Below are 288,358 nucleotides of genomic sequence, written 5' to 3'. Positions count from 1 at the left end.
GAGTGTGTGGTTTTTAGCTTTTATACCAGATTAGCCTTGATCTTAACAAAAATAAAAATACAAAATGGCAGTAGAATGTCCCAGTTCATTTGGATGTTTTGTGGTACTTTACTTTCATGATTTCAGTATAGACCTGTTTGATGAGAATTTGTTCAGTTCATTTTCCTTTTTCAGCATGAGTCAGTGTTAATTTTACACACACAGACACCCTATTGTTCTAGAAAAAAAAATTACGAGAATAATTACCTTGCCCTGTTGACAAGTTGTTTAGCCTAAATAACCATGCCATCTGCTGAAAAGGACTAGTGAGTCACAGAAAAGTTTCAGAGGGCTCATTTTGGTTGGATACACAAAGTCTGAAGATTTAAAATTAAAAAAAAAAAAAAAAAAGCTAAACCTAGAGGAAGGCAAAACTTAAATAGCACAGGAGAATCAGAACATTGATCAGGAACTTTACGAGACAAAAAGCTTTAATATGATGTAAATTAAAACAAAGCATTTCAGGCATGTAGAAAATTTGAGGGTACTATGAAATAATTATAATGCAAGTGAAACTTTCTGGTTAATACAAGGAAATTTGAAGAAATGGTATGATTTAATTAAAAATAGGTTGTTGAGAATAGGTTCTTAGTCCTAAACATTCTCAAAGTATTCTGATGGAAGTTTGGGGGTAGATGGCATTGATAAAACATCAAAATTAAGAAACATTAATTACTATTTCTCAACAATACTTGAATTTTACTGATGTGTTTGCAGTTTGTAAAGCCAAATCAGACAGGCAAATTTATTTTCAAAGGATGTCTTTAACATAAATTTCATAAATATTGTGTTACTTCCACCCATAATATTCCTAATTTCTAGACATCTCTTTTCTTAACCTTATCCCAGTGACAATTTGGCAGTTACTAACTACTCTTCTGAGTGTGAATGGATGTGGTGATGATAATGAAAGGTTTGCCATAGAATGCTTTTGAATAAAAATAAATAGTACGTAGCCCCCTTTATTGCCATTAAAAAGACAGAAATCTAGAATACACTAATGATAGTACTGCATTTGAAGAATTCTATATGTCCATGCTAGAAGTAATGTAATCCTGAAAATTTAATATGTGGCCTGCTTTCTTAAGGCTATTGAAAATATTCCAACAATGGATCATTGCCATTTTTCATTGTCTTAATGTATTTTTTGACTGAAAATTTTAGATTTTCTTACACCATGTTATGGATTGCCTAATTTCTAAAGAGAAAGTGAAAGCAAGGAGATAATCTCCTCGCTTTTCAAGTTTTTCTGAAAGTATTTATCTCTTGTATTAAGCATATTATTGCATTTAGCACTGTTAACACAAAAAGATTTTTTAAAAGGTGCACTCAACTTATTAACACTTGCCCGTGTGTGTGTTTGTGTGTCTATCTTTGTCTCTTGGCCAGATCTTTTGGAATTTAGGAAAGCTTCAGATCTTTTATTAAGGATTACCTTCATAAATGTAGTCTCTTTTGCCCTTTCTTTATTTGGCTATAATTTCCTGGTTCCCAGGTATGAGATTAATTTCACCTAACATCTCTCCTTATCTCCTCCCTTTCTCTTAGCATCACATTTAAAATAGTCCTATTTCTTTTATTTAATACTTACAAGGCAATCTGCAAGTTTATTTTCCTCTTCACGTACTCTCCCCATTCTCCCTCCATTTTTCTTACTTGAGACTATCTGTATTTTCAGAACACACAGCCGTTATATATTACATTGTCACCCTTATAACTCACCTATGGTGTTTAGTAGAGATAATGTTTAATTCTCATTACCACTGTCGAAGTTGCTATCTCCAGTCATTGCAGATATCTAAAGTTGATTTCCTGGAATGTTACTAGGGCTAAAGTCTTATGGTAAAATACTTGTTGAGGTCTTGCATGCGCAAAAGATTGTCTCTGGCCTTAGCACTTGAATATTTATTGGCTGGATAAAAAATTCTTCACTAAGATTTTCTTTACCAACATATAATGACTAGACGTTTCCATTGCCTTCTGGCATGAAGTATTACTGTTGTCAATTCTGATTAACAAGTTGATTATTTTTCCCTTATGCGATTTTGCTTTTTTTTATTTTAAAGATTTTATTTATTTATTTGACAGAGATCACAAGTAGGAAGAGAGGCAGGCAGAGAGAGAAAGGGGGAAGCAGGCTCCCCGCTGAGCAGAGAGCCCAATGTGGGGCTCGATCCCAGGACCCTAAAATCATGACTTGAGCTGAAGGCAGAGGCCTTTATAACCTATGGAGCCACTCAGGCACCCGCAATTTTGCATTTTTGCCGGAATATTCTATTTTTTCCATTTTCTTACAGTCCTACTGAAGTTGTACTAAAATGTATGTGACTGTTGATAGCTTTGGTGATGTTTTTTTCCCCATATATGTATTGTATAACTTTTTCCCATGTCTTTGGGAATATATGTAGAGAGTTTTTGTTTACATTTGAGGAAAATATTCTTTCATAATGCTTTTAAAAATGTATTCTGTTTGATTGCTTTACTTGGGGGAAGGGAATGTTATACGTGTGTTGATTCTTTATCACATTTTGTCCATCACTATAACTTTTTTCCTGTATTTTTATCCGTTATTTAATTCCTTGCGATTAAAAAAATTCATTTTCCTCAACCCCTTTCCATAACACAGTATTCCTTATTTTTATTTGTTTTTCCTTTTAGTTTCTGTATCTGAAATAGTTTTATTCTAGTAATAATTAGTCTTGCTGGTACTTTTGTCAAATCTTCCTTTTCCCCAAATTTCCTCATTACCAAGTTCTTCAGCTTATACTTCCTGTTCTTTCATAGCTCTGACATTATGTTATATAACTTCAAGTGGTGACAAAATGGCAAAATAGGAATTTTCTATTGTCTTCACCCCTATCCTTCAATAACATCAATTCTTACAATCCTTCATGGATGGGACGGAGTCCAGCACAAAAGTTCCAACACACCACTGGAAAAAAAAAAAAAAGAAAAATTAGGTATTTTGAAAAGGATAAGATGCACTGTTTCACTTGACCTACATGACCTCTACCCCAAGGCTCCACAGGTCAATGGCAAGAGTCTAGTCTCAGCCAGTGATTTCTCCCGTAGAGGAAGGTGAGGGCAAGTGAACAAGTATGTCTGCCAAAGAGGCTCACTTGTTTATTGAGTACCCCCTCCACCTAAGAATATTGAGGAGAGGTACATTTCCAAGGCACAGGAACCAGCTGCGAGAGCAGCAGCCAGGGTGATGAGGGACTCTATCGAGGAGATGGTCCTGCAAGCCACTTGGAATGTGCCTCATCACCACATACACTTGCTTCATAGCCAGCTCCCTGTATAGGTCTACAAGGATGTTAATGAGATTTTGCAGATGGCTAGTGAACACCTAGGCTCATACATACACAGACCTGATCTGTGGGGTCTGGAGAAAGCACATAAACTTGGACATTCAGCCCTGCCTAAGGAAAAGCCTATGAGTGTGCATTTTATCTTTGCAACATTGAGCAAAGGCCTACAATCTAAAGAAACCCCCATTCTTTTTTCTTTTTTTTTTTTTTTTTGAGGAGAGGAGTTGTGGGTGGGAGATGCAGTAAGTGGGTGATGGACATTATTTTTTTTTTTAATTTAAGTGTTTTTTTTTTCTTTTTTTGTTTTTTGTTTTTATTTTTTACTTATTTGAGAGGGAGAATAAGCAAGAGAGAGCATGAGCTAGGAGAAGAGCAGAGGGAGAGGGAGAAGCAGACTCCCCCTGAGCAGGGAGCCTGGTGCGGGGTTCAGTCACAGGACTCTGGGAGCAGACTCTTAACCAGCTGATCAACCCAGGTGTCCCTGAAAACTCCTGCTTCTGAGAAGAGGAAGCAAGAGTTGTAGAGTAGGCAGATCCAAAGATGTGAAAGCATAAAACTACTAGAGAAAAATGCAAGTTAGAAGAATATGTAGGGAAAAGATTTCCTTGATGTTGGCTTTGGCAGCAACATTTTGGATATGATACCCAAGGCCTAAGAAACAGAAGCAAAAAACCCAAATGGGACTACATCAAACTTAAAAGCTGCAAAAGAAACATTCAACAAAATAAACAGATAACCTATGGCATAGAAGAAAATACTTGTAAACTATCTGATAAGGGGTTAATCTTCAAAATAAACAGAGAAATCCCATAAATCAAGAAAAATAAAAACATACCTAACTGAAATATGGGCAGAGGACCTAAATAGTCCTTTCTCCAAAGAAGACCTACAAAGTAAAGGGCCAACAGATACATGAAAATGTACTAAATAAAGATCAGTATCATCAGGGAATTGTCCACAAAATCACAATGAGATGCAGCCTCAAGCCTGTTAGAATGGACTTTATCAAAAGAATGAGATCGTGATTTATTTGTTCCATTTTTGTGAAAAACATTGATGCTATTTTGATAGGAATTGCATTAAATGTGTAGATTGTTCTAGGTAGCATAGACATTTTCACAATATTTGTTCTTGTAGTCCATGAGCATGAAATGTTTTTCCATTTCTTTGTGTCTTCCTGAATTTCTTTCACGAGTATTCTATAGTTTTCTGAGTACAGATTCTTTGCCTCTTTGGTTAGATTTATTCCTAAATAAAATGTATACGGAACCAGAAAAGACCCCAAATAGCCAGAGGAATGTTGAAAAAGAAAACAGAAGCTGACAGCATCACAATTTCAGACTTCAAACTCTATTACAAATCTGTAGTCATCAAAACAGTGTGGTACTGGCACAAAAACAGACACAAAGATCAATGGAACAGAATAGAGAGCCCAGAAATGGACCCTCAACTCTATGGTCAACTCATCTTCGACAAAGCAGGAAAGAATGTCCAAAGGAAAAAAGACAGTCTCCTCAACAAATGGTGCTAGGAACATTGGACAGCCACATGCAGAGGAATGAAACTGGACCATTTCCTTACACCACATACAAAAATAGACTCAAAATGGGTTACAGACCTCAATGCGAGATAGGAATCCATCAAAAATTCTTGAGAACATAGGCAGCAACTTCCTCCTAGAAACACCTCCAAAAGCAAGGGAAGCAAGGGCAAAAATGAACTATTGGGACTTCATCAAGTTCAAAAGCTCTTGCCCAGGAAAGGAAACAGTCAACAAAACCAAAAGACAGCCAACAGCATGGGAGAAGATATTTGCAAGTGACATATCAGATAAAGGGCTAGTATCCAGAATCTATAAAGAACTTATCAAACTCAACACCCAAAGAACAAATAATCCAATCAAGAAAGGAGCAGAGGACATGAACAGACATTTCTGCAAAGAAGACATCCAGATGGCCAACAGACGCAGGAAAACGTGCTCCCCATCACTCAGGATCAAGGAAATAGAAATCAAAACCACAATGAGATTCCACTTCGCACCAGTCAGAATGGCTAAAATTAACAAGTCAGGAAATAATAGATGCTGGCAGGGATGCAGAGAAAGGAGAACCCTCTGACACTGTTGGTGGGAATGCAAGCTGGTGCAGCCACTCTGGAAGAGAGAATGGAGATTTCTCAAAAAGTTGAAAATAGAGCTACCTTATGACCCAGCAATTGCACTACTGGGTATTTACCCTAAAGATACAGATGTAGTGATCAGAAGGGCACGTGCACCTGAATGTTTATAGCAGCAATGTCCACAGTAGCCAAACTATGGAAAGAACCTAGATGTCCATTAGCAGATGACTGGATAATGAAGAAGTGGTATATATGTATGCATGTACACACACACACACACACACACACACACACACAATGGAATACTATGCAGCTGTCAAAAACCCCATGAAATCTTGCCATTTGTGATGATGTGGATGGAACTAGAGGGTATTATGCTAATCAAAATAAGTCAATCAGAGAAAGACAATTATCATATGATCTCACTGATAAGAGGAATTTGAGAAGCAAGAAAGAGAATCATAGGGGAAGGGAGGGAAAAATGAAACCAGATGAAACCAGAGAGGGAGACAAACTGTAAAAGATTTCTTAATCTCAGGAAGTAAACTGAGGGTTGCTGGAGGGGAAAGGGTGGGAGGGATTGCGTTACTGGGTGATGGACATTGGGGAGGATATATGCACTATGGTGAGTGCTGTGAATTGTGTAAGACTGATTAATCACAGACCTGTACCCCTGCAACAAATAATAAATTATATGTTAATAAAAAAGAGATAATGAGTGTTGGCTTGCATCTGGAGAAAAGGGAACCCTTGTGCACTGTTGGTACGAATGTAAATTGGTGCTTCTACTATGGGAAACAGTAGGGAGGTCGCTCAAAAAATTAAAAATAGAACTACCATAAAACCCAGCAAACACCCTTCTGGGATATATATACCCTAAGAAAATAAAATCATTATTTGGAAAAGATAATCTGCTCCTGCATGTTTATTGTAGTATTATTCATAATAGCCAAGGATACAAAAGCAGCCTATACCCAAGTATCCATTGACACATGAAAGGTTAAAGAAAATATTATGTATATGTACAATGAGATATTATTCAGCCATATAACACACCATCCTGTTATTTGTAACAAAAAGATTATAACTAGAAAGGCATTATGTTAAGTGAAATAAGAGGAAGGCAAATTTCTTATCTCATTTACATGTAGAATCTAATAAAAGCTGAACCCAGAGAAATAATATAGAATGGTAGATGCTAGGGTCCAGGGAGCTTGTGGGAAATGAGATGTTAGTCAAATGGTACCAATTTCCTTTGACAAGATGAATAATAATGGGGTACATCATGTACTAGACTGTTAAGAGAATAAATATTAAGTGTTCTCATTATATACAAAAGAAAAATAATCATATATGGTGATGGATTTGTTAACTTTATTACAATATCCATTTTGCAGTGTTTACATGTATTATATCCCATGGTATACCTTAAATGTACATAAGATTATACGTTAATTATATTTCAGCACAGCTGAAAAAATAGTTTTAGGTTGAAATATTGCTTTTTAAAAATCTAGTTTGTGGACATATATTCCTTTTCATTGTTTATGCATTATTTTGGCACTTACATTTTTTTTCATGTGATAATTTTGCATTGAGTTTTGACCAGAATCTATTTGTTGGTTTGACATTTTGAAATCAAGTTTGTTTTCCTGTACTTTTATGAGAGCAAACTGGCCAGGATAGTTTTTCTAAGTTCATGATTCTAGACTTTGCTCTCTGTTGTTTTCATGAATTAACAATGAATCCTGCTTTATGTATTCTGAGCTCTGCTTTTTCTGTGTTCCATTCTTCAGATTTTATTTGAAACTTAGTTTTTCTTTGCCCCTATTGTTCCTGTCTTCTTGAATTTGGATTATACTATCAGCGATTTCTCCTCCGTGATGAGCTTTGTTCTGGAACAAAGTTTATTTAAGCAGTTAATAGTCCCTACAACACTGTAACATCTTTATTACTTATTTCAATCCTTTTACACTAGTTGTGAATTTACAGCCGTGGAAATAAGCATAAATGCATAACATGTAATCTTGTTCCCTTTAATTATATGCAATCTTTTATTTTATCAATGTGAAGATGTTCTAAATACCATCTTCATAATGGATTTAAGACTTTGCATATTGAATATAGACATCCAAATTTTTTTAAATAGACATCCAAATATTAATCATTGAAATTTGTAATTTTTTTAAGTTTATTTTTTATTTATTTTCAACATAACAGTATTCATTATTTTTGCACCACACCCAGTGCTCCATGCAATCCGTGCCCTCTATAATACCCACCACCTGGTACCCCAACCTCCCACCCCCCGCCACTTCAAACCCCTCAGATTGTTTTTCGGAGTCCATAGTCTCTCATGGTTCACCTCCCCTTCCAATTTCCCTCAACTCCCTTCTCCTCTCCACCTCCCCTTGTCCTCCATGTTATTTGTTATGCTCCACAAATAAGTGAAACCATATGATAATTGACTCTCTCTGCTTGACTTATTTCACTCAGCATAATCTCTTCCAGTCCCGTCCATGTTGCTACAAAAGTTGGGTATTCATCCTTTCTGATGGAGGCATAATACTCCATAGTGTATATGGACCACATCTTCCTTATCCATTCGTCTGTTGAAGGGCATCTTGGTTCTTTCCATAGTTTGGCGACCGTGGCCATTGCTGCTATAAACATTGGGGTACAGATGGCCCTTCTTTTCACTACATCTGTATCTTTGGGGTAAATACCCAGGAGTGCAATGGCAGGGTCATAGGGAAGTTCTATTTTTAATTTTTGAACAGGTCTTAGAACTATTGTCATTAAGTGGAGGAAACTTGTTCTAATCATAGGTACTAAGAATTTCAAATTTTAATGAAATTTCAATATTCTGTATTTGAGAGTCATTATCAAGTGTGATGAAGTTAGGGAAAATTATCTTACACACATTTTGATACTATCGTCTAAGGAATTCTTCCCCAGAACTGCCAACCTAAAGTGTCAAGTCTGAAAATTGATGTTTCAAGGTAAAAGTAAATAGATCATTTTTGGTGTTGAGAATTAGTAAACCAAGTGTAGAGAAACCAGAGGAAGGGAGAATAACTAGAGAAAAGTTCTTTATGACTTTATATTTGAACTAAGACTTCCTCTGTCCCAAACCTTCTTTAGAAGGAAATGAGAAGAATGTGTTAGTAGACCATAAAAAATATTTATTGATAAAATAATGCTTTTTTAGTCAAAGAACTGGTGTTTTCATTGATTTATTCTTATCTTTGTTTTTTGGTTTTGATTTTTTTTTAAACTGTGTTTTATTTTTACGTATTCTTAGGTACATCTGAAAGGATTTAGGCGATATTTCCAGAATATTTCCAGAGTATTTCTGTAATGATTCAGGTAAGGAAATTGCTGTATTACTTAAATATATTTATCAGAAAGTTAGTTCAGTTTTGTTTTTTTTTTTAATTTGAAAAGGTGTGTTCATGAAACAGACTTCTGAAATGTAAGATTTCTTAACATATTCTGGATACAAAGTCTTCATGACCTATCCACTGCAGGTATTTTGTTCTGATTTGAGTCTTGACTTTATTTTCCTCATGGTCTTTGGATAAGCAGATTTTACTTATGACAAAGTCCAATTTCCAAGTGTGTAAGTTTAGTGCATTTATTGTCTGTCTATACCTGCCTTTGTCAGGATTGCAGAGATTTTCACTGTTGTATTTTACAAATTTTATTCAGCTTTCACCTGTATGTCTATGATTCATTTTGAATTTGTGTGTGTGAGTAGAGATTGGGGCTTATGTTTTTCCTGGTGACTATTTAGTTGTTGCATCACCATTTGTTGAAGTTTTTTGTTCCCTACTGAGTTGGTCCAACACTTCTGTGAAAATTAATTCATTATAAATGTGTGGGTCTATTTCTGGACTTGATTTGTTCCCTTGGTCTAATTGTGTAACCTCCTATAAAAACTGCACTACCTTGACTACGGAAGCTTAAAGGTAAGTCCTGAAATCATGTGATATTAAGTTCCGCGGTTTTGCCCTTTTTTTTTCTCCACATTGTTCTGGTGGCAATGATAGATCTTTTGCATTTACATGTTTGTTTGTTTTGTTTTGTTTTGATTTGTTTTTTTAAAATTAAGCTCCATGCCCAACATGGGCTTCCAACTCAAAACTCTGAGGTTGAGAGTTGCACATTCTGCTGACTGAGCCAGCCTCGTGTCCCTGCATTTACATGTTTCAATAAAGACCACGAGATACTGATTGGGATTGTGGGGTATCTATAGATCAGTTTAGAAAGAACATCTTAGCAATATTATGTGCTCAAACATATGAAATTGGGGATAGCACTCTATTTAGGTTTTCTTTTATTTAGAAGTGTAGAAGAGTGCTGTATCTTTTGTAAAATTCTCTATTTAAATTTTTATGCCATTTCAAATGGAACAGTTTTTCTTTATTTTCCAAGTTTTTCCTTTCATGAATAAATACAGTTGATGTTTGCATATACATTTTACTTATTAATTCTAACAGGATTTTTAAGATTCATTCAGGAAAAAAACAAAGTTTCCTTAGGCTGTTATATATAGACAATTATGCTGTTTGTCCATAAAGATAGTTTTGCTTGTTGTGTGACAAACCTTATAGCTTTTGTTTAATTATCTTGCTTAGGTAATTAGTTGTACTTGATAAGATCTAAAATATAGTAATCCCTCTTTATTATTGGGGAATACATACCAAGCTCCCCTGTGGATGCCTGAAACCATGGATAGTGCCTAAACATATGCAGTGTTTTTTCCTATGTGTACATGCCAAGATAACTGTACAAATAAGGCATAGTAAGAGATTAATAATTCTAAGGAAATAGAACAATTAAAACTATATACTGTAGTAAAAGTTCTTTGAATGTGGTCTTTCTCTCTTCAAATAGTTATTGATCCATACTCTACACTCTTCTTGTGATGGTGTGAGATAATAAAACGCCCACATGATGAGATTTAGTGAGGTGAATGACATAAGAATGGTGACATACGATTAGGCTCCTACTGACCTGATGGTATGTCCAAAGGATGATTATCTGCTTCCAGACCTGTTGACTATGGACAACTTGACCATAGAAAGCAAAGCCATGGATTGGAGAGGCAGTGGGGGGACTACCAAATAGTGTTAACTCAAAGTGCTAAGAACAGACACTGTCATTTTCCCAAGTTTAGTAAAAAAGTGTTCAATATAGCATGATTAAGTGTGATGTTACCTGTAAACTCTTCAAATATGCCTCTTAGTAGACTGAGTTACTTTTTAAAATATTTGAAGACTTGAACTGTCCCTATTCTCTTTGATTAAAAATGAAGGTATCCCTGAAGGGGGCAAAGGGGACTTAGATACTTTAGAGAATCTACCAGGTGAAACACCTAAGCTGTACTGCCATCAATTGACAAATCTAAAATCAGTATTTCTCAGTCTATTGCTTTAATAAAAAAAATACCAAAAAGAAATTCTGTTATTCACAGTGTGCATTCTATAAGCATATTCACAGTGTAGCCACATTTAGATACAGGCAAATAATACACATTTGTTTTACTGAATGTGATATTTAAAAAAAAATAGTTACATATATTCTGGACTTAAAATAATGATACATCCTTACAAAGGATAAATTAAATAAATACTTAAATAAAAATGTTTCTCTATGGAAATAATGTGCAGATTATATAAATGTTTTTAAAATTAATTACACAAATTATAACTATCTTAGTTAATGAATATTATACATTTGTGTTCTTCATACCTAGACCTATTAAGATCTGTGTGATAATAGGAATATTTAATATGTACTATGATTTAACTAATATTTATCATGTGAATATATAATATCAAAGTAGATAAATTAATATTTGAAATTTAAAACCTATCTTAAGCACATTTTCATACATTAATAAAAAAGAATTATAGATAATTTATTATCAAAAACACATTCATCAACATGATTTCTTATGTTCCACCTAGAAAAGACTCTCCTGAAAGGGTAAATAGTGATTAAATTCTCCATTTACCTACATAGATCCCTAAATAACAAGTTTGGAAAGTCAAATAAACAGGGAACAGGCAAATGTGACTTCCTGGGGAAAAGAGAAATTAAATTCAATGTATCAAGAAAATCACAGTGCAGTCCTATATTCAAGCCTTTTCCAGAGCTACTGGTACAACTAGACAACTAATAGCCAAGAATTTAAGCTGGGATGAATAAAGAAACCATAATGAGAAAAAAAAATTACTCCTTTGATCTTAAAGAGAGATGTTTAGTTCAAGTTAGAACAAAATAACAAAACATATAACTTAAAACCAAAATCAAGTCCTCTTATTCTTATAAAAACAGTATTAAATCAGAGGTTAGCTAAGTAGTTCTAGAAGATGAAATAACCAAAGAGCAAATTTTAAAATAATTTAGAAGTTGATGGCAAGCTGAGTGAAATAGATAACAATTATTAGTAGAAATTTACTTTAAACATGCTCAGACGTGTATTTGGCCTTATTCCAACTTGGACCATCCATATACCTCAGCTCTTCTATAATTAGAATGGAAAAATCTGTATTATCTGCCTTTGTTTATGATGTTTATTGAATTAATCTCTTTATTCAGCTAATATCAATTGAGTGCCTACCGCATTCCTGGCACTTTGTATAGAGCCATTGACGTCATCAAAGAAACAGTATGGCTTAGCTATGAATATCACACCAGTTATCCTAATATTGAGGCCTAATTGTTGGCATCAGGGCAGCTTATAGTAGCATTGTGGCTTGATGGTGTCAACCCAGTGTCTCTATGTCAGGGGCTGAATTTTTTTTTTTCTTTTTCCTTTTTTTGCAGTTGGCAAGAAGGCCAGTTAGCTGGAGTAGACTCAGTGAAGGTAGAGTAGTAGAATATAATGTCAAGGGAGTCTCAGGGGTCCATCCCATGTAGAACATTGTAGTTCATAGTAAGGGTTTTGTTTCTAATCTGAGATAAATGACAAGACTATGGAAAGAACAGGTTTGCCAAGTAAGGGGAGATTGGTAATTCAGTTTTTAACCTGTTAAGTTTGAAATGTCTATTAGACGTTCAAATTCACATGTCGGATAGGCAGTTCAATCAATGAGTCTGACATTCATGGGCTGCATGAATTTCAAAGTTACTGGCCTGAATCTATTTGAGATTACCTGGCACAGAGAATGAGCTACAATCAAAAGGCTAAGTACAAAGACACTCCATCAATCATCAACCAGAGGAAGGGAAAATAAGAACTGATAAAGACAAATAAATGTAGGAAGGAGGTAGAAGGAGAGTCCAGAGTGAGAGGTGTACTTGAAGAAAGTGAAGAAAGTGTTTGAGAAAGAAGGGTATCAAATATGATGTGAAAATCTGCTAATAAGTCGAGTAATTTAAGAACTGAGAATTGGCCAATAAATGTGCTGGGGTTATATGTGAACTTGTCAGAATCAGGTTTTTGTTAAAGAAACCAAAATCCTGTTTGACACTAAACTAAGAAAGAGTTGAGGGAAAGCGTAAGTAGCGAGTATAGATGATTTTGGGGGGAGATATATATATATATATATATATATACACACACACACACACACACACACACACACACACACACACATCTCAAAAGAAGAAAACTTAAGGCACTAGGTGATTCCACTGTGACTGAAGTGATTTTACCATGAGAGAAAGGAATAATAGGGAGTTGAGAAGTGCAGAAAGAGTGACCCTAAGTAAACAAGAGATGATTTAAGGGAAGTGTTAGCCTTAAACAGGAATACAGCCAACTGATCCATACTAACATAAAAGAAGGCCACGTACATGGGCAATTACTTGGAAACAGAGATGACCAGGAATTAGGAAAGGAGTAGTTTTGGAGAGAATGTGCGGGAGCCAGCAGCTAAATGTGTTCAGTAATGAGGAGGGTTAAGACTGGAGGTGTATGGATGTCTGCATGGAAGAGAAATAGCAGGTGATAGGTCAAGGTCAAGCTGACCTTTCCACAGATAAAGAGTAACCATGCAATTACCTGGGAGTGGTGATGAGAAGCAAGTAAAGCAATGATGCTTGTTCTAGCCGCAGTGGCAAGAGAGCAAGTATTTGAGAAGATTACGTGGAGAGCATTGTCCTCCGTGTGATGTGTGCTTTCTGTTAGAGCAAAAATAATCACAAAAGATGAGGTTTTTCTGGGGGAACAGAATGAGAGGGTTAAAAGTTGGAGAGGGCTCATAAATTTGTATCATATGAGAAGATGCCCAGAATATCGGATGGATTCCTGGTGATGATGAATAAATTAGAGGTCCTGGGATTCTTTTCGTTACTGTCCCACAGAAGGATTTTGAGCATTCCTAGTTTAGTTTTGATGGTCTTCCTAGTAATTTTGGTAGTGCAGTGTCATTTACAGGAAGATGGTAGATTGCCACACCCTCTTCTTTCCTGAGAAGGGCCGGGTCAGAATAATGTTGCTGAATGGTGTTAGGGGGAGCATGTGTTTACTTTCAGCTGTGCATATCTGTAGTCATCTGAAATGTAAGTTTCAGTTTTCTGTTTTGGTGGGAAAAATAATGTAGGATTGTTATTATAATTAAGTAACATTTGGTTTTGCTTGTTTTTTTGTTTGTTTGTTTTTCTCAGATAAAGTGTTTAACATTGTCTCACACGTAGAATATAGTCATTAACTTTCAGGTAATATTACAGGTGATGAAAATGATTTTAGTAATTAGATTTCAGAGAGCATTTTCAATTATTAAAATGTACAGAAATGCCTAAGATAAGATGTTAGAAAAGCAAGTGGATAGAGTTTCTGATGATGTATGTGGCATTAAAAATACTTACAAATTTATTGACTCTCTGCTTGTCAGGGTGCTTTTTTAAAAGCTGTTTACAAAGCATGTCTTTGATGTAACTGTAATGGGGCTTGTAACTTTAATTATAATTCTGGATACCTTGTATCAACAAGATGAACATAAGTTAGCCCTATGATGTCTAGAAGTCATTTCTGGCAGTAGTTCAAATGTTAAGCCCCAGTATTTGATTATTCAATTTACATCTTCTTCATGTTTGATTATATGGACTCAATAGTTAAATTTTGACCTAAGGGGAATTAAAGATAAGAAATTTTGTATTTTACTAATTCGAGCATAAGAAATGAACCTTCTCAAAGGTGGGGAAACATAATACAGTCTATTTCACAAACCTCTTGAAGTATGCAGTGATATGCTCTAGGTAACATGTACTTCAGAAATCTCTCTTTCTGTGTCTCTCTTTGTCTCAGTTTTCTGAGCTGCCCACTCATTTGGTGCTAAGCATTTAGGCCATGACAAATAGTTACCTAAACTGAGTATGAATGGAAACAATGGGATTACCCTGCTTTCTTGAAATAATAATCTTCATAAATGCATGACAAACTGCAAATCTTATTGTTTTTCTTTCCAGAACAATTTATCATGTGTCCTATTTCTAGCCATGGTTGCCTAGTTTGGGAATCCTTAGGAATTATGGGCTTAGACTCTAAAAAGATTTAACTTTTATTTTTAATAAAATCATTAAGTGGATGATTTTTTATCAATATTAAAACCTTAACATAAGATGAATATATAATGGTTAATAATTCCCATTATTAGTACAAAAACTATTTATCATTATACTTTGCATAGCACATAGAATTATACTAAGCACTTCCACCCATGCTATCTTTTGATTCTCAAAGTCAAAGTATATGTGATTGTTCTCATATTACAGATGACAAAACGAATGCTTGAAGAATTCAAATGATAATGCTTAGTTTCCCAGAGCTATATAATGTGAAACTAGGACTTTATTCAAGGACTTTCGTGGCATTTGCTATGCCTTTACCACAAAGTGATGATTTGAAAAATTCCAGTTCTTTTCTTTTTAAACCATTCTCTTCAGTACTGTTTGTTGAGTTCCATAATGTATTTTTGCTTTTAAGATTTTATCTATTTTAGCATGTATGCAAATGAGAGGGGCAGAGGGAGAAGGAGAGAGAATCTCAAGCAGATCCCCCACTGAGTGTGGTGCTTTATGCAGGGCTCTATCCCATGACCCTGAGATCATGACCTGAGCTGAAAGCAGGAATTGAGGTTTAATTGACTGAGCCACCCAGGCCCCTCTTCATAATATTTTTTTTTTTGTTTTTGTTTTTTAAAGACTTTATTTACTTATTTGACAGACAGAGATCACAAGTAGGCAGAGAGGCAGGCGGCGGGGGGGGGGGGGGCAGGGCGGGAAGCAGGCTCCCTGCCAAGCAAAGAGCCCCATGCAGGGCTCGATCCCAGGACCCTGGGATCATGACCCGAGCCGAAGGCAGAGGCTTTAACCCACCGAGCCACCCAGGTGTCCCCATACTGTATTTTTTAAGGGACAATATGTAAAATCTTACTTTGATATATTTTATTTTTGTATTCACATTTACGTTGTCACTATTTAGAGCCTTTTGCATTTCTCACATAGAGCCTTGCCTCTACTCCTTCTCTAGTCCTAACCTCATCAGATCTTTCCTTCATGTTCTATACCAGATGATGCTTTATAAAACATAGTATCCTATAGCTCTAATTTTAAAAATCACATTATTCTTAAAATACTACCCAAGCCTATAATGGCCTAGAATTGTATTCATCTATCTGGTTAATGCCTTCAATTTTATCCTCTATAACCTCTTTTTTTTTTTTTTGAGATTTTATTTATTTGAGGGAGAAAGAGAGAGAACATGAGCAAGGAGAGGGACAGAGGGAGAGAGAGAAGCAGACTCCCTTCTGAGCAGGGAGCCTGATGCAGAGCTCAGTCCCAGGATTCTGGGATCATGACCGGAGCCAAATGTAGAGGCTTAACTGACTGAGCCACTCAGGCATCCCTCCTCTATAACCTCTTGTTTGAGGAAGAGGCAGAAGAGAAAAAGGAAGACCACATGCCATGTTTCCAAGTATTTAAATGATGTAAATTAAGCCATATAATAAATATACTTTATTTCTACTTTGATATGGTTTCAAATCAGTGAAATTGAAAAATGAGTACAAAGCTATGTTTTTTATAAAACTTAGAATGGGACAAATATTAAGGTTGACTAAGTATTATTTTATATATTTCTAGGTGTACTGATGATGGGGTACGGAGTTCTGGAGTTACAATTATTACATAATTATTTTTATAAAGTTTACTGTGCTTAGGGTGCCTCAGTGGCTCAGTTGGGTGCATGTCTGTCTTCGGCTCAGGTCATGATCCTGTGGTGGTGGGACTGAGCCCTGATTCAGGATCTCTGCTCATTTGGGAGTCTCCTTCTCCTTCTGCCCGTCCCCCTGTGCTAGTGCTCCCTTGTTCTCTTATTCTCTCTCAAATAAACAAATAGGTAAATAAATAAAATCCTAAAAATGTTTACTGTGTTTATTTCAGCAGATTACTAATTTAATTACCATAAAATATTTTCATAATTTGTGTGAGTAGAAAGTAATACTCTAAAGTTGTGCTGTTTGATTCCATAGCCACCAATCACACATGATTATTCAAGTTAAAATTAATTAAAACTGAAGTGTAGTTATATATACACTTTAGTCATATGAACGGCTTAATAGCCACATGTCCCTGGTAGGTAATGTATTGGATGAGGCGGGTAGAAAATATTTCCATCATGATAGAACATTTTAATGAAGAGCATTGATCTAAAAGATTAAGAAATTAAACATTTTATGGAGAGTTCACATAATGTGAACATAGAGTAAGTTGGGGGAAATTAGAGGGGAGACAAACCATAAGAGACTGGACTATGAGAAACAAACTGAGGGTTTTGGAGGGGAGGGGGGTGGGAGGTTGGGTGAGCCTGGTGGTGGGTATTAAGGAGGGCATGGACTGCATAAAGCCCTGGGTGTGGTGCATAAACAATGAATTCTGGAACACTGAAAAGACATAAAATAACATGGGAAAAAATTAGAATTAAATAGAAAAACTTAACAAAAATTACTTTTTATATGCATTTTTATAAAAGGTTGTCTTTATTTCAAAAAGTAATCATACTCGTTAAAAATCAGAAGACACAATGATTTGAGGGGGAGCACAAGATCATGAAGTCACCTGCTCTCATGAACACACCAGACTTAGAGCTACATATGGATCATTTGAGAACTAGATAACTATATTCCACAACGAAAGATAAAAGGGTTACATTGACACAGGTAGGTAAGGTAGAGACATAGTCTCTCCAAAACCCCACCCCTGGCCCAGGGGCTCACAGTAGGGAGAATCTCAATAGTCTTCTTATTTCTCAGGAGCTAGGACTTGGTGTCCTGTACCAGGCACCCCAACCCTTGGGTCTGGCTTAGAAAACTAACCAGGCTAATGTCCAAGGGACCCAAAGTGCTCTAGGAAACTGAAAATTTCCTTTTAAAGAGCTCATGTGCTGTCTCTTTCACCTGGGGACTCAGTGCAAAAAGCACAAGTTGCAAAATGCCTCGATTGCATTCAGGTGAGATTCTTTTGCTGGTTCAAGGCATCAGCTAGTGTGCAGGGGACAGAGGGGGCATTCTCTACATTGGTAGAGGTCATTTGTGTGCTTTCCACCTTACCTGGTAAGGCAAGCAGAAAGGCTTGGGTGTGTGGCACCTTCCTACTGCATTGCTGAGGCTTCAGAGAGCACGGCAGTTGCAAAGATTCCACGCTCCCTGGATGAGGCTGGCAAATGTGAGTGGTCGCAGCATTCTTCTGTACTCATCCTGAGCTTGCGTGCACAGGCAGAGAGGGCACACTCCTGCAGCATTGCTGCGGAAGTCCATGGGCTTCTGCCCTCCCCTTCCCGCCTTGTGGAGCTACTGACTGTGCTCTGTCCCCTATACTTTACAACTACCCTGCTAAAGCCCCTGGGTGCAGGCAGACCACATAAGGAAAACACTTTGTTTGCCTGTGCCTGGTGGTCCTTAGCTCCAAGGGACTATAACAATCAAAAAGACCACTTTTGGAAGATCACAACCCCCAGGATACTGCATAGATACAGAATGGAAGCAGAGAAGTGTCTTCGTGCACCTCACTGGCCATGCTACAGCTTAACACCTTTCAGAAATGACCTTATACACTTGTCTAGAGTCCAAATTCTCACACCTATCTCCCCGGGACTACCTCTATATCTCCCAGTTGGGAGGCTACTACTGTTCATGATTGTGATCTTAAAGTTAAGACAGTTTATATTTGCTTTCTTTAAAAGCTGCAGCCTCAGGGCCCGACTGCCACCAGCCTGAAAGTAGGCACTAAATGAGATGCTTCCTATTAGATCACTGATAGGTCTTGGCACACCTTCAATGGCTCCTTACTGAGAATAAATTAGGTGGTTTAGATGTTCACAAATGTTCAAGAAATAACCAAGAGCCTAGGGCAAGGGTGTAGGAGAAGGATCCACGGCCACAACCTGAAGATTGGGAAAGGAAGCAGTTTCGCTTGAGATCTAGAGAAATAAAGTGAAGTAAAATGAGAAACCAGAGAAGTATGTTTTTAACAAAAGAGGAAGACAGAACCTCAGAAAAAGAGCTTAATTTGAAAGATGAGCAATCTCTTGATCAAGAGTTCAAAGTAATGGTCACAAAGATGCTTACCAAGCTCCTGCAAACTGGATCAACTCAATGAGAACTTCAACAAAGCCTTAGAATATACAGGTAAGTACCAAACAGCAGTGACAGAACAGAATAATATAACTACAGAATACACCAGAAGGGTTCAACAGCGGACTATATGAAACAGATCAGTGAACTGATAGACAAAGCAATAGAACCTCTGCAGACCCAGAAGCAAAAAGAAACAAGAAATAAAAAGAAAGATAATTTAAGGGACCTGTGTGACAACATCAAGCAAAATAATACTCACATTGTAGGGGTCCCAGAAGGAGAAGAGCCAGATAATGGCTGATAAAGGCAATAAAACAAGTAGTTCTGGAAGCTTGAGTTCCAAAAGAGAGTTCCAAAAACGATGAACCCAACGAGCTCCTCACCAAGAAATGTAATTAAAATGTCAACATTCACAGATAAAAGAGGTCTTAAAAGCAAGAGGAAGCCAAATTGTTAAGTATAAAGGAAGCCACATAAGAGTATCAGTGGAATTATCAGCAGAAACTTTGCAGGCCAGAAGGGAGTGACATGACCTGTCGCGAGTGCTGAAAGGAAAAAAACTTTAAACCAGGAGGACTCTACTTGGCAAGGTTATCATTCAGAATGGAAGGAGAGAGAGAATTTTTTAAACAGGCAAAAGCTAATGAGGTTCATCACCACTAACCAGCCTTATAAAGAACATTACAGGGACTTCTTTGAGTTGTAAAGAAAGGGTACTAATAACAACAACAACAACAACAAAAAAAAAAAAACAGAAAAAAGCAACAATCTGACTGGAAGAACTAAAATAAAGGTATTACTGGATTAATGGATTAATTTATAAAGGTATGAATTTTAAAAGACAAAAGTTGTAAAATTAACTGCAGCTATAATCTGATCAGTGAAGTTCTACATAAAATGAAAAGATATAAAACAAAATGTAGGGTGCCTGGGTGATTCAGTTGACTGAGCATCTGACTCTGTTTTGGCTTCGATCATACCTCAGGGTCATGAGATCAAGATGCAAGTTGGCTTTATGCTCAGCCTGGAGTCTGCTTGAAATTTTTCCTCTCTCTCAGCCCCTCCCTCCCCTTGTGTGCTCTCTATTTCTCTCAAAATACATAAAATCTTTAAAAAAAAAAAACCTTTAAACTGTAGAGGTGTTATTAAAATGTAGAATTTTGGAATGTGTTTACAGTTAAAATCAATTTAAAATAGACTTATATACATAGGATGATATGTGATCCTCACAATAACCCCAAGGTAAAAGCTTATAGTAAATACCCAAAAGAAATTGAGAAAAGAATCAAAACATTACACTAAACAAAGCCCCCATACACAAAGGAAGGTTGAGAAGAAGAGTGGGTAGGATCTGCAAAAACAGACTGTACAACCATCAACAGAATGGTAAAGAGATAACTATAAATAGTTATTTTATTTTAAATGTAAATGGACTGTATTCTTCAAAGAACCAGTGACTGAACAGTTAGAGAAAAACAAAATCAGTAGACACGTTGCTATAATGCCTACAAGAGAAGGATTTAGAAATAATGACACACAGACTATAGATGGAATAAGGGATTCTTTGCAGATAGAAATGAAAAGGCTGGTGTGGTTTTACTCATATCAGATGAAATAGACTTTAAAGACTAATAAAGACAAGGGGGTACTTCATAATAAAGGGGTCAGTCTCAAGAAGATGGAATGTTTGTACAGTCATGCAATAGAGGAGGATCTAAATACATAAACATGAACAGACCTGAAGGGAGAAGTGCATGTAATAGTGGGACATTTTTACTATTCCATTTTTCAAATTAATTTATTTTTTAAAATGATTTTGTGTATTTCAGAGAGAGTGAGAGAGAGCAGAAAGGGCAGAGGGTCAGAGGGAGAAACAGACTCCCCTCTGAGCAGGGAGCCTGGTGTGGGACTTGATCCCAGAACTCCGGGATCGTGACCCAAGCTGAAGGCAGTCGCCCAACCAACTGAGCACCCAGGCTCCATCCCACTACCCCATTCTCATCAAAGTGCTGATGAGATAGAAAATCAGTAATGAAACTACAGATTTGAACAACGCTAAAGCAAATGGGCCTAACAAAAACAGAATGTTCTGTCCAACTGCAGGGCACATGAACCACAATGACATAACACCTCACAACTATTTGAATGGCTATTAAAAAGATGAGAAATAAGAAGTGTTGAGGAGGATGTAGAAAAAAGCCATCCATCGCTCACCCTGTCAGCGGGATTGTAAATCGGTGTAGGCACTGTGGAAAACAGTATGGAGGTTTCTCAAAAAAAAAAAAAAAAAACTAGAGAACTGCCCTATGATCGAGGAATCCCACTCCTGGGTGTCTAGCTGAAGAAGACAAAAGTACTAATCTGAAGATACATGTGTCTCTATGTTCATGCAGCATTATTTACAATATCTAAGATAGGATACAACTTAAGTGTCCATGAGTAGATGAATGGATAAAGATGTGTATATGCACCTACACTACAATGGGATACTCCTCAGCTATAAAACCATGAAATCTGGCCTTCAATGATAGCTTGAATGACCTTTGAGGGTTTTATATGCTAAGTGAAGTAAGTCAGAGAGACAAGTACTATATGATTTCACTTATATGTGGAGTCAAAAATAAATAAATAAATAAACCACACAAAATAAAATACAACCTAGACTCATAGGTACAGATAATAGGTTGGTGGTTGCCAGGGGGTAGCGAGGTTAGGGGGGCAAAATGGAGGTAGAAACTCCAGTTTTAAAATAAGACATGGGAGATGTAATATACAGTGTGGAGAATATGGTCAATCCTGAATTTTGCATAGTGACAGATGGTAAATAGTCTTACTAGGGTGATCATTTTGTAGCACATACAAAGGTCAAAAAAAAGGTCACTGTTCTGTACAACTGAAAATGATACTGTATGTCAATTATACATATCGGTATGGTAAAATATCAAGACAATACAATTTGCAAGTATTGGAAGTAATTTTAAATTTATTTAAAGTTCAGTTTTTAACTTGATTTTTAAGATTGTGATTAACGAATACACAAAATAAGCCTTTTGAAATTCTAGTGTTTAGTGTCTACTTGCCAATGTAAATCATGTTGGGTCTTAGACCACATATGTACAAATTTAAAAGTAACAGGCTTTGTAATACGGTAAAATACTCCTTAGCTGCCATTTGCGACTATGGAAAATCCTATTGTAATTCATAGGTACCTCCCAACCCTTAAGTTGAAACATTAAAGGAAGCAAAAAATGGATACTTGGAACTAGTACTAGGAGGTTGTATTTCAATAGGCATAACATGCTTGGTTTTGTGCTGATGGACATAATTTAAGATGTAAATTAATCTCTTTAATGTTTCTGCCCTTCAAATCCTCCCAAACTCTAAAGCAATATTTATCTTTCACCCTGGCAGTGACCCAAATTTTAAACCTTTATGGCACTGGGATGTAGTAAACTTGTAATTTTTTTTTTTATTGTGAACAAGATCTGGGGAAGGGTTTCCCTGTTTGATGGAAGGGAACAGATGTTTGGGGTGTGTAAGTTTTTCTGTTAGTACAGAGCATTAAACCCAGAGGAAACACAGCCTCCCAGGTGTGATATAACAACTTTATTATATGTCTTGTGGGGTCTTCTATTTTTTTTTTTTAAAGAGTTTACTCATCTATTTGACAGACAGAGATCACAAGTAGGCAGAGACACAGGCAGAGAGAAGGAAGCAGGTCCCCTGCCGAGCAGAGAGCCCGATGCAGGGCTCGATGCGGGGCTCGATCCCAGGACCCTGAGACCATGACCTGAGCCGAAGGCAGAGGATCAACCCACTGAGCCACACAAGTGCCCCTTGTGGGGTCTTCTAAAGCGCCAGGGTAGCTAGTGTTTTCTCTCCCTTAGATCGAAGGGTGCTAACTTCACTACAAACCTCTCAATAGAAGCATACTGTGATCTTTGCACTTAATTTTTTTTTGAATTTTAAGCTTCTCTGCTTAGGAAATTATAGTTTTAATCTAAACTTCAAAATATTGTTTTTTTTTAATTTTTTATTTTTTATAAACATATATTTTTATCCCCAGGGGTACAGGTCTGTGAATCTCCAGGTTTACACACTTCACAGCACTCACCAAAGCACATACCCTCCCCAATGTCCATAATCCCACCCCCTTCTCCCAACCCCCTCCCCCCAGCAACCCTCAGTTTGTTTTGTGAAATCTTGCCATTTGCGACAACATGGATGGAACTAGAGCGTATCATGCTTAGCGAAATAAGTCAAGTGGAGAAAGACACCTATCATATGATCTCCCTGATATGAGGAAGTGGTGATGCAACATGGGGGCTTAAGTGAGTAGGAGAAGAATAAATGAAACAAGATGGGATTGGAAGGGAGACAAACCATAAGTGACTCTTAATCTCACAAAATATTGTTTTTCAGGGTCCAATAAAAACAACAACGTTGGTAAAAAAAACCTTCCTAGGTTAATCCTTACCAGAAGTAATCAATCCTTCTGAATTCATGGGCCATTTTTTCCTCTGCCTTAACTGAAGTTTCCCAGGACTTCTCTTCGGCCAGGAGCAGTCTAAAGTAGCAGGATTTTCAGAACTTGCCTAACTGCCTTCAATAGGGGACTTGTGCTTTTTTTTTTCTTTTATTTTGGTTTTTATATATTTCCTGTAATTAAAGCATCAATGCAAGAGGTTTTTTTTTTTTTTTTTTTTTTTTTTTAAAGATTTTTATTTATTTGACAGGCAGAGATCACAAGAAAGCAGAGAGGCAGGCAGAGAGAGAGAGAGAGGGAAGCAGGCTCCCTGCTGAGCAGAGAACCCGATGTGGGACTTGATCCCAGGACCCTGAGCCGAAGGCAGCGGCTTAACCCACTGAGCCACCCAGGCGCCCTGGAGGTTTAAGGAAAAGAAAAAAATCTTAAATCCCTGGGAGTTATACCTTTTATTATAGTAATTGATGTATGCATATGTATACATTCCATCATGTACTAGATTGCTACACTCATTCGGGAGAGAACAATGATGTAGCATCATTTCTTTGCTTAAATAGATATATATTCTTTATGGAATAATAACTTTCTCTTTCCAGCAGTCATGGTCTCACCCATATTCACAATCAAACAATTTCTATTAGGTCTGTATGACCTGCTAAAGATAGTAATAAAGTGGATGAGAATAGAATCATGCGTTCTGAGTCACAAAGTCATCCAAATCACATTGTGGGCTTTGATGTCTCTTCAAAGGGAGTCTTGGAGCCCAAAGAGAATGATTGGGAGGGGCGTTAGTGAGAAGTCTGGGAGAACATTTTACAAATACATGTTCTGACAAGGTAGATTCAGACTATGTTAAAAGGTCATAGCAGGGTTCCAGCATTACCTTGGTATCTGGCCAGCAGCCCATGCTGAGACTCCTCTCAACTTCACACTGATGTAACTATTGTATCAGGGAGAATAAAACCACACACACACACACACATACACACACACACACACACAAAGGGAAAATAAGAAAACTCAGCACTAGTACCAACAGTCAAGTTATTGCCACAACCCTAGCTTTAACAAAATCAATCCTTTTCTTTTAATCCCTCTGAGTGCATTGGTTTTAAGTTTCAGTGTAATCAATTATCTTTTTAATAGTCTGTAATTATGTATACCTTGTTCTTAAATATTTCTTAGCCTCGTTCTCTTCCCAAGCAAGGTGAAATACCCCTTGTGAGGAGGCTTGCCAAGTGAATACCACAGACCCAGTTAAATTTAAATCTGAGATAACCAATGGATATATTTGTACTATTAGTAAGTGTCCAATATTTCATGGGTCTAAAAACTGCATTGTTCATCTGAAATTAAAATTTGGCTGAGTATCTTGTATTTTAACTTATTATATTGGGCAATCCCAAGTGTGAATTTAGATGGTGTTTTTTCCTTTCTTTCACTTCATACCTCTGTCAGCCTGGTTAATTAATTTATATATATATATATATATATATATATATATGTAAAAGATATATTATATATTTTATATGATGTATAATATATATATTTAGACATACGTGCATATATATTTGTGTATTTTTTAAGTATTTGTTTTTAGAGAAAGACAGATTGGGTGTTCAGGTGGGGTGAGGAGCAGAGGCAAAGGGAAAAGGAGAGAGAATCTCAAGCATATACCCCACAATTACGGAGTCCTAGATGGTGCTGGATTCCTCGACCCACAAGATCATGCCTGAGCAAAAACCAAGAGTTGGCTGCCTAACACACTGAGCCCCCCAGGTGCCCCAGATTAGTACATATTTTCAAGTTTGAGAGCTAAAGTAGGTTTTTAAATTTTTTTTCCTTCTAACACAGAGACCTAAAAACCTGGCTTTGTATTTGAACCTCAAGAAAAGCTTCAAAATAATGTTCATGCCCAGGAAATGCCTTGGTCTGGAATGAGGTCCAGGTATCCCCCCAAGGGGGAGGGATGACAAAGGTTTATAATCTCTATATACTCCATAGTTGAGGTGAGCTGACAATAGAAAACCATTGATGAAGGCACCTTCTCAGAATACAGATTATTCCTTTTTAGGATGGCTAAAGAGAGCAAACACTCTTTTCATGTATCTAAACAGATGTAATAACCTCAACACAGGCCCTTAGCTAGTTTGCACTGACCTCTTTATAAGGTGAATTGTGTGGAGGCAGTGAAAGCTGGACACAGGCATCATAGTCACCAGGAAGCTGGCCGGTATGTACCTGATGGATTGCTCCAGCTCACAAAGGATGGCACAATATTTAGTCCACAGGAAAAAAATAATTTACTAATCCTTTCAAAAGTACAACTAAAAGTGCTCTTTGACTTCAAACACAATACGGATGTCAAAATTTAAAAGCTCCATTATCATTGAATTGCGTCAGTCCATTTATTATATGTACAGACTTTTGTTTCATTACTAAACGTTCTTGTGATTCCAAAAGTAAAGTATTTTTTCTGAAGTTGTATTGGTTCTAGGTGTCCTTGAACTTTGTCACTCAAACTACTCAACAACTAACCGCCCACCTCACCCCACTGTTAGACAAGCAGAATCTCAGGTCCTACAGCAGACCTGGGAATCCAAATCATTTTACCAAGATCACCAGGTGATTTGTGTATGAATTAAAGTCTGAGAATCATTGATCTCAACCCTGGGGAAAGAGATTTAACTGATAATTCAAAAAGAATTGAAGCATATGAAAAATATTAGTGATCAGATACCAATTAATGGAAGAGTAGCAAATTACTTTGTCCAGTCTTTGTTACATTAATAAGTTAATTCACTGGGCGCCTGGGTGGCTCAGTAGGTGAAAAGGTGAGAAGTCTGGGAGAACATTTTACATTTTACATTTTACAAATACATGTTCTGACAAGGTAGATTCAGACTATGTTAAAAGGTCATAGCAGGGTTCCAGCATTACCTTGGTATCTGGCCAGCAGCCCATGCTGAGACTCCTCTCAACTTCACACTGATCCCCTTGGGGGGATACCTGGACCTCATTCCAGACCAAGGCATTTCCTGGGCATGAACATTATTTTGAAGCCTCTGCCTTCAGCTCAGGTCATGATCCCAGGGTCCTGGGATTGGGCCCCACATTGGGCTCTCTGCTCAGCGGGGAGCCTGCTTCCTCCTCTCTCTCTGCCTGCCTCTCTGCCTACTTGTGATCTCTGTTTGTCAAATAAATAAATAAAATCTTAAAAAAAAATAAGTTAATTCATTAACTAGTTTCATACTGGTCTGCTGAAGGTGCTGTGTAACAGACCATGCTCTGCATTTCTGAAACAACTAATTCTTTTTTTAAAAAATTTAATTAAAAAAAAATTTTTCCCAGTGTTCCAAGATTCATTGTTTATGTACCACACCCAGTGCTCCATGCAATATTTGCCCTTCTTAATACCCCCCACCAGGCTCACCGAAACCCCACTCCCCTCCCCTCCAAAACCCTCAGTTTCTTCCTCAGAGTCCACAGTCTCTCATGGTTTGTCTCCCACTCTGATTTCCACCAACTCATTTCTCTCCCATCTACTAATGTCCTCTGTGTTATTCCTTATGCTCCACAAGTAAGTGAGAGGATTTGATAACTGACTATCTCTGCTTGACTAATTTCACTTGGCATAATCTTTTCCAGTCCCATCCATGTTGATACAAAAGTTGGGTATTCATCCTTTCTGATGGACGCATAATATTCCATTGTATATATGGACCATATCTTCTTTATCCATTTGTCTGTTGGAGGGCATCTTGGTTGTTTCCACAGTTTGGCAACTGTGGCCATTGCTGCTCTGAACATTGGGGTACAGATGGCCCTTCTTTTCACTATATCTGTATGATTAGGGTAAATACCCAGTAGTACAATTGCAGTGTTATAAGGTAGCTCTATTTTTAATTTCTTAAGGAATCTCCACACTGTTTTCTAAAGTGCCTTCACCAACTTGCATTCCCACCAACAGTGTAAGAGGGTTTCCCTTTCTCCACATCCTCTCCAACACATGTTGTTTACTCTCTTGTTAATTTTGGCCATTCTAACTGGTATAAGGTGGTATCTCAAGGTGATTTTAATATGAATCTCCCTGATGGCTAATGATGATGCACATTTTTTCATGTCTGATAGCCATTTGTATGTCTTCTTGGAGAAATATCTGTTCATGTGTTCTGCCCATTTTTTGACATGATTATCTGTTTTGTCGGTGTTGAGTTTGAGGAGTTCTTTATAGATCTTAGATATCACCCCTTTGTAGTGTCATTTGCGAATATCTTTTCCCATTCCGTGGGTTGCCTCTTTGTTGTATTGACTGTTTCCTTTGCTGTGCAGAAGCTTTTGATCTTGATGAAGTCCCAAAAGTTCATTTTCGCTCTTGTTTCCTTTGGCTTTGGAGATATGTCTTGAAAGAAGTTGCTGTGGCCGATGTCAAAGAGGTTACTGCCTATGTTCTCCTCTAGGATTTTGATAGATTCCTGCCTCACATTGAGGTCTTTTATCCATTTCGAGTTTACCTTTGTGTATGGTGTAAGAAAATGGTCGAGTTTCATTCTTCTATACATAGCTGTCCAATTTTTCCAGCACCATTTATTGAAGAGACTGTCTTTTTTCCACTGGATATTTTTTCCTCCTTTGTTGAAGATTATTTGACCATAGAGTTTCAGGTCCATATCTGGGCTTTCTACTCTGTTACACTGGCCTATGTGTCTGTTTATGGGGCAACACCATGCTGTCTTGGTGATCACAGCATTGGAGTAAAGCTCGAAATCAGGCAAAGTGATGCCCCCAGTTTTGTTTTCCTTTTTTCAACATTTCCTTAACAATTCAGGGTCTCTTCTGGTGGAACAACTAATTCTTAAAAATTTCTGGGTGTTTGATTTTTTTTTTTCATCAAGCATTGAAATCCTTAAGAAGCAGTGTGTCTGTTGTTTGCCAAAAATCAAGTTGATTTATAGAAATTTATACTAAATAAATGTATACAAAATAAATAACCATGGTTGATTACTGGGAGATGGCATTCAAGGTAATTAGCAAAAGTCAATCCTTAACAATCAAGTTTAATAACAAAAATATGGACATTCTTCAAAAAAAATTATAATCTCTCTTTGTGGCCAGAACTTAATGGAACCATTGTCCTGACTTATCAAAGTAATGTGAAGTTATATTTGCATTATACTGTAAATATTTTTATTGAAATTCACAAAGGGACAAAATTTGGAACAAATTAAATGTTTCAGACTTAGATACTTAGAGTAAATACCAGAATATACATTCTGGGAGTTTATGGATTTTTATTTCTTCTTTAGACATCTTGAGATTATTTTGATTTTTAGTAATCAAAAGTAATAAACCATTACCTTTCTATGTATCTAATTTTATCTATATAATTAACTTTTTATATATATTAAATGCTTGATAAGATAAATGTTAATATACTACATATTTTCAAACTACAATAGTAAGAGAGATCCACAAATAGGTTTAAAAGCTTATATGTTTGTATATGAAAAAGTCAGTAAAGAGAGAAGTAGTTTGGAGGTAAGGAAAGAATACCAGCTTTTTTGGTCATAGGAACAAGCCCTAATAGTTGAGATCTGCTATTTCCTCCAAGTCTAAACATCTTTAAGTTTTCTAGTTCTTCTCTCCCCCATTTTTTTTTATATAAAAGACTTTACATGCTTTTCAAAGCATATAATATGAGTAGCTTCATATTCATGAAATAAAGTGAAAGATATATTTACCCATGTTGTAAAAAGTGAATGGAAAAAAAAAAAGAAACCAAGCCATTTGAAAGAAAACTTTAACTGCATTTAGTTTAGTAGAAAAAAGTGTATGTTGCTTAGTATCAAAAATAATGCTTCCCTTAATGTTCTGTGTTAGTTCTATGTTCTCCTATTCGGCCTATAAAATTCTCTATCCAATGATTATAGCAGCAATGTCCACAATAGCCAAACTATGGAAAGAGCCTAGATGTCCATCAACAGATGAATGGATAAAGAAGATGTGGTATATATATGTACAATGGAATATTATGCAGCCATCAAAATGAAACAACATGGATGGAACTAAAGGGTATTATGCTAAATGAAATAAGTCAATTAGAGAAAGAAAATTAGCATATGATCTTGCTGATATGTGGAATTTGAGAAAGAAGGCAGAAGATCATGGGGGAACAGGAAAAAAATGAAGTAAGACGAAACCAGAGAGGGAGAGAAATCATAAGAAACTCTTAATCTCAGGAAATAAACTGTGGGTTGCTGGAGGCAAGGTGAGTGGAAGGGATGGGATGGTTGGATGATAGACATTGGGGAAGGTATATGCTATGGTGAGCGCTGTGTATTGTGTTAAGACTGATGAATCACAGACCTGTACCCCGAAACAAATAATACATTATATGTTAATTAAAAAAATAAATAAAAATGGGGAAAAATTATCCAACCACGTTAATACTGCCTTGGTCTCAAAAAGAGATGTAAGAGTAATTCTCTAAAAGTCTGTAGCTAGGGGTGCCTGAGTGGCTCAGTCAGTCACGTGTATGCCTTCTGCTTAAGTCATGATTCTGGGGTCCTGGGATCGAGCCCCACATTAAGCCCCACATCAGGCTCCCTGCTCAGCAGAGAGTCTGCTTCTCCTTCCCCCTCTGTCTGCTGCTCCCCCTGCTTGTACTCTCTCTCTGTCGAATAAATAAACAAAATCTTGAAAAAAAAAAAAAAAGTTTGTGGCTGTATGAAAGATTGCTATCTGCCCTTTATCTACAGTGGCAAAACTCTTGATTTCTATCTGGGTATACAGTGAACCAATTATATTTTGCCCCTTCTATTACAGTTAAGTGTGGCCATGTGACCAAGAGCTGAACAGTGCAATGTATTCTAGAGTTGTATGAAAAAAATTCTATGAGGTTTCTTAGAACGTGCTTCTTCAAAGGAGGAATCCTCCTTTTTCTTCTTCTGTTTAGCTGGAAGGGAGGTACAATGTTGGTGTTCAAGTGGCCGTGTGACCACAGTGAGGAAGTGACACATAAGAATGGTATAACAACAAAGTCATCTTCTGCAACTGCTATGAATCTTTGGAATAACTAGTCTAGGCTACTATTTAATAAAGTTAAAAATAAACTTCTGTCTGGTTTAACCCACTTCTAGTTTGGATTCTTCATCCAGCCTAACTTGGCCTGATAGAGTGACCTTTCCGATTACCAGCCCCTGCTGAAAGGACATAGAAAGCAGCATTGACTACTCTCTAGAAACTTTTTTTAGTCTTGGGAAGCTTATTTGTCCCATTCCAATGGTCCTTCGATTAGTATTCACTACTAGTATTTTTACCTCTTCATAACTCAACTGTAGCTCCTCTGGAAACAGGATTAGACAGATTGTCTGAACAGAGTAACAGAGCAAAAAGCATTTTGCAATTTGCTGATACGGCTTTCCTTCTAGTTTAAAAGGAAGTCTCTATTAGAGGGTGAAAACAGCTATGGTTCAAGACAATGCTTTTTACAAGACTTTATCCACATCCAGCGCTGTTCATTTATGCAGTACCTACCGTGATAATAAATGATATCAGTAAAACTAAAACAAGATAGTTAAAATTCCCGAGTAGGGAAAATAATAGTCACTTGAATTCTGCAACATATGATGTTCACTTAAATGATTTAACACTTCAGTGAATTACCTGCTTAGAAAATATACTTGAATCTATTAAATGCTGGTCTCTAAAACTGATTGAGGCTTTGGTTGTTAGGAAAATATGGAAGTATTGTGCCCTTTGAACCATTTATATTTAAGAATTCCTTAATTTTACTTCTATGATTTCCTTTATTAAATCAATTTTTAACTGATACTATTCTAGAAAAAGCTAGGTCAGTCTGGAAGAGAAATACCTAATCTTGCATCATGATAATGAAATAATGGAGGCAGGTGGGTTATATTAGTATTGTCGTCTGAAATACATATATTCACCTTAATGAGAAAACATTTACCAGATTATTCCTGATTCTTGGAAATGGAGAGTTGGTCTGTTTTTGTACTTATAAAAACCATCTACATCATTATTCTACCCTATAGTGCCTTAGAGTTTTAGATAAAAATAAGATGAGTGTTCAGTTATTTCAGTTATCTCTTTCTAAAATGAACTCAGTAAAGGGAAGAGAGAAAGACATTGAAATAATAAATCTTCATGGAAAGCATACAGTTTCGGCTTTGAGCACACTTGTAGGTGTAAAATGACACCTATTTCATTGCAACAATGTAAGAATGAGTAAATACTAATGTTATTGGCCATTGATTAGCAAACGTATTTAGTTGTTTAGCCACTAAAGAAGAAATCCATATTTGCTTTACTATACCCCTTACAACAAACACATACTAACGAGCAATTCATATCCTATATTCTTTAGTCCCCAAGGAGCCTTTTTGAATCTTGCTTTTAGATAACAGTCACAGAGACTCACAGCTGTTATGCAGCCTATGGGTCCCCAGGGACATATGTTTGTTGGCAGTGCTTGCTTTATATACGGTGGATAAAACGCTGTATTTTTCACCAGCTCTTCCTTTTGTGAAAAGGATCGGGAGAAGGTAAAAAGTACAAATGAACTATTTTTTTAAGCATGGTGAATTTTCATTTAATAATATAGCTCTTCTCCCAAAGATTTAAAAAGGAGCTATGAATGGCAGCCCTTCCCTATTTATTTAGCAGTAATCCTTCTGACAGACCCAGGGCTATCACACTGCATACTCCATCCCTATTGGCTGTACTAGTTACAGATGATTATTTAAATTGACATCCAACATACTCTAATAGAATTAAGTCTGATCAGTGCAGAGATTGTCTACAAAACTCACAACTTGATTCAGAGAACAAGATGTTCAGTTACAGGAGATGGAACATTCAGACTACTATGATATTCACTAATGCTCTGTTTAATGGAGAACTAATGATTTATAATGTTATTTTCAAATTTAAAAATATTTATTAGGGGGCTACTGGGTGGCTCAGTGGGTTAAAGCCCCTGCCTTCGGCTCAGGTCATGATCCCAGGGTCTTAGGATCGAGCCCCGCATCAGGCTCTCTGTTCAGCGGGGAGCCTGCTTCCCCCCCACCCCACCCTCTGCCTGCCTCTCTGCCTACTTGTGATCTCTGTCTGTCAAATAAATAAACAAACAAACAAATAAATAAATTTATTAGAGTACATCATGTTTCTTACATAAAAATCAGCCTGTGGCATGAGGAAAAAATTGAGGGAAAATTCATAGAAAATAAACCCTCCAAGATCATCACTGTAGTCAATGTGGGACAATTTTTTCCACACACGCACATATATAGTTCAATGATTATGGGATCTGATACTGTTTTGTCAGATACCATATATTATTTATATTACTAAATATTTATACAAAGTATAATTTAAATGACTACCAGTAATGATGCTGGCTGAGACCCTGTGGGCAAGAAAAAGTGTTCAAAACCCAGAATAGATGTTTATACCTGAATGAATATACCCCTGGTTCTTTCAGGAGTCTCTTTGAGGAATACTGTCATACCAGAGGCTCATTGTTTTTTTCTCTTGCTGGCATTCAAAGGCACAAACAGGTTAGCTTGAGTAAGTACAGGGCCTGTTTTTGAGCCCCACTACCCACCCCCCATCTCTGCTTGCCATGACCACTCCATTGGTGTACCTGTCCTGACAGTTCTGGGATGGCCAGTGTTGAAGGTTGGCTAATAGCAGCTGGCTAAATTATTTTGTCTATTTGATTATTTAGTGCCATATGAATGGAGGATGCTTTCTGTAGGGCAGTAACAAGTGATACAAAGATAGTCTCATTTAGTTCCCATTTTCCTCTCCATCCACATGCCATTATTCCAGACTTTCTTGTCTTTAGTCTATCAGTGTTTCTCCTTCTAGGACCTTGATCATCAGCTGGTGAGGCCATTTGCCACCAGCTGTGAATACATGTGGCCACTTCTTGCTTGACATAGTGAATGACTCTAAGTTCTACTCTTTGAGAAGATTTTTCATCTCCACTCTTACATTCCTGAGAGTTCCTTTAGTATAGTCATTCTCCCTTTCCAGATTTGCCCCGTATTCTTAGCTGACATCTATAGAATAAGCCCCGTTTTTTCTTATTTCAGGTCATTCGAGACCTCATATATAGAGATAGTTATGAACTCGGAAAAGAACAAGGTGGCAACAGTGGTGGGTGACATAGGAAATAGACCTACTTGATTAATTATTTTCTGGGGGTAGGATGAGAACAGTGTGAACTCAGCTCACAAGCCGTGGTGGAGCCCAGAAGAGCTTACAGTTGGAGACTGCTCACCACTGTCCCTGAGGCTGGCCAGATACTCTTTTCATAAATGTAGGCTAATGTCACTTTTATTCCTTCCAACTACTTAATCAGTTTTCCAAACTTTAAATACTAATGTAATTTAATCACAATTAGAAATTAGATTGTGATTAGAGATCTTTTTTTATTTATGACAATATGGAATTTTCCAAATCAAGATGATGATAAGTCTCCATTTTACCAAATCTTTTGTCTTTCATAGTTTAAAATTTTTGTTCATGTTGACTATATTTCTAATTTGGCTTATTCTGCTTACTGTTTCCATCCTCTTAAAGTATTTTTATTGGTTATTGATTTAAAGTAAGAAGTTACTTAATACTGGTTTACTCAAAGGGAAAGTTCATGAATTCTATTTATTTAACTTTTTGTTGTTTATCTTAGATTTTTCACATAATCAGATTTGTAAAGAAAGGCATATTCAAATAACATCTAATTGTTTAATGAATGCAATAAACCTGAACTGATCATAGTGGTTGTTTACATAAATAAAATTACATAGATATTTTTTCTCCTTTATAAAAGTACTAACCTCTCTGTCAATTTTATTGAACTGATCATAGTGGCTGTTTACATATATAAAATTACATAGATATTTTTTCTCCTTTTATAAAGTACTTACTTCTCTATCAATTTTATATACAAGTTGTTACATATATCTTCTAAAGCTGTATATCTTCATTTCTTCTTTTGGGAGTTTAGTTTTGCTAGAGACTGTCATCATTGGTTAAATTTTTCCAGTGCCTATTCCTAATAAATTCAGTATATTCAAGTTCCTAGGTTTCTGCAAGAAGCAAAAAGTTTTCATTAAACTTATGTGTTATCTACAAATCCACATAAATTTTATAAACTGTTCTATGATATATACCTCTTTTTAATACTAACATAATCGTATTTGTTTTTTTCTTTTAGTTTGTTTCCTCTGAATACTCATATTCCTTGATATGTTATGATATGATAAGATAGTTATTCATGTCCTGAAAGCTACTGTCCCTCTAGAAAACTAATAGTATCCTTGTTGAGAAAGCTTGGTTCAATTCAGAGATCAGGCAACTATGTTAGCCAAATGTTGTCTGCTGCTCATTTTTATATAATGTTTAATTGGAACATAGTCACACCATTCATTACTTATGTCTATTACTGATTTCATCCTACAGTGAAAGAGTTGAGTAGTTCCTACAGAGATTCATTGGCCTGCAAAGCTTAAAAAATATTTATTCCATGGGTATTCACAGAAAATGTTTGCCAATCATGAATATATTGATTTATTTAAAAAATTATTGAATTTTTAAAAAATATAGTGTTTCTGTTTTCTAATGAATTTATCTAATTATATCTTTATATTATCCCCCCTAATTTTCTTATTTTTATTGGAATATTGTTTTTCTAGCTTCTTGGAGTGAATTTATTTCACTTATTATGCTTTCTCAAGTCAACAAAATAAGATTCACGGTGCGTTTAATTTTTTCTTTTTTTTAATTATTTTTTATAAACATATATTTTTATCCCCAGGGGTACAGGTCTGTGAATCACCAGGTTTACACACTTCACAGCACTCACTAAAGCACATACCCTCCCCATTGTCCATAATCCCACCCCCTTCTCCCAAACCCCCTCCCCCCAGCAACCCTCAGTTTGTTTTGTGAGATTAAGAGTCACTTATGGTTTGTCTCCCTCCCAATCCCATATTGCGTTTAATTTTTTCTTGAGTACAGATTTAGCTCCAATAGATTTTTTTGTTGCAGGATATTTTCTCATTTTGATCTATACAAAACAGTCTAAAATTTCTATTTTAATGTCTCTTTTATTCCAAAATATTTTTGGAAATGTGTTCTCCCCAGAATACTTTTATTTATTTACTTATTTTTGTTTTTTATTTATTTTTAAAGATTTATTTATTTGTCAGAAAGAGCACAAGCAGGGGGAGTGGCAGGCAGAGGGAGAAGCAGACTCCCCATTGAGCAGGGAGCCCAATGTTGGACTTGATTCCAGGACCCTGGGATCATGACTTGAGCCGAAGTCAGATGCTTAACTGACTAAGCCACTCACGTGTCCTCAAATACTTTTTTTTAATTTAAAGTTTTGCTGCTAATTTCTAGTTTTATTGAACTATGTTCCAACAGTGATAACTGTACAAAATGTATATTTGGAAATGTATAAGGGTTTTCCTTATGGCCTATGATAGCATTTTAGGAATATTCTAAGACTATTTGGCAAAACTTTTTGAAGTCTCTGGAAGGGACAAATTTTTATGTAGACTTATTCAGTTACTCTATTTGACTACTTTTATGGTGAAAGCCAGACAGATTTATGTTAAACATTGCTCAAACTAAAACTTGGCCTTGTGAAATGGCCTAAAAGACTTGTCAGACTGAATAGGAAAACTTTATGGGATTAGGAGTGTGGAAAGAAAAGATAAAAATGAATTTCATAGATTTAACAGGACAAGTTCATATATTGCCAAATCCGTATTAAGACAAATAATGTCATGATGGCATGCTTATGGACACCTCCCTTTGTCTTCATAGAGTTTGAGGATCAAAACCTGCTGTTCGATTAGGGCACCAGTAGGTCAGGATAATCTAATTCGGATTACAGTATTCTTAGATTAATGGAAAACTTAGGTCCTAATAATAAACCTTGAACCTATCTTATAACCTTAAATACATTTGTACTGACCCTCTGATTCTTCCCTAATTGATTTAAATACAGGACAATGAGTTCAAAACCAGCAGTTAATTTAAATTTTTGACATAAATAAGGAATAGACCAGGGAACCAACTCTATCTTCCTTATTTTTTCTTTGTGCAAAATAAAAAGGCTGCTATTCTGCCTCCTGACCATAAATTGCTAATATTTATCGAGTCCAGATTTTGTAACGTAAAAGTCTTTTGAAAAATTGGATAATCAGCTAAGGATAATTAATTACTTTTTGTTAACAAAGGAAAACTAAGATTTCATTTAGGTACTCTGAAAAAATTTGTAACTTTTTGAAACAATAGTGTAGTTACACATTGGTAGTCATAGAATATGTATGCCATACCCAGGAATTACCTTGACAGGTCTGGCTTTTTTTTTTTTTTTATGAAATATAATCATTATCATATAGAATTTATGTCACAAAGGCAGACATTTATAAAAGTGAATCAAGAGATGTTTTTAGTTAAGGAAAAATGCAATCACAGATGCTGGAAATAAATTTTGTTCTTAAAATGCCTAATAGTAAGTTATTTTTTCCATATATTAACAGAGTTTGCAAGGATTGCTTCCATTTTAGAAAGGCTTTCAAATTCCCTTTCTTCAGGGTGTAAAGGGTTTAATCACCATTTACTTTTTTTTTTTTTTTTTTTTTTTTTTTTTTTTTTTTTATTTGAAATCAGTGCATAATCTGTAGAATACGGAAAGGCAATTAAGGGGGGAAATATGCCAGAAATCAGTACAAACTGGCAGTATTGCCAGTAGAAGACAGATGCAATGCAAAATATTTTTATTAAATTAAAAAAATGGAGAGTAGGATTTAAATTAAAAATCCATTAGGAAAACTGCCACAAGTCAACATTTGAAAAAAATAATTAGTTTTTAAGGGTGCCTAGCAGCATCTCAGCATTCTGCAGTAATGTATCTGTTTCTCCTAGAAAATACCAGCAGTAAGTCACAGGGCCTTTGAGTGTCTATTCTTTAAATATTTAAAAGTGCTTTTTAAAAAAGAAAAGCAACATGGCGTATTTCTCACACTTCATGTGTTACAATTTATCGTATTTCAGCACAACAGGCTTTTCAAGATAGGTTTTAACACTTGTTTTAATTTCAAAACATGACTGGCCAAAACGGTGGTCACTTTAATTTCTCTTTGTATACACGAGTATCTTCAACAGGTCCCAGAGTTTATTAATGTTCTGTGTTTTTCAATGTGCTTATTAGTTTTTTAAAGGAAAAAGAAAGACTAAACAGTTGTTTAAAACATCTATCGGATCTTGGGGCACCTGGGTGGCTGAGGTTTGTTAAGCATCAGACTCTTGGTTTCAGCTCAGGTCACAATCTTGGGGTTGTGGGATCAAGCCCTGTGTTGGGCTCTGTGCTCTGCAGAGTCTGCTTGGCATTCTCTCTTGACCCCCACCCTACCCCTCCCCTGCTTCTATGTGTGCTCTATCTCTCTATCAAATAAATAAATAAAACCTTTAAAAAATAGCTATCACATCTGGGTAAGTTAAGTGACAACAAATTCCTAAACATCTCAAATACCAGAAATAATTTTTGTTTTACTGGTTCCTTTACCTTTTATCCAGGCATTTGCAGTGTGGGCAAAATGAACTCTTAATTATCTCTATGATGCAAATTAATAGAAGGTTTCACCATAGGCGAGGAGCTAGGTTTGTATTTTGAAAACCGAACATGTTGCCTCAAACTTTAAGACTGATTTTTTGTCATGGTTGAGTAAATTTTTGTTCTGGTTTGCAGGGTGACTTGATAATGGGGCAACAATAAAAGGGCAAAGAGATGAAGAGGGGGAAAAAAAGACATTTATATTGTGAGGATTCACAGAGCCCTCAAAAGTATTTTTTTCTTAAATGGGAAAAGTTTTCTCTCTTACTTTCAAAGGATCATTGAAAATTTTATCATCTTACCAAATTGAAAGAAAAATATTACACAAGTCATATTGGTTCACTACCACTAAAAAGCAAAGAATCGTGTGCTCTTTTATTTCATTTGAGACAAATTCTTTTAAATCTATGTATAGGAAGGAAATTCTTTGGTTGGATGATGTACTTCAGAGTGATGTCTGTAAATTTCTCTAAGGCATCTGGGTTTCATACATAATACATTGTAAAGTTGCTCTTTTGGTGAAATGGTTCTTTCAACGTTCTGTTTCTCTAATACATGGACTTATCTGATAGTGTCACTAGTTTGTGTGTGTGAATTGGCCTCATTAGGTAGAATCATCTTTGAGATTTTCAGATTCAGATCCAGGAATATGTGTTTAAAACTTGTCAGATCAAGAGATTCCTCAGTACATGGAATATATATATATATATATATATATATATATATATATATATAGTCAAGGCAATTTGCCAAGGATTTCAATTTTGAAGTGTATTTAACACATAGTCCTTACAGAATATAATTTTTTTAAAGATTTTATTTATTTATCTGACACAGAGAGACAGATCACAAGTAGAGAACAGCAGGCAGAGACAGAGGAGAAGCAGGCTCCCTGCTGAGCAAAGAGCCCAACTCAGGGTTCGATCCCAGGACCCTGAGATCATGACCTGAGCCGAAGGCAGAGGTTTCAACCCACTGAGCCACCCAGGCGCCCCAACAGAATATAATTTTGAAAATACGTTGAGGACTTCCAGATACACAGTACTTAAGCATGACATACGACATTTCCATTTTTCTTGTTATGTTGTTGGATCTTACTCCACTTAACATTGTTGGCTTCACTCACTGAAAATCACTGAACATAGACAAAGGAGAAAAGAGAAAAAAAAATTTAAATTTCGGAAGAAAATGTAAGGCCTTACCAATGCAGTTGCTGGGGATTATCACTCTAAGTTTTCTGAATGTAAAAGCATTGTAGTATGTGTTTAGGATTATGTGTGTGTGCATGCGTATATATTTATAAAGGTGGGGGCAAGAAAGGGGTAAACGAACTGGGAATATTGAAAGTTATTCTGAATCTGATTAGAGATCAACAAGATCATATGTCATATGTGCTGGGTAATGGACATTGGGGAGGGCATGTGCTATGATGAGCACTGTGAATTATGTAAGTCTGACGATTCACCGACCTGTCCCCTGAAACAAGTAATACATTATACATTAATTTAAAAAAGGGGAGGGAGATGGTCATATGTGGAAATGAAGAGCCAAAGGATTATATCAAATTGAATCACTGAGAAGCATTTAGAATTCTTCATTGAATAATATCTAAGATCAGTTTTTACAGCAGGAAGAGCTTACCAGTGGTCATAGTTGCCCATTGCTACTCTCACAAATGACTACAAACTTAAGGGTTTAAAACAATACTTTTTTTTTTTTTCTTCCAGTTCTTTAGGTCAAGTCCAGCAGGGGTCTCACAGGGCTAAAATGAAGATGTCATCAGGTCCCTCCCTGTTCCTTCTAGAGGATCAAGTGGAGAATCTGTTTCCTTGCTTTTTCCAGTTCCAGAGGCCACGGAGATTCTTTGGTTCATGGCCTCTTCACTATCTTCAAAGCCATCTGTTCAGCATCTTTTCTACTCTCTGACCTTCTTCTGTCATTATACTTTTCCACGACTCTGTCCTTCCTTTGTGTTTGTTATAAGGACCCTTGCCATTACACTGGTCCCATTGAGGAAGTCCAGGATAACTCCCCTCATCCCAGAATCCTTACCTCAATTACATCTGCCAAATCTCTTTGGTGTGTAAGGTAATGTAGTCACAGAGTCAGTCAGATAGGATGTGGACATTTTTTGTGGGGGGACCTTATCCATACTACATATACCTCTGTGCCCCTTTTATTCTTTCATTGTATGCAAATATCATTCCTCACAATAGTCACTAGTCTTTATTTCTTACATTAGATTCCATGAGGACTAAGGATTTTGGGGTTTATTTTACCATTTATACCCCAGTATGTGGTGCTGGGTCCAGCATACAGCAAGTCGATATTTCTTTCTTTTTTTTTTTTTTAAGATTTTATTTATTTACTTGAGAGAGAGACAGTGAGAGAGAGCATGAACGAGGAGAAGGTCAGAGGGAGAAGCAGACTCCCCATGGAGCTGGGAGCCCGATGCGGGACTCGATCCCGGGACTCCAGGATCATGACCTGAGCCGAAGGCAGTCGTCCAACCAACTGAGCCACCCAGGCGTCCCGCAAGTCGATATTTCTTGAATGGATAACCAAAATATATCCAGATCCCAAATAGCCAAATTCCCAACCACAGGCTCGATCTATAACCTCATAATGCCATTTTTTCACCTAGTATTACCATTTTATTACAAATATTACTCAGAATATAGTTCCCATAGATTGGTTTTACACTTAAACTGAATAAAATGCCTTTTATGCTTTACCATAACTTAGAAGTTGCTGCACACTCATATGTAATCCACATAAACTATCTTCCAGCTTAGATGATAGTTAAACTGGATCATGACCCATGATAGAGAATTTAGTCACTTGATCCCATTTTTTTTTTAAAGATTTTATTTACTTATTTGACACACAGAGAGAGATTACAAGTAGGCAGAGAGGCAGGCAGAGAGGAAGGGAAGCAGGCTCCCTGCTGAGCAGAGAGCCTGATGCGGGGCTCGATTCTAGGACCCTGGGATCATGACCTGAGCCAAAGGCAGAGGCTTTAACCCATTGAGCCACCCAGGCGCCCCACTTGATTCCATTTTTATTTCTTGTAGCTTACTATGGAAGGAGATAATATGCCATGTTAGAAAAATTATGATTTTCTTTTGTAAAACATGTTGAAAACTCTTGAAAAAAATGAATTGAAAGAAATGACTTTGTTATATGTTTTTAACCACTTAAGATGTATTAAAGTAGGGAAAATAATGTATTTGGATCTATTTCAGGGTTTAGGGAAATGCACTCTTGTTAGATACCTGTAGCGAAGCAATTTTTATCTGAAAGAAGGTTAGTCCTGGAAGATTGAGATCCCTTTAACACAGAAAAAAATGAAAGCCTTCATCCACAGGTTGCCATGGTTTCAGTTGAGCAAAAAAATGAAATTGGAAGGTCACCAATAAGTTTTGAGCATATTATTTTTTTTTACAAAAAGAAATCCTATCAATGTGATGTAAAATCCTAACAAGATTTAGAACGATACAGGCAGTTTGAAAATTACAAAACCATTAGTCAATACCATATTAAGCTGATTTATTACCCTCTAGTGCCATAGCCTTTTAGCTGCTGATGGGGATTCAGTTAAGAAATAAGATTATGACTCCTTTCTTGTGGTTTTCACACTCTTTTCTCAGAAAAATAAAGTAAATTAGACAATAAATCATTGTTCATATCACTCTCCAGTAGTACCAATTTAAGAGGTGGATAGTCAGGTTGAAAAAAATCCCCCACCCTCCGGGTATCTGAATTGTGTCCAGTCACTTCCAGGTAAATGATACAGAAGGGTCTTATTATAAGGAAGGAAACCCAATTTGAACTAGATTAAAGAACGAAAGAGAGCTTATTAGAAGGACAACATCTCCTAGATTACATTCTTACAGGTTTGGGATGGGACACCAATATGAAAATCCCAAGGAAGTTTTTAGCTCCCCCTTTGTGAGTTCCTACTTAGGTCACAGACCTCCCAACCCTCTGAATGGTTTATTTGATAACCAAGTAAAGAAAATCTGATGACTGATTTAAATTCATTCAATTACCTTCTTGCTCACCTCTCTGATAGGGATCAGAATAGTATTTGTTGGCAAGAAAGGGTGTAGTTGGTAGACTAATGCCACCCCCCAAAAGGAGTTGAAGCCCTAATCCCCAAGACCTGTGAATATATTTGTTTACATGGCAAAGGGGCATTAAGCTGGCAGATGAAATTAATCTCATGACCTTAAAATTGGGCAATAATCCATGTGTGCCCAATGTAATTGCAAGGATCCTTGAAAGTGGAGAAGGGAGAAAGAAGAGAGACAGAAAGGAGGGCGATAGAAGGGCCAAAGAGGGGTTATGATCCTGGCTTTGCAGGTTAAGGAAAGGAACCATGAGCCAAGGATAAGGGCAGCCTCTGGAAGATGGAAATGACAAGGGAACGGATTCTTGCGTAGAGCCTCCAGAAGGAATGAAACCCCGCCAACACCCTGATTGTAGCCCAGTAAGACCTATGTTGACTTATTATGTGTGGAATATGGGACAATAAATTTGTGTTGTTATAAGCCATCCTGTGGTACTTTGTTACAGTAGCAATTGGGGACTAATATAAAGGGAAACATATGATCAAAGAGCACTTTCTTGAAGCAAAGCTGCAGCCTTGGTTTGCCAGCTGCTTCTTAACAAAATAATTACAATTTTTTTTTAGTTGTCATTTTCATGGGGTGACATTGGAAGAAACTATAGCTTAGTAGTGAGTACATTTCCTCTGATGATAACCATTATAATTTGCATGGCCAGTAGTCTTCTTTCACAGGAGAAATGACTCTGATGTTTTTTTTAAAAGAAAATGTTCATGTTATTTGAATCAATTGTTGTTCTTTATTCATTTTTTAAAGAACTTGGTATTTAGTTTATCACTTTTTATACTCTGAATGATAAAGATATTGTTTCTGTCAATATTGGGATTAATATTTTCCCAATTAATTGTTTTAATTAAAATATTCTAATCTCTTATGTTTTATAAACCTCTTGAAATTGTATATAGACCTGTTAATATAATTTAATCTTATAAAATCTTCATCATTCACTTCTTCCTTGTTTTAAAATTCTTAATACTAAAATAAATTATTATGTATCATTGACCAGCCTCTCCAGGATTGCTTAGATTTGATGTTTTTCTTGACACTTGACTTTTCAGGGATCTTAGGGAACAGAAGGTTATAAGCAAAAACGGCCTGCAAACCTAGAATGTAATTTGTATTAAGATACTATTTTCTTCTAAGCAGTTACAGTTTTACAGTGTATACCCAGATAGGGCACAGGAATATAGTTGGTTTCCTATTGAGAATTTGAGAAACAAAAATCAAAGGCAACTTTCTTCCTAGGACAAGACTTGTTTTCTGGCCATACTGACAACGGAGGACAAAAACCTGTATTAAACAAGTTTCAGTGCATCAGTGACCAGGAAATAGACTTTTGAGAACCAGCCAATCTGTAATAGCCTCACCTTTCCGAAAGGCTACTAATCAGCAACAGTCACACTCCAGTAATTATGCTCCCATGGCTAAAGATCCACCAGTGCCTAAATACACTGCTTCTGAGGTCTGCCAATCTCAGAAGTTCTCCTTAGCTGAACTATGTGAGGGATCAGCATTTCACTTTGTCCAGAAATGATTTGGTACTGACATAGGCCTGCCTTGCTTAACTGGCAATACATACAGCTTTTTTTTGTTTGTTTGTTTCAGATAGTGATTGGCGACCTCCTCCTTCGATACTGTTATGGTTACTGTCTCCCACAAGGCAGCTTCCTTTCATCCACGCAACCCTCTTACTCAGGAATGTACACACACACACACACACACACACACACACACACAAATGGGGTCAAGAACAAACTTAAAATTGGGAATGGAAGTTAAAACGTTAGTTTTTCAGTCTAAATTGTATCTTTGTAGCTTTGAGTAAAGCTTCTGTTTTCTAATTTCTCTTCCATTTCCCGATTCTCTGTAATAAGGAGCCTGAGGATTTAGTTAGGCTTAGCTTACTCTCATGGGATAAAAGGGTACCTTGTACTGACCTCGTGTATGAAAGTATGTATGACTGGTTCTCTTGGCAGCAGGGGAGAGGAGGAATTAGGTTTCATTTATTGTCCTGCAGATCCTCTCTGGTCTCAGATGCACAGGGGCTAGTCTATTGTAATTTTTGGCCTGGTGACCATGTTTAAGAAAGTGATTCTGGATCTGGTATGATGGGTCCATTATATCAGTCATTTGTTCTCTGCATTGCTCTTTTGTCTACCTTGGTGTCATCTGGCCTTCCTAGTCCTTCTGGGTCTTATGAGAGTACAAACATACCCACACAGTAGGAAACCAAAGTTGCCTAAGAGGTAAGTTGCTTCAGGCTCATTTGTCCAGTTCTCTCCCTTTATCACCCTTGTGCTGTCACTGTGAAGGTTTTTGAATGTGGTCTGGATAGAGGCTTATCAGATCCAAGGCTTTCAGATTCCTACAGGCTTTGTCAGAGAAGACTACCTCTGATTCCCCTGACATTCTCAAGATCTCCCATACTTATTTTGATGTTCCTAAGGTGCTCCCCTGGTTGGTTTCACCTTTCACCTGATTTCTGAGTAGGGTGAACACAGCTTTCCCACTACCTTTTTTTTCCATTTCTCACAAACCTCTGAGAAAGAAGGGAAGGTCAGACTTACCACTCCTTTATACCATGAATTTCCCTCAATCGGTGTCTTCCTTCTTGTCCAAAGCAACTAAAATCCATAGCTCAAGTGTAAAAGGGTTACCTTCTCAAAAATATGAGACTCATCTATGATGTAGTCTTCCAAACCCATTTTTAAATATAGTAATGGAACCCAAATGAATTTAGAAAGTCCTTTAGTCTCTTGATAAAATCTGGCTTATAAGGTTCTTATCATGCTTTTAACTCAAAGTTGGTTTTGAGTTCTAAAAGCTGACTACTGATCCTTTATTTCTCTTTGGATACCTGTTCCAACCATCCTAATATTTCACAAGTCTAATGAATGCCTCTGAATAGAAGTCATAAGTACAGTAGTATAACAGGTAGAAGAGAATATAGGTATTCTTGTGAAAACTTAATCTCCAGTACAGATTGCTACAAAACCTTTTGCTATAGTATTTTAAAGGTACTCAAAATATGTTCATATGTAATACTTGTGGTTTAAGGTAATCCAAAGCATTAAAGCCCTTAACAGTTTATGGACATGAAGATTGCTCATGATCCCAAAGATTTAGCAACACAGAGGTCACTTATTCACCTTCAAGTGCCATGAATCCCGAAAGTTTAATACCTAATTGGTCTGTTCTCTCCTATGAGACTGAAAACCAAGAGAACATTTAACCCAGATGCAATGTGGATATTTTTGTATAGTGTGTTCGTGGGGTTGAAGGAGACATTAACTCTAAGGTATAGTCACTCAACAACTAATAAAGAGAAACAGTGGAGAGAAAAGTGAAGGGGGTTCCAAGTGGCAAGTGTTTTCTGCTAAGCATTATTGAGGGAATATAAATAAAGCATAAAGTATTACACATTGCAAAGCACACCTAAAATAGTAGAAAGGCATAAACTAGTTTTGATCATATTATTAACCTTTAAATGTAGACATCCGTGAAAAGTGTTGACTTATCTGCCACCATCTTGGATTATTCAGTTAGCTGGAGGTACCAAGAGCAGTAGTCACAGACATTCATTGCATGCTTATCCTGGGCCTGGTGCTTTTTCAAGGGCTATATACGTATATTCATTTTTAATGCCCCAAAACTCTGCCAAACAGATATCTCAGTTTTATAGATTACAAAATTGAAACAGAAAATGGTTAAATAGCTTTTACAGGGACATATGGATAATTGGTGGTGAGGCTTGACTTCTGATTTATGCATTTGACTTCATGCTTTTGATATATAAGCTATAATATTTTTCCAAAGTTGCTAATCTGGTCAGTGGAGAGTTATGGACTTGAAAGTTAGCACAGCTGTGACCAGGTGGCTGTGCATGAAATGTGATGGTCATAGCTTTGGGTATGTTCCCTAGTTATCGGTATGCCATACAACCCTTCATTCTCCCTCATTTAAACAGAAAGAATCTGATATTACCAAAATTTTATCAATGATCATCACTTTGAGAGAATGACAGTTCTGTAAATGATGGTGTTGGATTTTAATGAATAGAGAAAGCCTTAAGGACTCAATCTAAAACTTAATAAACTATAACAAGATATAGGAAGAGACTTCTTTGGAGCCTTAGTCAGCTATGAGAACTGTTGTTTCCCATTTGGGAATACTAACTGGTAACTGACTCAGGATACCAGGCGTTGCACTGCTGTTTTGGAAAGATGCCAGGTTTTTTTGTGCCTGAAGCCAAGCTTATGTCTTCTGCCAGTCTCCCCGTTGCCCAAATAACTGTGGTTCTGTGAAAAGCAAGGCTCTGCCACTATTCAAAGTCCATCCTAGAATCTTAAGGGAGTGGGATGGGAGCAAAAGAGAGGCCATGTGCCCTGGTTAAGCAAAATTGGGTCCCAAGGTTCTTCAGAGTTTTGTGAATAAGCTTGTGCATAATTTTTCTAGAAATCTAAAGAAACAATAGAAATAAAATTACCCAAAAAAGCAAAAAGAAAAAAACAAAACCAAAACAAAACCAAAAAAACACACACAAAAAACAAAAAAACAAAACACCACACAGAAGCCCACTATGCATCACAGTCAGGTTGTAGATAGGATAGATCTACATGGGTACATAAGTGCTACAGGTTTCACTTGGGGCTTTATGACCCAGTAGCACTAGTGTCGATAAAATTATTTGTTTATTCATTTATAAAAAAGATTTTTATTTACTTATTTGTCAGAGAGGGAGAGAGAAAGAGAAGAAGCAGTGGGAGTGGCAGGGAGAGGGAGAAGCAGGCTCTTCATTGAGCAAGGAGCCCGATGTGGGATTGGATCCCTTGACCCTGCAATCATAACCTGAACTAAAGGGAGACGCTGAGCCACACAGGTGTCCCAAAAATGAACTTAATTTATATAATGAGGAAGAAGAATCATTGATTGGTGCTGAGAGAACAGAACGTTTTACTATAAGACAAGAGGACCAAAGGTGTATTTTATTCAGGTAAATTTCTGATGTAGCTTGTCTCACATGGTGTAGCCTGTGAGCGGAAGTCAAAGCAATAGCAAAACAAACAAAACAGAGATGAAGAGATGTAGGAGAAGTCCTGAGCTGGCCATTAAGTCATTGTTACATCATCCCCACTAGCAGTCACCCATTAGAGAAAGAATGTTAGGATGGCAGATTGTCCTTCCTTGGAACCTTGGGTTCCAACCTTGAGAAAACCCTCAAAATCTGTCGCTGTGTTGTTGTTGACATTGCTGTTGTTGATACTGTTTCCCCCCCACCCCCAGACATGATTGTCACAAGGGAATAAGAAAGAGGGGCAAATGTTCTCTGTTTTTGGTTCTTGTTTTGTCTGTATCCACCAAAAATTGAGTTGCAACAGTGCATTTTTTTAGAAGTGCCTTTTGAATATTTAATTTAATTTAGTCATAGGGTGAGGGCATATGAAAAATTTCAAAAAGAATTTTTGGTCAGTTAATATGTTCAAAAAATACTCAAGCACAGGGAGATCACGGGTGGAAAGAGTGGTACATCCCTAACTTAGAATACTGAAAGAGGACCTTATAAGGCTGGAACGCATACAATCCAGGTAATTGATGAATTGTGACCTCTGGCTCTTGTTTCACACAAAACCTTTTTATTGAGCAGGTAGACATACACATGGATTTTCTTATCTACTCTATTCAATATATAAAGAAAAAAATTCTGAAATCCTTTGGTATAGGTAGAAGCCCATGGTAACATGGTAGAGAGAAGTGAACCAGATGACCACATATGATGGAGCCAGATAACCTATATGTTTGAATGGAGTCTCTCCCACTTTATTGCTATATTACCAGCTTTATTACTGTAAGTGAATAGTTTCCTATATTATAAAAGAGTTACAGTACCTCCCTCATGTAGTTGTTTTGAGGACTAGGTATGATAACATGTATAAAATACTTAGCAAAATATCTGCAATCAGTTTAGCAACACATCGTATGTAATAGAACAGTGAGGTTATTTTTATTGTTGGCTTCTGAATGGAACTGTTACTTTTGCTAACCCTTCTTCTGTTTCTCCCTCCTGAAATGAGTCAGACTTACATTCAAATGGCTACATTTCTCAGAGAAAAGAATTGCTCCTATTTGTGAGCACAAGACTGTATTTTTCCAATCAGAGTTTTTAATTAGAGATGAAGATGACTGCACTAGTAGATAGGGTCTCTTTTCTCATCCTCCCTCCGATGTTGGAGGAGGAACAGTGTTGACATCTCAGATGTCAAGAGGTAAGGATATAACTTTGGCCCCTGGAAATATCTTCCTTCGAAATTTCTTCTGCCTATTTTCCCATTATTTCACTTTAGGGGGGCTTCTTTTCTGCTGCCTGCCTTTTAAAAATCCTCCTTTGTTGGCTTATCTATCCTCTGCCTGCCCTTGAACATACCATGCCCCCAAGTAGGTTTCTTAGAAAAGAAAAGGCTCTATGGTCAAATATATTTACATAAATATACTTCAGACAAACTTATATAAATGTTGTGTGCTTCAGCTTGGCTTTAGGTAGTTCTAAAAAATGGCGTGCATCTGAAGTTAATCACAGAGGAGCTCTGGGAGTCACTGGCGTGCAGACTCATGCCCTTTAAGAATCCGCATAGCTGAAGGTAGGCTTGCCATTCTCTTGTGAGAATTAAAGCACCAAACAAAAGCATGCCCCTAAATGGAAATTCCTGTCTGCTCTCAGAATTTAACCTACAGAGGATTTAGCCAGCAGAGAGGGACAGGATTTTTCTCCACAATGTCTATGGATCTAATCGTGTTAAGTAAATAATTGCTTCACAGTTTTTCAGCAGTTGCTTTTGTTTACTCAAGAGAAAAAAATTTAACCTGGAACCAAAAATCCAATTTCTAAAATTGGAAAGATAGCAAAGATCAAATTAAAAAGCAAAAATAAGACATATTTAGTTTGTAAAAAGTAACTTTCTTATGTAACATGGAGAATAATCTATTTCTGCAGATATGCTAACACTTTTTGCAGGAAGTCCTTATCAGTCATATCCTAATTTAGAGATGATGATATCAATAGCACTCTTTTCTATACCATTTCATACAGTTCTCAAATAATAGAACATCTTGGTTATGTACTACAGTGCTGAAATTTTAATTCAAAAAGCTCTCCATGTCTCCTGATATTTTATCTGCCTTTCTTCAGTTTCTTACACAATGGTTAAGATCCAAACTGAGTCACCATAATTTAAGACAATGTCAGAGTCTCTCCACTCTTTGCTCTGTCTGCTTAAGACCTAGCATCTAATAAGCTGTGGAAAATCGGCAGAGTTTAAGGTGAAATCTATAGATGTTGACAGGGATTAATCAATGTGGTCTCTAAGAAGTAGATGGCAGTCTTGCTCAGTCATTCTTTTTTTCTACTTCTGAAGTGTAAGATACTTGGATTTGCTGTTAAAATCAATAGTCTTTTTAAGTGATGCAGCCCTGGGCACTTGAGCAGGTACATGAGCCAATCCAGTTATATTATTTATTTGGAATATTATATGGCCATTTCCAAATGTCCTTGAATGCCACCATCATCACCACCAAAACCTAAAGGAAGGAAACATGAAAGAAACATTAGAAAATGCAAAGTTTGCAATTACCTTCTATTACTGCTAGTAGTATTATTATACTTGTACTCATTCTGTTTTAAGAGTGATCCTGTCCGATGAAGCCTTGTGCCTTAAAATAGATAGAGAAGTAGGAGAAAGTCCTTTTGGTTGAGATAGAGAAGTAGGAGAAAGTCCTTTTGGTTGAGAGGACCTGTTAGTTGAACTGGTAGGGAACAACACCTAGGGTCTTGATTTGGAAATTTAGGAATAGGTGCCCTGTTAATCTGATTTTTTTTTTCATTGCTACAAAACATTTTGCTCTCACTAATATTGTTCAGTAGATACTCTTTTTTTTTTTTTTTTTTTTTAATGCCCTGGTTTCTTAAAGTGCAGTGAAGTTGTTTTTGTCCTTCTAGTAACTTTTTGAATCTATTGTTTTTTCAATAAGGTATGTTTAAAAGAAACAAGATTAGAGGGTCTAGTTTATTAAAACTGTTCCCATGTTTTTATATTTTCCAAATAGGATACCCTTATGCAACACTTAAGGGATTTTCTACTTTTTTCTTAATTCAGTGATCTATGGAGGTGGGAGGCTGGTAGCTCTCCATATGGCTAACGCTTTCTATTCTTATGAGTTTGTATGTTCAGCCATTGATATATAATTCTGTATTATACCCCTGGGCTAATATATAGAGAGCTCATGGATATAATCTCTGTGGTAGGAAAAATCAATAAGCCAAACATACCCCTATGTGACAAGGAGAGGAGGAGTCACATAGGAGTAGGACCTAATTTTTGAGAGGAAGTAGAAAAGTTAGAGAATAAATCCTACATGAACTGACATATAGACCAAGGTCTGAAGAGCCAGAGGGAGTTAGAAAGAAGTAGGTTAGCATTTTAGAAGGAATAAAATTGAGTGTACAAAGGCATCTCTGATTGAAGTTCCTCCATTTCCATTTCTGATAGGACTAATACAATTATGACTTTACCTTTAATGTCAAACCCAATCCATTATTACAAAAGCTAATGGAATAATTTTTCAGAAATCAAATCTGATAATATCACTACCATGGTTACAAATTTTCAATAGCTCACAGTAGACAGGGGCAGAAAAGGCAGTCTTTATGAGTCCTGTTATGATTTTGACCAATATTCTATTAACCCCTTTTGAGAATGGTTTTTATGGACTTGAAAATCATTAAATGATATTAACTGACATTGATGGGCTAAAAGAAGTAGTTCTTTAAATCCATTAGCTTCATTTATTGTAGAAATGTTGAACCCAAATATCTTCATGAATTTAATAGCTGTATTAACTAGAGGAATGTTGACAATATTGTACATTACATTATTTGATATTCTTTCTATGGTGACTCCTCTTTTTTTCCCTCGATGAAGGCTTTTAAAAGAAATACCTCTCTGGTTTCAGAGTCAGAAAAACCTATTTCTTCAGAGGAACTTTTTGATTTCCTCTCCTTCTGTACCTTCTGAATCATGTAACTATTTAATCTCTTTGACTGGTCTGATTGAATGCTTGGAATCTGAAATATTTTATCTCCCATTAGGAGATATTTAGGATGTTAATGCTTTTTTTAAAAAACTGATAGTATTATTTGATTTTATCTTATTTCCCCATCATAATTTCTCTTGACCTCATTTTTTCTCATCAGTTTTATTTCATATAGGTAAAGCATAAGAGATTTTGAAATGGATGTGTTAAATATTCTCAAACAGCGTATTACTTGAGGAAGGTAGGGGATGGGAAGGGAAGGAAGGAGAAACCTACCCAGTTCTCCCAACTTTAAAACTTTCAAAGGATGAAAATAAAGGAGGAGCAGAAAAAAAGACAAAGAAAAACTACTGCTCTGCACTCGCATGATACATGTAATGTACTAGGCTTTACCCATTTCTGAGATAGATTTTTTTTTAAAGATTTTTATTTATTTGACAAAGAGTGACACAGAAAGAGAGGGAACACAATCAGAGGGAGTGGGAGAGGGAGAGGCAGGCTCCCTGCCAAGCAGAGAACCCCATGAGGGGCTTGATCCCAGGACTCTGGAACCACGACCAGAGCCTAAGGCAGGTGCTTAATGGCTGAGCCACCCAGGCTCTCCTAAAATAGATCTTTTATGAGACAACTTTTACAAAGCAAGGAGATACCCAGATTTAGCCGCTTAGCTGAAAGAGACCTTTGTTCAAAATTTCTTTTCTTTCTTTCTTTCTTTCTTTTTTTTTTTTTTTTTAAGATTTTATTTATTTATTTGACAGAGAGAGATGGCCAGAGAGGGAACACAAACAGGGGGAGTGGGAGAGGGAGAAGCAGACTTCCTGCTGAGCAGGGAGCTCAATGAGGGGCTTGAACCCAGGACCCTGGAATCATGACCTTTACCAAAGGTAGTTGCTTAACAACTGAGCTACCCAGACACCCCGTTCAGAATTTCTTGGTGAGAGACTGAATCCCATATTCTCAGTCCAGATGATTCCATAGTTGCTCACTGAACCCCTCAAGATACAGAGAAGGTCACATAGTCTGACCCTAGCTAATTAGAACATCTCAACCCACAAGCAACATTGATTTGGAAGTAAATTCAGGACTCAAGGCTAGCCAGTCAGAGCCCTCTGAGAGATTTCTCATGGGACTTCAGTTGCAAATGTGGGAAGCTTAGAGCAGCTGTTGGTTCATGGGTTTCCATCTACTGAAGCCTTAGAATTAGGCTACCACTATAGGATGGAGAGCTGAAAACTAATGGAAGGGAACTTAAACAAATGCAATTAGAGTTTCTAGTTACATAAGCCATTGGTTTTCTTTATTACTTAAAATAGTTTGAATTGGGTTTTGGTATTTGCGAAATTAAGTGTCACAACTAACAAAACTCATATATAGGTCATTGAATCAAACAGGAGAAAAGGGCCTTAGAACCAAATAATAATAATACCCAAGGATTAGAGGATGTTTCCTTCCCTCTGTGTTCGATGAACAAACTTTTATGTTCTTGATATTTAGATGTGCACATGATTTTTTCACTCATCTATAATCTAAGGACTTTTAATCAGTTTGCTTATAGTTCTGACCTTTTTGATCCATGTATCTAGGCTCTGAAAGGGGAAAAAAAGACCTGAACATTCCCTCATGGAAGATATTAAAGACATTCATTAAACTGGAACTTCAGCAGAACCTAAGGTAGCCAGTGTTCTGACAACCACAGCCCAGATGTGCTGATTTTACTTCATAAAATTTTGAGGTTTTGAACTATAAACAGGCCTATCTGATGACATTTCTCTTTGTATTTCTCTGATACCATTATCCAAATTTAAGATCTGACTCTACATGATAGTGGTCTTTGCATACTCATATAATCCATCTATTTATAATTTTACTTTTTAAAGGCCGTGGTTAGTGATGAAACCACCAAATTTCACAGTTCACTTTAGGAATCATTCTACCTCAGTTTTCTAGGTATGGTATACCAAATATAAATGAAATAAGTAGAAACTATGTATGCATTATAAGCACAGGTTTTCCTCATTGCCTGTATCTTTCTTTTTTTGAATTAAAAAATATAGAGGGGCTGTTCTTCTTTTATGTCCCTGCCTATTTTTCTGTCCCAAACCCACACATTCTATTAATCTGAATGTTCCTTTTTAATATCCCCATTGTATAGACCTAGGCTCTTCTCCTTTTAATGCACTATTATCTTGTATTTTTGCTGTCTGCCACTTATGTGTTCAGAAAGCCCTCCCATCTCACTCTGCATTTATCTTATTATAGAATTAAGCCCTTGAAGTACACAGTTTGTTTAATATGACATAGTAGTACTCCCATCAACAATTTCCTTTTCAGGTGTAGCATTATAATTACTGTGAAGGGTTTCATTATTAAATCAAGCTCACACTAGTAATAGATCTTACCTAGCATCAAACTATAGTAATGATTCAAATGCTATAGGTAAGCATAAAGAAGAGCTGCAGTATTTGTTTCTTGGAGGAGCTCAATGTTGTCAGGTATTCATTTTCTAGTAAATTGTGATAAAATTTTGCTTTTGGATTAATAGTAATTTTTGAGAGTTTAGGGACTCCCCCATTTTATACAGTGTTAATTGCACACATAGTAAAATGCTCACTTGACTACCACCTATTCTCCAGCCAACCATGCTTATTGTCTTTTTACAGTAAACAATATAGATTATAAGCATGTTTGTAAGATGAGCTCTTAGAGATCATTCATCACTCATCTCCTTTAGGTATGAAGGGAACAGATTGTGGGTCTGTGGTCAACTCTCCATGTCTAATCACCTAACGTAAAGCCTAGAATATATTTGGGGATTGGTAACAATATTCTATATGGAGAACCAACTCTTTAGTATGCATTGTGACATAAATAGAGGCTCACTGACAACTAAAGGAAGGCCCTTTATCTTTACAGAATTCATAGTGTAGTGGAAGCACCATATAAATAATACATATTTTTATGTGATAAATACATTTATAAATAATATGTTTATTATTACAATGTGCATTATGCCAAGTGCTAAAATTTATGCTAAGTTATTAAAACAACAAAGGTGAGGGATACCTAAATCAGATTGCAGAATTCGTAACACCGTCTTGAGGAAAGGGTATCTAAAACTGAGTCGTGAAGGAGTATAATGACTTGCCTAAGAAGAAAAAGATAGTCGTTCCAGACTCAGAAAACAGTGAGTGTAAAAGAAACAAGATGGGAATAAGCTGAGTGAATTATGGTGGGAATTGCTATGCTGAGGGCAGAAAGGGTTTGTGAGAGTTCAGAAGAAACCAAGGAATGAAGTAGGGTCTGAATCTAAAGTGTTTATTTTCATTTCGAAACTACGGGTAACCAATGAAAAAATTTAAGGTCATAAGGGACATACACCTAGATTTTCATTTATTCCTCCTGTATTTTCTATTTAACTATTAATTTATACATCCCACAAATACTTGCCGAGAGCCAATCGTTGGCATAGAGGTTAGGTTATTTTTACAAGTATGAGTAAATGGGACAAAATTCCTTCTCTTTTTGATATTATACATAAGTAAATAAGAGAAATAATTTAAAAGTAACACATATTCGTTATTATAAAATATGACGTTTGTGACAAGCACAGCTAAGCATCTCTGAGAAGAAATATACTAGGTGGGAACTATCTAGTACAGTTTGTCAGTGAAGGCTGTTTTGTGGAAGCTGCATCAAAATTGGTGAATGAAAGAAGAGGAAAAAGTCTTTGGTGATTCTGCATGACAGGTAGGGAGAACTTCATGAACTTCTAATGAAGGAAACAATTTGATATGTTTAGGAGCACATGGAGACAAGAAGAATTAGGAACAAGTCAGGAAGCTTTTATAGTAATTGAGGTGGGGAGAAAATAATGAGGATATCGATAATAAAAGCTAATATGTCTGAAGTGTCAAGTTTGAAACACATACAATTGCTAGTATGCAACTGTCTGACCTATCGAAATGGCATTGTTGCTTGGTTCAGCCTGTATTATTAGATACTATGCTAGGTACTTGAATACATAATCTCATTTAATATTCAGTAAGACCATATGAGGAGCTATTGCTCATATTGTTACAGTAAGAAAACTGAGGCTTATTGAAATGAAGTAGTTGGTGCAGGGACCCATGGCTAGTAAGAGGTTGAGTCAGTCAAGTCCCAGAAAGTTTCAGGAGGTATATCCCTACAGAATAATATGAGGAACTATTAATAAAAGGACTATTTGCAGAGGGATTTATATGGTTTCTGGAAACCAAAAGAGATAGTTTGGTAATCCAGGAAGAGCATGAGCCAGTGGTGACACACTGCAAGGCCTCAAGGGGCAAGCTGAGTGTTGACTCAGAAAAGTAACTGTATGTAAAAGATTGCCTGACAGAAGCCGTGGCCTTTGGTGCAGATACAAATCCAATCTATAGAGACTCACTAAGAGATAAATGAGCTAATAAGTACTCCAGAGTTGACTTTCAATGCAGTTCCATTCATTGGACTTCCAACCAGAAGTCAGAAGGCAGGGATGCCTATGGATACAGTCCATAAAGATCCACGTCACAGAGCAACGTAGAGGAGGTTTGGGTGGTCCTGCAAGGGACTGGGAGATAAGGGATACCCAGCATTGTGGTGCAGCCAGGTACCAAACTGAGCTCATGATAAAAAGCATGGTTTGATATATTGCTTGGTGGTCTGAAGTAAACAGTAGAAGTACAGATAGTGAGGATGAAGCAAATAGAAAAACAAATATGGGAGCACTCTGCAGAAACTTGCAGGGGGTAAGAAGAATCTAGCATGAGTCTAAAATCTTTGGCTTGAGTGACTGGGTACATAGTGACGATATTAAATAAAATAAGGACAAATGGAAGAGGCAGAAGTTGAATTTGGAGGGTGTTTAGTTGTAGTGTCTATGAATCATCCAGCCTAGTGGATAGATGGAGAGGGAAAGAGAGAGAGAACATTTCAGAGATAGTTTTGAATTAGAGATTAAGATTTATAAGTCATTAGAGTAGAATTTTGGTGGCTGAGATTTGGGATTAGATTGTAGGTACCCAGGATAAATATATAGAAAGAAATTTACAGAGAACCAAGATAGGAAAGCTAGGCTGCATTAAATCCTAGGAGGCAAATAAAGGAAGAGGATCCACTAAAAATCATTTTTCTACTGGATAGTTTTTTTTTAAGATTTTATTTATTTGTTTGACAGAGATCACAAGTAGGCAGAGAGGCAGGCAGAGAGAGAGAGGGAAGCAGGCTCCCTGCTGAGCAGAGAGCCTGATGTGGGTCTCGATCCCAGGACCCTGGGATCATGACCTGAGCCGAAGGCAGAGGCTTTCACCCACTGAGCCACCCAGGCTGGATGGCTTTAAACTACTGGATAGTTTTAAACTAAAAAACAAAATACAGGATAAAATGGTATTGCCAAAAAGAAGCAAGGAGAGAATTATTGAATGATGGTTCACTTCTAATTCTAAAAAAGTTAGAAATGTTAGTACTAAATATAATTGGTTAAAATAATGGACATACACTGACTACAAACATTTATTGGAATTTGCATGGTCTTTGATCCTTCTACCTAATGCAGAGGTGGAAAGTTTAGACCAGTCAAGAAGGTCAACATAGGGCCCAAGTATGGCAGACTGACAAAGGTAATTAGCATAATATAGATGAAACAAACGAAGGAAGGATACCAAAGCTAAAAGTCTAGGGATACACTGTGGTGAAGTTTTCCAAGAGAATGGTAGCCACATAAAAGTCAATGAATAAGAAAAGCTATATAACGTGAAGATAATTTGGTAAATGCCTTGAACACTTATAGGGGATATTATATCTTCTCTTGACCTAATTTTCCTTCTTTAAGAAGAAAGAGTAGAACAGGCTGATGAGCTAGATTTTCTTTTATTTTATATTTTTAAAGATTTATTTATTTGTTTGAGGGAGAGTGTGAGCAGGGGGTCAGGCAGAGGGAGAAGGACAGAGAATCTCCAGCAGAATCTGCACTGAGTGTGGAGCCTGAAATGGGACTCAGTCTCAGGAACCAGACATCATGACCAGAGCTGAAGTCAGGAATTGGAAGCTCAACTAGCTGAGCCACCCAGGTGACCCAGATGAGCTAGATTTTAAACTATAATTTCCCTGCTAACTTATAATAGTATATGTCTCATTACATCATATTTAATATTCTATTTATTAAAAGGAAGTAGCATGTTTTAACATATTATAGAAATGAACTTAAAATAGGTATACTTTTTAAGGAAATTAGCTATGAACTTAACTTGATGAAAGCCAATTAAATAACAAAATGCTATTGTTATGGTCTCTTTACCTAGGATATGATAAAAATTCAAACACACAAGTTTTATTGTATATTAAGAATGCTATTGGACTGGGTCCCAGAGAATGCTATTTAATGCTTATTATTACTGATGAGTAAAACTTATTTTTCCCAATTAGCTGGACAGCAATATGAAAAAGTTAACAGCACGGCTAATTACAGACTGGGAAGAACATTTCTGACCAATCTAACATATATTCAAAAGCACTAAATATAAATTCTCAAAATAAATTTGGTACCTATATAGGAAAGAAACTATTTGTTGCATTCTAACAGAACTCCCTACAGTTCCGAGATACAATTAAGACCTTCCTCTTCTACCGTAGAATTGGCCGTTATAGTAAATACTCAGGGCTTTGTTTTGAAAAGCATGTTCTTGAACAAATAGATTTCATCTCCAAGACTAATTTCTCATTTTCCTATTTCTAAATTCTTGTTCCTAAATTCATATTTTTTATTTTTATTTTGCCTTTAACAGACATAACTACCCTAAGGTGCAAATATAAATGACCATTTAAATTTGCACTTAACAATAGTTCTTCCCCAAGCTGATAAATTATACGGGATGATGATTTTTGAGGGTCTGAAGTATAATTTTGGATAAAATTTACAGGAAATAATTTTGCTTAATTCACTATAATGTTCAAACTCATTATGGTTGAATGGCCACTGGCCACCGAGTGATTAGTTGACTGGACAATGAATACCAATACTTGGAGAAGCATAAAAATTAACCTTTTAGCCAAGATTCTTTTTTATTGTTATTGGGTGCTGTACAGTGTATGACGGTTCAGCTAGTATTCCTCTCCTACCCTGTCCCTTCCTCCAAGGCATGAATATATTCTCTGCCCATTGATTTAGACCATAGGAAAAAGATTCACTTTACAAAGTAGGCAGAAGTAACAGTGTGTGAATTTTAAAATAAGAGCAAAAGAGACTTCACAAGCTGTTGCTTAACCATCTGGGAGCTTTTGTGAGTGCAAGTATGAGAAAAATACTCCACAGGTAGCCCCTGCCCCTCTTTTCTGGGCTCAGAATGAGACTCCTAGAGAAAACCTGAAATTTACTTAGACCTGGAGCAGACTCCTCCGGATGAACCACAGATCTACAGTTTGAAACAGAACTCCATGCCCCAACACCTAAGTATTGGAAAAAGGGAAATCAAGTGTTGTGATAAGCCACTGCATTGGGGAGTATTTTCTTATGGTACATTACAGAAATTTCTGGCTAAGATTGTGGGGAAAAGAAAACAACCAACTGTTCATTCAGAATGAATGTTCACTCATTCAGAATGATTTAATGAAATTCTATGGATTGAGTACAAAAAATATTTGTAACCTTTGATAAAGATTTTAAGAAATATATGTTACCTGATTTACATGAATAGTGTCATGTAATTGCTAAATGATAAGCAGAAAGCAGAACACCTGTTTGTATGTCTTATTTCTCAATTACAGCATTGGTGCAGTCTTTTAGATTCTCCTATATATGTGAGTATTGTGCCAACTCTAAAAAAACAAGACATATTTTTACTAGTATTAAGTGCCCTGCTTCAAAAGACATCACTGAAACTAAATTTGGAAGCTTTTCCTTGGTTACTTTTTGTAATCAAGGTATTCCTTTTTGAGATTGTGTATTAGATTATTACTGTGACTGTAACAAATTCCCACAAACTTACTAGCTTAAAGCAACACACATTTATTATCATTAGCTAGTTCAGGAATGTTATATCTGTCTTAACTGGCTAAAATCCAAGTGTCTGCAGGGCTGCATTCCTTTTTAGAGTTTCGAAGGAAAATCTGTTGCCTTGACCTTTTGAGTTTCTGGAGGTCACCCACATCCTTGGCTCATGACCCTTTTTTTCCACTTCTAAAACCAGAGATATTGGGCTAAGTCTGTTTCCCACTGTAATCTGTTTTTCCTAGTCTTCTTCCCTCTTCCAGTTACAAGGATCTGGGCTCACGAAAATAATCCAGGAAAACCTCCCATCTCAAGGTCCCCCAACAAGCAATCTTAATTCCATTTTATTTTTTTTCCTCAATTAGTTAACATACAGTGTAATATTAGTTTCAGGTGTACAATATAGTGATTCAACACTTACATGCAATACCCGATGCTCATGAAAGTGCCCTCCTTCGTCCCCCATTTAACACATCCGCGCTGCCCACCTCCCCTCCAGCAACCCTCAGTTTGTTCTCTATAGTTAAGATTAATTCCATTTTAAACTTAATTCCCCTTGATCACATAACCTAATATATTCTCAGGTTCTGGGGATTAGTGTGTAGATATCTAAGAAATTCTGCTTATAATAGATTATATCATTATAAGTAGATTGGGCTAATAGTGATATCAGAACAGAATACTGTTTTACACACACAGAGACACACACACAGTAGTATAGCACCTTGGTTTGCTTTATATAATCTATAGTGGACTTTCTAGTATTTCCTTATCTGTGTTTGTTTGTTTGTTTTAGTTTTTTCTTTCTTTCTTTTTTTTTTTTTTTAAGTACTCTCTACATCCAACATGGGGCTTGTGCTTACAACCCCAAGATCAAGACTCACATGCTCTCTGGACGGAGCCAGCCAGGCACCCCTGTCTTACCCGTTTTTAAGCTGCATGTATTTTGGGCAAGACATTGGAACTTACTAAACTTTTAATTTTATCATGTATCATTGGGGATAATGGTATAATGACATTATTATTTTGTTGTGAGAATTAAATGCAATAATATACACAAGGGTCTTTGTGACTGTCTGATATACATTGTTGCCTTGACCTTTTGAGTTTCTGGAGGTCAGAATAGAATAGAATCTGCTATACTAAACTATTTATATCTTTTGTTTAGCTGGAGATTAAGTATTATGTATATTTGTAATAATTGGGTTGTTCTTTGCTACTATACTGAATACTTCTTCTGGCAGGGGAATTTCAAATTATACATTTGGCTGTATATGAAGAGCATAGAAGCCAAAAAAATGAAGCTCATAATATTTACACTCTGAATCTGCATTAATCTGAATCATCATAGGATCAAATCAGAATGCATGCTCATTTAATACTACCAATATTATTTCCAATTACATTTGTCTCTGGCTAATCTCAAAATAGAAACCTAATATAAAAATGTTGATAAATGCATCACATTAAAAAAAAAAAAAAAAAAGCTTAAAAAAAATGTTGATAAGTGGAGACCACATTTTATTGATTTGAAAATAAATACAAATAAGATTTTTGAGGTTCTAATATTGCTTGATAGTAATGATTCATTCTTTACAGAAGAACTAACTGAAAATCAATTTCAAATTAAACTATAATTACATGTAGAGTGTTATTAAGGTATCAGTCTTGGTTAATGACAATTTCCTCAAGATAAAATCTGACCATTTATTTTCTTAACCTGCGTGATGCACAGAGATTCCTGTAGGACACACAGAAACTCTGGTAAAACTTAGCTCTACAGCCATATAGACTTAGAGAGTTAAGTGGCTCTAGAGAGTGTTATTCTTACTTCCTTTTAAGTCAAATTTTAGGGACTTCTGGGTGGCTCAGTTACTTGAACATCCAAATCTTAGTTTTATCTCAGGTCACCACCTCCGAGTTGTGAGATTGACCCCTGCATCTGCTTGGGATTCGCTCCCTTTCTCTCTCCCTCTGCCTGTGCTCTTCCCCCAGTCCATGCCCTTTCACTCACTCTCTCTCTAAATCAAAAAAATTTTAGGTAGAATAAATTGTACAGCACTACACATTCTAGGATTCCATGCTGAGTATTTTCCAAATTCTTATTCATAAGAAATAGCTATTTTGGAAACACAAGTTGGTGCTTTAAGTTGAAGAGAATTATGTGGGATTATACACTTTGTAATCCTAAAAGTTTACAAAATTAACTCTGCAGACATTTTTAAGAGCCACTGAGGAATGAAAGGTGCTGGAGAAAGATAGTAAGAAAACTCTCAGATTTCCATTAGCCTGAATTTTCTAGTCCCAGGTAATTAGTACTTCATTTAAGAATTATTTTTGTGTATATTGTTAATAATGACTCAAAAATAACAACACAACAGCTGTGTTAAAGTGGAGACTTATGGTTTAATAAAATTATTAAGACATTAGTGCAGTGGAGGTAGTTTTATGACATCTATACTCCTGGCAATAGACTGACTGAAAAGAGTGAACAACAGCAGCAGCAGCAGCAGCAAGAAAAAAACAAAAGAAAGTTCTATAAAGGAGGTGGTAGGTGGCTAGTAATTGGTTTATTGGAATACTTAGATCACAGAACTCTTTCCTTATTGGGCTCAAGAGCAGAGAGTTCTGTGCAGAGTCCATCAGCCCTAAAGGAAAGACCTAAAGGTACTGCCACCAGGATTTCCCCCAAGGAATCTTTATTTATATGGACCTAGGATAAAGCCTAAATTTGTTCAGCTCCTTCCACATATTCAAAGAGTTTTAGTTTGCCGGTTACAATTACAGGCCGGTGGCCGAGTGGTCCCACAAAGTTTCAGGCACAGAATATGATAACTGAAAAGGAAACAAGAAAGGAGGAGGAAGACAACAAATTAAAAGTACCAACAAAGGAAAAATTAAAAAAAAAATGTTTCTTGGAGGGATAGATACCACACAAAGAATAACATTTCAGGATCAACAGAGAAATAAGAGACGGTAACACATCCATGACATTAGATCAATGTTAGAAAAAAAGAAATCTTAGGAAAAAATAAATAGTTTGCAGGTTTCCCAACACAGGCAAAACTAGCCTCATCATGCCTCCACTCAGTAGAGAGAGATGAATGCTAAGTCTCCCCTGGAGCCCCTCTCCGAGGTCTAGGTCATAGGCCAAGAGGGCCCCTCTTCTGAACTCCAGAGACAGCAGCATCAATTTAGTAGTGTCTACCTCTCTGAGATGAGGGTATCCAGTATGTGAGACCCCTCCAGTCTATTTCTAATCTTTCATTATTCCAACCTCTTACCTTTGTTCCTTTAGCCCTACGGTGGTTGCCACTTCTGCACTCACAGACTTCGTGAGGTTTCTTCCCCCAACCTTTTCTGCTATCTAGTTAACAGACTTTGAGCTAATTTTCTGCTACATTGTAATCTATCCAAAAAAGAAAGTAATTTCTTTTTTCCTAAACAATTCTGCCTGACACTACCTGCCCATAGCCAGAAAAATGAAAATCTCAATGGATGAGTTGGAAGATAAAAGTATGCAAATCCCAAAGAGTAGAGCAAAAGACAAAGGAAATGAAAGTAGGAAACTGCTGGATTGTTCTGGGAAGCCTGATGGCTGAATAGTAATATTTTTAGAAAGAGAAAAGAGAAGCAATACATGAGAGGAAATAAAGCAAATATTTCAAGAAATTTTCCAGAACTCAAGTGTGTTAATTTCCAGACCAAAAGAATCCACTGAGTGCCCAGTACAATAGATGAACACAGTCCCCCTCTCCAAATAACATCATGAAATTTCAGAATACTGGAGACAAAAAGAAGTTCCCATAAGATTCCTAGGCGGAAAAATGGATGTCATACAAAGGATGTGTCATCAGACTGGCTTTGGACACCTCAACAGTGACACAAGGACAAAAAGAGGCATCAGAACAGTGCATCAAAAATGGAACCTAACGGGCACCTGGGTGGCTCAGTGGGTTAAGCCGCTGCCTTCGGCTCAGGTCATGATCTCAGGCTCCTGGGATCAAGTCCCGCATTGGACTCTCTGCTCAGCGGGGAGCCTGCTCCCTCCTCTCTCTGCCTGCCTCTCTGCCTACTTGTGATCTCTGTCTGTCAAATAAATAAAATCTTTAAAAAAAATAATAATAATTTGCCAAAGGATGCCCTCCAGCTACACAAGCCTGTGAGTGAGGAGGGTGGAGGAAATGGTGTTCAGAGAACTGGAGTCCTGACATGGGAAAGAGTCACAGGGAATTTCCCCATTGTCCATGAAGAATGTTAGAAGGTCATGTGTACAGTGCACGAAAAGAGCACCAGTCCTGATGAAAGCCTGATAATATTACTCTTAATTTTGTTAAATATGTGATTTAACAAAAATTTGTGCTGGGACAGTGACGGATGGTTGAAAGAACGGAAACAGGGATAACAGCGTGAACAGCTGATCTGTCACTTACCTAAAGAAGAAAACAATAAATGTAAGCATCCCTCCCGAGTTGGATGTGCATGTGCATCCACATGTGTGTGTTTTCTCCGAATTTATCAATATGTTTTAAAGGAGATACGGAAAGATTGAGATCTAAATGATGACTGCGTTTCTACTGAAACTTGAAGTTTGATTATATTGATTAATAAAGATGAACATACACATGTGTTACTGCAATATGGAGATATAAAAATGCCAGATAAAGTAGATGAAAAGACTCAAAGCTATTTACTTGCAGGACAGAGGAAATGGGATGTGGGTAAGGAGGCAGGACGTTGTCCTATTTTTATTTTAACCTTGGAAGTCACATTTAATTAGAAGTTATGTGTGTTACTTGATAAAAGTAGACAAGAATTAACAATACTAATCTTGGGGTGCTTGGCTGGTGCAGTCCGTTAAGCGTCTGACTCTTGCTTTCAAGCTGGGCCTTGATCTCAAGGTCAGGCTCTGTGCTCATTGGGCAGTCTGCTTGTTATTCTCTCTCTCTCTCTGCATCTCCTCATACTCTCTCTCTCTCTCTAAAATAAATGACTGAATCTTAAGAAAAATAATCTTATACAGCAAGTTGATTTATTTTGTTAATCTCTACTGTACTTACTTATTTATGGACAAAATTGTAGATTTAGCTATAGGTTTTTAAAACGTGCAATTAAAGGAAATAATTAACCACCCAAGATGCTCTATCTGCATGAAGATAAATGGATAGAAATTTCCAAATATCCAAACAAAACACTGGATCACTGACTAGCACTGTGTCTGATGCAAGGTATTCCTGTTGTTTTTTGTTTTTTGTTTTGATACAAGATATTCTTACAATAAATGTTCAAGTAAATAAACTAATAATGCCACTTCTTATTCACAGTCTTTGTTAGTACTCTAGTGTACTTATGGTTTGATCATTGCTTCTGATTCAGTTCTGTGTGCTATGAGAAGGTAGAAAAAATGCGTACCGAGGGCCCAGCTCCCAAACAGTTCTTCTCAGTATGGTAAGACTCATTGCATTTAAAAATGCACATTTATAAACACATGAAATAGACTCATTGAGATTCATTAATTTACTCATTTTTTCACAGAACATGGAATAAGTACCTTAGTAGACATTATTCTCAGATGAAAGGATGAAAAGTAGGTCACAGTTCCCGCCTTACAATGATCCATGGCATGTTAACTACAAACAACTACATGACATTCTCTTTCACTTTTAATACAAAACAATTCCATTATTCTCACTTCCAACGTGTCAGAATATTCAGAGATTTAATAATATGTCAAAAGTCCAGTATTTTTCAACTATCATCATTGGGATATGAACTTAAACTTGAAAGCAAGAGTTTTGCAACAGCAAATTATCTTTAATGTCCTCAGAAATAATCGTTTTAAACATTTATCAATTGTTAGCAGATGTTGTTCTTCTAAGATTAACTCTGTATGTGTTACCATTGAACATTTTTAACGAGGTTAATACAGTTAAATGCATAGATAGAAGTTTGATTATCCCTGAAATTCCAGAGGGTTATATTTAGCATATTTCTATGAAAAATGCCACTAATGTCAGCAGTTAGAGCACATTGCAACTCCTGTGCCCTTCATGTTTAAAATGCCATTAGACAAGTTTTCTATTTTTAAGTATTCTAAATGATTTAAAGTAGCTTCGAATTTAGAACCTAAAACTTTTTAATGCTATAGAGTCAAACTACATAATTTTTTTTAAAAGATTTTATTTATTTATTTGACAGAGAGAGATCACAAGTAGATGGAGAGGCAGGCAGAGAGAGAGAGAGAGAGAGAGAGAGAGAGGGAAGCAGGCTCCCTGCTGAGCAGAGAGCCCGATATGGGACTCGATCCCAGGACCCTGAGATCGTGACCTGAGCGGAAGGCAGCGGCTTAACCCACTGAGCCACCCAGGCGCCCATCAAACTACATATTTTATTAGTGAAAAGAAAGAAGTCAAGAGGAAGTAAAAGACTGATGAAAAGTCAGAGAGCAGGTGTTGTCATTTATGGGATCACATCCACACGTGTTAATACCCAGTCCTGTGTGACTTGGACCAGAGAGGATGAAAGGGAACATTAAAGAATCACTATCAAGACTCTATTTTCAATACAGTATGTTGCTAGATTTTGTTTCATAATAATTTTGTTATAAAGTCTTTGTAAAAATGGTGAAGGCCCCAACTACTTTTATTAGAAAATATTTATGCTACAATAATGAGAAAATAGGTATTTTAGAAAAGTTAGATGAGTCAAAGTGGGTTATTTTTAAAACTGATTAGCACTTGCAGCATTAAGGCTTAATTAGCTATACATAAAGCCCAAGAATAAATCATAAAATTGGGCTTATTAAAAACGTGAGATATATAGCATGTCATGTGTGATTATGAAAACACATAAATAATAATGCATTGTCAAGGTTACATGCATGTGTTATTATATAACATATTATAGTGAGTGCCCATGGTGGTGAGTGAGGTAGTGAGGAAATACACATGGTGGAGGGGAAGAAGAGAGAGTGAACATGAGGATAAATGGACAGACATCAAATAATATTTTAACAAGGATGGGGTCTTGCATAGCAGGCTAATCTGATAAAATATGGTTAACTGCATTCTTTGCACCTGAAGTCTAAAAACAAAATAAAATGCAAAAACTTCTTAATATATTCTTTAATATATTTATATCTGCATAATAAATAATTTATTTAGATTTTTTATGTTTATATATTTATATTAAATGTATATTTTTAAAATTAATATAAGTATTTAAATAAACACCACATTTATAAATATTTAATATATTTGCATTCTATCAAACTTCACTCTGTCTTAGAACTTAAGAATATTCATGAGAATGAAAGTAACATGGCTGATAAAAGAGGCTTTATATTGGAAAGCATACCAGTTTTTAAGGATGTATGTATGCCTCATATATTATTAGGTAAATAGAAAATTAATAATTTAATTATGATAGAACAGTTTTTGCATAAATATGTAAGATCCTGATGACAATAGAAACCAAAATGAAAAGTTTCTTTAATATATAGCTGTTTGATTGAGTATTGAGAGGTAGTTGACTTCATATTCAGTGTAACTGTGGCCAGCCCTATTTCCTGTACACTTGTATAGGCCTATTACAGTAGTGGCAGGACCAATTAGCATGCTTTTGGACATGTGTAACAGAATATCTAACAGTGACTATATTAATTAATAATATGGTGCAGTATGGTGATAGGTAATTGGATCCTTGGAATGAGCACTGGTCTGGCCAGTCAGTTCTACTCTCAGAGCCTCATTCTGTTTATGTGAAAAATAGTGATATTAGATTATACAAGCTCTTAGGTTCAAATTAAATTTCTGTAATTCAATTGCATTCTAATAGTATTGGCCATTTATCAGAATGTTTTAAGGTTGTATATCTGATTTCCTAACCTTGATTAAGGCAAGTTCAGGCAAAGTAGGAGATAGGCTTTATTTTGAAACTGACCTACAGAATATGGTTATTATTTATGTGGGAGGAGCAGGGAATTAACTAATGAGAGATGAGCAACCCCCTCTGATGTCAAACTAGGGAAGAAGGAACGACTTGATTCACAAGGCCATGGTGACTGAAGCATGAGAAGGTTGATTTTCCCTCATAGATTTTGAGAATTTTATCTGAGTATATCCTTATTTTTCGTAGGAATGATGACACTCTTCAGTACCTAATGACATTACTCGTAAGACTAGGATCATCAGTTAAAAATGGGGCCACAGCAGCAACCAATCTTTAGCCCCAAGGGGTCAGGATAACATAAAGTCTATCAACCCCAACGAATATTTAGATCTTAAATATCTTACAAATTTAGTTCAAGGAGAACAAAAATGTAGCTTCAATCTTTTGCTACTTTTTTCCTTTCATTTATGCTTATACCTACAAAATACTTATTTTTCTTTTTAGACAAATTGTTAAAACATGGCTAATTTCAATAATACAAGCAAAGGAGACCTGAAACCTACTCTGTCTTGGTAATTTAGGCCAAAACAGAAGTCATTCTGAAACTGACACACAGAAATACATTTGGAATATTTTCCATTTCAATGGAAAATTTAGTGGGAAGAGAAAATTTTGTGCTATATTTTCGGTTCTCTTATTTTGCAGTCACCTAAAGAACATAATAGGTTTGTTTCAACTAATAGTCTAACGTAGACAAATGTAAACACCAATTGATAAATAACATTATTTAAATCCTATTGTTTGAAATGTTACTTTAATAACATGTGGCAGTTTTCCAACTTATTTATTTATTTAAGGAGTTATTTATTAGACAGAGTGAATTAGCAAGACAGAGAGCACAAGCAGGGGGAGTGCCAGGCAGAAGTAGACTCCCCGCTGAGCAAGGAGCCAGATGTGGGATTCAATCCCAAGACCCCGAGATCATGACTTGGGCCAAAGGCAGACACTTAACCGACTGAGGCACCCAGGCACCCATATTTATTGATTTCATAATTAATCAATGAATCTGGAATTTATAAATAAATTTACATTTTCAAACGTGGAACCAAAACATACAAGAGTTTCATAGGTTATGAAGAGTGAAGATAAATTATAAACATTGCATAAAGTTTCTTATCGTCCTGCTAACGATGGATATTAATTTAATCTGGTCCTTCACTTGTGGTACCAAGAAACAAGATATTCTTATTTAAAAGACAAATAATTACAATTCATCTTAATCATTCTGTTTACAGGATGCCACTTAAAAGGTACTTAATAATTGCAGGTTTTAACAAATGAAATACACTTTAGATTCTGAGGGAGCACATATTTACACACCCATGTTATGTTACTTGGTAGATTAAACTGGTAGGTCCTGAACCACATGCTGTGATGATGGATTTAACACTTCATAATGAGCACTAAGTAATATTTACTTTGTATCCTCATTTGCATGAAGTTGCTTTATGTTAGAGAAATAAGAGCCTTATGTTGAGTTTATTAGAGCAGTATTAGGTTTAAGACCTCCAGACTTTTCCCCATCTGTTAACTGAAATAACTTTTACTTGTGGAAGGCAGACCAAAATAAATGTACTTCAATTAAGCTACTTGTTTTATAGCCACAGAATTGATTTTACATTCTACAGATTCTATCTCTGTGGGAGTTGGAGAGTACACAGAGGCAATGATGTCTTTATTAAAATTCTGGACTCCATTTGAGAAAATATAAATATATTTAATCAAAAGCATTTTGCAAATTAAAGACAAGACAGAAAAAATGGAAGAAATTATCCGAACATATAATTAATAAATTTATATTGCACCTGTTTTTTTGTTTGTTTTTTGTTTTTTGGTAACTATATCAACATTTTAAAAGAAAGTAATAGTCCAGGTCAGTATTTCTGCTCTAAAGTCATTTTAACTTTTTTTTTAACTAATTTAATTCAATTGTAGTTATGGGAAATTGCAGAGTCTACTTATTGATAGTGCTGACATGTGACTAAATTGAGAGTAACCTTCATTTTTAAAGACATGTATGTTTATTTTTTTAATTATTTTATTTTATTTTTTTAAATATTTTATTTATCAGAGAGAGAGGGGGAGAGAGCGAGCACAGGCAGACAGAATGGCAGGCAGAGGCAGAGGGAGAAGCAGGCTCCCTGCTGAGCAAGGAGCCAGATGTGGGACTCGATCCCAGGACGCCGGGATCATGACCTGAGCTGAAGGCAGCTGCTTAACCAACTGAGCCACCCAGGCGTCCCAAGACATGTATGTTTAATTAGCAAATTAACTGTATGCTATCACAATTTAATATATGTGAATCCTTGGCTACTTCAGTAAACTCAAGTATGGCCACATATGGTCCACCAAAAATACTGTTTCTCTATTGATACCATAATCTTTTCTCTTTATCATTTATATTTAATGAAAAATATCTTTATTTCAATATCTCAAAAAAACACCTGACCAGCCATTGTTTTTGTTGTTGTTTGACAAATGGTCTTCAAATTCTTAGTTTTATTCCCTTTAAGTTAGACTGTAGTCAAATAGTTTTTTAAAATAACAAAGCTAGTTGCTGGAAAGTATGTAAACCTGGTGAAGTCTTTTAGTGACTCATTTTTCCCTTTAGTACTTTTTGCTGAAGTTTATAATCTCTGCAGCCACAGTATTCTGTTTTACAAAATAACTGTGTACCAAATCATTCTATACACAAAGTTATAATGTTTGTGAATTAACTGTACCTTAAACAAGAAAAGTAATAGGGATACCTGGGTGGCTCATTCAGTTGGGTGGCCAACTCTTGATTTTGGCGCTGGTTATGATCTCAGAGTCATGGGATCTAGCCTTGTGTTGGGCAACACATTCAGCAGGCAGTCTGCTTGAGATTCTCTCTCTTCCTCTCCCTGCCCCTCCCCCCAATCTAAAAATAAAGTAAATCTTTAAAAAAAAAAAAAAAGAATCAGTGGCACATGATTCTAAAAATAGAATGTCACATTGGGAGGCTGGTAAATGAGATCTTCCTAGGAGTTAAAGAACTGAAAGGTTAACATGTGAGTGGTTAATTACTCTTTGCATGGAAGGTGTAAGATTTAAATGGGGAAAAAATACCATAGTTAAAAAGTATGAAGTCATTACGTTTATACCTTTGCATTGTTTGTAAACTATTTAAGAATTTTTTATTGTTATTCTTTTTTTTTAATTTAAATCTTAGTTAACATATAGTGTAGCATTGGTTTCCAGAGTAGAATTTAGTGGTTCATCACTTACATGTAACACCTGGTGCTCATCCCAGCCAGGCTACTCCTCAATGCCCATCACCCATTTACTGTACCCCCTCCCACTCACCAATCTCCCCTCCAGCAACCTTCAGTTCTCTATAGTTAAGAGTCTGTTATGGTTTCTCTCCCTCTCTATTTTTATCTTACTTCATTTTTCCTTCCTTTCCCCTGTGTTCATCTGTGTTGTTTCTTAAATTCCACATATGAGTGAAATCACATGATAGTTGTCTTTCCTTGACCTTCTTATTTCACTTAGCATAATCTACTCTAGTTCCATCCACATTGTTGCAAATGGCAAGACTTCATTCTTTTTGATGGCTGAGTAATATTCTATTGTGTACATATATACCACATCTTCTTTATCCATTCATCAGATGATGGATATTTGGTCTCTTTCCATAATTGAGCTATTGTTGATAGTGCTGCTATAAACATTGGGGTGCCTGTGCCCTTTCAAGTCAGCATTTTTGTATCCTTTGGATATATACTTAGTAGAGAAGTTGCAGTGAAGTTGCTGGGTCATAAGGCGGTTCTATTCTTTTTTTTTTTTTTTTTAAGATTTTATATATTTATTTGACAGAGAGAGATCACAAGTAGGCAGAGAGGCAGGCAGAGAGAGAGAAGGAAGCAGGCTCCCGCTGAGCAGAGAGCCCGATGTGGGAGTTGATCCCAGGACCCCGAGATCATGACCTGAGCCGAAGGCAGCAGCTTAACCCACGGAGCCACCCAGGTGTCCAAGGCGGTTCTATTTTTAACTTTTTGAGGAAACTCCGTACTTTTTCCTAGAGTGGCTATACCAACTATTTAAGAATTTTTATCTCATCTATAAATCCAAAGTTTGTAGAACCATCATAAAGGAGAATTACTGCTATTAGGCTACACGAAACAGCCAAGTCAAAAAATTTAGTCATTTTGTTCAAACTGCATGAAATTAGATCAATCAATTCTTTATTACATATGGCCTTTATATTTATAGATTATACTAATAATTGTGCTATTGTTAAATTCCTTAAGCAGCCTGGAAGCTAAGACAAAGTTACCCATTTTTAAGTGAAGGATACAGAAAAATTCAATCAGTTAAGGAAGATAGGATCTACAGAGAATAGATATGAAAATTTTAACTATGAGGAAATTGTGGGGAAATGATAATTAAATATGTTTATTTTAAGAAACAAAATTAGGGTAATTTACATCATAATAAGGCTTTTGTACACTTAACTCTGGGAAAGTGTTCCCTTATTAATACTTTTCATATTCAGGTCATATTCTTAAAAGAATTTTAAAATGACTTCAACTTTGACGTTGTATGAAATGCAATCTCCCCTAAATCTGCTTAGTACTCATTAAAATTGTTTAATATTTACTTCATATATGAACATAAGAGAACCTGTTTTCAGTCCTTGTAAGTACAACATCACAACTATGCATGAGCTTTATGCATTGGTGTGGGACTTCAACTAGCCCTGTTGGGATTGTGAACCATGCCTGCTGCTCCTATGCTATGTATTCTGAAAAATGCCCAAGTACCTTCAGAAGTGATTAGCAGTCACTAAAAACAGGAGTTTAAGAACAAGGCTAGGTAATTAGACAAAAACAAATTTCATTTCTCAATATGATACCTTTATGTTTGCTTTCTAAAGACCTTAGGAGGGAAGAACCAAATTACTTCTCCATGCATGAGACTCTATAAATACTTCCAAACTCTTTGCTTACAAAAGTATCTGGACTTCGCTTATGAGAATCCACATGGGGTCAGGAGGGGAAACAAGTGGTTTCAGTTAGTAATACTGTCTAAGAATTTACACGAGTATTTCAGTATCATAATCTAAATTATACTCTCCCAAGCCTCAGTAGCATCTATTAGAGTTATTTCAGATCTATTTCTTGGTAGCATAAACCTACCATCATGCCAAAATAATCAGACTGTATTAGTTAACAGTAGAATGTTGGTCACTTCAGTTGAGAAGTAAGAAAATAAAACTGAGCTTTCTGGTTTTTTCTAAAATATCTAAATCATTATTTATGATGTCAGAAATAATTTCTCTAATACATTCTTCTTCATATTTTGCTTTTTCATTCTAGGATTAAAAAAGAGAAAACAAGTCAGGGAAAAAATAAGTTTAACAGTGGTCAAAATCTTGACGTTTTAGAGAATTGAAAGCTTTGTGTATATATTTCTGTTGATCAATAGGAGCAATTTGCTACTCCTGATCAGAAGACCAAGTAATCTTAAAGAGACCATCATTATTAGAAATGTAAAACTTAAGCAGTGAATATTGATCATACAAAGATCTAAAAGAGATTGGATATATTTGATCGCACTGTTCTCCTTTTGAATGTTTTGCACCATGTATTTTCGATAGGGGTATGTGTATGTGTGTGTGTTTACTGTCTAAAGGGGAATCCTCTTGGGGTGTCTGGGTGGCTCAGTCATTTAAGCATCTGCCTTCTGGCTCAATTCATGATCCTTTGATCCTGGGATCAAGCCCTAAGTTGTCAGGCTCCCTGCTCAGTGGAGAGTCTTCTCTCTTTGCACCTTCCCCTGATTGTGTGCTCTCTCTCCCTCCTTCTCTCTCTCAAGTAAATAAATAAAATCTTTTAAAAAAGAGAATCTCCTTAGTTTTACTGATGCAAAACATAGATGAGCTGAGTATCATGAAGGTTATTTTACTGAAATTAATAATTTTGGGAGGCTCTGTTAACAAAAAAATATAACTAAGGAAAATATAGCTGAAATAGGAAATGTTGATTTTCATTATTGCTCTTTCTTATATGAGTTATTTAATCTGCTTTCTTTGTATTTTGAAAGTTTTCCCAATCACCTCTCAGTAGAAATTCAGATAAACCAAGGCAGTTGGATACTTCCAAATAAGAGTGATTAGAACCCCAAAACAAAACCTGTTAAAAAGCTACTGCAAATTTATGTCTCATATTATGTGTATCTCCTCTCTCTCTCGCTTCTAATGCTTAAAGGAGAGCTTTCACGTGGCACCTTTTTCTTGGAATAGTCTTTTACTCTCTAATTGTTGATTACACTGAAGTGGACTATATAATTATGACTTATCCAAAGGCTAAGTGATGTGAGGGAAACTGACAACTAGCAGTAGAATAACATGGTAAACACATCTGTCAAAAATACAATTTAAGATAATGGGAAAAGCATAAATATGCAACATTTATTTCATTTCCTTTAGATGGTATATAATACTGTGCATCTGTATAAAACAATACTATTTTAAATCTATATAGCATTTTAAAGAAAGGGTTCTAAATAAAGGTCCATGGACTGGTTCAAAGTTCGGGTTCCAGTGGACTGTGAACACAGTGTATTCTTGAGCAAAATTTCACATGTAAGATAAAGTATGTATTTTTCTAAGGAAAATACCCATAGCTTTCATCATATTCTTGAAAGGTTTTGTCACACTGCCCCTCGAAGTAATATCACCATTGCATTAGCATTCTCATGGCACCTTTACCCTGATTATTTCTTTTGATACTTAAAATAACACTGTGGAGAGAAATAAAAAAAAAATGATCATTCTCATTTACACATAAGAGAATAAGACTCATGAATGTTAAGTAACTGGCCCAATCACACAGGTAATAATTTTAGAAATCAAGCTGAGATCCCAGGAAATCTGACATCTAGTTCAATATCTTGCATATGAGATTCAGAATGATGTAGTTAGTTTTAAATAAACTGGATGTACTTTTTAAAAACACGTAAACATAGATTCAGTGATCCAATATCCCTGCAGTGTTACATTTTGGGTCCTGACAGGGGGTAACAATGCTCTATGTAGACTGTGACCCTTGAACGCTTTGGAGGGTTAGAGGTTGAGGGGAACTTACTTGCAAAGCAGAAGTCCTGAAAGAGCAATATTTCAGGGCTTTACTTTCATGTTAAAGGAAGGTTACTTGATAAGCAAAGACAAGGGGCAGTCTTTCTTTTCACATAAAAGGAAATAGAATACTGATTTTTCCAAACAAAGATTACAAAGTGAAAATGACTGTTTTTGTATTTCTCCCCCTTTGATTAAACTTGACTTCACTCCCTCCCTCCTCCCCAACTGAACATTCAGACATTACTAACAAATTAGGAAGTAACATTTGCTCCTGATAAAAAGTGGTACATCTTTTGGACATCACAGAATTGGGGGAAATAGACAGGATTTTAAGAAGTAAATTATTTTTCATTAATAATCTGTTAATGTTGACCATATTCAAATAAAAGAAATGAGAATTACATAATGGGTTGAAATAGGTGACCTAGTTAGGAAAAATCTTAATGTCTTTCTCATTCTCTCAGGTCAAGGCAGTATTATCATAATGCTGCTTCTCAAGCCTCCTATAAAAAAGATTAAACATGTTTTATTTTTTAATTTAAAAAGTGGTTTTTGTCTAATATGATGGTAAGCATTTTATTTTTAACTTAAATTTCATTTGTATTTATTATTTCTTAAAAATTTCATTTCCAATGTAGTTAATGTACAGTGTTACATTAGTTTCAGGTATACATTATAGTGATTCACTAATTCTATATGTTACTCAGTGCTCATCACCACAAGTGCCCTCCTTAATCTCCATCACCTATTTCACCCATCCTCCGCATACCTGCTTCCCCTCTGGTGATCATCTTATTGTTCTCTATAGTTAAGAGTCTGCTTTTTGGTTTGTCTTTTTTTTTTCCCTTGTTCCTTTGTTTTGTTTCTTAAATTCATAATTCCATAAAGCACAATGGCTTAGTCCACTTAGCATTAAACTCTGGCTCTATCTATGTTGTTGTAAACGGCAAGATTTCATCCTTCTTTTTGACTAACATTCTGTTTTTTATATATTCCACCTCTTCTTTATCCTTTTGATTATTTATGGACTCTTGGGTTGCTTCCATACTTTTGCTATTGTAAATAATGCTGCAATAAACATAGGGGTGCTCATATCTTCTTGAATTAATTTTTTTGCATTCTTTTTTTAAAATATTTTATTCATTTATTTGATAGAGATCACAAGCAGGCAGAGAGGCAGGCAGAGAGAGCAGGGGAAGCAGGCTCCCCACTGAGCAGAGAGCCTGATGCAGGGCTCGATCCCAGGACCGTGAGATCATGACCTGAGCTGAAGGCAGAGGCTTAACCCACTGAGCCACCCAGGTGCCCCAATTTTTTTCATATTCTTTGAGTAAACACCCAGTAGCATAATTATTGGGTCACAGGTTAGTTCTCTTTTTCATTTTTAGAGGAACCTCCGTACTCTCTTTCAGTAGCTGTACCAGTCTGCATTCCCACTGACAGTGCATGAGGGTTCTTTTTCTCCACATCCTCATCAACACTTGTTTACGTGTTTTGGGTTTTAGCCATCCTGACAGGTATGTGGTGGTATCTCGTTTTGGTTTTAATTTGCATTTTGCTGATAAGGGACATTGAGCACTTTTCCATGTGTCTGTCAGCCATCTTGATGTCTTTGGAGAAATGTCTGTTTGTGTCCTCCCATCTATTTTTAATTTGGATTATTTGTGTTTTTGATGTTGAGATGTATAAGTTCTTTATGTATTTTTGATACTATCACTTTTGGGGTGTGTCCTTTCCAAATACCTTCTCCTTTTTAGTAGAGTTTAGCTTCATTGACTATTGGCTTTGCTGTGCCGAAGATTTTTTATTTTTGCTTTGTTTCCCTTGCCTCAGGAGACTTATCTAGAAAAGTATCACTACAGGAGATGTCAGAGAGATCATCGCCTGTGTTCTCTTCTGGAATTTTTATGGTTTCAGGTCTCAGAGTTAGGTCATTAATCCATACTGAATTTATTTTCATGTGTGGTATAAGAAAGTGTTCCTCTTGCATTCGTTTTCATGTCTAGTTTTCCCAACACCATTTAATGGAGAGACTGTCTTTTCCCCATTGTATATTCTTGTCTCCTCTGTCAAAGATTAGTTGACTATATATAATCATGGGTCTATTTCTGGGCCCTCCATTCTATCCCATTGATTTACGTGTCTACTTTTATTCTAGTATGATACTCTTTTGATTACTACAGCTTTGTAGTATGTCTTGAAATCTGGAATTTTGATACCTCCAGTACTCTTCTCTTTCAAGATTGCTTTGGCTATTTGGGATATCGTGATTCTGTAGAAGTTTTAGGATTATTTGTTCCAGTGCTGTGAAAAATCTTGTTAGTATTTTGATAGGGATTGCATTAAATTTGTACTTGCTTTGGGTAGTATGGCTGTTCAAATAATATTAAGTCTTCCAATCTAGAAGCATGGAATATCTTTCCATTTGTTTCCGTTGTCTTCAATTTCCTTCATCAGTGTTTTGTAGTTTTCAGAGTACAGGTCTTTGACCTCAATGGTTAAGTTTATTCCTTGGTATTTTATTATTCTTGGTACAATTGTAAATAGTGTTTTGTTTATTTCTACTTCTGTTGCTTCATTATTAATGTTTAGAAACATAATGGATTTCCATTTATTTGGTTTTGTATCCACAACCTTACTGAATTCATTTATCAGTTGTAATCCATGCAGGGCTGTTTATTGTGCTATCTTTTTAGGGGTGAGGACTCACTTTCCACTTGCTCTTCTGGCTCTCCCTGAATTGAGTCAGCTGATTTTCTAAGAACTCATGAAATTGGGCCTCTTTTGTTTTCAAAACAAATGTTATGGGGATGAGTGTTCCCCCTGCTTGGGATCCTTGGTGTGAGGGTCTGTCTTTTTCTGCTCTCTGTGTCCACAATATCCCTCCTTCCTTTGGATAGTCCTGTGGGTCTGTTAGCTCCTGAATGAGTCTTCACCCTTCTTACCCTCTTTTGTGGCCTCTTTACATTTAGCTATGGAGAGTATGTTCTTCCTGTCTTTGGCCCATTTCTGGTTTATATGAACTGATATGGGTATTATCGAGTTGTAGCTATGGTTTGAGGTGAGCTTAGGGTGCTCCTTGTCTACCGTCTTTCCTGGAAGTCCTCAGGTTTTAAGTTGTTTTGTTTTGTTTTGTTTTGTGCCCAGCTTAAGACCCCAAGATCAAGAGTTGTGTGCTATGTTGACTGAGCCACCAGCCACCTCTAGATTTTAACATGTTTTAGTATATCTTTCCTATGATCAAAAATAAACTCCTTAATTGTAGTTGGGTAAACTTTTTCAGGTCACAAAGATATATGTATATGTCAGGATTCAATCAAAGAAACTTAACAATAGAAGATACATATTAAGGGATTTATTGTAAGCTCTTATGTAGTTGTGAAGGCTGGCTAATTAAACCTGAAATCTGTGGGATGGGTCACCAGGAAAAGAGAAACTGGTAATATTTTCTTTTTATAAAGCTTGATTTTTTCATAAGACCTTTCAGCAGTTTGCTTCAGGGACCATCTAGGTTATCTACATAATCTTTATTTATCAGTTGAGCAAGTACTTCACTGTTACAAAATGACATCACAGAAACACCTACATTAATGTTTGGCCTAATGAATGGGGACTATGTACTAGCCAAGCTGACACATAAAACTGGCTGGTATAATAAATTGCTTAGACATACTTGACACATTGTACCCCCATGTATATGTTTATTCTCATGGTTGTACTAATCTACATCACTCCAAACAAGGAGTTAGCAAAATTTCTCAGTAAAGGGCCAGACAATATATATTTTAGGCTTGCAGACCATATGGTTTCTTTTGCACCAGATGTACAGAAATGAATGGGTATGGCTGTGTCCCAATAAAACTTTATAGAAACAGGTGGTATGCCTTTGAGCCACAGTTTGCTGACCCCTTCTGTAAACTGGTATTTAAATTTCCAATATCATCATGGATTGTGGAATATTTTTCTGAGCACTTTTAAATAAAATGTTTATAAGACCTTGTGTTAGATTCTAGACAAGTTGGAGGAAACATAACTATCTTAACCCCTAGTAAGAAGAATGGACATGGAGATAATGGAATACAAATAGAAATTGAGGTGAAAATGTATACGGTCAAGTTTTATTCAATGTGCTTTGGGAAGACAGTTAAGGCTGTACATAAATATGCATATGGGGACCAGGTGAGGTTGCCCCCAAGTTGACTTCTGAGTTGATCCAGAAAGGAAATTTCAAAAGAGCTAAGAGGGGGTGGAGAGCAAAAGAGAGACAGAGTAGAAAAAAGGAAAGGTTCAAAGGAAAAGTTTTGGAGGTATAAAAATAAATAATATGCTTGATGCTCAGTGAATAATCCACTGTCACCACACAGTGTGTTGGAGAGGGTAAGGATGCATTTAAAAACGGAAGACAGTGCCATATTTTAAATGAAACCATTTAAAATATGCTAGGAAAGCTGGTGCACCCACTCTGGAAAACAGCATGGAGTTTCCTCAAAAAGTTGGAAATAGAGCTACCCTATGACCCAGCAATTGCCCTACTGGCTATTTACCCTAAAGATACAAACGTAGTGATCCGAAGAGGCACGTGCACCCGAATGTTTATAGAAACAATGTCCACAATAGCCAAACTATGGAAAGAACCTAGGTGTCCATCAACAGATGAATGGATAAAGAAGATGTGGTATATATACACAATGGAATACTATGCAGCCATCAAAAGAAATGAAATCTTGCCATTTGTGACAACGTGGATGGAACTAGAGGGTATTATGCTTAGTGAAATAAGTCAGTCGGAGAAAGACAACTATAATATGATCTCCCTGATATGAGAAAGTGGAGATGCAACGTGGGGGTTTGGGGGGTAGGAAGGAGGGAGACAATCCATGAGAGACTCATGGTTTATATTCATTATTAGATGAATAATCACATCTGACTTTAATTGGGGATAAAACTAGGAAAGACGCTTTATTCTGTGAGTCAGGAAAATAAAGATATATATTTAGTAGGTGAAGATTTCCATTTGTAGGTAGTTTGTATGATACCTAAAGAATAAGTTATTCAGTTTTTTTAAATTGGGGTATATTTGACATAACTTTTTTTGTCAGTGGAAGGACTATATGATTTTGCTTTATATAAAATAGGAAAGGGAGTTAAATCAGTTAAAATGTCTGTAGAAATTGAATAGCATAGTTAAACTAAGAGTTTAAGCATGAGTAAGAAAGAGAGGTTGTACTATGTACCTCTATTTTGTATTTTGATATTTCTCCTATAATCCTGAAAGGCAATTTGCATTTAAAAACTTAGTATCTCGGGGCGCCTGGGTGGCTCAGTGAGTTAAGTGGCTGCCTTCAGCTCAGGTCATGATCTTCGGGTCCTGGGATCGAGCCCCACATCAGGCTCTCTGCTCAGTGGGGAGCCTGCTTCCCTCTCTGTCTCTCTCTGCCTGCCTCTCAGCCTACTTGTGATCTCTACCTGTCAAATAAATAAATAAATAAAATCTTTAAAAAAAAAAAAACTTAGTATCTCATGTAAAGCTAATCCAGTAAGAACACATTTATAGAGAAAAGTTGTTTTCATTTTGTAGAAGTTCACCATGGTTCTTTTCTCGTTTTTTGACTACAGGGAGTGAGTGTTTACCCACGAAAAATAAATTATGCTGCTAGAAACTATATGTAACAAATCATTTGTTTAAGGTATACTTTGAAAAGTGTACATAAAATGGTAAGAAGATGAATAGCTTTAAGATAGGTTGGCCCCTTCTCATAGGAAATTATGTATCTTGTAATTTCAGTATACCTGCTGGTCTCTGTATGCAGTTTATATTTAGCTGTTCAAGAACCAAAAAAAGATGCTTTTGATCTCCTAACATTGGTAATTATCCCTAATTATAGGAAGAGTTCTCTATGTGTGTGTCAAACAGCCCACGATTTTTTTTTTAATTTCTGTTGGATGCATATTTTAACTTGTGTTTTACTTTCAAGCATCTGTTGTATTTAGATCGTTAGCATTTCCACCAATGTAGCAGTCAATGAGACCACAAGAGCGCCTGCTGATAACTATGAGGAAAGAAAAAAAACCCCACAAAGTCATTTGTTTTCCCATTTCTAGTTGGAATCCTATCAGTGAAAGTTAGCTCAGTGTTCAGTCACAGAATATACATTGTTACAAAGCATAATATGTAAATTCAAGTTCAGGGTGAATTCCTATAGTGTCTGGATGTCTTTTCTCCTGAAACGGTACTCTGAAAATTACAGAAACATTATTTGGATTACGTTTTTGTTGAGCAGATGCATAGTCCATTGACAAATCAAAATCCAGTAAATAGGAATGGGTCCTTGTCTCAAAAAATGGGTAGGGTTTTTTGGGAAGAGAGGGCAAGAGGGTGGGAAGGAGGGTAGGTAAGTAAGGAGGTAGGTTGATCTCAGAACTTACTAAAGTAGAGATGAGAAGCATAGGGCCTATACTTCTCATCGATTACAAAGTTTATAAGACCATTTCCTCTGATTGGGCATTACTGGTATAACTCAAAACACAGCTCTATCACCTCTAGAAGGAGTAACACTTTTGAGTTTAAATATTCAAAATATAATTACATATTCTATAAAACATAACTGAGCCATTAAAGTACTCTTTTGGTAACCTGTCTTCTAATCACCATGTTGACTTGGTTATATGTACTCTCCCATGTGTTGGAATCATTGTGTTAAAAGCTGCATTCATTCACTCCTCCTTATATCCATACTCAGTAGTGATCTCAAAATCTGGTACTGGGTTTGGTCACATGTTTTGCTTTGATAAAAAACATGTTTGCAAATATGATGCAAGAAGAATTTTGAAAGACATTTGTGTTTTTCTGCTTGCTGTTTTTGTCCCCTTTCATCGCCAAAGAAAGTCTTGTGTGGACTACCATGTTGTAGGATGAGACGTAGGGAGCAAAACTGTGCTGCCTTAGTCATTCCGACCAAGGCTATCTTCAGACCATCCAAGAGCTAGCCAACCTCCAGAAATACATATGACCCCAACAAAGATCAGCAGAGCCACCTAGCCAAATTGCAGATTACCATGAACAGATGGACAGTCAAGATAGGAGTCTAGTCTAGATCAGCTTATTCCTGCAGACTCATAAACTAAACTCATTTTTTTGGACACTGAAATATTATGGCTGATTATTATACAAAAGTATTGCATATTATGGATACACTTTGCTCAAAGACAATATGAATTATGCCCAGAAGTCTACTTGCATACTGAAATCTCCATCTGTAATCAAGTCAACAAGTCTTTATAGGGGGTTTTCATGAATTTTAAAAACATGTAGATGTTGCTGGATTAATATCCCACTGGGGCTTTTACTCTTGCCTGCTCACACAACCCTGGAGAGATGAGCGGTTTATACCACAAGCGACATTCATACTCTGCAAACACCCACATTGCTCTCTCCAACCATACTTCACATAACTGTGTTAGTTGAGACAGGTGGTGATAGTCTTATATTTTGAATAGCTGCTAGCTAACAAGAGAACGTTTAATGGGATTTTCGGAGCAGGGTGTGGATATGTTTCTAGCTGTACATGTGTCTGTGTTAGTAAGAATGTGTGTTTTCTGCAGTGTGTCTAGTGTCCTGTGCCAATGAGAATTTGTGTAGGAGTAGGCTTACTCTCCACTGCTGTAGAATTCTGGTGGGAGACCATGAATCTTCATGTCTTCATTCACTGTTAATTCAGAATGAGTCTGTGATATGAATTGTGCCCTACAAATATGGAAGCCCTATGCAATATATAAATTAAGATGCAGTTTATACAACAGGCTACTTTTATATCCTGCAATTTCATAATTAGTGAGGTATTCCTCAGTGGAAAATGTTTAGTTTTTCTTTATTCTGAACAGATTTGTTGATCATTTATTATGTACCCTTGGTGTAGAAAGATAAAGAGTTTCAAAGGCTAATCATGACAGAAATGCAAAAAATAGTTTTGTGTAGTATTGTAGTTGGTCTTTTTCAACAATGGTCAAGGTACTATGGAGAAAGAGTTAACAATAATTATGCCTGGCATAGGAGTACACGTAGAGTTTATGGAAGGCTTCACAGAGTATACATTTTTAAAATGATTAGGTTAAATATGAGCTCTTTGGGAAGACAAAAAGAGATAATAAAACTTTCTAGAATAAGAAAACAGCAATATTATTTGAAGTACTGCACAGAGACATGATATGACTGGTTGGAAGACCAGTAAATTCTATCGCAACAAGCATGAGTCAAGGCTAATAAATGGTGGCAAAGAAAGAATAGGAAGCTACAGGATCATAAAGGATTGGGGGAAACATGAAGAGGAGGTTTGACTTTATCCTGTACATCATGAATAAATACATGAAACAGAGAAGTATACGGATTAATTTTGCATGTTAGAATTGCCAGTCCAGTAGCAGTATTGTGCAACATGGGCCTGGAAGGGGAATTCTGGTTTCTAACTGGTAGATGTGATGAATAAATTACAAGCTACGTATTTTTGGTAAGACATGGCCTTTGGACTTGAAAATATGCACTCCGTTGCTGATCTTATTCTTGTTCTGCGGGTTACTGTTAGTATTCCAAACATTCTGTTAATTCAGCATTAGTAATAGCTTCAACCTTGTCAACTGCAGTCAATCTATCTTCCTCTCAATTGCTATAATTGTGGCTAGAATTTGAAGACAATTTCTGATAAAAATCTAGTTTAATTACTTGATTTGGGGTAGAGCATGGGGAAAAACAATGTTCTTTTATTCCTGTGACTCACCAAACAGTTTGGATATCTCTTTAATTTATATAAATACTGTATAATCTCTGATGTCCATTTATGTCCAAATTTGAGCTGTGGCTGGCTATCTATTTTCCCTCGCTATTCTCTCTAGGTAACCCACTAGTGTAAATTTTTTCTGGGCAGGTGTCTTAGATCAGTTTAACTCAAAAAACAGACTATGAGATAAGGATTTTTTTTGTTCAAATAATTTTTTAGGAAACATTACCCCACAGGGAAAAAAATAAGGGAAAGCAGAATTGGCAATAGGAAGCTGAACATGTACACAGTCTTGGGTAAGGTCCTTCAGAACCCTACAGAGGGCTCCTTTTATCTCTTCTCATGGTAGAACTCTGGCTGGTAGAAGTGACAGTACACAGAACAGGAAAGCACAAGAATGGACAAAGGGATGCAAGGGGTCAAGGTCAAGCACCTACACCACCGTTATATGAGGATCTCATATTTGTATCTATAGCATCCAATTCAGATCCCATCCTAAGGACCCTCAAGAGCACCAATATCCGTGCAGCTCCTGGTGGATGTCACCCAGCACCAACTCCTCTTCTATGACTTTGAATTCCAGAATGTCTTTCTTTTCTTCAACTTGAGCCTTTTTAGGTCATTTGCTGCTGCTAAGGCTCTGATTGTCTCTGGAAAATTAGCTGCTACCCTTCTGCCACCTCTCAAAGTATTCCTTGTGTTTGTTTAAGAATGTGAGTCTCGGGACGCCTGGGTGGCTCAGTTGGTTAAGCAGCTGCCTTTGGCTCAGGTCATGATCCCAGCGTCCTGGGATCGAGTCCCACATCGGGCTCCTTGCTCGGCGGGGAGCCTGCTTCTCCCTCTGCCTCTGCCTGCCATTCTGTCTGCCTGTGCTTGCGCTCTCCCCCCTCTCTCTCTCTGATAAATAAAATAAAATCTTTAAAAAAAAAAAAAAAAGAATGTGAGTCTCTATTGACCTGTGCTTACTGAATTCTATTATAGACCTAGAAGTTGTCTCTACCTTATCAAAACCACTGATATCAGTGTCTGTTTTACCACACAGTCTAATAATAGTCTTTTATTGGCCACGTGAAAAAAATGTTTACTCCAATTAAATTTATGGACTTTTGTCATTATTTTTGAGTACCTGTGTGCCTGCACTATTACTTCTTTATGAAGATGAATAAAATAGCCTATCTACAAGCTTACTGTTTGCTGTTCAGTTGATAAATATAATATTCAATTAAAGAATAATGTAGTAACTGCCCAAATATGTGTTGTATGTGTATTTGTACACAACACATATCTACAGTATGGCTTGAGAATGTGTAATAGTGAGAACTTAATTCTTCTTAATAAGTATGGAATTTTTTAGAAGAGATTAGTGATTTCACTAGGGCTTAAGGATGAGTGAGTTCAAAAAAACATTTTTCAGCAAATGAGGTAGTTTTCCCAAATGCATAAAGGCAAGAGAAAGAAGTGTTATAGAGGACCATAGACATTTTATGGTGGTAGAAGATTCTTTGGAAGTAATTGGGTCTCTTCCATGGCACTCTTTCTCTTAAAATTCTGAATTGTAGGTTGCTTATGGCTTTACAGTCTACATACTCTGTCTTTTCTATATCACTTACCCACTGTTATTATTCCATCTTCTTGAAACAACTCCTGGTCCTTGTTAACACCTACTAACCACCCCACCATTCCCACACATGAAGAGTTTGACCCTGGATCACAACCTCCCTCTCATCCCCAGGTCTGATTATTCTGGGACCATTGAAAGATGCTCACTGGTCCCTCACATACTGACTAATGTCAAGAGTCTTTGTCTATTATGAACCCTAGTATTAAAAGAGTTCTCATTTTTAATTTCAAGAATAATAGCTTTCTCAACTGCAGGAATCTTATTTGTCAGGCTGTAGTGGACATACCTGTCCATTGACCTCAGCTCCTACTTGAAAATTTACTTCAACATAGAATGGCTTTAATTTTGACATCCAGTCACATGGATCACATGGATCACTTCCTGAGTATCGCTATTTTGAATGAGAGAAACTAACTCAAAGCAAAGCAATTCATTGTCAGCCAGCAGGCAGTCAGAATCCTGATTAAGGGACAGTCATTTTAGCTATAAGACCCTGAATTCCAGGAGTGAAAGATCTGGTAAAGTAAGATCCAGAATCAGTATGAGGCTAGCTCTAAAACGTGTAGATGTCAAAATTGTGAATGAACAAACATTAAAGCTTTTCAGACATGAGTTGGTTTCAGAGAGAATGATGAAACAGACATAATGAAGAAGAATGTGTAGAAAACTCTGTGGTATGACAAAGGAGAAAAATGGAGAGACTGTGCCTTTGATGATTTTCTGTGCCCCAGGGGCTTAGTTATATTTTCTGCAAGTTTCTTCTCAGTGAGATTCTATTATATTCTTATATTAAATTCTTTGTTTACTCGAGCTTTCCCAATTACTGTATTTTCCTCAGAATGATCTCTAACAAACACAGGCTCTATTTCTTTCTACCAATGTGCCCAGGCTTGTGGAATACACATGTAAGTGGTCCAGAGTCCCTTTTATGCTATAGGGAAAAGCAATTAAAATCAGTCAAGGGATTTCAGCCTTAGAACTCTGGAACAAATTCATTTTTTTTCTTATTCACTCCTAAACCTAAGGAATGATGTTTATTATTTTGATCATTTAGAGTGTTAATTGCCATCTTGTAAAAGTTTAACTCTAAATAAATGTTAAGTAAAGTATTGACTTCATGTTTTGCAAGAGATCTGATTCATGAGAATGCTAAATTGTGGGTACCATTAATAAAATTTTTAGGTTTATAATATAAAAATGATTTAATGAGTAAACATTTTCTCTCTCTTTATTTTTGAAATGGGAAATAACATTTTAAAGAAAGTTTATCAAGTACTTGGTATTGTAGAACAGAGGTCAGCAAACTATGACCTCTGGACCAAATCCAACCTGCTGTAAATAGTTTTATTGGACCTACAGCCGCACCCATTCTTTTGTCTGTAGCTGCTTTCATGCTCCAGTGGCAAAGTTGAGTAATTATGGCCCACAAAGCCCCAAATACTTTCTATTTAGACCTTTCCAGAAAAAAATACCTTTTTTTTTTTTTTTTTTTTTTTTGCTTATCCTATTTGTAGAAATAGTGGATATTTTATTTATCAACTTAACAGCACCAGACCACATAGGAAACTTGGGCTGGCTTAAATTTCTGTTTTCTGGGTTAAGCATTCGTAAAATGCTTGACATTCTTTTAGGGAATAACTGGAATATTTCTCTTTTTGGGGGGGTTCTGAACAGAATCATAAACAGGGAAAGATTGAATGGTGATTCTAAATACAAAGCATTTTAAATAAAAGTAAAATAAAACAGATGGTATTTATTATCTAGGATGAATAAAGTTAACAAAACAAAGAAATTCCCTCAAAGAAATAGAATTCATTAGGGAAATTAAGAAGTAGGAAAAGTGGGATTGTATTTAAAAGTATAAGGTGGCTTCAAAGAAGTTAAGTAGGAATAATAATAAAATAACAACAATCTGAAATTCAAATAGAAAAATCAGTTGAATGAAAAGTAGGCTAAGGTATTATAAAGGAGAACAGAAATGCTTCACAATTAAAATTAAGGTCAGCTTAAAATTACAAAATTGTGAAACTGTAGAGACAAACCAAAATGTGAACTTTATTTCTCAAATCCCAAATAGCATCAAAACAGAAAATAGCCATAGAAGAAAATGGATATTAACAGGATCTTAACTAAGGCAGAGCATTATTATGTTTAATCCACTGAACACAACAGTTCCTCAAGCATGGTACATTACATTGTTCTGCTCATTGTTCTCTTGGCCTCCAGATGTGTATTCTCTAACATCCAGAGTAGATATTTGCCATTTCTTTTTCATCATTCTCCCAGTTAAACTTTCAATGATTTGGCGTTGAACCATGGTCTTTTAGAACTAAAAACATCAAGTGCCATTAAGTCCACTAGCCATGTGTTACACAAGGGCAATGAGAAACATAGGTGAAATAGTTTGCCTATGTGATATACCTGAACAATGATGTACAGATTGAACTCCATGCACCCAGACAACTAGATCAGTGTTTTTCTTGCACACTAAGCTTTTTGGAATACAGTTTTCTGTGATCCTTACATTCACCAAACTATCACTTGAAAACACTGCTCTAGATGGACTAGTTTTCTGGTTTGCTACTTAACATTTGGCTCTAAGAGTCATGTGTGATCCGCTTTTCTGCTCTCTATCTTTCTCTCAAAATACTAAGAACTGTTATAGATCACTGTACAATGCCTATTACATAGAAAGTACTGGTAAAGTTAGCTGTAATTAAAGTCAAAATATAAAGCTCTTTTCTTTCTCTGTGAAGCTCAGTTATCTCCTTAGTGTCTGAATTTCTTTAGGACATGTGGCCTGATGGACTCATATGGCTTTTTGGCTTCTGCTTTCTATGTTGTACTTGATTTTCTCTGTACTTATAAGTATGTTGTTACCCAAATATATTAGCCTTTTAAGGCAAAGACCTTTAGCACTTTGAACACAATAATTTCTCAATAAATGCTTATCAAACACAGTAAAGATTAAAAGTATAGTTTAAAACTCTGTAATTACTACCACACAGTCAGTTTTGATACCAAAAATTTAAATTTTAAGAAGTGTATCTAAGGTTAAATAAAACCATAGAAAGGTAATCTATTCATTGGATTAGAATACTATTTAATATATTTATGTTAGTACATTGGAGATCAGGCTCAAATTTTAGAATATAGTATAGGCTAATTTTAAGATTGACAGTTTTAAGTAGGATTGACTCATATTTTATGAAAAATGTAAAATTTACTGCAGAGTTAAATAAGGCCTCAGCATGAGAGCTGGAAGAATCATTATTTGATCATGATGCAATTATATCAAAGCCCCAACTTAAGAAACTGATTGCAGCAGAAGAAAGAGCAACGGGTTACAAAGCAGCATGGAATTAAAAGTATTCAGTTCAATCTAGTTATGTTCATACTTACAGGTCAAGATCATAATCTAGACCTTATGGTTAATATAGACACTTGTATGCAAACGACTGATAGACTCTTCGTATAAACACTAGCTTATTTTGTATGTATAATTTCAACTGAAAGAGAAAGCAACCGAAATTTCAGAGACGCAGAGAACATGCACTCCTAAAATTCCACTAATGCTAATTGATTTCTAATGATAAAGTATATATTAAATGTTTTTTACTTTCCTATTGGAAAAGATTTGAGATTATTCCAAATATTCCTCTCACTAATAGAAAAGGGTAAAGGTAACAGATAACTATTTCTGAAAAGAAACCATTGCTAAATTTACGTAAGACCTATGAAAAAAAGTTCTCGACTATATAGGTTGAGAGAGATGCAAGGAAGAAACCAGAATGTCTAAGATGTCTAAGATCTAGTGGAAATGTGCAGGATGGAGATGCCTGTTAGTTTCCAGAGGGTGGGGATGGAAAACACAATTGATTTCCTTTTCTTAAATTTAACCTATAATCTGGGCTGTGGCTTTGTTCTCTGGAATTGGGAGACTGTCAGAGATAATAGACAACATTGTAGTTATCACAAGGAGCTAAGCCGCTCTAATAAGCGCCATCTATGTCACATAATGAGATTACTTGATAATATTGGTTGTATGAAAAATGAATGTCAAGATAATTTTTTCCTCTTTAATTGCAGTCCAGCGAACTCAGATGCTTTCTAATTTACTTGCATAGCAGAGAATGGCTACTGAGTTTTTTAGGTAGAATAAAACTCATTTACAAATTTCTAAATATGTTACTTCAAACTATGTAAAGGATAACTATTTGTTATTAAAGTAGGAGAAGACTTTGAAAACTTAGGAATGCAGTACTGGTACTAGGCAGTGTGTTGACCCTGGATCAGTGACTCGACATCATCGGGAATGCTGTAGAAAAGAAAAAATTCTCTGGCTCTACTATATCAGAAATTCAAGGGTTGCATCCCAACAATTCATGTTTTAGTTGGCGTTGCAGATGATTCTGATGTACACTGAAGGTTCAGTAGTGTGACTTCAGTCCATTAGAGTCCAAATGATGGGCATAGGACAGGAAAAGGAACAAGTACAAGCATGGATCCAGCTTGTCTTTCTGAATTTTCTGAGGTTTCAGAATTCAGATATAGGTTTAACCTCCTTTATATTTTACTCATATCTGAAAAATAAAATTTTCATTTCTCCCCTGAGTGAACAGAGTGCTGATGGAGCTCATTCTGTGTGAAAAACACTGATACCTTCTGTTATGAAGACTGTAGTGCAGAATGAGGAGTTTCAGTTTCATGGCTCTTCATTAAAAGACTCCTCTTTGTACATTGTTTGTTAATTAACTGGAATTTAAATAAAAACTTAAAAATATAAATAATAAAACACACTGCTTCCATAGAAGCTGGCAAATAATGAGCACTAGACTCTAGAATTTTTTATGGTACTAATGCACAAAGCCATTTCACACCATCTGGCAGTAAGCCAAATTGCCTTGATATCAAAAGCTCATTCTTGAGTGGACACATTAAGATTGAGTGTGTTGGCACTGCTCTGTGATGAATGTCCCATGGGGAGAGCATGAAATAGACTTTATTCAACTCACTGTTATTAATGAATCCATTTCCACGATTGTGGTATCTACCTATGAATGTCAAACATCCAGAGCATTTTTTTTCTTTTTAATAAAATGTAATGTGGCTATGCCATTTTGGAAGGCATTTTGGGAATTTATTATAAAGCTAAGAGTAGTCTTACTGTCTGATCCAGCAATCAGGTTCCTAGGTATTTACCTAGCTGATTTGTAAACTTATGTCCAGGCAAATACCTACACATGAATGTGTGTAGCAGATGTATTCATAATCACAAAAACTTGAAGCCACCAAGATCTCCTTCAAAAAGCTAATAAATTAAGTGTGGTAGATCTATATAGTGAAATAACATTTAGTGATAAAAAGGCATGATGTAGCAATGCAAAGACATGAAGGAATCTTTAACAGGCTCTTACTAAGTAGGAAAAAAAATCAGTCAGAAAACTACATACTATATGACTCCAGTTATATTACATATGGAAAGGGCAAAGCTGTGGGGAAGACACACAGTATAGTACTTGCCACCAGGGTAATGGGAGGGGAACAGGGCTAAAGAGATGAAGTACAGCAGATGTTTTAGGATATTATATATGATGCTGTAGTGACAGAGATAGGAAAGTGCATTTGAGAAGTCCCATTGAATCTTATAGAGTGAAACTTCACATGTGGGAATTTAAAAAGACATTTAAGAGGTCATGGGAAACCAAGAAAAAAATGCCTACTGTCAGAAAAGAATCAGAATTACAAATATATGAGATTACATCATTGAAGAAGTAGGTGGGTAGAAGCTGCTTACTTAAGGAGCTTTGGAAATGAGAGGAGTCTATAAGACTAAAGGCAGAAGGAACTGCGCATAAACACTTCAGTTGATAAAGTTCTTTTCCCTGGGGTAAGAAGTAACATTCTTGACACTACTATACACGTACAGCAGAATTGAACAGTTAAGTAAATGGATGGTGGATGGGAGTACCCTGAATGTTTATTGTTGGAGAGAGAGATTACAGATACACTAAATGGAGAGGCTAGAATAATTCATTTCATCCTGGATTAGAGTTTAAAATGTTACTATGAACTCCTGTTCAATTTACTATATATACAATGAATCCATAAAGAGATAAGGGGTGTGTGTGTGTGTGTGTGTGTGTGTGTGTGTATACACACATACACATAAATACATATATATGTTTTAGAACCAATGTATGTTCTTGTTCTGTGAGCTGTCAGAACAATACACACACCTACATATATATATGTTTTAGAACCCATGTATGTTCTTGTTCTGTCAGCTGAGAGCGGCTAGATAATGACTACCCTGGAGAAAGAGTGTGCTTGATTTCTAATGTCATTCCCCAAGAAAAGGAACCATGAGTCCTGGGGAAATGGCTGATTCTATGAATAGGACAAGGGAAATAAAAGATGAACCTGGAACATCTCATAAGGCCATAAAATAAGGAAGTGCTAAAAAAAATTCACGGCAGTGATGTTATGTCAAACTGATACAGGAGCTAAGTGAAGGGGCTCCCAGTGGCCAAAGCACAAACAATTTGAACAAAATAAATAATGTAGTATTGGATTATAACTCAAAGTATAAAAAGTAACCCATGACACCATACTATGATACATGATTGAATGAATAAATTAATGGGAGAGAATGGGCGAATATCCTATGCATAAAAATTTCAAGTAAATTGTATAGATTTTTCCCTCTCAAGGAGGTAACACTTAACTTCCAAATTCCAACTCTTCAAGTATGGGTTGTACATAGTCGCTTCCTTCCAGGAGTCAATCCCATTTACAATTGCATCCAAAACCATAAGATACCTAGGAATAAACCTAACCAAAGAGACACAGAATCTATACTCAGAAAACTATAAAGTACTCATGAAAGAAATTGAGGAAGACACAAAGAAATGGAAAAATGTTCCATGCTCCTGGATTGGAAGAATAAATATTGTGAAAATGTCTATGCTACCTAAAGCAATCTACACATTTAATGCAATTCCTATCAAAGTACCATCCATCTTTTTCAAAGAAATGGAACAAATAATGCTAAAATTTATATGGAACCAGAAAAGACCTCGAATAGCCAAAGGGATATTGAAAAAGAAAGCCAACGTTGGTGGCATCACAATTCCGGACTTCAAGCTCTATTACAAAGCTGTCATCATCAAGACAGCATGGTACTGGCACAAAAACAGACACATAGATCAATGGAACAGAATAGAGAGCCCAGAAATAGACCCTCAAATCTATGGTCAACTAATCTTCGACAAAGCAGGAAAGAATGTCCAATGGAAAAAAGACAGCCTCTTCAATAAATGGTGCTGGGAAAATTGGACAGCCACATGCAGAAAAATGAAATTGGACCATTTCCTTACACCACACACAAAAATAGACTCCAAATGGATGAAGGACCTCAATGTACGAAAGGAATCCATCAAAAAATCCTTGAGGAGAACACGGGCAGCAAACCTCTTTCGACCTCTGCCGCAGCAACATCTTCCTAGGAACAACGCAAAAGGCAAGGGAAGCAAGGGAAAAATGAACTATTGGGATTTCATCAAGATCAAAAGCTTTTGCACAGCAAAGGAAACAGTTAACAAAATCAAAAGACAACTGACAGAATGGGAGAAGATATTTGCAAACGACATATCAGATAAAGGACTAGTGTCCAGAATCTATAAAGAACTTAGCAAAACTCAACACCCAAAGAACAAATAATCCAATCAAGAAATGGGCAGAGGACATGAACAGACATTTCTGCAAAGAAGACATCCAGATGGCCAACAGACACATGAAAAAGTGCTCCATATCACTCGGCATCAGGGAAATACAAATCAAAACCACAATGAGATATGACCTCACACCAGTCAGAATGGCTAAAATCAACAAGTCAGGAAATGACAGATGCTGGCGAGGATGCGGAGAAAGGGGAACCCTCCTACACTGTTGGTGGGAATGCAAGCTGGTGCAGCCACTCTGGAAAACAGCATGGAGGTTCCTCAAAATGTTGAAAATAGAACTGCCCTATGACCCAGCAATTGCACTATTGGGTATTTACCCTAAAGATACAAATGTAGTGATCCAAAGAGGCACATGCACCCGAATGTTTATAGCAGCAATGTCCACAATAGCCAAACTATGGAAAGAACCTAGATGTCCATCAACAGATGAATGGATCAAGAAGATGTGGTATATATACACAATGGAATACTATGCAGCCATCAAAAGAAATGAAATCTTGCCATTTGCAACAACATGGATGGAACTAGAGCGTATCATGCTTAGCGAAATAAGTCAAGCAGAGAAAGACAACTATCATATGATCTCCCTGATATGAGGAAGTGGTGATGCAACATGGGGGCTTAAGTGGGTAGGAGAAGAATCAATGAAACAAGATGGGATTGGGAGGGAGACAAACCATAAGTGACTCTTAATCTCACAAAACAAACTGAGGGCTGCTGGCGGGAGGGGGTTTGGGAGAAGGGGGTGGGATTATGGACATTGGGGAGGGTATGTGATTTGGTGAGTGCTGTGAAGTGTGTAAACCTGGTGATTCACAGACCTGTACCCCTGGGGATAAAAATATATGTTTATAAAAAATAAAAAATAAAAAAAAATGTTAAGTCATGTTGATAGCATGAATTTGTGATATGATATGATTAGAACAGTACTTTATCTTCAGAGTCTTTCTCCCAAAATCCATAATTCCACTCTAATCATGAGAAACACATCAGACAAGACCAAATTGAGGGACATTTTATAAACACCTGATCTCTGCTCCTGAAAATTGTCAGGATCAGCAAGAGGAGCTTGAGGAGACTTGATGATTAAATGTAACATGGTAACTTGAATGGGATCCTGCAATATAAAAAAGGACATTAGCTACAAACTAAGGAAATCTGAATAAAGTATGCAGTGTATCAGTAGTAATGGTTATAAATGTACCATACTGATGTGAGAAGTTGCTAATATGGGAAAGTAGGTGTGGAGTACATGAGAATAGTCTGTGATGTCCTTGCAACTCTTCTGTAAATGTAAAATTATTCTAATTAGAAGTATTATTAAAATACATAATGTGAAACTTTAATGTAGTTGAAATAGATGGAACATACTACAAATAGTGTGATCATTCTCTGAAGTGGGTTATAGTTGGGAAGTTTTGTAATATGTATCAGTGTGGTCATAGCTCAGTAGCATATTTTGCAACTATGACAGACATGGAATTATATTAACAGGTCTTTGGTTCAGATATAAATTTATGTAAAAAAAGATATAAATTTATACCACTCAGAGGCTGATGAGGAAGGTGAAAATCCTTTTTCCCCTTCCACCACTACAATCCCTCCCTCAACTCAGTCAGAGCTATGGACACTTTTTAGTTTTTTTGAAATATAAAAGTTTCTTTAATCAGTCTTTCTTTAACAATTGTGACTACTTTCTTCTTTCCCATAATTAAACGGGCTCCCTGTATAAGCCTCTTCAATATCTGTAAGTAATGAAGATCACACAGTTTATCTTCTCTGTTCACTCAGAAATTAATTCTATTTAGAGCCTTTTTAAAAATTTCATGGATGCTAGTAATCTTTCATTTCTACCTCAGCATCATTAGATTTACCTTCTTTATACTTTTTGGGTCACAAATTACTTCTAGTATTCACTTGGGATGGTTAGCAAAAATTTCTCCTAAGTTGTTAACTTGGCTGGTATTTATTTAGTACTTATTCTGTGCCAGATAGTGACTTTGGCTTTGGGGCACATAATGTACAAAAGAGATAAAGTCCCTTCTTTCACGGAGCTTGAATTCTTATGGGTATGAATGAGAAGGGAAAGTATATGGAAATTAAAATAGATGACATCTGATATGTTCTATGAAGAAAAACAAGTGGGGACAAGATGATAAAGTCTTTAAAATATAGGGTGTCAGAGAATCTCCCATAAGTGATTAGGGCATATACTTGATACCAAGAAAGCAGTGAGACATGTGGGTGTGTAGAGCCAAAGTTATCAAAATACCAGAACCAGTAACAAGTTGGTAGGAATGCTAATCATTGCATTCCACCCCAGACCTAATGAATCAGAAACTCAAGGAGTGGAGCCCAGCAATATGTATTTTAATAACCAAGCCATGTGTTTCTAATGCAACTAAAGTTTGAGAACAACTGGTATAGGGGAAGATCATTTCATGGGCAAATAATAGCAGATGCAAAGCCACCAAGAAAGGAGTGTGCTGATTTTATTTGAGCCACAGCAAGGAGACCAAAGGTAGCAGAAGCAGGGTGAGTGAGGGAGAGGAAGCAATACAAATGAGGAGGTAAAAGGAGAGGGTTGTGTAAGGATTAGAAAAGCAGACTGTGCGGTGACTTGTAGACCATGCCATGACCTTGTTTCTTTTTCTGAGCAGTCTGTGTAGTGTACTGAGCAGAAGAGTGACATGACTGCTCCAACAGTTTTAGAGGATCTCTCTCACTCTGCAGTGTGGATGGTAGACTGGAGGTGTGATGGAGTAGAAGCACATAGGAGCGAGAGTTACTGCATTAGTACTGCTCTTAAGACAAGCATACTGACTTTATAGGTTTGCTATGAGGATTGAAAGACTCATGACTGTCATACCATTTCTTGTCTCCTAAAATATCATCTATTTCAAAATCAAATCTCTTACTGTTGTATTAAGCCCCTTCGAGTAAAGGAATAACCAATGAATGCTTGTCTACTCTGATTCTTAAAAATATCTGAATAAAGGTACTTTATAATAATACTAAGTACAAAATATTCTTACTACAAAGTAATATTTCTCTGGATTTTTCATTTAAATCTTCAAATCCATATTAAATGACCCTTGTGTCACATATTGCAAATGATTGCTAGTATAGGTTTCCCTCATTTTTGAGACCCATGTGAAAATTGTCCTTCCCCATCTCTTTGAAGATTAGCAAGCATATAACTAGTTCCCTTGAGAGTGTGCCAAGGTGGTGTGTATCAGCGTGACACACCTCAGCTCCCCTCAGCCTCTGCTTTGGTAATCATGAAGACACTGCAGCAGGACCCTTCTTTAGCTTGGATCCTGAAGTAATAACATGAAATGTATGATTACTTAATACTTAAAACTATGTGGCAGTAGGAGCAGAATTAAGATTTGAGCCAGCAGCATCTAAATCTAAAGCCAGAGCAGTTCTCTATGATACTCATTGCCCTGACTACTAGCAAAGACTACTGGGAATGTATTTCCTGTTTAGACTAGGGTAAAGAATATAGGCATTGTCTTTGTTCTGCAGCTAATGACCTATCCTACCTTAATAAGGGCAGATTCCTACTTTTCTGCTTCCTTTCTTATAAACAGAAAGGAAAGGACTACATGATGTTCAGAGGGGTTGTACACCTGATATGTATGTGTGGGCTGTGCAGTTGAATAGAGCTCAACACATGCCATTGCTCCAGTATATCCCAGGAAGTAGTTGACTCTCCATTCCCTCCTATGCAAAATAGGGGATTTCCCACCCCTCAATTTGTTGTATAAATTCAAATGAAATAGTGTGTATGAAGGCAGTTAGTAAACATCATATTCTTTCAACTATCTATTATTTAACACCTAATTTGTGGCAGCGCTGGTCTAGACAATTGAATAAAGTAGTGTGTAAGACATACAAAAATCCCTGCCTTCATGGAGTGTTAAAAAATGAGGACAATCAGTGCAGATTTCTTTGCTTTTCTCCAAGTAGTCTTTTCTTTTGTGAAAATCTTGTAAATTATCTATCCTTTTCTTTCTCAAAATGCTAATTTTTATTAGTATGGAATGTTGTGCACAATTTTTTTCATTAACATTTAAATATAAAATGAAACTATATTTTTCCCACTTTATAATTTACTTATGGAATGGAAAATGGCTGATGTATTTTAGACTACACTTTTAACCACACAACCAAGAAAATCTGAGTCACAACATAATAAAATCTTTCATCAAAAGGTATCTGTTTAAAAACATTGCCTCATATTTAATGTAACTATATCTATGTCATCTAAACTAAACTATTTGAAATTGTAGATACAATAACATTACATTACAAATATGTTGTCCCTTATCTCCTAAGTATAAGGATATTTTCCTACATAACCCTCACTGCCCATGATTTGAGCAATGATAAAATAATTTTAGTCAGGGCACACCAGGGTGGATCAGTTGGTTAAATGTCTTCCTTTGGTCAGGTCATGATCTCAGAGTTCTGGGATGAGCCCCAGGTCAGGCTCCCTCCTAAGAAGCTTCTTCTTCTCCCTCTGGCCCCACTGCTCATCACCCCCCGCCCCATGCACATTCTCTCTCTCTCTTGCACACACACACTCTCTCTCTCAAATAAATAAATAAAATCTGAAAATTAATTTTAGTTAACACAGAGTTCATATTAAAATTTTCTAAAATTTCTTATCTATGTTTTTTATAGAATTTTGGTTTGGGTTCAGGATGCAATCTAGGTCCATTTGTTGAATTTAGTTGTCAATGTCTCTTGAAATTCTTTTAATCAGGAAATTCCCCACTACTCTTTTTGTCTTTCATTACTGTGATTTTTTAAGAGAACAGGCCAGTTGTCTTGTAGAATGACCCACATTATGATTCATCTAAATGTTTCCTCATTAATTCATGTTAAATATTGTTTTTAAAAGAATTCTAAGTGTAATCTTTACTTTTTATGATAGTGTATCAAGAAAACACATTATATCAGTTTGTCCTATTGTTGTTACATTAGTTTGAAGAGTGAACATTTCATTTAATGGTGCTACCATCTGTTCATGATTATTGCTTAAATCAATAATTGTATTAGCTGTTGCAAAGGTCATTGGTAGTTTTCTAATTGTATTGCATTGTTCATACAAATGTATTAGTTAGAGGTTTTCTGCAATGAAAATCTTTTCCTTCTCCCCTTTTTGTTTTTAAGTATTGCTATGGACTCTTTTTTTAAAATATTCATTATAATATAAGCCATTAACATTAGTATTCTTTTTGATGTTCAAATTGTCCCAATTTGACCAGTAGGAGCCCTGCTAACTCTTGTTCACTTTCTGTGTGACCTAATGGAGAATTTCAAATCTTAATGTTAAGAGCTTATTTTCTTTTCTTTTTTAAAGATCTATTTACTTATTTGTCAGAGGGAGAGAGAGAGAGCACAAGCAAGCAGAGTGGCGGGCAGAGGCAGAGAGAGAAGCAGGCTCCCCAGTGAGAAAGGACCCCGATGCAGGACTCGATCCCAGGACCCTGGGATCATGACCTGAGCCGAAGGCAGCAGCTTAACTGACTGAGCCACCCAGGAGTCCCAAGACCTTCATTTCTTAAAATGTTAAAACATATATTTTATTATCCCAGTGGCAAAAAAATGTCTGTTCCCCGGAATCCTTGATTTTCTTCTAACAACTTAGAAATTATTAATCCATAAGTGTAGTTCTCCATTTCATGTAACAGACTGAGTAAAAAAAAAAAAAAAAGGCATCACTTCATGAGTGATGAACTACTTTCAGCACACCAAACATAAAACACCTGTATCACAGCTGTTCTCTGCCACATTCTTGTCATTGCTGCTCATTCTGGTAGGAAAATAACCTGCAACCTTTTAATGAGGGTTAATTATTAAGGGAAATTTTCACTGAGCTCTGAGGAAGCTTACCAGTCTTCTTGAGCAGTATTGGGTGATGGGTAATAATGATTTATCACTCTACATAGTTGCTGATAAAGTATTCTCAGTAAAGTCTTGACAATTTTTTATCACTGATACAAAGTATATTATTTTTTAATTGGTCATATCATCTATAGCTCAGAAACAGGTCACACCATCTATCAGGTGGAAGCCTTGTTTTAAAATTGCTGCTGTATACTCGTAATACATAATCAGTCTTTGATTTTCTGTGGCTACTGGAGTTTGTTGTTTCACCATTTCTGTGTAGAGTAAATGCTTCTCATTCTGAGTATTTGTTTCCTGAGGTTTTATATGAATATTTACAATGAATGTTTACCCTGTGGGCTTAACTACATGAAATTATTTTGCAATCTGAGTATGACTTTCACAAGGCAATAAATGACCTTCATGGTTCTTATGCCATGTGTGGCACTCATAGATGTTCAATAAATATTTTTGTATGGAACTCGATAAAGAATTTAAGAAAGAGAGAAATGTACAACAGAATATGATGGCGTCTAATAAAGATGCACGTTATGCTCTTGGCCGACCTTCTTGTCCTGCAGCCAGGCCTCAGACTCTCATCCTTTCATTGCATAGCCTAAGCTTCGCTAAGCTTAGCTAAGCTAAAATGGGCCATCCAACACATGGCGGGTGGGAAATGTGGAAAAGTGATGTAAGAACCTCACCCAGGGCAAAAAGGAAAACGGTCAGGGACAGGTTAAGTGTGTAATAACTCACCATTGAGAGCTCCTAACTAAGAGTATCATACTCAAATAGATTAATTATATCAATCCAGAGTTGGAGTGTGGAGGGTTGACTATATGCAAAAAGCCTTTACTGAATTTTAAAGCTTTAATGCCAAAGATATTTTTCAAGAACATTTTGACACTGATTCAGTTTTCTCCCCTTTGCTGCCAGTTGCATCTCAGCTGAGTCTGAGTCTGGTCTAGGAATCCAGAAATCCTAAAATTTATAATCATTCTTCTCAATAGAAATACTTGGATTATTAATGAGCTCTTCCCAAATAATGAGTATATTTCATATAAAACAAAAACACTTTTAGAGAGTGCTTTAGAGTGTTAGGTTCCTTTCCAACTCTAGTAAGAGCCTACTTGTCCAGAAAGTGTTCCAGATGCCACTGTAGTGTTGGTGAGGAGAAAGTATGCTACACAGAAGTATTTGCTGTTCTTCATCTAAGCAGCTGCATTGTGTCTGATGTAGAAATTGGCAGCTCACATCAAGTTTTGTTTCTTCCTGACCTAAATCCTGCAAGTGGTTTCCTGAATAAGGGTTCACTTTAATTTAGGAACAGTATCTATGGCTACTGCATCTTCCTGAAATTACTTCCAAGTACTGGTCACTATAGGACATGATGAATTATATTAAATATAGTATATTCATCTTTTAAATATTGGACTCCTCTTCCTTTAGAATGTAAGTTCCAAGAGTGCAAGAACTTTCTCACCATTGCCAGAAGAAGTAGCCTGGCTCAGAGGAAGAAGCTGAGTAAACATTTATTATTGAATGGAATACCGATACTTACTCAATTATGTGGGCCCAGGAACATGTAGAATCTGTCCTGTTCATTACCCATTCATCTGAAGCAGAGTACAGTGTTCTCCTTATGCAAACAAGAATGAAGCTTTAGCTGAGGCACCCTTGTGTGGATGTGGGATATAGTAGGGATAAAGGGAGACCTTTGCTCTGGTAATGGAAGTGTCTATCTTTATTCATAGAGTCTTACCTTTATCTCATTTCTTTCAACCTCAAACTTTAATATTATATGTGAACTGGAATATACCACTTTTGGCCTCTCCTCTGCATTCTCCATTGTTATTTTTGCTCTTCCGGGTATATGGAAGGGACAAGAGTGCACTGCATTTTTCCTTTACAGACTCAGCATTTACTTGGTTTGGAAGATGACTTACTTCTTGAGAAATGCCATTCATTTCTATAGGCCAGACAAAGAAGGCATTTCCATTTTTTGTGTTGTCTATCCTGCTGAAAATGTGTATAGAATTATTTTCACTGTTACAGTCCTCAACTTATTTATTTGGGGTGTCTCTTTTAGCCCTGTTATTCTGCACCAGCATCAATTCATCCTAGGAACTCGGTCATATTAGTCAGCAGTAGTTACAGAGGAAGATATTTCATTATAACAAGAAGGAAAGCCCCTCCAGAAGTATGGGCGTGGAAATGCTTCTAGTTAGCAGAGTTACGGCATGGAAATGCTTCGAGATTCCAAACTGTTGACTTTACTTAACAGGAGAATCAAGGGAGAGCTGTTCTGATTTCTAGCTCTGTCTCACTTAGGGTAACACCTAGCCAGGCATTTGCTCAGCTTGTGTTTCACACCTAGCCGCATTTCCCTTTGTGAATTCAGTTTCCTTACGTAAGATTTGTGCTCGCTTCGGCAGCACATATACTTACATAAGATTTAAAACAAACAAACAAACAAAAAACCCAGAGATCTAAAATTCTCATTGAATAAGGAATAGCATTAGGGGTCTTGAAAGAAGGTAACATTAATGGGAAAATGAACTCAAGATTGCATTACAATAGCTAGGAAGAAGAAACTGTCAGAGACATACAAAAAAGAGAGCTAGGTAGGAAATGAAATCTTCAAAATGTCCTTGAGGATGTTAATATCTTAAATCAGTTTTCAGAGTATACCAAGCCCTTCGTTATCACACATGAAATTATTTTTCATGGTAATTCATAGCACTGCACTCTTTGCTATGGATGTACTTCATCATACTTCATATGCATATTTATGCTTATGTACATTTGCTAATATTTGTCCCTTTATCTGGAATTTTTATCTATCTTCTTGTCTAGTAAAATTATCTTCAAATTTTTGGCTTATATGAACTTTATATTATTTTTATCCTCTTCTTTATAGATGTGGAAAATAAGTAAACACTAAGTGTCCCCATACCAATTTAAAAGCAATTAATACTAGGTCTATAGTGAAATAAAACAAAATGTTTGGCTTAACAGACCTATTGCTAGGGAGAGAAGCTATAAATAAATAAATAAATAAACGAATGAATGAATGAATGAATAAATAAATAAAATATGTTAATCACTGTGTATTTATGCCTTCCTTTTTCCTTTAACTTTGCCTTTATCAGACTTTGTGGTGAACAAAATAGTAACACAATGAGGATGTTGTTTCTCTTTCTGGTTCTCTTTCAAATTTAACACTAGCAAAACAAAGTTAGCTCTTCACAGTTGGCAAAAGGCAATCCAGAGAAGGTGATCTCAGTCCCAGGTAGCAAGGGCTCCTCTTGACTTGAGCTTCACAACTATGTTAACTGATCTACCTATACTTTTACCTTTACCCTATTTTTCAAATAGATGTTAAAAATCAGAATAAATTGTGTCCAGAAACGTGCCACGATTCAAGAAAATTGAAGTAGTTCGTATAGCCCAGAATGCCAGGAGAAAAATCCCAAGTAAAAGAAATTGATGACCATTCTAGATCGTAACACCACAAATGATAATAAAAGATAAACAAGAAAAGAAAGAACACGTTTTCCCTGGTTAGGAAGTTTTTATCCTTATCATTTGAACTTGAGGAAGATCCTCTTTGAATTCCATTTGATTATTTTTAAGACTGAACATTCTTTCCTATTATGATGAGCCAAGCATAATGAGAAAAAGTAAGACCCACAGAATGATTTAAAATAAGGAATAAACATTAGAGCTTGTCCTTTTAAGCAATGGCTTTATTTTTAAGCACAAATGGCTGTGTATAAATGAATAACAGTTATGACAAGATGAAACAATGAATTCAAATAAAGATAGTCATGCCACCAAAATAGAATTTCATTAAAGAAAAATGTAGTTGCAAGTAAATTAATCAGCATTTACTCTATTTATTCTAAAGCAATCTTGTATTCTGTTTTTTTCATCTAGTGTTAGATTTATGCTTTTGTTTCATATTGACAAAGATTGACTAAATATTAACCCAGTGTAATTTTTCTGTAGCATTAATTATAAATGTCTCACTGGAATAATGTGAAAGCAAAAACTCATTTGGAAAGCTGATCACCTAGACTGCATACCAATAAATTAAAATCAGCAGATGAGAAACCAACCTCTTTCTCACAAATAGAAATATCCTTCTTGATCCATTTGAGTTCACATGTCACAAATTCATGGTCTTATGGTTTAATTTCCATAACACATTAATATTATTAATATATATTAAATTAAAACTCTATGACAAATCATCCTGGGACACTCAGTACATCACATCCACAGCAAAATTGTTAAACAAATTGTTATTCTGTAATTAAGATAAAATACTCATAGGCTTGATGTACAGTAGTTAATTAAATCTGAAGTAGAAAAAGACCAAGGAGACATACACACACCAGCACAAGTAAATCTAAGGAAATCTCAACAAGGTCAGTATATTGTATCACTGTCAATTTCCTGGCTGCCATAATGAGCTGTAGTTTTGGAATATGTTACCATTGGGGGAAATTGGGTGAAGGAAGAATAGCCTCTTTCTGTTTTTTTTTTTTTTTTTTCTCTCACAACTGTATATAACTCTACAGTGATCTCGGGATAAAAAGTTAACTTGAAATAGACAAGAAAAAATCTACCTTGTTCTCAACAGAGAAAATCAGAGAGAGAGCTTTGGGAAATGGGAGCTGAAGAGAATCAAAATAGGAGATTTTAAAATCATCTACATATTCTGGCTGTATTCAAGAGCCAAGAGTGCTATAGATACCCAGGGTAGACAATTAAAATGATCCTATAAAATTTTATTTTAGTGTGGCATGAAGTTAACCTGGCTAAAGTCAACAGCTTACATTCTTAGGTTTTCAGGTATGTTCCTATGGGTTTCCTGCTTCTGTTTTTGTTTCTTCTTAGTTACACTGAAATAAATTAAGTCTTAATATTAACTTACTTTAAACTACCCATATTGCTTCATGGTGCAATGGCTCTGACAAGAGGTAGAAATTAGGAATGTACATAACTGGACATGATGTGAAAGATTAATCCATTTGTTCTGCACTTTTCCTTTTTTTTTTTTTTTTTAAAGTAATCTCTATGCCTAGCGTGGGATGTGAACTCACAATACAGAGATCCAAGAGTTGCATACTCGGGGCGCCTGGGTGGCTCAGTGGGTTAAGCCTCTACCTTTGGCTCAGGTCATGATCCCAGGGGCCTGGGATCGAGTCCCGGATAGGGCTCTCTGCTCAGCAGGGAGCCTGCTTCGCCTCTGTCTGTCTCTCTGCCTATTTGTGATCTCTCTCTCTGTCAAATAAATAAATAAAATCTTTAAAAAAAAAAAAGAGTTGCATACTCTACCCACTGAGCTATCCAGGCGCCCCTGTATTTTTCCACCTTGTTCATATTTTTGACATTTAAGTTTCTCTGACTAAGGTTACCAATTTTATAAATATATCCATTCTTTCTAAATTCATATTGAATATATAATTTTAATATGAAATACCCAGATGATTCTATTATAGAAAGAATCCAACAAACTAAATCTAAAGTTCATATGGCAATAAGAAAAAAAATGAGAAATGTCAAGAAATTCTTTTGTAAGAACAAGATAGGGAACTAGCCTTATTTTAAATCAAAATACAAAATAAAACTGCAGTGATTGAAACATGGTAGAATTCGAGGAAGAAGCAAAATTTGATATAGCACAAGATAGAATCCATAAAGAAGACTCAAGTATAGATAAGAATTCAATGTATGACAAGGATACATTTCAAACAAATAGGGAAATGTTACAGTAAATATAGATTAAATGATGTTGGAAGAAAAATTGTTGAACTGAATTTAAACAAATCAATAAGTATTATAGAAGTCATGGAAAAGACGTATTTTTATAATGTTGTATAAATAGCTGCCCTCCAGAAAATTAGAACCCAGAAACAGAAGAAAAGAGTAAAAGAAGAAAGATTTCTTGAAGTTAAACAGATTTCCCTTTAAAATAATATAAATAACAATGCTTGCACACACAAAAAAGATAAGATTAATGAAATTAAAGAGCAAGAAAATAATTGGGAGAAAATACTTTTCACATATATAACAAACATAGGGTCACTATCCATAAAAGCTTTAAAACTTTAAATCAATAAGGAAAAGGCCATACAAACATAGAAAAAAGCCAATACAAAGCAAATTGTGAAGTAACAAATGCAAATAGCCAATAAATGTTTCGCTAGGGCTCACTCTTACTAGAAGTCAGTAAAATACAAATTAAAGCAGAAATGAGATTATTTTGACACTCAGATCACCATAGATTTAAAAGTGTGATTAGGCAACCTGACTGTCTCAGATGGTAGAGTACGTGACTCTTGATCTCTGGTATGTAAGTTCCAGCCCCGCATTGGTGTGATTACTTAAAGTAATAGTGAGATCTTATAAATGTGATCATTTCAAACAATGTAAAGAAACAGAGACACTCTAGCTCTCTCACGTCATCTTGATTGATGTGAACACTGCTGAAACATTTTGGGAAGTCAGTTGGCAAGATCTGCAAGATTTTCTAATACTGATGGGCTAGCCCTATAATCATTTATCTAATAATCTGTCCTAAGAAGATATTTATATAAATACACAAAAATATCCATTACATTATAATTTGCATTCATTTATAATTTGAAGCAAGATAAGTATGCATAAATAAGGAAATTTCTGGATTCCTATTGGTGCACAGTAGATGTTGATATGCATTTATTATAAAGAATGAGGTAAATGTGGAAAAATTATGTTCACAAAGATGTTTTGAGATGAGTCCCTCTTCATCCTTTTTATACTAACATCTTTATACTTTTGCTATTTCTAGAATGTTATAGCTGGAATTATACAGTATATACCCTTTTTTAGACTGGCTTCTTGTCTTAGCAATATGCATTTGAGGTTCCTCCATTTCTTTTCATGGCTTTAAAAGTTGTTGCTTGCTTTTTAAAAAAAAAAAAATTTCTTTAAAGTAAGCTCTACACTCAACATGGGCCTTAAACTCAAAACCCCAAGATCAAAAGTCAAGTGCTTTACTGACTGAACCAGCCAGGCACCCCATTCTTTCTTTTTTCCTTTTTTGATAGCTCATTACCTTTATTTATTTATTTATTTATTTATTTTTAACATATAATGTATTATTTGCCCCAGGGGTACAGGTCTATGAATCATCAGGTTTACATACTTCACAGCACTCACCATAGCACATACCCTCCCTAATGTCCATAACCCACCACCCTTTCCACACACACACACCCCCCAGCAACCCTCAGTTTGTTTTGTGAGATTAAGAGTCTCTTAGGGTTTGTCTCCCTCCTGAATCCATCTTGTTTCATTTTTTTCCTTTCCTATCCTCCAAACCCCCTACTTTGCCTCTCAAATTCCTCATATCAGGGAGATCATATGATAATTGTCTTTCTCTGATTGACTTGTTTCGCTCAGCATAATACCCTCTAGTTCCATCCATGTTGTTTCAAATGGCAAGATTTCATTTCTTTTGATGGCTGCACAGTATTCCATTGTATATATATATATACCACTTCTTCTTTATCCATTCATCTGTTTGTGGACATCTAGGTTCTTTCCATAGTTTGGCTATTGTGGACATTATTATATTTATTTGGCTCCTTTCGCTTTTCTTTTCAATAAGACTGGCCAGGGGGTCAACAGTCTTATTAATTCTTTCAAAGAACTAGCTTCTAGTTTCCTTGATTTGTTCTACTGGGTTTTTTTGTTGTTGTTTGTTTGTTTGTTTCTATTTCATTGATTTCTGCTCTGATCTTTATTATTTCTCTTCTCCTGCTGGGTTTAGTCTTTGTTTTTCTTTTTCTAGCTCCTTTAGGTGCAGGGTTAAGTTGCATATTTGAGACATTTCTTGTTTCTTGAGAAAGGCTTGTATCACTACATATTTTCCTCTCAGGACTGCTTTTGCTATGTCCCACAGATTTTGAACCATTGTGTTTTCATTATCATTTGTTTCCTTATGCTTTTTCAATTCTTCTTTAATTTCCTGGTTGACCCATTCATTCTTTAGTAGGATGCTCCTTAGCCTCCATGTATTTAGGTTCTTTTCAGCCTTCCTCATGTGATTAAATTCTAGCTTCAGAGCACTGTGGTCTGAAAATATGCAGAGAATGATCCCAATCTTTTGGTACCAGTTGAGACCTAATTTGTGACCCAGGATGTGATCTGTTTTGGAGAATTTTCCATGTGCACTAAAGAAGAATGTGTATTCTCTTGCTTTTGGATGGAATATTCTGAATATACCTGTGATGTCCATCTGGTCCAGTGTGTCATTTAAGGCCTTTATTTCCTTGTTGGTCTTTTGCTTGGAAGATCTGCCATTTCAGTGAGGGGGGTATTAAAGTCCCCTACTATTATTGTATTATTGTCAATGTGTTTCATTGATTTTGTTATTCATTGATTTATATAGTTGGCTGCTCCCATGTTAGGGGAATAGATATTTAAAATTGTTAGATCTTCTTGTTGGACAGATCCTTTGAGTATGATATAGTGTCCTTCCTCATCTCTTATTATAGTCTTTGGCTTAAAATCTAATTAATCGAATATAAGGATTGCCACCCCAGCTTTCTTTTGATGTGTATCAGCATTGTAAATTGCTTTCCACCCCCTCACTTTCAATCTGGAGGCATCTTTAGGTCTAAAATAAGTTTATTGTAGACAGCATATTGATGAATTTTGGTTTATTATCCATCCTGATACTCTTTGTCTTTTGATTGGTTCATTTAGACCATTTACATTCAGGGTAACTATTGAAAGATATGAATTTAGTGCCATTGTATTACCTGTAAAGTGACTGTTACTGTATATTGTCTCTGTTCCTTTCTGGTTTACTACTTTTAGGCTCTCTGTTTGCTTCGAGGACTCCTTTCAGTATTTCCTGTAGGGTTGGTTTGGTGTTTACAAATTCTTTTAGTTTTTGTTTGTCCTGGGAGCTTTTTTTTTTTTAAAGAAGTCTTTTTTTTTTTTTTTAAGATTTTATTTATTTATTTGACAGAGATCACAAGTAGGCAGAGAGGCATGCAGAGAGAGAAAGGAAAGCAGGCTTCCAGCTGAGCAGAGAGCCAGATGTGGGGCTTGTTCCCAGGACCCTGGGATCATGACCTGACTTTAACCCACTGAGCCACCCAGGCGCCCCTGTCCTGGAAGCTTTTTATCTCTCCTTCTATCTTCAATAATAGCCTAGCTGGATATAGTTTTCTTGGTTACATGTTTTTCTCATTTAGTGCTCTGAATATATCATGCTAGTTCTTCCTGGCCTGCCAGATCTCTGTGGACAAGTCCACTGCCAATCTAATATTTTTACCATTGTATATTACAGACTTCTTGTCCTAAGTTTCTTTCAGTATTTTTTCTTTGTCAGTAAGACTTGTAAGTTTTACTATTAGATGATGGGGTGTGGACCTATTTTTATTGAATTTGAGGGCGGTTCTCTGTGCATTCTGGATTTTGATGCTTGTTCCATTTGCCATATTAGGGAAATTCTGTATAATAATGCACTCCAATATACCTTCTGCCCGCCCCCCTTCCTTCTTCTGGAATCCCAATTCTTCTAATATTGTTTTATCTTATGGTATCACTTATCTCTTGAATTCTACCCTCCTGGTCCAGGAGTTGTTTGTCTCTCTTTTGCTCAGCTTCTTTATTCTCCATCATTTGGTCTTCTATATTACCAATTCTCTCTTCTGTCTCATTTATCTTAGCAGTGAGAACCTCCATTTTTTATTGCACCTCATTAATAGCTTTTTTTAAATTTCAACTTGGTTAAATTTTAGTTCTTTTATTTCTCCAGAAAGGGTTTATATTTCTCCAGAAAAGGTTTCTCTAACATCTTCCATGCCTTTTTCGAGCCTAGCTAGCAGCTTGAGAATTGTCATTCTGAACTCTAGATCTGACATATTACCAATGTCCATATTGATTAGGTCCCTAGCCTTCAGTACTGCCTCTTGTTCTTTTTTCTGTGGTGAGTTTTTCCACCTTGTAATTTTATCCAGATAAGAATATATGAACAAGAGAATAAAATACTAAAATGGTGGCAAAGACCCCAGAGAAATGTTTGCTAAGCAAATCAGAAGAGACCCAAAAATGGGGTAGAAGAAAAGGGGTAAAAATAAATTTTTAAAAAAATTTTTAAAAATTAAAAAATATATATATATGTATATCTATCTATCTATATATATAGATATATATATATCTATATATAGATGGGTGGCTCTGTTCTATTCACCAGGCATATATATATATATATATATATATAGATATAGATGTACATATCTAGATAGATCTATATAGATCTAGATATATATATATATATATATATATATATATATATATATATATATATGCCTGGTGAATTGAACAGAGCCACCCACTTGATTTTGGGTGTATTTTGGTCTCTTAGAAGAAACTACCTCCCAATATTTTAAAGAAAGAAAAACTTATATATATACAAAAATAAGGGTAAACACGATGAAGGGATGGGATATGAATGTAAAGATGAAAAAAAAATTCTAAAACAGGAATTGATATGATAAGTTGGTTGGAAAAAGAAAAAGAAAGTGGAGAGAATTTGCTCAGGCTGGAGACTACAACAAAGCCCTGTGCCAGATTTAGGGTATATTTTGATGTATTAGAAGAAATTATATACCAAATTTTTTTAGAAGAAAAAATGCTGTATGTATACAAAAAATAAAGTTAGATACAATGAAGGATAAAATATGACTATAATAATGAAGGTTTAAAAAGATTTTTTTTGGAAAGGTATTGTTAAGGTGAACTAATTAAAAAATGTTAAAAGAAGAAAGAGGAAAAGTTTTAAAAAACATAGTAAGAATAAAATAAAATTAAAAAGGTTTAATTAACTTTGCAAGACTAAAGAATCATGGGAAGAAAGCCATGAATTCCATGATTTGCTTTCCCCTCCTCTGGAATTCTGCTTTCCCCTAGATCAGTGAGCTTTGTCTTGGCTGAATGTTCTTGCTGATCATCTCGGGGAGAGACCTGTTATAGTGATTCTCAAAGGTCTTTGCCTGAGGTGGAATTGTGCCGCCCTTGCCAGGGGCTGGGCTAGGTAATCTGCTAGTGTTCATTCCCAGGAGCTTTTGTTCCCCAAACACTTTCCATAGAGCTCTGTTGGATGGGAATGAAAATGGGGGGCCTCCCTATCTCCAGCCTGGAGGAGCCAAGAGCTTGGGACCCCACTCCTCAGTGCTCCCTTAGAGAAAAGCAGTCAGTCACTCCTGACTCCCTGGTCTCCGGCCATGCTTTGAGCTCACCCAGCCTGTGACTGAGCGTTTCAGTCTCTGGTGCACAGCCCCATTTGGAGTCTCCAAACCCAGCAAATTCCTGCCATGCTGCTCTTCAGCAGAGTAAGGTGGATCTCCCTGGTCTGCCACTTGTGGGGTCTGTGATCAAAGATCAGTGGTCCAGCTGTGCTGTGGATCATGGCTTAAGGTAACCCCAAGCTAAGAGCTCACTCCTCGGCTCCGTCTCTGTAGTCAGCTTCCCCACTCTGATACCTGCAAGCTGTGCTACACTCAGACACCCCCGATCCTTCTGTGACCCCACGGGACCTGAGACCACACTGACCCTGTGAGGGCTCCACCCCCGCTTAGCCTCTGGAATAATGTCACTCAATGCAGCAAGCTTCTAAAAGTTCAGATTTTGTGTTCTCCTGCTCCACTGCTTGCTGGGAGCTGGCCCCTACCCCTGCGGTCTATCTTTCTGTCATTTTGGATTCACTTCTGCACATCCTACCTTCCAGAAAGTGGCCAATTTTCTGTTTCTAGAATTGCTGCTCTTCTTCTCTTTGTTCTCCTGTTGGGTTTGTAGGTGTTCGGAATGGTTTGATAACTACCTAGCTGAACTCCTGCGACCTGATGTCATCTCAGTCTGCTACTCTTCTGCCATCTTGACTCCTCTAGCTTATTGCTTTTTATCACTAAATAAAATTTTATTATAAGAATGTTTTACTTATCCACATTTTACTTATCCATTCATCTACTGAAGGACACCTTCCATTGTTTGACATTTATGAATAGTGTTGCTATGAATACTAATATACAAAATTTTCTGTGGCCATGAGTTTTCAATTCTTTTGCCTATCTGCCAATCATATGTTAAGACTATGTTTAGCTTCCAGAGTGGCCATACCATTTTGCATTCCTGTTGCTCCACATTCTCACCAGCATCTGATGTCAGTGCTTTGACTTTTGGCCCTTGCAGTAGGTGTTGAAATTAATTTGAAGTAGTAAATTATGGTTACAGGAATTTAACAGTAATGTTTTGAAGAGCTTGCATTTTTCAATTTTGACTTTTTTAAAAATTAAGACCTCCTGACAGTTGCTCTTGTATCTTAAGGAAAGATCTGGAAGATAAATCAAAATCCATAACTTAAAGAAAGCTTAAGATCTGCCAGCTCTTCCAACAACAAAGCCAGCAATAGTGTGAACAGGTTGTAAGAAAAATAAGACATAGGAGAGAGGGAGGGAAACATTGACAAACATAACTGCATATTATCTGAGCTCTCTGTATGCTCTATGTTCCAATTCACCTTCTTTTATTGTTGCTGAGTATCTTATGGAAATCACTCTGAAACTTGTTCCAGTTACTGAGGTTGTAAGCAGTTGGAAAGCCCAAGTTAAATGGTTAATGCTACCAAGAAGATTCACACTTCCAGGATGGGGGAAATGGCATATTGGGTCGAGACTGGACAGAGAAACAATAGGTACAATGCAAAATGATAACATTAAAGTTATATAGAAGTCCCTTCACTCAACATTATAGTATAATTTCAAAGACAAAGTTGTTCTTGTTTTGAGATCTTTCATGTTTCATAATACAATCATTTTGTTTGTTTCTTTTATAATCTGTGACTAAAAATAAAAGCTGATTTCAGTAAGGTATTGGAGGTGTTGGGCGGGAAAATGAAGCGGGATGTATCTATAGTGCCTATACATATACATTTTTATGTATGTAAAAAATATATCTGTGTCTATATATGTGCACATACAAATATTCACAAAGTATTTACATATTTATATAATTCCATATAAATGTATATTACAATGTTTACCAAAGTATAAGTAACTCATGGAAGAATAGATATAGAATGACCAACTTCAAAACTAATAAGGAACTTTAAAATAATTCATAAAAGTGAGTGAGTGATATAGAAGATGAAAATGACCCAATTAAAGGTAAGAAAGTGATGAGGAGGTATGATTGTGTTCCTGATTACAAATACTTAAAGAGATAGTATGGCAGAAATAGCATGGAATATATGCATAAGCCAAAATTGATAATGCATTGAAAGTCAGTTCTTAACATTTGATAAAATAATAAGAATTGAAATCTTTCAAGATTCCATTTTAAAAAATTAGATAGTAAATGAAAAAAAATCTATCTGCTCTTTCTTTCTGGATGATCTCATTCTACTAAGTCCATGATTCACTCTTTGATTTTACTCAGTTCATTCTTCATATGTATCTTTCAGAAGGAGGCTTTTCTTGACCTCCTGATTTTCACTATAGTCTCTGTTTCCTTACCATGCTTTACTTTATCTTCAGGACCTCCCCTAATCAGGACTTGACTATCATGTGTTCATTTGTTTGCATATTGTTTGTCTTTCCCACTGGGATGCTGTCTCCATAAGACTGGGATTGTAGCTTGTATGTGGCCATGAGAAAAGATGGCAATAAAATCATGCTCAGTCATGGCTGATCCAATGATTGATCTCCAGTGCAGGTGTGTGCTATACTTAGTTTAGTCTTTACTGAGGGTTTTTCAAGTTCAGTATCCCATTTCTACCTCCCGGTTATAAAAAGGATTCCAATTTAGGGTGCCATCCTCTTTTAGAAACTTTCTAGATTATACATTTCACTTTATTTGTAGAACATATTTTGTCACTAAATGGAGGAGGGGTCATCCCTTCTTGGTATGCTTGGTACAGTATCAGGGTTGAATATTATATCCTTATAGTAAGTTAGGTAGAAAAAAGAAAATGTTACTGAAAAAATCATAAGGAAAAAGAAATACATTCTTCATATCATGCTGGTAAAAATTTGTGTAGATCTGTCTGTTCCAACCCATGTTGTTCAAGGGTCAACTGTATATAATACAGTAGTATTAATTAATTAAAGTCACCTTGGTATGCATTCTATTGCCAGATCTTATTTATCTTATATCTGGGAGTTTATACCCTTGAAAAAACATTCCATTTCCTTCCCCCAGCAGCACCCTGGCAACCACTATTGTAATATATATGACATTGGCTTTTAAGATCCCACAATAAATGAGAACATGCAGTATATGTCTTTATCTTAAACTAATTGTTTTAAAAATACTTTGCTCTCATATTCCAGAAAAGCATTTTGTAAACAATGCACTCCCTCTCACATTTCTTTTTTAAGTTATGTTCAAGTTGCAACATTACAATAATTTCATAGCAAACAATTTATAGTGAATTGTAAAAAATGTATTTCAATGTAAAATTGCTGTATTATATTTTAGGTATTTCCTATGAAATATAAATGGTTTATCATCTTGATATCCATTATCATCTGCTTAAACATAGTCTTAATAGTTGGAAATGTTACCTCATTCCATTTTTTATTTGAATAAGCATTTCCATTCTGTTTCTCCCTCAGACTTCATTGTAATGTGATCGGCTTACAATATATTTATTAATCTATCATATTCCAGTGACTAGCATGTTTATATTTTGAAGTATTATGATTTTTAATTTGCTATAATATACAACTCTAATTCCTGGGAAGGAATTATCATGATATTAATTAATACACAAGTGATCAAAAGAATGTAAACATGACAATTTTGAGAATTATTAAACATGAAAAATAAGTCATTGAATATTTTATCTCTTAATGAGATGAATGGGGATTTTCTTTTCTTTTTCATAATTGATGTATTCATGAATGGGTATTACTTATTGCCAGGATGAGCCCAGGTTGAATATAGACTTTACCCTCATTCTTAAATTTGTTAATACAGAGCATTCATAAACCTTGTTCAGAAGAATTAGAGAAATAAGATTTGTTTTAGTGACTCTCCTCTCTGAACTCCCAAGTTACACACAAAAATAACCAAAAGTTAGCATTTTAATCATCTATTAGCTGACAACTTGATTAGATTTCCCCTCACTTCCTTGGAAACCAAGGAAGTAGAAACCACTTGCCTCAAAAAATGATTTGCTATCCAGTAATTAGAATCATTCTTTTCCCACCAAACAAATATAATTATATTATAGCAGATTGTCCTTTGTTTTGTATCCTGGAGGGTTTTACCATCTTGGACAATGTTTAGGGATAAAGTGGAGGTTTTCTGTCTCTTACAAGTGCTGAAGGATGTTGTGAAGGAAGATGGGGTGGGAGGAAAAGCAGAACCAGCACCTCCAACATGTTTGCGCACTCTGTAGGCAGATTCAGTGTAGGCACTCTGAAAATCACTATCTTTGTACAATCCATGCTTTCTATTGTAGGGAAATCTTTCCCTGAGCTAGAGGTTTATACACTTTAGATTGAACACCTCTGACAAGTTAAAATGGCATCTATCATTTATTTGACCAGAAGTCCGGAGATTGGCAGTCTCTGGGTTGAGTCTCTGGTACCCATAGTCCTTCACTTACAGAAATGTGATGACCACAGTAGTTCCAAGTGTTACAGTCTCCAGTGGCAAAATCTAAAGCAGAAAAAAAAGGAGGAAAGATCATACTTTTCCAGGGAAAAACAGCATTCCCAGGGACCTAAATTTGATTTTCCATTTACCTGATAAGTGGCACATATTCACACTTACATCAGCCAAAGGCCAAGGAAACAGAATTGCCATAAACTTGTGGACCATTCATGCTGTGGCTGTACAGTGGCATTCTCCAAAAAAATCAATTTTTTTAAGGAGCAAATTGACATGTTGCCAGTGCTTTACACATATGCCCTATGATGGTTTTATCATTTATGTTTTCTTTACCAAGTTGCTTAGATGCTTCCACTCCCAGTAACCAGCACATGTATCTCTTTGCTTTGAGGACTCAAAGCTGCCAAACCTGCTCTGCTTGGCTGCATGAAATGGCAGAAGTGCCTTGTAATTCCTATCCCCTTCTTTCTTCCTTATCAGGAGATGTTTAACTGATAAGTGATTGAGGTAAGGTGTAGAAATGCTCCAGCTCCCTTGTGCCGTGATGGAGACAACTCTTACATGTGATCAACATTGTCTGTAAAGCTACTCTGTGGGATTTAGACAAACTATCTTCTTTGGGGCTTTGCTTGATATTATACCATTGCTTAGACCCCTCCCCATTCCAGCCTTTCTTCTCTACTCTCCTGACACTTTTCTAGCAAATCAATTTTAAGTGAGTACTTGCCTCAGGGTCTGCTTCTGGAATGCCCAGCTTAATATAAGAGTAGCCACCAAAATTTTCTGGAAATCCAAGAACAGAGAACTTGAGGATAGAGAAAACGGAGAAGAAAATATGTGAATTGTAGACTACTTGCAAAATAGGGCCTATGAATGAGTCTTAAGGCAAAAAACAAATTTGCCAGCTTATTTCTAGAACGTGTATAATTTTTAAACAGACTCACTCCCCAAGGGTTCCTTGGTATGGAATAGATAATTGTTAAAAAAAATCCCAAACATATAATGCCTTGGTTTATGAAATATAGCTTGATATAATTTTATCACCCAAATCCCTAGAGGCATCTATGAATGTAGAATTTTATATATTTCAACTATAAAAAATACATTAAAATTACTTTATCATTCCCCAGTGAGACTTTGAGTAGCCAAATTATCACTCCATGTTATACAAACCATGTCTCTAAAATAAGATCAATTCCCCAACTGTTTACAGATGTCTGTGCTGTTATTTGAAATCTATCTTATTACTCAATAGTAACATCTCATATGAGGAATCTCTAGGTACATTGCAACATTTATTGGAAATATTCATATTTTAAGTATATTAAACATCACTTTTAAAATTATATTTAGAGAGTCAGTTAATAGTTAAGGATAGATGGGTGGATGGATAGATGCATAATTTCTCATTTTTCACTGTAATAAAGGGCTGCTGAACAGACTATCACTAAAGAGGTGAGCTGAATTTTAAATCACATGGTGACTATGCCAATAAGGAAAATATGGAGCAATAACAAATAATCAATTGATCTCTATAAATCCGTTTTACCACTATATGCAATGCACTGTGATATATCTTTTAATTTGAGCCTCATAATAACTTATTATGAATAAAATGTAATTATCCCCATTTTTGTGTATGGGTAAAATGAGCTTAAAAAAGATTAAGGTACTACTCCAAAGATAAACAGCAAACCAATAACAGAGCTGAGATTTCTACATAGACCTATGTGAACCTTCAGTATATGGTAGTACACCATTGTGTTAGCACTGTATTAGAAGACAAGAAATTCTCTTTTGGGAGAATTACACTGAATTGTTTTACTAATATTATGTTAGGCAAAGCACACACAGCGTATTTCCAGTGCAGTCTGTAACTATATTCAGTAATAGCATGAATCTGAGCAAATAGAGATAGAAACTGGACTAACAGTGATGGATCCAAAAGCAAATCCATGGGTTCTCTCACCATAATATCTCGTGACCCCTCTTGTCAGAAAGTTGATCACATTTGTATTAGTTCTTGTGCATTTCAGGAACATGGCAGAGAGGTCAAAAACTTATTCCCCTAGAAAGTAGGAAGTTGGGCACCTGGGTGGCTCAGTTTTTTAAACGTCTGCTTGGGCTGTGGCTCTGGTCATGATCCCAGGGTCCTGGGATCGAGTCCTGTGTTGGGCTTCTTCCTCAGTGGGAACCTGCTTCTCCCTCTCCTCCCTGCTCTCTCATGCTATCTCTGTTGCTATCTCTCTCTCTCAAATAAATAAACTAAATCTTTTTAAAAAATAAAAAGAAATTAGGAAGCCATAAGATGGAGGTTCTTCCTAAGTCAAGTTGGGAAGTTGGAACAATCATCTGAATTGTACAGAGCCAGACTACAAAATTCTTATCTTTGTGTAGAAGAGATTTGAATAAATTTGCACATCTTGCATCTCCCTCACCCCAACAAAGTACACCATAGTGGCATTATTTCCTATGCTCAGTTACAAAGAATGAATGAAACAGTCATTACTCAAGAGGAAAGGGAAAGATGTGGCTAGTTAAAAAATAAAGGATGTATTGATGTAAGGAGTAGAAGACTTGATGCTGAACTATGTGCATTTTCATACCACATTAACAAATTTGGAAATGGAACATGATTTAAACATTCTGAAAGTTCCTTGGCCATATTTGCCTGTGGGATTTTTCCACTGGCCATATTTTATGCTTTGGCTTCAGAATCCAGCTATCATCCTAGGCTCCTCCCTTCTTCCTTGTCTTTTCATCTCATTTGTCTCCTTGGCTACTCCCAACTTCTCTATGGTTGGCAAATCCTTTTTGTAAATAGTTTCATTGAGGTATAATTTACATAATATAAAATTCACCCATTGTAAGTATACAGCGCAATGATTTTTAATAGATTTATTTATGATACCATTACCATAATCTGAGTTTAGATTTTATCATCACTCTGGAAAGATCCCTTATGTCCATTTGCAATCAATACCCATTCTAAAGTTGAGTCTATTCAACTTTCTCTGTGTGTACATTTATCTTTTCTAAACATTCTTTATCATGGCATGTATAGCCTTTTGAATCTTGATGCTTTCACTTAGCATGTTTTTAAGGTTCTTCCATGCATGTGTCAATGGTCTGTTCCTTTTGACAGATATCATAGGAGCGTTACATGAAATACCACATTTTATCATTCAACAATTATGGGTACATGGTTTGTTTCCACTTTGGGGTCCTTATGAATAAAGCTACTATGAACATTTAAATGCAAGTCTTCAATGTGTTTTCATTTCTCTTTGGTAGAAACTAGGAGTAGAATTATTGGGTTGCATGGTAAATTTATGATAAAATTTTGAGAACTACCAAACTACATTCCAAAGTGGCTGCACCATTTTATGTGCTAAACAGTTGTGTTTCAGGGTTTTAGCTTATCCACATCCTGAAAACTTTCCGTTTTCTTAATGATGTGGTTTGAAGCACTAAAGTCCAATTTATTATTTTTCAAAATTTTATTGATTTTTTTTTTGGTGTCATATCTAAGAACTCTTTACCAAACTCAAATTCATATTTTTTCCTGTGTTCTTCAGAAACTTTATACTTTTGGCTTATACTTAGATTTATGATCCATTTTGAGTTAATTTTTATGTATGATATAGAGTCTAAATTGATCTTATGAATGTAGATATCAAGTCTTATAAAAAGATTGTTGAATAGACAATCTTTTCTCAATTGAATTCATTGTTAATTATTATCAAATTATTGTCAATAATCAGTTGACCATGAATCTGCCATGGATCTGTATGCCTTAGATCAATACCACATTGCCTCAATTACTGTGGCTTTACATTAAGTTTGAAACAGGGAACAGTAAGCCTTCTAAATTTGTTCTTTTTTTTTTTAATGATTGATTGCTTGATTGATTTTAAGAGAGGGAGGGAGAGGCAATCTCAGGCAGACCCCATGCCAAGTGCAGAGCCAGATGTTGGGTTTTGATCTCATAACCCTGAGATCATGACCTGAGCCAAAACCAAGAACTGGATGCTGGATGCTTAACTTACTGAGCCACCCAGGCATCCCCTTCTTTTTTTTTTTTTTAACACTGTTTCAGTTATTATGAATCTTAGCATTTCAATATGAATTTTAGAATCAGCTTGTCAATTTCTATGCAAAAAGACTCCTGCAAGGATTTTAATAAGGATTGTGTTGAATCTATAGATAGATTTGGGGGAGAATCACAAGTGTAATGATAATTGAGTTTTACAATCCATGGCTTCAGCAAGGTTTTTTAAGTTGGGAAGAGTGAGTGCATTCAATACAACAAGAAAAGGGGTTGTCATTGGATGCAAGATTCTTTACACCAAAATTAATGGCAATGACAGGGAGCATTTTGATAAGAGAAGAATGAAAATGTTTTATTTTGATTGCTTCTGTTTTTCTCAGATAATTTAGTAACAAGGTCATCACCTGAGAGCTAGAACAAGGAGTCATATTTAAGGAGGAATAAGAAGTGGAGAAAAAGTCTTTTGGGAGTAGAGAATGAATTGACTAAGGGGTTATGGGAGAACTGTGAGAAAATATTAAGAGCACTGTTCTTACTCTGGGGAATCCTGTGACTGTTTGTGTATGAATCGGCTCAAGCCAGATTATTAGATATATGTTCTCTGTCACCCATGTCATTCCAGGCAATAGCCAGCATAAATAGCTAGCACTTCACACCAGACATATGAGTAAGGCCAGGTAACTCCATTCATGTGAATGAACCCCAATAAGACCAGCAGAGTTGTCTAGCTGAGACCAACCTATGTTACTGATCCACTGAAGTGTGAACTAAAAAATGTTGTTTTATAGTTTTGAGATTTGTTTCCCAGGTTGCTTACTAATCAATAAAATGTGCTACTTACCATGAGTCAAGTATTGTTTTTACAACTTCATATTTATTAGATTATTTTAGGGTGACCACTTTACCCCACTTTGCTCGGACCTGCCTGGTTTTAGTACTGAAAGTTGAACATCCCAGGAAAGTATATAATTTCGGGCAAACCAAGATAGTTGGTTACTCAGTATTTAGGTGTCTCTGTTTCGTTATGACCTCAATCTTGTCTGTTGCCTGTAAAGTACAAAGAAGCTTGTGTATAGATATTATACAGGAGAAAGCATTTGATATTTATGCCCTGTGTCATCACCTGGGTGATCCTGGGTAATTTAATTATAGTCTTAGTTTCCTTATCTGTATAATAAAAATAACAGTAGTATTTACACAGAGGGTTGTGGGGGTTAACTAAATGAGTTGGGGGGGTGCTTAGAAGATTTTTTAAGCTCTATTTCAATTAACTTATTGAAATTGCTATTATACATGGTAAAAAATCTTCATTGATAACAAGAGGTGGGAAATTTGAAGATGATATTACTTTTAAAATGATAAGTACTGCTTTCAATAACATGACTTGCAAATGATCATTCACTGAAAACTGTGACATTTTAGCTTTAGTTGAAATCTGTTATTTAAGATCTCTCATAGTATCAAATTCATTTAATTCAGGAGTAGGAGGGAAGGTTTTGATTCAGTGTTTGATAAGCCTATCTCAGAGAATGCATATGTCATGGCTTGTTCTTGTGTGCCTGGTGACTGGAAATTAAGAATTTTTAAAAGTGAGATTTAGTCATAATCATAGTAACTCATCTGCCATGGATTAAATATTAATAGTAATTTTCAACAAAGTAATATAATTTTTTGGTAGGGTTTATCAGTAGCATTTGAGTATTTTTAACACTTCTTTCAAAGGAAATAATAAAACAGATTTAAACAAAAAAAACCATGAAGTCCCTATTATTTTAGAGAAGAATAGTAGATGTAAATTTTACCATGTTACTGATATGCTTTAAATAGAATCATAATTAAAATCAGCCCTCTGGAATAAATATTTCACTACATTCACAATGCTAACCTAGCGATTATATGTGTTTGACTTGCTCACAAAATTTGACCTGAAAGCCAGAACATTTAAAAAAAAAAAAAAAAGGACTGATTCTGCTATTTAAATGGGTTCCAGTGGGGAAAAGTGAAAAGAAGTCACAAAAATGGTATTAGAAAAAGTGTAAGTGCATATAACATTAAATATTGGAAAGCAAATGTATGCTTGGTGTTTCTAATGGAAGAAACATGATAGGATTATGTAAGACCTCATTAAATGTATAATTTTGAGTTTTCTAAAAGAAAAAAGTGGTGAATTTCTCCAGGAAATAGCAGAAGCACTGAAGATGTACTGTGTCTTCCACTTTGATAAGAGAATGTCCATTCCATTTGTGAGGTGGATAAAAGTAGAAAAGGTGTAAGGTTTATATTGGACAGGTTTATATGAGCCTGGTTTGGAACCATGAGTCAAAGAATAAGAATTTGAGTAGGTATGTGTCTGTTAATGTGTGTGTGTGTTTTGGAGGGTGGTGATACTGGTAGTGCTGGTGTGGCGGCAGTGACCCACAGTGATGGTGGAGGGTGTTGCCTCTGACTTCATGAGGTTATTTGTTGCTGTGAATATTAAGCAGAGTTGGCCTCATGTTTCAGGACAGCCTCAACATGATTGTAATGTTTTAAACCTTGCTTCATTTTAGTAGATCACCACCAAGTAAATTTGGCATCATGGTATATCAAGGTAAATTTTCTTCCAAGCTTTTCTCATTTTAATTTCCTTCTGCAAATTTTGTCTTGCCTTTCTTGAGTTCTCTTGGAATATTAGTTACCAGGTGTGGAACATGTGGTATCATCTTAAAGAAGAATGGACAGATACTGAAATACAGTGGAGTTGTAGACATTTTTATGGATCCTGTAGTAATTAGAACCTCTGAATGCTCAGGGAAATAATTAAAAAAGTAATGAAAACTATAGAAGTCAGAGTGCTGTTTTGAACATAAGTAGTTATTTAAGTACAGTGAACACGGTGAATGGGAATATCTTTAGAGTCTGCACTAGATAGATCTGGGCTAGTCAGTAACAGTGGATCTGCTTACTGATTAATGTTGCCCTTCTGGGAGTGAGCAGAGACGCTGCTCAAGATAATTTATTGATAAATATGCATGTGGGCATTTATATGTATACGTCTTTTGTGTAGAGAGGAATTAAATTTGTTTTTCAGAATTACTATTTTTTTATTAGTTCTATAAAAATCCTCAGGTCATGGAAGTTAGAAAAGAGGCAGGAAAAGGTGAAATGGAGAACAGATCAAAGTCATGGGATAGACATAGATTCAACTCAAAGCAGATTGTTATATATGGTGGAAATAAAATTCAGGAGTTTTTGTTGTTTTTTTTTTTTTTCCCCGTATTCAATTTAGGGGAAGTGATTGTCTCTTCTAAAACTTCTGATTTTTCTTGTATCAACTTCACCTATTTTTTATATTGTATTGTTTTCCCCATGTATTTGCCATATACCCATTTCAGTGTACTTTCCAATCCAAATTGTATGAGACTGTACTAGGCCTAACTTGAAACACAATATGAAATACCTTTGGAAATGAACCTCTGGCATATATATCTGCTTTAAAGCACACAAATTATATTCTTAGAAGCATAAAAGGAGGATGCAATGAGATTTTTTTCAGTTATACAAATAATCAATGTTATTATTAGGGACACTGTTCCTGTTACTGAGTTCATGACAGAAATTATCCATATGAAATTCTTCTTTGTTCTGTATGATGATCAATATATTAATAAATAATTTAAATTTATTAGATTAAATAAGTTCATTTAGTAAAACTAAATTCTGTATGTGCTTATCTGGGAAATACCAATGTATCTTTGAAAACTGAGGAAAATTTTATTGTATCATATTATTTGGTAACTTGACTAGTAAGACAACAGAGTTCCCTAGTCACCAGGAGGGCTAGAGGGTATGAGTTGAGTTAAATTTGTAGAAAGAGAAAAGAGGAGATAGATACAGTGTTCCTCAGAAGTGCTATACACTACAAGGATCAGAGGACAAATAAAAAATCTTACTAGAGTCAAGAAGAAACTGCCTAGGATCATTAAATACAGCATCTAAAAGATGGAGTAGCAGAACATAGAGACATTAAGCTAGGAGAATAAGGACCAATGATCTGGAACTCAAGCACATTGACGTGTAGCAAAGGTAAAAATAGAAATGCTGGATGAATGGGCAGAATCTACCAACTAGATCTGAATAACAGTCCTTACATACAAACTGCAAGAAATACACTGGGTTTTATAGCTATTAAGGGGGAAATATCAATTTTCATAATTTTTGAATACAAATTATTCTTACTATATCAGAATTCCTTCCCAGAGTCAGAACTGGCTCCAAAGAACAAATTACCTGGAACACATGCCTTGAAAAAGATAGGAAGGTTAAAGTTAGAAAGGAATGCGTACGTGAGTGGTCAGCCATGTCAGGACCCTCTCCTCATCTTCTCTAGTTTGGAGTTGTAACGGCTATGTCTTTGTTCCCTGGACTATGACTAAAATACCAGTGTTACAGGGTTTAAATTAATCTTTGAATGCCCTTGCATTTCAGGTTTTACTATTTCAAATATTGCTTGAAAATACAGGTCCAGAATTAGAAGGACTTTACATTACATGATGTTTAGAAAAGCTATCTCAAAAGTGTTATTGCATCAAAGTATGTTGTACAACTATACTTTTTTTTCTGTAAAGCTTTGTACTTCTCTCCAGATTCAAGAACACTTGTCCCCATTCATATGTGAATAATACATATTAAACCCTATAATATCCATTCATTTAGTGGCTTAATGCTTACCTTCTACTTTCAAGCATTTATTTTTGTACTCTCAGACTATATACCATTTTAATTTTTCATTTCTAAATCTCAACCAGCAAGTCAATAAAGTCAATAAAGAACCTACACACTTGTATTAATATCCCCTAGAGGATTGCATGTCTCCAGAAGCAGGAGTCAATTAGAAACCTAGAATTCTGCAGGATTCTGGCAAGAACCCACAAATTTTTTTAAAGAATTTATTTATTTATTTGACACAGAGAGAGAGATCACAAGTAGGCAGAGAGACAGACAGAGAGAGGGGAAAGCAGGCTCCCCACTGAGCAGAGAGCCTTATGCAGGGTTTGATCCCAGGACCCTGAGACCATGACCTGAGCCGAAGGCAGAGGTTTGACCCACTGAGCCATCCAGGTGCCCCAAGAACCCACAAATTTTTATTTCCCTTAACAAATCAAAGATTTTCTGCTTTGGGAAAATCAACAGTGATCTCTTGATATTCTTTATTCCTTTCTTGGAAGTCACTGTAGGAATCTTTGGTCATCCCGGTAATTGTAATTTGTACACAGCTCTGTTCTGACCCTGTATTATAGCCTGAATTAGTTGGGGTCCTATCATGAAAAAGAATGCCACTCAGATGTTTTAGCTGAAGAGATTTGATGAAGAAGCAATTTACAGAGGTCTGAGTAGAGTTAAGGCACTCAGCAAGAATTTGGTGTACCCAGGGACAAACAACATAAAGAAATCATTACCATGAGGACAGTAGGAGAATGGAATAGTTAAGGAGCTTACTGAAAGCTCCAACAGTGAGGGAGGATAATCAGAATTTTCATGATGAATTGGACAAGACATTTTCAGAACAATGGCCTGAAACAGGGAGAAAATGGGGAAAAAATGGTTACCCCATTTCTCTCTTTGCTCTCATCATCCAGTCTCTTAATAGTGTTGCCTCTTTTCCAAACCCAAACCAATGGTGACCAATAAGGAAGCCAGGTGATACGGTCCATAGTGGTTGATTCTAGCAGCACCAAGAAGAGAATGGATTTGGGGGTATTGACAGTAAAACATATGTTTCTTTCCCCCTCCCAAAGTTATTTCATCTTCCCCTGTATACCTCAAGATCAATTATCAGCTGAATCCACTGTATTCTAAACCTGTGCTCAAAAAGTTTCTTTCTACCTACTACTGTAAAACTCCTAGAAAACCACATAGGCAGTAAGCTCCTTGGCATTAGTCATGGTGATGATTTTTTGGATGTGACTCCAAAGGCAAAATCAACAAAAGCAAAAATAAGTAAGTAGTTCTATAGCAAACTAAAACATTTCTGCATAGCAAAGGAGATAAACAACAAAATGAAAAGGCAACCTACTGAATGGAAGAAAATGTTTACACATCATATCTGGTATGGAGTTAATCTCCAAAATCTATAAAGATCCCATATAACTAAATAGCCAAAACAACAAGCAAACAAATACCAGTAAACCCATTAATAAATGGGCAGGGGATCTCAATGTACATGTTTTCCAAAGAAGGCATACAGATGACCAACAGGCAAATGAGAAGATGTTCAACATCACTAAAAACCAGGGAAATACAAATCAGAGCAATAATGAGCTATCACCTTATATCTGTTAGAATGCCTATTATCAAATAGACAAGAATTAACAAATGTTAACAAAGATGTGGAGCAAAGGGACCCTTTGTGCATTGTTGTGGGAGATGTACATTGTGCAGCCACTATGGAAACAGTACGGAAGTTCTCTAAAAATTAAAAATAGAACTACCACATGATTCAGCAATACCACTTTTGGGTATTTATTTATCTGGAGAAATTGAAGATACTAATTCAAAAGATACATGCACCCCTATGTTCACTGAAGCATTGTTTACAATAGCCAAGATACAGAAACAATTTAAGTTGTCATTGAAGAATGAGTGGATGAAGAAGATGTGGTATATATATACAATGGAATACTCTTCAGTCACAAAAAAGAATGAAATTTTGCCATTTGTAACAATATTGGTGGACATTGACGGCATTATACTGAGTAAAATAAGTCGGGGGAAGACAAATATTGTATGATGTCACTTATATGTGGGATCTTAAAACAAAACAAAAACAAAAACAAGTTTATACATATAGGGTACAGATTGGTAGTTGCCAGAAAGGTAAGGTGGTGTAGAGTGAGTGAAATGGGTGAAGGGGATCAAAAGGTACAACCTTCCACAAAATTAGTCACAGAGATGTAATGTACAGCAGGATGACTCTAGTGGATAATACTGCGTTGCATATTTGAAAGATGTTGAGAGAGTAAAAATAGTTCTCATCACAGTTAAAAAATATGTTTTGCAACCTGTGGTGGTAGTAATTAGATATGATTTTGCAATGTTTGCAGATATCAAATTATGTCATACACTTGATGCTCATAAAATGTTACATGTCAGTTATACCTCAAATAAAGGTTATCTTCTTAATTAAACTGAAACTAGGCATTGTTCCTACAAAACAGTGCTCTCCTTGACACCCTCATAACTGGTCACTGCATTCTTTTTATACCCCTGTACTCGTACCTTTTTATCTGCAGATGGTGGTGTTCTTCATTATTGCCTCCAGACTATTCTCCCTTATCTCTTTTCAGAGTACTACAATATTTGGATTTTATGTCATTAGTTCATAGTATCCATTAGTCCTTACTACAGCTATTCACAGCTCCTCAGGTTATGCCTATTATTTCACTAATATGTTAGTTCCTCCTTCATTGACATGTTCTGGGTATGCTACTGCTGTTAAAAATGTAGCTGACGGTGCATTCCAACATCCATTTTGATGACTGTTCCATTACTCAAATTTCAGTGCCTTCTTTTTATTTTGTCCAGTGATTTTTTTTTCTTCCATCATACCTTAACTTTAAACTAATGGCCATTAAAGTATTACTATCAGTAAGTACATCGTCTTCAGAATTCCAGTTCAAGCATCCACTGTCCAATTACCACTTGGTATCTTTTAACTTACTCCCTCAACTCAACCATCACTGTACCTTCATTGATTCTATCACTTTTTTTCTGTCTTTCATGCCCCTCTTGTCTTCACTTCCTTTTTTTAAGCCCAATTTAATCATTATTCATGTTCAATCATTATTCTTCCTCCCTTACACAGATCTCAAATCTCTTTCCCTTCTCTCAGTCATCCATCTCAGATATCAATGTTAAGGACAATGGCATCCACATAGTTCAGTACAGCTGCAGCAAACCATAGACCATGGTATTTAGACCCACTTAAATTCATTGTCACTCACTTTATGTTATCCTAATGCTTTCGAACAATCATACTATCTTTCCCGAGTTCATTCCCTTCTAGGGAACTAGTTTCTAATTCATTTCTTTTAAATACTCTCAACACCTCCTCTTTTGTGATCACTCTCAGCTGATGATGTTGTGCACCCTCCCTTTGAAAAAATAAAGCAGTCAGAAAAAAACACAAGTTTGCTTCACCACCACATCTGCCCAATTACCTTTATCATTGTCTATATGCTCTAGATTAACTTTGACTTGTCCATATACCCAGGTAAGGCCAGATCCTCCACGAATGAACCATATCCCTTAACCAGTCAAGCAATTTCTCTCCTGAGTCTTATCTCCTAAAACCTTTTTGTTTGCTGAACCTTTCCATCTGCATAGAAACAGGTTATCATTCTCCCTAAATTGACCTCACTTCTATCTTCAGCTTCAACCATATTTTCTTCCTTCCCTCTACTACAGCAAAATTCATGAATTTTTTGTTTGTTGGTTGGTTGGTTGGTATTTTGGTTTTTGTTTGTTTTTGTTTAATTTTTCTTTCAATACTGCTGTCACCACCTTTTCTCCTTTTCACTCTCTCTGGAGCCTCCCATTTTTCAACTTAAGGAAACTGCTTATATCAAGGTCACCAAATACTTCCATTGTTAAATCTTGTGGCAGGTTCTTATTTCTATTACTTGCTCTATGAGTAGCTTTTGCCAGAGTGATTACCTCTCATTCCAGAAATGCCCTATCCTCTACTTAGTTCCCAGGACATCACACATATCTTTCTGTTTTCCTTTCTCTAGCTCCTCAACTCATCATTTTCTAGGTTGTTTTCCGAGGTAATGATTCTGACCTCAGTGCGTTCACTTGCCCTCAGACTCAGTCCTTGGACCTCTGTTCTATCTACCTTCACCCATTTGTCACCAAAACCTGGATCCTCATCCAGGAACATAGCTCAAAATGTCATTTATCTCCTATGGACTCCTCTATGTGGATTATTGGCCTGGACTTCTGACATTTATATGTGATATTTAGATTGGCATTTCAAACTTAGCACAAATATAATGTTGACCCTGTAGGCACTATACAAAGATGTTCCTTTTCCTTTTTTTTTTTTTTCCCTCATTGCAGTTACAGGCAGTTTCATCCTTCCAGTTTCTCCAGTCAAAAATCTGGACAGCATACTTTTTACCATATTTCCCATCCCACCTCCTCTCAGGTAGTAAATCTTATAGATTCAGCCTTTCAAATATAGTTGCTTCACCCTCTCCATTCTTTTTTTTTTTTTTTTTTTTTTTTTTAAGATTTTATGTATTTATCTGACAGAGATCACAAGCAGGCAGAGAGGCAGGCAGAGAGAGAGGAGGAAGCAGGCTCCCTGCTGAGCAGAGAGCCCAATGCAGGGCTTGATCCCAGGACTTCGAGATCATGACTTGAGCAGAAGGGAGTGGTTTAACCCACTGAGCCACCCAGGCGCCCCCACCCTCTCCATTCTTATGATAAATCACCTCTACTGCTCTGGCCAGTATTCTGCAATAATCTGGCCATTGCTCCAGGTTTTATCTTTTCCCCTTCAGTGTATTCTTAAGAGGGCAGTCTAGACAATTATGTTAAAACTTGGGTCAAATGATGTCACTCATGAGGTCAACACACTGCAATGGGTTTTATCTCCCTCAGAGAAAAAATAAGAGGTTTCTCGGTGATAATCAATGATCTTTCTGATATATACCCCTTCCCTGTCATATAGTTTTATGACCTTATATACCTCACCCTCACCAGGCTAGCTTCTTTGTCCTTTTTTGACATGTCACCCATGCTGTCATTTCAGGGCCTTGCACTGTCTGCTTGGAATGCTCTCCTCCCAAATACCTTTATGGCTTACTATCTCATTTTCTAGAAAGTTTATATAATATTACCTTCTCACTGATACTTTTTCTTTTAATGCAATTTAATTTTTTTGTTTTTTCTCTCCTAATTCCTGTTATCCTTCTGTGAGTTATCTATTATTTTTCCTTATAATTTATCATTACATGATTTATTGTATGTTTTTTCATTTATCTTACTTATTTTCCATCTGTACCACTAAAATCATGATAGCTATGATTATACTGATTTCATATGCCATCATTTTGCATAACTTATAAACATATAGAAATAAAATATTCTTATGAAATTAAAACATTAAATATGTCATAGAGATATACTTGGTATTTTATGATTTTTTATTTGAATTTTACATACATGGGTCATGTGACCTTCTTTTTTAAATTAAGTGGTGTGTCCTGAGGAGATAAATATTCAAATTTACTAAATTATGCCTCATTCTTTTTAACTGTCATATAATATTCTATTGTGTGACTATACCAAGTTTTTCAGCTCTTCAACTACTGATTGACATAAACATTGCTTCCATTTTATGCTATTATAAAGGTGAATTAGAAATGCTTTCCATGCAGTTGCACCTGGGTTGGGTGGCTCAGTTGGTTGAGCCACAAACTCTTTTTTTTTTTTTTGTAAAGATTTTATTTATTCATTTGATAGAGCAAGAGAGCACAAGCAGGGAGGGCATCAAAGGGAGAGGGACAGGCAGGATCCCCACTAAGCAAGGGGCTCAATCCCAGGACCCCGAGATCCTGACCTGAGCCAAAGGCAGATGCTTAACTAACTGAACCACCCAGGTGCTTGCAGCTACCGACTCTTGATTTTGGCTCTGGCCATGATCTCAGAGTTGTGAGATTGAGCCCTGCCTTGGGCTCCATGGTCAGCGCTGTGTCTGGTTAGGATTCTCTCCTTCTGCCCCTTCTCCTCCATTTCTGGCTCTATTTAATTATATATATATATATATATATATATATATATATATATGAAGGAATATATATATATATATGAAGGAAAAGAAAAGAAAAGAGAAAGGGAGGGAGGGAGGGAAGGATGGGAGGGAGGAAGGAAAGAAAGAGAAAGAGAAAAAGAAAGAAAAGAAAAGGAAAAAAAAGAGAAGGAGAGAAAGAGAGGAAATAAAAGAGGAGGGAAGGCAGGAAAGGCTGGAAGGCAGAAAGGAAGGAAGGGAATGTGGACATGTGGAACACCTGGGTGGCATTCAATTGGCATCTGCTTTGGTTCAGGTCATGATCTGGGAGTCCTGGGATCTAGCCCCATGATAGGCTCCCTGGCTTCTCTCTCACCTCCCTTGGGTTCTCTCTCTTGCTATCTTTGTCTCTCTCAAATTAATAAATAAAATCTTTAAAAAAAAGAAATGTTTTTCATGTGTGTTTGAGTTATTATCCTTACAACAAGGAGTTATGAAGTTCCAAAGTCATGAGCTATGTGTGTTTTGGGATTAATAATTTTACCAAAGTGCCAGTTACACTCTCAGAGGTAGTGTAGGAGAGATCTTACTGCTCTGCAACTGTACCAATAATGTTATTTTCAAATTTTGTAACTTTATACTACCCTGATGGGTTAAAAGCAATGGTGTATATTATCTTTTCTAAATTTGAATTTCCCTTACTGCTTGTACATCTTTTAATCTGTTATGGATCATTTGTTTTCCCTTTCTTTCAAGTTCTTTTTGTGAACTGCTTCTTGTGAATTTTGTCTGTTTTTCTATTTGTTTTATTTTTAATGATTTATAGTAATATTTTGCAAACTTAATACTAAACCTGTGTTTGTGAAGTATTTTGCAAATATAATCCTATGATCTTACACTTGATTTATAATTTTATACTGTCTTTTGCCATGCAAATACACAAATTTAGTGTAGTCAAGGTTATATGATTTCTTTTTTAAAATTTTTTTCTTTGCTGTTAAAGAATCCATTCCCAGCTCAAGATCCTAGCATTTGTCTTCCTTCTTACACTTAATTTGTTTTCTTTGTAAGTTACATATCCATCTTTATTTAATTTATTTTTTCCTAAATGAGTATCATACTTACTTGCTAGTTTAAGATGGCATCTTTATCACATATTCCTCTTTCACATACAGATATTTCTGATCTTACCTGACAGTTCTGTTTCACTGATCTATTTTCTGTTCTTTTGCTAATATTATGGATTTTTCTGGACACTTAATCTAAATTAATTATTACAGTTAGCTGAGATATGGTAAGAAGATAAAATATACAATATGGATTCTTTCCAGAAGTTTTATAATTAATGTTTCTACAGTTCAAGTAGTACAAAAAAAGGTCAATTGGTGGCTCTTAACTAATCAAGTGTTTATGTATATATACTTTTCATGAGACTAACCACTCTAAATGCAAGATTCCCTCTTCTGTTCAGTTTCCTCAGTGAATGCTCAGAATGACAAGTTTAAAGCATCTGTAACTTCATTAGCTCCCAAACTATTTCCAATTGTTACCAAGCAGCAAAGCCAACAGAAAATCAATTGCTTCCTTTTCCTATCCCGCAGGGAGAGAGAGTTGGAGAAACAATCACTAGTAACCACTTGCAATCAGCATTTTATGGCAACACTATTTCCAAACTGACTTTAGTTTAAATTACCTGGAAAATTAAAATAGACATGGGAGAGGATGCCTAATTAATCTAGTGGGCTTTTTTCCACTTTTAGCAGAATAGATATTATTGTATACATGAAAAAAGAAGTAATTTAAATATTAGGTAAAATATTTTAACATTAGAAATTAATATAATAATATGATCATAGCTAATATATTTTCATATAAATTAATTTCTAAAAATAGAAAATATCATTAAATCAATGAATAGCTCTATATCCATATGCTGATAATACTTTATATTTGCATGTAACTCTAATATGTACAGTACACTTTTAAATTTATCTTTATACATAAATAGGCTTTAATCACAATTGCTAATCTTGTGACTCCTAGGAAGAACTCAATTGGGGGAACAGTTGGGGAGAATATACTCTCCTGGTTGCACTCCATGGTTATAGTCTGTTACCTGATTTTTGTGTGTTAACAAATGCCCCGCCCCGCATTGTGTCCGGTTCCCTTTGCCTTTTAGCTACTCATCTAAGGAGGGCCACTGGGAAGCAGCCAGTAGAAGTAACTGCTATTAAGATAATCTGAAACCTGCCAGTTCTGAAGGTTTCCACTCATGTTACCCCCTTGCATTTCCTGCCACCATGGGGTAATGTGGACAGTGTTTCTCCAGTCTTTGAACTTCCTCTTTAGACTAGTGGTAAAACGTGTATTTTGGCTTCAGCTGTGTTTTCAACACAATGAATAGGGATTCAAATAAAAGTAAAATGAAGATTGTTTTGTTAATCTAATGACAAAAGAATAACCTACACTATTTTTATTATTATAATAACAAGCATAAAGTTAATATCACATTTGTCCTTTTAGTAGTGTTATTACAATATTAGGTATGAAGGCATAATGATAGCTGGATATTTTTCCTAGACTTCTTACTTAGCTGTCTCTTCATGATTTTCTTCATAGATCTTAAATTTTCTTGTTATCTGCCTGTTGGAATAGTGTTATTTTTCCATTCAAATAAGTGTTTGATAATTATCTTGAGTTTCCTCACTGTCTTCAAGGTAAGAAGAAGGAATAGGACCCCAGATTAGGAAATGCTCATTAACAAATGTTAGTAGAGTTTGATATTCAAGAAATAATAGAAGTTTAATGAGGCAATATGAAGAAGAAAATAGAAGTACTATATACCTTTATATTAGAATTCTATAAATCCTGAGGTGCCTGGGTGGCTCAGTTGGTTGAGCATCTACCTTTGGCTCAGATCATGAGCTCGGGGTCCTGAAATAGAGCCCTGCACTGGGCTTCCTGCTCAGTGGGGAGACTGCCCCTTCCCCCCTGTTTGTACGCTCTCTCTCTCAAATAAATAAAATCTTTAAAAAATAAAAAAGAAGAAGAAGAATTCGGTAAACCCCATAAACTCTGAGAAAGCTTAAAAATTGTGTGTACAGGGGAGCCTGGGTGGATCAGTGGGTTAAGCCTCTGCCTTCAGCTCAGGTCATGATCTCAGGGTCCTGGGATCGAGTCCCGCATCAGACCCTCTGCTCAGCTATGAGCTTGCTTCCTCCTCTCTCTGCCTGCCTCTCTGCCTACTTGTGATCTCTCTCTCTCTGTCTGTCAAATAAATAAATAAATAAAATATTTTAAAAAAATTGTGTGTACAGGAGCACCTGGATGGCTCAGTTAGTTAAGTGTCTGCCTTAGTTTCAGGTCATGGTCCCAGGGTCCTGGGATTGAGTCCCATATCAGGCTCCCTGCTCACTGGGGAGTCTACTTCTCCCTCTCTGTCTGGCCCTCCCTCTGCTCATACTGTCTCTTGCTCTAGATCTCTATCTCTCTCTCTTTCTCAAATAAATTAAATATTTAAAGAAAATTAAAAATGTTAAGAAAAAGACAGGTTCATGTTGTTTACAGCTTTCATTAGATTATGCTGCTTAGTGGGAGTCTGCTTCTCCCTCTATCCCTTCCCAATGCTTGTGATCTCTCTCACTTTCTCTCTCAAATAAATAGATTAAATCTCTAAAAAGTTGCATAAATATCCGTGTATATCCCTTAAGGTGGCTATCATAAAAAAAAAATGAAAATTAACAAATGTCGAAATGGTGGAGGAGTAACTCTTGTGCATTGTTGTTGGGAGTGTAAAATGGTACAGCCATCCTGTTTTCCCTAGTACCACCAAAATGGTACTAGGGAAAACAGGATGATAGTTGTTGATAAAGATTAATATAGAATTACCATACAATCAAGTACTTGAACTTCTAGGTATATGCCTAAAATAACTGAAAGCAGGAACTCAAACAGATATTTGTATATGAATGTTCATAGGAACACTATACAAAGTAACCAGAGGGTAGGAACACCACAAATGTTCATCAACAGATGAATGAATAACCATGCTTGGTGTGTTTCTATGTCTGCATGTATATGTGTATTTGTATAAATATATGTATTTGCATATATGTATGCACATATGTGCACATATATATACACACATACATTTGCATCTGTGTATGTGTGTGTGTGTGATGTACTATTCATGGTTTAAAAGGAATAAAATTCTAATATTTGCTACAATGTGCATGAAAGTTAAAAACATTATGCTAATTTAAATAAGCTAAATGTGAAAAGTTAATTGCATAATTCTACTTATATGAGCTATGTAGAATAGGCCTATTGGTAATGACAGAAAGAAAATGATGGTTGCCCATCCTGGCATTTGGAGTGAATGGAAATTATTTTTTAATGGCTACTGAGTTTCTGTTTGGAATGATAAGATTCTGGAAATGGATATTGGTGATGATTGTATGACATTCTGAATGAACTTAATGCCACTGAACTGTACACCTAAAAACGGTTGAAATGGTAGATTTTTATGTGTTGTATATTTTACCATGACAAAAAGAAATCAGGTGGCAAATTGGGGGGAGGAAACCTATGTACCTAGGGACAAATGTGTATCCTCACGTGACACTGTAATCAGGTCAAGGGCTTATTTTCAGGAAATATTGCGCTTACTAGAATATTCTCCAGTTCCAAGCTCTTCTAGGAATAACTGTTAAGCATAGAGAATAAGCCATCCTACACAGAAGTGTTATAATAACAAGAATAACTTCCTCTCCCCATCTTTTAGCCCCAATAAAAATCATGTAGAAAAATGGCCAAGGAAGAAGTTTGTGATTAGAAATTGAGATCCCTCCTGCTCCACACCCATTAGGCCTTTACCCCCCATCATAAACCCTAGATTCTAGAAATCAGGTATGCTAAAAATGGAGACCATTCAGTAAACAGAGTATTAGAATATATTATTGATAGTCTCCATTGTACATCGAAGCTAGTTGCCAGATCAACTAAATGTCAGAGAAAAATGTTTCAAGTGATTTTTTTGGCTGGACCTGACCTTTTCTCTTCCACCCCCAATTTATTTTCTCTTCCACCACAGTATTCCCAGTTGCAGGAGGTATGGTTGGAGTTATAAAGCATATTTTCTGAAAAGACAGGAATTAAATGGTCTCATTGTTGCAGCTATTTACCTTCTGGCCAGAGAAGCTTGGGATAGTAACTAGTCCAATGTATTTGTCTCATTCTTTGCATTTCTTTGTAGGCTATAATCAGACAAACCAGTGTCCCAGGCAGAGCTTTAACAACCAAAAATATATTCCAAAAGCCTCCAATTTTTATTGTATCTGTAAGTAGGGATGTAGAGATTTTGAGCAAATCTCAGATCTTAATACAAGGATGTTATCTCAATTAGCTGGGAATAAAAGGAAACAAAACAACTCTTATGCAGAAGCCTAATATTCAACATCTACTTGACACAAATATTAGCCTTTAAAGGAAGAGAGAGAATACACATGAGATCATCTTAACTACATGATTATTAACATGTAATTTAATGGAGCATAAAATCAATTTGGGAAAAAATGGTTGAGGATATAAATGCCTTAATCGACGAAGTGAAAATTGTCAAGAAACAGATTAGAGTTTCCTGGATGTTCATCTACACCCTCTCCCAAGAAGCAGCCCATAGTTAGGTGTGGCATAATACAAAAGAAAATTTAAAAGCTCATTCACAAAATTCTTAATTTTCCTGATTTCAGTATGTTTTTATTATTTTTAAATTTTGCATCTCTAAATTGCCCTAATTATTTTAAAAGATAAAATATATATTCGTGTAGATTATTTATAATCCATCTAGTACATTAAGATAAATAATAAGCTATCCAGTAAAACTGTAAACCACAGGAGACAGGATGTTAAAAAAAAAAACTCACGATTAACAAAGTGAAGTTGTCATTTAAATAGGATGATGTCACAGAAATAATTAGTGTTGTCATGCCCTTGTCATCTTGTCGAGTAACTGCTATTGCTTCTGTTCTCTTGGAAACCTTGAAATGAACATTGTTCTTTCCTCATTTTTAATGTTAATCTCTTGCTTTGGGGTGGTTTCTCTTCATGGAGTTGTATGAGGGATTTTTGTTTGTTTGTTTGTTTGTTTAATTTTAGGATGAGAGTGTTTATTGGTGTATTATTTATCCTGCCTCATTTAAAAATCCCCAAAGAATTTAAATTATACATTAGCATCTACACAAGAGTTACAAATGAAGACCCTCTCTTAAAAGGAACTGTATTATTCACCTAATGTACATGTTTAATTACTACTAACTTGCTTTCTCAAAAGATAAAACTTCTTCTATGATCATGCTATTTACTGAAGTTCTAAAAGCCATTCTTTATTTGTCAAACTTACATTAGCTCATTATACTGAAGAATGCTAAAACTTGTATATTTTAGTGTCCAAATTTTGAATTATTTTATATAGACATGTGATGCTTATTTTCATTAAAATAATGGAGCTAAATTTATTTTTCCCAACTAACGAAATACTTTTTAAAAGGGTATTAAATTGTTTTAAATTAAAAGTATTAAAATTTGTCAGTTGTGCATAATTTTTAATATAGATAATTTGGTTTGACTACAACTTTGTGCACTGTACGTATACAAGTACACTTCATAATTATCTGATACAATAGCACATATGATGATACTTTCTGTATATATGTGTACAGTAAGTGTAAAATTTAAAAAACCGAGATTTTAGAAGACAGTTTGAAGTAAGAGGCCGTGTATTTCATGGAATTTCCAAGATGTCCTTGGAATTTAGTAGAAGTTTTGCCTAAAGCCACTAATGCCTCTAATAGTGTAAATGAGTGTAAAATAGTGTAAATAGTGTAAATAATGCCTCTAAATAGTGTAAATAGTATAAATGAGAGTAATGAACTAACAATGCAATCCAGATGAATGGAGTTTAGTATACTTTTCTGAGCCATCAGATAGTCAACTATGCATGTGTTGGCATTTGGGTATGAGCTCAAAGGGCATTCACATGTACTGGGATGACTCTGGAGTTACAACTTTAATACTCTTAGGTTTACTCATATCTGTGTGTATTGAAAGGGTAGACAGAGGGTAGCCTTAACTGTTAGATTTTTCAGAGAGATCACACAGAAAAGAAAAAAGTTCCACAGAATGAGCTCAAAGCAAGAAGACATATTAGAAAGAAGGATTTCATTTGTAACTTAGATTGTGCTCCTTTCAAACCTTTTAAATTCTTGACTACCTCCTAGCAAAAGTCCTAGTGATTAGAAAACAAATAACCCCAAATTGAATTAACACAAAAAGCAGGTTGGTTATAAGCAGATCAAGTTAACAAAAAGTTGTTAGGGCAGTTTTGATTGTCCTGAAGACATTGAGTGAGTGATGTCTTCTGAAGAATGATATCGGTGTTAGTGACTTTGCCAGTGACAGGGGATAATATTCTCATCTCGAACATAATCACTCTCCATACCCATTATTAGCCAACATGTTGCAAACATCAGCAAGCCCTAGCTGCTGAAACACTGCTTTTGGCAGGCAGGGATACCGCAGGAACTTCTGGGGTAAATGACAAAATTGCCCATGCCTCTTAACACCTCAACAGAAAGAGGAAACCTTGCTAATATTGCGAACCACAGCATTGTGGGAAAAGAATCACTGTTGCCACCTTAGGCACGTGAGTTCCTCTCTAGGCCGGGTGCTCTTGGAACCATTTCGAAACACTTGGATTTTAATGAATTTCCACATATGACTGGAGGTAGAGGCTGATTAACAGTGATTGATGCCTGCTATTTTGATAATGTTTTTCTTTTCAATGCTCTTGCAATCTTAAAAATAGAGGCTCTGTGTATAAATAGTTTTAAGTATATCTGATTCTTGCATTCTTAAAAAGTTTGCTATAACCTAATTGTTATGTGTTAAATATGATTCTTTTTGTTCTTTTCAAATGTGCAGTGCATACCTTCCCATTTATTCATTTTTCAAGCATATCAATTCATTGTAACAAAAAACTTTATTTTTCATTCTCTTTCAGTTATTCATCAAATCACATCATAAATATTTCTTGATTATGTACTACATTTCAGGCACACACCCTAACTGCAAATGATACAGTAATATCCTTGAATAATTGCTTTAAAGTAACCTCAAACTTGAGGATATGTTATAAGAACAAATAATTTCTTTTATTCTGAACTATGAGAGCATCAGTGGCTAACCTGATGTCCTAACCCCTCCCAAACATTTAGTGATATAAGGGATGCCCTTGTTTTGAAGTCAGAACATTAATGTTATTAGATGACCACAAAATGACTTCAAATCCCATTCATAGACCATTGTCCCAGCAATGTTCTTTATAACAAAAGGGTATGGTTCAGAATGTGATATTACAGTAATTTTTCATATCTTCTTAGTTCCTGTCAGTCAGGAATTGTTCTTCTGTGACTTTCATGATTTTTACAGTTTTGAGGTTTACAGGCCAGTTAGTTTGTAGAACTACCCTCTATGTGGGTTTGTCTGATATTTCCTTAGAATTATATTCAAATTAGTAAGTGATGCTGTGTTATTCTTAATATTTCCTATAGGAGTGGGGACAATTTTGACTTGATTTATTACTGATAATGCTCACTTTGTTCTCTTGAGTGAAATGGCATCTTATAGGCACTGTAAAATTACTCTTCTATTTAATTACTAAGTATTTTCTGAGGAAGGTACTTTGAAATTACTTAAATAAATACGTGCTTATTAGTTTATTCAGTTATTTAAGCGTAGAGACAGACTTACTGTATTAAATGTCCTACTATCCACTATTATGATTTATCTTGAGCTCAAATTTCGTAGTCTTAGAGAGAACTACAGTGAGAATCCTGGCTCCCTTTAACCTTAACATATTCCGTATCTGATAAAATCCCCTGGATATAACCAGCCTGCTTCCACTGCTCCAGGCCCCCCACATATCTCGTTGCTCTCTTCACTCCTCTCTGGCTGGTCATACCCCTCCTTACCCACAAGAATGCTCACTTCCCTGTAGTCAGGCTCTGCTACACTCCTTCTCAGTGTATTGACACCTTCTTCACTCTGCCTTATCTCTTACCTGCCATGCTGGACTCCCAAACACATGAATGTTATCTTCGCCCCACTTGGAATCTGACACCCGATGGCAAACTTGACTTCCATGTAGATTTCACTTTCTTCTCTTTTTTTCACACCCTGCACAAAGCCAACTCTGGGAGTTGCTTCCTCACCCTTCTTGGGCCCTGGCACTAGGCTGAACTACATCTGCTCACGGAGGACCTCTTGACTGCAGTTCTGAAACGTCTCACTGGATCACCTGCCCCATACAGAAGCTCTTCTTAATCCCACATGGGCTCCTGACTACTCACTTGTATGAATGCCATTTGCACTCTGCTCAGGACTTGGCACCTTATACCGGGCCATTTTCTGTCATACGGATAGATACCCCTATGGATCTGCTTACACAATGACTGCTCATGTCATCCCCCCTTCCTCAGTCACCCAGTTGTCTATAAAGAAACCTCACAGCTTTACAACTGAATTGATGTGACAAGTAAGGGGAGTGGAAAGGAAAAGAAGTCTCTTCATTTACTGTCACTATTTAATTAGATCTGTAAGATTTCAGCATACATTTGAACAAGTACCTGGACCTGTAGAATTAAAGGGGTGGAAGTTAGAGTAGCCATGGTGGCAGCAGCAATGAAGACGTCATAGTAGCCCCATAGTATGTCAATTATATTATTTCTGTTTGTCCTTCTCTCTTGTTTCTACTATAGAAATAGGGAAACGATCCTTAAGAATAGGTGATGTAGGGGTGCCTGGGTGGCTCAGTGGGTTAAAGCCTCTGCCTTCGGCTCAGGTCATGACCCCAGGGTCCTCAAATAGAGCCTCCCATTGGGCTCCCTGCTCAGTGGGGAGTCTTCTTCCCTCCCCTACCCCACCCCCCCCGCCCGCCGTCCTCTCTGCCTACTTGTGATCTCTGTCAAATAAGTAAATAAAATCTTAAAAATAAAAAGAATAGATCTATTTATAGATTTACTTCCCTCTTATGGTTGTTTATAACAGGTTGCAGCAAATGTCTGACTTAATGCACTGCTGTGTTGAAAACATGTTTCTAAGGGGTTTCTAATGGGAAGCAGCATGTATACAAGTTTAACCCTTGGGTCCTCCACAAAGTAGAGGAACAGAACCTGGGAGTCCATGGTTACCAAACATCCTCCAAGGAAGAGAGGACATCCCAATGAGCTTCTGGCCTCTGAATCTGTATTTGGGGTCCTATCATTACATTCAACCTTGTACATCCTCCTAAGCCTATGTCACCAAAAACACAGAGAAACAAGCTGTCATGCCATAGACTCAGCTAATCTAAATCAGTGTAACAGATTTAGACCCCAAGGGACTTGAAATGTTGGAATCATCTGGTGAAGGATATAAAACAGCTTTGTATTAAGTATTTTTCAAAAATTAACCACAGGAATAAAAACTGAGGATGTGATGAGAGTCTAGAAACAATACCAAATTTTTAAAAAGAGGAAAATATAGCTTGTAGATTTGAAAAATATTGACAGTGTCACCTCAAGGAGACATGAAATAACCCAAAATATCTTATAGTCATTAAAGAAGTTGAATAGTCTTGTTTTTTTCTTCAGAAAGAAAGTACCAAACCCCAAATTATAGGCATTTCTCTCCCCCACCCCCTCATTTTTAACTAAAATATACTTCGAGTCTTCTGTAAAATATCCAGAGTATAGGAAAATAAGAACTACTGATGATATCATTCTATAAAACTAATATTACATACACATAATATAAATATGTTGCATCTAGTTATGTATACAAATAATACCCAATAGTCAACTTGAGTTCAAACAAGTGGTGCAAGAGTTGCTTGACATTGGAGCATCAATTCCCCATGCTAATTAATTCCCCATGCTAATTGAAAGAAAAGACCACCTACAATTAGCTGAGCATACTTTTTATTCAATACCATTCATCATTTTAAAATCTCTGAGCCAAGAGGGAATAGAAAGAACCTCACTTGAACTGTTAGACCAGGTAGGGTACTTAACCCCAGCTATGGACATGGGTAAATTCTTGCCTCTCTGGAGTAGAACACTACTATTTAGTTCTTTGGTATTCGCTCTTTTTTTTTTTTTAAGATTTTATTTGACAGAGAGAGAGAAATCAAAAGTAGGCAGAGAGAAAGAGGGGAGGAAGCAGGCTCCCCATGGGGCAGAGAGCCCAATGTGGGGCTCAATCCCAGGACCCTGGGATTATGACCTGAGCTGAAGGCAGAGGCTTTAACCCACTGAGCCACCCAGGCGCCCCTTTGGTATTCACTCTTGCCAGAGTGTACTTTGCTTTGAGGAAGATGGTGTGATCCACCTCTTAGAGTCATCCTGAAGAATCAAGAGCCTATTCCCCCAGAGGCTGTGAGTGCTACTGCTACAAAGCTCGAAGTTGTCATTCTCTTTTGGGATTGCCTCACCTAGTGAAGGGCTGTGCCCTGAGATCATGCCCATTTCCAGGTTTACCTGCAGCCAAAGCCTAACTGATATGCAGATGTAAGAGCTGGGAGAACTGAACAGTGAGCCCACTTACAGTCCTTCTTAGTGTTAGTGGAAGCTTCCATGGAAACTCCATTGTTCTCAACTTCTTTTCCCTGCCACAGATGTTTTCCAGTAAGTACTCCAATGAACCTCAGACACTGTTGATTGATGACCCTGGACTGAAGCACAGTGGCATAGGTTCTTTGCCCCTTCTATTTTATGGCACTAAAATTCTGGTGTTTCCTATTTCTAGCCGTATATACACAAAGCGACACTTGGGATGATAATGCATGCTGATTTATGACTGGAAGTCACGATTTATTCTTGGAAGTTATGTAGTTGATTTTTTTTTTCCACATGCCGGTGGTCAGAATTTCATAATAGGACCCCTTCACAACCCTAAAGACGGTTGAGAAATGTACTGTTCCTTTGTGCCACAGAGTAAGAAAGGCTTAGGGAGTGTTGATCTGTTTTCTGCCCCAATAAATATCTGAGCAAATTCACCAGTCAGCATAATTCTTTATTTTTTTTTAAGATTTTATTTACTTATTTGACAGACAGAGATCACAAGTAGGCAGAGAGGCAGGCAGAGAGAGAGGAAGGGAAGCAGGCTCCCTGCGGAGCAGAGAGCCTGATGCGGGGCTCGATCCCAGGACCCTGGGATCATGACCTGAGCTGAAGGCAGAGTCCTTAACCCACTCACTGAGCCATCCAGGCACCCCAGCCAACATAATTCTTAATGATGATTCTTTCTTTCACTTGGAGGGGGGAAAAGATACAGATGTCCAAAACAATTACTTTAACCCCCAAAGTTTATGTAGGGTCTAGATAGTATAATAACAGAACTGAAGTATATTATCAATTTGTGGTTTAGAAATGACAAAAGAATACTACCATTGTAGCAAGAGGTCTACGTGTCTACATAAAATACCTAAAAAATGAGAAAATGTATTTTTTAGAATAAAATAAGAGAATATAGGAATTTAACCAAATAGATGATTAACAAACAAAAAGCTGTGTAACAAGCAGCCCAAAAATATGAGTAATAAGATACTATTAACATTCCCAAATCTAAGTTATCTACTATTAAAAGTCAAAAGATGGCTAAGTTTTATGAGGTTTGCTTTTTAGTTTATTTTTTTTAAATTCTTTTTAAAGATATTATTTATTAATTTGACAGATAAGAGATCACAAGTAGGCAGAGAGGCAGGCAGAGAGAAAGGAAGGGAAGCAGGCTCCCTGCCGAGCAGAGAACCCAAAGCTGGGCTGATGCAGGATTCCATCCCAGGACCTTGAGATCATGACCCGAGCCTAAGGCAGAAGCTTTAACCCACTGAACTAACCAGGCGCCATTGCTTTTTAGTTTAAAGAAGAAAAGATGAAAGTAAATGGATATAATCCATGTTTTATATAGGTACCAATTCTCCAAATTGTTCTATATATTTCCAGTGAAACTTATAATATCATTAACATGTTTCATGAAGGAGCTTGACAAATCTACAAGCAGGAGCAAACTCCAAAGAATTGGCAACATGCTCTAAAAAGCAAATGAGCCTGATTAGTATATCCTTTTAGCAGTAAAGACAGAATGGTATTTGTAGTTATGGACAAACTGTTGTTTGAAATAATGTAAAAGCCAAAGATGCTAGCAAGTGTGTTTCCGAGTTCATGTGCATGTGTGTTGTGTGTGTATATGAATGAATGAATAGCACAGGTACCAGGGAAGATCTGCAGGGAACAGATGGTCTTTTAAGTTAATGGAGCAAATCACGCTCTCCATCTAAGAAACAAAAACATTGTCTACTTTAAATCATGCACACATAGACACACACACAACACACACAGACACACACACACAAACTATTTAGATGGGTTAATTTCTCAAATGTTAAAAGAGAACAAAATATTTAGAAGAAAATACAGGAGCATTATCTTTATGATTCAAGGATGAGGGATTTTTCCAACCATATGTAAAAAGTTAATTATAGAAGGGACAGATAAATTCTTTTTTTTTTTGAAGAATTATTTATTTATTCATGAGAGACTGAGAGAGAAAGAGAGAGAGAAGCAGAGGCAGAGGGAGAAGCAGGCTCCCTAAGAAACAGAGAGCTCAATTTGAAATTTGATCCCAGGAACCTGGAATCATGACCTTTGCCAAAGGCAGATGCTTAACTGACTATTGTACATTAACTGTACCCAACAGAGGACACATTTTCACAGTGTTAATCACCCTCCCTATATCAGGAGAAGTGAGTGTCGGTGATGGGAAGTATGGGAAAATGTTCATTTTAATACATTAGAGATTGTGGTCTGATTTTATTGGGTGAGTTAGAAAAGAAAGTAATCACTTGTCTTATACCTGTGTCTCTCACTGTCACTCTCTTTTTTTCCCCCAACATTTCTCTCCTTGCGCTTCCCAGCAGATGTTAAATCTCTAAGAGAATATGATTTTAAGGGCTCAAGACACCATATACACTCCATTGTTTTACTGGATACCAGTAGGGGCTCTTTTAGTATTAAAGCAGCTGTAGAGAACCCCACGTGCATTAAGCTCGGTGAACAGTAGAGGAAGCAAGTCGGCGAGCAAATGACAGATATGTGCACATGTGAACATGTGGTTAGAGAAGAAAAGGCTTCCGCCACTTTAACTTGAATCAGATAGTTCAAGACCACTTTGTAGCTAAATTTTTAGAAACAATTCTCCCAAAAAGATGCAGGTGCTAAAATGACTCCTTTTTCTGCTCGGTTGTTTTGCTAGTGTGGTGTCGCAGCCAGTAAGGCAGAGCTTAATGCAGAAATCGTCAGGCGGTCAGTAATCGTTCAAGAAGAGTCTCCTTTGATATCTGTTCCTCTACTCTGCCATGTCAGCACTCTTGATTTCCTCTTCTTAGGTACTTAATATGGAATTATTTGAAGTGTTTAACTTCAACCTTCCCTCCTCCGGCCTTATAATTGAAGTTATTTTACTCTTAGAAAAACCATCTATTACAAAAAGGGCCTATAATTTAAATGAGTATTGTACTGTAGAGAGTGGGAAATGGATGGATCAAATTAGGAAAAGAAGACTGATTGAGGCTTAAATTAAAAAATGAAATATAAATGACATGGAAGTGATGCATTTTCGAGATCCTATTCTTTCTATTCGAAGAGCGCTTTTAGTGTTCTGGCTACTTTTCTAATTGCTGTAGAGGATATGTCCATTTATACCTTTAAAAGGGGTAGACAGGTTTTTCAAATATTTTTTTTCAAACTGTGTTAACAGGTTATCCATTTTGTATCTCTTGGATTGCTTTAGTGACTCTACTTCCAAGGTGTATTTTGAGCTCCTAGATGATATTTTGTATTCATCCAGACTGCACGGCAATATTTATCTAGTCAGTTTTCCCAAGCAAAATACCCATTTATAATACAGTTTGCGTTCGCTTACAGCGCTCAGTATGATATGACTATATGTGCTCCTGACTTTATTTGGACCAAGAAGAAAAATTTTCTCAGCTACAAATACTTGCCAGATTGTATTTTGCTTTAAGTGACTAGAATCTTGAACTATCACCATCAAGTGGAGATAAATATTTCAACTCCCCTCGAACCTAGGACAATGGGTGGGAAAGGGCTTGGTGTCTGCTTCTGTGAATAGAATACAATGATGTATGGCTTCTGAAGCTGGTTCCCACAAAGAGAGAAGCATCTGCCAGACTCTCTTTCCCTTGGGACACCAGTCCTGGGAACCCTCAACCGACATCTGAGAAGTCTGGCTCCGAAGCTACCAAGCTGGAGAGACCTTTTGGAGAGACCACATAGGGACAGAGAGAGAAACCAAAGAAGCCTCATCTGTTCAGCCCTTTGCTGTTGGTGTTTGCAAGTGCAAGCTTGGGACATGCGAGGGGATGTGCTTTCAGTCTATTCCTGGCTCCAGTCTTTGAGCCACAGCAGCTGATGCCACATGGAACAGATTCAAGCTGTCCCTGACATGCCCGGCCTACACTGCAGATCTGTGAGCAAACTAAATGTTGTTTGAAGTCACTACATTTTGGAATGGTGAATTACACACCCACTGATGGCTGGAAAAAAAAAATTAAGTGTTCAACTTCAGATATATGTGTGGACTGTTTTTATCTCAAAGAAGCCACGGGACCTCTTTGGGGAGCCGGTAACGCCCAGAAGATACATAGATGCTAAAAGAAGTCCTCTCAATCTATTATGTAGGAAACATACAAGGAACTAAAGAGAAAGGAACTGGGGTATGTGTTCTTACAAGCTATTTTCACTCTTTTCTACCCAAGTTATACTACAAATATTTTTCATAATATGTGAGAAGTTCGTTTCAGTCTTTATATGTAAACCATGGCAAAATGGAGAAAAACAAGGAACAAGAGTTTTCTTCTCCTAAAAATATAAATGTAGGAACTGGGTAGATAACTGTCCTAGCCATCAATACATGAATATGTCAGTAGGCAGAAAGTCATTCAGATAAGGGATTCAAACCTCAGTTGTAGCTCAGAAGTGTGGCCAACTCATCAAAGAGGGAAATAAGTCAAAGGAGATCCAAAATTGTCAATTTTGCTTGGAGAAGTCCTTTGGAGTTCATGTAAGTCCTTCCAAAATTCAAAGCCAGCAATCTGTATTAGACTGTATATATACATACCCCCCCCCCAACCACCACCAAATTCACAGAATGACACTGTGTAAGTAGTGGCTTCATCTATGAATCCAGAATGGCAACTGTATTGTGTGAATATTTGGAAGTGAGAGGCATCCTGGTAGCTCCTGCCAAAATACATATATCATTTGGGGATAAAATGTTGAATGGATTCAGACTTGTTAGATTTAGATGTATGTTTCTAATGGATTATCCTGCCCAATTCTATTTAATTTAACTCCTAAACATCACTTGAATATGACTATGTGCATTGCTTTCTGGAGGTATACTCTTCCCAGCCCCCCTCCCAATGCCCCCTACAACTAAATGCCAACTCCACACACTTCCAAATCCTTAGCATGGTGTACAAGGGCCCCAAGGACCGTTCCAGTTTTATGTGCTGTCACTACGCACTTGACATTTTACAGTGCTGTTGTCCCTTCTTTGTACCACTGGTAGTAAAACACAGCTTCCTTGTTTGCAGCATGTGCCATAGCCTCACTCTTAAAACATGGTCTACCAAAAAAAGAAAGAAAAAAATGTGATGTTATTAAAAAAAAGAAAGAGAAATACCACCTATTATATTTTCTTCCTGTAAATTCAGACTGCATACCAGCAAATAACATTTCCAAAAAACTTCAGTGAGGGACGCCTGGGTGGCTCAGTTGGTTAAGTGGCTGCCCTTGGCTCAGGTCATGATCCCAGCGTCCTGGGATGGAGTCCCACTTTGGGCTCCTTGCTCAGCAGGGAGCCTGCTTCTGCCTCTGCCTGCCACTCTGCCTGTGCTTGCTCGCTCTCGCTCCCTCTCTCTCTCTCTCTGACAAATAAATAAATAAAATCTTAAAAAAAAATTTAGGAGTCCAAAAAACTTCAATGAATATCACTCAAAACTTTCACACTGCAAATGTTTTTTAAGTACCCCTTAACTCTGACAAATGCTCATTTAATAATTGCCACCCTCCCCAACCAGCCTGCCTTCACCCAGTTGAACATTTTTACCTCCTTTGTCAATATTTTTATTGCCTAATGTCACTAAAAACTAATCTTTTCAAGATTGTTTTCAAAAGAATTATCAGGAGCATCTGGTTGGCTTGGTTGGAAGAGCGCAATAGAGCTTGATCTTGCCTTGCTAGTTCAAGTCCCACATTGAGGGTAGAGTTTACTTAAAAAATCACAAAGCCTCATTCCAAGCCTACATTCCATGTGAATCAATCTTTAATAATAAGATTAATAATAATAATTATCAGAAGTATTATTTTGTGGAGATCAAAAGGATGGTTTCTTTTTTCCAAGTCTCTATAATATGCAAATGCACACTCATGGCTTCAGTTAACTTCTTCAGTGTGAATACCAAGTGCAAACTCAATGCTGGGCAATGTCTGTAATTACTTAGACCCAAGAGGTGAATCTGTGCTCTAGAACAGTGTTAGAGGACTCAGAAAAGGGATCAAGGTGATGGGAAGACATTGATGATGGTGTATGCTTTGGTGCATTTTAATAAAATCCTTTCATGAACTGTGAGTGGAATAAAGAAATATGTCAAAATAGTGTATTTTAATATTTGAGATTTAAATATTTGTAAACAAATTAATGAAATCAGAGATTACAGATTGGTATTTGACCTTTCCCTCCATATTTTCCTGAGGTTTTATATTTAAGTTAACCAAAAGATTTATATGAGATTTATGCCTGTGTATATTGTATCTCATTAGAACAACAGAGTGGGCGTTTATTAACTTATATTTGCACTTACAAGTATACTTCAGTATTGGATTGCCTTAGGAAAGCTCTCTCTGAATGCCTTTCTTTCTTTCCTTGTCTCTCTACTGGCATCTCCGAGTTTTATGTTATCTGTATAAATACCGATCCCTCAGTTTTACAAGCCTCTTGTCTCCCTATCCAGATCCTTAGGTTGGCTATGAATTTAGACCTGTCTAGTGGAGGACAAGCATATGGTATCTCACTGGACTATTTGTTTCCAAGGATTATTACAGTTCCAGGCATAATACTCAGAACATTTGTTAAATTAAACTACTACTTTTCAAGTTAACTAATTCATTAACCTCAGATTTCACTTTCTTCTTTTGTTTCAAATCAAGCTGAGTGCATGCACGATTTATTCAGTAAGTCATTTCACATGCTAAGGACTCTGAAATTCTTAAGATGAAAGGTAGCACAAAACAGCCTTGTAGATGAAAATAATCATTTTTCCTACAACTTTCAGTAGGTCTTTTGATATATTCCAGTGCCAGAGAAATAACATCACTGAGATTTTTTGATACTGATAAAACTCTGAGCCTGTGAAGGATATAAAAATCATATTTTTCTATTTCTTTTTTTTATTTTTCTATTTCTATAAAAATATTTTTGTTGCACTCAGTTTTCTTTGTTGTACATATTATATTCTTTCAGATCCTCAGTAGGAATCATGCTGTGCCATTGCTAAAAACTTTCAAATGTACTGTTCTCTGTCATCAATTTAGTAAATTTCAGAATAATCCCTAAAATTTGATTGAGGTCAACAAAACTTTAGCCCATTCACTGTCAATTTGTACATTATAAAAGTTATGATTGAGAGTTTAGCATGTGGAAAAAGCAACAGTACCTGTACTAACCAATAAGTTATGTAATTTATGAGCTTGATTCAGGCATTGAATTTAGTGACTATAAAAGGGAAAAATAAAGCTTTAGAGAAATATTTTAAATGGTCTGTTCATAGTATGTATAAATCATCCAGGTATAAAGCACTGTAAATATTTAAACGTTTGTAGTATAACCAACTCTACTCTCTAAAAATATCATAAAATTGAATACTTTTCTTGAATTTAAATAAGAAATCTAACAAATTTACAGTTCTTTCAGTAAAATGGGAAAGCAAGCAAAACAATTAACATAAATTTCACCATTAAAAGATACCATATTTTTCATTTAAATCCTTAATTGTAGAAAAGATATAATTTTATTGCATAAGCATGTCTTTGCTGGATTTCAAATGTCTTTATTGACTATTTTTTATAACCCTAGGAACTTTGCCTTAAATCTTCAAATTATTTTATTTTAGCTCATTACTAGCATTATTATAGATATCTAATATTTTAAAGTATTTGCTAATAACTGATTTATACTTTAATTTTTGGTTGTCAGATTCTCTTAAACAATAACTGAAAATAATTCGTATTCATAACCCTTAGCTAAGAGTCAGGAAACAAATAAAAGACACTGAGGCTTCCATCAGAACTTAATTAAATTTCGCAAGTTATAGCTTGGTGCTTCTCAGAATATAAAAAAAGAGTTGAGAAATCTCATCTTAATTACTTCCTCTCTCCCCTTCATGATATTTCAATCATTTGTTACAAAACCACATTTCCAGGATCAGCCATTAAGTTTTGACATAAATTTAATAAAATTTGCATTGTATTGTGATATTTCCCCTTGCTGTTGGTGCAGAAGAATGGGAGACTTGTCCCTCCTTTGTCCCTCATGCCTCTGAAATTGTTATCATTTTATTCTTTTGTAAAGTTATCTGTCTTTTCTTATATTATGCAGCTCATATTTAATACTTCGCTTTGACACCTGGTCTATGATCCTCTAAAAACAAAACAAAAAAAATACCGTGTTTTACCAACAGATTGTAGTATCAACTTCCTTAGAAACATTCAGTTGACATCTGTGACATTGTAAAGAAAGAAAAAAAATTGTGTTCCACAATTACATGTTAATAAGGCCTTACTATTTCTTTTCTATTTATGTAAAGTAGGCTTAAAATTGTAGACCTCTCACTGTAGGCCAGGTCTTCAGCATTTAATGGTGCAGCAGCTCCCCCTATAGGAGACTTGGGACTATATGTTGATCAGCTAAGCCAGAAAAGGCAAAGCAGGATTTTGTGGGTTTTTTTTCCCCTAATCACCTTAAGGGTTTGATCATTTTTTTTTTCAATTATTCATTGACTTATTTTTAGCAATATATGTCCTGAAAATTATTTTCATTTAAATTTGAGGGAAAGGAGTAGGAACCGAAGAGGAGAAGGAGACAGAGAATGAGAATCGTGTGCGTGGACTGATGCCAAAAGTTTCAAGAAATAACTTCATAAATGTAGTCCAGAACAAGAGAGATCTTAATAAAATTAATATCTATGAAATAGTCTTTTTTTACCTTTCTGTCTAGTTTTACTAGTCAAAATTATACATAAATATACACGAACAAGGAGTAAGCTACAACTTTACATACATACTCATTCACCCTTCAGTCTAAGAGGCTATAACTATAGTAAAGCTAGATAATAATTATTGCAAATCTCCTATGAATGGATTTAGATGTCACACTAAATGTGACTGACGTATCTTAGAGCCATGAGAAAAAATTTGTGAGATGGAGAAAAGGATTTTTCCTGCTCCTTGGGGTTTTCTTTTAGGGTTTCCTTATTTATTTATTTACGTGTGCATGCACGCCGCAGCCAGCCGAGGAATCAAACTCCTGACTCCGAGATTAAGAGTCACATGCTCTTCTGACTAAACTGGCCAGGTGCCCCTGGGTTGGAGAAAGGTTTAACACAAATAACCACCTGTAGAAATGCAAGGTTATATCTCTAGCCTATGCACACAAGGTGAAAATTTTGAAATTACTTCCAACCCTTGAATTTATTGGGCAGAATTAATTATGTAATTAGAATGCTGGAAATAAAATATCAATGACGGCTCTCCCCTTACATTAGTCTATCATTATGAAATCTCACAAAGTATTTTTACTGTCTTCATAAGTAGTGTGAAAGCCCAGCTCAGGTCAGTACGGCACAGTTCAGATTATCATTACTTTCCAATGACTGAGGTTCTAATGAACGAGTGTCATTGTATAATATTATGCTGTCTTCCTTTTACCAGTAAAACAATATCTTATTTAAAAGTTCTAGTAACCTGGATTAGGCATTCAGCTGGTTGACCATGTCCAAGTGCCTCATGAACACTTTTACACCATATCATTTCAAAATTTCCTCAATTCATGCACTGTTTATCACTGTGAGTAAAGTAATGAATTAGTCCCATCTCAGTTTTCATATATGGTTCAAATAAAGTAGGTATAATAATATATATGCATTACTTGTCACTTTCCATTGATATTTCTGTGTCATGACTCCCATCTACTCTTTGTTTGCGTACATCCACGACAGTGATAAGATATGGAAAGCCATCATATTCCATGTTGTGTTGTGTTTCTGACTTTCCCTCTTAACTGTGTATAAGTCCTTATGCCCAAACATGTTTTCTCTGGAAAAGCCTTCTGGACAGGCTTTGCCAAGAGCGACAGTGGAACAGTACTTCCAGCTGTACAATGCCATACTTTTAAAAACATTTCTGCCAAGGTAACACTCGGAATGGGAGAGAATAGACATGTTCCCCTTGCAACAGTGGATCATTACATATAGTGGCTCACCACCAGACTCGAATATTTTTGAAGTCTCATGTTTAATCAAAATGATATGACATTGTATTTAGTACTATCTATGTATTAATTTTAAAAAATGACATATATTAAACTGACAGTTCCCCCTGTCAATTTCTGATGGAATGAATATTCACAGAAGAGGTATCCTACTTAATTTGAGTTTTATGTTTATATGGCACGTCTTGACATGTGTCTTAGGACCTCCAACTTGAGAAACATTGGCAAAATCATAACACGTCTAAGAATCTCACATCTATCCACTAATAAGGGGACTCATAAATGAGTTTAAAGTTTGTGTTCAACTCTTAGACTTTCTTTCTGAAGTTCTCCATACTCTTTTAGAAACTGTGTATTCTGAAATATATAGAAAAACCTTTGTTTCTAAATAGGGAAAATCTTGACCCAAAGAGAATCTTGACCCAAAGAGCTTTATAATGCAATTTTCTAATTTTTTTAGTTTGTATGTTGCAGAAGGATAATCTAATATCATTCATTAAATCATTTACTCTTTCCATAAGGTAGGCACAGGATGCAAAAGTATTCTATTAAACTTTCTCCATTTGTAGAATAATGCCAAAAAGTTTTGTTTTTTGTTTTTGTTTTTGTTTTTGTTTTTTGAAAGGCAGGGACAGCCAGGGGAGTGACAGAGGGAGAGGGAGAACCTTAAGAAGATTCCATACCCAGCATGAAGCTTTTCATGGGGCTGGATCTTAATACCCTGAGTCATGACCTGAGCAGAAATCAAGAGGCAGATCCTTAATCGACTGAGTCACTTAGGCACCCCCCAAAAGTTCTTTTGCTAGACCTCTTCAGAAAGTCCTTAACCAAGGGATGTTTGGGTGGCTCAGTTGATTAAGCATCTGACTCTTGGTTTCAGCTCAGGTCATGATCTCAGGGTTTTGGGATTAAGTACGGGTTTACCATTCAGTGGGAAGTCTTCTTCCTCTCACCCTTTGCCCCTCCCCCAGCTTGCTGTCTTTCTCTTTAAAATAAAAATAAAGATTTCTTTAAAAAAAAATAAGTCCTTAACCAAAAATACCATTTGGTCTGAGGCACCGTGAGCCTTTAGATAGTTGTATCTTTACCATATATACTAGCCAGTTCTTCAGAGGTATATAAATATGGTGTGTCAGGTTGAGGAGACAGTCGATAAATCAATATTTTTCTTTTAAGATTTTATTTATTTAAGAGAGAGTGTCAGCGAGAGGGAGAGAGAATCTGCGGCAGGCTCTGCACTGAGCACAGAGCCCAACTCAGGGCATTACCCAACAACTGCGAGATCACGACCTGAGCCGAAACCAAGAGTGTGATTCTGAACCGACTGAGCCACCCAGGCACTGCAATTAAAATCAGTCTTAAAGAATATACTGAACCAATCCTGATATTAATGAAAACATCAAGTCAATGAGATATTCTTATGATTTTCCATGACCTCTCAGGGGTAACAGTAACAATTACGTCATTTAACTTCTCATTACCAACCATATAACCATTACTTGGCTTGAAAAGATGTTATTAATGACAATTAATTGCTTTTCATTAATTAAACATTCATTAATTAAAAGACTTTAGGTATTTTCCTCACCTGAGCCGAATAGCATAAATAAAAGTTTAGAAAATGTAGAGTCTGAGAACTAGTCTGCAGTGATAGAGGAACAAAGATAGGATGTGTCTTGTCAACAATACTGAGACATAAATGGCCATATTCTTACAATAGCAAACCAGGAATAAGATGGGCAAGTTGGATATTTTCCACATATGCTCATAACAGATTGTTTCAACCAAGATTTTTGGTCAAGTAAACATGAAACCAATACCCGAAGAAAGCAATTAAAGAAAGCACATGTAAATAAACTGGGCAGTAACTTGGATTTAAAACCAACAAAAAGTCAAGTACTCATTCCCCAAAGCATGCAGTTACACCGACGGGGATAATATGAAAGGGATTAAGTACAGAGTGAGGCAGTTTGAACATATGGCATTCTTAAAGGTTCATAGGAATTGGAGAGTAGGGAGCATTTGGGCTGTAAAGGAGACTAACAGATCACCAGCATAATTGGCTGGCTAATGGGATATCTTTGAACAAAAGTACTGTGATCATTACACCTACAGGATATTTTGCATGATAAATAATTCTGTAATGCACATAGATGTTTGTGGGGGTGTTAGTTTGTTTGTTTGTTTTTAAAGAAGATAGAGTAAGTCCCTGGAAGCCCTTATAACAGAAGACATCATCACAGTGCTGAGATCACCTTATGGTGATTGGACACTACCAGAAAGAACACTGGGTTATACACAACATATTTTGCTTTTGTACACATGTTCTGAGTTCACACTACTTGAAAGTACAGATGGAGGTGAAGCTAGTATTTGTTGATTTTGTGCTATATGCACGGTTCGCTGTACATAGGAATATCATTTAAGCCTGAAAATATCCTTACCGTAAAGACACCGTTATTGAAATTTTGTAGATAAAACAACTGAAATGTAGAGAGAGAAATCCATTTACCTCAGGACTCTAATCTAGTAAGTGTGAAAAAATAGGTTTGACTCTATCCCAACCCTGGCCTTTTTTCCTTTACAACCTTATGCTTAACAAGTAGAGTTTTGGGGCCACCATGATCATTCATCACTCATATGCACTTGACCTTTTGCTTAGCATAATGCTCTTTTTCACCAAAATGAGATCTGGCCTTAGGATCCTTATCTTACATGTGCCCAAAATAGACAGGGTTTGCTACATGAAATTAATTTACGAGGTAGGCAGAAAACAATATTCTGGCCTTGAAAACAAGTTTTCAGACAACGATATGTGGTTTTACAGGGAAAAAATAACTTAGGCAGCAGACAAATGTTTACAAATGTGATTTCTTCTGGTTTCTCTTATGTTGCTTAAATGTTTGGTTCTTATTTCTTAAAATTCAATCAGTATTTGGTTTGTCTTACATTTTCTTTCAAATTTTATTCTAGATTTTAAAAAACTCCTTGGTTTTAAGATTGGTATCAACTCACCATATTGACTTTTGGCAATTCACCTGAGTACTCAGAGACAAATTTACCTTGCAGATTGTGAAATGAAAGCTTTAGACACTGTCACTTACATGGGCTTCTATCTAGGACCTGGATTTTTGGATGTTTGGATGTTGAAATATAGAAGTTTTTATCAATTTGTAATTTTTATTCCTTTCTCAATTTAGATATTAACTTTAAAACTTTTTTTTTTTTAAATTTGTTACTGGAGCTACATTTTCATATAAGAAGCCTTAGGACCTGCAAAACCTGAGTACCTTTGGAAATAAAACATCAGTTATCTTAACACTGATGTGATTTGTTTTTAAAGTGTATTAGCCATTTTCTATGTTTTTAAGATATGTTTTTATCCATTTAAAATTTGTCACACCAGGTGAGGAAATTTCTGTGGCAGCTAAAATTATTTCATGGTGTGCTTTGAATTTATTCCCATTAACAATGATTAAAATCATTTTTTTCAACAGTGAAATTAAAGATTAGAAGGACCAAGGTATACTTTTTAAAGTACTGATGGGGCACCTGGTTGGCTCAGTCAGTTAAGCCTCTGCCTTCAGTTCAGGTCATGATCCCAGAGTCCTGGGATGGAGCAGGGAGTCCGTGCTCTCCCTCTGTCTCTGACAAATAAATGAGCTCTTTAAAAAATAAAATGCTGAGAATACTTTATGAAATGTACTCTAGTCCTTAACTGTGCATACTGACTGGAGATTTACTTATTGATATATTTATTTGCTGATATTTTATTTTCCTGATGAATATATAATCCCTGTAGAGAGAGGAAACTGTGTTCTCTGGAGTATCTGTATCACTTAGAACAAGACCTGACACATGGTAAATGTGGAATATTTGATGAATGAATGACTGACTTGAGTAAATGAATGGCATGTGCTAGGACCCCCAAAATACACTAATAAGTGGAAGTCAGCCCTTAAAAAAAGGACTCGATTGATCAAGCTGAGTCTTGTAGAAGTATTTACACATTCACAAAATTATACTAATTTTTACTCAACACTCATCATTTCTATACACCAAGTTTCAGCCAGATGTTATTTAAAGTATCTGAATTATAGACCCTTGAAAGCTGGGGTTTGTAATGGAAATGCTGACAGTTACTTAGCCAGATAATAGCACCAGTTCACTTGGTGTGTATATATAGTGTCATTGCTAATATGGCTGTGCCATCTGTTCTGACAGTTGTAAAAGATTTGAGCTTCAAACTAGTGGTTTAAGAAACAACAACAAAAAACACTTCTAGATAAATTGAATCCTAAAAGGTGAAGTAACAATATGACACTTTAGTCCTTTAATTACATCACCTAAGGGTGACTCTCTACATGCATGTAAGGCACTGTGGAAGACATGATTAGAAAACTGCATGTCACCTTGGAACCCGTCAGTTATTTCTGTCTACAATTCTGTTCCTGCTAGGCAAAGTAGGGAAACATTTTACACTCCTTATGATTTTTTTAACAGCCTAAGAGTGCAGTTGTGTGGTCAACAATGTATGGTGAAAATATGTTTTTAAAGTACCTAATGGCTATGCCTCATCTGACTGTTAAAGAGAAAGGTCAAAGAGACTCCAGATGGCTATCATGAACTCTGCAGAAATAGTTTTCCTTAATTACTGACACTTGACAAATGTGTGTGTGTGTGTGTGTGTCTGTGTGTGTGTGTCTGTTTAATTTTTCTCCCACAATGTAGGTCTTACACTCACTAGAAATTAATTCTTAACACCTGTGCTGCCAGGGCCTGGCAGCCTGGGAGAAATTCCCTTATTATGCCTTTTAGAGGAGTGCTTGGAAGAACTAACTGTTTACTTACCCTCTCAACCACCTCGCTGTCTGACAACAGAAAATTATGACAAATATGCCTTTTGGAAAACCTCAGAGATCACAAGGCAAGAATCCCCATTCTTCTACAATAGCTGGAGTATCAAATGGAGATCAGCTTCTTCTGCTCCAGTAGCAATTCTTGTCAACGTGAGCTGGGCAGTATACGCAACCACAGATGGGAAACCCATTGTTAGTAAACATTTCTGTTGGCTCCTTACAATCTGTTTGATTTCCTGTGCAGGCTAAACTTGACTGACCATCACTAAAAATTTCTCCACGTCCTACTGCAGCCTTCTTCTGTTCTATTCTGTTACTGCTTGTTTCTCACAATTTCTTAAGGACTAGTCTTTTGGCAAGTGTTCCATTGTCTTCTGTTCTCTCATATCTGTCATTAATATCTCAATTTCCTGATCTTCAATTGGAATATTGCAAAAGAAGGACCAAATAAGGGCAGGAAGAAACAGATGAAGGGAAGAGTCCATAGTTTTTTTCTGAAACATATGCAACATATGCCATTTAATGTAATAATTCAGGAAATGCTTATGAAGTAAATTACTTTCATAGCATACTCATATCTGTGGTAGAGAGAGAAGGAAAGTATTAAGTGATACGTATAGTATTAATTAAAATCCAAGTGAAGGAACTAACAGGAAATACGTTGTCCTGTTATTAAGTTGTTCATTCATCAAATATTTATTTCATATTTACCATGCGCTACTTCCTGTCATTTATAGTGACAGAGATACCTTGGAGAACAAACAGTTTTTTTCTCTTCGTAGGAATTATGTATTTGTGGAAACAACAGAAAATCAACAAGCAAATATACAAACAAGTAAATCTCAAGCCAATCTATTCAGTTAATGATTAGGGCATGTTTCATAAAGTATTGTCTATATTTTAAAAAGTGTTTCTTCATTCTTCTTCCTTTCCTCCCACTGGCAAAGGAAATTTACCTAATTAGGCAAAACTGACAATATATAATCACAAAGAAGTATTTATCTGGCAATGTTATGTGCTGCTGCAGAAAAAAATTATATTTGATGATTGTAGTTCGGTGTTCAGTACCTGGTTTACTAATTTTGTAACTTCGGTCAGGTCACAACTTCTTTGATCAGCTTTGTCATCTATAAAATGATGCTAATAATAGTACTTCCCTTGAGTTATTATTAAAAGTTAATGAAGTGGTACATATATAGAATATTTAGACAAGTGCTTATCCTAGAACAAGCACTTAGTAAACCGAAAATTTTCTTTGTTGTTGTAGTGACTTAAATTAACAACAAGAAGTAAAACACCCTTGCATCAAAAAAACCTTCACAAGAAGTGTCTGATACTAAATAACTCCCGAAACTTTTTCTTCCAACAGTAATAATTACATTTAGGTATAATTTGAGGTCAAAACTTTTTTTCAGTGACTGCAGTGTCACAGTGAAACTGACATCAACTAGAACAGGCTGTGGGGACAACGTGTGGATTTTCTGCTCAAGCTCTCTCTTTTTTCTGACAGGAGTCAGCCCCCTGCTAACACTTGAATTACAGGCTGTAGGAGTAATCCTACCAAAAAATCTGCTCAAGGAAATTCTGGTTTATAGTGCAGCAGCACACCAACCTTTGCTTTGACTTTGAAATTCCTAATGGCTGAACATAAAGGACTTTCATATTTGAAAATACACCAATTTGGAGGGGAGCTATTGCCCCAGATTTTAGCAATTTCAAATGCAGCTTTTGATTTCCATCACGATTTTGCTTATTTCTTTTGACAGCTGTTGGCTCTATTATTAGAGAAACTGTTCATAGGAACCCTGAGCATGACAATCTACCCTCTTAACAAAGTTTTAAGTGCATCATAAAATATTGTTAACTGTATGCACTAGGTTAAATATGCGCGCTGTTTAACAGCAACTCCAACAATTCTCCCTCCTCCCAGTCCCTGGCAACCATCATTCTACTCTCTGTCTTTATGAGTTTGTCTATTTTAGATGCCTCATATTCATGGAATCAGGCAGCATTTGTCCTTCTGAGTCTGTCTTATCTCACTTAGCATAATGTCTTCCAGGTCCATGTTATTGCAGTTGGTGAGATTTCCTTCTTTTGTAGATGTTGTGTAATATTCCATTGCAGGTATGTGCCACGTTTTCCCTACTCTTCATCCAGCGATGGACATTACATTGTTGGCCCCCTATTGGCTATGCTGAGTAATGCTGTAGTGAACTGAGAGTGCAGACATCTCTTTGAGATCTAAAGAGATGTCTTTTGGATAAATAGCCAAATGTGGGACTGTGGGATCATATGGTAGTTCTGTGTTTTACTTTTTTGAGGAAGCACCATCCAGTTTGCTATCGTGGCTGTACCAATTTACATTCCCATTAATAGTTCACAAGGTGGGTCCTCTGATGTCTGGAAAGCTCAGATCTGTTGCCTCATGAAACCATTTAACAAATGCAAGCAAAGGAGTTCATGGGCCATGGGTCTACTATCTGAACTTCCTTCCCTTCATTTATCAAAACTCATCCTCATCCAAACTCAGCCCTGAGGATGGCCCATTTTATAATTTTTTTTTCCATTGCTATTTCATAATTATCCTTAGTCTTTTGGGCAGTAATTATGAGGGAATAGGGAAAAGAACTGACAACAAAGAAAAGACCATATTTTCTTCAGCTAACGGAAGAAAAGCAGAAGGCTATAGAATTAGCATGGAATGTGGAGACAGGCTACATGAAATCCCTACCTCTTTTAGTATGCCCTCTTAGTATAAACTCGCAGGCATTTGGAAATTATTTCTGCAGTAATGCATACTGTTAATATGATTTTTTTAGGATACCTGGGGGCCCCTGGAAACAAAGAAGAATTGATGGGGGAAAAACCCTAGTTTGTCAGCTGCCTTTTTGATGAAGGGAGAAATAGGGGAGTTAGGTTTAAAACTTGCTTCATACCATACATATTGTGTTTAGGCTGAGCTAGGGTTTTGAAAGGGACTTCCAGAGTTCCTAGGACAACTGAGTAGTGACTAGCTCAATATATTGCCTCTCAGAGCCTTCCAAATAAAGTATTAAAGGATGATTCGGGGAAAGGCATGTGAGCACAGGCATGTACAAGTTAAAATCAATCGTTTTGTCATTTTGCCCAGCCAGTACTTGGTTTCATAACTATCCTCTCAATGTTGTACATTTTATTTTCATTTTCAAGGATATAAAAAAATTTTTTTGAACTTGATACATAAACAAGAAATGAAATTCAAAGGGAGTAGTCACTGTACAAATGGTTTCCCTCCCATTCCTATTACTTGGCCACTCAGTCCATTTCTGTGGAGGCAAACACAGTTCACAGTGGCTTATGTTTCCTTCCAAAGATACGAGTGTGTGTGTGTGTGTGTGTGTGTGTGTGTGTGTGTGTGAAAGTGTGTATGTATGTATGTTGCTTTCTCAAGAAAGATGATATATACACTTTTTGGCACCTGTCTGTTTATCCTAAAACTATATCTTAAAGACTGTTTCATGGAATTATAGAGCTGCCTTATTTAAACACAGTACAGGGTCCCACTGAACAAAAGTACCATAATTATATCTCGTCACTTATTGAGAGAGAATTACGTTCTTTGAATTTAAGCACAGTTATCTTAAAATGCCATTCAGATTGATTTATTATATCTCAACTTCAGAATTTTTTTTTGAAAGATTTATTTATTTGTTTGTATATGAGAGAGAGGGAGCAAGTGAGAGAGCCGTGGGAGAGGCAGAGGGAGAGTGGGTCTCAGCCAGACTCTGCGCTGAGTGTGGAGCCTGATGTGGGGCTTGATCTCAAGATCCTAAGATCCTGACTTGAGCCAAAACCAAGAGTCAAACACCTAACCTACTGTACCACCAGGCACCCTACTTCAGAGTATTCATTCAGTCTTCCAACTTTATCATGGCTTGGTTTCCTTGAATGGTATTATTTATTTATTTATTAGTTTATTTTGCATACTTAAGGTGGGCTTTATCTTTCCCTGAAATCTCTCCTTGCCTTTGACTGGAGACATTACAGTGAGCTTTAGTTGGTTATCTGTGTAAATGTCAACAATGTTGGATTGATTATCTTGTTAACTCTTCAGGCTGTTATTTCCTGCCCTCAGGGATCAGTATAAATGCAACCTCTCTCCTGTATAGCACAGGCTTACATTTCTAGTATCTTCAGGGTGATTCATTTTCAACCCCAGGTGGCCCTGCATGATTGGCCCAATTACCTGCCATATCCTCCAGCCAGGACTTGAGTTCCCAGTTTCAGTAAAGGCACAGCTCATCCAGCCTTTTCATTTTAATATTAAGCAAGCATGAGATTACTTATGCTGTTGTATTATAATAGAGTACATTTATCAGTCTTAAAAAGTTTCCTTCCATTTTTATTTTGATAAGAGATTTTATTATTATCAGACACTGAATTTTATAAAATTTCTGTATCTGCAAAGATCTTAAGAATATTTAGCAGTATGTTGCCTAATTTATTCACATTTAAGGATACCCTTTAATTGTTTTCCAAACTTTGTCAGTCCTTCCAAAATTTTTGAGGTTTGCTTTATGACTTAGAATATGGTCAGTTTGGGGCATCTGGGTGGCTCAGTGTGTTAAAGCCTCTGCCTTCAGCTCAAGTCATGATCCCAGGGTTCTGGGATGGAGCCCCACATTGGGCTCTCTGCTCAGCAGGGAACCTGCTTCCTCCTTTCTCTCTGCCTGCCTACTTATGATATCTGTCTGTCAAAACAATAAATAAAATCCTCAAAAAAAAAAAATAGAATATGGTCAGTTTGAGTTTATGTTCCCAAAGTGCCTCAAATAATACATGTTCTCACACACACACACACACACACACACAAACACACACACATACCCCTTGTTGGGTGCCAGATGATGTGGTTTTGGAATATAAGTGAGGTGTGTTGGGGTGAGGACCTGAGCCATTGGCCAAGAAAGAGTTCTTGAGATGTCTTTGGGGCAAAAAGGTAGTTTTATTAAAGCATGGATACAGGACCTGTGGGCAGAAAGAGCTGCTGTACTGGGGTTGTAAGGAGCAATTGATTATATACTATGGGGTTAAGGGGATGTAAGGGAAAAGGGAGATTTTCAAAAGAACTTTCATATGCTAAGGACTCACAGGATACTGGAGGCCTTGCCATTGTCAAGCTAATAGGGTTGTTTTCCCCTCTAGCTAGGCATTAACAGCAATGCTGTTGGGAGCTTCCTGGTTGAATGTTACACATATCATATGGGGCTGGGGGGGGGGTGGTTTCATTGGTCAGTTTGTGCTTTGTCCTCAGCTAGTCTTTCTGCTCCTTCATTATTTTATAGATACAGATCTACATATAGATATAGATGTAGATAGATACAGATATCCACTAAGTCTGAACTACTATCTCTCTTTGCCTCTAGTAGTAGAGTCTTGCCTTGAAGTCTACTTTGTTTGACCTAAATATTGTTACAATTGTTCCATCAACTGTCTTTTGGACAACATTTAGTAGTCAGTCTTGTCTACTTCCAATTTTCATATAATTTTTTCTTAAAATTAAGACTTGGGGCACCTGGCTGGCTCAATCAGTAGAGCACTGAACTTGATCTTGGGGTCATGGATTCATACCCTGTGTTGAGCATAGACCTTACATAATAAAAAAGAATTAAGACTTATTTTTTATAGCAGTTTTATGTTTAGAGCAAAATTAAGGGCGAGGTATTGAGATTTTCCTTATAACCTGTGTCTCAAAACACGCATAGCCTTCCTCATTATCAACAACATCACTCACCAGAATCATAGGGTTGTTTCGGTTTTAAATATTTTTATTTTTAAGTAATCTCTACACCCAAGAAGGGGTTTGAAATCATGACCCTGAGATCAGGAGTTGTACTTGCTACTAACTGAGCCAGCCAGGTACCCCCCCAGAATGGTACAGTTTTTGCCAAGGATGAACCTATAATGATATACCATTATCATGCAAGGTCCACAGCTTACATTACAGTTTCCTTTTACTATTGTACATTCTGTGTATTTAGACAAATGTATAATGACGTGTATCCATCATTATTGTATCATAAAGCTTATTTTCACTGCCCAAGAAAATGAACACTGCTCTGCCTGTTCATTTCTCTTCTCTCCCCTTCCCCTACATTCCCCTGGCAACTACTTATCTTTTTACTGTCTCTTTAGTTTTGCCTTTTCCAGAATGTCATATAATTGAAATTATGAACTAAGTAGTTTTTTTCAGATTGCCTTCTTTGACTTAATGAAATGTATTTAATATTCCTCCATGTCTTGTCATGGCTTGATAGCTCATTTCTTTTTGGCATTGAATAATATTTCATTGTCTGGATGTATCATAGTTTATTTGTCTGTCACCTTTTGAAGGACATCTTGATTGCTTCAAACGCTGGAAATTACTAATAAAGCTGCTATAAACATCTATGTGCAGGTGTTTGTGTAGACAAAACTCTCAGCTGTTTTGGGTATATACAAAGAAGTCATTGTTTTGTTTTGTAAGAAACTGCCAAGCTGTCTTCTAAAGTGGCTGTACCATTTTGCATTCCCACCATCAAAGAAGGAGTGTTCCTGTTGTTCCTCTTCCTTGCCAGCATTTGGCATTGTCAGTGATCTGGATTTTGGCCATTCTAATAGGTACGTGGTGGTATCATACTGTTGTTTTAATTTGCACTTCCCAGATGACATACGGTGTGACTCATCTTTTCATAGGCTTATATGGGTATTAGGATATTTTCTTTGCTGAACTGTCTGGTTAGATCTTTGGCTGGCCCATTTATTAATCCTGTTGTGTGTTTTCTTACTGTTGACTTCCAAGTATTTTGTGTGTATGTGTTTTGGATAGCAGTTCTGTCTCTGGGTAACAGATGTGTCTTTTGCAAATATTTTCTCCCAGTCTGTGGCTTGTCTTCTCATTCTCTTGGTATGGTTGAATTTAGACATAAGAAATTATTCTTAAAATTTTCTTCATTAGAATTATTAGTGGGATTTTTTTCTCCTCCTTTTTACCCACATTTAAAATGATCAAGATTTGTTCGTTTGTTTTGTTTTAATTCAAGTGACCCTTCCTTTTAGGTCATTAGTTATTTCTTCTTCTTTTGGTGGCTTATTACAGTTGACTATAATTTAGTATTTTTAAACTTTCCAGATAATATTAGAAAATTTGAACATATTTTTACTGCTGTCTCATTGTTTGAAATATTGTTATATATTTTAATTTTACACCTATTTAATGTGAGGACACTACAATAATAACAAAACCTGTTAACCCTGTATAGTTATCTTTCTTTGTTCCTGCATTTCCAGGAACAAATGCTTCTACCTGGGGTGATTTTCCCTCTGCCTGAAGAAGTTCCTTTGCATGTTATAGTGTGCTACTGCTGGTCATAAGCTCTCTCTTTCATTTATCTAAAAAAATCTAAATTTCATATTCATTATGAAAAAATTTTAAATGGTTAGGTTTCCAGATTAGTAGTTATTTGTACTTTAAAAAATAGCTTTCTGGGTGCCTGGGTGGCTCAATGGGTTAAGCCTCTGCCTTTGGCTCAGGGATGATCTCAGGGTCCTGGGATGGAGCCCCACATTGGGCTCTCTGCTCAGCGGGGAGCCTGCTTCTCCCTCTCTCTTTGCCTACCTCTCTGCCTACTTGTGATCTCTGTCAAGTAAATAAATAAAATCTTAAAAAAAAAATAGCTTTCTATTGTTTCATGGCTTTTGTGTTTTCCATTGAAAAACCAGCTTTTAGGGGCAACTGGGTGGCTCAGTGGGTTAAAGCCTCTGCCTTCGGCTCAGGTCATGATCCCAGGGTCCTGGGATCGAGTCCCACATCGGGCTCTCTGCTCAACAGGGAGCCTGCTTCCCCCTCTCTCTCTGCCTGCCTCTCTGCCTCCTTGTGATCTCTCTCTCTCTGTCAAATAAATAAATAAAATATTTTTTTTAAAAAAAAGAAAGAAAAACCAGCTTTTAAGTCTTTGTGTTTATTTGAAGTTAATGTATCATTTCATCTGCCTTCTTCAAAATTTTCTCTTAATATTTGATTTTCATTAAACTATGGTATACTTATCTATGATTTTATTTACTTTTATTATAGTTTGGGTTTTAGAACTTGTTGAGGCTATTATTCTTATTTTCTCTGTTCTCTCACCTCTGAACCTTGGCCCCTCACCCCTGGGTGCCTTGATAGTCTTGACCCTAATTTTCATTTATGCAGCTTGTTGCCTGCTGAAGGCTTTCTGTGGTCTCTTGGTCTTTGCCTTCTTAAGAATTGGCATTTGATATCCTCAGCATTGACCCTACCTTTTCCCTGTGTCAGTTTTCTTATACTCCTGCTTTTCAAAGTTCCCAGTAGACTTGTACCCCAGGCTCTTTTCTCCAGTGAACCTATAGTAAGACAATAATAATAATCTTGTTTAGCTGGTTTCTTTGTGACTTTGTTCTAGAACTTCGGTAAATTCTTTTGGGTCCTTTGCCCATACAGAACACAACTGCAATTCCCTCTGAGTGCTATTAAATCCACTGGTTACTAAGATTAAAATAAACACATTTGCTGAAAAAGAGTTTGCTAAAACCCTTTGGCAAAACACACACACACACACACACACACATACACACACACACACAAAAAAAACCCACGGCTTCCTCAAGTGCCCTATGCAATGAAATTAATAAAAAAATAAACAACACTGAAAGTCAATTGGCATTTTCAGAAGAATAAAATGTCAATTTTAAGTGTAGAATTTTAAAATTCAGGGGTCAATTTCATGTATAGATGTTTAAGATTAGAATGTCAATTTAATAGTTTAAACTGTAAGGGATGTGTGATAATAAGAAGAGATGAACGTTTGCCTTAGGGATTGACCCAGAAATGATTCTTATGAAGATGGGCAGATACTCACATTTGGATGAATGGAAGATTGAAATTCTTTGACGTGAATGTATGTTTGTGTTTCTCCAGCAATACATAGGTCCATTGAGTGTGTGCTCACAGTTTTATAAAAATCTTCCCACTTAGAATGCAAGCTGGTGCAGCCATTCTAGAAAACAGTATGGAGGTCCTCAAGAAGTTGGAAATAGAGCTACCCTATGACCCAGCAATTACACTACTGGGTATTTACCCTAAAGATACAAATGTAGTGATCTGAAGGGGGCACATGTCTCCAAATGTTTATAGCAGCAATGTCCACAATAGCTAAACTATGGAAGGAGCCTATGTCCCTCAACAGATGAATGGATAAAGAAGATGCGAGATACACAATGGAATACTATATAGCCATCAGAAAGACACTAAATCTTGCCATTTGGAATGACGTAGATGGAACTAGAGGGTATTATGCTAAGCAAAATAAGTCAATCAGAGAAAGACAATTATTATATGATCTCACTGATATGAAGAATTTGAGAAACAAGACAGAGGATCATAGGGGAAGGGAGGGAAAATAAAACAAGATGAAACCAGAGAGGGAGACAAATGATTAGAGACTCTCAATCTCAGGAAATAAACTGCAGGTTGCTGGAGCGGAGGTGAGTGGAAGGGATGGGGTGGTTGGGTGATGGACATTGGGGAGGGTATGTGCTATGGTGAGCACTGTGTATTGTGTAAGACTGATGAGTACTGTGTATTGTGTATTGTGTAAGACTGATGAGTCACAGACCTGTACCCCTGCAATAAATAATACATTACATGTTAATAACAAAAAGTCTTCCCACTTAGAATTTTAGTAGCATACATGTAAATTTACCCGTTTCTTTATTTTCTCACACAATGAGACTACCACTTTTAAGGACTTTCCAAGTCTCTGACATGCTTGGAAACATGAAATTTCACAGACAGTGACAAAGCTTTAGATCATTAATATATCGTTCATAGTATTATTATTTCAAATAATTGTCAGATTTTTTATTTCAAATTAAGCAAAATCTTGTATTAAGGACCATATCTAGTGTCTTGTTGCCATTGCCAACCACCATTTGTGAGCCCTCAGAGTTTTTGAAGATATTTAAAATAGGTGTCCTTAACCTTTGAAAAGTCACAGATTTCTTGGAATTCTGGTGAATTGTCTATGTGCTCTCTCAGAATAGCATTATTAAATAGGTAGAATTAAATAAAGAGGATGATAGTGGAACCACTTAAAATGCATTCATCAAAATATTAAAGTTGTGATATAAGAGCACCTACATGTCTTTATTAATGTTTGAATAAAAATATCTATTGTTAGATCTAATAACTATAGCAATTTTGAAGTGATAGCAGTAATAGGTACCTTAAGAAACCTGCAACAAGTATAATGTATTGCCTTCTATTGGCTAAAAAATCATAGTTACTGCAAATACTACTGTTGTCTATTACTTTGTCGTGATGAAGGGAAGAGATCAATTTCAGTTAAACCTACTGAAAATATTTTTTCCATCCGAGTTCAGAGATCCCCTGAATTCTATATGTAGGGCCTTTGTGCTTCTGTGAACCCCAGATTAACCCTTGGCTTAAAGGGAATCTATTCCAAGGGTTCAGAAAATTCAATAGAAATGTAATGAATACTTTTTATCAAAGATAACATATTAGAATTTTGTTCAGTCTATTATGCTCTAGCCTCCAAACATTGTAGCTACTTTATCTTTCCTATGGTACCTAGAACCACATTTCAACCTATGTTTTCTACTTTGGTTTAAACCTACAAGACTCTCGTATTTTCTGTTAGATTCCTATGCTTTGTTAACCCCATAAACACAGCCTCCCATAGAAAAGGATGGAGGGGCGAGGAGGAAGTTTCCACAAGTGTAAATAGCTATACCATATGCTTGATCAAATCTGCCATCTGTTGCATGTGATATCCATGCTCGAAGACTAGCTATGACTGCACATTTGCTTCCAAGAACAATTCACATTGTTGGCTTTGGTTTATAAAACCCTTATGAATTGAGTTTTGGCTACCGCAGGTTTTTGTTTTTGTTTTTGTTTTTGTTTTTCCTTTTTACTCCTTGCGTTACAGAAAAGCAAAAGCAAGTCTGGTTTTGTTGTTGATCTTACGGATGGGCCTTAGCATTTTTGTGTTGTTCTCTTTCTCTTTTTAATTTTGTCTTAGTGTGTGTGTGTGTGTGTGTGTGTGAGAGAGAGAGAGAGAGAGAGAGAGTGAGTGGGGCTGTGGAGTCTGAATAGAGGACAGCCTTCTTTCATAATATTTGCTGTCCTTGGTCAGCCAGTATTTATTGAGGGCTCATTCCTGGCTGTATGATATTAGGGAGACTACTTTAAAATTAGATGAAATAAATTTAAGACATTAAAATATTTTGACTGTACATCAAATTTATTGATGAAAATGACATGCAATATACTGTATATTTAATACATTTTGATAGACTAACAAAACATTATCCTGAATTTAAATGCAGTTATACTAAAATACAGCACAACAGAGAAAGAGTTTGTTCAAGATATGTATTTTGGGTGTTTTGGATATTTGGATGTAGCATGCACTGGTCATTGGGATGAAAACTTTAATACCTTTTTGCTTGAGAGATATTTGATACCTTCAGTTCATTTTTATCTGAGTATCTCTGTTACTTATCTCTAACTGCTAACTTGCTCATTTTAATTAAGCCGGGACTGCTAGTTCTCCTTCAGAACAAAGGACAAAGAGCAGGTCTTCTCTGAGTCAATGGCCTTTCATATAAAACTCTGTATAAATTCTTTCTTAAGTATAATCAAATAATCAGCTACAGCCATTATTCCTGAGAAACTCTGAGCTTTCTAGTGGGTGAATGTCCGTGGATTTCAGATGGCATTAAATGAAGGCCTTTCAAAGAAGCTTTGCTTTTTGCAAAGTTTCCTCCAACACAAAATTAGGAAGAATTTCTGGGAAAAAAAAAAAAAAAAAACCTTAAAAAACTCTCAGTTATTTTTTTGTTTCATTATGTTCATATCTGTGTATTTGTGAGTAGAAGGGGTAGTGGTTCAGAATAATATGTTTACTTAGGTGTTGTGAATGTTTTCATGAAATACAAAGACAATACTGAGAAAATGAGAAGGTTCATTAGATGGCAAGACAGATTTCAGAGACTAATGGGCAGATGTTGGCTCACAGTCTTGTGGGATTCATATAAGACAGTGGGGAAAGATCAAAACAATGGAACCAAGGCACAAACTTAATTATGCACCTGGTTTACCTAATACACAACTGACCTCCTTTATGTTGTTATGTAATTGACTTGGAGTATAGCCTTCCTACAGACTTAAATCAAACAAGGGAAGCCAAGAATATTTAAATAGAGCTTTCTGAAAATTAAAGAGACTTCCAGAATATGGGCTTCAGCCTTTCTTGAGGTTCATGGAAAAATTATTTATCCTGTGCACAAATTCCTCTGTTGTATTCCTGCATATAAACGTTTATGTATTATTTCGCAGAAGTTTGCAGTTCTTTTTAATATTTATTTATTTATTTATTTATTTAGATGGTAGGAGGGCAGGAGAGAGAGAGGGAGGGCACACAAACAAGTGAGCACAAGCTAGGGGAGAGAGAGAGAGAATAAGAAGGAGGCTGAGCAAGGAGCCGGTCATGGCGCTCAGTCTCATGATCCTGAGATCATGACTTGAGCGGAAACCAAGAGTCTGATGCTTAACCTACTGATCCACCCAGGTGCCCCAAGGTTTACGACTCTGACAAAAATTTTAAGTTCTCTTAAGAGCATTTCATTAATATGAGTAAACTGTGTCCTCACAGTCAAAAGTCATAAATATTTTCCAAAATTGGGTTTTTTATTTCATTTTTGTTTCTGATATGGTGGTTCCATCATTTATTCCTATCTTAAAAAGGTAATATTCAGGGGAACCCAGATGGCTCAGTCAGTTAAGTGTCTGACTTTGACTCAGGTTATGATCCCAGAGTCCTGGGATCGAGTCCCCCATAGGGCTTCTTGGTCTGCAGGGAGTCTGCTTCTCCCAATCCTTCTGCTTGCCTCTCCCCTTGCTTGTGTTCTCTCTCTGACAAATAAATAAATATTTTTTTTAAAAAAAGAAGTAATATTCAAAATAATAGCAGTATCAAAATTAATTGCAGTCATCATAGTGCCTTGCTACATTAGTTACAAAGAAAAATACCTAAAATGTTTTCCTTAAAAGTGATAGGAAAAATTGTCTGTTGTATTAAATACTGAATGTTGTCATTTTAAGCTTACAGATGACTTTGCAATGATAACTATTCCATTATTCATCTTTTAATCCCTGATATCATTTAAAAATGGAGCCAACAAGTATATTAATGAAAGAATTGCAGAATTCTTGAACTATAAGATAGACATTATATGTCAAAGTTTTACTATTTCATATAGCTCCAAAGCCCAGGAAATGTCTATATGCACTTTGTATTTGAATATAGGAGTGACATTTATCAGCTCTGAGCTAAGGAAACTTCTTTTCTTTGATTTCCTTATCTGTATAATGGGAGAATATTTTACCCTACTATAAAGAGTTATGATGAAATTTAAATTCCTGAAAATATATAAATGGTAAGTATGAGTGGTTATTGGTAGTATTATATCCACTCTTTATATCAGTAATTGATCATCATAAAAGCAAATGCCATCATCAATTTTAATTCATACAAATGTCTCAAATCATATTTTATCAATTTTTTTTTAAAAGCCGTATTGTTTTGTTGGTTTCTTTCCATCTGGTAGGCTAAAACAGCAAAACGTATGTTCACTTGAAACTTGTCTTTGTAAACCCATCTAAATACTATCAAAATCTTAATTTATGCTCAGAATTACCATTCAACCCTTTTATATTAGCTAGCATAATTTTTTCCATAGAATTTTCACAGGTTTTTTTTCTTTTCCTTTATAATATATATGTTACAGTCAAAAGCACTATGGATTAAGAACTAACAGATACAGGCCTTAACCATTAACTCAGCTAATGGCAACTGAGGAATAATCTTGGACAGATGATTCAGTGCCCTAGCTGACAGGCAGTACATTGCTGGGCTAACAGAAGTAGATCGTGGCACCAGCTCTGTCAACATTACAGGACTGTTGTGAATGTAGATGCTGAGGATGAGACATTTAAAAGTTAAAATACGTCTGTTCATGTGTAGATTTAAATTATGTAACCCTCTACCGGTCTCCCATTCTTTAGTCCTATGTCACTTTTCCATACTGAAGTTGTTCAAGACTCCTAAATCATAAACTAAAATGTTCTATTTTTAGCTATATGGATTCTATAAGACGGAGTGAAAGTCCTATAGCTTTCTTCTTTAAATGTGAACATAATCCCAAAAGCTAATGATGTACTATACATTGGCTAATTGAATTTAAGTAAGTAAGTGAATAATTAAATAAGAGAAGAATAAGAGTAGAAGACACAAAAGTTTAAATTACTTTTCTGCCAGAAGTTAACAAAAGAACCGTAATTAGTATTCTCTTCCTATTTTTATGATTTACATAAACTCTAACTACATTTTCTTTAATTCTCAATTATAACATACTCTTAGATTTGTATCTAAACTTTGTCTTACTAAGAATAATCATAAAATGTAGAGAGATGGGATCATGGCATTGATAGGCTTATTGATTCTGCTTCTCAAGTTCAATTATCTGGCAGTTAACAATTGTATGGGCCAAAACAGGCTGCCCCAAGATGAGCCACATTGCCCTGAACATTATTTTAAAATGTTAAAACAATCAAAACCCAGCAGATTTAGAAAAAACATTCTACTTATCCCTTCACTTTCTGCTTGATGGAGCCTCAAGGGCAGAGGCAATTCTTCCTCCCAAACATAATCAAATAGTTGGTTTATTTTATGAGCTTGAAAGGAAAAAATGAAAGATATTGTGTGTCTTTGGAAAGTTCACAGAATAAATGTTCTTTAAATCTGACTCTTAAAGATTCTCAGTAAAATATTACCAACTTTATAATTTTACTCTAATTTTGACAAACTACTTGGCAAAACTATTATGAATTATTTTATTTTTTAGTTATTTTTATTATTAATTTTCAAAAATGGATAATCAAGAGATATTTGGAAGAAAATTCTTTAGGAATTCAATTCCATTCACAGGCAACTAGATCTCTTATAACTGCAAAAGTACCCTTATATTCGTATTAGTTTCCCAGGCCTTCTTCAGAGAAGTACTACAAATTTTGTCATTTAAAACAACAGAAATTTATTTCTTCACAGTTGGGGAATATAGAAGTTTAGCCATCTGTGAGCAGGGCCATATCATTTAAAGGCTCTTGGGAACATTCCTCCTTTGCCTCTTTGAATTTACTGATTGCTCCTGGCCTTCCTTGGTTTATGGAAGCATGATTCCAATCTCTGCTTTGAACTTCACAAGGCCTTCTTCTCTTTTGTGTCTCTGTCCTCTTGGTCTCTTTGTGCCCAGATCTCCCTATTCTTTCTTTTTGGAGAACATCAGTCATTGGATTTAGGGTCCCCTCTAAATCCAAGATATAATTTCATCTTGAGATCCTTAATTATATCTGTTAAGATCCTATTTCTCAATAAGATTACATTCTGAGTTTCTGAGAGGATATACATTTGGGGGGAGTTACTATTCAACTCCTTACATTTGGTTTGATCATTATAAACTGTGTTGATTATCTTTACTTATTCTTACATTATTGCCCAGTGAATATTTCTTGTGAATTCACTCCTAAAACTAAAAGTGTTAAAGGAAGAGATCTATAATTATAAACAATAATTGGAAACAGTTGAATTCCCTTGTTTCTTCAGAGCGAACTATAGCAAATACTAAATTTTACTGATTTTTCTGGGTTATTGCCTTAATGATTAAACATAACAATATGAGTTGGAAATCAACGTAAAAGGCATAAAACAAACTGAAGTAAAAATAATTTCATATCCATGGGTCGTTATTGAAATATATTTTGTCTGCTAATTTTGGGGGAAAAATTATCATAGATCATTACAAATAAAACCATAGTTATAAATAGGTTTGATACCAGGGATCTGGGGTGATTTTGAACTTAAATGGTAGTGCTACTTTTAATAACATATATATTTTTTTAAGGTTGTGAATTTTAGGCACCTCTTAAATTGGCCTTATTATTTCAGTTGAACTAAGTGTTGAAGTAAAACTAACAAATTGTTGGCTTGTTCACATCATTAAGAATTTAATCAGTGAATAATTTCAGCAAAATTGTACTTTGGAAAAACAGTTGACAATCTAGCCTGTAGTTTTTAAACCAATAGTTTAAACCAAAGCTTTTGTGTTTGAAATTACTACAAAGGAATTAACAGCAGGCCTAAATTTTTCAATGTATTTGTATTATTCATTACAGTTTAATTCTGTGCATTACCACATTATACTTTTGTGATGACATCAATATAGAGGCCATTTTTCTTTTACACAATAATTCCATTATTAAAGTATTTTTTGTCATTTTTTTTATTCCAATGCTCCAGTACAATGGAGCTTATCATGTAGGCTATTTGTAGTTGGTAGTGGACCAAAGAGAAGAATGTTAACTTTTAAAAAGATGCCTTTGAAAAAAAAAATTAAATTATTGGCTCTAGCAACTGTGACAATATATGAAACATATTTAACTCACTTAGGAATTTCTTATGAAAGGTTTCCTTATACTTCACAATGTTGTATACTACAAGTATATCATCTTGAATCAAAGTATTGGTGACAACATTATCAGGAGCAAGTTGCTACTTTCACGAAATAATATCAAATTTACTCTTGCATATCTTCTAATTGTTTAAATTATGTTTCCTAACCCTCCCTGACCCAGTATGTAACAAAATAATTCTAATAGATCTATGACTTGTGTTTTCTATGCAGAACACAGTTATGAGCCATGGGAAATGTAGTCATTTACATAGTTGTCTCTAATTAATTAGATGTTACTAAAAAAATAGCAATAGTCACATTTAACTGAATGTTTTAGTTGGAATTTATTACCCATAAAAATACAAATTCATTAAGATTCAATTCAAAATTCTGACCTCTTTTCAGCATTTAAAATAGTTGCGATGATCCATACCACCCCCGCACACACATATACCCCACATATTTCAATCACTAAAAACTCAACACAATTACCAATTTGTTACTTTCAGATTGACTATCTGTGGATAGTTGTTAATATTTAAAGAAGGCAAGTATATCAAAAGAACAATAGATTAACTTTTTTAAGAAGGAATTCTCTGTTGTTGAATGATATAATTTTGGTAAAACTAAGAGCATATATTCCTAGGGATAAAATGGTGAAGGTTTTGTTGTTGTTGTTTTTTGTTTTGGTTTATTTTTTAGGAAATGAAATGGAATAATTGGTGAAAAATATTAAAAGCTCATTTTGAATATTTTGTTCCAAATTTTAATGTGTTAATACAATTATAGTATTAGCTTTACCAGAATTTGATAGAGAACTAGATAATAAAAAATTACCATTGTAATAAGATATGAAAATTTAGTTCTAAAATGTATTTTAATACATATAATCTGTAGCAATGATGCATAGTCTTTTTTGTCATTTGGAATTGTGACTTTGACATTAACAAAAAAGTGTTTTTTGTAAGTTTGATTCATAGGGATCTTTTTGATAAATGATATTTATAAATTGAAATTACAAAAAAATTTCCTGGGTGCCTGGGTGGCTCAGTGGGTTAAGCCACTGCCTTCAGCTCAGGTCATGATCTCAGGGTCCTGGGATCGAGTCCCGCATTGGGCTCTCTGCTCAGCAGGGGGCCTGCTTCCTCCTCTCTCTCTCTGCCTACTTGTGATCTCTCTTTGTCAAATAAATAAATAAAATCTTTAAAAAAAATTTCATAACAGATATGTATATGCAACGTGTTATCAGTTATGATGTAGGCAACCCAGGTCCCTCAGGACCACCCAAGAGGGTCCTTGGCTCTAGCACAGGGTAGAAATCAAGCTTGAGTGAGCAGGAAGTGAGAGCAGAGATTATTGAAGGTAGAGGGAAAGTGCAGATACAAACAGAACACCTGGGAGACTTAGAAAGAGGAATGAGCCTCGTCTTTGCTTAGGGTTTGGGGTTTTTATTGAGTATTGTCATCTGGTGTGCCTGTCCTCTCAGGCATCCAGAAACTGGTCAAAGCAAGGACTAATGTCTAAGTGTCCTCCGTGTTGCTTATTCCCAAGAACCCGGGGGTTCTTGTCAAGATGTCTAGATTCAGTGGTCTGGAATACCTACATGACAGCTTAGCCTGGTCATTGCTTAGATGTTATCCAGTGTGCTAGAAGACTCCAAGGAAATCATTAGGATCTTGACCCTTCTAAGTAGGACCTTAATTATTTGTAATATAAGTCATGTGTAAGACAGGGGTACAGATCATAGCAGGAATAGAAGCTAGAAAATGAGCACCAAACCCCCACCCCCCAAAACCCCAAACCATTCTTCATGGAGTTCCTTCAGTTTCCCTATCTCAGTTACAGTATTGAAAATAGTGACAATGAATAGACATTAATTTTATAGAGGTTATTTATGATTTCCTAAGTAAAGAAATGATTTACAAATCATATAATATTATTGCATAGTCAGCCATTTTCTATCTAACAAAGGTAAAATCCTTAATACTTTTGGGGGAGGAAGAATTTCCTCTGCTCCTCGGGTCCTTGTAGCCGTACTAAAAGCAAATTGACATGAGATAGATTAGAAGGAGAAAATTAAATTTAATAGCATACGTAGGAGTAATCCACACAGACAGAGAAATTACAAAGAATATGAGGCAACAAGGTGTTTCTGTGAGCTAAGGAGATGGGTAGGAGTCAGAGAATATAAAGGGAAGAAAAGGGGGGAATGCAAATGGAGACCATTAGCAGACAGATGAGATACATGGAGAACAAAGGTTGCCCTGTCAGGCGGATAGGTTTCTTAGATGAAGAGGAATCTCCCTTCTTGGTCCAGGCAGGCTGTTGGGGGGCAGGTAAAGAGCTTTTTCTGAATCTGCTGGGTCTTGATTGCTTTTAACTCAAAATATCGTTCATGTTAAGTGGCCCATCTAGGGCCCAATCTGCCCTTGTTTGCCCCCTACAATATTCAGAACAACAGAGAAGTGGAAAGCTTTACCAAGGGCAAAATGTATAAAAGAGGTAAATGCATCCCTTTATCTGAAATGTATCTCTCATCCCAACCTCCTGTTTTGATCAAAGGCAGCATTATTCAGCCACTTACCAAACATAGAACGGCTTCCAATTTCCTTCTTCCTTCATCTTTTTTAGCTCAATAATTCTGAAATCATTTCATTCCTTCCTCTAATGGAACATTCAGATTTCTTTCTCCTTCTTGCCCACTGCTAGGATCTTAGTTAAGGGCTTTCTTACCTAATATACAAAGAATTACAAAACATAATTTTCTGCTGTCTCTAATCTCTCTGTTTGAAGAACTATTCATTTTATGAGCTCCTCCTATATTTCTTTTCCTAAAACAATACCAATTCAATTATCTTTGTACCACTCTTAAAACATTTTACCAGAACCTCACTGCATAGAGGATTCATTCAAATACCTCAGCCTGGATTCAAGAACCTACAAATAGTACTATTTTAAGAAATGGTGATTGATAGATCATTTGTAAAGAGCTTTTATATATTTTAATCACTTATCTTTACAGTACCTTTGAGTTGTATGTGAAAAGTAAGAGTACTGCATATCAGAGATTCTACATCCTTGATAATGTCTTAATTGAAGCCAGGCCCTCTATTTTTTTAAAAATTTATCTTTAAAATATTTATTTTCCTGTTACATTGAGGTATGACTAACAAATCAAAACTGTAGATAATTTTGCTGTAGAATGTGAATTTTTAAGTATATATGATATAATATACATTACAAAATAATTATCACAGTCAAGCTAATTAACACACCTGTCACCTCACATAGTTATCATTTATGTATGTGTGTGCTGACAACACTTCAGATCCATCCTTAGCAAATTTCAAGTATACAGTTCAGCAGGATTAACTATAATCACCATGCTGTATATCCGATTTGCATCTCTTTCATGTATTTCTCCTTACGGCTTCTGAGAAAGAACCAAGCACAGCATTTGAGAAATATAATATGTGCTTAACCATTGTGATTAGTCTCCTGAGCAACTGATCTCTTTAACCTTGAAGAAGAGTGCTGTGAGTCTGCATTTTGTCAAAAATCCTAAGAATTTGTTGAAGCTAAATTTAATATCTGGATACCAACTGGTCCAAAGTGAAATTCATTTACTCTTGAGAAAGATGAAAACTGGACAAGGAGAGAAAATCCCTGAGCTGCTAAGCAAATTCAACAGACTTTGGATTTCTGCTTTGTACCCTGGCTTTGGGCTTAATAACACCACCCGGAGCAAGGCTGCCAAGAGATCACTTGGATCAAAGGAATGACAGGCCTGAGATAGTGGAGGGTAGTGTATTAGGAGAGTGAAATTATTTTCAAAAAGTCTTTCTTCTTTGTGCGGTAACAATATAATTTATGTTCTCTGTTTATTATTTGAGAAAGATTATTCTATCTCATGTGGCAACTCTCAAGTAGATTTATTTTTCTTTGCTTTAGCTTTTTTGAAAAAATAATGCAAACCTATCATTTTAAGAACCTATTGGAATTTATATAATTGTGTTAATATTTGTCCGCTGTTGTGATGAAAAGCAGACTCCAGTTTTCTCTCAAAAGCCTACTTAATCACCTTCCTCCTGTATTAAATATGATTACCCAGAAGCAGAACTTGGGCAAGACATTGTGGATTATTTGAGAAGAGCCCAGGAAGTAGAAGCAAGAAAGTCGGGAAACTGAGATGGGAAAGGGAGAAAGTCAGGAGTGAGTAAGAAGGGATTACCGCTTTGGGCACCGGGAGCTCAGCCCCACAGTGGAAACGCTCAGGGCCTGTGTAGAATAGACCTCACATCTAACCCAATAAGAAAAAGGGAGTTTGGCACATTTATCACGGTGAAGGGATATCCATGTGGTTAATTAACCCCTGGCATTTCTTAGCTTCTCCAAATGTGGGTCCATTGAGAGCCAGGTGCCCTAAAATAAGTCCTCAGGGAAATAAAGAGCTAAGCACTTGAGATGAGAATCTGCTCATTTGTACAGAAACTATCTACAGTGGTTACAGAAGAGAAAAATTTCTGAGCAAATCAATAATTCATATAATTAGTTTCTGCACATTAGAACCAGCACTTCCTGGGCACCTATTATGTACTAAGCATGGGCAAGGTATTATTAGAAAGATAGAAAATGACAAACCCAGAAACCTGGCCTCCATGGTCGATAATGTCCTCCAGTCCCCACATTAAGTGATTTTCATCCTTATGAATTTTATTCCCAAATTCCTCTTATGGCTTGCCACTTCTGTGTTTCCTGCCAATGCTGTTGTTAAGGCTCTCACAATAATCACATATTCGGATTACTGAAGAAATCTCTTAACTGGTCTCCCTTTCAGTTTCACTCTGCTTAAAGTCTTTTAAAGGTTCTCTGAATAATGTTCAAACTCTTTATCCATGGCCTTCTTTACTGAACTTCCCAGAACCAGTGCTCACTTTTTGTCTCTCTGTCCCATATGAAATATATGGTTCATCCACGCCATGATGATTTCAGTTTCCTGATTTCTCCAGGTGTTGTAGTCTATGAATATATACATTCATATTCCCATCTAAAAATGAATCGCCACCTATTAGTATTAACTCCTACAAATATACTTTATTTTCTACTTAATTCCTGTTGTCAGATCAGATATCTTCTTTGAATACCCTACTCTCCCTTTGTCAATCTCTATATAGTCCTTGCTTGTTGTCTAATAATTCACTCTATATATACTTAATGCAATAGTTTGTTACACTATGTTGTGGGTATTCCATTATCTGTCTCTCCAAGCAGACAAAGATTTGTATACTTCATGTCTGTATCCATACCCCAGAGCCTGAAGTTTGTGTTCATTTGCAATAATGTTAAGTGAGTGCATGTGAATTAATGAGGAAGACAATGCTGATAAATCCAGGGATCTCAAAGAATAAGCTATGATGTCTACCCTTAAGGAACTTGGAGTCTGATGATCTTTTACGTTTTGGAAAGTTAAATTGCCAGTTTATGCAGTAACTGCAAATGCCTCCGCACTGAGTTCATATGACCTTAGAATGTAAGCTCTAGTCTGAAATATCTATGGTAAAGCGAGCTTTCCTGGTATTAGGGGTAGGCTTCATTCTGGTAATTACAATTCTGATTTCTTCTAATTATTCCTGCTAAGTCCCTCTACAGCCTTGCGCAGCTTTGGGCCTCATATCCTCGGACTCTGTTAAAAACCCCAAATTTGGCTTGGAGGAGCTGCACAATTTATTATTCCATGGTCCTTTCTTTTTTTGCCTCATTTTGTAGATGCTTGTGATACAGGCTTTAAAAAGGCAATGGAACAACTGGAAAAATGTTTCTTTCTCTTTGTCTTTATTTAGTGGTTGCTTTGTAAAGCAGGAGAATAGCATCGTTTTCATGATTCACCATCTTTTTGTCTTATATTAGCATTGAAAAGAAAAGATGTCCGTGTATTTATTGCCATAGGAGATTATGTTAGGCAGTAGTGTGGGTTCTTCTATTTGATTTACAAATTTTTAAAGTTTTCAGTGTTAGGCTAGTCAAATATGGTAAATCTAATTAAGCCTAAAACAAGAATTAGTGACAGGGTGATTGTGTCAATAGGAGTCTCCTTGACTGAACCTTAGACAGAATCCTCAGAATCTTCTTTTGATGAGGCCTTGCCCTGGTCCCTACCTTCATCCTGCCTCATCAGTTGTAGTAAGGATCCTTTTAGGTTAGTTCAGTGAGAATCTCCCCACTCTTGACGTCACATTGCACAGGATAGCTTATCAAATTCTTTACCCCCATTCCTTGTTATTTATCACTCTGGCCTGCCTTCTACAGGAATCCCCCCTCCACCCTTGATGTCTCCATTAAGCAATTTTCCATATACTATTCCCCAAAACTAATCTAGTTGGCTGTGAATCTTCACCTGTCTCTACTATATTTGAGGTTGAGCCCCATCTCTCTTCTCTTTGGCCATAGTCTTGACGGCTGTCTTAACAGTCCTGAATCATCTTCCTCATTGTTTTTAACAAGTGTCAGAATAATTTTTTCTTTAGCAGTGTTAAGCAAATGTCAATGTGTATAAAAACTTCAGACTCTCCTAGTATTTGCTAAAAATCAAATCACAATTATTGTGCTTACTCGGGGGATCAGGTGGCTCTTGATTTTGGAGTAGTGAGTTTGAGCCCCATGTTGGGTGTAGAGATTGCTCAAAAACAAAATTTAAAAATTTAAAAATAAAATTAAAAAAAAAAAAAAAGATTGTGCTTACTCTTCACTACCCCCCCAACAAAGTACATGTTTAAATAATAAAATAGAGGCAAATGTGCTGAAATCTGTTCAATTTATTCTAATAATATTGCTAATAATGAACTCCTTCATGTTATCTCCTATTTTATTCACACTCTATTCTGCCTTGAACATTCTTCCTCTTCCTTGTCACATCACTTACTGTTTCTGTCTCTCTCAACTATCTGAGTGAGGTATCTTCATCAGCTTTCCTAAAAAATGCCCATCCTTCCTATCACCGTACATGAATGGAATTTAGAATAAATGTTTCTCTTCATTTATACTTATTACCTTTTTTTCCTATTAAATAAAGCCTTGTGTTATGTTCACTAATTTATACCCAAATAATGATGGTAATCTAATTAATTTTTGTCAAGGGATTACATTTTTTAACAAAAATGAATGATGACATTATTATTACCCTGATATAAATTAGTGAATAAAGTATTGCCATATTTCATAACATATTGTGTAAATTACACACTAGCTTTACCCGCCCCCCACGCTGCTTCCCACAAAAGTCCTAAGTCTATGTTATTAAGTCCACTAAGCAGATTAGAGTACAAAGTTCCAGAAAGTTTAAGAAACTTGGACAAGATCATGTAACTAGGAAGTGGTAAAGTGAAGAATTAAGGGCAGATCTTTTTTTGTTGTATTTCCTTTTTTTTTTTTTTAATTTTTTATTTTTTTATAAACATGTATTTTTATCCCCAGGGGTACAGGTCTGTGAATCACCAGGTTCACAGCACTCACCAAAGCACATACCCTCCCCAATGTCCATAACCCCACCCCCCCCTTCTCCCAACCCCCCTCCCCCCAGCAACCCTCAGTTTGTTTTGTAAGATTAAGAGTCACTTATGGTTTGTCTCCCTCCCAATCCCATCTTGTTTCATTGATTCTTCTCCTACCCACTTAAGCCCCCATGCATCACCACTTCCTCATATCAGGGAGATCATATGATAGTTGTCTTTCTCTGCTTGACTTATTTCGCTAAGCATGATACGCTCTAGTTCCATCCATGTTGTCGCAAATGGCAAGATTTCATTTCTTTTGATGGCTACATAGTATTCCATTGTATATATATACCACATCTTCTTGATCCATTCATCTGTTGATGGACATCTAGGTTCGTTCCATAGTTTGGCTATTGTGGACATTGCTGCTATAAACATTCGGATGCACGTGCCTCTTTGGATCACTACGTTTGTATCTTTAGGGTAAATACCCAGGAGTGCAATTGCTGGGTCATAGGGTAGTTCTATTTTCAACATTTTGAGGAACCTCCAAGCTGTTTTCCAGAGTGGTTGCACCAGCTTGCATTCCCACCAGCAGTGTAGGAGGGGTCCCCTTTCTCCGCATCCTCGCCACCATCTGCCATTTCCTGACTTGTTAATTTTAGCCATTCTGACTGGTGTGAGGTCATATCTCAGTGGTTTTGATTTGTATTTCCCTGATGCCGAGTGATATGGAGCACTTTTTCATGTGTCTGTTGGCCATCTGGATGTCTTCTTTGCAGAAATGTCTGTTCATGTCCTCTGCCCATTTCTTGATTGGATTATTTGTTCTTTGGGTGTTGAGTTTGCTAAGTTCTTTATAGATTTTGGACACTAGTCCTTTATCTGATATGTCGTTTGCAAATATCTTCTCCCATTCTGTCAGTTGTCTTTTGATTATGTTAACTGTTTCCTTTGCTGTGCAAAAGCTTTTGATCTTGATGAAATCCCAATAGTTCATTTTTGCCCTTGCTTCCCTTGCCTTTGGCGATGTTCCTAGGAAGATGTTGCTGTGGCTGAGGTCGAAGAGGTTGCTGCCTGTGTTCTCCTCAAGGATTTTGATGGATTCCTTTCGCACATTGAGGTCCTTCATCCATTTTGAGTCTATTTTCATGTGTGGTATAAGGAAATGTCCAATTTTATTTTTCTGCATGTGGCTGTCCAGTTTTCCCAGCACCATTTATTGAAGAGGCTGTCTTTTTTCCATTGGACAGTCTTTCCTGCTTTGTTGAAGATTAGTTGACCATAGAGTTGAGGGTCTATTTCTGGGCTCTCTATTCTGTTCCATTGATCTATGTGTCTGTTTTTGTGCCAGTACCATGCTGTCTTGATGATGACAGCTTTGTAATAGAGCTTGAAGTCTGGAATTGTGATGCCACCAACTTTGGATTTCTTTTTTAATATCCCTTTGGCTATTCGAGGTCTTTTCTGGTTCCATTTAAATTTTAGAATTATTTGTTCCATTTCTTTGGAAAAAGATGGATGGTACTTTGATAGAAATTGCATTAAATGTGTAGATTGCTTTAGGTAGCATAGACATTTTCACAGTATTTATTCTTCCAATCCAGGAGCATGGAACATTTTTCCATTTCTTTGTGTCTTCCTCAATTTCTTTCATGAGTACTTTATAGTTTTCTGAGTATAGATTCTGTGCCTCTTTCATTAGGTTTACTCCTAGGTATCTTATGGTTTGGGGTGCAATTGTAAATGGGATTGATTCCTTAATTTCTCTTTCTTCTGTCTTGTTGTTGGTATAGAGAAATGCAACTGATTTCTGTGCATTGATTTTATATCCTGACACTTTACTGAACTCCTGTATAAGTTCTAGCAGTTTTGGAGTGGAGTCTTTTGGGTTTTCCACATATAGTATCATATCATCTGGGAAGAGTGATAATTTGACTTCTTCTTTGCCGATTTGGATGCCTTTAATTTCCTTTTGTTGTCTGATTGCTGAGGCTAGGACTTCTAGTACTATGTTGAATAGCAGTGGTGATAATGGACATCCCTGCCGTGTTCCTGACCTTAGCGGAAAAGCTTTCAGTTTTTCTCCATTGAGAATGATATTTGCAGTGGGTTTTTCATAGATGGCTTTGATGATATTGAGGTATGTAAGGGCAGATCTTTTTGATTGCAAAGCCTATATATTTAAACAATCTGTGGAAACATCTCCTTAGGAGGAATGCTGGGTCATTCCTTTCTGATAAAGTAGAGAATACATGTGAGTATTCATCTGTGGCACTGCATTTTTATTTGCATGCTATCATTGATTTGGGTGCAAAAGAAAAATACCTTGAAAGAGAAATGACATATAACTTCTTCCCCCTAAGAATATTGCCTCTAGGGCTGCTTGGGGAGATTACATAACTAACTGCCCTGATGGCTTGTTCTCACTGATAAGGGGAACAGCCTTGCAAAGGACAGATGAGGTTAGAAATCTACAGACATTTACAGTTTAGAATTAAAAGGGAGAGCATCATTTTCATTTTTGTCCTTTGATTCTAAATATTCTTATGACAAAAATAAACATAGACTAGTCCAAAATAGCATAAAAGATTGCTAGACACTTCAGAAGAAAATAAAACATACAGATTTTGGAGATTTAAAGGAACCAAACATTCCTAAAATGTAATACTTTCCTTATTATCCATCCACTTTGAAGGGAGGTATAACTCAGAATCACTTTCAGGGAATTGTTCACATCACTGTACATGGGTAATCTTTCATGTGTTGGATCTATACACTTTCTTCTTCAGTAAAACAGAAAAGTGGCTTTAGATATCTTCTGTATTATAGTCTTGCTTTTACAGTGATATCAGCCCATGACATGAGTTTGCATCCACTTTGACCTTTAAAGTGTCAGATTTTAGAATGAAAAATGAAATGGAAAAAAGCTATTGCACATAGTGCCATAACCAACATAGTCATTGAAGGGGAGCAGAATTCGCCAGCTCAATATGTTTCTTTGGCATTAAGATTATTCTGAGTTGGGTTATTTTTAAGAAGCAGCAGAATAGCAGAGTAGAAATTACCCTTTTGTTAAGATACATTTACATTATAAGGCAAATCTCCACTTGCAAATTTGTCTCTTTCTCTGTACCAGGAATGCAAAGATCGCTCTAAATCTCTAGAAACTCTTATCAGTGTAGAAGGGAAGGACTTAATTTGCATAGCAACCATGAAAACCCTTGTTTTCTGTGTTTTTTCTGGTATCCTCCCATAACTGATTCCCCCCCCCCCACTCAGCATCATCTTCTTTTTTTTTTATATCTGAGTTATTTGATAAGTTTATGTATTATGCTGTGTTCAATGCAAGTATAGCTACCACCTGTCCCATTACATTGCTGTTACGATATCATTGACTGTTTCCCTTATGCTCTGCTTTTTATTCCCTTGACTTACTCATTCTAGAACTAGAGGCCTGGATCTCCCACTTCAATGATTTTGCTCAATCCTGTTACCCCTCTCTGTCAACTAGCAGTTCTCTCTATTTATAGTTCTGATTCTGCTTGTTGTTTGTTTATGCATTTTGTTTAAGGTTCCATTTATGAATGGAATCATACAGTATTTATCTTTCTCAGTCTTATTTCACTTAGCGTAATACCTTCTAGGTCTTTCCATGTTGCCTCAAATGGCACAATCTCATCCATTTTTACGGCTGTGTATATTCCATTGTGTATATACAACACGTTTTCCTTGTCCATTCTTCTAATGATGGACATTTAGGTTGCTCCCATGTCTTGGTGATAGTAAATAATGCTGCAATAAACATAGGGGTGGATCTTTTTTTGTTTTTAACTAAAGGTGCTATTTAGAGGTTATGGCTTGTACCATTGCGGGGGGGAATTTAGTTTTCCTGGTGTGGCACAAGAAAAATGATTTTCTCCCTACAATTTTAGGTTCTTACCTGACACTACCCTGGAATAAAAGAGAGAGTCACAGGAGAAAAAAAAAATCTTTGAATTTAATAACATGTATACTTTCCATACACATGGGAAAGATCCAGGAGAAACTGAGGAGGTTCAGATGTGACCAAGCTTTTTTATCTTCCTGTTAATCTGTGTTTTATTTTAGTGGGTCTCAGCCAAGAATCTGAAAGGATACAGAGAAAATAATTTTCCACCCTTGCATTGTTGAAGAAGTAAAATCACAGTTTCTTGACATCTGAATTATCCTCTCATAATGAAATGTCAATATGCAATGTGTGAGATAGATATAGATGTATAGATATGTACACTTTATAGTCAATTTCAGGTCCTAAATGTTTCTCAATCTTTAAAGATTTTATTTATAGTTTTTGCAGAAAGCATTTACCAGTAAGAACATATGAAATAAACCATTTTAGAATTTTTTTGGTAATCAGTATCCATATAGTAAAAAGTTCAACTTTATGACGACTAATACAAGCACAGTGAGTTTCAATATAACATTGATTAGAGGTCTTTTTAGATATTGATGGAGACAATGCACTAGAGCCATTAAAATCCTACCTATTAACTTACAGTATTGTCTTTTTACAAAATTATCTTTGTCAGTGATTTTTTATAGTTTGGTATCTCTGAGGTACTTCACATTTTATTTTATTAAGTCCTCTCATTTATTGAAATACAAACTAATGATACAGTATTGTGGTTATCATTTTAACTCTTGTCATTGTCTGTTTCTTTAATTTGCAAAGTGCTATTCACAAATAAGATTGGAATGCATGCTTGATAAAAATATTCTCTAATTTAACCAAGTAATGTTGACTCTCTCTTCCACCTATCATTTCAGTAAAAGATGTGGATAAATAAGAGTGTGGAGTATTTTGGATTTTAAAAGGCCATTTTCAAGTATGGAGCAGCCAAATGTGCAAAACAAAACAGAAATTGATCGCTGGGTGATGTGGTGACAGAATGTGTGTAGTTGGTATTGAGAAGTTGCTTAAGATTATTTTAAGCTGGTGGTTCTTAGATTGTATTTTCCAGATCAGCATTGCCACACCAATTTTCAGGAGCTTGTTAGAAATGGGAAAATGAGCCATATCCCAGACCTATGGAATCAAACTTTGCCTTTGTGATGAAGTCCCAGAACCTAAGTCAGGTTCGGTGGGGTGAGGAGGTTCGGAGCCGGCGACTAAAGAAAGAATTCTTAAGACGTCGTTGGTGCAAAATGGGGGTTTATTAAAGCACGGGGACAGGACCCGTGGGCAGGAAGAGCTGCTGCCCCAGGTTGTGAGGGTAGGCATGTTATATACCCCACGGTTGGGGGGAGGTGGTGAAGGAATGGGAGATTTCGACAGAGTTCTCACATGCTAGGGAGGGCCTACAAGGTGCCGGGGGGGGGGGGGTCTTTGCCCTTATGGCTTGATCAATGTCATCTTTAGGTCAGGCACTAACATCAAGATAATGGGGGATTCTTGGTGGGGCATTATGATCTGGCTATCATTTACATTCCTTTCTACTCCAGTCTCCTCCAGTTTATGGTGGGAGGGGGACATTAGGGCTTCAGGAACCAAGAGTTATTTGCCTCTGGGAATTTGTGCTATTGATAAGGTAACCTCCCTGTTTAGGTCTCTAGGACATCTTGTAGGGCAAGGGAGATTCCTGTTCTGCAGGATTGCGATCCCTGCAAGTTAACTATTTATCGCTTTATGGCAGTCAGGGGTGCCTGAGGAATGCTACACATATGGAGGGGAGCGGGTGAAGAGGAGGTGCAAGGCACCAGCTTTTGCTTTGTCCTCAGCCAGCCTCCTGCTCCCTCATCATTTGGACCCAACAACCTGGGTTTTCACAAGTCCTCTGACTATGGCACTAGCTTACATTTGATAATCATTGCTTTAACCCATTCATTTGTTTATTCATTCATTCATCTGTCACATATTTCTACCTTTCTACCACCTGTTATGTACTAGATAAATATCTGGGGCTAACAGAAGAACTAATGCATCAGCAGTGGCCATTTGAGAGCTTATTCTTTGACAAGGCATTTTCATAACTAAGATCATTTAGACTTTGTAGCAACTTTGTAAGCCTAGTATTTCTGTGGAAATGTTACAAATTCTCCTTTGAGAAGGCGATGGGAGCACACGGTGACAACCAGATTTGTTGGAAAATTGTCTAGCTCTGCGTGAGCGATTCCAAGGTGGTTTCCCAGAGGTGATATCTGAATTGCCTTAAAATTTGAATTGAATTTCCAAAGAAAGGGCAAGTTGAAGGAAGCTAAAAGAAAACTAGAAGTTACTATGTATCAGGTTATTTTCTCGGCAATTCATATTCTGTTATCTGTTTATCACAACAGTTCTTTGAGGAAATGATTAGCAATCCTGTTTTAAAATTCTTTTTTTAAAAAATTAGAAACTGTAAGCCTAAATGCTGAAGTAATCATTTAAAGCCAAGCATCTTTCAAGTGGCACAAAAGGTCCTGGCCTGAACCCAGAGCACTTTCAAATCTTTTGAGGTATGAAAAGATATATGGTCAGGATCCTTAGGATGTTAAGAATGGTTGTAGTATGGGATCTGGCAAGATAGAGCTTAGTGCTGAATGGAAACCTGAGTGACTGTTTGGAACCAGATTCTGAAGAGTTCTTTGATTACTCATGTCATGGGTCCTGATATTTGTAGTTCAGGTTGAGGTCTCAGGGAAAGAAAGAATATACACAATAAGATGATATGACATCTGTGAATTAATGTGAACTTCCTAGCTCATGGCTTGGCAAATTTCACATAAAGTCCAGATACTGAATATTTTCAGCTTAGGACACCATACTGTCTTTATTGCAACTACTCATCACTAGCACAAAACAATCCATAGACCATATGTAAATGTGTAAGCATGGCGGTGCCACCTAAATCTTTCTTTATGCACACTGAAATATGAATTTTATATAATTGCCATGTGTCATTATATAATTAATTTTTTCAACCATTTAAAAATGTAAAATCCTTTTCGAATTTGCAGAATGTACAAGGAAAGATGGGAACTGAACCTGACCCACAAGTTGTTTGTTCATTATTTCACAACTACAATAACTCAGAGAAAGTTAAGAGTCAAAGAGATTTTTAAAAAGTGAAAAGAGGTAAAGGGAAGTGGTGTTGGTAAAAATGACTTAGTGCATTTATTGCTCTGAAAAAACGATCTCTCTCCTATCGACCTGGACTTACCCTTATGCCGTCTTTGTGAGATTTAGAAAAAATGCCCATCTTTTCAGGTGGGAGGATAGGCTTTAACACCAAGTTCAATTGTCCCACTGCCCAATACTTTTGGTCAAGGCGCATCTTGTACATCTGTTCATGGCAGCCCTGGACACTTCATTATCCCTTTACCTACATTTTGCACCTTCCTGCAAGCTCTCATTTTTGTTTGAAAATAAAATATGTCTCATTCAAAATATATCCCTGTAGCAGACTATTACATATTAAGTACATGGAATCTTTATTTTATGTGTAGCAATAATCATTAGTTTGGGCCATCAAAAATTTTGCTTTATCGTTTTTCTTTTACTTCAAGTTTCGTAAGTAATACACAATCTTCTGAAGACATAAAACATGCTCAGGTTCTTTTTGCTGAGCTGATAAGGAAGGTTCATTGAAATTAGGTTACAGTTAAAGTAATGAATGCTAGAGGAGGGGTTATAACTAAGAATACTGACATACTTAAAAAAATCTAATAGAGAAATAAGCATAGTATAGAAAAGAATGAATCCAAGTAAAGGTTAAGTGCTAAGCATCATGTTCATAGGTTGACATAAGTAGAAATATAATACAGATGGTTAGCAGAGAAAGTTTTCGTTAGCTCAGACTGTAAGTCACAGCTGGTTACTGGTTATCAAGGTAACTCCCAAGTTATTCTTTGGGAACTTGTTACACATAGTTGATATGTTTATCATCTTCTAATTTAAAATATGTGAACCTAACTAAATTATTTAAAAATATTATATCTTTACCAATGTATTTTTCTTCATTGAAACCTCAAATGTTTTGACATTACTTACTTCTTTCATTCTTTAGCTTCTGTGACTCTTAAACACAAGCGGTAGTCCCATGATAATACAGATGCATCGCAGACTTTCACATTCTAGAGTAACTACTTTGAGATTTTTCTTCCCCTGATTTGAATACATAATTTTTATTTTTTTTACAAATTTCCTATTTCTTTCAAGCAGTAAATTCTTTATCTGTAAATAGGATTTAAAATTCCTACTTTATAGTTGTTTGCGGGAGGATTGAAGGTAGATATAGTCAAGATAGGGATTAAATTATAGATACCATAATAAAATCTTACAATGAAAAAGAATGATCATTGCTCATACCGTTTTTGAATTTTCAAATCACTGTGGAAAGGGTAAGCATTTATTACTATAAGTGAATCTTATACTTTGCTTGAATTATTGATAATGTTTTTACTGTTCTGCTATGTGGCATGCCTGACATTTATGTACTTTTGGAATTGAAACACACTTCATTCACTTGAGAAATTGAATTGCCTTTCCAAAAGACAGCATACCTTGTATAATACAATTACATGATAGGGTTTGACAAAAATATTAACAAAATTTTCTTTCACAAATTTATAATTATTTTTTAATCCATGTTTATGATCTTTTCCTAACTATTGGTGAACAAGATATAGTATAATTTGGTGCACTACCCTGTAATATCCAATCCAATGCCTTTTCTTCTTAGTAATAGAAATTTTATTATTTATTTGACACAGAAAGAGATCACAAGAAGGCAGAGCAGCAGGTGGGGCTGGGGTGGGGAGAAGGCTCCTTGCTGAGCAGAGAGCCAGATGCAGGGCTTGATCCCAGGACCTTAAGATCATGACCTGAGCTGAAGGCAGAGGCTTAACCCACTGAGCCACCCAGGCGCCCAGTAATAGAAATTCTGTCTTGGAAACAAATCTATTGGAATTAAGTTTTCTATGTATTCACACTGGTATATTTCCTCCAATACACCTGGCATCTTAACATTCAAACAATTTCATAAGAGTGATTTTTATTAGATTGTTCAGACAGAAGGGATGGTTATCATAGGGTTGAAGGGTACTAGCAGTTAAGATAGTTAGGCAAAGGGGAGCCTGGGTGCCTCATTTGGGTAAGCATTGCCTTCAGCTCAGGGTATGATCTCAGGGTCCTGGATCAAACTCCACATCAGGCTCTCTGCTCAGCAGGGAGTCTCCTTATAGCTCTCCCTCTGTTCTCTCTCTCTCTTTCTCTCTCTCTCGTTCTCAAATAAATAAATAATAAACCTTAAACAAAAAAGTTAGGCAGAACTAAAGGTGACTTTGATTCCTAGTTCTAATGTGACTAAAGATACTTGGTATGGTATTTTACTCTAATTACTTGATCTGTCTTTTCTTCATTTATAATTTGGGAATAATGTTAGCTCCTACTCTAAACATGTGCTGTTAAAATTCAGTAAGTTAACACATGAGTATGTAAAGGACGTAGAAGAGTACCTGCCCATAAAATTTCTCAGTGCCATCTATGATTATGATTACTATATCCACACAAAAGTCCCTCAGGAAATTGAATGCCATCTGAGGAAACAAAAGAACAACTTTCCATCTTACTTATTCTTGCTTTTTCTCCTTTATCATGATTTCCTGTACCAACCCTTTCTTAATAACCCAAACCTAAAACCTGCTAATCATCTGGGGCTCTTTGTGCACCCCTACCTTCCACAGTCAATCAGTGAACATGTTTGTGAATTCTACGTTTTGAATGTGTCTTAAGTAAGCCCTCTCCTCTTTATCCTCTCTCTCTGATTATAACTCAAATGGACATTATTTCCGATTTTGATTTTTACAACTAGTTCTCCTTTATATCTGGTTTCATTGCCCAGACACCTAGATCTTTTCTGTAATATATAGCATCTAAGATGGCCCCTGATGATCATCATCCTTCTCATGCCTATTGTGGAGACCGCTTCAACAATGAATTGGAGTTTTAAGTTTTGTTTTGCTTTGTTTTTCCTGAAAAATAGAATATGGTGTGATAGTGTGTGACTTCTGACAGGTGTTGCAGTTTCCTTTTTGATCCTTTGTTCTGTAGCCATGCTGTGAGGACATTTACACAGCCCCATAGAGAGGCCTACCTACTGAGAAACTCAGGTTCCTACCAACAGCCAGAAAGAACTTCCCAGTTTTTTGAGAGCGTCAACTTGCAAATGAATGTATCTTGTAGCCCCAGTCAAGCCTTCAGATAAATCCAGCCACTATGAGAACCCTGAGTCAGAACCACTGACTCAGGCTGCTCTTGAATTCCTGAAGTATGAAAACTGTCAGAAATAATTAATAAATGACCATTGGTTTGTCAGATTACAACAAATGTGTGGGAGTGAAGTGTTTTTGCAGTATCTCTTTGGACCACTAAATCCACAGAACAATCCTTTGAAAATACAAAATCAGTCATGTTACTTACATGCTAACACGTGTCAGTAAGCCCTATTCATTTACCAAATTAAAATCAAAACTCTTAGTTCTCATCAGGTCTTTAATGATCTCCTCCTGAATATTTCTCCTGTCTCATTTCCATGTATTTTATGCTCAACAAACACATGAATATACATATGGACACACATGTGCAGTATACCACCTTTATTCTTTGGAATATCTTCTTTCTTTTTGGAATATCCACATGAGCATATTCTGACTGGAGTACTTCTCAGTACTAGTATCCTTCCCCTCCACAGACTTTCTGAATTTCCTGAAATACTTATCTTCTAAGCTAGCATTGTACCCTGAGTACTTTCCCTAGTACACTAATTATCTTGTTTTAAAATATATATATATATATATATTTTTTTTAATGTTTGCTTACCCTTTATCTCCCTTGAAGTTCTTTAGGGTAATGCCAATACTGAATAGAAATCACTACATAGTTGCTGACTAGTTCAATTTTTTAATAAATTGTTTCTATTGTGAAGTTGTACTTAAGGGAATCCACATATGGCCCTAATTTTCTCTGGAGACATGTTACATGCATCCTTGAATTTCCTATTCAGGTTAAAGATTATTTGTCTCCACATGAAAGAGAATAATTGTCTATATATTTTGGACTTTTCTGAATAGAGACCTTGATGTTGGCCTCATTAAGCCTTAGGTTCTGATTTCCATTGGCTAAGATTATGTACAAATTCAAAATAATAATGTAATTTCACTTGCTTCCTTTATAATATTACTATGGTTTGGAAGTTCTCATTAGTTTGCTATATTTGATTGTCCCTGTGGAACTTAGTTGTTTTGATTTTGGCAGTTTTTTTATGAAACATCACAGCTAATTCTTGGCAGTCAGTTTATAAGCTTGAAAAAGGGAATGTAAGCCAGAATTCAAATCTCCTTAATTGTTACATATTACTGATTTAAAATATTTAGTCTTCTACCAGTGATGCCTTGGAAAATAGTATCACAACAATAATGAATAACAAAACTTAATATGATAAAGAAGCATTTACTTGCAAGGAGAAATTTCCTAAAAATGAACAATTACAGTATTGTGAAGAAAAGTTTTTTTAAAAAAAGAAAAATTGTTTTCAAATTTGATTAAGATGATTGAGTTAACTGTCAAACTATGTATCTTAGATTATCCAGAAAATGTCAGTTTGTTTCAGTCAAGAAATTAAAACATTCAGAAACCTGTCATTTAAAGATACCATACTACTTAAAATTTTGACTCCATAGGTCATTTATTAACACATTTCTTGTTGTAAATATGTGAACCAAAGTATTATATGAATTTAATGGTTTTTCAAGTAGAGAAATGATATACACATTTTAAAATCTCAACAATCCATGTTCATCTAGCTAGAAAAAAAATCTTTAGTAGACATTTCTTATGAGCTCTCAGAGCAGTCACTGAAGTCCAGTAAACAAAGGATTAAAATATAAAAATACTATTTACTGCAAATAACACTTTAAAATTTTATTTTACAGGTCCTGCTATGTGTATATATGTGGTGTTTTTTGGTTTGGTATTCATTTTGTTTGTTTGTTTTGCAAAACATAACCAGGGATCAATGTAATACATGATGTTTCAAAAAAAATGGTGAAAAGCCAGGATTACTAAACATTATTACTAAAAAATTAGCATACATATAAAAATGCTCATGTTTATAAGTCACATGTATAGAAAATCATGGAAAAATATATTTGAAAATCATTTAATTTTACCAAATAAGTTATTTTTTAAGACTCAGGATAAGTGACATAGCAGTATTTAGAGCATTCAAAAATAAAATCATTTTTACATTACTTTCACATATTAATACATTTAGCAGTTTAGTTACCTTATCATGACTGGCAGAACAATAAACATTGGACAAATAAAGTACACCTATTAATAGTATTCAGAGCATTTATCAAATAGGAAGTTGAAATAAAATTAGTGTAACAATTGTGCTTCATTTAATAATCCTTCTCTACTTGGGGCAATTCTGGATACTTATAACTTGTCAAAAGTCTATCTCTGGCTATAAACTTTAGTGTAACCTACCAAATACAGAGCCATTATATACTTATTCTATGATTCTACTTTTGTAATTCACATAGAGATATTTAAAGCAACATAACTTTCATGAGATACAGAATTTTAGCCAGCTAATTCATGGTTAAAAATGGAATCAGTTATATAAATGTGAATTGGAACCATTTACTGATGACCCATTTACTTTCAGACTATTTGCAACGTATATAGAATATCATGAGAAAAATGGCTCTGGTTTGTTACTTATGAGTTACAAATGCACACAATAGCACCTGTTACATGTTTGGTACTTAATAAAGATTTCATGTATTAATTGAACAAGGATGTGAGCTGGCAGTTACTTATATCTAAATTGGATTCATTATATTCTTTATAGTCAATGACTTAAGGCTTATATGGTGATGATTGATATAAGTAGACATTGCCCAAGAGGCATACTTTGAAAGGGCAAATGCCTCTTTAGATGTTATGTGAGATTTTCATTTAAACTTGTTTACACAACAATTAATAACTATATGTCCACTACAAGCCAGGCAAAACACTAGACTATGCTTTCTCAAATTAGGTCTAGGTTCAGGTTTTCCTAATATCCCTAGAACCTTCCCCAAACCAGACACCTGGTATGATTTATCGGATGGGCATATGCAAATACATAACTTAGTAGAGGTCAGCTCTTCTTAATTCAAACCCAGTCATCTCTTCATTACAGCATATTTGCCTAAGAATAATGAAGTAGGTGCTTTGGAACTCTTGTTGGTTGTGTGTACTCTGAACTCTGTGAAGATATATATCACAGAAGTGATGTATGGTTGAGCCAAGTTCTCTAGCTACTTAAGTTCAGAACCTGTCAAAAGGAAATGCTAAAATCAAACTACAGTATTCTTCAAGTGGAAAAGTACCTTTTGGAAGTTCTCCCTGATCCAAAGGCCAAAAGGACTGTTTTCTACCCCCAAAGTACAGCAAGAAGGAATGTACCTGAGATGAGGTTGTGGTGGGATTGATATACTGTGTATTTCCAATCATTGGCCACCCTTGGAGTTAGTTTGCAGCCAGGTGGTTCAGCATGGCCATCTCTTCTGATTGTACTCTAAAGGTCCTGATAAAGAACCACCCATGGTGTATTAAAGGTTAGAGACAAAAAGAAAACAGCATAGGTTGGCTTGAGCCCATATTCAATTTACTACAAGGCAGAAAAGAGCCATATTTACAAATTATCACTTCAACTTCTCCAGCTTCCAGTATCAAGTGTGAAGAATGTCACCTGACTACACATCTTTCTTCTTAGCAATTACTCTAATGGAAAATAGGTCCCATCAACCATCTTGTTTGTTTATTTCTGTGGGAGATGTTGAGTTACTTTGTGGCAGCAAACCTGGGTAAAAACAATAATCGCTGTATTTAGTGGATAATGTTGGAGTCCCTGAAATTCTCCCTGATTGGTTGAGCCACCAACACCACCACTGAACTTTAACTCCTAGGTCAGGTTAACCTTACAGAAAAGAGAGTGGCATTTCACTGGTCTACAATGATCAATTACACAATCCTTACAAACTTAGTATATCAGCTTCAGATAGACTCAAGTATGGGCGCAACTGCGAAGGTGCTCTTTCTTTGTGCCTTTGTTTGGCAATAATATTGGTGACACTTTGTTTTTCCTGACATTCCATTACCCTAAGTGTTGCCAAAACCTCAGTCTTCAGTCTATACTACCTTACCTACCTTCTATCATCATCCTCATCAGTATTTTCTCTCTTTACTAGCTTTGCTTTTTCCAGACTAAGGTTACTGAATATATTGTTTACAGAGTAGATTAGTTGAAAATGCAACATTCATTGAGAGCATTTCAGATTAATATAAATATTCATAGAAGAGCAATGAACTTGGTGAAGCATTTCCATTGTTTATTCACAACAATTAGTTTATATGCTTGTGCATTTTAGGCAGAAATATTAAGAGGGAAATATTGGGACGAAGTGTCACTCAAAATGTCTGTCTATAAATGTATGTATATCCATGGGTGTTATTACATATTTTGAGAAGTTTTTAAGACAGTATAAAAAAAAATACCAGTGAGATTTTGGAGATAATTTTATATTTCCAGATGCACATTTGCTTGCTGTGGCTTAAAAAATGAGAGAATTAAAATATCTTTGCAAATATACATGAAAAATCTTTTCAGTTATTAGAAGACTTATCAAATGTTGTCCCAAAGCCATGTTGTCAGGGTATCAGAAATATTTACTATGTTTCTTCTAACCTTCATAAACAAGTACCCAGACCTTTATCAACACACTCAAAGAATTTGATATTGCTGTTCTCCAATTTTAAATGCACCCGCCCACTGAAGATGATATTTTTTAGCATTTGTTTTAGAAATGGGAAATCTTACTTTGTAATATTTAGGGAACATACACTGAGTAGGAAATAATTACAAATAATACTGCCACAAAGAAAATCGAAACCCAAACATGAATTCATAGGGTCTTTTAAAGGAGAATTTGTACAATACCCTCTACCCTCCTTTCCAATTCTAACAAAGTGCTGAGTCTAAGAGTATTTTGCTATGCTTATTCTTTGGAATCTTTACTGTCCTTATTTTTGTTGACCAGTTTAGTTTAATTCACTTCAGCAGTTTGGTGACTGATTTATCTCTAAAAATAAAAAATAAAATAAAAAAAGTATTTCCCTTATGAATAATTCAAACCTTTGCTGGTTATAAAATTGCATCTTTGGCTCTCTCCATAGGCATGCTTTTTCAAGTAACAGTCTCAAATATCTGAGTTTGTATTATGGGTCTCACACCTGTGGGGAAAAAAAATAAAACCTGAGATTTGTTTAAAACATTCATTAGCTCTTTATGGGTGCCAGGATTTGCTTTTTATTGTTCATCAGAAAATAAAGTAGTTAATGTTTTCTTCACATTCTATGTTCTTGGCTTCTTTTTAAAAGTGTTCAAGTTTAAAGAGGAATAAAATAGGAACCAAGTGCTGTAAATAAATTAGTTAGGATTGAGAACATCTACAAAATTTAGGTGTTAAGAATGTACATTTTTGTCTTCTATGGAGGAAAAAACTGGTGATTTTCATAGTGTAGGATTCTACAATCTTCTTGAAATGTATTTTGACAATTAATTAATTCTGCATAGATGAGATACATTTCTTCTTGCTCTCAAGGCCTTTTAATTTTAAAGATACTGAGATGAGAATTAAAACTCAGGTTAAACTTTTATATTCATATTGAAGTGGACCCAAATTTATTTTACCTCTTCTTATGAAAAAGAATATAAACAAATAACTTAAAAAAAGTTTTGTGTGTATAGATTGTCTGATATTTATCTATTTTTCACTTAAATGAATAAATAAGGAAGCCATTCCTTTTCTTTAACAATATATATTTTGGTTAAACATTCATAACGTTGTTTTAATATTGTCCTACTGTTTAATCTGGTTTCAATTTACTTTAAGAAAACACATTAAAATTTTTCTACTTGGCATACCTGACACATTTCAATGTCTTTCCTCCCCCCCCCCCACCAAGATTTATTTGTTCATTTTAGAGAGGGGGAGTGGAGGGGCAGTGGGAGAAAGAGTCTTAAGTCATGCGGTCAAACTACATATAGTCATGTAGTTTGCAAATAGCTTTGTTAACTCTAAGGCAGTTGGGATCAAAAGGTATTTGAAAAAACAATGTTTTCAGTTCTATTTTGAGCAATAGTGTTTTTTGTTTTGTTTTAGACTTTTGATACTTAGATGTTCTTTTTTATTTTCCCCAATTTTTAACTCCTATATGTAGAATCAAACACATTTACTTCCTTTCAACACGACCCAAATTCTCTTTTTTCTAGTATATTACTATTAATGACTGCAAAGTTTTTGTCTCTTGTATAGAATGAAGCCAAGGAAATCTTTGATGGCTCTAAGAGATAATCATTATTGCTGGTCTTTGAGCCCCTCCAGATTAATTCTTTTTTTTTTTAAGATTTTATTTATTTATTTGACAGACAGAGATCACAAGTAGGCAGAGAAGCAGGCATAGAGAGAGGGGGAAGTAGGTTTCCCACAGAGCAGAGAGCCTGACGCGGTGCTTGATCCCAGGACCCTGAGACCATGACCCGAGCCGAAGGCAGAGGCTCTAACCCACGGAGCCACCCAGGCTCCCACAGATTAGTTCTTAATAGGTTTCTACATTGCCTGGCCCTTTATTGCCTGCCTTGTGCTAAAATGGTATATAGGGGCCCCTACAGTATGAATGCATGTATATGTGTGTATCTTTGGTTCTTTTGTCATATAGTGCAACTGCTTTCTCTGGTAGAAAATAAAAGAAATTTTTTTTTTAAAGATTTTATTTATTTGACAGACAGAGATCTCAAGTAGGTAGAGAGGCAGGCAGAGAGAGGGAGAAGCAGGCTCCCTGCTGAGCAGAGAGCCCGATGTGGGGCTCGATCCCAGGACCCTGAGATCATGTCCTGAGCCGAAGGCAGAGGCTTTAACCCACTGAGCCACCCAGGCGCCCCTAAAAGAAATTTTTTTAAAAATCAAGAAACCTAAGACAGAACAAATAACCCAAAAGAAAACAAACAAATAAAAAATCTTATTTACATTTTGGTTAGGAAGGTAGGCACAGGATAGTAGATAAATCTGCATAGCGATTTTTCTCCTAGTATATTGACAGGTAAATTTCATTATTTGAGGAAGTTAACCACATTTCTCAGGATAGTCAATCTGCCACTTAAGACAGCATTTGAAGCTAGGAAATCCAACAGTTACACAGCTGTCATTTCTATCAGGCAATGAAGGAAGTGGGACACTAATTACCTTCATACCTGAGTTACAAAGTATTTTTTCTTACTATTTCACATGAGTGGTATGGTATTTTTCCTTCTATTGCCACTTTTCTTGCGATATTGTTTCCCTATTCACCCAGTGACCATAATGTTGAGATCAATGTGTAACAGAACCCGGATGCTAGAGTTACCATGATTGGAATTGTGTTGGAGGAGATGTGTGACACTGGATGAGATTCATAAACTCACAAAGCAACAAACTTTATTACTCTTATCTGTGAAAAAGGATCATAATAGAACTCACTGAGGTAATATATGCACAACACTTCAAAAAGTGTGTGGTGTAGGAACAGCTGGGTGGCTCAGTAGGTTCAGCAGTCAACTCTTGGTTTCTGCTCAATTCATGATCTCAGGACCTTGGGATGGTGCCCCATGCAGTGCAGAATCTGCTTGTCCCTCTCCCTCTATTCGTCCCCCTGCTCACATTTCCTCACACTCTCTGAAATAAATAAATAAAATCTTCAAAAAATAATTAAAAAAAAATGCTTGGTGTTTAGCAACTGTGCAATAGTTGTCAGCAATTGACATCTCTTTCTTTTCTTTTTTTAATTTTATTTATTTATTTATTTATTTATTTAAGATTTTATTTATTTGACAGAGAGAGACACAGTAACGAAGCAGGGGGAGTGGGAGAGGAAGAAGCAGGCTTCCCGGCAAGCAGAGAGCCCAATGTGGGGCTCAATCCCAGGACCCTGGGATCATGACCTGAGTCCAAGACAGATGCTTAACGACTGAGCTACCCAGGCGCCCCTTGACATCTCTTTCTATTTTGAGTGCTGCATTGAAATGTCTAAAAGACTACTCCATATGTACTTATGTTACATGAACTATTTGTTGCTGGAGGCAAGAGAAACTACAGTTGTTAAATAGCCTGGACTAAGAGCCCCCCCCCCTTTTTTCCCCCTTAGTGCAGTGTTTAGTAAATGACAGGATAGCTTGCATTGTCTTTTTCCTCTGGACACTAGGAATTAGCTGGAATTCTCAATAAATTTTCATGTTTCATTTGAGCTACTAATTAAAGTATTTTCATTTGGGGAGACAGCTTTAAGCACCTGGAATAGGAAAATTAGAAAAATCTCTTTCCATCTAGTTGCTGCCTTTTATCCTAATTGTGGTGTTTATTTTGCATCTGGAAACACATTGCTAGGCAGAAGTTCTTAATCCTTCTCCTGCCAATAATATAGATGATTGTAAACAAGATAATTAGTATTTGGCTTATTTTCTACAGCATTGGAAGCAAAATGAATGTGAAAAATAGAAAAATTTTCTTACTTTTATGTCCTTCAACACATTCTTAAGTTTGTGGGAAATTGGAGCAATTAATGGTGAATTCAAAAACCAGTTCCAAAGCATAACTGTGTGTTTTGATATAAAACTTATGTCCAGGTCTCTGGAAAATGTAAATTTTGAATTTGGCATTTGAGAACAATATGTTAATTCTTTTCTAATCTCCTAAAACAACTTCTGCTTGGCCAAATTTCATCTTTTATTATTTTGCCAAGTGAACAGAAAAATCAGAAAAGTTTTTAAAATTCTTTCAGATAAGGTAGTAATGAGCAATGCTATACCTCTCCAAAAGGACCTTTGGGAGTGAACAGTCCTGGTGAGCAAAAAAGACATTTTTCAATCAGTTTTATTACATGACTAATGTATTTCCAGGGATTGATTTACCATATTATTCCCATTTTTAAAGAGATAATAACAGATAGCCACATTTCTTGTCTTAACCCATGCCTGAAAACGTAACTTATATGTATCTTATTCATTCTGTTCACTTCATTCACTCAAGATCTAAATCAATATTTTATATATATATCTATAGGTAGATCTATCTATCTATCTATCTATATCTATCTATCTATCTCGAGGAGTTACCATACAGCAAAAAAAATACTGGGTTTGAAAAATGTAATGGAAGAAGTCCTCATCGTAGGGAAGTTTCCCTCTATACCAGGCGTCAGCATTAAAAGTTCCACAGGAGCACCAGGTAGGCAAAAGGGGGAACCAGAATGATTCCTCTGAAAGAAGCTTTTTCTCTTTCAGTTATATGGGAGGAGGCATGGCAGAGGAGAAAATAATACAGGTGAAACATTTAAATATGATTCAAAATATGTGCAGTATAGGGACAATAGAAATGTTGATTGAAAGCCAAATTGCCAGGGAATTATAATGCCAAGATAAAGAGTTTGGGATTTAGTCCAATTCCTCTGTAATTAATAGTGACATCCATTTTATTTCAACATGCATTTAATTAATCACCATTATGTATAAGGCAATGGGCCAAGCATTGGGGATATTTGGGAAATGGAGTAGGTGTGGCTTTAGCCCCCATGAAGTCTACAGTCCTATTTCTGAAAAATATTTTATAGATTCTGTTTATTAATTTTAGAGGAAGAGAGAGCAGGCAAGCAAGTGGGTTTGGGGGTGGTAAGATAATCCTGGAAGTCAGATACTGAGATAAATATTGTTGTCTAAAAAGTATCAGTTGCTATTGACTCTGTGACTCTGAGTAAGATATTTTTCTAGTAGAGGTCACCTTTGTGTTGTCTTTCCATGGTATCCATGTGAAATCGCCCATTTTTTTCTTCCTGTCCCATCTCTTCTTTTATCTCATCAAAAATCCAGATGGATGTTAGTAATGTAGACTTACTTTGTGATCATTTCATAATAGATGCTTACACTGAATAACTGTGTTGTATACCTGGAACTAATATGATGTTAATATGTCAATTATATCTTAATTTTAAAAAATTAGTCTTAATTGCAAGTGTTATTTTAAAAAGGACTTGGTTTTAATTACTTTAAGAATATTAAAGTGCTTCATAGGATAGTCTGCTTCTTACATCTCCAAATATGAAATTAAGAACATACATTAATTTTGAATTGTTCTCAGTCTAATGATTGTGCTATTTGTCAGGATTGGACTTTGACTTGAGGTGCATTGCTAAGCAAGGAAAGGAAAAACTAAGCCTTTTCAGAATCATTGTATTTATACTTAAAATGAATAAAAGCCTGCTAAGTGATTTAAGAATTAAATTCAAAAGAAGTAATTTTTTCACTTTAAATTGCTTAACTATCTAACAGAAGATGGGCATTCAACAAAGAAAAAGATAGTGCTGATTGGTATTTTACTCTCTATTTTCCCGTAGAAGTATTCTTGAAAAAGTATATGAGGCTTATAGAAAAAGAGAGAAAGTTTCCCACAGACTGTGTCCAGTCATGGCTTACTGAAGGGTGTAGGCTGCTCAAGATTAGAAAGATTTGCCATTGACATACTGAATATCTCAGTGGTCTATAGATAACACATGCTGAGAGTCAGAAATTGCTTTAGAAAATGTGACATGCCATACCACCCTGAACGCGCCCGATCTCGTCTGATCTCGGAAGCTAAGCAGGGTCGGGCCTGGTTAGTACTTGGATGGGAGAAAATGTGACATGCCAAGGAATTATTGGAAGTAAATTATACAGTTAAGAATTTCAGTCTCAAGCTACCAAATGTCATATAGACACCTCGATATACAATAATTATTATCAAATAGTGAATGGGTTGCTGCTAGTGGAATGCTATGCCATGAAAATAGCAAGCAAGATGCAGAAGGTCGAAACTTGCTGCAACAAAACTAAACAGACTGAAAATTGCTAACTCTGTGTGACAATTCAAATTAGATGTGATCTTTTACACTTGCCAAAACAGACTGTGTTCATAGGCAGGTTTTCTGCTAGGTGGATATTGTATAAGTAACCAAGTAGCTAGCTGAGATAAGTTATTTAGCATTTTTCATTGGCACATTATTTGTGGCTGTTATATTACGTTCTATTAGTTCATTCTCCTTTAGGTGGAAAATGCATCATCATTGTTCTTGTCATGGCATTTTAGATCTTGGAGAGTTGCACATTTAATTAGGTTACATGCTCCTTTTTAATATGGCAAACATGCACTTAGCTTTCAAATTTGATCCTGCCACACAGACACATATCCCGCACTTATAGATAATTTTTATATAATATAAATATATGGGGGCACCTGGGTGGCTCAGTCAGTTAAGCGCCTGCCTTTGGCTCAGGTCATGACCCCAGAGTCCTGGGACTGAGCCCCGCATTGGGATCCCTACTCAGCAGAAAGCCTGCTCTCCCTCTCCCACTTCCCCCTGCTTGTGTTCCCTCTCTCACTGTATCTCTCTGTGTCCAATAAATAAATAAAATCTAAAATTTTTTTTTAAATTTATAAATATATGGATTAGTTTCTCAAATCTTGTTTTTTTCCATGATTTTATCAGCAAAACTCTTTCAAAATTTAAGTAGATATTAAAGATTCAGATTACTTTATTGATATCTTTCTCAAATTCCCTCCTTAATGACTTTTTACAGTGTATGAAATAATTATATGTGTACTGTTCTGTCTCTGAGAGGGAATGTCCTCAGAATCTAGAAAATTTGCTTAATTCTTATGATTTTTCAGAATGGGCAATCTGGTCATAAATATGGTTATACATTCAAATAAGTATGTGCACCCTAACAAGAATGCAGATGCACATAGACAAACATAAATATTTGTCAGATGAATGGATATGTTGCCAACTTAATCACTATAATTTAATCAAAACAGGGTAAAACTATAATACTGAAAAAATATATGAAACAACTGTTTTGAAGCACTAGCAACAGAAAATGCAGAGTAAACTTTTTTTTCGTAGAACGGTATTTATAGTTTTTACCAATCCACACTTTATTTAAGAGACCTATGTGATAAAAATCACTGTGGATTGACATTTTCACCTTCGGATTCAAGCAGATATTAATGGGTGATTTTAAAAAGTCCACAGCCCATGCTACACCCCAGATCAGCTAACGCAGGAAATTTGGGGCAGGATCCATGCATTAGGAATTTTTAGAGTTTCCCAGCAGGTTTGCAGCATTGCAGCCATGGAATCCATGATCTTAGAGAGTACCACAGAACTTGACTTTGACCTGGATAAAATGTAAAATTAAATACTTCCGCTTTTATCCCATAACACTTACTTTTAAATCTTCCATTTCTATGTCTATCACATTGCATTGAAATTATTTTGTCAGTCTCTACTCCAAATAGACTGAAAACTCTTTTAAAGCAGGATTAATATCTTATTAATTATTGTATACTTCTGCTAGCATCTATCATAAATATACTTTTAAGGAGATAATGAACTAATGATTTTTTTTTAAGATTTTATTTATTTATTTGACAGACAGAGATCACAAGTAGGCGGAGAGACAGGCAGAGAGAGAGGAAGGGAAGCAGGCTCCCTGCTCAGCAGATAGCCCGACGTGGGGCTTAATCCCAGGACCCTGGGATCATGACCTGAGCTGAAGGCAGAGGCCTTAACCCACTGAGCCAGCCAGGCGCCCTTGAACTAATGATTTTAAAAGTGAATGAAACATAACAGATTTCTACATTCAGACATGGTGGAAAGTGGGCACTGGAATACCTCCTGCAACATAAAAAAAAAAATTATAAAACTGGGCACAGTAGATGAAACAACCATTTACAAACTGGACAACAAATAGGGTAGGATTAATATACCTGAGTGAAAGCAACCAAAGTGAATGGGTTTATGACTGGAAGCACTTTCTAGATCATGGCATAGGGCTGGAGCCCAAACAGTATAATGATCTCATGTTAAGTTTGGGAGATTGAGGTTGTAGTAGTAAAGTAGCTGGAATTTGTGAGGCAGGATATCAAAAAAGACTTGGCAAAGAGAAGAAACTCCAAAAATCTGTGTAGGGATCTGCTTGAATCTTTGGCTGAATACTAAGCTATACATGTATAGTTTATAATATTCTAGGTCAAAAAGAGTTGAAGAAATTTGTGACCTGTAATAAGGCTTAAATTAGTCAATAGAAACAGTTGCAGAAATGTAAGTAGCAGAAAAGACACTTAAAAAGCTCTTATAAATGTTTAATTAATTTAGACAAAAGTTATGAATATATAAGTATCTTACAGAAAAATTAAAATTATGAGAAAGAACAATATAGGAATTCTATAACTGGAATATACAGTATATAAAAGGAACAATTAATAGTGCAGACTCAATACATTAGAAAAGATCAGTATAGAAGAAAATATCCAAACTGTAGATAGGGCGATATAAACTGTCCAAACCAGAGCATAGTGAGAAAAAAGACGAGACAGATAGACAGATATCATGTATACATGTCTGTGTGTATACATACATTATAAATAAATAAATGACTATATAATAAGTGTACAAAAACAGTAGCGCAAAGGACAGCAGGGCAATAAGTGGAAGTATATTAGTATCAAGTTCTTATGTATGAAGTGATAGAACACTGATTTGTCATGTATTATATTTTCAGTATGCATATTATAAATGAACAATTGTTTAAAAAGGGAATAGTTATTCAAACAATAAGTGGTATGAGAAATATAATGAAATACAAAAGTAGTTAGAAATGGAACAAAAGTAACAGAATGTATGGGTCAAATAGAAAACAAATAGCAAGATGATAGATTGAAATCCAAGCTTATCAATTATTCAGTAAATTGTACACAGGCTAAAAATTCTAATCAAAATGCAGAAAGTTTGAAACTAGATAAAAATATAAATAAGACTTGACTATATGCTGTTTGCAAAGCATCAGTATGAACCTTAAATATAGGAACATGGGATAAAAAGAAACATGAAAAAAATAAAATATAAAAGTCATAATACTGGGCGCCTGGGTGGCTCAGTGGGTTAAGCTGCTGCCTTCGGCTCAGGTCATGATCTCAGGGTCCTGGGATCAAGTCCCACATCGGGCTCTCTGCTCGGCAGGGAGCCTGCTTCCCTCTCTCTCTCTCTCTGCCTGCCTCTCCATCTACTTGTGATTTCTCTCTGTCAAATAAATAAATAAATAAAATCTTTAAAAAAAAAAAGTCATAATACTAGGAATGCTTGAAAATCTGTTATTGTCAGACAATGGAGAATTCAGGATAAAGAATATTACCAAGGTTAAAGAGAGTTATTTTGTAATTTCAAAATGGGGAATTCATTAAAAACATATAATAGTCCTGGGGCAGCTGGGTGGTTTAGTCACGTAAGTGTCTGCCTTCTGCTCAGGTCATGATCTCAGGGTCTTAGGACCAAGACCCATATAGGGCTTCATGCTGAGTGGAAAGTCTGCTTTTCTTTCTCTCCCTCTGCCCTTCCCCCTGCTCATACTTGCTCTCTCATGCTGTCTCTTAAATAAATAAAATCTTTTAAAAAAAACCAACAACCACACACCACTCCTGTGTACGGCCTACTAATAAATCTAGGCATACAAGAAATCACTCACAGAAATAAAGGGGTAACTACAGTAATCATCAGTTATTGTTGTAAATAACTTTTTAAAGGATTTTATTGTTGTAAATCCTTTCTTAAGGATTTAATTTATTTGACAAAGAGAGACACAGCAAGAGAGGGAACACAAGTAGAGGGAGTGGAAGAGAGAGAAGCAGGCTTCCCGTAAAGCAGGTAGCCGGATGCAGAGCTCCATCCCAGGACCTTGGGATCGTGACTTGAGCGGAAAGCAGATGCTTAACTACTGAGCCACTGAGGCACCCCATATTGTTGTAATTTTCAACACCGCCCTCAGTAATTTATATAATAAGATAGAAAAGCAGTTAAAATATAAAACATTTGAATTACACACTCAACTTTACCAAGTGAATGGGCTTTTAAAAAATATATTTTTTAAAGAGATGGAGAGAGCAGAAGATTGTCAGAGGGAGGGGGAAGAGAAAGAATCTCAACCAAGATTCTTTTGCCGTGTGCATTCTGATGTGGGGCTCAATCTCAAGACCTTAAGATCCTGACCTCAGCTGAAAGCAAGAGTCAGTCTCTTAACTGACTGAGCCATCCAGGCATCCCCATTTTTTTTAGAATAGTACAGAAAATATGTACAGAATACATATTCCTTTTTCCAACACATGGCATATACCTTCACCAATATAAACTATATTCAGGGTCACAAAGGAAGCCTCAGTGCACTTTGAAAAGGATTGAAAGGATATAGATGTGGTCATCTGGTCAAACAAATTGGAAATCAGTAGCAAAATATATTTTAAAAATCAGGAAATACTTAGGAATCACACACTTTCACATAACCCATAGGTAACACAGGAAATCACAAATGAATTTGAAAAATGCTTTGAACTAAATAAAAAACTGAAATGAGAATTTATAGAATGCAAAAAGCAATGCTTTAAAATGTATGGCATTAAATACTCATTTAGGACACGTTTACAAGATTAAGTAAAAATTAAGAATATATTCTCTAAGTAAGACATAACGATAACTCTAAACAAAATCTCCCAGAAAATAGAGGCTAGAACTCTCCCCGACTCATTTCATGAAGCTACCATAATTCTGGTAGCTCCATAATTTCATGGAGGAATTTCATGGAGGTCCATGAAATTATTGTGGAACTACCAGGATTATGGTACCAGAACCAGAGAAAATTATGAACAAAGAAAACTATAGATAACTATACCTGATGAGTTTCCAGAAGTGTTTGTAAATATTATCAGAAATCATTCTGAAATGTTTTTTTGATTCCAGGTAGTAAAGCAAACTTTGTCCTATGAAGCAAGGTTTTCTTATTAAAAAATCGAGTGATGTCATTTACCATACTGTTGTTGAAAAGATACCACCATATGATTATCTCAGGAGTTACTGTAAATCATTTGCAAAATGTAAAAATTATTTATTTGAAAAATTCTCAGCGATCTAAGAACAAAATCGAACATCTCCAACTTAAGAAAGCACATCTGTGAAAAACCAGCAGCTAGCATAGCATGTGTTAAAAAGGGAATGCTGTATTCCGAAGATTGGTAGTATATGAAGCTAGTATATTCCCACCTCTATTCACCATTGCAATAGAATTCCTAGACAGCAAGCCAAGGTAAAAAATACAAATCTGTCGAAGATAGGAGAGAGAGAAGTAGACATGTCTTTATCCAGAGACAACATTATTGCATATGTACAAAATCCAAAGGAGTCAACATCTATTTATCTACTCATCCATCAGAACAAATCAGTGATTTTAGCAGTCACAGAATACCAAGGCAGCATTAAAAAAAAAATGTACACAAGTAAATGAAAGTTAAAGGATGACCTTTTACAATTGTGTCAAAAATAAAATATTTAGAGAGAAATTTAACTCTGTATGCCTAAGGACTCTACACTGAAAAAAAAACTTAATGAGAAAAATTTTTAAAAACCCTAATAAACTGTGAGCTAAAGCATGTTTATAGCCTGGAAGACTAGTATTGTTAAGATGGAAGTTGTTTCTAAATTGCTATATAATTTCGATGCAAAGTCCTGGCAGGCTTTTTATAATAGGAATTCACAAGTTGATTCTAAAGCCACATGAAAATTCGGAGTATCTATAACGGTAAAAATATTATTGAAAAGGAAATGTAGGGGCACCTGGGTGCCCCAGTGGGTTAAGCCTCTGCCTTCGGCTCAGGTCGTGATCTCAGGGTCCTGGGATCAAGCCCCGCATCGGGCTCTCTGCTCAGTGGGGAGCCTGCTTCCTCCTCTCTCCCTGCCTGCTTCTCTGCCTACTTATGATCTCTCTCTTTCTCTCTTGAATAAATAAATAAAATCTTTAAAAAAAAGAAAATGTATAAAACTTACTATAAAGCTATAGTAATTAAGACAATATAATGTTAGCACAAAGATAAATAGATCAATGGAATACAATAGAAACTACAGGAATAAAGTCACATTTATATAGTAAATAGGGTTTTGACCTAGGCACTAAAGCATTATAATGGGGATATAAAATACTTTCAGCTGCATAAAAATAGAGATTAAAATGAACATCAACATCTACCAGACTTGAACACATAAAGATGGATCATAGATCACCATGTGATATTTTAAAATGTGTAAAATTTATATTATGAAACAAGAATATATTCATAAACTTGAAAAATCAAAAGGTTTCTTAGATGGAACTCCACAAGGGCTAAAAATAATACAGAAATAAGTTATTTCCTACATTTTAAAAATTTCTGTTCATTAAAAGACATCGTTAAGAAAATAGGGAGTCTCCACAGTGGGAGAAAATACAGTGCTTATATGTGACACAATATGTATGCAAAATGAGTGATTTCTACAAATCAAAAATAAAACACAAACAGCCTGACAAAAATGGGCAACAGACTAGATCAGGAACTTGCCAAAGGAAACGATTTATTTAGGGTTAAAGGTGATATTGGGGAGCCTGGATGGCTCAGTGAGTTGAGCCTCTGCCCTTGGCTCAGGTCGTGATCTCAGGGTCCTGGGATAGAGCCCCGCATCAGGTTCTCTGCTCAGCAGGGAGCCTGCTTCCCCACTTTCTCTCTCTGCCTGCCTCTCTGGCTACTTGTGATCTCTGGCTGTCAAATAAATAAATAAATAAATAAATAAAATCTTTAAAAAAAAAAGGTGATATTAAAAAGTGCTCTATATCCTTAGGCATCAGGAAGATAAAAAGTAACATAATGACACCCATTACATATGCATTACAGTAGCTTAAGGGAATCAGACCAACAAAATCAAGTTTTGTAAACAGTGTGAATCAGCCAAAACTTGCATATGTTGCCAGGAGGAATCTAAAATGGTAGGTTAAGGGGCATCTGGGTGGCTCAGTGGGTTAAAGCCTCTGCCTTTGACTCAGGTCATGATCCCAGGGTCCTGGGATGGAGCCCAGCGTCAGGCTCTCTGCTCAGCGGGGAGCCTGCTCCCCTCCCCCCCCCTTTCTGCCTACTTGTGATCTCTGTCAAATAAATAAATAAAATCTTTAGTAAATAAATAAATAAATAAAATGGTAGGTTAAACCTTTGAACAAATGTCTTATTTTGCAGTCATGTGGTTGGGGTCTAGAGCTGATGACCAAGAATTCTCAAGACGTCTTTGGTGCAAAAAGGTGGTTTTATTAAAGCAGGAGGACAGGACCAGCAGGCAGAAAAAGCTAATGTGCTGGTTGTGAGCAACAATGGATCATATACTTTGGGGTTGGGGGAAGTAAAGATAAGGGAAGTTCCAAAAGGACTTTCAAACTCTAAAAACTCTCAGCATCCTGGGCGCCTTGCTATTGTCAAGCTAAGGTAGCCTTTCCCTACAGTAAGGCATTAACATTAAGATAGTTGGGAGTTTCTTGGACGAACCTTGTGCTCTGTCTGCTTCAAGTATTTGTCAATGGCTGCAGGTTGTATCAACATTTAATTTCTTTTTTAAAGTTTTTATTTATTTATTTATTTATTGGAGAAATAGAAATATAGAGATGCTGACAGAGAGCACTAGTGAGCATGAGCTGGGAAGAGAGGGAGAAGCAGGCTCCCTGCTGAGCAGAGAGCCTGCCGCAAGCCTTGATCCCAGGATCCCAGGATCATAACCTGAGCCTAAGGCAGAGGTTTAACTGAACAGGGCACCTAGGTACCCCAGAACATTTAATTTTCTCTACATTCCTTCCTTCTGCCTTTGTTTCCCATATCATTAGGGCTGCTGTAACAAATACCACAGACCAAGTAATGTCAGCAACTGAAATTTATTTTCGCACTTTTCTAGATGCTAGAATTTTGAGGTCCTGTTATCCATGGAGTTGGCCTCTTTTGTGGTCTCTCTCCTTGGCTTGTAAGTAACCATCCTTTTTCTTTCTTTCTTTCTTCACATGATCTTTCCTTTGTGCATTGTCCTAATTTCTTTTTAGAGGGACCAGTCATAATTGGATTAAGGCCCACAGTTAAGACCTCCTCCTAACCTAATCACCTCTTCATAGTCTGTTTCCAATTCCAGTTACATTCTTTGGCACTGGGAGTTAGGATTGCAATATATGAATACTGGAGGGATACAATTCAACCAATACCACCTAACAAAAATCACAATTCGGTTAAATCTAACCTTTTCCCAATTTTACATTTATTTCAGGGTAGTTGATGAGAATTTAAGAGAAAGACAACCACCACAGTGATTGGTCAGATGAACCCTTCATAATTCCCAGAAATCATACCATTTTCCTCTAGTCCATTTATTCTCTCGTCTGTTTCAGACCTTCCCTTCATCCAGTACCTCAACCTTCCCCTCTAGTTTTAGTTCACTGAGCTGTTAAGCCTATCCTGAAGAATATTCATAATCTCGTGCCATAACATTTCCTCACCTACCTACAGCTTTGCACATCCCTTCAGTCTCTCTTTCTGTTATTCTGGATGGGATTCCTCTGCTCCCAATATAGGAGGACAGGTGTACCCTGTGAGAGAATTCTGTCTAGATTACTTACTCAAGGCCATTGTTTCAGCATTTCTTATTGTCTCCTGCATCATCCTTTTCCCCTTGAGCTTGCTTGTTCTCTTGATCCCACGATAATAATGATAATTATTTCAGCTTAAAGGTTTCTTTCTTTTTTTTTTTTAATCCAATCTGTTTGATTCTCTAGATTTCATTCCATCTCTCTTCTTCATGTGTCACAGTTCTTGAAAGTGCAGTGCATATGCTCATTATCTGCACTGATTTTCATCCTGATGGCTCCTACACCCACTCCCGGTTAGGTTTTTCAACCACTACACTTCCAGAACTACTTTCGTAAAGTCATTGATGATCTACACATTGCTAAATGTGGCATACTGATCTTTCTTAACTTAGCAGCTGTCTTTGACAAATGTTCACACTCTTCTTGAAACACTCTTTTCCCCACCTTTAGTGAGATGCAGTTGACATACAGTATTGTATAAGTTTGAGGTGTACAGTGTGATGAATTGATAGGGCATGTATCAGGAAATAATTAACAAAGTAAGGGGTTTTTTCTTTTTTTTTTTTTTTTAAGATTTTATTTATTTATTTGACAGAGAGAGATAACAGGTAGGCAGAGAGGCAGGCAGAGAGAGAGAGAGGAGGAAGCAGGCTCTCCGCGGAGCAGAGAGCCGAATGTGGGGCTCCATCCCAGGACCCTGGGATCATGATCCGAGCTGAAGGCAGAGGCTTTAGCCCACTGAGCCACCCAGGCGCCCCCAAAATAAGGTTTTTTAAAACATCCGTCACCTCCCAAATTGTGTGTGTGTGATTGTGTGTATGTATGGTCAGAACATTTAAGATCTCTTATTTTCTTAGCAACTTTCAAGTATATAATGCAGTATTGCTAGCAATGGTCACCATGCTATTATACATTGGATCCCCAGAACTTCTCTAATAATTGGAAGTTTATAGCCTTAGAGCAAACTCTCCCTGTTTTCCCCACCCCTTAGCCCCTGGCAACCACCATTCTACTCCGTTTATCAGTTAGACTAAAACAAAACAAAACAAAACTTGACTACAGGGAACTCATTAGCTCATCTCAACCACTTTAGAGAGCCACAGGAGTATTCCATCTGGGGTCCTTGGTTTCTTTATTAAATTTTTATTATTTATTTTTTTAATTTAATTTTATTTTATGTTTTCAGTGTTCCGAGGTTCATTGTTTATGCACCCCACCCAGGTCCTTGGTTTCTAATGAGGTCTGTCATTAAACCTCTTCCCCTTTAAACCCTTCAACTTTGGTGTCAGAGAGCTTTGAAAGTAATCTCTGAATTGACAATTTTATGATTTATAACTCCAGTCTGAGCCTTTTCTCTGAACTCCTCTATTATACCCAACCGATTACTCAGCCTCTCACTTGGACAGGTAAGAAACATTTTGCCCTTAACATGAATACAACTCACCTGTTACCTTGCCTCGCAAACCTGTACCTCAGTCTTTCTCATGACAATTACTGTCAATTCCATCTTTCTAGTTATTTAGGCTAAAAATCTTGGAGTCAGTTTGTACTCCTGATTTCCCCATGTCCTTTATGCTCTCTCTTTATGCAAACTCTGTGAGATATAAGTGCAAAGTGTGTGCAGAACCTCATCAATTCTCATCCTTTTTATTGCCAAGTCTGAGGCATCAGTATTTCTCATGTGGACCGCTGCATGTCTCCTCAATATCCTCCTATCCTTGCCTTGCTTCCATCTCTTCTCAATACAGCATGCCCAGTGACCGTGAAAAATAGATCAGGTAGTGTCAATTCGCTGTTCAATCGGAGTATAAGCCCATAGTGTTATAGTGGGTTATAAACCAGAGTCACAAATGTTTCCAAGTCCTTGACCTCATAATCCATTACCTCCATCTTGATCTCTCTTCTCTAGGCACTTGCTTTCTTTGTGATTCTTCGAGCTCTCTAAACATGGTGTGCCATTATGTTCTTGGAGTTTGCTTTTGCCTCTGCCTATATTGTCCTTTTCTGTAAATGGAGGTGCCTGATTCCTTCATCAGTCTCATTTGTATTCAAATATCACTCTCTGGAAAGGGCTTTTCTTGATCATCCTCTTTAAAAACATCAAACCCTCCTCAGTATTCCCTCTTCCGTATTCTTATTGCCATTGGTTAAGAGTTAATGTTTTATTTATTTTCTTTATTCTTTCTTTTCTCACAATAGAATCTAAGTTCCATGGACATAGGGAATTAATAGATAATAAACATCTTTATTTTTTTTAATTTTTTTATTTTTGTTAACATATAATGTATTATTAGCCCCAGGGGTACAGGTCTGTGTATCGCCAGGTTTACACACTTCACAGCACTCATCATACCCCAATGTCCATAACATCTTTATTTTTCTGATTATTGCCTTTATTATAGCATCTACAACACTGTGTCTATCAGATAGTATTAATTCAATAGTTATTCTTTGAATGTAGGGCAATCCTCCAATCTGAGAGAGTAGTTTACTGAGGCTTTTTCTTTAACAATCTCTCTAGATGGATTTGATCCACATTGAATCTTGATATGGAAATACAATGAAGTGAATCTAACTTACTGTGTTATTTTTATACATTAATATCAACTCTAAAATATTCTGTAAGATATAAAAATATGGGTCATTAGCTTGCAGAAAAAAGCAATATTTTTTTCCAGTTTTACAACAGACATGCTATTTTACATGTTATATTTAAGCAAACTAATTTAAAACTGTATTTGTAAACAAAGTATGATTCATCATAGGGTAAATCACTGCATCCTATTTTGTAAACCTCCAGCAAACCAAATTCAAACTATAAATATTGAAAGTGACCCCTTTCCTTAAGCAGCACAGGTTGAACCACTGTGATAATCATATTCATACTTACCTCAGCCAGTAAAAGGAGCAAAAATTTAATGGTGCATATTTTTCATGACTTTTCAACAAAGAAGATGAAATCATCTTTAAGCTAAATAAACATTTAACTTATTATGTCTGTTGGCTTTTTCAGTCGGTAACATTTAGATCTTTGAGGGCACCTGGGTTGCTCAGTCTGTAAGCTTCTGCCTTCGGTTCAGGTCATGATCCCAGGGTCCTGGGATTGAGCCCCGCATCGGGCTCCCTGTTCAATGGGGAGCCTGATTCGCTCTCTCCCACTCCCCCTGCTTGTGTTCCCTCTCTCGCTGTGTCTCTGTCTGTCAAATAAATAAAATCTTTTAAAAAATTATATCTTTGATTAGTTCAGACAAAATGATACCTGAACAATATTTGTCATTCGTTCTAATTGAATAATAAATGTGAAAAGGTATTTATGGATATATTTATAAATGTATGTAAATATATGCTTTTAAAAGTGTTTAGAGTTATCTGAATAATTTAAGGCTATTTCAAGAAGCAGAAACAATATTGGCTCAAACATCACAAGGTGTAGATTTTTTTTTTCAACTGCCACTGTTTGTACTTGACCTGTTAGAATTAGAACATATGGCGACACAACTTAGCTCCCCAGTCTTTTTGTCTGTAAATGTTAAGCCAGTTTTCTTAGAGTTCATCCAACTATTATGTTATTTTTACCATTTTTACAAAGTTTGAATCTCTGAAATTAAATTGTACATTTCTCATGTAGATTTATCATGAAGAATCTGAGAAATAGAAGTTCCTAATGTTTCATGAGAAAGAAAATACTTCACATTTTTCCAAAATTCCTTTTCCCTTAGTTAATTCTTGCTCATCTTTCAGTTCTCAATTCATTTGTCACTTCCTAAAGGAAAATTTTTCTGATCTCATTTCACATACACATATTATTCTATATCAACACTATCCATTAGTGTTTTCTGCAATGGTGGGAATGTTCTATGTTCTGCTTTCCAATACAGTAGCCAGTAGCCACGTGTAGTTTCTGAGATTACAAAATGTGGCTGGTGTGATTGAGAAAAAAAGTTCTAATTTTATTTATTTTTATTCAGTTCAGATTTGAGTGTGCTAAATCATAGATAGCTAGAATTTATCATGTTAGATAGCACAATTCTAGACCATAACCTTCTCCTTCACTTTCTTTGCCGTCATTTTGACCTTGCATATCTGAGTGTAACTACTTGACTAATTTCTTGCTCTACCATTAACGTATAATCATCATCTTTAAATAGGGCCATGTATATTTTTATTCATTTTTGTATCTTCAGGACCTAGCCCAATAAATGGTCAAAAGCAAGTGCTTAATTAATAAATTATCATGGTATGACTGACACATTATGCAGCTCAAGGGATACCTTTCATTTAGTGTATGTAAATGTGCCTTGCATGGAATTGTTCAGTGTATTGTGGCCAATGCAGTGACATTACCAAGTGGTTCTGAACCACAATAGGGAAGGGAGGGGACTTTAAGTGATAGTGAAATCTGTAACAGAGAAAGGGCCATTTTCCATGCTTTCATTAACAATTAACATTAATTAACTTCATCAACAATGAAGTATTAAGATATATTAATCCAGAGTCTAAGATTATTAGCATTTGTTTCTCAAGTTTGAGAATCAGACATTCATTGACTTACATAGGTAAACACTAATTTGTATATTGATAGTCAGCTGTTTCAAGACAGCATGCTTTAATCTAGGGGTTTGCGTTATAAGTGAAAGCCTGAAGAAAAAAAAAAAAAAGGCATTTGAATCACAAGATTCCTTAACATAATGTATGTAGCATTTAGTCATGAAGTGAAGATGGCGTGTTTCTCTTGCTTTTATACAGTTTCCTTTAGATAAAATTCTGTATTTCTAATACAGATTCCAAAGAGATTTCCATACAGGTAAACAAATGGTGCCAGAAGGTCAGAAGCTCTCTTACTTGGGCTTAAATACACATATGTTCACATATATTATACTGCGTTAGATTTTTTTTTTTTTTTTTTGCTATTCTTAATATAATCCCTTTAATAGATAGTTTTTCATTTAGAATACAAATTAAGTCACCAAGCAGAGGCTTTCTTCGGTGACTTAATTTTCTAAGAGGTAAGCACCTTTTAATTTTTTTCTTTAGGCTACTTGTAGCAAATCTCTTGGTTTCAACTTCCTTGTTTTTGACCTTTCTGTCTGACTCATTCTACCATCACCCACCAGATCTGTCAAGAAAAGGAAAGTTAATAACCAGGTTCCAAGCCAAGAATGAGATTAGATTCACACTCAAGCGAGGGAAGGTGAGTTTTGAATTTTGAAAAGATGCCCTTCAAGGGTCATGTAATTACTAGGGTGTTATCAAAAAATTATTACTGCTGCATATTCCTCATTTGGGAGGCAAGTGCCACAATGCCACAGGGCAGTGGAAAGTTATAAATGGTGACATGCAAATGAGTCAGGAAAGCACATACATTGGTGTTCTGCTGCCCCATTTGCTAATGGAAAATGCAACATCAGAAAGCATGCCTTTCATGGAGAATGACATATCTAGGACATTGGCTGGGATTTATAGTCAACCATCTTTCTGCTGCTTCATTGGCTTTTACAATTCATTTCAATTCTCACTTACAGGAAAAAATCATGGTGCATAGATTAGCATATATCCCCGTCATGCTTCTTTTGGCTGCTTTTACTTGTGATTAATTTTTAAAATTCAGCTAATTTATTTATGTGATAGCTCCTGAGACTCATGACTTGGAAAATAATTTTGCCTTCATCAAGACTTGTCTCCATAACAATACTCTTAGATGCATTTTGCTAAGCAGTTGTTCTGCTCTTCAGATTCTACCTTGATTTAAACATCCACTGTCTTGTTTTAATTAGAGTCTTGTTTCAGACTTTATATTGTCTAGTGAAAGGGAAAAAAAGGATAAATAAAAAAAAATGGCATGCCTTAGGACTAATGTATAAAATAAAAGGTCTGGAAATCACAAATCATCTGGTGCTTCCTGTATTAGAACATTAATTCTTAGCAAAATGTTTTATTCAGGTTTAATCAGCACCTTGGAGATATCATCTGACTCTTTTGAGATTTTTGCAACCCTTGTTTCTGACCCAGTTTTTTAAAATTTTCAGGTGTTAAGGTGTTAAGGAACTACTACTTTCTGCATGTAAATTGGAAATCAAAACTATATGGAATGGATTACATCTTGTTACCTTGTTAACTAGTAGGGTTAAGCATTTATTTTACTTTTACCTAAGGTAACAGTGATGCCACAGATTATATACCCTGGAACCAAATCATTGTGCAAAGACTAATTTCACTTTCAGAGGCTTTTTATAAAGCTCTAAGAACATGTAGTATGTGAATATAAATTAAATCGTTGTTGGTGTTGCTATTACATTTCTGAACATGGCATCATAGTACAGTTTCAATATTTATTTAAAACTTTCTAAAATTTATTTAAAACTTTCTAAACATTTAGATTTTTTGAAACAAAATCAAATACACATAAAAAAGAACAAAATTGGGGTACCTGGGTGGCTCAGATGGTTGCATCTGCTTTCAGCTCAGGTCATGATCGCAGTGTCTGGGATCTAGCCCCACATTGGGCTCCCTGCCTGGCAGGGAGCCTGCTTCTCCCTCTCCTACTGTTCCCCTTGCTTGTGCTTTCTTGATCTCTCTGTCAAATAAATAAATAAATAATTTTTTAAAAGTACAAAATCATCTTTTTTGATCTACATGAACTAAAGTCATGTATAAGAGCGAATAAGGAATTTTAAAACAATAAAAATCATAGGTACAATATATTGTTTTCTAGGGTGCCACTTTCTATGGCAATATTTAATGTTACAGCAACCATATGAGTTTCAGATTACTTGAAGTTATGGATTATGATATTGACATTTAGTAATACTTTCATGATCCATGCCTTGTAGATAGCAAGAGCAGAAGCCAGACTCGTCTTTTTTTTGACTCCAGGGCCCACACTCTTTACCATTCTATTTCAAGGTCTCCATTTTTTTTTTTTTATTAGATAAAGAGGTCAACCTGATTCAGTATTTCTGAAGGCTGACAGCTATATTGCTGAATAAACATTGTCACAGTAGAATTAAAAATAGAATACTCATTATAAGACTTGCTAACAGTGCTTCCCTTTTATAGATAGTAGACCAACGATATAACTCTTATAATGACAAATATTTCAAGAAAGATAAGGGGGTGCCTGGGTGGTTCAGTCAGTTGGGCATCTGCCTTTGGTTTGGGTCATGATCCCATAGAGGGATCAAGCTTTTCCCTCTCCCCACTGCTTGTGAGCGCTCTCTCTCTCTCTCTCTCTCTCTCTCTCAAATAAATAAGTAAAATCTTAAAAATATAAAAAAGAAAGATGAGGAGTTACCCAGGACTTAAGGAACAGAATGGAAGTTGAGATAAGTGACCAATGGTATGTATAAGAGAGGATTCCTAGCCTTCTAGAAGGAAACTTCTATTGTTAGTGTCCATTTGGCCTAACAAATACCTAGCCTTTTATTTCTGATGGCTTCTTACAAGACTCATACCATCAGTAATCCTCCTTCTTTTGTGTCTTTAATTATTTTCATATCATAGTCACTTTCACATAATTACAGTAAGCTCAAATATCCCTAAAACAGGAAATTTATTTTTGAACCAGCACTACCATATATAATTTTCCCTTAAATATCATATTCTTGAAAATAGGAATCTATTCTCATTCATTCCTCAGTCTTCTGCAATTAAGGGCCAATTCCCAGCACTTTAAAGATGCTATAAAATCTATCTGGAGGGTATTTAACTCCCCATCCACTTCTATTCTTAAGTTGGACCCTACCATCTAACTTATTAGTTATGTTCATAGCAATTTTATATCATTGAGCTTTGTAGTATAAACATTATTCAATGCAAAAGGAATGTGGGGTGCTTGAAAATATGTTTTAAGAGTGTCAAATAAAAATCCTTTTATTTTGGCAGCCTAACTGGCTCAGTCAGTAGAATATGTGATTCTCGATCTCAGACTTTAAGCCCCATGTTGGACATGGAACCTACTTTAAAAAAAAAAATGTAAAAAAAAGTGTTTAAATCCTTTTATTCTCTAAGGAATTTAGATAATATACATCTTGTTTAATTATATGTATAGCTATAATGCCTAAAAATTATTATGGAAATCTAGAATTTTTGTGATTTAGAAGTAGCTTCTTAAAAACAAAACAAAGGAACAAAAATCTAAGAAAAGTAAACTGTTTTTGCCAATACCACTAGTTGTAGATCTAAGAGTCATATTAATGGAATAATTCTAGTTTGATCTAGATTTTCATCAGGGTCTCTTTATTTTCCTATCAATATTACAGAGCTTAATGGTGATGACCACACATTGAATTTATAAAGCAGAGCATCTCTTAGACATTGTCTTTGGTTTGCTCCTAAGCCTTAATGTCAGTTCACCATGGTTCTCTTATTTCACAGTTTGTTTCTTTATTCATTGATTATGGTTTTGCTCAGCTCTTAATATGACCATACCCACTGAAGAGAAATTCTTTTTTTTTTTCTTTAAGATAGATTTATTTATTTATTTATTTATTTGACACAGAACGAGAGAGAGAGAAAGCGAGCACAAGTAGGCAGAGAGGTAGGCAGAGAGAGAGGAGGAAGTAGGCTCCCTGCTGAACAGAGAGCCCGATGCAGGGCTTGATCCCAGGACCCTGAGATCATGACCCGAGCTGCAGGCAGAGGCTTAACCCACTGAGCCACCCAGGCACCCCTGCAGAGAAATTCTTATATGATATTTCTGTAACACAATACTATTTTTCATCTTTTTCTACTGGTATTTTCCTCCCTTGCTGTCCTAATATCACTCTTCACTAATTACCTTCCTAAATGTCAAACTCCTTTGGACGTTCTCCTCTAACGTTGTATTTCCTTTGCTGGAGCTAAAAGTGAAAGAAGGGAAGTTAAAGTGAGAAATCTTATACTGTACTAATAAGGAAATACAAGAAAGCTTTATATATTGAACGACTTTCAAATTCTAGTACCAAGTGACAAGATTATAGTGATTTTCTTGAGCTGTATTGTTAGATGATGTTATGAGTTGAGCTGTGACCACTAAAGAGATATGTCGAAATCCTAAGCACCCCGACCCCACCCACCTCCCCTGCCAACCTATGAAAGTGACCCTATTTGGAAATACAGTCTTTGGAGATGTAATGCAGTGATGATGCTATTGTTAGGATGCGTCCTACTTCAGTATGACTAGTGTCCTTATAAAAAGAAAAAAACACCATGTGAAGACAGAGATACACAGGGCAGAGATTAGAGTGGCGCATCTGCAAGCCAAGGAATTACCACTGTTAATATTTATCACCATAAGCTAGGAAGAGGAAGGAAGGATTCTCTCCTAAAGGTTTCAGTGGGGACGTGGGTCTGCTGATAACTTCATTATTTTTTCTTTTTCTTTCTTTTCTTTTTATTTCCTTTCCATTCCTTTCCTTTTCTTTTTTCTTTCTTCCCTTTCTTTGTTTCTTCCATTCATTCATTCATTCATACATACATTCATTATTCTAAGATCTTTATTAATAGGTACATGCCATTTGTTGACTTTTAAAAAAAAAGCAAGTTGTAAGCTTTTATTACAAATTTAAAAAGAGGTTCTTAAAACTTTAACATAACTAGATATGAAACAAGTTAAAAACCTTTAAAGGCATATTGAGGAAAACTAGATTTCCCTCAAAAAAGCACATTTGTTTTCACAAAAAGGACGTGTTTATGTAAAAACAATAAAAAAAACCTTCATGTTTTGTAGATAATGCAGATAATTCTAGTTGTATGGTCAGTGGGCAGAAAGCAAGCACATAAGATCTTCAGCTGCAATCCTTTGTTCATTTCTTATTGCTGGAATTTGGTATTCATGTTTTCTTGTTGGATGACTAAACTGGATGATGTTAGAGATGGTAAGCTGGCATTTATTCAGTTCCCACCTTCTCGGCTTCCAGAGAAGCAGGCATACTGTCTGGTCTTATCCACTTGCCATCCTGTTGTTCGGAGATTTCTGGGCATCTGTAGGGGTAATTGACATTGAGGTGACTGACTGTTGACCTTGTAACTCCCTGATTTTCCTTACCTTCTTCATTGCTGCCCTTTCTACCTTTGGCGAGGATGGCCCAGGAGAATGTCTGTAACCCCCATACATAATCTCTCTCACTGGTCTGCCTTGCTGTCCTGCACCCTGGTTGTTCTTACCATCTAACCCTTCTCCCTTCACGAGAGGGTTGGAAAACTCATCATCACTCACGTGGGATAAGGTGGGAGTCATCACCTAGAGTAGGGCTTGTGCTGTTGGTCCTGGCCTTAGAGAGGACTCACGGACTCCTCATTCTTTTCCCTGCTGTCATTATTCGCTAATTCTGCTTGTATTTGCCTAGAGGACCCCAGTGACTTGGATAGCATCCCTAATGGTTAAGGTGTGCTGCATGGTAACCATCAAAATGTCTCCCACATGGGGAGCCAGGAACCCATATCATTTCACCTTTTGACTCCCCTACCTTAAAGAGACTCCTCAGATTCCTTATTGGATTCTTTGTATTCAGTAGTCCAATGAGCAGAGAGAGAGAGAGAGTAAGAGAGTAGGATCATGTAAGATACTTTATGAACCAGGCTACCTAGAGCTCAGTCATTTTCCCTAAATTTAACCACAGAGGAGTGTGGGAAATAAAATATCCCTGTTTGAGCAGATGAATATCTCTTTAGATTCTATCACAGATGGGCACAGAAACAAACATTTGAGCAAGTACCAACAGGATTCTAGTAGGTTAGAAGAGAGGAAGAGTAAGACCATTTTTGGCCATGTGAAATCAGAAAGGACAGTGTTGTTTGGGTAGGATACTGAAAAAACAGTAAAATTTGGCAAAATAGTAGTAGAAAGGAAATGACAGAGAGGGAGAAAATTGAATGAGTAAAGCCACAGAAGGAGTGGATCCCAGGATTTCTTCTGAATATAGCATTGGGACAGGTTAGTTAAGGCATGTAATCCCGAATCCAGTTAAAAATCAAAAGAGGATATTTATATATCCCTAGTTAATGCCCAGATCAGTAGCAGGTTCACCCTTTCACTTTACCTTTGCCAAGTGGATTTAAAATTCGGCAGACTCTAATTTATTGAAATTTACTACTGAAGTGAGAATGACAGTTCTTTCTTTCTACTTCTCAGTATGGGACCACAGTTTTATTAGAATGCTTGCCCTCTGAGCTCAGCAAGGAGCATGTTATAATTAGATGAGTATTACAATAGAGATTCTGTTAATGGGATTTTTGAGACATAGTAAAAAAGAAGACCTACAAGAGTGTCTCCATTAGACTCTATATAAGCAAGGGAAACCTGTCTTAGGAGACCACTAAAGAAATCAGCAGGAGTTAGTTAACTGAAGGTCAAACAAAATGACATGCTAAGCCTTGGGGGATATTGTTAAAATAATCATGGCAGGTAAGGAACTGAGTGACTGGAGGTGCCTGTGCATATTACTAAGATGAAAATGAAGATGGGAATTAAAAGATCACAAATGCCCTCTTTATTTTTGTATAAACTGAAATTCTGCCTCTCAATAAACCATATTAACATGTGTTTTTCTGTACACTGAAAGTGTGAAATCACAGGACACCCTTTAATGTACATGTTCCATAAACAGTATTTTAAAAATGATTCTCACTTGAGCTCACATAACCTCTGCCTACTTTTTTTAAGCATACACATTTTTCTGAATGTATAAAAAATATACTTGTTGTTAGAAAACTTAGAAAAGGAAAAGTACATAAGATAAAGCACATAAAATGCCACAATTCCAAAAAACTCACATTTTTGTTTTTCTATTAACTACTCATCTATATCATATTAATGTATCCACTATGATCATTTATATCTGTTTTTCAATCCAGCAGTTGTCATTGAATCTTTGGATTGTTTGGTCCTTTTTTTCTCATTGACTTCAGTTTTTCATTATCTTGGAAAAATCATGTGAAAAAGCTTTAAAAATAATTACAGGAACTTCCATCTAATCTATCTGAATTTCCTCTAAGGGAAGTTAAAGAAAATTAAGTGAATGATTTTTTTCCTCATTCAGCACAAGTTTGTACTGTCAGTGTTCTGGTCTAGAAACTAATATTCCCTAAGAAGAGAAAGCACACATAGAACGAAGGAGTGCCACATGGGTTGAAGCCTTCCTTCTCTCTGGGCCTGCCCTTCAGCATTGCAGGGATTTCTCTAAACACCCCTCACTTATAAGAGGGCAAGGTGAGAAAGGGCCAGGAATGAGCAGAGGTTTTATCCCTTGTTCACTTTGTAGATTTCTGCCTCCGAACCTAGACTAACCAGAATGAGACTCTGCTCATGAGTGCTGACCTTTCCAAATATTTGACTCGTATCCCCAAGACTAAAAGGGTTCCACTTGGATTTGCTCTGGCCCTAGCCTTTATCTCTGAGTAACCACAGGCAATTGATCTTGATATTCGAACTGACATGACTTTAGGATTTCATGCTGTACAATGTTTATGATCATTTACAGCCCCAGGGGAAAATGAAATAACAGAATTACCACAACATCAATGTTGTGCTTTTTCCCATTTGATCTGGCAAGAAACTAGCAACTCAACCAGCAGAGAGGACAACTAGGTGTTACAAAGTTGAAAAAATACTGTTCTAATGCAGGCATTTATCTCAGTAATGGGATAATTGTAGACTGCTTGTCATGTTTGACCATAGTCTAGATTTAGCAATAGTCCTTCATCTACCTCATTCAGACTTGGATGTTATTTGTATAGGACTAGTACACAAAAGACTAACAGACTGAAAACACATTTTTTTTTTGTTTCTTAATGCCTTTATAGACCTAAAGTAATGTGTTTCCATATAATATGATATATTATTATATTATTATTATATATATTTCCATATATGCTATCTTAAACCATAAGCATATATGAAAATTAATCTTACTTTTAGTAGTCAAGTGTTAATATGTCCCCAAGAAGCTTTACTGCCACTTTTAGAAGGAGAGAAATGAGGGATGAATTTTGAAGGAATCAATTCATACGTTTTCCTAAATCCTGATTTGAGGGTTAAAAGTTTAATATGTTGGTTTTGGTTGTGTCAAATCAGATGACAAAAATTTTCTTTTAAGGAGTGACCGATAACAACACACCTGGAAAATACAGGATTAATAATTGAGAATTATTTACATGTGTGGTTTCCATACATGATTCATGGCACATCTTATACCACAGAATTGCATTAGAGTTGATCAAGATTTGAAATATGGTTCCTGTCAGTTTGTAAATGGTCTTTGATCACAAATTACTTCATTTGGCAAATATTAGAGTTCACTTTTCTTTTCTACTTTATTTACATTTTCTCACTAAAGTATTTTGTGTTTGTTTTGGTGGTGTTCTACTTATTTATATTTAAATACACAAATGCACAAATTCTTTGATAGGAAAATTAATTGCTTCCTCAAAAAGCATACAGAAGGGGAATCAAGATTTTGAGGAGGAAGAAGGATGAAGATAATTAAAGTAGACGCTCAAAGCAATGAACCCAATCCTCATTTGACCCATTTATTCGTTTGGTGTCCTGAGATCCTCCATAACTAAATGATACTGCATGCTATTCTTCATAATTTTTAGGGCTATACATTATAAAATTTTAAAAGAAATTTTTAAAATATTGCCTTTTAAATAATAGGCATGACCATTTCTCTTCTGGTGGATTACTAAGTTTCCCATTGCAGAATACAGAGTAAAACCAGGTAGATTTAAATGGGTATATAGAAAAGAAAAAAAAAAAGTTTAAAAAAGAGAGAGAGAAATGGCATAATATCTAGTAAAACAAATGATTTTGGAATTTTGGAATTACACAGAAATCAGAGAGAGAGTGAATATGCCTAGTAAGGCATATTTCTCTGGTCCATTGATCTCATAATGACATTATATACTTATAAGTATCAATAAAAATGGAATCTCTCTAACTACATTCTTCTTAGTAGTGTTCTTACAAATTAGAACCTTTTCAAGTTTAATCACTTAAGCACATGAGCACCTTGTAGTTTTGTGTCCTTTTATACTCTTTTAAGAGTTTAGTCCTGGGGCGCCTGTGTGGCTCAGTGGGTTAAAGCCTCTGCCTTCAGCTCAGGTCATGATCTCAGGGTTCTGGGATCAAGCCCCGCATCAGAGTGCCTCCTTCCCCCTCTCTCTCTGCCTGCCTCTCTGCCTACTTGTGATCTCTGTCTGTCAAATAAATAAATAAAATCTTAAAAAAAAATAGTGTTTAGTCCTAAATAATGAGAAGTCCCACATACTGTGCAAACGTTCCTCCACTGTTTTTCCTCATCACTCTTCTCAGCCTAAGTTTCCAAGCTCACCTTTGGAATCTCTACCTCAAAAATATGTATTTAAAATTTTCACCACAATCATACTATTTTGAAAACAGCCATATACTTCTGTTCCACTGAAAATTTTACAGATTACAACTTATATCCCCATTATGGCCATTATTAGGTATTTCATTCATTCTTTCAATTCCTGATCATGGTATCAGATTTTCCATTTTTTAATTTTTGGTTTTTTTGATACACTCATTTATTGTATTTTTTTGAATTGTTTCTGGTAGTACTAACTCTACAAAATGAACTATATGAGAACATGTTTTAAGTTGCAAAAAGTCCTAAGAACAATTATGCAGAAGAGTAAGGTGAATATTACAAAGCAAAGAATACACACACACACACACACACTCACACACACACACACACACATTTATTTATTTATTTATTGAGTACTCAATAAATCCTGAAAACGTATGTGTTAAATATGTTCTTTGCTTTGTAAATATATATATATATATATATACTCTTTGCTACTTCGTATTCATGATAGGCAGTTATCTCTGACCGTACGGAATAGCAACTCATAAGATAGCTTTCTGTCTTAGAAAAAGGAAAGTGTTTTTATAATTAATTTTATTTCCACTGATAGAATAAGTTTCAGCACTGGAGGCAAATCACTTTTACTGTGTATAAGAAAATGTTTTGATTACTATTCTTCCACTGGCCCCTCCGCTGGCCTACAAATAACCTCATTATATCTCCCATCTTTCTCTTGGGTTCACTGATATATCCCTAGTGCCCATAATAGTGCTGGGAACATAGTAAGGAAATGTTCTCTATACATTTTGGAATGAAGTAATTAAAAGAAAATCTGAGTTAATCTGTCTAGACACCACCTAATTTGCTTCCTTTTATTTCAAAACTGAACTGAAAGTAAGAAGATACTCAGTACTTGCTATCCCTTCTTCTTCATATAAACTCACTTGTAAACTCACCAAAAGCAATGATCTCTGGGTACCCTTCAAATAAAACTTTTCTTGATGTTCCCATGCAAGGACCAGTTCCAGAGCTGTGTTCTCTCTAATGTTCCAGATGGACTTTCTCATGGAAGTTGACTCTTCGGCTTCCTTCATTCTTGAAATTCCTCCCAGAATTTTATAGTGAGAAAAGATCTTAATTTCTCTCCTCCCCCTCACTCATTATAATCCCATATCGATTGATGCCTTCTGTGAATCAGTTTAATGACTGGTTTAGGGAGTGGTTAATAGCGTTAATTTGGAATCTGATTGCTCAGTTCAAATTCTGGCTCCCCTAGTTGCAAGATTCTCAGAGCATGCTCCTAAATCTCGCTTGTACTTACCACTACTTACCACTGACTCTAGCCCTGGTTGGTTCGTATTTAAAGTTTTGCAGGTGTGGTTATGATTTTGTAGCGCTGGTTTAGATGTCAGTAGAGGCCAGAATGTAACATGTATCAAATAACAGTGTCTTTTCTAAAATTATTTCATTTTATTTCTCAAGTAATTGTAAAGTAAATATTCTTTTTTCATCTCAGTAGAGGTATCTGAAGCTCAAATGAGCGAGCTATACCTTGATCCAGGTAACACAGTACCATTAATGACAGGGCTAACTTTAGTATTACTATCTGGTTACTCACACTTTATTTCTTGAGCACTCCAGCAGTTAAAGCCTTTGGAAGGGAAAAGGCAAAAGAACTGTTTGAGGGGGTTTCCTTGGGGAAACTGAAGTTGTAAATATAACCTGAAAGGCCATTGGTATTGGCATCTTACAAACTTTATGATATCTCAAGAAGATTATATAGCTGGATTAGATAATGAGATTGTAAATGTCTCTCAGTTAAATTAGGCTTTATCTGAAACCAGTTCCTTGCACGCCAGCTCTTGAAAGCCTCTGGTTCTTATAAATCATGATATACAATGACTTCAACTAAAGTCTCTGCTAAATTTAATCAAGAACATTCTGTACAATGGACTATCCTTTATGCAGTAGTAGGCACCAATGACTGGCTTGCATAAGTATTTTTATCCTGGTATAGACAGTGAGGTATTGGCATCTCTCTGCTGTATTTCTTGGGCTTTAAAACAAGCAGACAAGAAGCAATCCAAACAGTTTATTTCCACATAACTGAGTAAAGTAACATCAGATTCTAAAATGTAGTCCTTCCCCACTCTCAGATGGTATGACCCAATCCAAGAAGTGACCACAAAGCCCTTGGATGTGATTTAATATGAATTGTGTCCCTACTTCATAAAATAGCATTTCATGATATTACTTTGTCATTAGACTACTGCAGGTTTTTTTTTTCCCAAGTATTTTTTTTGTAATAGTTAAAATGAACTATTTCCAGGCTCTTCTCCATGCAAAGCAGGAGAAATATAAAAGCTCTTTTTGATCTGGCGTCTTGTATTAATTTAAATTGAATCTTCACTATTTGAATTTATTGCAGCAGATGTCCTCAGCTACCCAATTATTTTAGCACAATTTGGCACATATATAATTTTAAAAGATCTTGTATCTAGGCGAAGCATTTAATTTCCTACCAAATTAATCCCTTTGGAACATTACTTTGGATGCCATGGTGATTAAAAAAAAGACTCTTTCATAACAGCAAGTTGCTCCAGTAAATACCCAGTACTCTGCACAAATGGAAGATCTGCATTTATTTCTTCTGTTATATATGCTGCAGGTTTTCTTATTACTAATTATGAACTCTTTCTCAGCTATTTTTAATAACCATGTATTCTGTGCCCTTTCCTTTCTAATTCTGGGTTTTTCTGTTCTCCTGTTCGAAGGAGATGACATGCTTTTCTTGACCCTAAAGTGGCAGTGAATGTGGATAAAAGCAGAATTCCTCAGCAATGTGGTCAGGAACAGGAGTGATAATGTTTAAGATTTTGCTTAGCTAAATGACCTATACCTCAATATGCATTTTTAGTAATTAATTAAAATAAGTTAATGTGTCCTAGTTACTATTGCCATGTAACAAGTCATTCTAAAACTTTTTAGAGTAAAGCAACCATTTTATTATGTGCACAGATCCTGTGGATTAGATACTTAGATACGGCATAGCAGAGATGGTTTGACTCTGATCCATGATGTCTGGGCCCTCAGCTGGCAGACTCAAAGACCAGGGATGACTTAATGGCTGAGAGCTATGAAAATCTGGTATTATTAAAAGTCTGGAAATTCAGCTGGGAATGTTGACTGAAACACCTGTATACAGCCTTTCTTGGTAATTTTGGTTTTAATACTATGGTGGGTAGTTTTTTGAGGTAAAATATCTTAGAGGAAGGCATGCCGAGATCAAGCATTCCAAGAGTGCCTGATAACAGAGTCTCAGAATTCACCTGTCATCATTCTTTCCAAATAGGTATAAGTTCAACCCAGAAGTCAGTCAAGATTCAAGGAGAAAAGACACAGACCCTAACTAATTAGAGAAGTTGGAATGATTTGTGGATATTTTGAAACCACAACAAATTTATCATCTAATAGAGTGATATATGATAGGTAATTATTTTCTGTATGCTTAAGATTGTTGTAGTCTATATATAACATTACACATCCCTCAACTGTTAGAGGATACCCATGGAAGTTCAGATAGAGTGCACAACAAAGTATTCACCATATATGTTATGCTCAACTTTGTTATTTTTTGTTTTTTACCTTAAAAATATTTTATTTTAATGAAACTGGTACAGACAATGTTCATTTAAAACCCCCTGGGTGGCTCGGTCAGTTAAGCATCTGCCTTTGGGTCAGGTCATGAGCTCAGAGTCCTGGGATGGAGCCGCATGTTGCCATTGTCATCGTCATTGTCGTCAATGACATAGTCGTCGTCATTGACATTGTCATCGTTGTTGGGCTCCCTGTTCAGCAGGGAGTCTGCTTCTCCCTCTCCCTCTGCCCCCTTCCTCTGCTGTCCTCACTCTGCCCTCCTCCCTCTGCCCCTCTCCCTCTGCCCTCCTCTTCCTGCCTCTGCCATCTTCCCTCTGCCCCTCTCTCTGTCCCTCTCTCTGCCCCTCTCCCTCCTCCTTTTTTCCCTCCCTCTTATTCATAAGTGCACTCTCTCCCAAATAAATAAATAAAACCTTAAAAAAAATAAAAAACATACCCCAGGCCAAAAAGTACAAATAAAACCCAAAAGAGCAGTGTTATATTGAATACACTTCTGCATGAATAAGTTTATTAACTGCTAACGGAAATTTGGACTTTCCTGGGATCTTCTGATGAGACTTTTCTCTTTTATCTTAAACTGCTTTCTCCGTAGTGAAGCCATCTTTGGGGTTAATCATTATTCTCACCATTGCTGTTATCTCAGCTCCAGCCTGATAGTTCTCGTATTTTGGTCCAGACACTCAAATTCTAAAAGTAGCTTCAAGTTAAGGAAAGATTGTTTTCCACAGTTCAGTTCTCTGAAAAACTTCCATCTCCCACTGAAAGTCATAGTCCACGAATGTAGCAGTAACATGTTAGAACTCTAGGGCCCATTAACGAGACATTTTTAACACTGGCATTGGTTCTTATTTATCAAAAGCATAAAATTGCACAGTCCTGGCCTCTCCATGTACCCGTGTAATTTCTTAAAAAGGAGGGCAATATATGAAGGAGGCTGAGGTTTGATCTCCAAAATCAGCACAATGAAAAAAAGTAATAGTGAAAAATGGTCAACAGAATTCAAATTATCAGATAGTTTAACAAGATGAGGTGCCAGTTTTCAATTCTATTTCGAACACCACATTAAAAATAACTATTTGTAAAAATAAAAAAGGATTGAGGGTAAAGGAAAAAAAGGTGAAAGGGATACCTAAATCATTGAATGACCCCCGTTTTGTTCCTGATAAACTTCAATTACATCATCTTCCTCCATTCCTAGCTCTTTGGCGGTGTGGTTGTCAGCAATTCTCTTACCATCAAACAGAAATCGAAGTGAGTGCATTGAAACTCCTTGTCTTTGACAGTAGCGTTCTTTGAGTTTTTTCATACGTGTTGTCATTTTCACTCTGAAATGTATCTCACTGCTATCCTGTCTGATGACTTTGAGTTTAATGTGTTCTTCTGGCTTCTTCTTGTCCACATCCTCATTTGAAGGGTTTGCCTCCAGGTCATCATCCATGGTGCAGTTGGCTTCACTCAGTGTCTCTACATGGGAGTAGTGGTAGCAGCAGCCTTGAGTAGGCAGAACCTCGCTCCGGGGATTTACAGGTCCGTTTCTCCCCTATGGCACGATGCTGTGACTGACTTGCTATGTTCAGCTTTGAATTCTGCTTTAGAATTCTTGATCACGTGTCATAAATTTTCTTTATGATCCTTAGGGTTCTACAGACCTTAGTATGTCATTTGAATTTTGTAATAGCTCCAACTCAAGAGCAAGCTTACAATAATTAATAAGAAGAAGGGGATAAATGGAAGCATATAAATCAGCAGTATTAATGAACATCTCTTAGTCATCTGTCTCGGTTTGGGATCCCCAAAAATTAGACAGCAAGGAAAGGACCTTAGGGCATGTAATTTATTTGAGAGGTGATCCCAGGAAGGATAAGAAAGGAAAGTGAGAAAAGCCAGCAGAGTATATTAAGGTTAGGTGTTTGCTATGTTCCACTGGGGCTCAAGGTGCTGAGGACCCTCTGAGATAACATGGTAAACGTGCCTCAGAGTCATCTGTCTAGATGAATAAGAAGCAGGAACATCTTAACACCATTAATCATACCCATAGTTTGAGATATGGGACCAGGTGTATCAGGGATTCTGCAGTTACCCATTGTTTTTTCCCTTGCTGCCTAGAAAACTCTTAGAGAAGATCTGCCACTCAAGCTCTTGAGAGAGGGAATGGTCAGAGGGTGTGGGCATCATCTACCAAAGATCCCAGGTGATTTATTTGGGACAAGGGGACATGGGACTGAAGTATCTACATCTCTTCCATCTTGGTTTTTGTGTGTGTGTGATAATTACAATTTTATAAATGTATTACATTTACATAGTTTAACAAAAGCAAATAATCTGAAAGGCATACAAAAATACAAAGTGTAACTGCTTGTTCCACCTTTTCCCTCTCTTTATACCTTGTGCCTCTAGAGGCAGTCCCTTACAATTCATAACATTCTCTTATTTATCTCCATATTTCTAAATATGCATGTCGTGATTTATCCATCTTATAACTTGTGTATCATTTTCCTGTTACGGCCATTGAAAATTTAATTTTTTAAAAAAGATTTTATTTATTTATTTATTTATTCATTCATTCATTCATGAGAGAGAGAGAGAGAGAGAGAACATGCGTGAGTGGAGGAAAGAGGCAGAGGGAAAAGCAGACTCCGTGCTGAGCAGGGAACCTGATGCTGGGCTTGATCCGAGTCCTAAGCTCATGACCTGAGCTAAAGGCCATCCAGGTGCCCCTGCCATTGAGAATATAATGTTTCACCTTCCCTCACCTCCCTCCAATTTTCCCTCCTTTCCTTTTTCCAGTCTCATTATATCTCAATTTCGGGGTAACTCAATATTCATGTTATTTTGACATTACAAAAATTTTCCATTACTAAGACAAATAATATATAATGATAATGGATCCTTGCTTGTAAAACTTCTGATTATCCTACAGAAAAGTATTTTCATCTTTTATTTGCTTTTTAAAATGTATCTACTGGTAATCCTTTCCACATGTTCTATATGCTATGTAAAATGTATTTTAGCAATATCGTTCATGCAACATTTCTTTTTTCTTTATGGAGACATCTTCCCTGGTGACCTCTATAAAGTTCACTCACAACTAGCATACTTATAAGAGTCAACCTGAGATTTCCCTTTACCTTTATTATAGAAATTCTCTGCTTTTCATCTTACATGACTTGCTTCCTGGATCCCAGAAGTCATGTCTTGTTCTCTCTTGGTGTGTTACCTTCTTTTGGTAAATTACATCCCCCATTAGGTTCCTGAGAGTTTCCATGGAAGGAAAATTGTTTTGAGGGTGAATTATTTCTGTAAGTGTGAAAATCTCTTTATTTTACCTTGACATTTGTTGCCATTTTAATGTCATTATAACATTTTAGCTTGAATATCATTTTTTTTTTCAGAATCCTGCAGACATTCCCAAGTTGTCTTCTAGTTTCCAGATGTTAGTACTGGGAATTTCTGTGCCATAACCTCCAACTTTTTGAAGTTAACCTGCTCTATGTGCTGTTGCTTTTGGCTTAGTTTTGGTTTTCTTCTTGAATGCTTTTACATTTTTCCTTTCTCCTTTTTGTAGTAGTATCTTGTAGTATATGGGTTCAGTGGGTCCATTAATGTAATAGTTCTGCCTTTACTTTTGGGCTAACATGGCATTTGTCTCTCTTGCACTTTTTTTTTTTTTTTTTAACTTTTACAAGCCAGGTATGAACTTTCTGATTTGATTCTTTGATCATGTTACCAGTTCTCTCCTACTTTCTACCTCCTTGCCTTCTTTCTACTTTGGGGGAGTTTTTATTGACTTTATTTTATTGCATTTCTACGTTGGTGCTGTAATTTTTTATTTCTAAGACATCAATTTTCTTCATATCCTTCTTCATGTGCATTCTTTTCTGGTTCCATGTACACAGTGCCTCCAGTGAATGTTAGTTCATCAACATTTGCTCTGATTTGTCTGAAGACATTAACTATATTTGTTTGAAGTTTCTTCCTTTTCCTGCATTATCTTGTTTCCTACTTCATTTTTGAGTTTACTTTTGTCTCTTTCATGTTGAAAGTTTTTTTCAAGTACTTCTTTAACTGTCTATTCATATAAGAATGAGGCTTATCTCCACTGCATAAAGAAGAGTAGCACTTTTACATAAAAATGGCAGATGGTAGGTTAGAGATCAGAGGAATGGTATTGTCCTCCACAATTGCTAAATGGCCCAGAAGATCTTCTCACATTAGGATTTGTGTTGAAACCTCTATAGATCCTTGAGTTCTTTGATATTTAACACATACGTTTAGATTTTAGTACGTTTTATTTCCAAGAGGAAGGTCCCTAGCACTAATCATTTCTTGAAAGATAGCATCCTCTTAAAAGATTAACTGGCCTTGAGGTGTAAGATGCTAGAGAAACACCTCAGCTGTTAAAATGTCAATTGTCTTTGAGTGACACATTGGTGTAGAGTTACTGGAAATAACACAAATCTAAAGATTCATTCTAATATGGAAACAGGGAAAAATTAGTTTAACATTCCTTAAAATGTTTATTAGGTCCTCTGAGACTTCTACTTTTAAGATGAAGTCAGAGACAGAATTTATTCTTTTACCAGAAACCCTTCAGAATCAATTTTTAAGAAATGGTTTTGAAGACATAGGATACCAGGCAGTAAATTACATTGATTCCTGAGAAGGGGGAGGCAAGCAGGGTGAGCTCTGTGATTATCCCAGGTTATTGCCTTGAGAGACTGCCCAAACCATGGTACAGGGAGGGGAATCCAGGTAGAACTTGCAAGACTTTTTGTATTTTGGAGATGGGACTACGAGTCCAGGAAGAACAAGGTGGCTGGGGTTTGCAGGACATACTAATGGAGATGAAGTAGCTGCACAAAGGATCATTAGGGGGTTCCCCTCAATCCCCACAGTCCTCAAGAGTACTGATGGCTACCTGCATGTGAAGCAACTACCATAGGCCATGGGAAAAACCATCAGAGAGGACTGCAGGGAATAGTGCTCAAATCTCTTACAGTTTCCAGAATAGTGCTGCTTCCCGTCAACCAGGCTGGGAAAACGTAATTCATAGGAAGAAGGGGGATTACTCAGAAGGATTTTGTCTCAACTGTGGGGAAACTTAACCCCAGACAAAATGCTGCTCTGACGTGGCCCAGTAACACTTACCTTTGGAGAGCAGGAAAGGCTTACTGACTGGGAGAAGGTAGAAAGCAAATTCTGATATACTCGGTAACATTTCTATTTATTGAGCTGGGATATGATTGTAAGAGTTGTGATACCATCAAGATGAATATTTTTTTAGATCTGAAAATTAGTGAGCGAAACATCTATTTTAAGAAGTTAAATAAATGAATATAAAATAAGCCCAAAGAAAAGTGCAAAGAGAAATAAGAAGGCTAATTAACAGTGCACACATAAAATAGGGGATCACCAAAGCCAGAAGTTGGTTCGTAGCAAAAAGTTGGGAAACTTACAAACTAATGGTGAAATTGATAGGGGGACAGCCAGGGGAGGGGGAAGGAGTAGCGCAGAGAGGGAGAGAGAGAGAGAGAGCAAGAGGGTACAAGAGCTATATCAGGAATGCAAAAGATTGTATAACTATACCTGATTAAAAAAAAAAAAAACACTAAAAAAATACTAAAAAGACTTTTGATCAACTCAGTGACTTTTAATTTGAAAAATAAAATGATGAAACATTTTTTAAAAACCAAATTAATAAGTGAAGTGATTTGAATTTCACAGATTCCCAGTAATTTTCAGCTTCTGATTACACATAAGAGTCTAGGTTTAGATCAGATTAGATGGATAAAAATGAAGAGGAAAAGGTTTTTGGTTTTTTGGTTTTGTTTTGTTTTGTTTTAACTAAAAGCTGCTTTTGTTTAACTATAGTGCAAATGGCCTCTATAAACATTTCCCTGGGAAGTAAGGCTTCTTTGAGATAGGAAGATAATGGTGTGGTGGACAACCTCTAAAGTGGCCCTCATCTCCTGATACCCCCTTCCTCTGTAATCCGTTCATCTTGCATAGCCTGTACCTGTTGACTTCTAAAAATAAAATTAAATAATAAAATACAGCCCAGGAGATAAGATGTCACTTCCAGTGGCTTCTGTCTCGCCTGCAGGCTCTCTTGCTCTTTCTTGCTCTGGTATAGCTCGCTGCTGTGCTGGGAGCTGCCTTAGGGAGGGGCCCGCCTATTAAAGAACCCAGGAGATCACTGGTCAGCATCCAGAGAGGAACTGCTTGCGCACAACAGCAGTGCCAGTGAGCTTGGAAATAGATCTTTCCCTATTCCAGCCAGGAGATGATGACAGCTCTAGCAGACACTTTGCAGCCTGTGACAGCCCCTGAGCCAAGTCATCTAGCTAAGCTGTGCCTGGATTCCTGTTCCACAGAAATCGTGACATCCTAAATGTTATTTGAAGACCCTAAGTATTGTGGCAATTTTGGATGCAGTAATAGAGAACTAATTTATTAAGAGAGATCGATGATCTGTGAATGGAATAAGGCTCCTAAATTCCAAAGATGGAAGAAACTGGTAACATTGGGAGGCAACGTGGCAAGCTTCTGAACGAGGCTTCAGAGATTTCTGGTAGTTCCCATTCCATTGGCTGTTGGCATCTGCTGTAAACTATCATCACTGCGTTCCTGTGCATTATAAAATATCAATGTCAAAACCAATTTTCTCAAGTTTTTCTATAAAACCACTCTATGGAAACCAGGAACAGAAGCAGCAGCTGATATGTTGACATGGCATGTAGCAATCAGGAATTGCTTGTTTCATTTTTAGCAAATTCTACACATAGCACAAGAGACATCAGGTAGTGTCTTACCTTTCCAAAAGTGCCTATGGCTCTTAACAAAAATAAAATCATCCCTATCTTCTGGCTGGAAAGTCAGAAACTCCACATTTATACATGGGGACATAAAGTTATCTGACATAATACATGCACACACACACCTGCTGCTGGGTTGCTTATGCCTGTGTATGTATTCACTTGTTTGTGTAAATAGGACAATAGTTGTGTAAGTGAAAGACAGTTACCAGACTGCAAGTGTGTATTCCTCAGGAGAGAGAGAGGGGGCAGGAAAGACACACATTATTAAACCTTCCCATTTCCATCTCCTTTATAAAAAGTATCACTGTTTTTATTATGTGAAATAATAAAGATATATTTAAATGCCTATGAAGATTAAGTTACTGTGACTGCATTATTTTGGAGGACTTTGTTGATACTTGTTTTTGACGCGGTCTTTAAGTATCCTAACTCCTTAGGCACATTCAACAGAGACAGGTGGTAGACAAGGAAAGTCGGAGGCTTGGGGTCAGCTTCCACGCAGAGTAGGTAACCAACGAAAGCAGTCACCTTCTGCAATATTGCGGAGTGGCTTTATTTTCTTTGAAAGATCTGAAGTCATCCCCCCCCCACCTTAAACCATTCTGAAAAGTTGCAAAAAATTGATTAGAGTCAATTAACTGAATGATAATGAATCTGAGGTGATACATTCTCAGTTTAGTTAAATTTATTCACTGATGTAAGAAGTTAATTTGACTTTTTTTCCTTTTTTTTTACTTCCTGGTTTTTTATGAGAGTTGTTATCTGTGGCATTACATAAAAGCTAGGCAATTGAAATATTAGCAGAAATTGCACTGGGTATTGAGTTCTAATATAGAATATAACAGCCTGAAGGGGAATATTTAGGCAGTGGGCATCAGAGTGCTAAGTAACTATGGTATTTTATTCAATTTAAAGTGGAGTATAATGAAACCCAAATAAGAGGTCTAAAATTCTGCATATTTGTCTTAAGCATTTTGATCCTAACGTTTTGGGAGATTTTTTTGGTGCTTTATTTTTTTTTTAATGTTTTCATATTGTTTTGTTTTCCCTACTACTAAGCATTCGAAATGATTATTTTTAAATGAACTTTATCTTAGTAATTGGTTTCAAAAAAACTGTGATTTATTTACTAAGAAAACATCTCATGGTGTCGTATGTGTGTAGAGTGTCTTAAGAATTTTCTTAATGATCATCTAGGGCACAAGTCTATTTTTATTTCATCTTGTGATGATTCTGAAAGTTCTTTTGGTAAACAAGTAATATGTTTAAAAGTTGTGACAAGGTTTCTGGGATTTGAGAATTATTTGGATTTTTTAATTAGACTTTGGTTTTGATAGCAATATTTGATCATTTATTATCTATTGTGACATAGCAAATCCCCCAGATGTAATGGTTTAAAACAACAAGCATTTATCAACTCAGAGTTTCTGAAGCTCAAGAATTTGCGAGTGAGTTTGCTTGTGTGGTTCTGGCTCAGAATCCCTTATGAGGTTAGCATCAAACCAAGGCTGATGCTGCAGTCACCTCTGCCTGGACAGGGGCTAGAGCATCCGCTTCCAAAGTCACTCACATGGCTGTTGTCAGGACGCCTCAGTTTCTCCAAATGTAAGCCTTTCCCTAGCATTCCTCATGATGTGGCACCTGCCTTCCTCCTAGGGAAAGTAATCCCAGAAAGAAGGAGAGCAAGCAGGAAGCCACAGTGCCTATTATCCCCTCTGGCTTCCAAAGGGGCACACTGTCACTTGGGTTTTATTCTGTTGGTTGCATGAGGCCAACCCTAAAACTATGTGGATGGGAGCCTATACATGGGTGTGAATAGGTGGGGGCCATTGGGGACAGTCTTGGAGGCACGTGTCCACAGCAGTGTATAAGTCAAGGCGTGATCAGACCACACAGTCCCACTGGCAGTGATCCAGAATACGGCATCCAGTTGAGTATATATTACGTCAATGTGGAAGTTGGTTGGACAAGTCTATCTAAGACTCCTGCTTCTGGTTCTGGTGCCTGAACTCAGCAAGTGGGAGAGAACAAGTCAAACGAGTTTACAAGGACAGACTGGGCACAGCGAAACCTGTGTGGATGAACTGGAGAAGATGAAGACAAACTGGAATATATGCTTGTGTTTTGTCAGCTCCATCTCTGGTCACGTGGGTGGCTGTCGGATCAGCTGGGGCCCTTCACCCTACCCTGGAATTGGTCTAAAACCTGGCTTAGGATGTAGTGAAGGACACAGCAATTTAAAAAGTTGCATGTCTGGCTGCTACCTCCACCCCACCATGATAACCCATTACCTCCATGACAACCCGTATAAGCAGCAAGAGGCCCTGTCTTTCCTCATCCTTTAGAACATACTGAAGTGTATGCCTTCACTTCTGCCTTCTACATAATGCACACATCTTCACTGAGTCCAATACCACGCTGAAAATACACAGCAAAGGGAATTTGTGGAATGTAGTTCGAATTAACCTAAGGTAATACAGTACAAAGCCATTCCAGATAGGAAAAAAGATATATATATATATTTTTTTTCATATATATATGTATATGTGTGTGTTTATGTATGTGTGTGTGTGTGTGTGTGTGTATGGACCAGAACAAGAACACAGCTGGTTTTCCTGAGCATATTTTTTTTAAAAGGAACTTCTCAGCAAATGTTAACAAAAATATCTGTAGTTGATAACACTGTGCTGTGTAATTGAAATCTGCAAAGAGATTGGAAGTCAAGAGTTCTCACCAAAAATTTTTTCAAAATATACGTATGGGGCATAATGCTTATATTAATTAACTAGAAGACACGGATCCGTTCTCAGAGTAAGCGTATATTAAATCATCTTGACATACATCTTAAATATCTCATAAGCTGAAAGACAAGTTAAAAATATGTTGGTCTCATGTGTCCAGTGGTAGGCTCTGTGTTGTGTGCTCTCTCTCCATCATGGTGGCGGTTACGGGAAGAATTTCAGTGGATGTAACAGGTGTGGGTGGAAGGATCATGGAAAGAAGTGGAGTGAGAGAAGAGAGAGAGGAAAGGGGAGCTGAATGTTGTCAGACGAGTAGCAGAGGTTTCAAACTCATTGGTTGGGTAGCTATTTCCAGTCACTCCATTAGTCCCCTGTACATGTGAGGAAGAGAGAAGAGTTGAATTATATTTAGGGTCCCGAATTGCCCACAGTCTAAAATGTAGCTTTTTCCTAACTTCCAAGAAGCCAAAACAAGTTGAGCATGCACACATGTAGATCATGGGGGCAGTTATGGTGTAAGGAATCCTGACAGGGGTTCCCTAAACATGTGATTTTATTCAGATCACAAGACAGCACGTGTCTTTATGAAATTGTGCAGGTTACAAGTGCATTGTTACATCTTGGGGCCATCACCACAAATGTGCATATTTAGCAGCTCAAATATTAATATCCTCTCATTTTACGTATCTTAGCTAAGTGTGAAAAAGCTTAAGGTCATAAAGATTGTAAAAATAGAAGTACTTCCAATCGTGGGTTTGATAAGATTTTTTAATACACCCTTGTTTACCCCTCTTTAGGATACTAAATCCATCTTACTAAGTAAGAGAAGACTCAAGACACTCATGCTAATTTTCTACTCTCATCACATTTCAGGAAAAGAATTGACAACTTAATTTAATTTTTAATTTCACTGCCACAGGAATAGCCAAATACATACACTCCATTTTCTTTAATTATATGAATCTTGTTCTGATTGTAAGTTATCATACAATGGGGAAACAGCAAAGGAAATATTCCCCAATATCATCTTGTCTTCTGCATTTCAATCTTCCTGTCCTGTCCTTGTCTGTATGAATTCACATGAAGATGTCCTGGCGACATGTCTCTCTCTGTTTCCCTGTCTTAATATGTCATGAAATAATATCTGAATTTCCATCATCTATTGGTCCTTTCAAACGGCTGCTAATAATCTGTCACGTGGGGTGCCTGGGTGGCTCAGTGGGTTAAAGCCTCTGCCTTCGGCTCAGGTCATGATCCCAGGGTCCTGGGATCGAGCCCCGCATCGGGCTCTCTGCTCAGCAGGGAGCCTGCTTCCTCCTCTCTCTCTCTGCCTGCCTCTCTGTCTACTTGTGATCTCTGTCAAATAAATAAATAAATAAATTATCTGAAATAAATAAATAAATAAATAAATGATCCGTCACGTACTCACACTGACTCATTATTTTTTATTCATTTTGTGATAGGTAGTCACAACTAAAAGTAATCATTTACTATTGTCACTGGTTTATTTCAAATTTAAATATGTTCAAAAGTAAAGCTAAAAGTCTGTTAATTCAATTGGAAGCATTTTAAAACGTTCAGTTATCATGCCATCAGTATTCCCTGTGCAGTGTGAAGATTAAGTAAATGCAGTGTATTTTTGCTAAAAGTATCTCCTTAGATTTGATATTTATGTTGAAAACCTGTAATAATTAACTAGCAGAATCTCAACCCAGCCACTTGGAGAAAGTTGAGATTCTCTTTAAGTATTAGCAGCATCAGTTCTAAGGTTGACAAGTCCATGGTGTTTTATTAAAATCTCCAGTCTCCCCTCCACACAGGTGCACTGAAAGTCTTGCCTTTCTTTCCTTCTCCATGGCTGGGAAGGGTATATGCAGATCATATGACAAGGTGTATACCACATAAATTGATGCAATAAAAGTCATAGCCTTGAGTTTCCCAAATAGATCCTCCTTTATGTGGGGAAGCAGACATGTTCTCTATATATTTTCATGTTGTAGTGGATTATATGTCTTCACTTTCAGGTTTTTCAGACATGAGTTTTTAAACTGTTACTGAGTCCATTGGGGAACATTTGAGTATCTAGAGGAGAATGGATATCCTGGGCTATTTTGCAGGTCTGGCTGGGTAGAATAGAAACCAGTCTTGAGTTCCTCCCTCAGTGGCAAAGGTTAGAGTGCTAATCACAATATTTTATATTATGAAATCCCATAACTCCAGAAGACAGTGTTGTTTGATCCCAGAGAGGGAGTCGACTTGTCTACATGAACTGCTTTTCTCAAAGCAGAAATTGTATGGAAAGCATCAGGATTGTCACAAAATGTCTTCACTATGAATGCATGCCCTTGGAAAGCAGGAGGCTTCATTTTTCATTGCAGACTGTTTTTGTAAGGTCTCCAGATTTCTGGGACATTTTTGCTCTATTATGAACATAATAGATTTTTAAAATCTCTTTTTCATTTGCATTTCTTGGATTGCTTCTAACAATTTATATACTCCATGCAGTTAGAAGAACCTTTCATTGGTTTTCTTCAGTACTGTCATCCCAGTAGCTAATATACTACCTGGCATGTGGCAGGCAGTGCTGCGTCTGGTTGACCAGACTCAGCGGGGTGGTTCATAGGTTCCACAGTGTTTATTCCCAGCGGCGCTCGGCTGGGACTGGACCAGAGAGCTGATAATGCCTCTCCGTCCTGCTGTCATCTAGTGGGACTTCTTGAATGGTGCCTCATGCCACCAAGAGCACCTCTTGTTCAAAAACCTAAGCTATAGAACCGTCTCATGACGTCACTGAGCATTTTCCAAATTGGCTCCTAGAGAATCATTGATTAAGTTGATATAAAACTGAAGATATATAGGATGATTACTGTATCCTATATAGTACAGTATTAAAAAAAAAACAAATACACTAATGTTCTAGTGATATTTTTCCATACAACAGATCTCAGCTTCAATGGCAGATTGATTAAAAAATTGAAATCTCACACCTTTTTATTAAAGGAGTTTAAGGTTGTGAATGATACATATTTCTGTAATACAGAGCTTGCTTAGAATTGATAGGATAAGCAAATAAAAGTTGAAAAAGCACTTAGTTGCAATGAATTATATTTGTTTTCAAAGTATTATTTTTCAGCAGCCATTAGCACATGAGTATTGACAGTGAGAGTACCTTCTAAGTATCTTTTCCTTCAATATAGTATTTTACTAAATATTTTCCCCTTAGATCATCATAACTGCATAAATAGAGGAAAATATTGATTTTTAATTATAACAATTTGAGAACAAACCACTGACTGTGGTTGCAAAATAATTGGAATATAACTCCTTAAAAGGGGGATGGTAAAACTAACATTAGCAGCTACAGATTAAATTGTTTCAAAGCCCTCAGAAAATGCAGAATATCGCAATAATTGCCATTTATCTTTTCTCTGGATCACAACAGTCAACAAAGCAGACCAAAATACTGCAAGTCCTAGCTTTACTGAATTTCCCTAAAGTTTTGTTTCACATTTTTAGGGAAAGTTTATTAAAAAAAAAAAAACAACTTATCCTTTTTTTTTTGAAGATTTTTTTTTTTTTTTTTTTTTTTGACAGAGAGAGATCACAAGTAGGCAGAGAGGCAGGCAGAGAGAGAGAGGGAAGCAGGCTCCCGGCTGAGCAGAGAGCTGGATGCGGGGCTCAATCCCAGGACCCTGGGATCATGACCTGAGCCGAAGGCAGTGGCCTAACCCACTGAGCCACCCAGGTGCCCCCAACTTATCCTTTTTACATCAACAATCAATATAGCTCATGTTTAGCTAGATTCATTTTTCCTCCCCCGCAACAACCCTAGGATCTAGGTTTTATTGTCTGGGTTCACCTGAGCTTATACAAAAATAATGCTTCAGTGACCCATAATCTGTAGTCAAGATAGTTCATCCTTTATTAGGCCAGCACTATATTTGAGAAAATATGAAATATAAAACTATAATTATTAAAATTATAATTTCTTAAATATATGAAAATTATCTGACTTTTAAACTATCAAGAATGTGTTGTGAATCTTTGATTAAGTAACTGAGTCATATCAATATACCCCCTATTCACACTTCAAGTGACTTTTGGAATCATGTTTCAGCAAATGTTTCCTGGATATTTACTTGGATGGAGTAGAATACTTGCTACATTCATCTCAGTTACATTTGAGAGGATCAACTTCCTCATACAGTTGAATGACTTGAATGTAACTTTAATATTTTTAAAGGAAGTTATTTTAAAGCAAAACCTACTAGTTAAATGAAAGTCTATTACATCTCACCCGTAATTACTTGTTAAAAAATGTTAAGATATATCATCACCACTGTTGTGTTGATTAGACATATACATGCACCATTGGTGAGAATATAAGTTGAGGCATAATGCTGGGAAGGAAAAAGGTGAGTTAGCAGGTCTACAAAAATAAAAATAAAAGGAACATAACTTAAAGTCAGTCTATCTTTTAGAAATAACTCATATACATACTATTATGTTTCTGTTTACTATTTTTTTTTAGGAAAAATAAGGAAATAAGTTGATTATCTATGCAGATGACCTGATCAAATAAAATAAGATAAATTCACACAGTGGAATACTCTTAATCATTTAAGGGAATAAGGTACATCTGTAAGTTCTTATCTGGAAGGTATTCATAATGTATTAATGAAAAAAAAAGACAGTTGAAGGTAAATATATGTATAGCATAATCTGGTTTTCCTCTTTCATATTCTAAAATATATGCATATGTATACATATGTAAATGGGTATTTAAATACAGAAAATAAATTTTATTGATACAAAATTGATTATAATATTGATCATCTATTTGAAGAAGTAGAGCAGGGCATATTTTTTTCTTAATATCAGTTATTTTAAAAATATTCCATGAAATTTGGGGTTATTTTAACTTTATATTTTTTAAATAATGAGAAAAGAATATATGTGTTCATTTGTGAATTAGACTTTTAATTCTCATTTCATAAAGTCTCCAAAACTGTACAATATCTAGAACAGAAAAACACAATTTGTATTATTAACTGTGAAAAGGTCTTTGAACTCAATTAAACAAACCTTATTTAGAGTTTTGTTTTATTTGCAATGTCTACCTACCAAAGTGCTGTCCGTGTATTAGCAAATGCCATTTGTTCATTTAATCTGTCTAGGACTGGATCATTTCAATATTGCTTTGTATACTAAATTGTGGCAATTTATAACTATGCTTCCCATGGAGAGGTGGGTCAACTTGCAAGTGGGCAGACATGTAACTGTTTTTACTGATAGAGTCATGGACTTGATGGACTTGTAAAAACATGTAACTGTTTTTACTGATAGAGTCATGGACTTGATGCCATGTGCTTCCACTTAAGAAGTCATACGTTTAATATGTTTTTTTAATTTCACATATAAGTGATTTCATATAGTATTTGTCTTTCTCTGACTTTTTAAATTTAGTGTTATACTATCTTCTTTCTTATGCGTGAGCAAAATTGTGTGTTTGTGTGTTTGTACACATCTTTATCCAGTCATCTACTCATGTACACTCATGTTGCTTCCATATCTTGGATATTATAAATAATGCTTCAATAAATAAGCAGCTCTAGTTATCTGTTTGAATTAGTGATTTCCTTTTCTTTGTGTAAATACCCAGTAGCAGAATGACTGGATCATGTGGCATTTCTATTTTAATTTTTTGAGGAATCTTCATACTGCTTTCCATAGCACCTGTACCTATTTACATTCCCACCAAAAGTGTGCAAAGTTTTCTCTTCTCCATATCTTCATCAGCATTTGTTATTCCTTTTTGATTTATCCATTCTGAGAGGTGTAAGGTGATATCTCATTGTGGCTTTTATTTGCATTCCCTTGATGATTAGTGATGTTGAGCATCTTTTCATACATCTGTCAGCCATCTGTATGTGTTTAGAAAACTGTTTATTCACATACTCTGCCCATTTTTAATCAGGTTATTTGTTTTTCAATGTTGCATCATATGTTATTTATATATATATATATATTTTTAAATTAACATTACACTAATGATTATCATTAATTAATGTTAATTTAATTAACATTGAGTTAATTCATTAAGTTAATGAATTAGCATTGAGTTCGTGGTTTCTTTCACTTTGCAAAAGCTTTTTAGTTGGATATAGTCTCAATTTTTTATTTTTGCTTTTGTTTCATATTTGGAAAAATACTGCTAAGGCTGATGTCAATCAGATGACTGCCTTTGGTTTCTTTAACAAGTTTTATGCTTTCAGGTCTCACATTTAGATATTTAATCCTTTTAGAGTTTATGGAAGAGACTGTCCACTCCCTATTGGATATTCTTACCCATTTTTTGCTGTAGCTTAATTAATGTTATAAGCATAGATGTATTTCTGTACACTCTATTCTGTCCCGTTGATTTTTTTGACTGTTTTTGTGCCAGTATCATACTGTTTTGGTTACATTAGCTTTGTAATTTAATTTGAAATCTGGGATTATAATATCTTCATCTTCTTCTTTCTCTGGATTACTTTGGCTATTTGGTTTATTTTATGATTGCATACACATTTTTGGATTATTTGCTCTCCCTCTCTGGAAAATACTCTTGGTGTTTGGATAGGGATTACATTGAATCTGTAGGTTGCTTTGGGTAGTAGAAGCAGTTTGACATATTAATTTTTCCTGCCCATGAGCATTGTATACCATTCCATTTGTTTCACTTTCAATTTCTTTTGTCAGTGTGTAAGAGTTTTCACAGTACAGATCGTTCACCTCCTTGGTAAAGTTTATTCATAGGTGTTTCATTCCTTTTGATGCATTTTTAAATTGAATTCTTAATCTTTCTTTCTGCTACTTTGTTATTCATGCATAGAGAAGCAACAGATTTCTGTATATTAATTTTGTATGCCATAACTTTATTGAATTCATTTTATTACTTCTAATTTGGTGTTGACTCACTGTGTTGTACACCTGAAACTAATTCAGCATTGTGTGTCAGTTTTACTTAGGTTAACAATGCAAAAAGTCAGTCAGTTTATAAAAGAAATGTCTACTCTGAGATCACCATGCAAGGGAGGACTGTTAAGGTGCTCCAGCCCACTACCCTAACTATGTTTCAAGGAGAAAATTAACACCAACTACCAATGTTATAAAATAGGTCATTTTGAATAGCCAGAACAGTACAGATTTCAGATGACTGCAGCCCCCGGTTCACAGGTGAGAGCTCCCAGGGAAGAATCATTCAGAGAGTATTTCCACATTTCCTGATCTAAAGATTCATGACCCAAAGTAAAATATTTGTTTTGCTTCACTAAATTTTGAGATAATTTGTTATAGCATAAAAAACCAGAACATAAATTCATTTAAAAGTCTAAGACAAATAAATACTCTGTAAAGAGTTCCTCCTTTAGGATCTGTCAGTAGTAATGAAAATCAAATCTTTTTCAATTTCTCAATTTCCGTTATTTATATGGGAGAGTACTCAGTTTAGTCTAATCCATTTTTATAAGACAGCATCCACTTTGGATTCTTTGCCTAATATTTTACATGAGGATCAAGTTGGCTTAGGCAAAGTTACTTCAGTATGCACCTTCATCTTATTCTATACCACCCTATGGAGAAATCTATTAGACACTGAATATGGTCACATTTTACTGTTTTGTTTTTTTTTTTTAAGATTTTATTTATTTATTTGACAGACAGAGATCACAAGTAGGCAGAGGGGCAAACAGAGGGGTAGGAGGAAGCAGGGAGCCTGCTGGGTAGAGCCCATATCGGGTCTTGGGATAGAGCCCGTATCTGGAGCAGAGAGCCAGATATGAGCTCTATCCCAGGACCCTGGGATCATGACCTGAGCCGAAGGCTGAGGCTTAACCCACTGAGAACCCAGGAGCTCTTACTTTTTTTTTTTCCTTTGCCTTTACTTTCTATAAAAGATGTACTGTATCAAATCAATATTGACCCTCAGTTTCTCCAAAGGTCAAAATGATCAAGAAACACTCTTGTCAGACTTAGTAATAATTTGTAGTGGAATAAAACAGAGATATTTTCGGTATCCCTCTCTTCTCCATGTTTATGTTACTGACTGAAAACCATTCTGAATGTGCTTGTTGTATTTCCTATCCATTGAGGTGAATAGCAAAATGGATATTTTCCTAAAGAAAAATGGCATGGGTTTTCATTTTGCTTGCTATATTATTACTGTTAAAAAGAATGGCACGCCCAGCTCATTCAAAACAATCATTTTTGACACAGTTCTCAAATATTGTTATATTTAGCAACTTCTGTGGTAGGTCAGATCATTTTATCCTAGAATAGAATTTGCAAGGAGATTCTCTTAGGAGATTCATTAGCTCTCACAATACTCAAATTAGATGGTTGATGAATATTTTATAGTCATAGAAATTGACTGGTTACATATACATTAAATATTTTTAACCTGACATTATTGTGATTATACTTTTTTTTTTTTTGGTGTGTGTGTTTTGTTGTTTTTTTTTTTCTGTGATTATGCTTTATTCATGAGAACTTTTGTATCCTAAATTCCCACTTATCTCTGTGTGAATAGAGACTCACTTTGTATCTCAAGGGCAATGTTGATTCTTACCGCCAATAGTTATTGCCAGGCCAACCTTTATGCATAGGTCATATTGCCATATATACAGGCAGGTCTCAGGTTAGGCTATTCAATTTTTGTATAAGATTTTACATGTACATTTTACTCATTTCCAGAGTATATAGATCTGTTTAAATTTAGCTACAAAGGTTATCTTCTTTCTGTGTTCCTGTAAAAGAATGTAACCTTAAATACCTTTGTTAGTCATAAACTATTAAAAGCACAAATGACAAAATAGGATTTATAAATGAGCACCTGAAGCCTTTGCATATCATTTATTTCACTAGATTCTGTAACCTATAAAGTTACACTGTTCAATACTGTAATCACTAGCCACACGTGGTAATGGAACACTTGAAATGTGGCCAGTCTGAATTGAGATGTTATATATGTCATTAGACCCATTTGAAATCCATTGGATTTTATAGACTTAGTTAAAAAATGTAAAGTATTACATTATTAGTGTTTTATATTGATTATATGGTAAAATGATAACATTTCATATACACAGGATTAAAAAATTATTAAAATTACTTTTACATGTTACTCATATTTGTAGTTATAATTTTCTATTTTATAGCAATTCTAGAAAGATAATTCTTGGATTAAAACATAATATAATTGAGTGCAGTGATCATAAGATGTTTGTTCTTTAAAGAGTCATCACTATATCATTTTTGTTTATATTCATACCACTGACCTTTCTAAAATACATTCAAAATACTTCTGGGTTGTTGTTGAGGATAAAGAACCATATTACCTAGAATATGCTTGAAAAGAGGCAGGCAGAGAGAGAGAGAGAGGAGGAGGAATCAGGCTCCCCACTGAGCAGAGAGCCCGGTGCAGGGCTCGATCCCAGGACCCTGGGATCATGACCTGGGCCGAAGGCAGAGGCTTTAACCCAGTGAGCCACCCAGTTGCCCCTATCTAGAATATTCTTATGAGGACTGTATCTGTCAGCATAGGCTGGGTTATACTACGTACAGAAAGTGTCCAAAATCTCAGTGGTTTGAAATAAAGGTGCATTTCTCCTCTAGGTTTCATGTTCATTACAGGTTGATGGGATGGTCCTTGTTCATCTTAGTCACTCCAAAAGTAAGACAGATAAGGCATCCACCATCTCAGATGTTGTTCATCTCTGAGCCTAAGGGCAAGAGATCTTCTTAGGATTTTATACCAATAATTAAATACTGTAAGCTAGAAGTAGGTCATATTTCTTACACTAAAAACTGATGGATTAAAACTAGTTGTATTGTCCCATTCGAAGTTATAGAGTCAAGAAATTTCAGATTCCCCTGTTCTCAGAAGGAGAACAGAAACAGCAGAGAATAGGAGTAATGATTATTACAATAACCTATCAAATTTTCCCCATGTATCAATAAAAAAGATACATTAGGGGTACTGGGGTGGCTTAGTCAATTAAGCATCTGCTTATGGCTTAGGTTGTGATCTGGAGTCCTGGGATGGAGCCCCACCTACATATACTCCAGATCGGAGTTCCCTGCTCAGTGGGGAGTCTGCTTCTCCTCCTGCTATCCCTCTCCCCACCCCACCCCCAACCGCTCCTGCTCTTGCTCTTTCTCTCTCTCTCTCAAATAAATCTTCTTTTAAAAGAAGTAAAATACTCAAAAATTTTTCAGTTGTCTTTGGATATATATTTGGTTAAAAATAACTAGAGTATTTTGGGGCACCTGGGTGGCTCAGTGGGTTAAGCCTCTGCCTTTGGCTCAGGTCATGATCTCAGGGTCCTGGGATCGAGCCCCACGTTGGGCTCTCTGCTCAGCAGGGAACCTGCTTCCTCCTCTCTCTGCCTTACTCTCTGCCTACTTGTGATCTCTCTCTCTCTCTCTGTCAAATAAATAAATAAAATATTTTTTAAAAAGGTTAAAAAAATAACTAGAGTATTTTGTAATATTTTAAAATACTGTTAATTATGTTTTTCTATTTGGTTTTGCTGCTATTATATTTATCTTCATTGTAACTTTCAGAACCCTTGGAATTTGTGTTGTTCTGCCTTCAGCTTTCCTTCTTCCATAGTTTCTCATTGATTTATTTTACATATATCTCTGTAAACTTTGAAGTCATTTTTGGATTAAAATAATTCACACTTAAAAAAAATAAATAAAATAATTCACACTTGTAAATAAAAGATTTTAAGGAAATTTTTAGTAATTTCTACACTCTGGCTTTTGTGAAATTATACTAAATAATCCTCATAAGTTCAATAATTAAAGCTCCAATTTCTAGTGCACAGTGTTTTAAATGTATATTGATCGTGAATTCACCTACATATACTCTATGAAAAAATAGTATTCCTTCTCATTGGTTAGCACTTCTTTATTCCCATTTATTCTATCCCAGGGGAATGACTGAATTTTCAATGTTTTTGTTTGAAGAAAAATATTTCATTTTTTGTTCACTAAATGTTTTTGTATACTACATGAGGATAAAAACTCAATTATTTTATGAATGAATAGAAATAAATGATAAGGAATTAGAGTATAATTTATTCACATGGTTCATACAAATACAGTACAGCTTCCTTTAGTGTTGTTTTTGAGATCAAATCCCATACCTACCAATGATAATCATTGCATCCAAAAATATCTCTTATTTTGATCTTCTATACATATGAATCATGAAATTTATTCATGTCTTAGTATTAATCTTCCTAAATAATTGTAATAACATCTACCATAAAGGTTAACATACATAAAAACAGTTTTAAAATATCCCTCTAACCCTATGAGTATTGGTCATTGGTGCTCAAAAACATGAACACATACCTTTTAGTGACTAATTTTTGTTTATAAAATTGCTTTATTGTAAGTAGTAAATGTATTAGACTTTTGAAAAGAAACCCTGTGGAGAGACTGTCATACTGCACATATTTTAAAGGATGTTGGCCACACCTGCATACATAGGAAATTAGTTCCTCAAATGTATGTTAATTAAAATTCATGACAGTTAACTGACAGTAGCTCCCCTGTGATAATAACAAGTCATGGTCATTTATCAAGGAGTATTTCTATCTTTTAATCTTTCTTAATAGCTTATCTTCCTAAATCTGACAATCACATTTTTTACTAAGTAGAGACATCAATAAGAAGTTACCGGAATGAAGGGTATCTGGTTGGTTAAAGTGGCTGCCTTCATTTCAGGTCATGATCCCAGGGTCCTGAGATTAGAGCCCCGCTTTGGGCTCCGTACTCAGCAGAGAGCCTGCTTCTCCCTCTCCCTCCACCTGCCACTCTGCCTACTTGTCTTCTCTTTCTATCTCTCTCTCTGTCCAATAAATAAATAAAGTCTTTTAAAAAAAGAAAAGTTACTTGAATGAGACTCAGCCCATAGTTTAGGACTGGAGAAATAAATTTTAGGTGATACATTGGTTTTTGTAGCAGTCAGTTTTTACTGTATTGTGCTGCAGTCACTAACAACCCTCATGTTTCAGTGGCCTACCACAACAAAATAGTTTACTTCCCGCATTTGATATTTTTAGAAAGAGAGACAGCTGTGCCTCTGCTAGACTTTGCTTAGCCCCATTCTACACATCTTCATTCTCCAAATTAGGCGGAAGGAATAGCAACTACTGAGTAGTCCTAGCTTCAATGCAACAAGAAAATGAGGAAGAAACTGTGGAAACACACAGTCATTTTTTTAAGTGTTTATTCCTCATTGGCATTCACTTGTCCTGTTCACATTTCCTTAGTTAATGTAAGTCATATGGCATAGGAATGCATACTTTGCCCTCAGGGTAGTACCGCCTGTCACCATCAGTGATTAGCAATAAATAATCTTGTTCGTGGCAAAGGAGAAGTGGACGTTTGGGAACAGTTACTCAGTGCATCACATAAGCTTGTAATAAAGTTGGGGAATAGAGAAGGGCAGAGTACTGATCAAGCAACGTCAAGATCAAGCATAAAAGGGAGATGGCAAAAGAAGGAATAATAGATTAGGAACATTACGCAAGTCTTGCGATCCAAGCCAGAGGGTTTTTCAAATAGGGTGGTGTGGTCAAATGCATTTGGTGTCTCCATTTAGTCTAATGAGAGGATGATAGGTGTAATCTGTCACTGTATTTATCATTATGAACAAGGCTGGTATCCTCAACAAGTACATTTTAAGCAGTACTTTGAAAGTGAGAGTTGAGGAAGTAGGGTGGATGGGGATTTCTTATTATGAGGTAAGACAGTCTGAATCAACATGGAACTCCTCCCATGCTGTAAACTGTTAAAAATCCCAGATGAAGTATAATGGTAGCAAGTTGTATTGGTGGACTTGTAAGGAAGAAAGAAAAATCCCTAAGAGCCGGGAACAAAGAGTAAATGAAAAGATAGGCCCAGAACTGGTTATTGCGTTGGTGATAGGGAACATGGAAAGATCTTTGTAGAACCTATAAACTCATTCTAAGGCTAAGGTGTGCATTTTTAAAGCTTAAAGGTTACTAAGATACAGCCATTAAAAAATTAAAAAACAAATAAATAAAATGTCTTGCTCCAACATGAGGTTGAAAGTTTGCAATTATGTCCCTAAATCAGCATAGATTCTCTGGTTAGCAACAAAATACCCCATATAAACATTGAAAACCATTGCTCTGGCAAAAATGCTATGATTCACTAGTTGGGGCTAATGGGTACCTAGATGTTACGTTATTCTCAAAACTCTTTTGTATGTTTGAAGTATTTCATATTTAACACAATGCTAGTTGGAAAGTACTGACAGAGATGTCGAAATTTAAAAGTTATCAGTCAAAGTGAGTTGTGAGAAACATCAAATGGAGGTTGTCAAAGAAAATTGTTTTAAAAATCTAAAATGTATCTGCAGATACCCCAAAATAAGTTTAATGACTTAAAGAAAACAACAAACAAACAAAAACAACCCCTCCATGTTCCCCAGTAAGATATAAAAGGTTGGAGAAACAGGCAATGTCTAAGGTTCTGTTAAGAGATTTTTTTGGATAGAGCTGTCACTGTGTTGGGAGTCCATACCTCTTTTCTTCACAAAAGGAGAGGAATAGGGAGTGCCATCATTCACCCACAAATGTGTTCAGAGGGTGCTTTAAGGGAACTTCTCTGATAGCTTGATATGTATTCAATGCATTTCCTAAACATGATGAAATGTTTTCTGGTGTAGCCTGGACCAGTTAATCACCAATGATTATCACCCCTATTTGGACTCCCACAACATCTAGTGGCATTGATCCCCTTTGTGAACAGCAATGGGGATAGAGACAATGGCTTCCACAGAGCTCATGAAACCAGAGAGAAAGAGCAGTTTTATAGCTTTCCACAAGGGGCCGATAGGGACAGCTGCACCAGCCATGTTAATTGTTACATGTTAAATTGTTACTGCACCTGACCCTCCCTTCCCTTGGGCCTTAATATGAAGATTTAAAGTAAATATACACCTATACCCACAGTAGTGTTAGCATGTTAGCAGAACAAACTAAATGCTAACTTAGGATGGAGAGGGGCAGGAAGCCAAGACCCTTTCCTGCTACTAGCTCTCTTAAACTTGATCCCACTGTGACTGATCAAGGGGAGATTTTATAGTTAAAGCAATTTCAGAGGTTTTCGGGCTTTTTTGTTTGTTTGGTTTTTGGTTTTTGGTTTTTGGGTTTTTTTTGCCAGGAATTAGACATATTAATTTCTGGGTGTTGCTAATTAAAAGGGCTCTAGTCCTTGTTTCCTAATGAATATAATGGGGTTTTAGCAAAATAAGGAATTGTTTGAATAAGAGTAACCTAATAAATAAATGCACATGACTAGAGGTTGTAGTACTTTGAAGTGATCTTTTGAAAATGGTAATTATTGGGGCACCTGGGTGGCTCAGTGGGTTAAACCCTCTGCCTTCGGCTCCGGTCATGATCCCAGGGTCCTAGGATCGAGCTCCACATTAGCCTCTCTGTTCCGCAGGGAGCCTGCTTCCTCCTCTCTCTCTGCCTGCTTCTCTGCCTGCTTCCTCCTCTCTCTCTGCCTGCTTCTCTGCCTGCTTGTGATCTCTCTCTGTCAAGTAAATAAATAAAATCTTAAAAAAAAATGAAAATGGTAATTATTGATGATACCAACATTGAGGGTGTGCATGTAAGATCTAGTCACTGAAATACAGGTAAAGATGACTGAGTGGCTGGTAAAGGAAGAGGGAGGCTGGGAGCTTGGATGGAACATCCAATGTGTCAGGTGACTTCCTGTGATAAGCCCACACTATTGTACAGTTTGGAGCCCCACAACATTATTGGGTAGGACAGTTCCTGTGAAAGAGGAGACAGGATTGGCCAGGGAAATCTTAGGACCACAAAGCATATCTGACGCATGTGGAGGAGAGGAAAGAAAGGCACCCTACCCAGAGGGAACCTCAGACTTTGATGCGGTTGTAGTGATGTTTTGGCTAACCTAATAGGTCTGGAGCAAAGATTGACCCTTATAGAAGTCCTGCCTTGGTCAGGCCGGGCAAGGACCGTATCCTCACTATGCTTAGTCATTGCCTGGGGGCTTCTCTGGAAGAATATGGCCTCAAGTCAAATACTACAGTAGATACTAATGGTGGGGCAGCTGTAGGTTGTCAGCCAACTGCCTTCTCCACAGGTGAATAGCATATCATTTCTCAGTGGGTTACCTGAGTGTCCAGCTTCATGGCTTTCACAACTACTTGTACACAGAAATCATCCAGAATAGTTCTAATAGTGGAGGAACCTAGAGAACCAGGAGCTAAATCTTTAGTATATGTCTGGTGGGGGGAAGGGGATGCGGGAGCCATGACTACTTGGGAAGTAGTTGAAAGCAAGGAAGACTGGTGTCATCTAATGGTGTGGGGCACAGAAGATCTGTGGTTACCAATGAGGAAAGTAGAAAAACTATTGCAAATGGTAATTTGGAGTAAGGGAGAATAGTTACCTCATATCTCAGGAGTGAGCTACCTGTGTTGGGAAGGAAACAAATAGAGAAACCAAAACCAGTTTTATTTTTATATGGTTATGGAAGAGGTAGTGTTAGACAATGAGATTTCACTTAAAGTCAGAAGTTAAAAGTTGAGGACATAATGCAGTTTGTCCACTGGAGATTTGGAGACTGAGGGACATTATGATGGGTTTGGGGTGGGAGAAGGCATCCACAGAGATGGAAGCACATTTGCGAAAGTGGTGACAGTTGCTGATAGCTGAAGGTTTGGGAGTCTGAGTGGTGACAATTGAGCATTGGTTCCATGTTGAAAGTAGAGAAAGACGAATGATCATTTGAGAAGAGTTAGCCTTTGTTCTTAATCCTGGGCATGTGTGATACTCCTTGTACCTCCCTATGAGGACCAAAAAATTACTGATGAACTCTATTTGGGTGCCAGTTAAACTTTTAGACATTACAAGGCACAAATATATTAGTATAAAATAAATGATTGGAATAATAGCCAAAACAAAGTTGAAACCTGATAATGAGATTGATAAAAATGTGTCTGATTTTATAAAGTTATACTTTATTTACTATAGGGCTTTCAAAAGTGAAAATCATGCTAATTTTTATAACATCAAAAAATGTTATATCTATTTGAATTGATTATGGAATGAAGTACAAAAGAGACATCACTGAAATGATTCTTAAAATATGTACCTTTTAGAAGACCTAGGAAATGTTGTATATCTATACAGTGAAATATTATTCAGCCATAGGAAGGATGGAATAGTAATAAATAATACAGTATGAAGGAACCTAGAAGACATGATGCTAAATGCAGAAGCTGGACACAAAATGTTCCCTGTTGTGTGATTTCATTTATAGGAAATATCTATAATAGATAAGTCTATAGAAGCAGAAAGCAAATTTTTGGTTGCTAGGGCCTGGGGAGAATGGAAATTGAGATGCAACTACGGGGTGATGAAAATGTTGTGGAACTAGATAGAAGTGGTTGGTTGTATAACCTTGTGAATGTACTAAATGTCACTGAATTGTTGTGTTAAAAGGATCACATTTCTCTAATGTGAATTTCACCTCAATTATGAAAAGACATAAAATCACTTTAAATGGTTTAAAATGTAACAATTCTTTTTTTTTAATTTCTTTTCAGTGTTCTAGAATTCATTATTTATGTACCAAACCCACTGCTCCATGCAGTACTTGCCCTCCTTAATACCCACCACCAACATTAACAATTCTTATGTTGGAGAGTGGTGGGGAAATGAGCACTCTCATACACTACAGGAGGAGTATGAAAATTTAGCGCAATATTTCAACATATTTCAGAACTACATTATTCTATGCATCTTTAATGGACAATCCCAATTTTAGATATTAATCCTACAAATATATTCCATAGTTTTAGTCCAGATAGTTCATACTCCATAGACAGCTTGAAATTGTTGAAAGGAAGTGGTTGAAATTAATGGTCAGCTCTAAAAATATGGTGCATTAATTTAAAAACATAAGGAAGTCATTTAGTTGTAAATTTATAATTTGTGTATTTTACTGTATATATATTTTGGAACAGTATCTTTAAGTATGAATATTCTAGTTTTCTTTATGCTCCATTAAATTTTGAACTCTGATTTTAATTTTTGGGATTTCAAAATTGAAAAGAATCTCTAGTACTACCAAAGCCATCTCCCCAACATCTCTGAGAAGAGATCTTTTAGACCATTCTAGAAAAACATTTAAGGGCACAAAGCTCACTACTTACTAAGGCTACCCTCTCTGGACAAATTTACTTAAGAGAGTATTTTCCCTTTCTGCTTCAACTGTTTTCTCGTGCCTTTAAAGTCTTTTTTTTTTTTTTTTAAATATAATCACTACACCCAATGTGGAGCTCAAACACATGACCCCCAAATCAAAAGTCACATGCTTTTCTGGCTGAGCCAGCCAGGTGCCCCTAGGTTTTTCATGCCTTTAATTCACACATCCCAGCCATGTCCAAACAGAGCAAGTTCACTCCCCATTGAATCTAAAATTCCTTGGAAGACAGTTGTCCTCCAGAACCATCCTTCCTTGACTACACATACTTGATGCATGAATTGTTTTTTAAATAATAAACAATTGTATGCTGCCCCTTTTAATCTGCAGTTCAAGGAAATAGATACACAAACAATTGCAATTCCGAAGGCAAATCACAAGACATTTAGTTACTTCCATGTGCTAAAGAAAATGAAATCCATTACAATAGCTACTAGGCTAAAAAAAAAAAAATAGTACCAAATGAAGAGAGTTACACTGTGTCACTTCCTTTAAATTCAGATTTGCTTTATTTTAAGATCAAAATAAAACCCTTGCATCCTGTGAGTTTGTGAGCCAAGTTATATATTGGGAATGATTATTATGTTGAATTATGAATCCCTGAAAATAAAGCTTTACAAAAGAAAAGCTGGAACAATCTTAATTGCAGTTCAAAATGTTGACATTTTAATCTATATAAATACTCTAATAATGTCCTCTTTTTGTGTGTATGTAAGCTGGTAGAGCTATTTAAAGGCATTGGTATTTATATATTGTAGGTTTGTAGGACCTTTGTGAAAGAAATCCTTGTCAGAACAAAATCATTCATTTTGGCTGACTAGATGAAAAGCAAGTGCAACAAGTTCTCTGATCCAGCTGGTTGTTCCCTCAGCATCATGATTATATGAGTTTTATAAAGTCCAGGACCAGCAGGAGCTAGAAAAGCGCTTTCTAGAACTGTTGGTGTTTGGATATATTCCCTAGTTCCCCCTCTATGCCTAAAAACACCTTTATTTGCATTTCTGCTAAAACTTTTCTTAATGTTGTGCATATGCATGCCACACATATTCTCAATGAATTCTGCTTTTACGTATGTTCTTAATTAAAACAGTAGTTTTGTTTAATCTGTTCCTTCAAAAGGAAATCCAAGGAGAAGTATAAGCCATTAGATGACATAACATTTCAAGCTTCTCCGCAAACATTCATGAAACCTACTCCTACTGTGTTGTGCCCTTTGCAGCAGACATTTGGAAATGGGGAGGGAAAAATAAGGTACAAGATTCTGTCTCATTCAAGTGTTGCATAAACAAAATTTCAGGAAACAACAAATAAAATTTGAGATGATTTTTCTAAAACTATACAATCTATCAATGTATTCAGTTTAGTAGAATTGGACATTTCTGATGTGACTCAATGACACTGGTGTACATCTTTTTTGAATAATAACTAAATAATTATAAAAAGGTTTACCACAATATGCTGATAATCTACCTTCTGGTTCAGTATCTGGGCTTTCCAGGTCTTGCTTTTTTCTCCAACTTTAATTTTATATTTTAGGGTCCCAATCCTTTAAATAGTGAGCTCAATCATTTTTTTGTTGTTGTTACACTAAGATTTCAACCAAAGTGTTTTGATTATGTTTTGTTGTATTTTAAATGGGTTTTTTTTTGTATTTTTGAATGCTATTACATTATCTTGAAGTACAAATTATATACAGTAAAATACACAAATTATAAATTTACAACTAAATGACTTCCTTATGTTTTTAAATTAATGCACCATATTTTTAGAACAGTTTTAGAGTTCCAGAAAAATGGAGCAGGCAGTATAGAGTTTCCCTTCCTCACACTATCATTTATTGCCATCCTCTTACATTAGTGTGGTCTATTGTGTTACAATTAATGAACCAGTATTGATACATTATTTGTAACTGTAGTACGTAGTTTAAATTGTTTCCTGTTGTTGTATAGGTTCTCACAAATGTATAATGTTACCTATCTACCAATATAGCATCATATGAAGTGGTTTTGCCACCTTAAAAATCCCCATGTTTTCCCTATTCATGTATTCTCTCTCCCTGAACCCCTAGCAAGCACTGTTTTTTTTTTTCTTTTTTACTCTCTGATTTTACCTTTTCTACAATGTTATATGGTTGTAATCCTAGCATATATAACCTTTTTGGTTTGGTGTCTTTCACTTACATATATATATATGGTTCCTCCAGATTTTATGACTTTAGAGCCCATTTCTCTTTTTAATCACTGAATAATATTCCACCGTGGGCTGAATCAGTGTATTTCATTCACTTACTGAAGGACATCTTAGTTGCTTCTTGTATTTGGTAGTTATGAACAAAGTCACTGTAAACATTCATGTGCAGGTTTTTGTGTGGATGTGAGAGGTTTTTTGTTTTTTTAAATTATTTGTTTATTTTGAGAGAGAGAGAATGAGAGAGAGAGAGAGCAAGCAAGAGCACGAGTGGAAGAGGAGAGGGGGAGAATCTTGAAGCAGACTCTCTGCTGAGTGCAGAACCCAACACCAGGGGCTACATTTCATGACCCATGAGATCATGATCTAAGCTGAAACCAAGAGTCGAACAACTGACTGAGCCACCCAGGCCCCCCTTGTGTGGACATGAGTTTTTATATCAGTAGGGTGAATATCTACGAGCATGAGTGCTGGATCGTATTATAAGATTAGGTTGCACATGGTAGGAACCTACCCAAATGTTTTCCAAAGTGGTTATACCATTTTGTATTCTCAGTAGCACCGAGAGGGAATTCCTGCAGCTCAACATCCTAGCCCACCTGTGGTGTGATCAGTTACTTGGATCTACGCCATTTTAATAGATACACAAGCATCCCATTATTGTTTGTTTTATTTTGCAATTCTCTGATGACAAATGCTGTTGTACATCCTTTCATATGTTTCTTTGCCATCTGTATATCTTTGGTGAGTTTTCTGTTAGGATCTTTTGCTCATTTTTTAATTGGGCTACTTGTTTTCGTATCCTTAAGTTTTAAGAATTCTTTGTAAATTTAGGATGTAAATCCTCTATCAGATGAGTCTTACAAATATTTTCTCCTAGCTTATGACTTGTGTTTTCTTTGTCTTAACAGTATCTTTCACACAGAAGATATTTTTAAATTCAACAGATTCCTGTTGATCAATTTTATTTCTTTGATGGGTCATGCTTTTGGTGTTACATATTTGAATTATAGCCATACACAAGGTCACATGAATTTTCCCCTATTATCTCCAGAATTTTTTTTTTTAAGTTTTCAGTAAACATTTCAGTCTATAATCCAGTTTGAGTTAATTTGTGTGAAAGGTATAGACTCTTTATATGGATTCTTTCTGTTTTTCAGATGGATATCCACTCATTCCAATACTATCTGTTGAACAGATAATGAATCATCCCTTTGTTCATTGAATTGTCTTTGTGCCTTTGTTAAAAATCAGTAGCCTGTTTTTTGGGGGGGTCTATTTCTGGGTATTTTGTTCTGTCTCACTGATCTATTTATGTGTTCTTTTGCTAGTACCACAATGTCATAATTATATTCGCTTTATAGTAAGTTTTGAAATCAAATAGTGTCAGTCTTCCAACTTTGTTCTTCAGTATTGTGTTAGGTATCCTGCATATTTGGCCTTTGTATATTAACATTAGAAACATTTTGTCAATATCTGAAAAATGACTTAGTGACATTTTGACTGAAATTGAATTACTAGGTGAATTCAGGTTAAGACTGGTATGTCTTCTTGGAGAACGAACTCCTCTATTACTATGTAGTGCCCCTCTTTATACATGATGATTTCCCTTGCTCTGTGATCTGCTTTATCTGAAATTAATGTTGACACTACAACTTTGTTAGCATAGTACATCTTTCTCTGCACTTGTATATATATATTTTTTTACCTTTCTGTCTTTACATTTAAAGTGGGTTTCTTATAAACAACGCCTAGTTAAATCTTTTTCTTTCTGTCTATGTACTGTAGTTGGTATCTCTAGGACATATACTGTCAAGTGGTAATGTAAATAGTTTGAGTTATATTTATCATATTTCTAAATGTTTTCAATTGACAGTACTTTGTTTTGCTTCCTCATCATCTTTTCTTCTTTCTCTGGTAATTGAGTAAAAATTTTTTTGTGTGTGATTCCATTTTGTGTCTTCCAGCATATCATTTACACTTATTTCTTACATTTAGTTTTTTCCCTACAGTTGCAACATGTATTTATAACTAATCTAAGTCCACTTTCAAATAACACTGTATCACTCCCTGGTCATGCAGATAGTTTTTAACAGGATTCCCATTTTCTCCTTCCCATGCCTTAAAACATTGCTGCCATTCATTTTATATATCTGTTTGAGATATTTACCAAATATGTTGTTGGTATTATTTCTTTGGACAAATAGTCATCTATAGGATCAATTATGAAAAAAGGTAAAACAACACATTTTATGTTGCCTTCATTTATCCCTTATTTCACATTCTTGCTTCCTTTATACACATCTGAATTTCTGACATTTATCATTTATGTTCTCCCTGAAGCTTTTCAAAATATTTTTTACAAGACAAGTCTAATGTCCACATATTCCCTCAGTTTTTGTTTGTCAGGAAAAGTCCATGTTTCTCTTTCATGTTTGCCTAATATAAAAAAAACATGAGCTCTATCATCTTAACACATTTTGAAGTTTCCAATACACTAGTATTAATGGGAAGCACATTGTTGAACAGCAGCTCTCTAGAATGTTTTCATCTTGCATGACTGAAATTCTGTACTCATTGACCTCCACTCCCCCATTACTCTCTCCTCAATCCCCTGGTAACCATCATTCTACTTTCTGTTTGTACAAGTTTAACTACTTTATATACTTCCTATAAGTGGAATCATGCTGTATTTGTTTTTCTGTGATTGGCTTTCTTCACTTAATGTAATGTCCTCAAGGTTCATCTTTGTTGTAGTGTTTGATAGGAGTTCCTTCCTTCTTATGGCTTAAATAACATTCCATTGTATGTATATGCCACATTTTCTTTATCCATTTATCTGTCAGCATATAATTAACTAGTTTCTAAATCTTGGCTTTTGTGAATAATGTTGCAACAAATATAGGAATGCAAATACCTGAGAATAAGATTTCAATTATTTTTTTTAATTTTATTTTATTTAAATTCAATTAATTAACATAGAGTATAGTATTAGTTTCAGAGGTAGAGTTCAGTGATTCATCAGTTGCATATAACACCCAGTGCTAATTATTCATGCACCCTTCTTTAACGCCCATTACCCAGTTACCTCATCCTCCCCACTCACTTCCCCTTTAGCTATTATTTTAGATATGTACATACCCACACATGGCCAAACGTTGCCCTCCCTCTATTTCGCATCACCTCTGCACATGCCTACCATGTACTTCCTCATGGTAATGCAATCTCAGGATTATCAAAGTTCTTGGGTGGCAGCTTTGGGCTCTGAGAGACTGGAAGTAGAAACTGCTGTCCTCCTAAACACTAGGCCTAGAAATGGCATTAACATCACTTCTTCCTTACTCTTTTGGTTACAGTAGTTGAAATCCAGCCTAGACTCAAGGGAAGGAGGCAGAATTCCATATTCCCATTGCAAGTGTATCTACAGCTTGGTTTTGTTTTGGGTTTTCTTTTTTTAAGTTAGGCTCCACACCTAGCTCACGACTCTGAGACCAATATGTGAGCTGAGATCCAGAGTAAGATGCTTACCTGATTGAGCTACCCAGATGCCCCTATAATTTGGTTTTAATTCAACTTTCTTCTGCTGAAGTTAGCCATAACATTTTACTGTGCTTTAGTTTCTTCATCTGAAAAACTGCAAAGTTCTGTCTTGTTTTGCACTCCAATACAGATGTTTTGTTATGTTAGGTATATTTTAATGAGAAACACTTTTCATTGTCTGTATGATAGATGTACAATATAATTTTTGATATATGACAGAACTGTCACAATTACAAAATTAATGGGTTTGTAGATGTGTATTAAGGTCAGTTACTGTAAAACAAGAAATATCAAATTATCATGTTCCTTGATATTCCCCTTTTATGGGAATAGTCTGGTATTTAGCATAAGTTATGTAAAAAAGATGCATAATAATATCTTAAAGATCACAAAATAGTAACCCACAGCAAAGTATTATCCATCCAAAATATTAATAGTGCCAGGATTGAGAAAGGCTGCCCTAAAATTTGGTACTAAAAGGTTAAAAAGTCTCTACAGTAACTTAGTTATAAACTAAAGTATGAGCTCTGTTATGAACTATATGTAGAATTGCATATAAAGAGCTATGACTATAAACATTGAACTAAAATACACAAAATAATAGTTATGAAAATAATAGTTGCTGATTCTCTCTTATAAATAAATGCAAATTATCAATAAGTATTTGAAGAGTCTATGTTACTAATAAAAGTAATAAAAGCAAAAATTAATAGTAATAAAAAGTAAGAATTTTTTCCTTCCCTGATGAAACTGGTAAGAATAAAATAAAACTGATGATACCCTTAAGTGATCTAAAAGTTGTCAAGAGTTCCTCTTGTGTACTATTTTCTGATGCATCCATTGAAATCCCTTCAGGAGCGAAATATGGAAATACATATTAGGAGCCAAAGCAATATCTACCATTCCAGTGGTCATTTTACTTTTAGGGATTTATCTAAGAAAATAAAAATATGGACAAAGATTTAATACAGAGAGATGTAGCTATAATTGTAAAAACTGAACATAATGTGAAAATGGGAAATTGGGGAATCATCTATTATAGATTTCCTACATTTAGATTATATGATACTAGGATATTTATTCATTTTTAAATGTGGAGCTCCATTCCAGTTACCTGAGATCATAACCTGAGCCAAAGGCAGACATTTAACTGAGTGAACCACCCAGGTATCCCCATTACCAGGATATTTAATGATGTGGATAAATGTTAATGATGTCAATTTAAGTGGTACTATGGGCTGCACTGTGTCCTCCTAAAATTAATGTTGAGGGGCACCTGGGTGGCTCAGTGGGTTAAGCCGCTGCCTTCGGCTCAGGTCATGATCTCAGGGTCCTGGGATCAAGTCCCGCATCGGGCTCTCTGCTCAGCAGGGAGCCTGCTTCCTCCTCTCTCTGACTGCCTCTCTGTCTACTTGTAATCTCTGTCTGTCAAATAAATAAATAAATAAATCTTAAAAAAAAAATTAATGTTGAAGTACTAACTCCTAGTACCTCAAAATGTGACTGTATTTGGAGATAGGATCTTTATTTATTATTGTTTTTTTGAGGCATTATTTACTTGACAAGAACAACACAGTGAGAGAGGGAACACGAGCATGAGCAGTAGGAGTGGGAGAGGGAGAAATGGGCTTTGCACTGAGCCGGGAGCCTGATGCGGTACTGGATCCCAGGACCCCAGGATCATAACCTGAGCCTAAGGCAGACATTTAATGACTGAGCCACCCAGGTGCCCCAGAGATAGGATCTTTAAAGAGATAATTAAGTTAAAATGAGGTCATGAGAGTGGGTCCTATGACTGATGTCTTTATAAGATGAATAAATTTGGAAATACACAAATGCAGATGGAAGACCGTGTGAAGGCAAACAGACAGGATAGCTATGTACTAGCCAAGGAAAGAGACCTCAGAAGAAACCAACTCTGTCTACACCTTGATCTCAGACTTCAAGCTTCCAGATTTTTGGGAAAATTAGTTTCTATTGTTTAGCTACCGAGGTCCTTGTCAGGATAGCCCTAGCAAACTTATACCAGTAAGAAAATATATTTTTAAAAAACTAGTTATGTGCATGCCTATACTTGCTTTATGAATATTTGAATCATGACATCAATTTTGTGAATATATATCTATACTAGCATTAATGTACTAGAAAGAAGGCTGCTAAAATGTTAGTGGAGATTATTTCTGGGTAGTCATTTATATTTTCTTCTCTAAATTTTACAGGTTTTTTTTCTCACCAAATTCTGGTTTCTAAGTAGTTTACTACAAATACTTGACATATAATAATTTATCATTAGTGGGGCCCTTTCAAATTCAGAATTTAGAAATATTTTGGTCAAGAATGAATGAAAGCTTCCTTTTTATCATATAAGAAAAGTATTATGCTTATAAAATTAATAAAACATAATTTTAAGGGATATGTGTGTTTACAAAAATTACATTTAAAAATTAGAGGCCTGTAGTTGATTTGAGATAATTAATCTTAATAGCAAACTCACTTTTATATATTAAACATACTAAAGCTTTTTCATGGCCACATTATGTTAGCTTTTACACTACTGTTGTGTTAACAAAATTTGAATTGGAAATTTATTGCTGCATAGACTTGTCTTTTTTTATGTCAGATTGGCTATTTCCTGTCATCCAGAGGACTATATTTTATTAAGGAGTATTTAAGTGTCCTAAACAGTTGAAAAAATAAAGCAGGAGTCTTGGTAACCCCTTAGTATTAATTTTTACAAAGGATAGATAACTCTTTTTTTTTTTAAGACTTTATTAATTGATTTGACAGAGATCACAAGTAGGCAGAGAGGCAGGCTAAGGGCAATCAATTGCCTTCCATAAATTCAAAGTAATTAACATTTCAGTTGGAGATACATACATTCCAAATAAAATACATTTTTGGCTCTTCCTTTAGGGTTTCTGATCTTTTGTCATATGATTTAGGCTTGTGGATTTCAAATAGAAGTGGCATTCCAGAAAGTTTCCAGGATAGTACTAATTTGCAGCTCTTTTCAACTTAAATAAAAGTCCTCTCCTATGCCTTGTAGTGAATAATGTAAACTAAACTACGTGACATTTCCACTCAGTCCAAAGAACAGAGAAAATGCTGAATTGTCAGCAAAGCTTTGATGTAAATCAGTAGTCACAGGAGACTGCAAAGAAGAACATAATGTTACCGTCAGCTCATCAAAGGGAAGCTTTCTTCTTTTAAAGAAAAAAAAAAATTGCCATCATGCTTCCTCTGAATTGAAGAATCATTTGGCCTCATTATTTTCAGATACAGTTTCCTCCTCGATAGATACCAAGATAATTAAGAGTGAAAAGCTTCTCTTTTTTCTCGTTGATCTAACAGAATGATAAAAATACAAAAGAGAAACAAACTGTTATTTTGCATGTTAGACTTTCTTTAAAATTTTTTTAAACATTCTTTAAGCTCATGATTATCTCCCAGGGATCAAAGGAAAATAAAAGTAAGGCAAAAAACAAACTTAAGCATACTTCTGAAATCATTTTCTTGGCAAAGCTAGAAGCTCAGTTTTTTTTTTCTCTCTCTCTTCTGAATAAAATCACTCCTAGTAGTCTGTATGTCTACATGTTTTCTACACAAAACATGATCTTCACACTAAGCAACATTGACATCCCTCTGAAGATTGCCAGAAAGCACATATTTGCAGGCCTTATCTCCTACTAATGGAATCATAATCTGTGGTTTGACAAGATTCTTTTTTTTTTAAAAAAAGATTTTATTTATTTATTTGATAGAGAGAGATCACAAGTAGATGGAGAGGCAGGCAGAGAGAGAGAGAGAGGAGGAAGCAGGCTCCCTGCTGAACAGAGAGCCCGACGCGGGACTCGATCCCAGGACCCTGAGATCATGACCTGAGCCGAAGGCAGCGGCTTAACCCACTGAACCACCCAGGCGCCCGACACGATTCTTGTGTGATTTGTGTGCACATTGAAGATTGAAACACACTATTCTATGCAATAAGACATAATTTTCAGAAGTAAATATTTATTGGGCTCCTGGGTGGCTCAGTTGGTTAAGCAACTGTCTTCAGCTCAGGTCATGATCCTGGAGTCCTGGGATCGAGTCCTGCATCAGGCTCCCAGTTCCATGGGGAGTCTGCCTCTCTCTCTGACCTTCTCTCCTCTCATGTTCTCACTCTCTCCCTCCCTCAAATAAATAAATAAAATCTTTTTTTTAAAGAATTACTTATTTTATACATATATACTTTTTTAAAGATTTATTTATTTATTTGACAGACAGAGATCACAAGTAGGCAGAGAGGCAGGCAGAGAGAGAGGAGGAAGCAGGGTCCCTGCTGAGCAGAGAGCCCGATGTGGGGCTCAATTCTAGGACCCTGGGATCATGACCTGAGCTGAAGACAGAGGCTTTAAACCACTGAGCCACCCAGGCACCCCTACTTATTATATTTTAGTATTTTGTTAAAACCATTTAAGTCCCAAAGCATGGATCGACAGCATTTTGTAAACGAGGGTTACTTTGCCTATGATCTTGGTATTCAGTAGATGTATGTTGCAGGTATCTTGGAATCTAAGAAATGTTATATATTTTTCTAGTTGAAAGGAAGCACATGTAAAGATGATCCATTCCAGCTCTTCATACAAGGCAAGATGCTTTTCCACATTATAGATACTGTGTCACTTATGGTACATTCATTTGCAAATAATGAAGAACTCAGTAAGAAGATCTTCAATAAGAGTGTTTTTTTGTTTTGTTTTGTTTTTTAATTAAGCGAACAAGGTCCTGCATTAGGAAGATCACCTTTACCAAATTCTCTGTCTTAAAACTATCACTGAGAACCCGGTTTCTCCTGACAGACTCAAAGCATTGACCTTGTCTTTAAGCTAGCTCCCTGATGGTCACAAAATGACTTTCAGTCTTAAATAAGACTGAACCATGAGAAAAAGTGATAATGCCTAACTCTTCATGGGGGCTTACCCTTATCTCATGAAGTGTGCTGGAGTTACATGTAGCCAGGCAAAGGAATTATCATGACTGGTGTTCGACTTAGCAGGATTCACACATGAATTATATTCGGAGGAAGAATATGGTGGTAGGCTTCTTAGATGCTTCCAAAAGATTCCAACTCCAGGAATTGCTACTTCTGTGTAATCCTCACCCTCACCTACTACCCCCTTGAGTGTTAGCTAGAACAAATGATTTGTTTCTAATGAATCAGTTATGGTGAAAGTAATGAGACAGCACTTCAAAAATTGGGTTACAAGAAGATTTTGGCTCTGTCTTGCTGGTTTCTTTATCTTTCACTTGCCTGCCTTAATGCATCTCAACTCTCATATTACACATAAGCTCACTCTGAGCATCTAGGAGCTAAGGGTGAATTCCAGCCAACAATGAGCAAAAAGCCAGGATGCTTTAGTCCTACAATGACAAGGGAAGTGCTTTCCTTCCAAAATTTGAGACTGCAAGTGTATCCTTCCCTAATCAAGCCTCTAAATGAGAACACAGTCTGACTTATACTCTGCTATTAGCCTGTGGGACTTCAAGCAGCAAACCCAATTAGCCATACCTAGACCCTTCACTTGTGAAAACAATGTCTTCTGTAGATACAGAGAACTAAATCTGGAGACCATGAGTCCTCTACTCCTCAATGTCTACAAGTTCATAGTTGTACAGTTTGATTTGCTAGAAAATAATCTGAAACGATGAATTAATTATGCCATACAAATAGAAACCTTCATTTGAACCATATGAAATTGCCATTTTTTGCAGGTCAAAAATTATTTAACATTGGTGATTTCACCTGGTTCAACCTGTATATATAATGGTTTTGAATGGTGTTGTATTCAGTATTAATAATCTTCAAACTGAGACATTGACTTTAAATGCACTAATATTAAGACAAGCACTTCCCCTTTGGTTAGACCAAGGTTTTCCTTAAGTAAATGCAGAATTCCTCATTTCAATCTTTGAAATCAAGGAAGACTGTTTATTTTTTTTTAAAGATTTTATTTATTTTTTTGACAGACAGAGATCACCAGTAGGCAGAGAGGCAGGCAGAGAGAGAGAGAGAGAGAGAGAGGGAAGCAGGCTTCCTGCGGAGCAGGGAGCCCGATGCGGGGCTCGATCCCAGGACCCTGAGATCATGACCCGAGCCGAAGGCAGCAGCTTAAACCACTGAGCCACCCAGGCACCCCACAAGGAAGACTGTTTATAATATTAATATGTAATATTCCTCAAATATTTTCCAAATATGTTTGAATATTTTTTAAACATATAATGTATTTTTATCCCCAGGGATACAGGTCTGTGAATCACCAGGTTTACAGACTTCATAGCACTCACCATAGCACATACCCTCCCCAATGTCCATAACCCCACCCCCCTCTCCCAAACACCCTCCTCCCAGCAACCCTCAGTTTGTTTTGTGAGATTAAGAGTCACTTATGGTTTGTCTCCCTCCCAATCCCATCTTGTTTCATTCATTCTTCTCCTACCCCCTTAAGCCCCCATGTTGCATCTCCTCTTCTCATATCAGGGAGATCATATGATAGCTATCTTTCTCCGACTGACTTATTTCACTTTAAACATGATACCCTCTAGTTCCAGCCACATTGTCGCAAATGGCAAGATTTCATTTCTTTTGATGGCTACATAGTATTCCATTGTGTATATATACCACATTTTCTTTATCCATTCATCTGTTGATGGACATCTAGGTTCTTTCCATAGTTTGGCTATTGTAGACATTGCTGCTATAAACATTCGGGAGCACGTGCCCCTTCGGATCACTACGTCTGTATCTTTAGGGTAAATACCCAGTAGTGCAATTGCTGGGTCATAGGGTAGTTCTATTTTCAATATTTTGGGGAACCTCCAAGCTGTTTTCCAGAGTGGTTGCACCAGCTTGCATTCCCACCAGCAGTGTAGGAGGGTTCCCCTTTCTCCATAACCTCGCCAGCATCTGTCATTTCCTGAATTGTTAATTTTAGCCATTCTGACTGGTGTGAGGTGATATCTCGTTGTGGTTTTGATTTGTATCTCCCTGATGCCGAGTGATGTGGAGCACTTTCTTATGTGTCTGTTGGCCATCTGGATGTCTTCTTTGCAGAAATGTCTGTTCATGTCCTCTGCCCATTTCTTGATTAGATTATTTGTTCTTTGGGTGTTGAGTTTGTTGAGTTCTTTATAGATTTTGGACACTAACCCTTTATCTGATACGTTACTTGCAAATATCTTCTCCCATTCTGTCAATTGTCTTTTGGTTTTGTTAGCTGTTTCCTTTGCTGTGCAAAAGCTTTTGATTTTGATGAAATCCCAATAGTTCATTTTTGCCCTTGCTTCCCTTGCCTTTGGCGATGTTCCTAAGATGTTGCTGCAGCTGAGGTCGAAGAGGTTGCTGCCTGTGTTCTCCTCAAGGATTTTGATGGATTTTTTTCTCACATTGAGGTCCTTTATCCATTTTGAGTCTATTTTCATGTGTGGTGTAAGGAAACGGTCCAATTTCATTTTTCTGCATGTGGCTGTCCAATTTTCCCAATACCATTTATTAAAGAGGCTGTCTTTTTTCCATTGGACATTCTTTCCTGCTTTGTCAACAATTAGTTGACCATAGAGTTGAGGGTTTATTTCTGGGCTCTCTATTCTGTTCCATTGATCTATTTGTCTGTTTTTGTGCCAGTACCATGCTGTCTTGATGATGACTGCTTTGTAATATAGCTTGAAGTCCAGAATTGTGATGCCACCAACTTTGGCTTTCTTTTTCAATATTCCTTTGGCTATTCAAGGTCTTTTCTGGTTCCATATAAATTTTAGGGTTATTTGTTCCATTTCTTTGAAAAAAATGGATGGTATTTTGATAGGAATTGTATTAAATATGTAGATTGCTTTAGGTAGCATAGACATTTTCACAATATTTGTTCTTCCAATCCAGGAGCATGGAACATTTTCTCATTTCTTTGTGTCTTTCTCAATTTCTTTCATGAGTAATTTATTGTTTTCTGGTTAGGTTTATCTTATAGTTTTGGGTGCAATTGTAAATGGGATTGACTCCTTAATTTCTCTTTCTTCTGTCTTATTGTTGGTGTAGAGAAATGCAACTGAATTCTGTGCATTGATTTTATATCCTGACACTTTACTGAATTCCTGTATAAGTTCTAGCAGTTTTGGAGTGGAGTCTTTGGGGTTTTCCACATATAGTATCATATCATCTGCGAAGAATGATAGTTTGACTTCTTCTTTGCTAATTTCCTTTTGTTGTCTGATTGCTGAGGCTAGGACTTCTAGTACTATGTTGAATAGCAGTGGTGATAATGGACATCCCTGCCGTGTTCCTGACCTTAGCAGAAAAGCTTTCATTTCTTCTCCATTGAGAATGATATTTGCGGTGGGTTTTTCATAGATGGCTTTGATGATATTGAGGTATGTGCCCTCTATCCCTACACTTTGAAGAGTTTTGATCAGGAAGGGATGCTGTACTTTGTCAAATGCTTTTTCAGCATCTATTGAGAGTATCATATGGTTCTTGTTCTTTCTTTTATTGATGTGTGTAACACATTGATTGATTTGCGGATGTTGAACCAACCTTACAGCCCTGGAATAAATCCCACTTGTTCATGGTGAGTAATCCTTTTAATGTACTGTTGAATCCTATTGGCTAGTATTTTGGTGAGAATTTTCGCATCTGTGTTCATCAAGGATATTGGTCTGTAACTCTCTTTTTTGATGGGATCCTTGTCTGGTTTTGGGATCAAGGTGATGCTGGCCTCATAAAATGAGTTTGTAAGTTTTCCTTCCATTTCTATTTTTTGGGACAGTTTCGGGAGAATAGGAATTTGTTCTTCTTTAAACGTTTGGTAGAATTCCCCTGGGAAGCCATCTGGCCCTGGATTTTTGTTTGTCTGGAGATTTTTGATAACTATTTCAATCTCCTTACTGGTTATGGGTCTGTTCAGATTTTCTGTTTCTTCCTGGTTCAGTTGTGGTTGTTTATATGTCTCTAGAAATGCATCCATTTCTTCCAGATTGTCAAATTTGTTTGTGTAGAGATGCTCATAGTATGTTCCTATAATAGTTTGTATTTCTTTGGTGTTAGTTGTGATCTCTCTTCTTTCATTCATGATTTTATTTATTTGGGTTCTTTCTCTTTTCTTTTTGATAAGTCTGGCCAGGGGTTTATCAATCTTATTAATTCTTTCAAAGAACCAGCTCCTAGTTTCATTGATTTGTTCTATTTTTTTTATTTTTAAATTTTTTTTTTTTGGTTTCTATTTTATTGATTTCTGCTCTGATCTTTATGATTTCTCTTCTTCTGCTGGCTTTAGGGTTTCTTGTTCTTTCTCCAGCTCCTTTAAGTGTAGGGTTATGTTGTGTACTTGAGACCTTTCTTGTTTCTTGAGAAAGGCTTTTATCGCTATATATTTTCCTCTCAGGACTGCCTTTATTGTGTCCCACAGATTTTGAAACATTGTGTTTTCATTATCATTTGTTTCCATGAAATTTTTCAATTCTTCTTTAATTTCCTGGTTGACCCATTCATTCTTTAGAAGGATGCTGTTTAGTCTCTATGTATTTGGGTTCTTTCCAAATTTCCTCTTTTGATTAAGTTCTAGCTTCAGAGCATTGTGAAAATATGCAGGGAATGATCCCAATCTTTTGATACTGGTTGAGACCTGATTTAGGACCCAGGATGTGATCTGTTCTGGAGAATGTTCCATGTGCACCAGAGAAGAATGTGTATTCTGTTGCTTTGGGATGAAATTTTCTGATTATATCTGTGATGTCCATCTGGTCCAATGTGTCATTTAAGGCTTTTATTTCCTTGTTGATCTTTTGCTTGGATGATCTGTCCATTTCAGTGAGGGGAGTGTTAAAGTCCCCTACTATTATTGTACTATTGTTGATGTGTTTGATTTTGTTATTAATTGGTTTAGATAGTTGGTTGCTCCCACGTTAGGGGCATAGATATTTAAAATTGTTAGATCTTCTTGTTGGAAAGATACTTTGAGTATGCTATAGTGTCCTTCCTCATCTCTTATTATAGTCTTTGACTTAAAATATAATTGATCTGATATAAAGATTGCCACTCCTGCTTTCTTCTGATGTCCATTAGCGTGGTAAATTGTTTTCCAACCCCTCACTTTAAATCTGGAGGTGTCTTCGGGCTTAACATGAGTTTCTTGTTGGCAACATATAGATGGGTTTTGTTTTTTTATCCATTCTGATACCCTCTGTCTTTTGATTGGGGCATTTAGTCCATTAACATTCAGAGTAACTATTGAGAGATATTAATTTAGTGCCATTGTATTGCCTGTAAGGTGATTGGTACTGTATATTGTCTCTGTTCCTTTCTGATCTACTACTTTTAGGCTCTCTCTTTGCTTAGAGGACCCCTTTCAATATTTCCTTTAGAGCTGGTTTGGTGTTTGCAAATTCTTTTAGTTTTTGTTTGTCCTGGAAGCTTTTTATCTCTCCTTCTATTTCAATGATAGCCTAGCTGGATATAGTATTCTTGGCTGCATGTTTTTCTCGTTTAGTGCTCTGAATATATCATGCCAGTTCTTTCTGGCCTGCCAGGTCTCTGTGGATAAGTCTGCTGCCAATCTAATATTTTTACCATTGTATGTTACAGATTTCTTTTCCCGGGCTGCTTTCAGAATTTTCTCTTTGTCACTAAGACTTGTAAATTTTACTATTAGGTGACGGGGTGTGGACCTATTCTTGTTGAATTTGTGGGGGGTTCTCTGCGCCTCCTGGATTTTGATGCTCGTTCCCTTTGCCATATTAGGGAAATTCTCTCCAATAATTCTCTCCAATATACCTTCTGATCCCCTCTCTCTTTCTTCTTCTTCTGGAATCCCAGTTATTCTAATGTTATTTCAGATTATGGTGTCACTTATCTCTCGAATTCTCCCCTCATGGTCCAGTAGCTGTTTGTCCCTCTTTGCTCAGCTTTTTTATTCTCTGTCATTTGGTCTTCTATATCACTAATTCTTTCTTCTGCCTCATTTATCCTAGCAGTGAGAGCCTCCATTTTTTATTGCACCTCATTAATATATTTTTTTATTTCAACTTGGTTAGATTTTAGTTCTTTTATTTCTCCAGAAAGGGCTTTTATATCTCCCGAGAGGGTTTCTCTAATATCTTCCATGCCTTTTTCAAGCCAGGCTAGAACCTTGAGAATCGTCATTCTGAACTCTATATCTGACATATTACCAATGTCTGTATTGATTATGTCCCTAGCCTTTGGTACTGCCTCTTGTTCTTTTTTTTTTTTTGTGGTGAATTTTTCCACCTTGTCATTTTGTCCAGATAAGAGTATATGAAGGAGCAAGTAAAATACTAAAAGGGTGGCAACAACCCCAGGAAAATATGCTTTAACCAAGTTAGAAGAGACCCCCAAATCGTTGGGGGGGAGAACGGGGATGAAAAGAGGTTCAGAAAAAAAAAAAAAAGAGAAACAATTAAAAAAAGAAAACGAATAAAAAAATATAAAAAGAAAGACTAATGTATCATGGGGAGAAAGCCATAGTTCAGTGCTTTGCTTTCTCCTCCTCTGGAATTCTGCTGCTCTCCTTGGTATTGAACCTGCACTGCTTCGTAGGTGAACTTGGTCCTGGCTGGATTTCTTGTTGATCTTCTTTGGGAGGGGCCTATTGTAGTGATTCGCAAGTGTCTTTGCCCCAGGCGGAAATGCACCACCCTTACCAGGGGCCCAGGCTAAGTAATCCAATCGGGTACGCTTTCGGGAGCTTTTGTTCCCTGAATGCTTTCCATAGAGTTCCGGAGGACGGGAATAAAAATGGCGGCCTCCCAGTCTCTGGCCTGGAGGAGCCAAGAGCCCCACTCCTCAGTGTGCCATCAGAGAATAGCGCCCAATAACTACAGTCTACCTGGCCTCAGGCTGTGCTCCCAGCTCACCCAGCCTGCGACCGGTTCAAGGTAACTCCAAGCTGAGAGCTCGCTCCACGGCTCTGTCTCTGTAGCCAGCTTCCCCATTCTAATACCTGTAAGCTCTGCGACACTCAGACACCCCTGATCTTTCTGTGACCCTGTCGGACCTGGGGCCACACTGACCCCACGTGGGCTTCACCCCTGTTTAGGCTCTAGAGCGATGTCACTCAGCGGAGCAGACTTTTAAAAGTCCCAATTTTTGCTCCATTGCTCCGCTGCTTGCCGGGAGCCGGCCCCTCCCCCCAGGGTCTATCTTCCTGTCGCTTTGGATTCACTTCTCCGCCAGTCCTACCTTTCAGAAAGTGGTTGATTTTCTGTTTCTAGAATTGCTGTTCTTCTTCTCTCTGATCTCCCGTTGGATTTGTAGGTGTTTGCAATGTTTAGATAAGCTATCTAGCTGATCTCCTGCTACCTGATGTAGCCTCAGCCTGCTACTTCTCTGCCATCTTGACTCCTCACCTGTTTGAATATTTTTTAAAAACTCATTTAATCATTTGATCCTTTTAGTCTTTTTTGTTCTTCTGTTAAAAGGTGTAGTTATTATTATTTGGAGCTGTATCTGTATTTCAATATGAAGGAATTCTTGGTCCTTTCCTGAGATCTTTGAGCCCCCGTCCCCCTTTTAAAAGATTTTATTTATTTATTTGAGAAAGGGAGCTTGAGTGGAGGGAGAGGCAGAGGGAGAGAGAGAAGCAGACTCCCCGCTGAGCAGGGAGCCAGATGCACAGCTCAATCCCGGGACCCCTAGATCATGACCCAAAGGCAGACGCTTAACCTACTGAGCCACCCAGGCGTCCCTTTTTGAGGCCTTTTTTTAGGTTGATAGGAAATGAACTTTCTGTCATAAGACTTAATTGGAGCCTTGGTTTACTGACATAATGGCAAGTATCGAAAAATTAATGATCTTTCTGAAAATGTTAATACATGTGATACATATTTAATATAATCTTAATATTATCTCTAAATACTTCTTGTGGCTTGTAAAATAAAAACCTTAAATTACTGAAGTACATTCTCTAAAGGATGACATTGTTACTGGAAACCATACTACTTACCTTTAAAAAATGAAACATTCTAATAATTGTTTTAATATATGCATTAAGTACTTTTAAATAGGTTCATGGTTTTTCCTATCAACAAATACTACAACTGAAACTTTCTTAAGAACCTCTTGACCAGGGCGCCTGGGTGGCTCAGTGGGTTGGGCCTCGGCCTTTGGCTCAGGTCATGATCTCAGTCAGGGTCCTGGGATCGAGTCCCGCATCGGGCTCTCTGCTCAGCGGGGAGCCTGTTTCTCTCTCTCTCTCTCTGCCTGCCTCTCTGTCTACTTGTGATCTCTCTGTGTCAAATAAATAAGATATTTAAAAAGTAAAAGCGAGAGCACATCTCACCTAACGTGCCTCTTAAAAAAAAAAAAAAGAATCTCTTGACCATTACTGCAATCAGAATTTTATCCTCCTAAGCTTTCAATTTCTGTAGAATTTAGAGGGTTACTTTTTTTTTCATTGCAGTATGGTTGGCACACAGTATTACATTAGTTTCAGGTGTATAATACACTGATTCAACTGGACTATCTACTTTGCTTAGCTTTATAAGTGTAGCTACCATCCCTTATAATCCTATTGTAATACCATTGGCTATATTCCCTATGGTGTATCTTTTATTCACGTGTCTTGTTCATTCCACAACTGAAGCCTCTATCTCCCACTCTCTTTCACCCATTTTGACCATGTGCCCACCCTCCTCTCTCTGGCAACCATCAATTTGTTCTCTGTATTTAAGAGTCTGTTTTTTGGAGTGGTTTTTTTTTGTTTGTTTGTTTGTTTCTTTCTTCATTTATTTTACTTTCTAGATTTCAGATGTAAGTGAAATCATATGGTCTTTTGTCTTTGTCTGACTTACATCATTACAATCATTTGTCTTTGTCTGACTTATTTTATTTAACGCTTCTTTTTCTTACAAATACACCCATGAAACTTGAGTAAACTTAAAAAATTTCAATATATTTTATGGATTTTGTTGCACATCATTATTTGCAGGTATTATAAACAAGAAAATGAAGTACAAAGTACACTTACAAACATTTTGTAACATTTTATGTCCATTCTAGTTTTGTCCTTACCTGTCCTCTTCCTCATTGTGGAAAACCAAACACTTTACTTCAGCACTGAAGCTGTTTTTCTTGAGTTGTAAGTTGTGTATGTATAGTCATACCTCTTTGCTGTTCTTGTTTCTAGCTAAAGTCTCAAACAGGTAATAAATAAAACATTTAAACAGTTACTAAACTCTCTCACAAAGAAAACCCTTGTCATGAAAAATGCATGCTGTAACCAAGTATTTTAGCAGGCCCAATATATTCACCAAGATTTTTCTCTATGTATTTCTATGTCTATATGTTATCTACCTATCTGCTACTATCTTCTATGGCTACAAACATCGCTTTTATATTTTGTTAAATTGGCAATAATTAAGATATTTGTTAATATAACCTAGAGGTATAGCAGATGTATAACACAAAATTGAGAACTACACACACACATACACACTCCTTGTTGACTGACATTTTAGTATTCTGTATTACTTATATCTAATTTAGGTATACAAAGTCTAATTCACTCTGATTAGCATTATCCCATGATCCTAAAGGTAAATGAAGATAGTGACAATTATATGTAAGCTGATATATACCACACAATGTAATTATTATTAACATAAAAAGCATTTGTCATAATTATGATTCAACTTAATTGAACTTATAATTTAAAATTTTTTATAATCTTAAACATTATGTGAAAATATTGTCATATCAAACTTCTAAAATATAGAAGTTTAGGTAGTTTTGATAAACTGGTCTCTTTTTTTACAAACAGACAGAGGCACCTGGGTGGCTCAGTTGGTTGAAAGTCCCACTCTTCTTTTCGGCTCAGGTCAAGGTATCAGGGTTGTAGGACAGAGCCCTGTATTGGGCTTCCCACTGAGCAGGGAGTCTGCTTGAGATTGTCTCTCTCCATCTGCCTTTATCCCACCTGCACACTCTTCTCTCTTGAATAAATAAGTAATCTTTTTAAAAAGACACATGTGTTACAAAGATAAAATTTATCCGTGTTTTAATTTATATCACTTATATAATTGTCACCTAGATGAAAAATATGAGCAGTACTGTGAACCCATACCAGTTTCCTATGTTGAATAATTTTCATATATTAATCCAGACTTTCCTATCCAGCTTGATTGAATGGCAGAACCATATAGACTCTATCAGCAGGCCCCATGTCTTCTGCCTTTCAGTTGCCTATGCTCTAACACTCAGTGACCTGTCCTATTGTCAGTTAGCAGTCCTTGCCTCATGACTTCTGGGTCATGCTAACAGCTTCCTCCCTTGTCCCTTCTCACCCCTTTAGGGATAAATATAATGGGTTCCCAGATATTATGAGTCACAGGAACAGTACCCTCCCTTCATTTTACCCCCTTCCACAATCTTTGTATATACTTTCTTTGTACATACTTCTTCCTGAATTAACAGATTTTAAGTGTCATCTCTTTCATGCAAGGACTCACATATAGCAAAAATAGTAGAAATGGCCAGAAAAAAATTATAAAAATAATAATGGGGCCCTAGACCTAAGTGTTAGCAAAATTACTTTAAAGCTAAATTATTTAAAACAGTGAAGTAATGTTTCATAGAGAAACCCAGATCACCATGGATGTGTATTAAAATAAATTTTTATATATGTAGGATTTCCATAACATGAGGTTGGTTATTTAAAGCAGTAATAAAAATACCTTTCGAAAAGTTGGAAATTGACATCATGCTGTGCAGCAGAATAAATTCCAAAGGAATCAAGGATATCCATGTAAAAAATGAAATAATAAACTATTAAAGGAAACAGCAAGAGATTTATTTTCCCCATCCTTAAAAAAAGCCTTTCTAAGTATAACACAAATTCCAGAATGTACAAAAGATAGAAAAAGTGTTACATTTCCCTACATCAAATCTAAATGTATACTGTACTTAGAAAAACCTTTCACATGTGGCATGTGGCCAAAAGGAGGCACCAAGAAGGGAAATAGGCACCAAACTGGATTATCCCACTTGCTGGAGGCCCACTGCTGGGGCCATGAGAGGTACAGCAGCTCCAGCTCTCCTAGATCACTGGACACAGATGCACTACCCAAGAAGCTGCAAGTCTCCCGAAGGGTTCTGGTACAAAGCATCTTGCTGTCCTCTGGACCTATCTCTTATGGCTCCATTTGCCCTTGATGAGAGTCCAGAGCTCTGAACTTGCCACTCAGAAAACATTGTCAAGATTGTCTGCACACGGGGTGCCTGGGTGGCACATTTGGTTGACTATTGAACTCCTGGTTTCAGCTAAAATCCCTGTTTTGAATATTTATCTAAAGGTATCCTTTGCCTCAGCAGACATCTGTTTGTCTAGTGCTTTAAAGTGTCATCAGAGGCCATATGCCAGATGCTCTCTTCTGAATACCATGGACTTGATTCAGTTCGTACACATTGTGTAGGCTTCTCACATTCCTATCGGTTTTTCCCTTGTCCCACCTTAAACCATGTAGGTTTTTTGGTTAATGTTGCTGTGTAAGTTGAATGAGATAGAACAAACGGAGGCAGGTCTAGTTCCTGTGAATGAGAATGACTGAAAACTGGCCTGAGTTACTTTAGCTTCCTGTCAGACCGTGAAAGAGGCAGTGCAAAGGAGACATACAAAATTAAGGGGACCAGGAGACTTGGACCTCCAGTGACTCCCTTTGTTTCACATGAAGTACCTCCAACATTTGTGATTTCACAAGGTAATGCCAAATAAGGGATGTATCTTGTCAAAGGAAGCAAGAAGCTGACATCATGTCTTTCTCTCCATATTATATTAGGTGAGAAGATGTCACCATTAAAAGGCTAGTGTTAGGGGCCCCTAGGTAGCTCAGTTGGTTGAACCTCTCACTCTTGCTTTCAGCTCAGGTCATGATCTCATGGGTTATGGGAGGGAGCCCCATATCAGTCTCCTCACTCAGCAGGGAGTCTGCTTGAAAGATTCCCTCCTTCTGTCCCTTCCCCCACACGTCCTCTCTCTCTCTCTCTCAAAATAAATAAATAAATCTTAAAAAATTTAGCCTTCGTAATATCGAAATGAAATATTTCAGTGCCACCACACCAACATTTTTATTTTTAATTTCAGTTTCAGAGCCGAAGCCTGCTCATGGCCTGCAGCCTGAGAGCTGTTTTATTATTCACTTGCCACAGACAGAACCCTGTTTACCTATCCCACACAGAAACACACAGCTCCTGTGTCAGAATTACTGTTAAGAGGAAAAGCTGAATGAAAACAGACTTGCTTTCACAAAGCACAGGAAATGTATGCCAGTCACATATGCCTTCTTGAACTGGCATGATCCATTCTCAGGACCATTGCACATTTTTACAAAAATCACATCTCTTTAAAGAAAAAATAAAGGTGAACGTAATGAAAAAAAGTAGATGTCAGAGGTAATAGAGTTAATTCTTCAAGTATATGGAAAATTAAGATAAACTGCTCTATTTTTACTTCAGAGCACTTAAAGTAAAGCTCTATCAAAACAAGGTGCTGTATAAAACAGTGGTTATAAAATAGATTTTATAGCAACTAAGAATATAGTTGCTAAAATAAATTAAAATAATGAGAGATAGAATTTCACATTGAGAGTATCTCCTAAAAATAGCTTTATAAATAAAGCTATGAAAAGTATTAGAAATATGCAAAATATAGAGTATTTAAATTCTTGAATAGCTGCTGTGATCTCTCTAGAGAGATAAAAACCAAGAAATTGGAGAATAAAATACTAGAAAAAAGTATCCTATAACAGAAAAAGAAAATACCATCAAAATGTAAGGTCTTACTGAGTACTGAATTCAACAAAAGAAAGAACAAGATCCGCATATAAACATTGCATGATTTTATAATACCAATGGCAAAAATTTAAAAATTTAAAAATTTTTAAAGGGGAAAAAAAGAACTGTCTTACTTATTATTGGCAATTCTGAATGAAGAACACATACGAACAGTGATTTGCAAAGTTCTAAGAAAAGCATTTAAAATCTAGAATTACCTAACCAGCAAAATGAATATATTTTCAGATGTGCAATGAATTATATAGTTTACTTCCAAAACATACTTTTTGAGAACTTACTGTAAGCTTTTCTTCAGCAGAATAAGATTAAAATAAAGAGAGAGGAAGGCATGGAACTCAGGAAGCAGTAGGTAGATCACAGAATAGCAGGTTAAGAAATTCTCTTGAACAATGTGTACCAGTCCTGAAAAATGCAGTTCTTTGAAGTAGGAGGACAAAGGCCTTTGGGAAAGATTTTTTTGTAGAAAAAAGGTAACATGTTCCATTAGTTAGTATGACTCAGAGGATAGAAACACTCAGGTATATAATTGATTTTTTCATTCAATGAACATTTCTTGAACACATACTTTATTCTACACACTTCTGTATACATAGCAGTCAGGGCAGGGGGAGACAGAGAAACTTTGTTTTCAAGGAGATTGTATTCTACTTGTAGGAGATGGAATACACAAGCAAATAAACTTAAGTGTATCATTACAGTGGGTTTGAAGAGAAAAGTGAGCACAGTGAGTGAATGACAGTGCTACTGTTGAATAGGATTGAGACATGTTCATAACCACTACCTTGGGCTGAGGCCTAAAGTTGTAGGAACATGAAAGAGGACAGTGCATTTATAGTGTAGAGAATAAACCAAAATGCAGGAAGAGAAGAAAATAGAAACATATTGAGGGAACTCCTATGGCCATAAGGCCATGATAAATACTGGATTTAATTCTGAATGAGATAGGAGACCCATGGATGACTCTGATGGGGTTACTTTGTTGTATGTAAAATGGATTGATAGGGGGAATGAGTAGAAGAAGGAAAACCAATAAAAGGACTTTTGAAAATATTCTGAGGGAAGATGATCATTACTTGGCATAGAGTTTTAATAAGGGAAATGACAAGAAATAGATTTGAGATATGATTTAAAGGTATAGCAGAGGCAGGAGTTTTGGCTCAATTGGATGTGTAGGAGAGAGAAAGAAGAGTTGAGATTGACAGCAAAGTATTGCATGTGAAGAAATCGAACGACACAGTGTCCATTTAGTGGACAAGGAGAGGAAATGAAAAGCACATTGGAGGGAACAGGGTAAAGGCAGTTGGATAATATAAGGTTGGAGTTTGTGAGAGGTATTTGAGATGGAAATAGACCTTTCTTTCTCTCCCTCTCTTTCTTCAAGAAAAAATGAAAGCATGTATAAAATTCAGGGGGAAAACAATGTTAAAAGGCAGCCATGATCCAAAGTATATGTAATCTTGATGATGGTAATGTTTTACTTCATATAACTTAGAGCCATTACATGTTATCCAAAGAAAGGATTGTTAATCCTGACACACTGCTCGATTGTTCACTGAACACTAATTTTGCAGTCATACAACTTACATTCTATTGAATTTGCAGTGGGTTTAATTTTAAGCTTTACAAATTTATAGGCAAAGCAAGAAAGTTACGATTATGGTTGAAGAAGAAAATGTAGGATTTAACAACCTTGACAAGTGTAAAAGTAAAACTGTAGGTGACAGATGGTGGGAAATGAGAGAGGAAAAGAATGTGGGGGATGCATGGAGGCAGTGACATCCTCATCCTACACGGAAGAGAGTCAGAAGCCTTAAGTAAATTTTATAGCAGAAGAAATTGAGGAGTGAAGACATTACTTAACATTGTCTAGTTTCCCAGAGCAAGAACTAGTTAGGATCATCAGTTCTTTGGAGACATGTGCATTAGGTGATAGAATTTAAATTTCCTCTTGAGGAGTTAATTGTTGGTTTGTTTGTCTAAAACCAATCAAGACATGGAATTATAAGCATATATTTAAATTCTCATGTGTTATAGTTTATATTTTGGAAATTCCAGAAAAGTTATATTGGGAGTCAGTTGTAAATCATGGAGTGGAGAAGAAAATTTTCTGTATATATTTCAAAACAAGCCCTGTTGTATTTTAGCTTTTAATATTAATATAAATTATTTAAAAATTGATGAGAAAGTTATTTACATTGTAAATAATCTATAAACCTTTACTAAATACTAGGAAGAATAATGTAGGATTAGAAAAGGTATAAGGATTTTAAAATGTTTCAACTGACACAATACAAAATTTTAATTCTTTCCCTATCTGGATGTTTGCTAGCACTGCCAAGATTTGTCCCATTTCACATTCATTCAATAACCTAGACAAGTGCACTTAACCATCAGAAATTATAGGCCATAAACTTTGACCAAATGTTGTTATAAAATTATAGTACTGTATTTGATACAAGGCCTTGTAAAAACAGAAATAGTCTTAGGGCCCTACATACTTGAAAAATGTTAAGTGTTATGTTGAAACTGTCTTCAGCATGATAAGGAAGACAAGACTGTGTAATGTTTACATTCCTGTAATCACACACAAGGGCACTCTTCATAGTACCCAGTAATATATATACCTTCATACATACCTATGTACATACATATGTATACCTACATACCCATATATGTAATAGTGCTCATTGTTCTCATGCTTCCAGTTCCTCTCCCCGTATTTGCTAACGTAAAGCAAGGATTTGCACGAGAATGCTTATAATCCTTTACCTGCGCCACAAGTAAGATTTCGTTACTTAGGATAACAATAATAACAAAAAATTTGGAAAGGCTAGACCCAGGTAATTAAATTTCCCCAGAGAAATATTGGGTGGCTTCTCTGTGTCATTCTCTTTAGCAGTGATGTCCAAGCTGCCTCTGCCATTTCTGATTCAAACTTGGCCTAGAATTTAATTACTGCCTTAACTTTGTGGAGGTCTTCGCCTGGCTTTTTGCATCCCCGGCCTAAAGTACTTTTGTGTATGTGGTTCCTTCTTACATACCAGCAACACAAAAACTGGCTTACTGAACAGCTTTTTCCTTTCATGTCCAAAAACAGGAAGTTTGTGAACCCTTTCATTAGAGTCCCCACAAATAGTAATTATAACCTTGTTTTTTCATGGTGATATTCTGGTGGTTGAGGTGATAAGTGACCTCACTCTTCAATTGAGATTCTCCATCATAAGGAGAAAGACTTGATCCAACAGTGTTTAAAAAAAAAGAAAAAAAGAAAAAGAAAAAAACTTAAAATTTAAGATAACATAACACCCCATTGAAAAGGTGTAAATATTCGGCTGGAAATTATGTAGCTGCACCTTGAGATTAGTAGTCTGTGTCATAGCTTCCAAAATAAACCTTACCCTCTTACAAGCACTTCTATTCACACTTAGATTAATTGCAATATCTACCTCATATTCTAGTCCTGATGTAAGTAGGTTCTTCCATGTCAGATTCAATTAACATCATACAACATCTCCATTTTTAAGGTGAAATTGCTTCTCCGTATGATGATCCTGTTGAACTAATAGATTAGCTGGGCTTGTTCTCAGTACCTGAATTATTTGACATCCTTTTCTCTCTTACTGTACATCTTAATCTAACATTTTCTTGTAATTTGTATATTTTAATTCTTTCTTGCACACCATTGTCTTTTAGACTTGGGTCACCTTTTCTGCCTGAACCAGAACAATTCGGTAGACATCTATTTACAACGTAAATGTTCAAGCAACTGCATTATGATTGATTTTATCCAGAGTTATCACGTCCTTGCTGAGTTATTTTTTATTGCACTGTTAAAAAGTTCAGCAAACATGACAGAGAAAATCAAATTTGGTCAGCCCTCTTGTAAAAAGTAAGTTATCATCAATATGGAGGTGCAGATATCTCTTCAAGATGCTGATTTCATTTGCTTTGACTATCTACTCAGGAGAGCAACTGCTGGGTCATAGGATAGTTATGGTTCTATTTGTAATTTTTTGAGAAACAGTCATACCGTTTTCCATAATTGTGTTACCTATTCACATTTCCACAAAAAATGTATAATGGTTTCCTTTTCTCCAAATCCTTACCAACAATTGTTATCTTTCATTTTGTTTTGCTTTTTATGCTAGTCACCCTTCCAATGTAAGAAATAATTTAACTGTGATTTTGATTTGCATTTCCCTAAATATTGGAGCATCTTTCCATGCACTTATTAGCCAACATATGTGCTCTTTAGAAAAATATCTCTTTCTCTTTTGCCCATTTTAATTGAATTATTAACTTTTTTCTTATTGAGTGGTATGAGTTTTTTTATATATTTTCAATATGAACCCCTTATCCCCTAGATGGTTTGTCTCCCATTCTATAGATTACCTTTTCTTTTTTGCTTATTTTATTTAAATTAATTTAATTAACATGTTGTATATTATTAGTATCAGAGTAGTCTTCAGTGATTCATCAGTCTAACATAATATGCAGTGCTCATTACATCACCTCCCCTCCTTAATGTCCATCACCCAGTTATTCCATCCCCCACCCCCCTCCCTTCCAGCAACCCTCGATTTGTTTCCTATGATTAGGAGTTTCTTATGGTTTGTCTCCCTCTCTGGTTTCATCTTGTTTTATTTTTCCCTCCCTTCCCCTATGATGTTCTGTTTTTTTCCTTAAATTCCACATATTGTGGATTGCCTTTTCATTTTATTGATTGTTTGATTTGCAGGTGCTTTTTAGTGTGGTATAGTCCCAGCATTTTATGTCTGTTGTTTTGGTGTCTTATCCAAGAAATCATTGCTAAGACCACTGTCAAGGAGCTTTTTCCCTATGTTTTCCTCAAGGTCTTTTTATGGTTTCAGGTTTTACATTTAAGTTGTTCATCCGTTTTGAGTTAATTTTTATAAGCAATATAACATAGGAGTCTGGTTTAATTTTTTGCATGTGGATATCCAGTTTTCCCAGTACTGTGAATTGATGAGCCTCTCCCTCTACATTACGTGTTCTCTGCATCCCCCTGTTCATTGTAGCATTAATCGCAGTAGTCAAGATGTAGAAACAAACTTTATGACCTTTGACTGATGGATAAAGGTAATGGGTTATAGTTAAGGGAATCTTATTCATTTATGAAAAAGAAGAAAGGCCTGCTATTTGTGACAGCATAGGTGAAACCGGAAGCCATTATGGCAAGTGAAATAGTGAAATAAGCCAGACAGAGAAAGATAAATGCTGTGTGGCATCACTTTTATGTGGAATCTTAGAAAAAATAAAAAAGCCTGTTTCATAGCAATAAAGAATAGAATGGTGGTTGCCAGAGACTGGGGAGAGGAGCAAGTGGGGAGATGTAGGTCAAAGTGTAAAAACTTCCAGTTGTAAGAAGAGTAAATTCTGAGCATCTACTGTAAAGCACAAGTACTATAGCTAATAATATGGTATTGTATAATTGGAAGTTGCTCTGAGTAAATCTTAAGCACTGTCACCACCTATCCCAAAAAAGAGTTATGGATTTGTTAATTGTCTTGATCTTGGTAAGCATTCCACAATGCATATATCAAGTGCTCATGTTGTACATTTTAATATATACAATGATATTTTTCAGTTACTCCTCAATAAAGTCAGGAAAAAGAAATTTATCAGCTAGTATGGAAAATAGCCTTGTTTTTCAGACACAGTATATATTTGTATCTTTGATAGCTCCTTAAATGAAATATGGTCATGGATATAGATGTGGAATCAGTACATGCTGTTTATTTTGTGATATCACATCTTAACACTGCCCTTTAGATTTGGGTGTTTTGAATATGTTAAAGATATTACAAGGTTGTTTTAAACAGAATTGAAAATCAGTGTCTCCCCTTCAAGAAAACTGGGCTAGGTTAACAAAACATGATTCAGTGTCTGGACTCATATTCTTTTTTTTTTTTTTAAATATTTTATTTATTTATTTATTTTATTTTATTTTATTTTTAATTTATTTATTTGACAGAGAGAGATCACAAGCAGGCAGAGAGGCAGGCAGAGAGAGAGGAGGAAGCAGGCTCCCTACTGAGCAGAGAGCCCGATGCGGGGCTCGATCCCAGGACTCTGAGATCATGACCTGAGCCAAAGGCAGAGGCTTAACCCATTGAGCAATGCAGGTGCCCCTGGACTCATATTCTTAATATGCCCTCTGTTTTGTGTTGCTGGATTCACGTATGAGACCGTATTTCTGATTTTACCATATTAACGTACTAAGGATGGAAACCTACAATACCACTCCAAAATAGAATTTGAATTTAATTGCATGTCTTCCCATCATTAAGACAAGTCTTAGCTTCCCCAAAAGGATTGAAAACAAACTGAGCCACTATTTTAAGAAATGTTTAATACCCTCTGTTGATTCTTTCACTCATTTCAGATACCTCTGCTCATCTAGAGGACTAATTGGGAGTTACATATTCTCTTTGGAATTCCCTTAGAGTCTTATTTGTTTTTCTAGGACATATGCCACCTTCCACATTATTAAGAATTTACATTTTATAATCATCACATTTTTGCTGTGGGATTAAAAGTTATTTGAAAATAGATACCATTTCTTATTCACCTACATACCTCAGTTGCCAGTGAACCAAATCTATAGCATTAGGTAAATATTGAACTGAGCTTAAACTTTCACTTTCCTTCTAGGCCTCATTAATATATTCTCTTTTGTAGGGATAGTTCAACCAACATATCAGCTTGAACAATGTTATTGTTTTCTTTAGTATTATCTAAAATTAGTATAATTCTTTGTCTTAAGTGTTAAAAATAATAGGCCAAACAAAGAATTCACTCAGGTCAGTCTATGATTTCTCATCTGGAATAAATAACTTCTGAAATAAAAATCCTAGTTAAAATTCTATAAAGATGTGTAAGAATGTCAAGGAAAAGTGCTACGCTGTTGATTTTTACATAAAATCACTTAGCTTCTTCCTAAAATCGGGTTATAAATTGTTAAAAATTTATCCTAGGAAAATCAAATTTCTGTTTTCCTGAATTTGTGGTGGAGGGTGTTACCATAAAACTTTGTTTTTAACTATATGACAAGAACATAACTGTGAGATTCAAAGTAATGATCCACATAGGACGAGTCACTGAAACTACCAATATTCCAAAACAAGCTGTTGTCTTTTGAATATTTTAAATTAACTGCTCTTCAACTTAAGATATAACTACATTTTCAGTAATGTGACAAGTGAGGATAAACCCAATACCACAGATTCACTGCCTTTTCACAAGCTGAAAGTTGGTACTCATGGATCTTCATAAGACTTAGATATAAAAGAAAGTTTGGAAACATTTAGATAGCATTTATCCAAAATATAAAACACAGTTCAATATAATTAAGAATGTTAAATATAATATAGTTTATACCAAATATATTTATTAAACTATTTATTCATTCATGAATATGTATCCTATAACTGTTTTGTGTGACAAAACTGTTAGACTTAGTCCTCACTTTCATGGAGTCCATACCTCAGCAGAGAAAGTGGATATCACACAAATAATAAGAAATATGATAAATACCAACAGAACTATGATTAATTATCATTATAAATGTGTGTGTTTCTTTCTATACTAAATATGTTGAAGGCATTTGTGGGTTTTTAAAGCACCTAGTACACTGTCTTGTAAACTGATGATAAATATTTGTTAAATGAACGAAGAAATCAATATATAACTGTAATCACGTGGAGTGCCTAAAGGCTATAATGGTGTATGAGGAATGGCACACAGAAGTATTTTACATGAGGGCTAGAAGGCTTGCTCTAAAATTTTATTAGAAACCGAATAAGAAAAAATTCAGATTTTCAAGTAAAGAGTACAGGTCTTAGAATAGATGTAAGAAAGCTTTCCAAAGAGTTGGTAGTCATTAAATATTATAATTTATTTCCAGATGAAGTTGTCAAATTCTTTTCACATGTCTTTGAGAATAAGATAGGAGTTTCATCTGTTCAGGATACTTTAATTGTCTCTACATTATGCCAAAACATCTGCTCGTTTCAGTCAATAGTAAAAACTCCATACTGTCAATTCAAAGAATAAAACCAGCTCAATCATTTTTCTGGCATCTCATAGCTCAAACCTGTTGATTGACATTTTTATTTTTCAAATTATTTTAGCTTAATGGTAACTTCAGGCTCTTGTAGTTCTGTCTGAGTGGGCTAAATTAAGTAAAATTTCTAAATGCCTTTTCTGCTATATATGAATTAAACTATTGTTTATTCATGATGGATGAATAAAAAATATATGCTACCTTTATATAATTTGAATGAAGCATACTTTAGGTACCTTTAAAAACATTTAATGTGAGAAAATGCTAATGTCTATATTTAAGTTATAATGAAAATTGCTAGAACTTAAGACATTGTACTAAATTGTCACAGGTGAGTACATTTTATATATTTCACTATTATACATAATGACATGCAACAACAACAACAAAAACTTCAGGAAGTTTTTTATACCAAAAGCAAGGAAAATGAGAAGGAAATTGCTATTCATAATTAAGAGCCTGGTTGATGCTCAGTGAATACCTGTTGGATAGATTAATTATTGACTGGCTGCTTTATATGGGAGACACTGATATTACATATATATGAGAAGAAGTAATATTCTTAATCTGCTCCTTCTATGTGCCTAAAACAATTTTTCATCTGAAATCTTCAGCTAAGTGTTTTTCCAATGAGAAGAGGAAATTGAATAGCAGAGGTATATGGGAGAGAAAATGGCCACTTGTTTCATGCTCTGCTTGAGTTTTTACCTTGTAATCTTTCTTATTAGGTGATTATTTCTAGTGAACAAAAGAAATGGACTCCTTTTTATGTATGTTTATAAGTGTGTAAATAACCAATATTTAAATTTATAATTTAATTCAATTTTAAAATAATAGACCTTTATGAGATATTGCCTTACAACATTAGACTAAGGGCTTTACATTTCTTTCCTGGGAGTTATATTAACTTAATAGGGCAGGTACTCATTTTACAGATGAGGTAATAAAGATAAGAGGTCAGTGGTTTAAAAAGTTAGTGATTAAAAACAACAGCTTCAGGGGCGCCTGGATGGCTCAGTGGGTTAAGCCGCTGCCTTCGGCTCAGGTCATGATCTCAGGGTCCTGGGATAGAGTCCCGCATCGGGCTCTCTGCTCAGCAGGGAGCCTGCTTCCCTCTCTCTCTCTCTCTCTGCCTGCCTCTCCATCTACTTGTGATTTCTCTCTGTCAAATAAATAAATAAAATCTTAAAAAAAAAAAAACAGCTTCAAAAAAAAAAAAAGAATCTTCCATGATTGCTTATTCTTATAAAGTAATACGCCATTTTGATTAGAACAATTCCATTAATGTTACCTTGTATGTACTCAAGTCAAAGTATCGTTAGTAGCTGTAAAAGGTAAGAATCAAAGATCAACCTTGTAAAAGATTATTCATCATTCATGTAAGGTTCAATATGAGTGTTTGAAACCTGTGAGTGGTTTTTCAAGGGATATTTAGATTCCCATGGTCTTTTTGGTTTGTGGCTCAGGCCTTTAGAATAGTGACTTTCAACCACTGTTTTTCTTTCCCAAGTTAGAGGCAAGGGGGGCATACGTGTGTAGGATGATGAACGGAGTTTCTTAAGAGCCAGTACTGGAACCTACACACTTTACCTGCACTCACCTTTCACTTTTAATAGCTCATTCATATGGATGTGCCTAAAGGCAAGGAAGATGTGAAATGTATTCTAGCTATTTGCCCAAGAAGCATTGGGTTTCATGGGCATCTAGTGAGACTCTACCACAACCCATTCTTCTGTTCATCAAATATTTTATGCATAGAACATACCCAAAGGGAAAACCCAAATTTCTTAGTCACTCATTCAGCTGCTGTGCCTTTTAATATGGAGGAAGGAAACAGGAGCCAAGGAAAATGGGCAACCACCAGTTGTAGGAAAAGGTGAGGAAATGAACTCTCAGCTATGGGCTCCAGAAAGGGACACAGTACTGACAACAATGTCATTTTGTACCAGTGAGACCTTTATTGGACTTCCAAGTGTTATAAAATGATAAATTTATGCTATCTTAAGTTACTGAATTTGTGATGATTTGTTACAACATCTATAGAAAACTATTATAACTCTCTCTCTCCTAAACATCCAGTATACAAAGGGGATGCAGGAACAGGATAACAGCAAAGCATTGCAGTTTAGGGAAGGAAAAAGTAGGAGATACCCAGCAGTATTGGCTCACAACAATAATTTAGACTTGACTGGAAGGCATTGTGATTTCGCCTTTTTCCTGGTAATAAGGAGAGTTGCCTAGTTACAGCTGATTTTCTTCTTTGATGGAAAAAAATTTTACTTAAATTTACTTGAAAAATTTTAAGTAAAATTTTTTAAGTAAATTTAAGTAAAATTTTAAGTAAAATTTTTTACTTAAAAATTCCTTGTTTTTAAGTAAGTGAGGCTCCCAGCTCCATCTTCTGCAAGGTTTCTCTTCTGTCATTTTTCTATACCTAAAATGAGTTGTGGGGATTATAATTTCCTTCAATATTACAAATTTTTGTTGTTGTTTTTAGAAAGAGATAACGTGTGAGCAGAGTGTTGGGGGGCAGAGGGAACGAGAGAATGTTAAGCAGTCTCCACAGCCATGGCAGAGCCTGTCTTGGGGCTCGATCTCACTACCCTGAGGTCATGACCTGAGCTGAGTCAAGAGTCAAATGCTTAACCAACCAAGCCA

At 36.1% G+C, this 288,358-nt stretch overlaps 1 protein-coding gene across 1 annotated transcript; it reads right to left on the bottom strand.

Annotated features, from left to right (window-relative positions):
• Positions 1-227,661: 227,661 nt before the first annotated feature.
• Positions 227,662-228,750, bottom strand: LOC101687389 (small ubiquitin-related modifier 1-like). The gene has a single exon (XM_045089426.1). It carries the CDS (start codon positions 228,603-228,605, stop codon positions 228,297-228,299), a length of 309 nt encoding a protein of 102 aa, XP_044945361.1. The 5' UTR covers positions 228,606-228,750; the 3' UTR covers positions 227,662-228,296.
• Positions 228,751-288,358: the final 59,608 nt, after the last annotated feature.

Source organism: Mustela putorius, unplaced genomic scaffold, assembly GCF_011764305.1.
Source record: "Mustela putorius furo isolate JIRA1106 unplaced genomic scaffold, ASM1176430v1.1 tig00003836_pilon_pilon_pilon, whole genome shotgun sequence".
In the NCBI taxonomy this organism is placed as follows: Eukaryota; Metazoa; Chordata; class Mammalia; order Carnivora; family Mustelidae; genus Mustela; species Mustela putorius.
The sequence above is the reverse complement of the archived record's forward strand: the minus strand, read 5'-3'. Positions and strand labels throughout refer to the sequence as shown.

Bases quoted from the DNA above. Each gene is read 5' to 3' on its own strand.
- LOC101687389 (XM_045089426.1), bottom strand. From the start codon at position 228,605: ATGGATGATGACCTGGAGGCAAACCCTTCAAATGAGGATGTGGACAAG.